We start from the raw sequence: 211,056 nt of genomic DNA, 5'->3' as shown, positions 1-211,056 counted from the left end.
CTGAGGTGTGTCAAGAGGTTAGGGTTCAGTGCCTGGCACACAGACATTGTTTAAAAACAAAATATTTATTGATGAATCAATGAGGAAATGCAAGTCATCCTATCTAGCCCAATTTTCCATGTGGGAAAAGGGAAATGTAAGATGACTTGCCCAAGTCCCTGTTGCTAATTGGTGTCAGGGTAGGAGTAGAGTTGGCCCCCAAGATAAGTCCAATGCTGAGCAGAGGGAAGAGCAAATCTCCCAACCGGTGCTGGGTGGGTAGGAAGTGCCCTGGGGACGCGACGAAGCAAAAGAAAGAGAAGGGGAATGAGAAGGAGCGCAGGCTGAGGCCTGGCATCTTCTCTGGCACTAACTCAGAGCACCAGGCCCGGAGCGATGCAGGCAGCAGAGGGGAGCCGGGCACTGCGGGCGGACAGCCTCTCGCTCACTCTTCCCGTTCCCTTTCCTTTCCTTTCGCAGTGGCAGGAGAAGAGCCAAATCCAGCCATAAAATCATCCCTTCTCTCGGGAGCCATGCACAATAGCCGCTGAATTTGGAGGTTAGGCTCATGGCCTTGCCTTCCTTTCCCTCTCTCCTCATGTCTCTGAGTTTCCTGAGTGCAGTTTCCAAAGCTCCTCTCCTCCTCCAAGGAAATGGAGTCTGGGAAAGGGGGGACTTCTCACCAGGTCAGTCAGAGCAGGATCCATTCCCCACAGATGGCAGACATTTGGGACTATCCGGCAGGTTTCTGAACACGTCCCTTTTCTTTTCCCCTTTGGGGAAAGATGGGAATTTCCATCTATTTTCTCTCTCCCTCTGCCCTAGGCCCTACTTAAACACAGCTAAGAGGGACGCTTGAGCTGGAGTCCTCTGAGATGTCAAGGAGGCTTGGCCTTCCTCAGCGGTGACCCAAAGCAGTGTGATCCCTCCCGGGGAAACAATGGAGGATGGGGCGGTGCTACCGTGAAGAGGGATCAACAAGTTCAGGTGAACTTTGTCTTACTTCCCCCTTCAGGAAATGGGCAGATTTTAATCACAGGGAAATAGGAAGAAACATTGTGTTTCCTCTTCCCTGCCCCAAAACGACGGATGAACAGCTAGGCCTCTCTGTTCTGAGGAGATAGAGAAAAGAAAACTAGACAAGCAAATGCAAGTGTGCAGAGACCCAGCCCACCACCCGTCTCCAGGAAGGCCTGCCAAGAGCTCTTATATAAGCTCCAGTGAGCTCATGTGTTTTCACGCCGATCGGCAGATCCTGGGCTTCAGGACCAGGGGTTAGGCTGGAGGAGGCAGCTTAGAAGAGATTGTGTTCTTCCAAAGAGGGGGTGCTCTGGGAAGAAAATATGCTCCCACACTCAGGATGATGAAAGCAATTTTCATCTCTGTGCCAGTCAACACAGACTTTCATTCCTTGTGATGTCAATGTCAGGAAAGGAAAAGGTGCTGCTTGGTCTTATGGACCCCCTGGTGTGGGGGAAGGGGTGGTGGAGGTGGGGGTGCTTAATGGTTCAAAGGTATGCAGCTGTGCACTTGGGGTATGGATAAGAAAGCTTTTCCTCCTGATGTGTGGGAAGTTAGATGGGTGCCCAGTTGGGTCCACCATCCACAGGATGGGAATCAGGCCTTGTTTTCTAGCTGTTGCCTCCGCCTAGGCTGTGCTTAAATGGGAAACTCATTTCATTCATTGACGGAGACAGGCTGAATATTCTGCAACGTGCTGTCACTCATTTTGTCTGCTTCCCTTTCATTTGGCAGAATCACTGAGCTGGTTGACCTCTGCAAGCCAACTAACCAACCACCTTGCCCACCATCTTGTCCAGAACATCTGCAGTCAGCCCACTCTGATCCCAGCAGCTAAGGACAGAGCAAGTGAATGATACCTGCTTTCCTTACACTTTGTCTGTTGCAAATTGTCTCTCACCCTGCATAAGTGAGCCAACGCTTTTCAACCAGGCTTCCCAGACTCTCTCGGGGGTTGACACACTTCCAGCTCAGTTCTGCCCCAGTGGAGGGGGAGGATCTGTCTGTGTATCGCAGCAGCCTACCCCCCACCCCCACTCCCAGTCTAGCTTCCCATTCTTCACATGGTGGGGCAATAGCTAGAACTGTTTTCATATGAATAAATGAATCTGCAGACATGACGTTCTATTGTTTTACCAGTTCAAAATAATATTGTGCCCCTTTAAACAATTTTTATTTCAAAAATAAGAACACACATTTTTCAGGTGAATTTCTAACTCCTCCAAGTGTTTTGCACTTTCTCTCTGGCATCATTAGTGCTTATAACACTTCCCAATTTAGTGTCTTGAGAATTTAGTTAATGTGCTGTTTACTTTCCTCTTTCCAGATCAATCAGGAATGTTTTGAATACAGCTAAGACCTTCCTTCAGTTCCACACAAAACTTTCTCCTCATGAGTGATGGAGTGATGTCCTGATTAACTTCTGGATGGGGGACAGCTGGATTCAGTCAGTTGAGAAGTGATCGAGCCGATGTGCACACCACCTTGAAATGTTCCTCCGGCAATGTGAATGATCCATGCACCCTTTAATGCTTAAGAAAGGATACCCTGTGATGAGGGATGCTTAAGTACTTTGCTGTGAGGTGTCATGATACCTGTAATTTACTTTAAAAATTTTCAGCCAAAAAAAAAAAAAAAAACACAAAAGATGAAACAGATATGGCAAAATGTTAAATCTAAGCAACAGGTACATGGTTGCTCATTATACTAATGGCCCTGCCTTTCTGTATGTTTGAACATTGTCATAATAAAAAGAAATTATTCTCAGGAAGTATATTTAACCTGTGGGGGCTTCAGGAGGCTGGCCGGGAACAGACAGGAGGTAGGAATTGCTTAATCCTCCCAGGTTTATGATTGTTACCTTAATGCCTGGTAGTAGCAGAGTGATGATCGCAAACCCCAAACAGCAATTCCCTGACACCCTCTATTACTAACATCCTCCGTGCAAGTACAGTTCTCTGAGTTAAAAGATCTAGTTCTCAGTCCTTTCACCTCACGGATATTGGGGAAAGAGAAAATATTCACCAGGATAAATTTTCTTTTCTTGCAGATCAGGCCATTTTCTGGTAACCTATTGGTACCAGTTTTCTTAAAAAAAAAAAAAATAAAAAAGACAAAAAAGTTCACTTATTACTTTGAAAGTACTGTTGTTTAGTCCCACAACAGGAAATGCAGACTTTCTGTAATCTTCTTCTGGATTGCCACTTATATTGTGAGCTTTTAAAATTCATTTTTTTTCCTATTATCTAAAATAAAGAGAAATGATCCTTTTTACTATCCCTCACTTTGTAATTCTGTCTAAGATTCCATTTCAAAAAGAATTTTGTTTTTTGGAAAGGAAAAAAGTTTAATTTTTTGCATTACTCTACAGGCAGTCTTTTTTTTTATCCAAATTATGATTCACCTGATAGATTTTTAGAAGGTCACTTCTAATTTCCATTCCACCTTTAGATACCAGTTACTAAATTCTGATGTTTGGCTGCCTGACCTTGTTTATCTTGCCCCTGATCTTTGCTATGATTGCTGTGTATCTTTTGATACGATCTTTAGTATTATGTGAATACTCTGATCTGGTTGAGTTCTTCACCAGCTCTTCAATGCTGGCCATTTCTTCTCTGAGTACTGCCTTAGGATATAGTCCAGCCGGTGCCTGGGGACAAGGACCTGAGAAGAAAGGAGGAGGAGACAGTACACAGGTGCACATGGACCTCCTGCTGCTCCTTCTCCTCCTCAGTGTGCCCCTGCAGCCAGACACACGAATGCTGTTTTCCACTCCAGCTCTGTGGAAGAAGGAGGAGAGGGACTTGGGTTTCTAGTCTGAGAAGAGGTAAGCCCCATCAAGGGAACTGTCCCATGCCTGAAGCTCAGAGAAATCGGTAATGGTACTGCAGGCACGGACATGGGCTTTGAAGGCAGATGGTGACTGATCTGAATCCTGCATCTGCCTTAGGAGACCTGCTCTTTCTCAATTTCTTCATTTGTTACCTAGAGAACCATATAGCACCAACTAACTTCATAAGGTTCTTGTGAAGTTCAAAAGTGGTCATAAAAAGAATAGTTTTTAGACTAGATAATAAATGACAGGGGTTATTTAACAATATTTTGATTAATACGTGGGTATTTCTGTTTTATCATTAGCTCAACTTGAAGCTTTTTCTTATTTTTTAAAGGATTTCTCAGCCTTTTTTCTATTTTTGGACTGTAGTGTGCATGCTCACCTCCCTTGCCCAAATCAATCTGCTGAAAACCCCAGTTCTCTTTCTCTTTTCATCGTATGAATCTGTGTCTTATTATGCTGATCTCTTACTGTGTTGTAACTCTACTTCTGTGCTGCTCTTTTATTCTTTGTCAATTCTGACCTTATCTCTAAGAAGTGGATTGCAAATATTTCTGTCTTTCTGTCCAAGCTGAAGTTCATATTTTCTGAATCATGAAGCTGCCCTCCATGTGACCTAGAAAGCCCTTTGATGATCCATATTTAGCTGTATCCATCACTCAACAGATGTCTGGATAGTTAAAGGCCCCCATGAGCTCCCTCTACATCCTGTGGTTTCAAGTTCCTGAGTTGTTAGTTAAAAAGCTTTTATCCCCCTGCCCCTCATCCATTCCAGAGTAGAAGGACAGATACCCACTTTAGCTATTCATTCATTTGTTCATTTAAGAAATATTTACTCATTACTATGTTTGATATTGGGTTAGATGTTATCTTCTTTGCCTCCAAATTGCATTTTCTTAATCTGACCCATTTTGAATATCCCTCCATATTTTCTGATTATTCCTCTAGAATCAGCATTGAGCATCCAATTAAAAAGTCTCTTCTCTCTGAAGAATTTCCTGACCCCTGGGAAACTTGGAGGCTTAATTGCAAACTTTGATGCCTTGCTAGAATGTACCTGCTATTGCATACACAGATTTCAGGATTACAAAGGTTCACCATGGCTCTATCTAAGGGATTTTAGTTAGCAGATGGGGCTGCAGGACTCTGCTGTCATCCTGCACCACGGACATGAAGAATGAAGTGGTAGCAAGGGTAGAATGCCTAGCAAGTTAAGTAGCTAATTTCCAAAACCCTTTGGTTTTCTGTGTCCCTGAGATGCCATGAGGAAAGATGCTTATCTGCTTTTTGAGCTCTTTGGATCTTCCCATTAGATAGCATCTCTTGGCATCTGAAAGGCAGCCTGCCATTCTGTTCTCCTGTGGAACACAGATGGCCCAGCCCACGCCAATCACTAATGAGCATCACATGCAGAGCCTCCTTGCTGGAGGCTCCCTTCAACAACCCCAGTGCTCCTTCTCGGTATTGGCCAGTCACTGTTGACCATGGCATTTAAATCCAAGAAGGCTGCTCTCCCACTCACAGAGCTGAACAAAAAAATCTTTTAGGTTAGCCCTGGGAAATGAGTTGCATTCAGCTAGAACTTGAAGACACTGAGGATTAAGGGATGGCTGCCAATTTGATTGCAAGGGTGAAGTTTTGTGATCCAGCTGTCTATGGAGGCTGTTGAGTTTAAATATGAACAAGCACTGGAAGTTCTTCATGACTAGATGGCTATACAGAGATTGAACATATAGGACGTCAATTTGTTGATGACATGTAATGTCACCTAGGATGCTAGTAGGGTGGAAAAAATTAGAATAGAATGTTAAAGGCACTAAAATATAGTGGAGACAGCATAGATTTTGATGTAAAACAGACCTGTGTGAAGTCCTAGTTCTGACGTTGCTGTCTGTTGGACAAGGTACTTTTTGCATTAATTTCTTTACCTATGAAATAATTACAATGCCCATATCATAGGCTGTTCTGAGGATCAAAAGGGATAACACATGTGAAGATCTTGACACAGTCCCTGGCAACTAGTAAGCAGTGAGTGGGAATTCCCTTTCTTATCTCCCTTCCTTACTTTCTCTGTGTAGTAGAAAGTTGAAAGATGCACTCCAATATGGTAGACATTAAGTTGAGCTAAAATCAATGGCTCCATATGAAAGTCTATACAATTCTGCCTCCTTTTTTGTTTAAAACTTGATTGATATTTGAGGTGTGGGATGTTTTCTTGTTCTTTGTTATTGCAACTCTGGTACAGGACTGATATTTGTGACTAGGAGAAGAGTTCCAAACTGCTAATGTGAACCTCAATAGAAACGCAAAATCTCTTTTGGCTTTAATGCTGTAATCTACTCCTTCAACTCTTACAGCTAGCAGGAAGCAGTCAAAACCACCACTAGCTACCCTCAAGGGTGCCAGTGAGTCAGGTCAATCCTGCCATTATAGGTCCGATCTAAGTGGTAGTACCCACTGATCCAGAAATCTCTCTTGGAGTCATTTTTCATTCTTTCAGAAAATAAAAGACACCAAGAAATTGCTGTTCAAAAGGAATTAATGGATCTATTGATTTAACACTAATGCCTACAAAAGCAATTTCAACAGCTTTTTGGACAAGGTAGATCAGTTACCATTTGTTTCCCATCCAACCGGGTCAAAACTTTTCCTATAAGAGCAGGTGGATGTTCATTCCTTCACAAGGCAGCCTTTTCCATATTAGGCCAGCTCTAAGAGCAGGCATTACATTGAATAAAAATTGACCTCTCTACAACTGTGTTCTTTAGACCTGATTCTGTTTTCTGGAGCTATACAGATAAGTCTGACCCCTGGCAGCTATCATGTCTTCCCTTTAATTCCATCCCCACCCTTTAATCCAATCCCTATGCCACTCAGGGGACAAAGAGTCTAGATTGTTGATTCTTGCTTGAAGTGTATAGAGAGAAACAATAAAAACAGACAATCACATAGAAGAAACAAGAAAGTGTGCCTTAAGAATGGAGACTTGTCTTAGAAAAGCACTTTTTGGGATATTATTGCAGAAGATGGTTACCTGCATGTTCCCATCTCCACAGAGACCTAAAAAGAAAGAAGTGGTGGGCTTAAGGCACTGTTTTCTAATCTATAGATGTTGGCAGACAAAGGGCACTATGATTCTTTACTGTGAGTTCTCAGAGCCTCTCAATGTATCCCCTAGAAGGGATCTAGTATTTGACCGCAGAACTCTTTTTTTCATGGAGCACTTTATGGATACTAGTGTTTTGTGAGACACATTTTAGGAAATTATGGTATCAGATATGCTGTGGAGACTTAGACTAGACATTTGAAATAATTTCTTGACTGATTACTGTTGGATCCCAAAGCTGGTGGCCAAGGAAGACTACGAAGTCTCCTTCCTCGGAGGATTGGTAGACTCCTCCTCTCTCCCTCCCCCTCACCCATTCTCCCCTCCTTTTAATGTTAGCATTAGGCACTCCTGCTTGGGAGTGTTGAGGTACAGGCCTGTAACTCAGGGAATCTGGATCTTTCCCATCCCCCTGCTTCTATTTTTATGGATCCCAATTGTGGTAGAGTTGCACGGAAGGCACAGCGTAGCTGGGACAGGAGGTAACTGAGGGTTTTGGCCAAGAGGAGAGGGGGGTAGAGATGGGAAAAGTTGATGCAATTATTTTTGGCAGGAGTTGGAAACAAAGCATCAGGAGAGAGTAAGTTTTAAGACTCTCTGGCAAAGTAACTTCCTAATCTGTCACTGAGTATGTGTAAAAAAGTGATTAGTGGGTCTCTATATTTATCATGATTACTCACAAATATGTAATTTACATAATATATACAGCACATTAAGTACTATGTCACCTTATATAATGTGCATATGTATAATGTATATGCATGTTATGTAACGCCAGTCTGGAGGCTCTTCCAGGTTCTGCCAAGTATTTCCTAATTTATTTGGCAATTTTAACGTATCTTTTCCATCTGTGGAAAGAACTCTCTTGAGAGGAGCTAGTCCCTGACCTGAATATAATCATCCTACTAAGTCTATCTCCACTCTCAACTCACTGGGGAAACCCCACGAAGACCAAGCCATAATGAGATGCGACTCCTAGCCCATCCGTTCAGGGACAACACAAAGTACTGAAGATTTCCTGTTTTATTGTTTTTATTGCTGGTGGGGTAGGAGTGTGGGGGCAGGTGAGAACATGTCTGTAGCATGGCCAGAATCAGAATAAGACAAGAAATAAGGGACTGGGTTCTCCCCTGACTGTGTAGCTTTGAGGAGTCACTAAACCTCATTAAGCCTTGTTCTCATAAAGATTGAGATATTGAGATAATACCTTCTCTGCTAACCTCAGAGGTTGCTATGAGGATCACTAAGATAGGGTACTCTACAATAAGAAACCACAGTCACAGTGTTTCAAGGATTATTTGTAAGATAAGATTAAACAACACAAGACTTACTAAGGTTACCAAATCGGAAGTGCATTTCCACTGAAGTCTGTTACACTCTGTGTCTCTAAGGAGGACTTGGGATTTGTCTGTCAAGCAACACTGCAAGGCCTATGCACTAGGGTAGAGCAGGTAAGGCCAGTTTCTGCAGGCCTCTTTGTGAGATTTGTGAGTCTCTGAGAATCAATTTCACCTGTTGAGAGTGCCATGTCTCAACAGCCTCCATCTTGGGGGATCAGGGCTGAAACATGCAAAAATGTCTATAAATGTCTTAGAATCAGTGACCCCAAATCTGAACCTGCTTCCATTTCAGAATCAAGTGGTTTCCAAGATAGTACCTGTAGTCATTCTGGAGCTGCTTGGTCCCATCACCAAGGATCCCATTATTAAGGCTATTCTTTAGGTGGCCTGGTTTTCTCCTTGCCGAGGGTCCTGCACTGTTAGGTTGAGCAGGATGGTGCTAGATTTTGGTCCTGGATCCAAGATGATTGCTTCCTTCAGAGTTAGGCTCAATTCGTACACATAATCGTGACATTTCCTTTCTTGTCCAAAGGAGACTAGAGGCAGCTCAGTGGAGTGATGTCAAGTGGGCCCAAGTTTCCTCTTCAGCAATCTCAGAGAAGGATGGAGGCCCAGTGAAGCCATACACAGACTTTCCCTTGGGAAAGGAGGGTAATGCTGGCACCAACTGAATGAAGCCCACTGAGTTCTGCCGAGACCCCTCTGCTGTGGCTGGCAGTTCCTTGCAGAAGGTGACTCAGTCCTCCCTGTGACTCTCCACTGAGGTCATCCCTGCAGCTAGGGGTGTTTCCAAACTAAGAGACTATGATGACCATGATGAGGTGACATGTGAAGAGTTCCATTTGATGATCTGTCTAGTACCTTTAAACTCAGACCACCTTCTCTCCAGTTCAGGCCAGAGAGAACGACCGGAAAGCATCACGAAGCCCTCATTTTCTCGTGTGGGCTTGTCCCAACCACACACATGCTGCACATTAGTTTTTCCCTGGCAAACTAGATCCAAGTGCAATCATGACCCTATTCTGAGACGTGTGGGCTCTTTTCTCTATTAGATATCTTCTTAGTGCACCTACTCTCAAATCACAGTACCATAGACAAATCTCTCAACATTTTTGTGACTCAGTTTCCTTATATGACAAATGGGAGAGCAAATCCTGCCCAGAATATCTGTCATGGTTGTTTGGAGGATCCAGAATCGGAGTTCTCAGCCTCTTCATGATAAGGAGCTACTTTTGTTTCCCTTATGATCACCACAGGAAAATGTGTCTTGACAATGAAATGGGGGATTGGGGGAGCAAGGAGCTGCTTTTTCTTTCCCTCTTTCTGTTCCCATACTACCTATGTTTTTTTCCAATCAGGAAAAGTCCATCAGTAAATAAATATTTATATATATATAAATATATATGCTACATATATACACACATGTAAGACCACCAGAAGGTCCTTCAGGTCACACTCTGGGAGGGGTGAGTGCAAAGAAGCAGGAGGGAACCACCCTATGGTTTGTCTCCCGGTTTCCCTCCCATCTTCCCTGCCTTCAGGAATAGTCTGCCACCAGGGCTTGGAACTCAAACAGGAAACACGCTTTGGCTTGAAAAAGAAAGAAGCTGGGGGTGGTTTTTTTTTTTTTTTTTTCTTCCCTTTTTACACAATATTATGACACCAATTTGAAAAATAAATCCCAGTTTCTCTGCTTTCCCTCCCAGGTGTTCAGAGAACTAAGAAAATAAATACCACATCTAAGGTGTGCTGTACAGGCAGCTCTGGGGGCTCTTGGAGCCACCTCTAAACAAACACACAGTCACCAGGAGAAGGCTTTCGGAAAATAAGTGCCCACCAACAGCACAGAGAACCAGGAATGGAAACACAGCTTTCCACGGCCTTTCTGCCTCCTCAGCAAGTTCAGGGAGAAGTTGTCGCTCAGAGGACAACCAAGAAACCAACGTGCGCTTGCTGAGCCCTGCCAAGGAGTGTGCTCTGAGAGCCGGAGGCCATTTTGTCTCTGTACAGAGGGACCTTTGTGCAAGTTCTCTGGAACTGGAGCCCTTTCCCTCAGCCACATCCGACCTCACCATGGGCAGGAAACTTGAAGCCTGCTCCTCGCCAGTGTCCATGAGGAAACCTGCAGGGCTGATGGAAAGGAAGGGGGATTTCTCCTTCAGTCTCAGGAAGTCCTGTTCAAGGCCTGTGGGAATGTGGAAGTTGCTGCATGAGCTAACCATACCCTTGTGGGCCCAGGGTCCATTCCAAATGTTAAGTTGGCACTGGCTCTGTTAGGGTGTATCCATTATTGAAATAGGTAGGATGTTTGGCAAGGTGACGTTTTCTTCCTGAAGGGTGACTTTGCTTCCACTGGTTAGAGAAGAGTGTGTGTGTTTGTGTGTGTGTGTGCACATAAATGTGTGTGTGCAAGTGTGTAGGTACAGTTTCTTGCTTTCGCTCTTGGCTTAGATGGCGTTTGGCACACCGTTTAGTCTTTTGAGCGGCTCTTTCTCCTCAACGAAAAGAAGCTGCTCTTCTGGGGAGGCCCCATCATCATGGGCGCTTGGTTCTTGTGAGTGATTTTAATCTAAAAGCAAAGAGGAAGAAATGAATTAGTGGCATGCACATCCCAGTAGCCTAAGGGAGAGTGAGTCCCAGAGAAAGAAAGAAGGCCAGCTTTGGGCTGGAAGGAGTGCTATGCAGAAGGACAACCGTCCTTGAATGGCTTCAAAATTGGCAACTCGACCCTGACTGGGCCTGGAGTTTGGCACTGCTGGAAGTGAGGGGCAGAAACACTGGGGAGAGACAGGTGTGAGCTTCCCACGTGGTGATCAGCTCACACCTGTCTTGTGTCCTTGCTATTCATAGACTCTCAGAATGTCACAGCCAGAGGAGGACTCAGGGACTTTCTCATTCAACTCCTCTCCAGGATGGACAAAGGAATTGGAGTCCAAGGCTCCAGTGGGCCTTAGCCTGGCCTGCATTCACACAGAGACGGCAGAACAGCCAGAGCCCCGACCTCTGGATTCCCAGCCACCATTGCTCCTGGCCATTTCTTTCCAGGCCATGCAGAGATGTCAGCCAATTGACCGGGAGGCTTTAGTCTGACCTCTGACCAAGTAACACCATGTGGAGAGTTCCCAAGGGAGTTCCTTAGGTGTTTCCTCTTTTCTTAGCCTTCCAGGGAAGACTCTAATTTCTTTTAAAAGCATTTTTTTTTTTTAGGAATTTTAGGATTTAAAAGTGTTTCCTCCTGTAAACTTTAAGTTAATTGGAAGTGAAAGACACTGATGAAGTCTCATTTTTGCTTTTCTTCTCAACCTATCCTCAGGCCATAGCTTCAAAATGCTTAATCTGTATCTGAATGTGGCCTAGTGACACTGCCACCTTAATAATCTGCATTATTAGTCCATCTACAATACTTATCAAGTATGGCACATGTTCAGGGTAGGAAGATGACATGGCACTTAGGATTCAAAGACTTGGGTTTGGGTCCTGACACCTCCACTTCTTTGCTGTGAAACTTTGGACAAATCATTTAACCTTTGGAGCCAGGGCTTGCTGAACTGTAAAATGAGCATGATTACATTTGTTGTATTTTTCTTGCAAAGATCAAGTGATAGACTGTCACTGAGAGCCCACTGTACACTGTAAAATGGAAAGTAACGGTTAAATACTTGTTGTCTTACATTGGAGGAGAAAGAGAAAGATGGATGTGAAGAGAAACAGAAATTGTGAACCCATTCTCGTGGTGTTTACATTAGTGAAAATGACAGTGTGACCCCAGAGAACAAGAGAACTCTTGAAGAGAGAGACCCATCAACAAGTTTAAATGAATGTAGGATAAACCAGGTGGTATCAAAAAGAAGGTGGGTAAGGAATGAGAAGAGTCTGATGGGAGAAATGGAAGAATTTTAAGATTTGAAGGAAGGGAAGGACATGTACTGGTGGAAAGAGAAAGAGAAGGCACTGGGTAGAGGAGCCGTGGAGGGACAGGTGAGGAGGGCAAGGGATGAGGAATGTGGCCGGGCTGGGACAGCTGGTGCAGGGCTGTCAAGGGAGGTGGCAAGACTGGGTTCATGCGAAGTCATGAGGAACCATGAGAGGTGGCCTTTCACACTGGAGAATAACAGGACGAGAAAAAGCGTTTGAGGGAAGTTATTCAACAGCTGTTGTCAGGGTGAGCTGGAGTGGGGAGTGGCTGGCTAAGAGGGCTCTACTATGAGCCAAGTTTACATTTATAAACCTCCAGGAAATGGAAAGGAAAGGACAGAACATTGTCCTCTCCCCCTTAAAGATTGTTCATATACTTCTAAGAATTTATTCTAAGTAAAATATAGATTATCAAAAACATAGGCAGAGATTGATATAACAAGAATGCCAATTTCTATATTATTCATCATTGTGGACAATTAGCATAACCTGGTGATGAAAGCTGAAAATGACCCTTATGTTGGATTCTGCCAGCCTGGAGATCTAGAAGTGAGGTGAGTCTGTCTGTTTTGTGGTAGTCACCAGAGGAGCAAACCGAGGCTACATCAACACCATCTTGTGTTGTGTGTCTTATTGTGGGTGTTGTGTTTATTCCAGACTTCATGGAAGTGAGGCATAGACTGGAGTCTCTGACAGCACTTATCTGTGGCAGGCAATTTGGCACTCTGATGATAGTGATTTGTGGCACATTCTCTTGTGGTAAGCCTCCTCTCACTCCTGAGCTCACGTGCCCGTTGAGGGGAAGGACCTGGGCTTACTCTTGGCAGTGTTCCCCGAGCCGGGCAGTGCCTGCGGTGGAAGTGCTGACTGAGGTGTACACCCCAGGGGAGAGAGCCCGTGCTGGCCGTGGAGATGGCTGTGTTTGGGGCAGGGGGTGGCAGCTGGTGCAGCGCCTACATTTCCCACTGGTAGAGCCCATTTCTTTTAGATGATAGAAGACCTTTGCTTCTCCTTTTTGTCCCTCCAGCTGAGTTATTTATTTGCTTGTTAGCACCTCCAGGGCAAAGAGGAGGAAGTGAAACTCAAATCCCTTTAGTTTGTTTTTGTTTTTTCAGCGTTTCTGACAAAGGTCTTAATAGGGTAGGAGTTTGGGGCTCCTGAGTAATATGATATTTTGGTCAGCTTTGTGGATTCCAATACTCCAGATAACTGACAGAAGCATGAGATCATATCCTCATTTCCAGTCAAAGAGATGTCAGTCTCTTACCTTCAAATTAGGAGGCTAGTGGGTAAAACAGTTAAGAGCCTATTTTAGGAAGTAGCTGGATATGGCCAAACTCACCTTTTCCACCCCTGATAGAGAGTATCCCACATTTCTGTAGTTAAAACCCCAACTTTTTTGATAATTGGGTAAGTCAGACAGTTAACTACAGTTGATTTCCTTGGAAACCATTCATAACACTCACAGCACCTGATGACCACTAAGGACAAAAGCCCCATGTTAGTCCTCTGCTCTCGTACAGAGAGAATTGATACAGTAGACTCTTGCATGGTAGTTCAAAATCCACAAAACTACTGCAGCATGTAATTTCCCCTTTAAAATAGAATAAAATTTTAAACTTCACTAGTGCTGGGGGTGTACTGTGTTTGGGGGGCATTTCCTGCAAATCAACACATTTTTACTACTTCAAGAGAAGCAATAAACTGAGGGACTTCTTCCTGAATGCTGCCCGCACAGGGCGAAGGATTCCGATAACTCCAAGTGCGGACCCTTCTGGCACCATTTGGGAAGTGTCTGAGGTCTGCCCTAATTTTAACTGGAAAGGGAAAGGCACAAACCTGCAAGGCCTCAAATCCTTTCTGTAATATTTTAAAAAGTTAAGGAAATAGTCTGGCTTAATGTGAGCCTAAGGAAGGAGGGACAGTTTGCACAGTCTTTCAGGTCTTAGCCATTTCTGGGTTCTCCGAGGTCTGAGCATGCCCTGCTTCATGAGTGTTTCCTGCCATCAGAGACCTTCAACTGTGACTGGACAATCAGGTTTCATAAGGGATGGAGAAGTGTGTGACTTACTGATGAGTTGGGAAGTTTGACTAAATTATTGGTTCTCAAAGTGTGGTCCCTAGACCACAGCATCAGCAGCACCTTGGAACTTGTCAGAAAACGCAAATTCTCAGGCATCCAGACCTACAGAATCAGAAAATCTGGGATGTGGCCCAGAAATCTGTATTTTAAAACTCTTCCAGGTTATTTGGATGTATACCCAAGTTTGAGAATCACCGGACTAGATAACTAGGATCATTTTCAACTTTGAGATTCTACTATCATCTGACTCTGGGAGAAGATTCTGGATTTTGAGGCTCGAATTATGCTACCTAACTGTGATGGTGAAGCATGAGAGTGCTGCAAGCATGAGATAAGTTTTCTTAATGAATATATATTTTAGATACATATATTGCTATGTATAAGAAATATGTGCTCATTTTTAAGAATTTTGAAAATACAGAAAGAATTTAAAAATCTCATAGAGATAATAACTGTTAAACTTTTTGATACGCTGTTTTCAGTTTGTTTCCATGCTTATATGTTTTTAATAAAATTGAAATCAGCATCTTAATCAGCTGTTTGATTTAATAGATCACAAGCATTTTTGATGTCATTAAATATTTATTAACTAAGATTTTAAATGTCTCAAAATGATTCCATATGATGACTCTTGCATAGCTTACTGAACCCTTTCCCTAACTGTTGAGCTTTTTAGTAATTTCCAATTTTTTGTTATGATGAATAATATGGAAATTGGAATTCTTATATATCAATCTCTGCCTATGTTTTTGATAATCTGTATTTTACTTAGAAAAAATTCTTAGGAGTATATGAAAAACTTTTAAGGGGGAAAGTAAATGAACTGGATCGATGTATGTTAATATTTGTAGGGGTTCTTGATACGTAGCTCCCAGTGCTTTCCAGAATGGCTATACCTGTCTATACTCTTGCCTCACTGAATGAGTGTGCTGGTCTCACCACACACTTGACAGCAATGAATATTATCTTAAGGCAAACAAATAAAAACACTGTGCTAATTGATAAATGAAATATGGCTTGGCTTTCTGTTTTAATTTTAAAATCTTTCCTTTCTTAAAAAACTTGTGATATTAAATATTATTACACAGGTTTATTAGCCCAGGGCATTTCTTTGGCAATGTGTCTGTTCACTATTGCATTGTTAGTATTTTTTTTTTCTGTTGGATTCTAAGAGCTGGTTTCTTTATATCTTATAGGTATTAGCCTGCTCTTTGAGACAGGTATTGCACACATCTTGCCCTTAGCCTTTTAAATATCTATACTGATTCTTGACTTGTAGAAATTAAAAATGGTTAATAGGCAAATATGTCATTTTTTTCCTTAGAAAGTCCCTGCCCACAGTGTAACTGGAATCATCTATTTGTTTTTTCTTCTGAGAGCTAGTAACAGAATTGGAGGGGTTTTTTTTGTTTTGTTTTTGGAATATAGTTTGAGGTGAGAGGTTGGTATATAATGACATTTCCCAAACAGACAATTTTTTGGATGTCATATGTTAAACAATTCATTTCCTTCTAATTAATTCATGATCTTTCTTTTTCCTCCATTAGTTTTATATACTAGGGTTTCTAAGGACTCTCTTCTGTACTATGAATTTATCCATCCAATATCATGCCAATAGCACATTATTCAAATTATTGTGGCTTTATAATTATTTTAGTATCTTGTGAGAAATCCTTTTTCATAGCTCTTTTATAAAATGCCCTGGGAATTGCATTGTTTTGTCAAGTTAAAAAATCAATTGCATTGGGATTTTGGGATCCCTGTTTAGGAACATGGGATGTTTTTCTGTGTTCATATATTTTTTTTTAATTGGTTAAGTCTTATAGTTATTTTTCATTTTCCACAATTCAGTTTAGTATTTTATGTCTTTCTGCTGTTATTATGATATTTGAAGTTTTTTCTATTATATTCTTTGGATTGGTTATTGCTGGTATATAGAAAAGCTATTAATTTTTGTCTACTTTTCTATAGCGCTTAATTGAACAAATTTATCCTATGAGGTTTTCAGTTGATTCTATTAGCTTTCTATGTACATAAGCATATCATCTACAAATAATGACAGTTTTGACTCTTTTCCAAATAGTTATATGTCTTTTCTGCTGCATGCATATTGTATTGGCTAGAACTTCCAAATAATGTTAGCGTACACGTCCATGATTTTAATGAGAATTCCTCTAGTGTTTTACTATTAAGTAAAACATTAGTTACTGGTTTAACATAGGCGGTATCTTTCTGATTTTAGTTTTCTAGCAGTTTTTATCTTTAAAAATCAGAAATGTTGAATGTAACTGAATACTTTTGGGTCATCTACTTATATTACCATGTAATTTTTAATTCTGAATTAATATTAGAAGACTTTTCATTCCTTTGATATGCTCTGAAGGGTGAATGATTCTTTAAACATACTGTTCAATTCTATCTACCAATACTTTAACTAGAATTCTTATATCATATTCAGATTTGAGATTGGTCTGTATCTTTTTATTTTTAAGTGTAATGTTTGTTAAGTTATTGTATCTGTCTTCATTTTATAAAATGAATGGGATATCTTTCTACCTTTGTCTATACTATAGAGCAGTTTACCTAAATATTTATTTTCTAAAGGTATGGAAAATCTCACCAGTAGGACCATCTGTTTCTTTTTTTTTTTTTTGAGACAGAGTCTCACTCTGTTGCCGGGGCTATAGTGCCATGGCGTCAGCCTAGCTCACAGCAACCTCAGACTCCTGGGCTCAAGCGATCCTCCGGCCTCAGCCTCCCGAGTAGCTGGGACTACAGGTGTGCCACCATGCCCGGCTAATTTCTTTCTATTTTTTAGTAGAGATGGGGTCTTGCTCTTGCTCAGGCTGGTCTTGAACTCCTGAGCTCAGGCAATCCTCCCACCTCAGCCTCTCAGAGTGATAGGATTACAGGCATGAGCCACTTTTCAAAACTTTTATAGAAGATGTCATATCTTCTCAGCAGGCTCATGAAAACCCTCTCTCTAGTAGAAGACAACTTGATGTTCTGAGGGGCTCAGACTAGCAGGTTATTGAGGTATCTGGATACTCCACGAGAGGGAAGAAGCCTAGAAGCACAATTTTTGTCTTTTGAAATTTGCACATTTGTGACAGCAATGAGGGTATTACTCATATAATGTCCCAGTGGAGTCCCTGAAAATCAGGACGATGGTTTGTCTTCACCGCAGAGTTTGAAGCTGGGTTTCTAACTGAGAACAAACTAAGAGGGAAGGATGCATGGCTCTTGTAGTAGTGCTAAAAGGAGAGCTAACATGTTGATCAACTTGGTAAGTCAGGGAATGGGGATGTTCCATTTTTTTTTGTTTGTTCATTTGTTAAGTCCTTTATTCGTTATTCAACACGTATTATTGTGCAACTATTACAAACCACGCACAGTGCTGGGTTGTGGATGATAATGCCATAAACAAAATAGATAACCTGTGTGGTGACTCTTTCAGTGGAGTTTTCAGGTAGTTCCCCAGGGCTGTGGGTGCACCTGTGGTAAATAAGGTGTGTCTGTGCACGTGGGGAATTCTCTCCTGGGAGCTCCAGTGGTCACAGCCATGGGCTGGAAATTGTAGGGTAAGTGTGCAGATTTGGCTTCCACATAAGGAAGCATTTTCTAACAATTAGACTGTTCATCAACAGAACAGTCTTCTTTTTGAGGTGGTAAATTCCCAGCCACTGGAATGAGTCAAGCTGAGGCTGTCAAGGACACTGTGGATGAAGTCTCAGAATTCACCAGCTAGAATTATGAGCTCCTTGTGGATGGGTCTATGTCTCATTCAGTTTTGTAACTGGAGCCTCACAGTGCCAGGCACACAGCAGTCATTCAATAAAAGCTTGGCAGGTAAATGAGTGGATGGATGAATAGAGTGGAAGAGGGGCTACATTAGTTAATCTTCCAAGGTCCCTGTGACTCTGAGATTCAGCGATTTCATATTGAGTCAGTGCCCAAAGGGGTCTGACTTAATATGAAAAATAAATAAAGCTTCTCATCCTCATTGCAAAGATTGGCAAAACTTACCGTGCAACATGGCTGCATCCAGGGCTCGCCATCCACTTGCATTGGCAGCAGCTTGTTAGTCCTGGAACCCAGAAAACCAAAAGAACACAGTAAGCTTCTTGGAGTTGGAGAATCAAGATTGTTCCCAGAAGGAAAACAGAAGTGGGAAGACCTTATCTGTCTATCTAGCAGTGTTTCTCTAAGACTGTCCTGGGGAGCTTGTTAAAAATAGATTTCTGGGCCCACCTCAGGGATTCCGACCTGGCAGGTCTGGGGCCAGGGCCATGCCCAGGGATCTGCATTTCAATAAGTAGGATGGGTGATTCTATTGCCTTGGTCCTCAGACCCCACTTTGAGAAACCCTGCTGTGAGTAAGCAGTGACATCTGCAGAAGTGTGGGGAACAGTGGCCAGCAGGCATGACAGCACTGCTGAGCAGACCCTCCTCAGTCAAACAGTCAGCCGGAGGGCCTGCAGTTGGTGCCAAAACCCCGCTCTGCAATGGGAAAGGGCCTGGTCTCTATGTTGAGTGAGAGGTTGCATCATGTCAATGAGGTAACGTCTCCAACCCATACAAGGTACAGCTCAGGTCTGAGTGTGTCTCGCCTTGCACTTGGTCCGAACCGCTATCCTTTTTTATCTCCTGAACAACAGTGTACTCTGAGGTTGCATGAACTTGGCCGTGGCTTAGCAGGGAAAGAGGGTTATCCAGGAATGTTGCCTCCATGGGTAGGAGGAGAGGAGAGGAGAAAGTGTGGCTTTCTTGCTTGGGACAGGGCTTCTTTAGCATGTGGATTCTTAAAAGGAGAGAGATGAGGTCTTCTGACTTCCTTCTGTAAAAGAGTTATGAATTCATAACGCATTGCCTCTGGGAGAAAAGGCAGGCACTTTCGGAGGTCTCTGGTCTGGGTGAGTGGGGAACAGGTAGCACCCACTGACCGAGAAGCCCTCACCTGGGTTTGGCATCTGCCCTGTTTTTGAAATTGTAAAACAAAGCTGTGTTTTGATGTGATGATTCTCTGACTGACCCTGAAGATATCTAATAATAAAAACAATAAATCTAATAATAAAAAACAAATAATAAGAGGAAAGAGTGGCATTTTGCTTCTTTGAGCTGAGGAAAGTATTTGGGAACTGCCCAGGAGGATGGGGCTCCTGGCTCACCCCCTCCGTTTCTATCTGGAAATAGACCTACTGAATATAAGGGAAAATTCCTGTCCCTTATCCACGGCTTCTTTGATTCCTCAGGGATGAGGATATTATGTTCTCTGTGGTCTGCGTAAGTTATGGCTTAGATATGCTCCCAGACTGGACCTACTCAGTATGACAGTCCTGGAGAAAGGACAGGGCTAGAGAGATTAATTTGGAAAACAGGGGCCCCATCACAACAGCTCAGAAATAAAGCGGAGCAAAGCTCTGGGGAATAGGAAAGACAGAGAAGGCAAAGAGAGGGAACGAAAAAAAGGGGTTAGTGGAATAGACCTTCAGCTAAGCGCCATCAGGGAGCAGGCTGCAGAACCTCTGTGAGGGATGCAAGGTAGTGCCAAGAGCAGAGCAGAGTTTCTCGAATGTGCTCTGATGACACTTGCCCAAGAGGTTCTGGGAGAAAAGGGTTCGGGTGTCCAATACCTTCAGGAAACCCTGCGAGCTGTGGTCCCCTCTGGGAGATCTCCAAGGCACATTAATAGATTTGACACATAGCAATCAAATGGAAAAAGGAAAGGAATAAAGACTTCTGAAACAATCAGGTGGGGAAAGAATCTGAGACAAAATGCGACCAGTTATATTGATTAAACAGAGACTGAAATCCGAGGATCCCCTTGTTAGACCCCACCTCTTCCCGGAGCCTAACCCGTGTGATCTACCCCTGAAAACCTGTCATCCTCTTAGTCAATTAAGACAGGTTTGCTGATGTTGATGGTTTAGCATACAAAGACATGCAGTAAATAGCATTTCCAAGGCCACTATCCAAGAAAGAGCAGAACAGAGTACCTGTTTTGTTTTTTAATTTAAATTGGTGGTTTTTTTTTTTTTTTTTTTTTTTTTAGAGATAGGCTCTCCCTCTGTTACCCAGGCTAGAGTGTAGTAGCCCTGATTATATCTCGCTGCAACCTTGAACCCCTGGGCTCAAGCACACCTGTTTTTTATGAGTGTGCCCTCTAGCATACATCCAACATTTTAACTTGTAAAAATAAAAAACGCAAGGAGTTGGACCTCTGGTTCTCTGGACCTCTTAATCTTATACTCCTGTTTGGAGAATTTCACCACATCATTTTAAGAGAACAGCAAATTGATTGTGGTGGATCCTCCAGGTGATGTCCTGAATGGTTGCATTATTTAATATCAGGCTTGGGGAATGGTGTACGAAGACGTTCTTTACAAATGTTATCAGGCTTCTGTGCCCCACTCTCCCTGCTCTGAAATCCAAAGGTGGCTTTCTGGTCGTTGTCTGCAACAAGGCCCGGGGCGGTGGGGAGCCTGGAGACTGCCTGGGAAAGAGGAGGCATACCTGATGGTGACAGAGGAGCACTGTGCCAGCCTCCTGCCCGCACTCTTCAGGCCGGTGTAGATCTGCCCCATCTCCATGGCTCCCTCCAGCCCCACCACTTCAAGGAGCTGGTCACTGAGGTCTGCAGAGTGAGACAGCAAAAGCAGCACATACACATCGCTCTGTTCCTCAGGCAGATTCTGGCCAGAAAGTCTGGTCCCCAGATGGCTAGCCCAGGTCTGTCAGTATCTTTTCATCTCCCACCAAACAGCTTTTTCAGACTCACTCTCAACAGGGCATTTCCCCAAAGGTCAAAAAATATACCTTTTCATGAACAGAAACCTGGTTCTAGTGAAAAAAGGTTTGGATTCAGAACATTAATATGCATCCAGTAAATAGGCTGCCACACCAAGAAGCCTCTTCAAGTGTAGGGTAGCATCAGTGATGAACCAGCTATTTCTGAACTAAGTTTTGACCCCCTCAGTACAGCTACAACACTTCAGTTTGGGACTAGGACAGGAAGAAATGTTGACGAAGGCCATTTTCTATAGCTGGATCAAGTCTCTCTTCTCTGAAGGTCTGAATAACATCTTGGCCCCACTGGCGATGATGGATGGTTAATTAATCTCAAATTTTGCCTGTGGTAAGCTGCTGGTGAGCCAGCCTCCTTGGATACCCTCGGGAAAGTCAGGGACCTCTTTCAGGACACCAGGTGCCTAAGGAAAGCCAAGGAAAAGACTATTTCACCTACAGCAGATTATTGTGGGCCCCCAGGAGAAAAGGAGGGTCAGAAAATATGAGGCTCAGGTTCAGAGTCACTCAGGATCGATGGCCTCCCATGGCGGCAGTTGCATCTGATTCAGAACCTAGAAGTTTTTGTCAGAGTTCCTAAGGCTTGGATTATCCCTGCCCAGTTTCCTGTGAAAGCAATGGCAGGATTAATGTTTGGTGTTGGGCCCAAGACTCACTGTTACAACACAATTTTTATTTATTTAAAACAGAAGCAAAAGAAAAAGGCAGATTTTTAAAAAGCTTCCATTCCTTTGCCTAACCAAGGCAAAAGTACCTTTCTCATAAGTTGTGGCTAATCACCAATGTCCTATTAATGTCCACAAAGTTTAAAAGGAGGTACAAGCCTCCCCAAGTAGTCATGTCTATGTTAAGGCTTTTGTTTATTTAACACATGGCTTCTGTCTCCTAAAGTGCTTCCTGGTAAAGCACTTTAGAAGTTTATTTGTTAAGTTTGTTTGTTAAGATTGGCAAGGAGATATTTGGGCTCGTCTTTACTCTTTTGTTTAGAAGGCTATTGTTTAAAAAACACTCTCTTGACGGATGTATTTCTAATGAAGACAGTTAAACAAACCATTGGGCTGACCACAAATGTGTCAACATTGCTACAGTCTAAACTACCTATGATCACTAAAGATCATCAGCTGCCAACAGATACACAAATCACATTAGTGTTTCTGTGACAGGCACATGGCTTTTCCCCTCCGCATCTGTCAACACTCCCTTTCTTCTCTAGTTACTCCTTTCTGCACGTTTGTGAAAAAAAATATTGCCTCTTTTAGGCTCTCCATCTCATTTGGACTTGGAGCAAGAAGCCATGGAAGAGTAATGTTAGTTTAGGAGAATGCTCCAGGCTCTCTGAAGGAGTTTGGACCTAATCAACAAAGAATGTCTAAACCTCTAGTCACGTAATTAGTCCCCTTCTTACCAAAGAGGGTTGACTAACCATTGGATGTCTTAGCTTACCATGTCATTCTAATAGTGTCTGTGAAAACAACATGAGCTATGAATGTGAGAGAGAGAGAAGAAGAGGAGGAGGAGGGAAGAGAGAAATGTACAGAGTGCGTCTAGGGGTAAGGAGGGTGGAGGAGTTATGTTGGGGTAGGAGAAAGGAGGAGAAAAGAGAAGCAGAACTTTTTAGAAGATTCTCTAGTGGCAGAGACAGATGTCTTATAAAATGTTGCTCTTGTACCAGGCTTTGGTATCTTGCAGTGTCGTAATAGTTCACTGTTTTCCCTCCTCGAAACATTCCCTGGTAACAAAATGTTCTAAGAAGCAGGGGACTTAATAGACTCAAGTGTTTCAGCTTTACAATGTCTTGGTCTTTTAACAAATTTTCCTGTTGAATGGCTTTAACTCTGAAGTTGTTATCACTTCCCACACATTACCTTGCAGCTATCACTTCCCACACATTACCTTGCTTCCTGGCTCTGGAAGAGAATGAAGGCTGATCTCATCAGCATGGGTGGGTGGGTGGCGGCAGGGGCTCACACAGATGCAGGACTGAGGAGGCAAGCGTAGGGGAAGGGGCTAGGATTGTGGCATGCTTTGTGTCATTCTGCCTTTGATTTTGTACTCCAAATTTTCCCTGGCATAGAGAGGCTAGGATGACTACTACTGAGGCAAGACTGGACTGCTCTTCTACTTTCCTACCATTGCCTAGCTGATCTTTCTTTCAGCTTCCTAGAATGCCTGCCAAGAAGCCCTGAGGTAAAGAAAGCTATTTAACTCTGTTTCCCAAATTTATCGGACCACAAGACCCTTTTTTGTGTGTGATACCTTAAATAGTCCATGATATTAGCTGTTGACTGAAATGCACTTTGGGAAATTTTGGCATCACTCCATCCTCTTTACTTCCTCTATAACAGAGGCACTTAGGTACAAATTAAATTTGGAACTAAAATGAAAGAGAAAAGAACTCAGGTCAATGTCTAGGCATACAGAACAATTAATGTTCAGAACACAGATCCAGGCTCAGGACATCTGGTAAACCAGGTGTCTGTTACCTTAGGCACCAATGATTCAGAGTGTGATTCTGGCAATCCATGTCATCTCTATATTATCTTTACACTCTTGAACTCACTGTTGTTTAAGATGGGATGTCTATGCACCTTAGTAAGACAGAAATTCATTCACTCATTCATTCAAAGTTACTGAGTAACAACTAAATGCCAGACACTGTGTTAAGAACTGGCGATACAAAATGTTCTATTCTTGAAGGACTCTTCCCTAAGAGGGAGAAACAGAGTTGGGTGCAGAAAATGCTGTAATTGAACTATAGGATCAAGGAAGCTCAAGTGACTGATTCTGACTGGGCAAATTACAGAATGAAAGTGTCACAGTTACTTAAGCAAGGTCTTGGAGGATGAGCGAATGCCAAGGTAATTTGCTGGGTTGAAAAGAGGAAGGAGGGAGGACATTCCAGGCATAAGGATGATCATGTGTGGGGTTGGAGAGTCACAGGATGGAGGAAAAGAAATTAATTTAACCAATAAACCCACTTGGCGAATTCATTGGAAAATATAAAAAATATTTTTCCCAAAGGAGAATTACTGTCCAGAGACTTTTCTTTTTTCACCATAGCTAGAGGAAGAGGATCTCTGGGTCAGTATAAGCTTGGTGCAGTCACAGAGCTGGGCCTTTCAGTATTGCTCTTACTTATTCCTTGGTAGCAAAGCCTTGTGCAGTGCTTTATGTGCAGCGAACACATAATATACGCTCTCCAGGAAAAGAAGAAGATAAAGAATGGGAAAATGAAAAAAGGAGAATGTGGAAGCAAAGGAGGAATAACAAGGGTGACAATAGCATCCCAAGCTGGCCCATTTGGTTCAGCCTCCAGTATGCAATTTTGTAAACACAAATCTGGTCATGTCATTCCCCACACCAAAAGTCCTCAGTGGCACCCAACATAACACCAAGTGCTAGAGAAGAGATGTAGCATGCATACTTTCACACTGATAACGTAAAACAACAGAAAACTAAGAATCGCAAACTTTCATGCTGCTTGAGACACTAATTTCTTTCTTGGTATTGATCATAAGAATCATTGACAGAACCTAAGTTCATACAAATATGTGTATTGTGGCATCATTTGTAACAGTGAAATCTTCCTCCCCTCGTTTCAACCTGTATGGGAATAGTTGGAAAAGTGATATGGTATCCCTATGATGGAATTTTTTGCTGCCATTAAAAATATTTACAAAGTTTCAAGAACAGTTAAGTATGTTGTTTGTTATAATGTTTTGTTTGTTTTAATTTTTTTAGAGACAGCATCTTGCTCTGTCATAGCTCACTACAGCTTTGAACTTCTGGGTGCAAGCCTCCCTAGTAGCTAGGATTACAGGCATGTACCACCATGCTTGGCTAATTTTTAAATTTTTTGTAGAGACAAGATCTCACAATGTTGCCCAGGCTGGCCTTGAACTCCTGGCCTCAAGTGATCCCCGCCCCCGCCCCAGCCTCCCAAAACTCTGGGATTACAGGTGTGAGTCACTGCACCCAACCAGTTATAATGTTAAGTGTGAAGGCAGGATATAAACTTACTTATATAGCATGCCCTCAACAAGGTAAGAATATGCATAGAAGAAAAGGACAAACCCCAGCAAAATCTTAACAGTGGTGAGTTCTGGGTAATTAAATTAAAGGTAATTGTTATTTTCTTCTTTTTGCTTTTCTGGGCATTTCTTATTTCCTATGAGTATGCATTAGTGTCATAACTTAAAAGCCATGTTAAAAACTTATCCACTGCTCTTCATAATTATAAAGATGATGCTGAATCTCCCTGGTCTGGTGCCCAAGGCCCATCCCTATGTGTTAAGGGGCTGCTCCTGCAGTTTTACTTCCTGTCCATGTAGGGCTAAGTACCTGCTCTAGACATACATTGCATGTCATTCCCCAGGTAAGCCCCATTGTTCCCCTACTTTGTGCTTTTACATATACTCTACATATACTCTCTCCCACTTTCACTTGTCCATCAAGATGCAGGTGAAGGGTCATCAATTTTAAGAAGCTTCCCTGGACTTCCGTGCCTGCAGTTTGATTTAGATACTTCTCCTCAAACTCTCCCAGATAGACACGGTCAAAGAGAGAACAAGGGGATTGATACTATTGGCCATGAGCAGGAGATGGCGGCAGTAATTATTGTACCACAGGGTTTAGGTTGAACAGAGGAGATGAAATACTGGATGAAAAGGGAGAAGGCAAGTAAGAGACTCGATGAGCTTTAGAAACAGGTGTCCTGAAACGGTGGGAGAGAGGGTTGGAAAGAGGTTGCTGTGAGCATTGCTAATCGATGACGAGTTCCTCCTGTGGTCCCAGTGGTGGGCAGCTAAAGTGGACGGTGGAGATGGGGATTACAGTCAAGGAGAAATGAGGCTAGGTCAGTGGTTCCTAAACTTTGCTGAGTGTTAGATTTAACTGGGGAGATTTTAGCAATAACTATGCCCAGGTCTTGTCCCATATCACTTAAATCAGAATGTGTGGTGGTGGGAGCTAGGCATGAGTATTTGTTTTTAAAGATCCCCAGGAGACTCCAAAATGCAGCACAATGTGGGAACCACTGGGCCAGGTTATTGGGTGGATCATCACATTGGCCGGTGGTTCTTAGAGCAGGGTCTCCAGCCAGCAGCTTCAGCACCACCTGGGAACTTGTTAGAAATGCAAATTCCTGGGCCCCACCCCAGACCTACTCAATTAGACACTCTGGGGGTTGGGCCCAGCAGTCTGTGTTCTAACAAGCCCTCTGGAAGATTCTGAGGCATGCTTAAGTTTGAAAACTTAAGCCTTAGGCAATAAAACTGCTCAAAACATATGCAGAAGTTGGAGCAAAGAAGAATATAAACAAATTACTTCCTGACTGCTTTGATCTAGAGCTTTTTCAATTGAAAATTTGAAATAATAATATTGACCTCAAAATGGCAGACCTTATGTTAAAGTGGTTGGCACACAGTGGGCCCTCAGGATATATTCGTTTCACTTTCCTTTTTCTCCATGCTCACCCTGACAACTCCCAACGGTCTATCTACCTTCTTAGAGCTGAGGACAAGTCCCTAAACCATAATATTAGGCTAAAAGCATTTTCTTAAATTCAGCGTTCTTCATAGTTTTAACCTCTTTGCAAAGACTGGAAATCAAGTGAGATTTAGGTTAAATGAGCATCCCACTCTATCAATTTTTCCCCCCTTTAATCTATTCCCTGACTCTGCTCCCTTTCCTACTTCTTTTATTTCAACAGCACATTTTGATTTTATTTCCTTAGCCCTGCCAACTGTCTGGAGGAGGGGTCAGAGCTCAACATTGAGGGGTAAAGGCTGGCAGAGCACTTGTACCTAAAAGGTACATCTGACCTGTCCACTCTCCCTTTAGACCCTTTGGGAATCTCTGGATCCCAAAAAAACAATGTCCAAGTTCCTTAGCCAGGTGTGCAAGTATCCCTGTGCTTGAAGAACTCCTGTTTAGCCTCCTGGGATTATCCTAGGCACCTGTTCCTTCCCTTGTGCTCAGATAGTGGATCTCACCCAATGATAATTGTCTCTGTACATTCCACTTTCCCAACTCCATTGTGAGCAGAAGGCAGAATTGTGTTCTTGTTTTGTTTTATCTTTTTCCCCCCAGGAACTAGCCCAGCCTTTGGCATATAGAAAGTTCCCAATAAATGTTTGTTGAATAAATTGAAAAAGATACATGTTTTAGTGCCAACAACTTTGACAGGTTTGGTCCAAAGAAGGAAAAAGATAGTGATTAATAATAAGTACAGTCACTCCTCAGTATCCACGGGAAATTGGTTTAGGACCCCCGCAGATGCTCAAACTCTTATGTAAAATGGTGTAGTATTTGCAAATAACCTACATACATCCTCCCGTATACTTTAAATCCTTAGATTACTTATAATACCTAATACAATGGAAATACTCAGTAAATAGTTGTTTAGGGAATAACAGCAAGAAAAAAGTCTGTACATGTTCAGTAGAGATGCAACCGTCCATTTTTAAAAAAATATTTTTGACCCCCAGTTGGTTGAATCCATGATACAGAACCCACAGATACAGGGATCCGACTGTACTTGCCTAGCCTGAACTAGGTAACAGGCTTTCCATGAATTAGCTTACTAACCCTGCATATAGTGGACAATGACGACCCAGCCTGGTTTTTACCTATCTCCCTTAATGTGTCTCTTTTTTGCCCATTCTCATCCTGGTTGCTGGTGCGGGTTAATGAAAATTTAATCATTTAAGATACAAGGGGAACTCTGGGTGTCCTGATTTGAGCTCTTCTTTTGCAGTGCCTTTGGGAGGTGTGGGATTTCCTTAGCCTAAGAGGATGTCTTGCTACCCTCAATCCCACTCCCACTCCACTTCCCCTTCCATCAGCACGCCAGGGTGGTTCAGGTCTGGGAGCTGCAACGGACCAGCCTGGGGAATCAAGCAACCCTAAATGGAGGTGCTGAGTCCCTGACTATGTGGCGGAACTAAGAGAGTTTCCAAACCATACCACCATAGTGGCAAGGAAGCCTGCCCCATACCCTAGAGTATCTGTGTACTGTAGTGAAACCTGTGGGCACTATCCCTTTGGCAGGGTTACAGCAGCACAGGCAAACTAAGATGTTAGGTGTGATTGCTTTGGGCTGGAATCCTGTGAGTCTGGTGGATAGCACTAGTTAGCTAATGTTGATCTTGTGATCTTACCAGCAGGGGGTATGCATCTTATTGATTGGACTTACAAGTCCAAACGGGAATCTGTCACTAAATAAATGGCCTCTGGTAGACAAATTGGAGTCACAAATGTAAAGGAAAAAGCTGGGGAGCTCTTCACTCAGTCCTTAAACATGGGGCTAACAGCTTAATTGTGGTGTCATTTAGGGTAAGTCATTTGTTTCCTATGAGTCTGTTTTCATATTTCTGAAATAGGGGCTGTATTCGTCTGCTCAGGCTGCCATAACAAACTACCACGGGCTGGGGGCCTTAAACAACAGGTATTTATTTTCTCACAGTTCTGGAAGCTGGAAGTCCAGGATGAACATGCCAGCAGGGTTGGTTTCCTCTGAGGCCTCTCTCCCTGGCCTGCAGACGGCCACCCTCTTGCTGCCTCTTCACATGGTTGCCCCCTGTGCTTGTGCACCCCTGGTGTCTCTCTCTGTCTCTCTTTGTGTGTGTCCAAGTCTCCTCTTCTAAAAAGGACACCAGTCAGATTGGATTAGGGCCCACCCTAACAGCCTGATTTTAACTTAATTACCTCTTTAAAGGCTCTATCTCTAACTATAGTCACACTCTAAGGTCCTGGGGTTAGGGCTTCGGTATATGAAATTAGTGGGGTGAGGAGTTCAGTCCATAACAGGAATAACAAAATCTACTTCACTGGGTTATTCTGAGAACAAAAGAGATAAAGAATATGAAGGTGTTCCATAAACAGCAATGTTCCTTATCATTGTGCTCCTGAGAAGCTGCCATGTGCTGGGGGTATGTGGGACCTTCTCACCCTTCTCAGAAAGGAAGGACACAAGCCCAGCTCTGCTCTCCAGTGGGGCCAGGTTCAGTCCCCCCAGCCTACACAGACGTGTGGTAGCTGGCTGGCCTCTCTGCAGACTTGACCTGTCAAGGCTGTGGCAGGCATCTCCTCAAGCTCCTCTCCTGCCCCCAGATTTCCATGGAGATGAGCCATGTGCCCTTGGCCGCTCAGGCACCCAAAGCGCAGCAAAGCCCAGCACTGATCAGCTCATCTAAGCTTCCCACTGGGACCTGTCTGCACAGATGAAACACTGCTCCTGGCTAAAGAGCTTCAAAGCACAGCTCAGAAGCTCTGCAGCCTGAAAAAGGCCTGGGGGCGGGGAAATGGAAAGAATCCCAACAGACTGTCTTGATCTTCCGCAGGGGAGGGAGCTCTGGGGTTCCCCAGGCACAAAAGGGTGAGTAAGGAAGGAAGGTGCTAACTGGCCAGACAGGATCCCGTCCCTCATGTTTCCACCTGGCCTCTCAAGGCACCAGGCTCACAGGTATCTCAACCATAACTAACCTGAACAATAATCTATGACTAATGCTTTGCCTAGAGAAACTGATCTAGTCACCAGGAGAGAGGCAGAGGGCCCCTTGCTTGCAAACCAAACAGGCAGGAAGGCTCGTTCCATGGCCTTCTATAAACCCAGCCCAGAGAATGAACCCCTGCAACAGGTTGTGATGCAAAGTACCCGAGCTTCGGACAGGGCTGGGTTTCAGTCTATCTCTCAGCCACTCACTTGTCACTTGGGAGAAGGCCCTTAACTTCTTTGAGTCTGCCTTTTATCTGAAAGCACAGATATAATAGCTCACTGGCAGGGTTGTTGTGAGGTTTAAAAGGGACGCCGTCAAGTGCCCTGTGCAGATGGGATCGGGTGGGAGCAGCACACAGAAGGCCTTCAAGAAACACTGGTGTTACTGTGATTTTGTTTCCTTAAAAAGGGATATCCTTGGGAAGCTCTGTCTTTGCTACACAGCAAGTCATGGCCTTCTGTAGATGGTAATTATGTAGCTCAGAGAAAGTAGTGGAGGAAGAGGAGAGGATGGGAGGGTGGAAGGGGGGGAAGAGGGGATGGGGAGGGCAGAGCGGGTGCTGAGGAAGAGAAAAGCAGAGACCGTATAGGGCAGAGATACTGTGACCTTGAGATTTAGGGTGACTGCCCCTCTGGCAGGTGAAGCATCTTTATTTCTATTTTTTTTTTTTTTAACTATAGAAGACGGAGGAATCTCAGCCTTTTATTTAAAAAGGAGTTCTTTTCTTTTCCTTGTAGCTCTTTGTGTGTGTGTGTGTGTGTGAGAGAGAGAGAGAGGGAGATAGAGAGAGAGGGGGAAGGAGGGAGGGAGGAGAGAATCCCACAATGGTCTAGGGTGCCTTCTCTTGTTCTGGGCTGAGCAAGGAGGGAGAGGAGCAGGCTCTGGAGATCTTTAAGGCATGGGTTTGACACTCCAGGTCCCGCTGGGTACGCCCGTCTTTTGTGCCATGCCCCGTATGTGCCATACACTGGCTCTCAGGTTTCTTCCACTCTCAGGGTCCAAAGGCCCCATTAAGGCATTAAGAGTGGCCGGAGGGCACGGAGTGGCCTTTGACTCTACCCAGTCTATCCTTTTGGGAAGGGACGGAAGGAGATGCGCCGAGAGCCACTGCTTTCTGAGGCAGAGAGAGACTGCGGGCCTGAGGGGAGGGAATGTGTTGGCCCAGCAGCGGGGGCTGCAATTTCCGTGTCTGTTCTGGCTCTGCCTAGTTGTGTGACCTTGGGCAAATCACCTCCCTCCTCAGGGCCTCAGTTTCCCCTGATTAGGGGTGGAGGCGTCCTCTCCCTAAGGTCTATTTGAGCTCTTCCAACCCAGATGGAGGCTGGATTTCCTGACTGTCTGGGTCAGGGGCAGACTGGCAGCCACCTCACCCGTCCTCACACTGCGCGGAAGACAGAGCGCTCAGTGCAACCCTACGCTGAGGCAAGAGAGCGAGCGAGTGCAGGCACACAGTGGCCATTGTCGTTGGTTCCTGAAAGCCTGCTTGTGTGGTGGGCAGGGCGGTATCTCCTGGGGTTAGCCAGGGCTCTGACGATGGCGCTGTGCACTGGGGGAGGTGGCCTTCAGAGGGAGAGGCAGTGTGCCGCCAGGGTCGTGTGGTAGAAAGTGAAGGTCTGACATCATCATGCCTCTAAGAGAAACAAGGGTAAGAATGATCTGGTAGTTCCAGTGAGGACCATTGCTGGGCATAGACCCAAGGCAAGGCCTAGAGCTTTACAAAGGTTTTTCTTTCAATTCTTGTGGTAACTCTGTTATAAACTACTATCCCAACATAAAAACATAGAAACTACTATCCCAGAATAAAAAAAAAAAACAAAAAAAAAAACTTTGAGGCTCAGAGAGGTTAAGAAACTTGCCTAATAGAACACAGCTGGCATGTGGCACAGCAGGCATTCAAACCGAGGTCTGTCTGACTCACAAAATAAACACAGATTAAATGACTCAAGGCAGAGTCGAAATACCCAGGAGTGATAGGGCATCTGAAGGCAAGGAGGTGAGCTTGGGGTGGGTGAGCTTCTTCTCAGGTCCTCTTGGGGAAGGCTTCTCGGCTGCATGATCTTATTAAATGGAGTGCTGAGTTCTTTGGTTTGAAGGTAAAATACTGGTGTATTATCTGGCATTACTTTACCCACTGAGCTCAAGAAGCTTCAATTCCAGGTACAGTGTATATAATAAAATAAATCAATTAGCGGTAAGATTTTCCAGCTTAATTCAATCCTGATTCTCAGGCATGACATATACGAGGCACATTGCAGAGATCTACACAGAACAAACGAATCACCGCTCAATGGATGCGTATAGTACTCACCCACCCCAGAAAGGCAAAGTTAAGGAGGGTCATGACAGGGAAGGACTTTTTCTGGTTGTTGGGTCAGGATTGGCCTGAAATGGAGTGGTGGGGCAGGGTGTTGGGGGATGTGTGGAAAGAATTCTATGTTTGGAATTCTAGGATTTGGGCTCTAGTCTCAGATCCCCCAGGTAGCCTTGGATAGGGCAATTACCTCCCTCATTTTTATAATCTATAAAGTGTTTCTCAGAAAACTGTAGGGGATTAAAATGAGACGATGAATGTAAACTATTCCTAGCATCTAGTGCTGAATTCAAGTAGGTGCATGACAAATGTTGGGTGAATTGACTTGAAGATGGGAAGGGATGGGTGCTGGCAGCACGATGGAAATGAAAAGGGACATAGGTCTGTGACGTCCATTCTCCTGACAGAAGCCCGTGGTGATGGGGAGAGGGTTGGGTGCGGAGGCAGGCAGGAGAAGCCTGGGCTTGTGGCCAGAAGGAGCAGGGTCCTGCCGCGTGGTTTGTGGGGAGGGAGGAATCACCCATGTGGCAGTGTCCTCTTTGTCTGTCCCCCACTTCCTATTGGCTTCTGTCCATTCTTCCTTGTGGGCTACTGACTCCCAATCTGAGGCCTTAGAGTTGCAAGCTTGCATTCTGCGTTAGCCTCCTCATTGATCTCCTTGCTGCCGGTTTCTTTCCCTTTCTTCTAATCCAAACTGCACATGCCTCTCAGATCCTATTGCTCCTGGCTTAAAAACCGTCATCTCTTCTTATTACTCAAAGGATCATGTACAAGCTCCAGGACACATTACTCAAGATTCTTCATCTTTGCTTTTGCTATTTCTGTGAGCTAGTGCCCAGCCATGTTCCCCTCATCTCATTCCCTGTCTTTTCAAATCCTTTCCAGCTCCAAGCAATAGCACACACACATTCTACCTTGTGCATTCATTCGTTCATTCACCAAATATTTATTGATCACCTACTAGGTGCCTGGGCAGCTAGGGATCAAGTTCTGAAGGAGGGACCCTCTTGCCTCCCACATTCTTCGGATACTCCATGGTGCTTGCCTGTTATGTCAATACTAACACAATTGTTCTATATATATGTGGATAAGTAGATTGTTCTCTTATATGTGGATAAGTGATTGTGAACTACTTGAGGCCTGGACCACACCGTATTCTTGTCACATCCTCTGCAGCTCCTGGAGCACCTTAGGTGCTTGAAGGCAGGTTTGAGTCCAGGCTTTATCGTGTGTTCTCTGTGTAATTTTGACCCAATCACTTGACCCCAACAGTTTTGTCCCATAAGTAGGTATTCGATAAATAATAGTCCAGCACATGTATGTTGATTGGTTAAAAAGATTAAACACTGCTACGGACTGCATGTTTGTGTTCATATTCATATGTTAAAATCCTAATCCTTAATGTGATGGCACTGGAGGTGGGGCCTTTGGGAGGTGATTAGGTCATGAGAGGGGAGCCTTCATGAATGGGATTAGTGCCCCTATAAAGACGAGCTATGAGAGAGATGATCTCTCCATGTGAAGATACAGCAAGAGGTGTCCATCTGCAAACCAGGACAAGGACCCTCATCAGGAACCAAATCTGCCAGCACCTTGATCTTGGACTTCTCAGCCTCCAGAACTGTGAGAAATAAATTTCTGTTGTCTAAGACACCTAGTCTATGGCGTTCTGTTACAGCACCTGAACTGACTAAGACAAACACTTCTTGCACAAAATAAAAACAGACCAAGGAGAGCAACATGTTTAGGCTGTGCAGAGCATGTGGTCGGCCAGTGTGGAGTTTTGCTGTGGGATGGGTCTCAGGAAGTGCCTGATATTAAATGGCCTAAGAGCTGCTAAGGGGGAACAGGCACTGGTTTGAGGGCCAAGATGAGGCAAGTAGAAGAGGGAAAAACTAAGGTGTCTAGCCCTGCCCAAAGAGCCTAGTTCTGGAAGTTTCTTCTGCATGTGAAAGTGAAAGATTTCTTGGCTCTGTGGTTCTATTTTGAGCATCAAACCTCCTGAGGCAGGAATTAAGTTAGAGTTCAACTCCAGCTTGAACCTGTGTGAGCAAGTTTTTCCTCTGCAGATGCTGAGGCCTCCTGAGGCACATTTCCACCTCACCAGTCCCTCTGGGGTCTTGGAGAAGGGAGTGGGAGAGAGGAGGAGACACAGTTGGAGTCGGAGCCCTTTGCATTCAGAAGTCAGCCCAGGAAGAATGAACGATGGCTTCACTTGAATTTCCAGTAAATTTGAGTTGTGTCAGGGCCAGCCAGAAATGGGGAGACTAGGGTGGGGTTGGGGTGGGTACTCTGATGTATGTAGGAAGAATTCTGTGTTTGGAATCCTAGGGCTTGGGCTCCAGTCCCAGATCCATCAATTAGTGTGACCTTGGATAGGTCAGTTAACCTCCCTGGGCCTCATTTTTCTAATCTATAAAATTTCTTCTTGGCACTCTTAGGTGGAACAGCCAAGCCCACTGGTGCAGTGCTTCTCAGGCTTCCATGTACATGTGATCACCAGGGGATCTTATTGAAAAGCAGATTCCACTTTAGCCAGTCTGGCATGGGCTTGAGAATCTGCATTTCTGACACACACACAGGTGATGTCAGCAATCCTGGTCATGGACCAGGAGGTTCTAGTGCAGGGATTAGCCAACCATGGCTTGACGGCCAAATCCAGCCTGCTTTTGTAAATAAAGTTTTATTGGAACACAGCCATGCCCATTCGTTTACATATTGTCTGTGGTTGCTTTCATGCTAAGTGCAGAGTTGAGTAGTTGCACCAGAGACTGTATGGTGCACAAAGCCTGATTATTTTAATAGTTACTATGTGGCCCTTTATAGAAAAAGTCAGATGACCCCTACTCTAGAGGACTGAGGACTGGTCTTTGTGAACTAAAAGACCTGTATTTCAGTCTGGGTTTGGCCAAGGGCAAGCTACTTCACCTTGCTGCTTCTCACTTTCCTTATCTGGGGGACAAAATGGCCTCTGAATTTCTAGGTGATCTATGATTCTGGGATTTCATTACTACATAGAAAACATCATAGCTTCTAAAGAAACAGGCATCTGAGAACCACACTGTATGGCCTTCGTTTGGAAGCTACAAAAACATACCTGGCCCAACCCTGCAGAGTCCAGCAAGGGAGATCCTGCCAGATGCCATGAGAGGCCTGTGGAAACAGATCACAGCTACTGCCTGACCCAGAGTCAGCTGGGAGAAGAAAGGAGCCTGAGAGGAGGGGAGAGTGAGGGCTGGAGGCAGACCTCCTGAGCTACAACACAGGCTGGTGCTGGCAGAGGGGCTCTGGAACACTGCATGCCAGCATCACTCACACAAATCCCATTTTGCTGAGAGACCAATTCAGAAACAATTCCCTAATTCACCACTCCATGTGCCTCTGACTCTGGGTGCATTTGGTCAACCAATATTAATAAGCCCTTTTGAGGTGTCAGAGACCATGCCAGGCACAGGGATATAGAAAGGACTATGACATTTGGGGCTCCCCGAGGAGCTCACAGTCTGGTGGGAGAGACAGTATGTAAATAAATAATTATATGAGAATTCTGTGAGCCAGCTGTGAGGAGAAATGTAGGACTCTGGGTCTCTGGTTTAGGCAACAGGTGAGACATTAACAAGGAAGGGAACATGGGATGGGGGAGGCAGTGGTTTTAGGAGGGGGAGGATGTGTAAAGAGAGGGGAGGTAATGACTAGTTTGGGGCGAGTTGCTTGAAGGACTGAATAAGAAAGCTATGATTTCCTATGAAAAGCAAAGCAAAGTCTCTCTGTGGGCCTGGAAACGTTTAACAGGAATGACATGTATGTTGCCATGGTTACTTCCTAGCACTGAAGGGAGTCCCAGTGCACATTCCCAGTACCCCCAGGGCTCTTTAAGGGACTTGCTCATCTCAGCTCACAGGAGAGACCGTGGGTAGAGAGACCTCTGTTAAATGCACAATCTTTAGAAACATTTTTATTTTCTTTCAACCTGAAAATGTGGTGACTGATTATTGCTCCCTATGACTGTCAGCTTTCTACTGAATGGAAAAATTGGGATCCCATGGCCCTGGACAGCTTCTGAACCCACAAGGGCACGTTATGTTATGGCTTCATAAAAATGAAAAGAAATCCACAAGAAACAATGAACTCCTATGGTCACAATTATTTTGGTGTCTCAGCTAAGCTCTAGTTCCTCACCTGAGAGTTTGAATCCAACAGATGGCTGTGCCAGCAAATGAAAACGAAAATACAACATATCAAAACCTATGGGATACAGCAAAAGCAGTAATAAGAGGAAAGTTTATAGCAATAAGTGCCTACATCAAAAAAGTAGAAAAGCTTCAAATAAACAACCTAATGATGCATCTCAAAGAACTAGAAAAACAAGAGCAAACAAAACCCAAAATTAGTAGAAGAGAATTAATATAGATCAGAGAAGAAATTAATGAAATTGAAGCAAAAAATACAAAAGATCAGCAAAACAAAAAGTTGTTTTTTTAAAAAGATAAACAAAATAGACATAGCTTTAGTCAGACTAACTAAGAAAAGAAGAGAGAAGACCCACATAAACAAAATCAGAGATGAAAAAGGAGATGTTACAACTGATACTGCAGAAATCCAAAGGATCATTAGAGACTACTATGAGCAACTATATGCCAATAAATTGAAAAACGTAGAAGAAATGGGTAAATTCCTAGACACATTCAATCTACCAAGATTGAACCAGGAGAAATACAAAACCTGACTAAACCAATAACAAGTAATAAGATAGAAGCAGTAAGAAAATAGTCTCCCATCAGAGAAAAGCCCAGGACTCGATGGCTTTACTGCTGAATTCTATTAATACCAAATATATAAAGAAGAACTAATACTAATCCTACTCAAACTATTCCAAAAAATCAAGGAGGAAGAAATATTCCCAAACTCTTTCTATGAGGCCAGTATCATCCTGATACCAAAACCAGACAAAGACACAACAGCAGCAACAACAAAGAAAACTATAGGCCAATATCTCCGATGGACATAGATGCAAAAATCCTCAAAAAAAATACTACCAAACCAAGTTCAACAGCATGTTAAAAAAATTATTTATTCATTATGATCAAGTGGGATTCATCCCAGGGATGATTCAAGGGTGGTTCAATATACATAATGAGTATATATACTCAATCAATGTGATACATCATATCAACAGAACAAAGGACAAAAACCATATGATCATTTTAATTGATGCTGAAGATCAGTCAATAAAATTCAATATCCCTTCATGATAAAAACTCTCAAAAAATTGGGTATAGCAGGAACCTACCTCAACATGATAAAAGCCGTGTATGACAGATCCACAGCTAGTATCATATGGAATGGGGAAAAACTGAAAGCCTTTTCTCTAAGACCTGGGACAAGACAAAGATCCCCACTTTCACTAATGTTATTCAATGTGTTACTGGAAGTTCCAGCTAGAGCAATCAGAGAAGAGAAAGAAATAAAGGGCATCCAAATTGGAAAGGAAGAAGTCAAATTATACTGGTTTGCAGGTTATATGTCCTTATATCTAGAGAAACCTAAAGGCTCCACCTAAAAACTATTAGAATTTATAAACAAATTCAGTAAAATTGTAGTATACAAAATCAACATACAAAAATCAGTAGCATTTCTATATACTAATAGTAAACAATCTGAAAAAGAAAACAAGAAAGTAATCCTATTTACAATAACCACAAAGAAAATAAAATACCTAGGAATAAACTTAAGCAAAGAAGTGAAAGCTCTCTATAGTGAAGATTATAAAACATTGATGAAAGAAGTTGAAGAGGACACATGTTCATGGATTGGAAGAATCAATATTGTTAAAATGTTCGTACTACCCAAAGCAATCTACAGATTCAATGCAATCCCCATCAAAATACCAATGGTATTCTTCACAGAAATAGAAAAAATAATCCCAAAATTTATACAGAACCACAATCCTGAGCAAAAAGAACAAAAATGGAGGAATCACATTACCTGCCTTCAGCTTATAGTACAGAGCTGCAGTAACCAAAACAGCATGGTAGTGGCATAAAAACAGACACTTAGACCAATGGAACAGAATAGAGAACCCAGAAATAAATCCACACATCTATGGTGATCTCATTTTTGACAAAGGGGCCAAGAACATACATTGGGGAAAGGACAGCCTCTTCAATAAATGGTACTGAAAAAACTGGATACCCATGTTCAGAAGAATGAAACTCGACCCTTATCTCTTGCCATATACAAAAATCAAATCAAAATGGATTAAAGCCTTAAATCCAAGTCCTGAAATTATGAAACGACTATAAAAGAAAACCTTGGGGAAACACTTCAGGACATTGGTCTGGGTAAGGACTTCTTGAGTAATGCCCTTAAAACACAGGCAACCAAAATGAAATTGGACAATTGGGATCACATCAAGCTAAAAATCTTCTGCACAGCAAAGGAAACAGTTAACAAAATGAAGAGACAACCCACAGAATGGGAGAAAATATCTCCAAACTACCTATCTGACAAGGGATTAATAACTATATAGAAAAAAATCAAATAGTCCAATTAAAAAATGACCAAAGGATCTGAATAGATATTTCTCAAAAGAAGACATACAAATGACCAACAGATATACGAAAAAATGCTCAACATCATTAGTCATCAGACAAATGCAAATCAAAACTACAATGAGATATCATCTCACCCCAGTTAAAATGGCTTTTATCACAAAGACAAACAATAACTAATGCTGGCAAGGATGTGAAAAAGGGGAACCCTCTGTACACTGCTGGTGGGAATGTAAATTAGTGTAAACACTATGGAAAACAGTATGGAGGTTCCTCAAAAAGCTAAAAATAGAACTACCATATGACCCAGGGATCCCACGGCTGGGTATATATCCAAAGGATAGGAATTCAATATATTGAAAAGATATCTGCATTCTCATGTTTATTGCAGCACTATTCACAATAGCTAAGATTTGGAATCAACCTGAGCATCTACCAACGGATGAATGGATGAAGAAATTATGGTACATATACATAATGGAATATTATATGGCCACAAAAAATAAAATCCTTCCATTTGCAACAACATGGATGAAACTAGAGAACATTATGTTGAGTGAAATAAGCCAAGCACAGAAAGACAAATCTCACATTTTCTCACTCATATGTGGGAGATAAATATTAAAAACAATTGATTTCATGGAAACAGAGAATAGAACAATGATTACCAGAGGCAGGGAAGGGTAGTGTGAGGGGGGATTAAGTGGGGATGGTTAATGGGTGAGAAAATACAATTAGAGAGTTAGATAGAATGAATAATATTTGATAGCACAACAAAGTGACTATAATCAACAATAAGTTAGGGTATACTTTAACTAAAAGAGTGGAATTTGAATGTTCCTAATGCAAAGAAATATTAAATGCCTGAGGTGATGGATTCCCCAATTACCCTGACTTGATTAATTCACATCTTATGCCTGTATCAAAACAACACATGTACCCTATAAAGATATACAACTATTACATAGCCATAATAATTAAAAATAATAAAAATTAAGTACTGTAGGAATTTAGAGGCCGGGTTCACTTCCACGGGGGCCACAAAAGCTCCACAAAGGAGATTGCCATTAGGTAGGCTTTGCAGGAGGAGGAGAATTTCAACAGGTAGGTAGATGTGAGTCTGTCCTTGGACTGTGTCTAAGTGCTTCCTCTTTTCTAAGTACCTGGCTTGTGCAATACACACAGTAGGCTCTCTAACAAATTTTTCTCTTTATTTATTTATTTATTTGGCAGAGAGCCAACAAATTTTCTAGTTGGACACTAGCCATATGGGGCTAGGCTAGGACTCATCGGCTTGAGTCTTGGTTCTGCTGCCACAACTGGACATCAATTGTAAAAGCCCTGTCTCTTTTCTGGGCCTCTGATTTTCCCCAGCTGTGAAACAGTGTTACAGAGGGTCCTGGGTATAACTTTGCTCATGGGTTTCTGGTCAGGATGACATTAAGTTAATACATGCAAAATTATTTGCAAGCCAAAATGAAATATAAATACAAGAGGCTATTTCTCACTGTTCTTATTGTTGTTACAAAAACGAAAAGTAACCAATTCCATGTGCTTCTCATTTATCCAATAACCTTTTTTATTGAGTAACTACTTGGGACCAGGCACCAGGGATGATTAATATCCAGCCTCCATCCTTGGAATCTGAAAGGTCTAGGAAAGGAAACAGTAGGTAAAATTGGTGGCATAAATTTAAAGTGCTACCACAAAGGCTGGGCTGGATTTTGGCAGGAGCTCTGCTCTTTCTTAGTGGTAGTACAGATAGTAATGCTGAATACAAAAACTTCAAAATCAGAAATCAACTGGCATGTTCCAGCATAAAAAATAGAATTAAAGGGGAGGGGAAATTTTTTTTTTTTAAAGTTTGAGCATATACTATGTTCCAGGCACTTTCCATCATCTTCATAATAAGTGAGGTATTATATTATGCCCATTTTATAGATGAGGAAGCTGAGACTCAGGGAGGTTGGGTAAGTTCCCAAGGTTTGTAAAACCAGGAAGTATAAAGCCAAAATTTAAATCCAGGTTATCTAACTGCAAGCCTGGTCCTTTTCCTGGGGCTCCTTATTGCTTTTATTGCCTTCTCATCAGCTAATGTCTTATAAGACTCATTCCATGCTAATCTTGAATGACCTTCTTACTTGGATTATTTTTCCCAGAAGAAAGACTAATCTTTGATCAGAGGGATTTGACAGTAACCCCTTCTATTGTCATTTCCTGTTGCATTTCCTATGATAATCCCTTCTTTTCTGCTGCTTTCTCCTGAATTCTCTGTCTCCTCCAATCCCAATGAAACCACCAAGAAGTAAAGAATCCCAACAAATAAGGAACCTGCAGAGAGAACTCCCTGCCTCTTCAGCCACCAGCCTGTAAATCCTGAGACAAAACACACTGAAAGAAGGAATAAATTTATATATAATTCTGTCCAAGAAGGTGTCCATGTAGACCAAAATCTGACTACACCTTAATTTTGTGGAGCCTTAAGGAATGTCAAACTTGCTTATTTTACAGATAAGGAAAACTGAGACCCAAGGTGAAAGGACTTGCCCAAGGTTACACACTGGTGAGAGGCAGAGTCTGGACCAGAACTCAGATCTCCTGACTCCCAGGCTAACACTTTTTCACTAAAATCAGTGGCCTCTTCACCTTTTCCCACTAGCCACTCAACTTCCATAAGGTCACAGCCCTTTCAAGAAGAAAGCTCAGTGCTGGTGTTTCTGCAAAGCCAGAAGCCAGGGCCCCTCCTAGGCCTCCACTCTCATCAGTTCATGTCCTCCTCTAAAAACAGGAAGTGGCTTCATGTTTTAGCTTTGAAAGCACATTGTGGGGGTGGAGAGGGGGATTTGGGGAAGAGAGTTCCTGTACATGATGGCCAAGACGCATCAGCAGATGCTATACTCTTGCTTGAAGAAGGGGAAGATAGAAGAAAGTCAGACATTTCAGGGAAAAATGAAGGTTGTCCTTGAGTCCTCACCGGAACATAATCTCATCAAGAGCTTCCCCATGCCCCAGGGCAGGGCTTCCCTTCCTTGCTGATTCCCTTCTCTGTTCTGACAGGGCTGGAGGCTGGAGTGGGGGTTGAGGTAGGAGCACCAGGGTGGGAAAATTTGCAGGAACTTTATATAACCTTCCATACTTCCCCCACCCTCTGCTAGCACCCACAACTTCCCCTGCCAAGGGAGGAAGGAGGAACACATTATTCAGTTTAATAATTTATACGTTCAAAAGTTTACTGTGTGAAAGAAAGGGGACTCAAGAGGACAACAGAGAAATAAATATTCCCGAGTTCTCTCTTAAAGGTTGGAGGTGTGGAGATGATGTTTCTTGATGGCCTGGCCCTGGAATCTAACAGTCTGATTCTCTAATAGACGGGTATGAAACAAGCAAGTAACCCTTGCCTCTGACAGTCAGCCAGCTTTTGTCTCCTTCTACTGGTAGGATCATATCCAACGTTAGCACTAACAGCTTGAATCGTCCACGGAATGCTAGGCCTGGAAGAGACTGTGGGCATTTATCTACATCAGGGGTTCTCAAACCTGGCAGCCCATCAGAGTCATCTGGGGAGCTCATTACAAATTTAGATTCCCAGGAACCAATCCAGACTTTGATTAGGTAGATCTGGGCTGGTGTCCAGGAATCTTCATTTTCAACAAGCAGACCTGGTTTAAGAACCAATGATCTGATTCAACACCATCTATCTAGCTATCAAAACTTTTACATGAGAGGCAAAGAAAATTGAGGCTTCAAAAAAATAGATTAGTAGCAGCACTTGGACTGGAACCTGGATCCTTGCCTGCTGGTGCCAATGCTCTTGCACTTGGCTCTCCCATCCCGGCTCACCAGTGTGTTGGGGACCTGTGAGGGTCATCAGTCCACAGGGGAATCAGCTGCCTGGAGCTTTGAGTGAGTCCCCACATGGATCACTGGTGGAAGTGGCTGGTAAGGGGTTGGGTGAAGGTAGCTTTAAGGATACTCCCAGAGAGCTGTGTTCTGTATTCTGGTGGATTAAAAGCAGAAGGCCAAGCTGATGGCCTATAAGGCATACTACGCAGTTGTTCCAGACAGAAAGAATAGTCGGTTCACGGAAGCAGCCTGCTGGACTAGGGGAGCCAGCACAGTGGAGGCAGAGTGAGCCGAGGGGAGAGGAGCAGAAAATGAGGTCTGGGAGGTCATGGGAGGCCAGACCAGACTGGGCTCTCCAGGCCGCATGAAGATCTTTGCCTTTTACCCTGAGCCACTGTAGGATTTTGAGGAGGCTGTCATAATCTGGCATATTTTCACAGGGGCACTCTGATGTGGTAGTGAGAACAGACTTTATGGGGCAGGGGTAGAAGCAGGGACTCCAGCAAGAGGGATGTGCAGGAATACGGGGGACAGAGGAGGGCAGCTCAGACAAGCTGGTGGGAATGCAGGTGGTGAGAAGTGCTTGGATTCTAGATACCCTTTAACGGTAGAGCTAACATTTTCTGAAGGACTGGATGTGAGGTTGAGATAAAAAGAGGAGCCAAGCGTGGTGCCAAGTGTTCTGGCTCCAGTGACAGGAAGGCTGGCATTGTCAACTGAGATGGAGAAGGCTGTGGTGGAGAGATTTAGGGAGGGACAGCGGGAGCTCAGTGTTGGGAGCTGAGTTTGAGATGTCTGCTAAACATACGAGGGAAGTGTGGTACAGGATGCTGGACACACAGGCTTGGAGCTCGGGGAAAGCTGGAGACAAGTCTTGAGGCATCATGAGCACACGTGTGGTATTTAAATAAAGTCCTACAACTCGGTGAGGTTGTCAAAGAAATGAGGACAGACAGAGAAGAGAGGAGGGCCAAGGACCAAAGGCTGGGGGACCCTCCAGCATCAAGAGGTCAGAGAGAAAAGAGACTGCGAAGGAGTGACCAGTGAGGCAGGAGGAAAACCAGGAGTGAGTCCTAGAAGCTAAGTGGACCAAGTGTTTCCAGGAAGAGGGAGTGACCAATTGGGTCAAAATGCCACTGACAGCTGAAGCAAGATGAGGGTTGAGAATTGGTTATCGGATTTAGCTATTGGAGAACATAGGTAACCTTGACAGGAGTAGCATTTGACTCCTAATCTCATAGAACTCCAAAGTGTGACTACTGATTATCATTTAGGACCCCATAATTGTGAATTTTGTCTTCTTAATTAGGCTGTAGACTTTGCAACATCAAGGATGATGAATCAGCATCTCCCCAGAGCACAGGTTCCTTGGTGGCTGGAGGTCCCTGTGGAGCCCACTGTATCCCTGAAACAGTTTGCTGACAGACCCACCTGAAGGCCCCTACCACTGGGCACTGCTTGGCTTACCTTGGACGCAGAATTTTAGTTCCTTGGGGTCAGTGATGCCCTTTCTGCTTTCCCGGATTACAGCCCGGTTCTTCTTGGTTTCTCCCCAGAGATTGGTGCCTCCATACATGCTGGGAATGTTGAGAATGGCAATGCCTTCCAGGAAGATGTTGCTCAGGTCCACCTCAACCCCATCACACTGGGGGACAGAGAGAAAAGGCCATCTGTTAGTGTTCTCAGTGTATCATAACCCAAGGTGCTGTGTGTGTGTGTGTGTGTGTGTGTGTGTGTGTGGTGGGGGCTCTCTTAAAGGACATGACAAATTCTCAACCACCACCCTGCCACACCGTCATAAGCTGAATCTTGAGCTGGCTGCTCAGGCTTAATGCTTTGACCACTGTGGTGAGATGGGGAGGTCCAGTCCGGGTCAGCTCTGGAGAAGACAGCACAAGGCTCCAGGGATCATCTTTAGGTCTAGAAGTACTTTAGGGATGGTTCCTAAATCAACTGCAAAACTGTTCTCCAGCCCAACCTCATCATCATCAATTGTGCCCCTTCCTAACCACTGTGAAGATTTAATGGGACATTGAATCCAGAATCTAACACATAGTAGATTCTCAACAAATAACAGAAAATTTTCATTTTACCCTCCTCTCATTTTATTCCTTCTGTGAGAAGTACAAGACTTTAAGATTTGGAAGGTTTTCAGAATTTGCCTGTCTCTTGTATCCGTATCGTAAGTGGAATTTTGGCATATGTGCTTGCTGAGGTGGCAGAGTTTCTTTATCCAACCTCCACTCCACCACCAGGTACAAAAGGCCAGAAATCTTGGATTTTTATGTCTCAAAAAGTCAGCTCACTTTGGCATAATGCTTACCAACACAGGAAGAAATATGAGTTCTGATCCTCATTCCTCGGGATTATAGGTAGTTTACTTCATTTACAGAAGAAGAAAACCAGACCCAAAGAGGTGAGCTCAGTTATACAAGATTACACAGCAGACAAATAACAGAGCAGGGATTCGAATTTGGGGGATTTGACTACAAAGTCCATGTTCTTTATCTTGCTTATTATGAGAAAGAAAAAATCAAAGGCATACAACATAAAAACCCACTGTCGGCTGGGTGCAGTGGCTCATGCCTGTAATCCTAACACTTTGGGAGGCTGAGGCAGGAGGATTGTTTGAGGCCAGGAGTTTGAGACCAGCCTGAGCGAGAGCAAGACCCCATCTCCACAAAAATATAGAAAAATTAGCTGGTTGTGGAGACACATGCCTATAGTCCCAGCTACTCAGGAGGCTGAGGCAGGAGGATTGAGTGAGCTATCATGACCCCACTGTACTCTAGCCCGGGCAATAGAGCAAGACCCCAACTAAAAAAAGAATCCACTGTCCTTGAGGTTAGCTACAAACCTAAACTTTCAAAGATTTCTCAGCAGAAGAGGAATAGAAAAGTAGGGCTTGTGGCCATTCATATTGACTCAGCTCCTGATTTCTTTGAAGTTCTTAACTTACACTATCTTATCCCTATGACTTGTTTTCCCAATTACAAGATGGAATAGAGTGAGCTTCTCTGGTAACTGGGAACTCACTTTTTCATTGGGAAGTTCTGCTAATTTGAAAGGTCTCTTTATGTTGACCCAGATTCTCTCTTCTTCTTGCTTCCACCCATTGGTCCTATTCTCTCTTCTGAAGCCAGACAGAATCACCTGCCTTTCTCCTCATGGGGCCAGCACACAAGATCCACCATAATCATCCTCATTACTTTTATGCATTTGCATTAAGCATTGCCACCTGCCACATAAGATTTTATACATGTCTCACTTATTATCTTCATAATAATCCTATAAGTTAGTTACATTTGGGGGAACTGAGGCACAGACAAGGTTATGCAACTTGCCCAAAGGTACACATCTTACGAGTGGAAATACACAGATTTGACGGCAGGCAATCAGAGCCTAAATCTTTTTTTTTCTCTCTTACTGTTTCTAGGGAGCCAAAGAGATCTTAAGTCTTTACCTCTCCTCCCTCTCACACCACTGGTTGTGCTCCTCTGGATTGAGCACTGTCAACTCCCTTAACCCTCCCCTGTGGGACTTAGTTTTCAGAGCTTTTGCTATCCTGGCTGTCCTGCTTTGCACACACTCCAGTTGGTTACCCTCCTATTGGTAAGGTCCCTAGCGCTGAAAACAATATCAACAACAGGATCTCATGGGGCAGATGGCAACAACACCAGCACTTCCTGAGGCTAGAATTTTACAACACTATCATGCCCCAGAAATGAGATAATGTGCAAGGCCCATGTAAGAGCTCAATACATGTTACCCATCATCATTATCCTTTTTGTCAAATATGATCAAAATTGTACTAGCCCTTTTGTTAGCAGCTAGACGATAGCATCACTTCAGCTTAAATAAGTGGTGGTCTCAGTTACTCAGCCTTCATCCCATGATCTACTTCTCAGCCAGCTCTTCCCTATCCTGAACTTGTATAGGGTTTTAAAAAATAAACAAAACTTAGACACAAGGCTTTACATTTATGTTAATTAGTTTCATTTGGCTTTCAGCCCAGGCCTCCTCCAATCCACCCAGCTTATTTCAAATCTTTATTCTGTGACCCTTTGTCATAGCTCTCCCATTGTTTGGGGATTAAGTCATTAATATGTGTGTATAAAGGGCAGCAACAGTGACCGAGTCCTCCCCTCGTTCAGTTTGATACCCCAAACATGGTGCATTAACACCCCTTGGGGTGTGGCTGCTTTATCAGGCCTGCATCTTCTGGGCTATACTCTCACCTAGCCCACTTTTCATTACAAGGGAGACTCACAGACGTTAGAGTTGACAGGAACATTAGAGAATGTGCCCTATCTTTCATAAATGAGGTCCCGTGAGATTAAGAAACTTCCTTGTGGTCATCCAACTAACGTATTAATGGTGGAGCTAAATACATATCCAGATCTCCAGACCTCAATCCTGTGCTCTCTCTGCTAAAACATAAGACCTTGTGCTGAGATCAAATAGCATTTCCTAAATGACAACCCTACCTATAATCTTTATCAGAAAAGGAATATGAGAACTCATATTAAATCACCAGTATCTGTATATAGATGGCAAATACTTGGTTAATAATCTGTTCTAGAATCTTGCTAGGGATCAGAATAAAATATATTAGTCTGTGCTCTCCAGAACATGCCCTACTCTCATTTTTTGGAAACTAGGGTAACATTTGTCCGTTTGTCTCTCATTGAATAGAACCTACTCTGTTTTCTAGATTTGTCCAAGTGGCCCCTGAATGACATCTACAGGCTTGTCCAGCAACTTGGATTCAAATGCATTTGTGTTTTCCAAGGCCAGTTAGTTCTCCATTGATCTACCCTGGGCTCTGGTAGCCACCTCTAACACCTGTTCTTCCATTTTTAGTTTAGGGCCACTTCCTCTGGAAAAGGTAAAAACTCATCCAGAATGGCAAAATGCTATTGAACTATGCTTTTCATTTTTTTTTTTTTTCCGGCCTCAAACATTGTCTAACATCCTACTTGGCCTTCAGTTTGCCTGAAGGCTGGCTTTCAGGTCTGAGCCGCTTTTGTGTACTCACACCTGGTAACATGCCCATCCCTGCTTTTGCGTGCATGTGCGCAGTCTCCTTAAAGCACAGGCTCAACCAGCACTCTCTGCTGCTGTCAATGATATAAACTCAAAAACCAAACTGCTTTCCCTTTTCTTCTCTATGTGATTAATGTGTTAGAAATTTATCTTGGAATGTCTTCCACCATTCCACTGCTGTCCTTCATACACATATTCCTAATCAGGGATTTAGGCTAGAGTCCCACTGGGGTGCACTTTCCCTTATCCTTATCACTTTCCAGATGAACAGTCACTTCCCCTCTTGGTTGTAGTTACTTCTACATCACCTCAATTTATTCACTGTTGATCAAAACATCCCCCTCTCTTCTGAGAGGTAATAATAATAATGATAGTAATAATATTAGCAACTCTTGCTTGGTGAGAGCTTCCTTGGGCACTGTGTTGGGATTCACCCACATTATCTCCTGGGACCCTCACATGAACACGATGAGGGAAGCACCACTGCTACCCCCAATGGACAGGGTCTCACAGGGGGTGAGGTACTCACTCAAGGCTATAAACCTTGCCATGCTACAAGATGGCAGAACTAGGCTGCAAACGCAGGCAGTCAGAAGCCAGATTCTGTGCTGGAGATGAGTCAGTGAGGCACATCAGGGATTTTGCTGATGCCAGACTTATAGCAAAATTAAACTTACAGCTGTTTGAATAATTGAAATCTCCCACCATTGCTCGATCTTATATAGTGCTTAGAGCAGTGCCTGGCACATCAATGTTGGGTATTAGTATTATTATATCTTGTCTCTGTGCCAGGTTTGTAAAAAAAAAAAAAAAAAAAGTATGCCACCAGTACAGTCCTTGGCAAATAGCATTCCACAAAGTCACCTTTATTCCCTACTGCAGTTTTAAGTACACTCTGTCTCCTCCATCTCTATCCATAGCCAGCTACGAGTGTTAACTATCAACTTGGTAAAACGTTAACCTTTCCCTGGAAGAGCAGACAGTCCTCGCTCTGCTTTCTGACAGTTTGTTCCCTTCTCCTATTATCTCTTTGGGTCTTATGTAGACTGTAGAGGGGTCAAAGAGACTAGAAGAGGTGGGAGCGCCCTGGGGTCTATGTGACTTTGATGTCCCCCACCCTTGGAATGCACCTACTTGGAAAATGAGAGGCAATGTCTTGGAAAGAACATGCCTAGGGTTGGAGACAGAGAAATATGGGTTGAAAGCTTGTCTATGTCATTGCCAGCTGTGTGATCGTGGGTTGGTTCCTTAACCTCTCTGGGCTTTAATTTGTCATCTGTGAAATGAGGGATGGGGAATAACATCTACTTCAAGGGGTCGATTGGTCTCTGGAAGGCAGTAGCACGCCGTGACAGTCTGCATTAACATTAGTTTCCCCAGCTCCTGTGCCAGGAAGAATATTTCTTCCTGAAATCACTCCCTCACTACATGAGACTTTGCTGGAAGCATTTTAATGGCCTTTGGCTCGACCCATGCTGGTGAGAGCCTTGCCAGCCCACACCTGCATGCCTTTTCTCCGGAGTTCTTGGCCTAGCGATCATTCACTGATTCCCTTCAAACCCCCAGGCTCGCTTGGGGCTAGGGAAAGGTGGAAGGTTGCTGTGCTGAGTCTGGGAACGTGGAGCCGAGACTGAAACACTGTCGCCTAAATGGAACACGGGCCCCGGGGCCCGCTCCCCGGCGGGTTCCTGAGCTATATCCTCCAACTGTTCCATGACGTCATCCGGCCCCCTCCCCCTGCCCCGACCCGGGGCGGCTGCTGGGGAGAGCGAAGGAGGGCGGCGGTCCCTGCGCGCGCTGTTAGCCATCCTAACCTAGGACTGGGCGAGCAGGCTCCCCTCCAAGCGGAGGCTGCTCTGCCGCGGAACCCAGGTATTTATAGCCCGGCGTGGGGCCGAAACAGAGAGCTCTTGTCCCCAGCGGCTAGCGCGCACACGCCCGAAATCGTGCTCCGGGTGCGCTGCGGCCGCCAGGTGCTGCGGGCGTGGCGTGGGAGTGGGGGCGCACCGAGGCCAGCCCCGCTCATGTCCCTCGGAGGCAGTTCCGGAGCCCGTGTGAACCCAGGCCGCAGCGGTCCGCGCCTCCTCCCAGGCCCTGGCAGCTAGCGGCCACGTTCAACGTCGGTCCCCCTTGCGAAGACAATGATGCCCCCCAGGTGCGGTTTCTTTCCCAGCCAGAGATGGCTGGTGGGATTCGTGGGGGGCCTGAGCGCAGGTACCCAGAGACTGGGTTAGGAGGCCAGAGCGTTATTTATGTGCAAATGAAACGCACAGGGAATTCGCATTCATCCCCACCTCCGCCCTTGATGTCTCGGATCCCTACGGCCACATAATTCTGGGCAGAACCTGGACCCGCCAGGCCTTCCGCTCTCGCCGGGAGAGACGGAGAGCCGAGGCGGAGAGGGAGGGCGGGCGCCGATGCTTCCCCTGCCGCTGTCGGCGTCGCCGGGCGCTCCGGCCTCCCTGCCCGCCCGCCGCGGCGACCTGAAAAGGCGGCGGACGAGGCCTCCTCCTTCCCGGCCCTGCCAGTCCTATTTCTGAAGGTCCTTAGGGGAGGAGATTCCACAATTTATTTGATGACCTGTTTCAGTTTTTAGCAACTAGGAAATTCTTCCTTCTTTTAACCTCGATTCGCCGTGCCTCAAATGAGGTTGATTTTCTCTGGTTTGGACGCAGGGCTTTTTTTTTGTTTGTTTGTTGCAGAGCCCTGCCTTTGGGCTGTGTCTGTCCTCAGGAATGACCTCCTCCAGGCCACATGGAAGGTGGAACCCAGGCCTCCACGGTTTGTCCCCTTTCAGCTTGAAATTTTCTCTTTCTGGGGTACCCCTACCACAGCGCTACGCGCCCTCGCATCTTCGAGGACTCGGTCTTCCTTTTTAAAATCTTTTTATTATGGGTATTTCCAAACATATAGGAAAGTAGAAAGAGTAATACACCCAAACCCCGCCTCAGCAATTAGCAACTCTTAGCTAATCTTGTTTTAACTCTACCCCAGTTCCCACCTCCATACTGAACTATTTTATAGAAAATTCCTGAGATTCTATAATTTTATCCATAAAGACATATGTATCTTTAAATAAGGACTGAAAAAAAGGATTACCCCAATACTATCATCATTCTTAAAAAGTAACAGTAATTCCTTAATGTCAATAAATATCCAGTAATTGTTCAAATTTCCTCAATGGTCTCATTTTTTTATAGTTGCTTTGTCTGAAAGGTCTTCACATTGCATTGGTTGATAAATCTGTTAGGTTTCTTTTGATCTAAATCCTCTATTCTTTTTTCCTTTTATTTATTGAAGAAATGGGTCATTTGTCCTGTAGAGCGGTGCTTCTCAAACTTTACTGTGCACACAGATCGCTTCAGGGTCTTATTAAAAAGCATATTCTAGGCTGGACGTGGTGACTCACACCTATAATGCTAGCACTTTGGGAGGCCAAGGCGGAGGATTGCTTGAGGCTAGGAGTTCGAGGTTACAGTGAGCTATTGGTGTGCCACTGCACTCACTCCAGCCTGGGAAACAGAGCAAGAACTTATCTCTAAAAAAAAGAACAGATTCTGATTCAGGATTCAGGGGTGGGCCTGAGACTCTGCATTTGTGACATGCTCCCTGGTGATGCTGATGTTATAGGTGCATGGACCACACTTTGAATAGTAAGGCTGTAGGATTTCCCAGATTCTTCTGGATTTTGCTGACTGCATTGCTGAGGTATCTTTTAAACATATTCCCAGTGTATCCTCTGTATTTTCACTAAATTGGTATTTTAGAGGCCCGATCAGATTCAGGACTGGCTTTTTGGCCAAGAATACTTCATTAGTGGGGCTGTATATTTCCTATTGCATCTCATTAGGAGGCACATAATTTAGTTGTCTCTTTTTTGTGATGCTTAGATTGACCAGTGGGTTCAGGTGTTATCAGCCTAAACCTTCTGTTACAGGGTTCCTCATCAGACAGTGATCATCCTCGTCTAGACTCATCATTATAGTCTCCTAATGGTAGGATGCCCATGAGGACACCCTAGCACCCTCCCTGTACCTTTCTTCCAAGTCTCTACAGATGCTATTTTCTCCATTAATTCTTTCCTGTATACTCTCCAAAAAGGATCTCTCTCTTTCTCTCTTCTCTGCATCTCTCATGGAATCAAAGACCAGAGGGTCTTGAAAGGTCACTCAGTTCAATTAACTTGTTTTTATAGGTGAGAAAACTGAAGCAAAAGAAGTTGAGGGAATGGCCCAGTGTTGCATGGCTGATTAGAGAAAGCTGATCTGGAATTAGACCTGTGGTCAATTGTATTGACAGCCAGGAAGTGAGGAGTGACTTTATAAAGAGAGATTTCAGCCACTGGATGAGGGCCAAAGCACAGAATCTTAGAATGGTAAAGCCAGATGGAACATTAGCGATCACTCCTAAGTACCAAAATGAGAACAATGAGGCCTGAAGTTGGAAAGCAACCTTCCACGGTTACACAGCTATCTTTTGGAAGAGACAGGGCTTCACCAGGGACTCTAGGGTGAGTAGGGGAGGTGGCAGTGACGGAACAGAATTGGAACAGCCATGTGGTTTGGTGGCACACAGTGCTGGGGAGGGAAGATGGGATATAAAAGAGTAATATATGATTGAGGGAAAGGTTTTTTGTGGCTGTTTGAGGCAGAAGAGATGCTCAGTTAATATTTGTTGGGTGAATGAATGCATAGAGAGAAGAGTTGGAATGCCTAGGCTGGGAAGTAGAGGGAGTAGAAGAGAAAGATGCTGGAGAGAGTGGTGGGACATTGGTCTTGGGATGATATTGGGGTCCTTACTTTCCCAGTGAGTGAGAGAACTAGGCTGGGGGGTAGCTCTTTTGAAGAGAGAAGTAGCGAAATGCTGGGACATGTCTAGGGAAAACAGTATTTCCGTTACAGTGGGGAGAAAGAAGGAGGCCTAAGAAAGAGGTGGACAATATCCTGACACACTTGAACAGGAGTTTTGTTGGGCTGAGAGGGGCTTAGGCAGGGGGTGAGGGTGGCCTCCCTTGAGGCCTGGGTCAGACAGACACTAAAAGGCAGAGAGGTGGCTGACATACACCTGACCAAAATCCTCCCCTGCCCCGCAACACACACTGCCTTTTATTTTGAGGGAATAGGACACTGACAGGCATTAGGCAAAGAGAAAGCACCTTGTGCAGCCCCAGGGGCCTGTGGGGCCTTGGTAAGGATGGGGATGGTGTGCTCCTTTACAGTGAGAGCACTTCTGCTATGGCAGGAAGGGAAGAGTTTCTCTCTGTGACTTCGCTTGGCAAGTTGGAATATGAGGTAGACTAGGGGCAAGGCTGGACCCCTTAGGGTCCCCTTTGGCTTGGAAAGAGGAGAGTAGCTCAGGAAGAGGGTTAGCCAGATCCTAGTAAATGCCAATTATGGTATCTTGAATTGTTCTGAGCAGAGGCCACAGAGTTGGGGCCTACTTATTTTTTTCTGCCATGCACACCCATGCACACTGCCTAAATTGCCCATCAGCTCTTTTCTGCCTGTTAAAATCTACCCTTCCAGCTCAAAAGCTCTCTCCTCTGTGAGGCTTTTCCCAATGCTCTAGCTAGAAATGGATCTTCCGCTTCTCTGAATTTACATTACTTTGTTTTTCCTCTTATACAGAATTTATATTCTGCCAGGTATTATGCATATTTGCCTGTCCCCAAGGTGACTTTAAGCTCATAGAAAATGGGGCCATCTGTCACACAGCTCTGTGTTCTCCATAGTTCCTGACATGTCTTACCCAGATCAGGTGTCCACTATAACTATTTGTGCATTGAAAGAATGTGTGGAGAAATCCTAAAATGGAAACTAAGATGTTCTTTGAAGAAATCTAACAAGGCTTCCTTCCTTTCAGATGAATTCCCCCAACCTCTCTGGATAAATATAGTGACCAAATAAAGTGGACTGAATTTCCAGGATAGAGAGAGATATGGAAGGTTAATCTAAGTCTGCATAAAGCAGTCTTCTGATCACAGCTAAAGGAAATTCATTCATAAACACCTGGTAACAAGAGTAGACCACATGAGGCACATTTTGTGTGAGAGACACATTAAAAGAACACAAAAGCACTCTTTGATCCATCAAGAATGATGAGAACCTACTTACTCTGTGCTGGACTCTGGGGATGGAGCAGAAATGGGACACAGTCCCTGTCCCCTAGGTGTTCACAGCAGGTCAATGCTAGAGGCAATGGTGTGTTGCTAAATGCTTAACAGGAGGCTCTGGGCAGGCTGCACAGGGGTGTTGGGGGGAGCCCTCACTGTGTTCCATGGTGTATGACATCACTGAAAGGAGAGTTGGGAAGGGATTCACCAGCAAGCAAGCTGGCTGTAGGACACAGTAGCTGGAAGCAACAAGACAGAAAGGAAGTAGATATCTGCATATCTGCAGGGCCTATGGCCACAATAGAGAAACTTACTGAGAGTGAAAGAAAAACAGCCAGTGCAAACAATGATACCGGTTTTCTCTAGAGAAGAACTAGAGAGAGTGTGTTTAGTGGCAATAATCTGATGTGTATTGGGAGGGAAGAAAAGGTGATATATGGAGTGGCACTGATGAATGGTGACAGCAGTATTGGAAAGACAGTCCAGTACTACCTACATATTAATACAAGAATTGGCCTGGCATGTAGGTGACTTTCAGGACAGTGGCATCCGATGCAGGGGCTGTTTTATGTCATTTTAGCAGCCAATGTCTATTTTGGGCAGTTAGATAATTAGATAATACTAATGCACACATATGTTATATAATATTATATATCATTTATTGAGTAAGTGCTATGCACCAGGTACTTCATATATTTTATGTCTAATCCTTACAACCTTGCAAGGTCAGTATTTGTATTCCCATTTTTACAGAGGAGGAAAGTTTGACCTAATGAAACTAAGGCAGGAACTTCTTTTCCAAATTTTTCAAGGTTTGTGTTACCCTGAAACCTTCATGAACCTGCAAGTTTCCTGCATGAGATGTGAGCGACAAGACTGAGAAGCCGTCCAACTTCAAGAGCACGTACCTGGTGCCTGTTAATCTTGTGCTTTGTTACCTATGAGACACATTTGGAGTATTATAGCTACAGGGATTTGATTTTTCATTTTAAGGAGGACACTAAAAAAATGGAGTCTACCAAGAGAAGAGTGGTCATGATAGTCCTGTGTCTGTAAATTGAGTCCTATAAGGAACTGGGGCCGTTTAGCTCAGGGAAGATAAATAGGAGACAATATAGAAGATACATCTTCAGCCTGCCGAAGGCCAGCTGTGTGGAGGAGTGAGGAGGTGTAGTTCTGTGTGCCCCTTGAGGGTGAAAATAGGCCCAGAGGCCGGGGAGCTCAGTCATGCACCCCTTATTCACTTATTATGCACCTATTTTGTTCTAAACATTGTGCTAAGTGCTGACTAGGGAAGGAGATGATGATGAATGGGACACACAAATCCTTGTTCAACATCAGGAAAAATTTTCTGAAAGTCAAAGCTGTCCACTAATGCAACGGGCTGCTTGAAAAGTAGTGAGTTTCCTGTCTTTGGAGTATTTAGGAGGATGCTTGAATGCCCACTTATCAGAATGTGCTAGAATGAATCTTCTGTTGAATGGAAAGTGGGACCAAATCCCTTTCCAGTTCAGAGATTCCGAGTATATGTTCAGCTTTGCTCTGGCAGGCTAGGGTGTGCTGTACTGAAAAAGTGTCATCACGACCTCCAGCTGCTTCCCAGCCTTGTCCTCCCAGCCCTGTGCTCTGCGTTCTCTGACAGTGAGCCGTGGTGGGCCGGTTAGACTGGAAAGTGGCTGCCATCTGCGACAGGGATGATGGAGTTCTGGCGGGTTTGTGTGGGCTCAAGGAATGCGGCATTGAAGCCATGTACACACAACCTGCTTAAGAACATCCCATGAGCAGAAAATATTTTCTTCCTCTTTAGCCCTCCTCTGTTGCTGTGCCAGGCGGGCACAATGGTGCCTTTGAGAGGGGCAGCTGGAAGGGGGTGTTGGCAGGCAGGCTGGAAGTAGAACGTTGCAGCTGGGGATGGGGGGGCCCCAAATTCATTTCCAGGAGTGAGCCGGCACTGGGTGCCAGTTTCCAAAACAAAACTGCTATTTCTCAGAGCTCACGGTGGTGGGTTGCCTCAGAGTTGGACAGAAGGCAAAGCTGTTTCCTATCCGCTGCTCCACCCTCCCCAAGTTTTTAAAAAAAACCTAGTGTGTTGAGGCATTCTTGCTCTGGATGCAGATTAACAGGCTTTGCTGTCTGTCTGGGGAGCTGAGGCCAACCTGGGGTGGATGGGGCTTACTGAGGGGTCAGACTTTCCTGCGGACAAAGCCTGGCCGATGGCCATAGGACTGGCAGGGCTCAGGGGCAGGTAGGCCTCTGGGCCACCAGAGAGGGCTTGGAATGGAGACCCCTTCTTCCCTGTAGGGTCACTTCCTCTGACCCCACAACCGCCCAGCACCCTTGCTGCCACATGGGCTCTGCCCACTCACTGTCTTAACTCTGTTTGGTGGGAAAGAGGTGGGAGAACCCTGGCATTTCCTGTCCCCGTTTGCAGTTGTCCCAGACCCTCTGCTACTTTCAAAGATCCCAGCAACAGCTCAGAGATGGGCGTGGGAGGTCTTCCCACTTGCTGCACAGTTAGGAGAAGGCCTGAGTGCCAGCCATCTCCCCCTTTGTGTTACGAATGGAGCAAGGATCCTTTTTATTCTGGTGGCTTCCAACAAAAAAGTGTGACTTGAGGCTGGTCAAGTGATGATTTCTATTAGTGTTTACCCTAATTATGGAATGTCCAATTTTTGGGGGGCACTGTGCTAGGCCTGGGGATACCGAATGAATAAGAGAAAATTCTTGCTTCAGAAAGCTGATTGCCTGATAATATGGTGAGTGCTGAAGGGGAGCCCCTTTATCAGCTGCATAGGCACGTGTTTTAGGCGGAAAGCAGAAGTGCAATGCAGAGCCCGTCTCCTACTGCAGGTACTGTGGCCTTGTCGGGGGCACGTGGGCCTGGGATCCCAGATCTAGGCTCGCATCTGATCTTGGAGTGTACTTACTTATCTTTATGAGACTCCGTTTCCTTGTGTAAATAATGGGAATAATACACACCAGGCAGACTGGTTATGAAGGGGGATTAAGACAATGGAGGAAGCCAGGACAGAGTTGCGATATGGCAAGCGCTCAGTACCTGGCTGCTATTACTCTTAACTTGTTGATCCTAATGGACTTGGGATATAATGTGGTCTAGTATTTATTCAATCCCTTGCTAGAGTCTACGCCCTTTCTTAAAGAGTCAGTTCTTCTACCTTCTTAATTCCCCTTCTAGTGAAGGCCAGGATCAGAAAGTTTATGACTAGACTGAGAAAAACAAAGAGCTTTCCAATGAGACATATCTGTATACAATATTCTCTGTCTGTTTAATAACCCAGTTGTGGAGGAAGAAAAGGATTGTGATGTTTCTCTTTCCTGAGGTTCCTGAATCTCCTGGGAATTCCATGAATTCCTTTGAATATTCTAAAAAGTCTAAGAGAAATAATATATTTCCCATTGACAGGGGCTCACAGTTCATTATTACTTAAAAGATGTATTTGTTTGGTAGACATTGCTTGGGGAAAGTTACTCTTTTACTAAAGGACGTTGGCAGTAGAAAAGTTAAGCTCCCTGGGCAGAGGTTAGCTGAGAGGATCTTCCGGAAGGAATCCTGCTGTGGGAGAGTGTTCTAACACCACCTGCTGAGTCATGTGATCCTCAACCTTGGTCTTCTGAGACTTCCTTGGGCCCTGTCTGTCAGACATGCTGTGGATCACGCAGCAGCTACTTTGTGAAAATACAAGCACAAGAATGAATCTTTAAAAGTTACTCCCAAGTCCTTGGAAGACACAAAGTTTGTATAGCCAGGAGTCTGAAGACAAAAGAAAATCAAAGCAATTCACAAAGAACAAAAGAAATGGAAAAGAACAGGAAAATAAAAGCACATGGATGAATGGAGGCTTGAAGTGAACTACAGGGTACACATTTGTAGGAAATAAAAAAGAGGGTCATTTAAGAGAGAAAAAGTTTTATGTGTCAGAAACAAGTGCAGGGAAACAATGGAGTTTTGTAAGGGAAAATTGACAGAAACAATTTTTCCTTAGTAAGCTAAACAATTATAACCACCAGTGAAGGAAACTTATAGTCGGAGCATGGTTAAAAGAGGAAGAGAGACAGGGACGATAAAGCTGTGTTTAAAATAAAGAAGGAAGCCAAAGAATGGTCCTCAGGAGGCCTAATGTTAAAGAAATAAAGGCTGATATGATAAGATTGAAACAAGGCCAACGTTATAATAGTGCCGATCTGTGGTTGGTGGGATTGGGGGTTACCTTTCTTTTTTGCCCCTCTGTAATTTAAAATGTTCTGCCATGAATTTGGATTACTTTTGTAATCAAGAGAGGAGGTTAGCACACATATTAGGAGGGAGAAGAAAGAAACTGAGGTAGGGGCATCTGGAGTGGTGAGCACTGGTGGGCGGGTAAGAAGAGGAAACCTGAAGTGTCAAGCGCTGCCTTGGGTGGTCTCGCCGTGAGGATGGTGCTGTGACGAGGGCACAGCTGTCAGCCTGGGTGGAGGAAGGAGGACCTTTCTAGCCTCACCTGTCTCTAGGGTTTGACGTGTAATCAGGTCGCCCCTTTTATTTTCCAAGAACTCAAAATCCCTTCTAATGCTCTTCTCCAGTTTCCCTGTCCATGAATGTTTTCACGTCATCCACCGTGGCTGGGTGAATGGCGGAGTGCCGGCCAGCTCCCACCTGCCTTACACCAAGCTCTGAAAGGCTCTACCTGCCCCAGCAGAGAAGAAGGTTCAGATCATGCCCAGAGAGACCAAGGCCTGAAAATCTCTTCCACTCTAATTTCAAAGTGTGCAACATTGCAGGTGGCTGCCACAGCAGAATCAGAGAATGCTCCCAGTTGGAGCTCGAGACCCATGGGTTCTCTTCTGCCACATACTGGCTGGATGAACTTAGTCAAGCTACTTAACCTATAAAGTCCTTGATTTCTCTCTTTTGAAAAGTAATGGCACTGGTTTGGATTGTAGTATCTAAAGGTATCTGCCCAGCCTTAAATGACGGCAATCTGATGTTATTTAGGAAGCTTTTTACATGCACATGGCTGTGCTAAATGTTAGTTTTAGAATTTAGGATTCTCATAGGTGGGACTCTATGAGAAAGATTAAATATTACTAGCACATCCCTTTTTTAAAATTAAAATTTTTTTTATTGAGGTGAAAGTCACATGACATAAATATAACTATTTTAACGTGTCAATGGCACATGTGCTCACTTTCTAAAGTGTTAGTATAACACAGTCATTTGGGTTGGTTCTACTTTGCTGTAATAAAAAAATGCTGCACCCTACCTCTATGCTCATCTCATGCTCGCAGGTAGGAAACTCTTTCGGTCTGGGTTGAGAAGAACTCGCTGGGTCACACGGTCTGCATACACACACTTTCCCTTTGGTGTGGATGCCGAACTGCCCTCCAAAGTGGTGTAACACGTATGTTTCCCCCAGCAGGGTCTGAGAGTTCCCACTTCTGCTCCGCCACAGCAGCGGTTGGGGTAGCACTGAGCAGCACAGGGCAGTTCAGGGTGACGAACCAGCTCCATCCACACCAACACGGGGAGCTCTCAGAACACAAAGGTGGGCAGAGGCAAGCTGCAGAGCATGAAGGGATTCCGATAGACTTCAGTTTTATCTGCAATATTTCATTTCTTTGATTGAAAACTACTTGAAGTAAGACAAATATCAATTCTGTATGAGGGGGAAATGAGAGTATTTGACATACTATTCTCAAGACTTTTCTGTAGTTTAAAAAAACCCTCAAGTAAAAGGGGTAACTGATATACAGAGGTTCCAAAAAATATACTAAGAGATTTTTGGAGGAGCTTCCAGATTTGGACTCAGTTTTCCCCCTACCAGTGTTCACATTAGTTCATATTAGTAGGGCTGGCTAGCCTTCCTTTGTGAACATTGTTTTAAAGATTAGATTAAATATCAAGGAATTTTGGAATTTCTTATTTTTAGCCAGTAAAAGGAAACATTTCCACAGAATGTAAAATAAGTGCTCGAGTTGAAGCCTGTCTGGTTTGCTCCACCTAACTGATCCTATCTACAAATGTTAGCAAGGCTATTCTGGGCCTGGGAGGGGGGAGGTGACTCACTGTGCGCCTCCCTCACCCCACCCCCACCTGTTTATTCAGGTGAAATCAGGTTAGAATGATTATTAAGGGCCTTTTTGGAAGGGAAGAGACGTCAGAGAGCACCCTGAGAGACCGCCTTAGACCAGGGATGGTGACAGTCAGTGGGGGTGGGGTGTAGGTGACATGCTGGCTTCCTACTTAGACTCCTAACAATTTACTGAGCACCCAGGTTCCAGGTACAGCACTGATGTTCACAGGCTTTCCTTTGTGTTCCCACAGAGGAAGCATCTGGGGCGAGTATTTGCAATATTATTTTATGCTCCCCTTTTGATACATGTAAAAATCTCATGCCTGCTTTTAATGTTATCTGAAAAGTCAAAATAAAGACTGAATAATAAGCAGATCAGATATGCCCCAAGCCTGGCTGAGAATCTCTAGACTGAGCTTTCCAAGTGCCAGTACTGCATTGAAACTCCTGGGTTTCTTGCAAACCTGGATTTGAAACCTCACTTGATCACTTATAGGTTGTGGTTATCAGGTGAGCTTCTTACCTTCTCTCAGCTTCTGGCCCTGTTCTCTGGAAAGGTGATTATGACATCTGCCACTTAGGGCTACTTTGCAGATTCCATGAGGCACTTAGCACCACTGCCAGTTACATTTAAAAAACAAAACCAAAAACCCTGAAAACTTTAATCCTAGTAATGGCCTTGGAAGGTAGACTAACCCCCTTTTGCCCCATTTTATAGATGAGAATACTGAGGCTCAGACATATAGTTCAGCAAGTTACTTAACCTAAGCACAGGCCTTGGGAGTCCAAGTCCGAGCCCTTTCACTGGGCCAGCCCTGTCCACGTGTCTGTAGGTGAGTAGTAGATTTGGAGTCACCTTCTCCTCTGCCTGAGTCATTGGCTCCAAAAAACAGGGTCCGGAGTGATCTGACTCACGTGGCTCCCAGGACTGTTTGGATCTAGTTTGCTTAGCGCTAGTTAAGTAAGCACTCTACTAACCAGCTCGTGTGTGTTCTGTGGACTATTCTCTCTCGGCAACAGGGCCTTAAGCTTTATTTCATAGATGGGACCAAGTCTCCCATTCCATCTCAACCAGCCACTCACGTCAGAGAAATAGTCTATAGATCGCGTGAATGGTTTTTAATGAAGACCTTCCCTGCAATATCACATTTGAGCTTTAACTTCCACCATCCAACATTTTTTTTTATTTTTTTTTTATTTTTTATTTATCAGAGTGACAAAAGGAAAAAAAAAATAGAGAAGAAACTAAATAGACTTCACTATCTGTTCCCCTGATTCCTAATAGTCCTGCCTTTTCTCAGGTTGCTGAATCTCTTTGCCTCAGTTTCCTCCTCCATGAAGTGAGGGCATTAATATTTGTCCTGCGTGCTCTGTGGGTCAAAATAAAATGAGATGCTGTGTGGGAAGAAGACCTTTTGTAAAGTTTGAGGCAGTTTTCCTTTCGGATTCTCTCTCCTACCCTTCAGCCTGAATCTGTTCCTTCCTTAAATGGGCAGTAGGACTGTCTTCTGTTTTTTGCAAAGCCTTTCTCAGCAGAGCTGCCCAGCTGCAGGGGCTGAGAGCGCATCAAATGGTCCCACTTACAGTACAGGAGGAAGCAACAGAGCTCCCATGCTGAAGCATATACTGAGTTTCTAGCACTTGTTAGGTGACTCTCGGCTTATTGGGTTCCAAGCTAAACTCACTCCAGAAGAACTGGAATCTTCTCTCTTACCAGTTTTCAGCAATGAAGTCTTGGTCAAATTACTTAATGTGTCTGAGCCTCATTTTAAAAATGTGATAATACTTGCCTCTCTGTGTTGTAGTATCAAATGAAGACGTTATGGTCGACAGTCCAAGCAGATGGCTTTTTCTCATCCCGTTTTATGTTCTCTCCCTTCTGTTTACCTTTCTAAACCTCTGTGCCTCAGCTTGCTTCTCCATGTAAAGGGGATAATAATCTTTGGCCTACTTAGCGCACAGGGTTGCTGTGTGACTTTGGAATGAAGGCTGTGGTAGGGCTTTGGAACGGTGAAGTGCAGTGTAAACACCTCTACGGGGTTATTCTCGGGCTTGCTGACCTCACGCTGGTGAGTCATGTGCTGGTCCTCACAGGCCTAGAAGGTCCCTTAACATAACTGTTCTTACCTGCTCCTCCTGAGGCCCCGGGTACTCGAACATCTCCCTGCCAGGCTCTGCAGTCTCTGTACACCTGTCACCCCCATGGCTTGCCCCTTCTGTCTCTCTCAGCCCCTCTCTGGATCACAAGGCACAGGACCATCCACCCGCTATTCTCTGGGCACAGAAATGGTGCCTGCCCCAATGCGGAGGGCTGTCAGAAGCTGCCCATCACATGACACCCGCATCCCCACCCCTGCCCCCAGCTTACCCTCATGAATACATACTAAAAAGAGTCATTATGGGAGATAAGGAAAACAGGAAGTGCTTCTGAAAGCTCCCAACAACCCACCCTGTGAACAACCCCACCCCCTCCAGAGGCCACCAGTGTCTTTAACAACAAGGCCACCAGCCCCCTCTGCGGTTGAGGAAGAGCTGCTGTGTCTCAGACCCAGAGGGGACTGCTGGGCCTGCAGCCGGGAGGCAGGCCAGAGGCAGGGGAGCTGAGCTGCTGTACTCTGGGCACAATTTCAAGGCCAGCTGCAGGGAGAACAAGCAGTCGCTGTGCGCCTGCAGCTGGCCGCGGTTAGGCCAGGGCTGTCCCTCACTTGTGGTATATTTAAAGAGACCCCACCAGACGACCGTGCCAAGAGAAAAAATGCACACGTATCTGTCAGCCACACTCAGTCCCCTGCCAAGGCCTCTCCTCCTTCAGCCGCAGGGCCCAGGCAGTGTATTTATGTGTAAATAGAGGAGGGCTGGCTCCTCACCCTCTCCCAGGTGTAGGTGGCCACAGCCACTGGCCACGTACCACCTGGGAACACGGGGCTCCTGGGCCTCTCTGCCCTCTGACCAAGCTGGCGGAAAGTTCAGGGGATTAGCCGGTGCCTCCCACCCTGGTGTCAGTAACTCAGCAACCGAAGGGGAGAGGCGGGCAGATGAGTCAAATAGAGCTGCGGTGTGGAGCCTCTGGCTTGGTGTTTTGTTTGTGAAAACTCCCTGCGAGTGAGCGGGCAGCACAGGCTCCCTTCCGGCAGGCAGTGCGGGGTTTCCCACCCGGGCAGGCCACGTGCTCCTCAGAGGGCCGCCGGGCCAACCTGCTTGTGGAGGCAGAGGAGCTGCGGGCCAGGAGGACCCGTCCTGGCAGAACTCTCTGGCTGCCTCGTTCACTTGCTTTTCTCAAGTGCAAATAAGACTACAAGCCCGCATCCCACAGGAGGGCCAGGTTGGGAGCTAAGAACGCTGCGCAAGAGAACCAATGGGCCTGAGGTTTCACGGAGTGGAGACAGAGCCGTGTGCATAGAAGTTTGGGCCAGAGACCAAGGAGAGGTCCTCACAGAGATCAGGGAGAGGACATCGGGAGAGCAGAGGTGGGGTGAGGGGGTGGGAAGTGGGCAGCTTATCAACCAGGGGAGGGGAGCCGACAGGTAGACTGTCTAAGACAGGCTGCTACAAGTGCAGAAGAGTTAGTAAAACACAAGTGCACCAACAGGATCAGCTACATAATTTGTGGGGCCTGGTTCAGAATGAAAATGCAGGGCTCTTTGTTAAAGAAATTCAAGACAGTGACAGAAGAACACTAAACCGGAGGGCCCTTCTGAGCACTGGGACCTCTGTGGCAGTACAGGTTACACACCCACAGAGCTGATCCTGGGTGCCTATGAGTCAGTGCCTTGAAGCATCTGTGAAAACCGAGGCAGGTGTTAACTGGGGGATGTCTGGTCACCTTTGGCCTCAACCCCCACACTCCCCACCCCTGCTGCCCTGTGGCCACCAGTTCCCAGACTTTTACCAGGTTTGGGACATTGCCTGTACCCCAGCACCAGCCCCTCTCCCTGTGCTAGGCTGTGGTGAGAGGGGGACTGAGGGCTGGAATGGACTGTGGCTATGGGTCTTCTGGGCCTCCCTGGTCCAGAGCACCAAGGACACTCTGGGTGGACCAGCAAAGATGGGCCCAACACGTGGAGACCCTGAGTGAGGTGTGGAGGTGTTTGGGAACAGGATGGAGAAACAACATCAGGATCACCTCTTAAGGACCCAAGAGGACATGTCCTCCGGGTGTGTGACAGTTCAGGAGCAGAACCAAGGTCCGAACAGCCTTCTTCCCACTTGGGAACTTACCTCCAATTCTATGTGGTCATTGAGTTTCTTGCAGGTGGCTGCAAAGGTCTCCGAGGTGCCAAACTCAAAGTACCACAGCTTGTTCTTCATCCTGGACCATGAAGCAGAGAGACGGCTCAATACTCTGTACTTGAAATGGTCACGTAAAATAGCTGTGTAATTTGGATTGGGAGGCCCAAGCCCTCAGCATCCCTCAATCTTACATTTTCAGCACTTGTTGATCAAGGAATAGAAATTTTTACCAACTGTTCTTGCTAGGAACTTAAAGAAAATCCACTCATTTCTTAGACATCATGGCAACTCTGGTTGAACTGCCAACTGCTCTCTGAACTTCCTGGTCAGAGCAGGGGAAAGGCTTGCCTGCCTATGTATCTGCATTAAGGAAAGAGTTCCATGAAAAGTCAAACCAGAGGTGGAAAATATGGATAGCATGCTCTGGCCACGGTGCTATTGCTAATACAGAGGGACTTCAGGCAGAGCCCTGTTTGGGCTATGGTTGAGGTATGTAGGGAAGATCATACAGCCTTTTGGGACTTGAGGGTTGCACAGTCTTAGGACAGAGGAGGGATGGCCCCACACCAACCCAGCTGAAATGCGTGCTGCCTTGTACCCTCTGATTGGGAGAAGTACTGTGGACAGAGTTAGACACAGATTTGCAGGTAAGTTGGAAAGAGAAGAAAAAAAGGTGAGTTGTTTGGTGGCAATAATTACCCTCCTCGTCCTCAAATGTGTTTGGTTAGGCCTTGACAATCCTTCATTTAACGATAGGCCTTGTCATATGTGCTTCAGAGTAAAAGTTCACCACTTGGAGCTTTAAAATTTTTCAACATTTTACTTTAGGAGAAAAAAACAAAAAAACAATGGGGTTCCCATCTAGCTGGGGCTTTGCAAAGTCAGATGGTGTGTCCTTACTCTTGGTGGTTTTGATCAGATGGTCTCACCAGGAAGTGTTTCTGAAGGTATTCCATCCCTTCCACCCCAACTGTCACCCCATTATCAGGGCTGGCTGAGACAGGAGACACCTGTCCAGTTTACAAGGTGACAGATTTTCCTAAGGAAGGATTAAACAAAATCACATTCTTCTTGGCACTCGGGAGAGAGGAAGCCACCTTGTATCTTGCTAATCCTCTCTCTTTAGATTTGTAGACCAAGGGGAAAGGAGCGTTCTTTAGAGGGAAGAGGGCTCTCATTTCTTCCTGGTATTCTTTAGGCCATAGCAGGTGACCCTTCAGAATAACAGACACAACTCTTTTTCTCTGCATTCCCCCAAGAATCTACCTAGACCTTGAAGATGAGACTGTGTTCTTCCATTGTGTGATGATTCCTGAGATCTAGTTCATCAGGAAGTAGCTTTTCTAACACTTACTATGCATGAAAAGAAATGATAAATGATGAAAAAAATTAGAGTAAGCAAGGTCTAGGGAATTATGCCTCACGAAGAAAGTTAGAAGAACTTTAAACAGACCAGTGCTTCTTAACCAGTGTGCTGCAGCACAGGTGGGCCTCAGATATCAATTTCCTTAGCCTTCAGAGTGGCTGGGTGGGGGCGGGGCTGGCTGAGCCCCAGTGCCACACCAGGCATTCTCATCTGTACTCCCAGTGTGCCAGACAGATGTTTTTGTTTCCTATGCATGCCATGATATCTGTTCTGGATCATCAGTTCTCTGTACCCACAGTAATGTGCAAATATAAATCACCCAGGGATTTTGTTAAAATGCAGATTCTGATTCAGTGGTTCAGGGTTGGAGCCCAAGATGCCTCATTTTCTAACAAGCTGCTGATGCTGCTGGTCCAGGGATCACACTTGGAGTAATGAGAATCTGCAGACAGCACCTGTGGTTCTCAAACGTTAGTATTCATAAGAATTACCTGGGGAATGTGATTAAAATGTTGCATCCAAGGCTCCCATCTGGAGAGATTCTATGTGATAGTTGTGGGAGAGAGCCCCAAAATGTGCATTTTTATGAGTGTACAGGTGATCATTATGCAGATGGTCAGTGGACAGGCTTTGAGAAATATTGCTCTAGATCCCAGTGAAATGAAAACCATGGAAAAGGACAGAACCGGTTAAACCTGAAGGAGAGGATTCTCTAGGGAGAACAGAATGAGGGTCAGTGCCTTTCAACAGCCAATGATGGATAAAGACCAAGTAACAGGAAAAACGCAGATTGTCATAAATGCCAAGGTTGAGAATTCCTTTCCGGCAGCAAGAGCATCTCTGTAGCCAGGAGACTTGCATTGTGATTCCATTTTCAAATATCACTGCTGGTCTGAATCATGACTTTTGAAAGTTATTGCCAGGAGATTTAGAGTTTTAATAAATATTTCCAGAAGCCACAGCTATTTTTGCCCAGTAGTGCTGCTTCTGATGATCTAATAAGGTTAAGAGGTCATGGTTAAATCAGTACAGCAGAATAGCTGAGAGGATCAAATAGACTACTCATCCATCACTGGCCGCGTACCCTTTGGCAAGTTATTTAACTTTTTTAAGCCTCAGTTTCCTCATCTGTAAAATAGAAGTAAGAAAAAGATCTGCTTCAGCTGGTCTCGGTGGCTCACGCCTGTAATCCTAGCACTCTGGGAGGCTGAGCCAAGAGGATCGCATGAGCTCAAGAGTTTGAGACCAGCCTGAGCAAGAGCGAGACCCCATCTCTACTAAAAATAGAAAAATAAGCCAGGCATCATGGTGCACGCCTGTAGTTCCAGCTACTCGGGAGGCTGAGGCAAGAGGATTGCTTGAGCCCAGGAGTCTGAGGTTGCAGTGAGCTACAATGATGCCACTGCACTCTACCCAGGGTGGCAGAGTGACTCTGTCTCAAAAAAAAAAAAGAAAAAAAAAAAAAAAGATCTGCTTCAAAAGGTATTTGAGAAGATTAAATGAGGTGATAGCAAAGCACTTCACCTAATGCTTGATGCCAAGCATGTTAGCTATTTACTTATTAGCTATTGTTATTTCAGTGTCTTGAGTTGGCATATTTGAATAAAACAGGCAAAAATGACAGATCAGGTTGTATAGCTGTAGACATATATTCATATTTTTCTGGACAAGAAAACTGTGATCATATTTGTTAGACCATGTGTCTTGACTTTTGGTTAAAAAAAATGTTCCTCACATGTCTAGTTTAATAGATTTTTCCAGAGTCATAGGCCACACCCTAATCCTTGATTAATTAATTATCTTGACTGGTCACATGACTGGTCAGAGATGTGATATTGATTGCTAATATGATTCTGAGAAAGTGCATGTTTGGTGTGAGACAAAGTATTTATCAATTCAGCAAACATTCATTGTGCCAGGGACTAGACGGGCTGTGCTAGGTACAAGAAAGAACAAAGCACAGCATTCCATGAGCCAGACACCTGGGAAGGACAGATAGGAAGTAGACCATAGTGCTAAGAGCTAAGCAATGGGGTATATAGGAGGTGGGACACCCGATTCTTAGTGGAGTGAAGGCCAGTTGGAGAAAGCATCCTAGGGGGCAATGCCAGAGTTGAGTTCAAAAGGATGAGGAAGGGAAACAGAGAAGGTGGAGGATGACCATTTCAGGCAAAGGAAGAAGCCCAGGCAATGGGACAAGCAAGAGAGCATAGCCCTGCCGGAAGGGACAGAGAACTCAAGCTGGGGCTTGGTCAGGTAAGGCTGGAGCAGCAGATGGGAGCAAGATCGTGAAGAGTGGGGATGCCATGCTTCGATGTTTGGGCCTATAGGGGAGTCCTGGACGATCCTTAAGTGGAACTGAGGGTGGGGGGTGGGGTAGTAGCAGTAGTGACCTGATCAGATTTGTGCTATTTAAACATCATTCTGTCCCAGGTGTGGAACATGGATTGGAAGGGGAGGTATAGACTAGAGGCTTGGAGAATAGCTCAGAGGTGGTGTAGAAATCCAGGAGAGAACTGGGAAGGGGCAGAACAAGACTGGTGACAGTAGTTTTGGGGAAGAATGGTAGAGGGAAATCACAAGCTAAAATTTAGGAGGTAAAATTGACAGGACTGATTAGTTGTGAGGGGTGAGCAAGAAAGAATATTCAAAGTGACACTCAAATTTTTGCCTTAGCATGAAAGATGGCAGGTGCCATCTCTTGAGAGAGGGGCACAGGAAATCAATTCTCCAGTGGCAATTTTTGGCCCATCTGTCCATCCATCCGTCTATCCATCCATCCATCCATCCATCCATTGAACATTCATTGAGCTCTACTATGGGCCGGCCAGGTGCTGAGTGATGAATAAGACATGCATGATCCCAGTCCTCACAGAGCTTATACACTTTCAATAGCTTCACCACGACCTTAACATTCAACCTCTGACCCATAGGAGACATGGGTTTTAGATATGCTCAAAATCTAAATGTTTCTATTTCTCCTCTTTTAACTCAGGCACTTTTTGGTTAGAAGTGAATTCATTCTATCCCTATGGCCCTTTGGTTTTGTGCTAAACATTTTACATGCACTATTTCCTTCAACTCTCAGAAGTACCCTGAAGGTAGGTACTATTGCTATATGTAAGGAAACCCACAGATTGAAGTGAAGTCCCCTCTGCCTCGTCTTCCTTTTCATCCTTTTCCTTTACCGTCACCAGCACAGCACCACATCCATCACCATTCCAAAGCCTGGGGAAAAGCCTGTGGTCCTGTGACCCTCTACAGTTTGAGGTGGGAGATGCAGCCCCCACTCTCTCTGCCAACCAGAGAGTCTGAATGCAATATTCCTTCTTCTCTTTTGAGGATGTCCCCCCAGCCACTTTACTCTTAGCCCTTGTTGGAGGCCTGCTGCTGTGGAATGTGGCACTGGGTTTTCGTGTGTTTCATCTTCTGTGGTATAAGAACATGGCATTTGGAAACTGAGGAGCTAGAGCTCATGCCTGGCTTTGCCACTCACTGGGTAGGCAAGTTATTTAAGTTTTTTGAAACTTCATTTCTTCTTCTACAAAATGGGAATATTATTTTCTATGCAACAAAGTTGTGAAGCTTATGTGGCAAATGCAAAACACCAAGCAGGTGTTTAATGCATAATAAGTGCTCAATAGCTGCTCTCCCCTGTTGCTAGGAGACCCAGTCACTGGGAGACTCATTCCCCAACGGCTGCAGGGGTAAGGGCAGGACTAGTGTGGGGGTCTATCCCAGGTGGCCAATATTTTTGGAAGAAAATAAAAATAACAATGTTTTAATGACTGCTGGAATGCTTTTTCTGCATCTCTCTTCCTGAGTTGTCTTTGGCCCACCATTTTTTCTCCCTCTCATAATCACCTTTCAGCTGGAGATGACTAATTCTTAGCCAGTTGTTCTGAGGCTGATTTCCAATTCCACAAAACTTCCAGGTTCATTGTCAGGCTCTAAACTACCCAGGTGAACCCATGCTTGAGGCAGAAGATCCTTTTCTGTGCTCCAAGGGACTCTGAGCCACAGGGAGAAATGGCAAATAACAGTAGTGACACCATGGATCAACTCTATTTCTGGGTTCCCTTAATTTCTCCCTGGCTTATAAGGAAATAACATCAATTGCACACTAGTTAGTTGAATCTTTTCATTTGACAGATGAGAGAAAAAATGAGACTAACTAAAAATGTTCTTTTATGTTTGTCAGCAATTTAGGGTTGGAATCCATCATCATCCTGACAGCTATGAATAGCCTGTTTTTTAAGGATGTCCACAAGTGAAACCAAGCTGGCTGCTGGGCACTCGCTCCATCGGCCAAGGCAACGTATTTAGCTCCTTCCTCCACCTTGAGCTTCTGGTGGCCCTTTTCTGAGAATCAAGGAAGTTTTAAGGGCAATAGACTTTTGAAGTTGTCAAAACATGAAAACATTTCTTTGGGCTTAGAAGTCTACACAGAGAACACTACAGTTATTTCTAGAAATAGAAGCCCTTGAAGTGAAGGTATTCCTCTTTGTGGTTTGGACTTTGATACTCAGGTTCCCTGAGTGGCTCTTGACTCAAATAGTTAGTTAGGCCTTCGGTGTCAGGCAGTGTTAGGTGGGGAGGTCTGGTGAAGCAGATGCTACCCGCATCTGTGCTTAGTGGAGGCTATGCTGCACCAGTTGGCTCGGCACCTGCCTTCCAGCCCAGGTATCATACACACCAGCACGTGCCACCATGAAAGTCACTCCACATGCCCCGGCCTCAGTTTCCTCATCTGAAAATGAAGGGCTTGGACCTACTGACTTCTGAGATTTCTCTAAGCTCCTTGGACAACCTGAGATAACACAATACAGAACAGGATGGGAGAACCCAGGTGTTCTACAGCTGCCGCCATGTAGGAACATGGGCCCAAGGATTGCCAGAGATGACATTTTTGAAAGGGAATCCAGAAATATGTATTTTAATGTAAAAATCTACTGATTATCAGAGCTGGCAAGTAATTCAACTTTTTAAGAACATAGGCCAAAACCTACACATCTGGGAAAACTGTACCAAGCCAACAGGCCATTTCTCCACATTTAATTATAAATTTTAATAAGGTTCATCTCAATTAAAAAACAAAACAAATGGTCTCACGTAATACCATTTTGGGTTTGCTGGGTCATTGGTGGTGTTATTGCTACTGCTACTGAAGATAACAGGGTAGTATCAGGTTATTAAGATAAATAATCTAGCAAATCAAACAGGTATAATAGAAACACAGAAAGGGCAGGTGCGACTACAGGTGAATTGTAACTGAGTGATGAATGTTAGTAATAATACTGAGAGTACCTTACCTGTTAACATTTTACATTATTTGAAGCCCAAATGCCTTTGGAAGTTTAGTAATTGTGTTGACCAAAGTTAACATCAAGAGTTAAAAAAAAGTAAGCCAAGGCAGGTGGGCTTGGCTCTAAGGCCAGGATGTCAAGTCCTACAAGGGGCCTGTGACTGTCACCTCACAGGTGCTACAGAGGCCATCTGTGTCACCCGCACACTCAGCTGCCTTGGCCCGTCAGAGAGCTTGTCATCACATCTAATCCACCCTGCCTGCTGTCCTGTTCTCACTCCTCATCAGAATGGGCACTTGGTGACCCGCAGGCACGGAGCCGTGGATGGAATCATCTTTCCCAAGAGGGGGCAGTGGCCCCTTTGGTTCAAGGGAAAGTGAACACCCAGCCATCAGGAAGGAGGCTTTATAAATAGCTGTTTTTTGTCCTCTGAATGTGACTCTTGTGCCTGCTGTTCCTGCCAACAGATTTGTGTTGGCTTGCTGTGTTTCAGTTTCAAGGGGTAAGGTATTCCCTGGCTCTTTTCCATACTTGGGACAAGACTGGTGTTCATGGTATTCCAAAAAATCTAGGGTGGTGAATGATTGGAGACCAGAGACCAAGAGGGGCAGGCAGAAATGTGGGGAACAAGAAAGAGCAGGGAGCTCAAGAAGGTGTGTAAAGGAAAAAAGGCTGAGGAAGGAGGAGAAACTTGCTTATGTTGTATTTTATTGTATAAATAAGGAAGGAATCCTCTTAATACTTAGGAAGACACTTCCTTTTTTTTTTTTTTTTTTTTTTTTTTGAGACAGAGTCTTGCTCTGTTGCCCAGGCTAGAGTGCTGTGGCATCAGCCTAGCTCACAGCAACCTCAAACTCCTGGGCTCAAGCAATCCTTCTGCCTCAGCCTCTCGAGTAGCTGGGACTACAGGCATGTGCCACCATGCCTGGCTAATTTTTTCTATATATATTTTTAGTTGTCCAGATAATTTCTTTCTATTTTTAGTAGAGATTGGGTCTCGCTCTTGCTCAGGCTGGTCTCGAACTCCTGACCTAGAGCGATCTTCCTGCTTCAGCCTCCCAGAGTGCTAGGATTACAGACATGAACCACCGCACCTGGCTGGAAGACACTGCTTAAGTCATTTTCATGTGTGAAAAGTTACTTGTAAAATCACAGATCACTCTTAAGGGACCTTTGGACCTTTGGGTTCAGGGATTCCTGGTTCTAAGGAGTCTTCCAAAGTATAAATGGAGTCCATGAATTGCTGTCAGTATTTCTTAATGTAGAATAGTATTTGTTCATTTAGTCATTTGTGCATAGGCTAACTAGTGGGTTAAATTATTTTTTGATGTGGAATGGAAATAAATCAATTACATTGGTTACTGCTTGGTAACCAGAGGCATTGATTAAATGGAAAATGGATGCTGAATAATAAAAATGGGAAAACAAATGATTACTTGTAACAGTGTCATGGTTGGTAAAAATCTATTCAATGTGGCATCTGTGTTGAGGGGTGGTGGGGGATGAATGAAAATAGTGCACTATTTGATAGTGAAAGGGTATTTGCAGAACTACTACTGTATACCAGATCTGGATGGCAGTTCTCTTCTGAGCCATGGCAGCCTTCTCATGGTACATATTAGGAAACCGACATCAGTCCTTGGTGATGCAGCTGGGAGGTACAAAGCTGGAGTGCAAACCCCAGCTCCTGACTTCTAGTCCACACCCCTCACCTTTTCACTCTCTCTGGCTTCCGTTGCTGTACCCTAGAGGTGCTCAGAGAAATGGAAGAGTCAACCAAAGTCACAAGAGCTAGTGGCTGCAAAGCTCCGGGTCATTCTCATTCATGCCTGTGGGCTGGGTTCACTCATATCTACCACCCAGGCCACCTGCTTGGCCACAGGATCCCAGCTTGTGTTTGGCTGGCTCTGGTTGCTTGGGACTCTGTGACACTCCATCAGAGTGTCAGTGACTTGGGCCTCCCCATTGGTCTCTGGTCTCTATTCTTACCCTAAAGTCACAAAGAGCCAAACCCACGAGTCTCATGTTTAGAGTAGGCTCTGCACCCCTTCAAGAGTAATCTGGGCTCCAAAGAATCTACTGCCTCTGAACAGTGGCCCTTCTGTTCCATATAAGACAGTTTGTTTCTGTGGTCTGTGGGCACATTCTCCTTTGATAGGCTCTCCCGAATTCTGTCTGGCACCTGACAATATCTCCTCCTAAGGGCAGGACTCCAAGCGCAAAGCCTGCCAAAGTCTGAAATCGGATCCTTTATCCCTTCCCAGTGCAGCACACGGGCACACACGTGTGCACGTGCAGGCACACACACAGGCCGCACAAAAAGGCTTCTCTGAGACTCATGGTCCACTGTCCCTGAACGTGCGCGCAGACACTGCCTCTCGGAGGCCATGGTGTCCCTCCGAAGTCCTAGCAGCCTGACCAGAGAACGTCCACAGTGCAGGGAGACCCTCAGGAGAGAATGCTGGGAGGCAGGCAAGGCCGGGCACCATCTTGGAGGGTTTTCCCTTCCTTTCCTGAGGGCCTGAGTCTCCAGGGTATTTTTCCAGTCAGTATCTGTCCTTGCCAGGAGAAAATAGCTCCTTTCCCTCATCCAAAAAAAAAAAAAAAAGTAGAAGAGAAAAAAATCCCACAGTTTGGCTGCTTCTTAGCAATCCTTTCTTCCTTTGAAGAGTGATGTGGAAAGAAAATCCCCTTCAGGCTGATTGGCTGAGGCCGGAGGGCACCGCATGAGCTGGCTCTGGGCAGTTATCAGAGAGCAAAGTCAAACACAGGGACAAAGAGAAAGCTCTGCCCTGGGGGAAGGGGAAAGAGGTCGGGAATGTGTGTACCTGAGGCTCTGTAGTGACCACCTAGCTGCCCGTTGCCGGCACTCACGTGTTCATCAGCCCGGGAAGCCGGCATCTGAGGGCAGCCGGGGCCAGTTAAGACACAGGTGGGCGAGGCCGGTTTATTAGAACAGGAGCCCTGAAGGCCTAGCGAAGGCATCTGCTTTGCTGGCATCGAACCTCTTGCCGAGAAAGACTACTTCCTGGGTCCTGATGAACCAAGGCTAACACATGGAACTGTCTGGGGGAGCAGAGGCAAACCCCAGAAGCAGGTCCACAGCCTCACCCTGCTGTAATTGCCAGGTGGGCCCTGGGAGACAGCAGAGCTCCGCCCTCCCTCGCCAGCTCCACCTGCCTCCAGCTGGTGGAAGAATCTCAGTTCCCGCTTTCCAGATGTTTACTGGCTGCCTGAACTACACTGGTAGCTTTATACGCCAAAGGTTGCCCTCCCTGATGCTCACTCCGCCTCCTGTGGTAGGTACCACGGGGCTACTTTGTAGACGTGTCTGAGACCATTGCTTGGCCAATGCAATGCTAGACTGGAATGGGACCCCGGAGCCCGAGGGGACACAGGCTGATGAAGCTGCTCTCCTCTCTCGCGCCCACGGCCAGCGTTTCGGAACATGAGGCAGTGCTGGCTTCATGATAGGTCAGGTTACAAAAGTTCCTTGGTTAAGCCAGTTGTTTGTCACTCTGAGCACATTTCCCCATAGAAACAATGTTATGTTGCGGTTGGGTTCCTAGGCTAACCCACAAGGGCCAATTGACCCATTAGGTACCCAAAATACAGAGTCTAGTTTTGGAGACAGCTTGGAGGAGCAGCAGGAGCTCTTGTGAGAAGTCGGAAAGGCCTGGGTTCAAGCCACCATTCAGTCATTTACTTGCTATGTGCCCTTGAACAAGTCATTTAGTCTTTGTCTCTTAGTTTATTCATCTTTGAATCAGGATAATACTACCTACCTTGCAGGGTTTTTTGGGAATATTAAGAATCTATAGGGGTCATATGATATACCCTCAAATAAGGGCTCCAATAGAACTCCCTTTTACAATGTATAAAACTGGCTTTGCGGCCTCATGGATTCTGAGTTCCAACTTGAAAGATAGGCAGCACATCTTTCCCGCTGAATTTGGATTGGGGATCTTTGCTTTCCTTAACTTCCTGTGAAAGAAACATAGGTATTCTTCAACCCTAGAATCCCCGGTGGAGAGCCTGAAGTCTGGGCTGGAGTGCGGATTAGGTGGGACTGGGGATGCCAAGGGAAAGTGAGAAGCAGCAGACACGTGGGAAAGGTAGCAGAGGGCACACACTGAAGCACGCATCATAAGTCTTTCTTTTACAACCATAAAACTGCAAGATGGTCTGGTTATTTCCTTCTAAGTTTCCTGTGCTTTCCACACCATCAATCAGTTAGATGCCTCCTGTCTAGAATTAAGTCCAGAGTAAGTAGTTCTCTCCTTGTTTTCCCTACCTTTCAAGTCATGAAACTGTTAGCAAGGCAAGTTAAAAATTCATTAGATGGGGCAGATGCTTGGATAAATATCCCCTTCCCTTCCCTATTCCATCTTCTTCCTATGCCAGTTTTAAAAACCTTAAATAGGAAAGCATCAGCCAGAGCCTCGTTCTGCCTGAGAAGACTGTAGTATACACTGCCAGCAAAATCCTTTCTACTTCGTCCTTTTGAAAATCTCATCCATATGCTCTCCACTTTGCTTCCACTCTGACGTTTGTGACTTCTTTTACTTGTGTATACATTCCTACCACCCGTTGCAGTGACTGCAATTTCTGTGAACTTGTCATCCCCACCCGGCATGGTGTGGTTGTGGGTTCTACCCCACCACATCTCTGTCTGCTCTCGCAGGTCATCACAGGTCATGCATGTCTCCATTAATGAGCACAACTCACCCAGTTTGCTCCTCTCACTGTGCAGTTGGCAAACTTGTCCCAACTGTAGGTGTGGCCCCAGTGTTCCCCCTGCCAGCTAGCTCCTCAGGAGATCTGCTTGGCACCACCCTGGCCACACCTCTTATTTCTAGCTTGCACCTGCTGCCCTTCCGTGGGCTGTGATTTTAGAGTTTCATTTCAACACTCTACTTTATCCCCCTTAAATCTCATTTTAAAGCTCTCCCATTTGGTCTTCAAGTCTCTGGCCAAAAATATTCCTCTTGGTTTATGTGATAAGCTACTGATTCCTTGCCAGGGGCCTCTCATTCCAGCACTGAAATTCATGGTCCAGAAGAACAGTCGTTCTCAGATCAGCTACAGAGCTGCTTTGTGTTCCACATATGTGCCTGTTTCTTCTAAAATTATGACTCATGGCTGAGGAAGAGACCAAAGCATTGCCTTGGCCCCACGTCCCTTAGCCTCCTACTTAAGTCATCAAGAGTCACTAGAGATACTAGCCAGGATTCTTCCAGATGTGTCATTTGCCCCCATGCCCATAGGCAGGTAGGAGAAACAGCCTGTAAGCTGCATGTGCATGTGCATTCCTTTGTGTCTCTAATGCAGGAGTTTTCAACAATGTGAATTCAGTAAAATATTGGTGTCATAAGATGCTCTGGGATGGGGGGATTCTGTGGTCAGGTAAACTTGGGAAACTAAATACTTTATCCTGATTTTGCATGGTCTCAGTAGGTTAAAATCTATATTAAAATCTCTACAATATCATACAGAAAAGAATTATGTTTAACTTGGAATCTTTCAAGTGTATTTGATGATTGACCCTGCCTTTCTATCGTCCTGTGGATTTACTTTTAACATCTAGTGTAATGCACTTGAACCAATTCTACTTACTTTAATACATGCTAGAAGAAGACAATCTAGGTAGCTGCCTCTGCAGGCTCATGAAGAGTTGAACATCATGATAAGTCTGTTAGCTCTTCTGTTCTCCCTTTTGCAGAAAGTCCAGATCTATCCTCCTTGGGCAGAGCCTTATACTTTTAATTTTTTTCCAAACAGGGATTGGGCATTTCCTCTTTATTTTCAGGTTATATATATTTATGAATCAGACTCTAACTTTTTTTGTGTTCTCTTTGACCTCCCGAGTCCCTTTTCTTCCTGGGTCATTTCTCTTATGACATCTAGGAACACTTTATCAATGCAAATACACTGGCCTTTTAAATTTTCCTCAAGCCCATTCATTCTCCCTTTTGGTGGAAGATCAGTTCACATTCATAAGACCAATAATTAGCAAGAAAAATAAACAATTGGCCCCCATCACATCCCTAAGGTTATATTTCCTGGGCATCAACTTGGAGGTCCAAGAATCTTATGGGCCCTGGAAATGTGTTTATTTGGCCTTCACAGTGATTTTTAAAATTGGAAAATTTTACAGATACACCTGGAGCCCAGCTTCTCTTGAGACATCAGATCTATTAATACTAGATTGCTTTCCAGCCTGGCAACAATAGGCTGGAACTGAGTACTGGATGCTCCCTTTACACAGGGCACATGCTAGAGTCCACACCACTCCCGATAGCCTCCTGTCTACTCACTTCTCTCATTTACATTAACTCCTGGCCTCTGCAGGCAGTTGGATTTCTGACCTCTCATATAGACCTTTGTAGTTGTTCTCTGGGAATTTTCCTGGAAGCTGCCCCAAAAGTGTCTCCCCCACTTCTTTCCCAGTTGGATCTTTCCTATCCGAGCTGCTGCCTTCTTTGGTCATGAGTCCTAGTATGTGTCTGATTCCAAGGGCTGACCAGCTGCAGTAGGGTAAGAGCTGAAACTGTTGGCATTTGCAAAGATCACGTGCACAGAAATGAAATGTCATCCAAATCCACCTCTTCTGGGAAAAAATGTTTTCAGTTGCTCAGTGTTTATAAGTTAAGGCACAACCTGGTAGGTACATAAACTATTTTACAATCATGGAACACTGAGAAATGAATTTATCTTTTAACTACTGGAAAAGTAGCCTAATCTCACGTTTACCTTACCCCTGAACTTACCACTTTGTACAAACAATTATTATTATGAATTTTAAGATCATACTTTCAAGTCTTAATTATTAAGGGACAAATTATTTAGTTAGTAGATTATTCAGTCCTTCAGATCTCTTCTTTGCTAACCCATTGACTTACTGTTGGCCATTTCATTTTTCTTTAGTGCACTTACTACCAGTTGCAGGGGTGAGGGTGGGGACAGATCATAAATATAAATCATGAACCAGGCCATCAGCCCAAATCAGAGGGCATCTGTTGTGTTATCTTCACCCCAACACTGCACATATCTGCAGAAACCCTGATTATGAGCAGCTGCCATTTCTCTCCCCGTTAGTTCAGGGACAAGGTGGTATGGAAGAGAAAAGGGAGAACCTGACTAATTAGAACACTCTGTGCTGACAGCTCCAATAAAAGTTTCACCAAGATTAACCTTTCGGGATTTTAATGTATCCAGGACTTTCCCACCACCTCTTACCCTGTGGTAACCCAAAGCTGGAGATTACGGGCACACTTTCTGCTCATTGAGTTCAAAGTCAAGACAGGGTACTTGGCTTGATTGGCACTTTGGAATGCTCTCCAAAAATGCCCACTTTCAAGATTAAAGGGACTCTTCATTCAACAGAATAGAAAACATCTTAGACCGTGAGGAATTTCAATCTAAGTGTAGGTTCAATAAACATGAATATTCAGCGACTACCTAAGTCCCTGAGGCCTTAGTAATTTGAGGGTTTAAGTACATTCTTGGAATGAGGAGAGCCCCTCTTCCACTGAAGAGCATTAGAGGATTGGGAAAATGCCTTCTTAGTAAAATGTGAAGTGGTAAGCACCACCCTGTCCCCCCCAATTTAAATACTGCTACAATCTTCAAAGTAGAGGTCTATAATCTTCAAAGTCGAGATGTGATGACTCCCCCTTAAAAGGGGTTTTATAGAGGGGATGGTTACACTGGGAAGGATGTTGAAATCTAAAGTCCTATCCAAAGCTAAGATTCCATAAGTTATTATTAAATAGGAATGATAACATCATCCATTTAAATTATATATTGTACAATGTATTCTCATATATACTGCTGCATGTTCTTTTTACAAATCCCTGTAGTAATCAATAGCATCATACCAGTACCTGAAAAACTTCAAATCCATTTATTTATTTACTCTAATTCTCATGGGCACCTTGTGAGATACTTGTAATTTCCATTTTATACACCAGGACATTAAGACTCAGAGGAGTGAGTAACTGCTCCAATGGCACACAGCAAGTGGGAGGCAGAGCGGGGGCTGACACTCAGCTCTTCTGCTATTGAATGCGATGAGACACAGGGATTCAAATCTACCTTTCACATTAGCGTGACACGACCTGACATGGCAGGCTTGTAAAGCCATTTGCCCAGGGTTTCCTGAGAGATAATTTACTTATTTCATTGAAGAGAGTTGCTGCATTTCCTATAAGTACAGTGAAAGGCTGCTTTCAAAATTTCCTTAGGCAAAATATAGTAAGTGTATTCATTTTTTTTAGTAAATGTTGATTTAAATAAGGAATTAATTACTTGAATCTTTTTTGAGGCCATCTATTACCTTTTTGCCTTGTTTCCAATTTCTTCTTCTCTAGAATTATTATTTTTTAAATTGAGACGGGGTCTCACTATGTCACCCCAGGCTGGTCTAGAACTCCTGGGCTCAAGTGATCCTCCTGCCTCAACTTCTTGAGTAGCTGGGAATGTAGGCATGTGCCACCATGCCTGGCTCAATTTCTTAATAAAAAAGTGTGCAATTATGAACAGTTTAAAGCAAATATGTAGGAATGAATATGCTAATCACATCAGGTCTAAGCATAAATATAAACTCTGTTGTATCACAAAAATATCCTTATCAAAAGGATAATACTTGTCCAAAGTTCTAATTAGTAAAGTATAATAGAAGGCTAATCAACTTTGACATTCCTTTTTCTGCATCTAAAAACAAATAAACAAAAAAGCCATGTTAAACTAAGTTTAAAAGCCACCCAAGTTGACTTCTGCATGAGTGCATTGGCAATTGTAGTGGTGAGGAAGAGAGAATGACACATGGATTTTTTTTTTCCCCCAATATGCATTTCTACTTCTACAACCAAATAGCACACTTTAAAGTTCAGGGTTTGTAAGAAAGCTTTGTGGTTGGTTTCCATAGTTTTTTTCTGCCCTGATATACCAAGTCCCCCATGTTGGTTCCCCTCATCTATCTCCTGATACCCCTCTTCTTTCTGTCTCCCCCTGGGGTTTACCTCTTTTTGTTCCTGGGGTCTCTGCCTGACCTAACACCTGTACTATTTTAACACTTTGGCAAGGTTGAGTATTTTAAGGTCTCATTGTTTCTAGAAGCCCTGAAATTTTTGCTCTGGAAATGCTGTGAAAGGTAAGTCATTCCTTCATTAATCTATTCAAAAAAACATTTATTGATGGAGTACCCTCACTGTCCACTCACCTGCCTACAGGACAAAGCACAAACTCCTGTGCAGACTGCCAAGATCTTGCCGCGGCTGCCCCCACCTGCCTTTCCACCTCACCTTGGAGCCTCTTGCCTGTCCCCTCCTGTCCAATGTCCTCTCACACTTCTGCCTTTTGTCCACACTGCTTCCCTCCTCCTAGCATGACCCAGATTCCTTCTTTCCTTGGTGAATTCTCAAATGTTGCCTGCTTTCTGAAGTCTAATCCCACTTTCTCAGCTAGGTGTTCTCACAACACCCTCATTATTTATGCTTCCTTGTTAAAACAAAGCTACCATATTATACTGTATTTCCTTCTTGAGTCAAGCTTTGGGGAAGGCCTGATGTTATGGGTTGAATTGTGTCCCCTGCCCCCCCCCACAAAAAAGATACATTGAAGTCCTGACTTTCTGTACCTGTGGATGTGACCTTACTTGGAAACGTAACTTGAGTAATCAAGTTAAAAGGAGGTTATACTGGATTAGGGTGGGTTCAATCCAATGACTGATGTCCTTACAAGAAGATGGAAATTTGGACAGAAAGACCCAGGGCCATATAGGGAGAATGCCATGTGGTGACAAAGGCAAAGATTGGAGCGATACATCCGCCAGCCCATGAATGCCAAGGGTTGCTTGCAACCACGAGAAGCAAGGGAAGAGGCAGGAACTCATTCTCTCTCAGAGCCTACGGAGGGAACCAACCCCGCTGGCGCCTTTCAGTCTGTGGCCTTTAGAACTGTGAGAGAATAAATTTCTGTTTTTCTAAACCACCCAATTCTGCTAATTTGTTATGGTAGCCCTGGGACACTGGTACAGTTATTGATAACTTCTGTATGTGTTCATCTTCCCTGCTATACCCATGGACTGCTCAAAAGTAGGGGCTGTAAGATCCATCCATCAACCTTTTGCCAACACAAAATAGATGCTCAACACATTTTGGCTGAAGGAACATGCTCAGCATCACCCTCCTGGTTTTAGTCCAGTGGGTCCCCAAGAGGGTCAGACCCTTCTCTGAGTGAGAAAGCTTATGAACGAGCTGGAGACATAACAGTTTAGCACCCAAACAATAAATTATAAAAGACAAAGAGGACAAATCAAACAGGGAGAAAATGTGTCAAGAACCTTGTAGATGAATTCTAAGAGGAAATGGAGTACAAACATTCAGGCAAGGGCTGGAGTTGGTTAGGGAGTTGGTTCAGCACATTTTGGGCTGCATTTTGAAACAGTGATGATGGGGCCACCAGAAGAGAGGTCATGCTAGGCTGAGGAATTAAGGGCATGGGAACAGGTGCATGAGGAAGGTAAGAGCAATGCAGCAAGCAGATGAGAATGTGGGCCTGGGTTTGAGAAGGAGGATGCTGTGAAGGGCCCAGAATGCAAAGCAAGGGGCTTACATCCTGTATCTTGGAGCATGGGCATGGCTGTAGCTTCTCCTGTGGCAGCAACAGGACAAAAAAATGTGTCTCAGGGAGACTGATGGGAAGCTGCAGGAGGGTGGGCCTGAGTGGGAAGGGCATCAAGATGGGCCAGGGTGGCTGAGGAAATCTAGGGAAGGGACAGCTTGGGGACCAACTGGGGACTGAGGGGCACAGGAGGTAAGAGGTCTCTCAGGGGACAGCCCCATCAGTTGTGGAGGGGGAGGCAGAGGGTTCCCTTTTGGTGGGGGATCTGGTGGGTACACTGAGCATACCCTGGGCTCAGAAGAATTGAGGTGGTTGCCATTCCAGATGAGTGGAACTTTATGTTTCTGGAAACCTTTTGCAAGAGATTCTGCAACTCTCAATAACTCATTTCAGCTTTTAATATGTCTCCAGGCTGGAAGATTCCTCCTCCCATCCAAAACGGCAAATCCTCACTTTGAAAGCACATTTTTTCCCTTCTCATTCTTTCCTGAGCTGCGATGAAGAGTAAGGCGGTGTGGTCACTATTTCCTGCTGTGAATCCTTCACACACTTGGGCCCATTCCTGACACATTCTCTGTTTCTCTCCAGGAAAAATGGTTTTGGTTTATTTATGGTTATCTCATGGGCCCTTTAATCATCTCTGTGGCTCTTCTCTTGTCTCTTTCTTGGGTGCTTCTTTGGTCATGGGGCACCAGACTGGGCACATGGAGAGGCAGGGTAGTACGGTGGGATAAGTGGAGGCTGTGGAGTCAGATGGGCAGCGTCGCTACTAACTGGTGTGGTCTTGAGCAAGTTGCATAATTTCCCTGAGCCTCAATTTCCTCATTTGTGAAATGGATCAATAATACTTATACTTGGTCAGTTGTGCCAATTAAAAATAATGCGCATGAGATTCTTGAAAGCTCTCAATAAATGATGGCTACTACTGTTGGTATGGGTTGGAGCAGGACTGATTACATTGGGAATACCACCCTTCTAAACACTTTAGTAAACACCCTCATAGTCATTCGTGCTTAAAAAATTATGTCACTACAAAGTTCAGATGGCAACTTTTGCTAACACTGATGGTCAAGAAAACACAAACTGGTTCTATTGGGATACAGCAAAACTATGCACATGACCTGGAACTGTGCTGAGTGGATAAAATCTTTTTTGTTTACCCTCCACAATAGTAGAGTTGCATAACATATGAAATATTAATAGTTGTTGCAATTGCAAAGGAACTTGGGTAATGATATCTTTAAAACTCTCATATTGACTAAACCAAATCATTGGGATTTTTTAATAGGAAAAGACTAATATAACTCTTACTATAGATAAACTCATTCCAATCAGCTCCTTTCTATCATCTTCCTTTCATAACCTATAAATGCAACTGTGTTAATGTTTTAAACTGGTGTATACAGTGTGATCTCAAGTAAATAAAATTGTGCAATGCAAGTGCTGAAAGAAAATATATTATAGTGCTGACAGTGTTTATTTCTTGTTTGAGGGGGTGCAATATGATTTATTTTTTTACAATAGTCTGGGTGACTTGTATAAAGAAAAATTATTTAAAAATAGTACATTTAACTTTATAGAAACATATTATCACAAATATTTTAAGGTATGTATATCAAGTTAACTGCTATAATGCAACCAAAATGGCAATATTGTGTTTCTGCATGATGGGGCTATGAGTGATTGGTTTTTTCTTGAACTTTTCTGAACATTCTAAATTATTTATAACGATATTAAAATGTACTAGGTAATAATACTGTATGATTATATAATAAGTGCATTGATATTTTATTGAAAAAACCTGTATCAAGATAAATGAAGAGAAAAAGATGCCATGTAGTTCTACACTGATGACTCATACCTTATTTATCTGTCCATCTTAGAGAATCCCCAAATTTCAGAGTTCTAAGGGCTTCTGAGACATCTAACATGACTATTAGCTGATGTAGGATCTCTCTTTGTAATAATAGGAATATTAAGAACAATAATAATGGCTACCATTGATGTGCCAGGCTCTGTAATACATGCATTTTTTCATTGGATCCTCAAAATGATCCTATGAGGTAAGTACTTGTGGTGCGCAGAATAATGTCCTGAAGGTGTCCGCGTTCTAATCCCCAGAACCTGAATATGTTAGGTTACATGGCAAAGAGGAATTAAGATGGCAGATGGCATTTAAGTTGCCAGTCAACTGGCCTTGAGATGGGGAGATGACCCTGGATTATCTGGGTTGGCCCAGTGTAATAACAGGGTCCATATAAGTGGAAGAGGGAGACAGAAGAAAGACTGTCAGAGGGACAAGATGTGAGAAAGACTTGACTGGCCATTGCTGGCTTTAAAGACGTAAGGGGACCAGGAGCTGAGGAACGGGGACGGCCTCTATTGGAAAAGGCAAGGAAATAGGTTTCCCCCTAGAGCCTCCAGAAAGGAATGCTGCCCTGATGACACTTTGATTTCGGCCGAGTGACATCTATTGCAGTCTTCCGACATCCGGAACTATAACATACAGTGTTGTTTTAAGCCACTAAGTTTGTGGTAGTTTGTGACAGCAACCACGGGCAACTCATGTATTATTATACCCCAATTTTATAGGTGAGCAGACTGAGGTTTAGGAAAAATAACTTGGTCAAAGTCACACAAAAGTGGTCAGTGAGAACTCCAGTATTTGAATCCAGGTTGTCTGAGAATAGAACCTGTACTCATGGGCACTTGGCTCCAAAATAATTGTCCAACATCTGCTTGAACATAAAATGGGAAAACTCACCCCCATCCCTGATAGCCTACTGCACTTAGGATGGCTCTAACTGGTAGAATTGATGTCCTTATTTGGGGCTCAAATTAGTATTTCCAGTCCACTTTTTCATTGACTTATCATGCAAAATAACCCAATTCCTGCTTTATATTATAATGAAATCCTTTTAAATATTTGAGGCCAATAATCCTTTCTCCCGAATTCTTCTCTTCTCTGGGTGAAACAATCCCAGATTCAGCCTTTCCTTATGAGACATGGTTTAAAGTTCCAGCACCTCCTCGACCTCTCACTTCTGGAAAGCACACAGACTGTCAACATCCACTTAAGGATCCAGCCAGTTCCTACCTTACTTTGAATTTGTGTACTTTGATTTTCTTCCATAAGGTTATCATGCTAACCTCAACCCTTCTGAAGTTGATTACATACTATATCTTGAGCTCTTTGATGGAAATATTTCTAGAAATCAATCAGTCAATAAATACTGATAACTTTTGAATTATCAAAGTCTTGAAAACATTGCTCTCAAGTTCTTTCTGATATTATCACAAACCAATTCTATTCTTTGTTGATATGAATAGTTCCTCTCCCATTCTAGCTTGGCAGGGCTAGGAAAAAAAGCCCTGTTAAGCTACAGTAGGGAACTGTTCTGACAAACTGGCAACTTTGTAGGGAGGCTCAGGCCCCATAGGCTGCTCCTGTGTAGCAGTCTGAGAGATTGTGCTGTCTGTTCCCACGTGGATGGGGGAGCCAGGAGGAAAAAGAAGGAAATGCTAAGAAATCAATGTGATTCATCATATGATTTAAAATACTGTCAATGCTAAGGCAGAGAGAACTGCATACAAATATTAATAATAGCCTAGTAAAATCTTTGATTATCCACTGCTTTAGACGATCTATGTGGCTGCCCTCTCGTTTCAACAAATGATCAAGAGCTGACTATAAACAAATAATCCAACCAAAAAAACCCTGGACTTCTGCAGTTGCATAATGATAGGTGCCTGGTAAAAAAAGCACACGAATCCATATTTTATTCATTTTGCTTTCTGTATCTCTCCCCGGGAGGGATGGGGAGGATGGGGGACAAAACATTTTTGTGGGAAAGTATATAAATATTCAAGTAATTAAGTAAGTTGCTCTTTCAGAATTGACTTGAACAGTCAAAAGTACTTGAACAAGAAGCATTTTCTTTATAAATACCTATGGGGATAGGAATAAAAATAAAAATTGCCACAATCAATTTCATTGGGGACTTTTCTGGAATCCCAAATATTTGAAAAGTAGTTTGATATGTTGAAGGAAAGAGAGTTTGGACCTCTGGTTACCTAGGGCAGGTCTCTTTTGGGTGTTGAGTATTAGATGAGGAAAGGTAGAGCCCAATTTCGAGCACAGATGAAGACTTTAATGGTGAGGATTTTTAACTGTGCTCTATTTGCTGCTGTTGAACCTTTATGCTTTGGGAAAGTCAAACATCTGGGCTATAATATTGGTCTGCCTCACAAGGCTCTTAGAAAGAATAACTTAGAGTAGTTTCATTTTTGGATAAAAGAAGAAAATCTTATGTAAATGGCGATATATTTTATGCTCGTGACTGCAGAGCATGTCATAGGGGCTTCAGAGGAGGCTCTTTCATTTTCAGCTTTGCTGGTTTCTACCATCTCTGTCTTTGTCTAAGGCAGGGATGGAGGAGAGGTGCATGGTGGGTGAGGGGAGAGTGAGTCTCAGTGAGGGAAGGGTAGTCACATCCTTGGCATCTGACCCTTACTTATTCCTGCCCTGTTCTTCCTGTTACCATTTCAGCTGAGGTCTCACCTCTATACTGCTAGCCCAGACTTGGCATCTGGACTTAGAATCTCTGGTATTCAGATCACCAACCTCTGCCCCTGGGATCCCCATAGAGCCAGTGGAGGGAACTTCTATGACAGCTCCAGTCCTGTAGAATCCAACCCAACTTAATGGGTGCCATCTTCCTACCACCAAAACAGGGATGTGCATAGATTTGATGTATCACTGCTGAGGTCTCCTTCAACTTTTAGTCCTCCAACTTTTTAGTTTAAGGGCCATGTCAATGGAGCAAAGATCCTATGATAACTGAATCCCACTTGTCATTCCTTCAAAAAAAAAATTTTTTTTTTTTTTTTTTAAGAGACATGATCTCCCTCTGTCACCCTGGCTAGAGTGCAGTGGTGCAATCATAGTTCACTGCACCTTCGAACTCCTGGGCTCAAACGATCCTCCTGACTCAGCCTTCCAAGTAGCTGGGACTACAGGTGCATGCCACCACACCCAACTAATTGGTAAATTTTTTTGTAGAGATGAAGTCTCCCTATGTTGCCCAGGCTGGTCTTGAACTCCTGGCCTCAAGTGATCCTCCTGCCTCAGACTCCCACAGTGCTGGGATTACAGGCTGAAGCCACTATGCCTGATCAAAAAAATCTTTGATTGTCAATACTTTATCATCAATTTAAGGTGATGTTTTCCTCATTCTTGTCATTTAATGATATTCAGCAACAAATGCTTATTGAGAACATACTAGGTGCTGTGAACTTATGTTATGTATTACCTCATTAAATACTTATAGCAAACTTGCAAGATTTTCATGGGAGGAAGCAAAGGATTAAAAAGATTAATTTGCCCAAGGTCACATAGCTAGTAAGTGGCAGAGCCAAGTTTTGGTGCCAACTTGGTCTATACCCTGCTGTCTCTGTCTATAAATATCTACTCAGTGCTTAGTTATTTACAAGATACATTTCCAACCACTTATGGACTCAAGCTACGTTAGGGCTTCTGGGAAACCCCTCATCAGCTACTCCATGGGCCCTGGCTCTAAGAAAGCTAACACTCCAGAGCCTGTTAATTACCCAGGGGCTTTGGGGAAAGGTGGTCAGCTTCAGGGAAGAATGAAGCACTGTCATGGTTCCTTTGAAGGGTCTAACAGGAAATAACTGGCTTCAGCCTTGACTGCTGAGAGACATTTTCAAGTGGGTCACACTCAACAGGTTTGGAATCACACATTCCTCAAGTGCTCTGAGTTTCTGACCAACAATGAACAATTCCAGTTAGACTTTGCTTTCTGAAAAATTCCAAACTCATTGATAGTGACGTTGGAATTAGGTAGCCTTTATGTATAGATGCCACCTATGCAAAACCCTTTATAGAGACTTAATCTGGAAACTTCATGGAGAACTAGCTCTTGGATGTCAGAAGACTTTGGTGGCATCCTTGGCTCCTCCATTGGTACTGACTGCTGCCTGTTTGAGGGACTGGTAGTCCCTCTCCTTCTCCCCTAGCTGAAACCCTCTTTCTTCCATTCTTTTGCCTCTGTGAGCTCTGGCAAATGTGTCTTCTTTTTGTGAATTCCTCTCTCCTTGCCAGGGCCAGCTCATGGGTGTGAGATCTGTGTAGTTACACGGGGCCCCACATTTAGGAGGACTCTGTGCTTACTTTCATGCTCTACTGTCACCAGCTTGAAATTCTGAATAATTTTTGAACAAGGGGCCCCACGCTAATTTTGAACTGGGCCACACAAATCGAGTAGCCAGTCCTGCTCCTTGCTGTGGACATTGAAACAGGGAGAAGATGCCTACCATAAAAGGTATGAGTGGATGGTGTACCTGTTTTCCTCTCCTTTGGAACTCAGCAGGCATTTTCCCATAGAGACAATCCATAAAGGTGGATGAAGCCAATGATAGCTCCATACTACTTAGCCTCAGTTTTTTTCATCTCTAAAATGGGGGCAGTAGCACTTACCTTTGCATGTTATTGTGAACACTGAGTGGGATCATGTGTAAAGTGCCTATCAGAGTGTCTGGTATTAATACTAGATGTTTGTTAAATGAAATCCATGGGAGACAGTAGGTGCGGCAAACAGAGCTTGAACTCTGGAGGTAAGAGCTGGGTCAGAACTCAACTCAGCCCCACTGCTTAAAAAAATGCATGACTTTGGTTATGTGACTTGATTTCTCCCAGCTTTAGTTCCTTTATCTATAAAATGGGGAATGCTAATATTTACTTTATAAGGTTGTTTTGGGATTTAAATAATTTAATGCATTTAAAGAACCTAGTTCACCACCTGGAATCTAGTAGGAGCTCAAAAAATGATAACAGTTCTTAGTTTGGTTCCCTTATAACACTATTTCTATACTCAAAACAATCCATCTACAAATGATGTTTGGGATATGACCATTACTAAGTTCCCATATACTATACAACTTTCTGTATACTGTATCATCTACTTAATATAACCTCCTTGTATGTCAAGATAATTTTGTAAAAAATATTTGAGCATTATTTTTCCTTCTTTGATAGACTATGAATTCTTTGAAGATAGGGACCATGTCTTATTTGCCCTTTATGGTTAGAATCTCAGTTGAATTCATTCTCTCTTCTTTCCTTTATGCCAACAATGAGATGACAATTTTCATAACATTCCCAAGTTAACAGTGAATAATTAGCCTATCAATGACTAGCAGTAGAAGGACCCCCAAACAGCCCATCCCTACCCTTAAAGGCCTTTTCTCCTTGCTCACCACACAAGGCTCCTACTCCTGCCTTCTTGGGTCTGGTTCTTGTTCCATTAAGAAAGCTATTCCATCAAGGAACATAACTTAGTTCTGCACAACCAACTACCTTCCCTGGCAACAACTTGTGTAGAGAAGCCACTGGAGGAAGAATTTCCCAAAACCCCGCAGGTGTGATGCCACTTAGGATTCAAAGAGGACTCAGAATTGTAACTTTTAACCATTTAGGGGTTATGGGGCCCTTTAAGAACCTTTTGATAGTTATAGACTTTCTCTCCAGAAAAATAAACTCAATATCTCAGTACAATTTCAAAGTGTTCTCAGAACCCCTGAAGCCCTTGAACCCCAGGTTAAGAATTCTTGTTAGAACAGCCCAGAAAACTGAATCAGCAATGCGCAAGATTCAAGTTTCCTGATAAATTCTAGCCCTGACTAGTCGTACTCCCGTGTTGAAAACAAAGTAAAACAAAATGATTACAGCTCCCTAGATTTAACCTCAAGGTTATCCCTGAGAGCCCAGACCCGGGCAGTAATGGTAAAGGCTTCTAGCCAAGCAGTGACTACTCTTTGAAGAACCTAAGTTCAGCCGAGTAAAATGAAGCCTTGTTTGATAATATCGTTTACATTTCCAAATCCTGGGTATCAAGCTTTCTTCCTATCCCTTGTGGCCCTTCCTAAGTTTAGCTGCTGGTGTAATGGGGTAACCATGGCAACAACCACCTGCCTATTTAAAACCATCTCCAACGCTAAATAAGGAAGCCTGAAGAAAATGGCTGCTTGCCTGCCTCTCAGTGGACAAATTGGGCACTCCTGGGTATTTTAGACACAGGCAGGCAGGCAGGGCAGAAGCAGTATACACTCAAAGTCAATAGGAAGTGTTTGGTGACCTTGTGAAACAGGTGCTACCTCAATCCTTCCATGTCATCACTTGTTAGGCAAGCACATACATTTACACACAAATCCATGTGCCTGTCACCCAGACCACACTGCCTTGTCCTCAAGCACATGAACCTAACCCCAAAGAGTAGTCTTTTTCTGATAGATGTACCTTTCTAATTGTACTTAATCATGTGGATGATTGATATTTGCTCTGTTTATGTCATTCGTTAATCTGTTTATTGATTTTCGGAATGCAGAGAAATTTCTCCATCCCTCTGCTTCCTTGCTCTCTACAAACTGTAGAGGTTTTGCTTCTTTCCCATGCCAAGAGACCATACAACTGACCATGCTAAAAGGCTTTGCTTTTCCCAAGCATCCTGCACTCTCTTACTTTTTTACATCTTTTTGTACATTAGGTTCCTTCTCTCTGAGTCGTCCTTCTCTTCTTCTATGTCTTCTTTTGGACATCTTTGTTGTTGGAAAATCCTCTATGTCACATTTCTGTGTCCTTGCTTTGTGTTCCCAAGGTCCCCTCTAGTCACACTACTAACACAAAGCATTCTGCACATCTGCTTTCCAGCCTGATTCCACCACTGGGCTGAGTGCCCCACACAGGTCTATTCAAAACACCTATGGAACAGTGTCTGGTGTGTAGTATGTTTTCAAAAGATACTGTTGAATGAGTGAATGAACAGACCCCCATGGATTCACAAGCATATGGCATCTTAATGGGCACATGTGCATAAGTATGTGTAAGGGTATTTGGGTGAAAAGAGGACCTTGAAAGTCTGCAGAATGGGTGGAAGAGGAGTACTTTATAAAAAAGTGATTATGTGTGTATATGGGAGTGAAAAAAACCGTGAGAGGACAGCCAACTGAACTGCAAGCTTGCGAATGTAGCTGTAGGGTCTGGAAGTGCACCTGTTAGTAGTGAGCAGTGAATGTGCGTGGTCCGCGTGTGTGAGAGAGCAAGAACTGCTGATGCAGCGACAGAATGAACCCCCTGATAGGGTCCGCTCAGCTGCTATCAATCCCACAGATCACCCTTCCTGAAGCAGAAGTAGCTGCATTATGTTCAGTTTCTGATCCTTAAACAGATCTTCTTTTTCTTGGCTAACCTCCCAGGCTGTAGGGTCAGGGCAAAGAGTAGGAATGAAAATGGTGAACTCTTTGGGGGTGCTGGGCTTTAAATGAATGTCTTCAGGTAACATTCTAACCTCTGCTTTAAAGAGAATTTGATGACTAAATGAAAGTCAATTTCTTCAGGTTCAAAGATCAAGTTCAAATTGTTATCCACCCTCTTCCCACCTGCCTGAGATTGAGGGTGGGATCCAGTGGTCATCTTGAAATAGTACAACAAATAGCAAAGAGAAAGAATAAACATTAACCAAGAGCAAGCAGGAAGAAGACAGAAAAATAATTAACAATTAGAGGGGTAGCTATATGCCAGGTACAATTCGGTTCTGGCAAATTCTCTCCTGCAAGCAAAAAGGATTTGGTTTTGTTTGCAAACTATCTGGTTTTCTCTTTCCTTTCATTTTTGAACCTAACATTCAGGTATCACCCAGGGTATCCAGGCTGAGGCTGGGGCTTGGTGGGCTCCGGGGCACTTGTCCTCTGCTGCCCTCTGCTGTCTGGGGAGGTGGAGGAGATGCCGCCCCCCCCCACCTTGCCCTCCCCCCCATCCTGGTCCAAGCCTCAGAGCTGCCACCTCCTCCTGTTTGAGACCAAGAGAAGCTGAGGCCCCTTCCACCCTCTCTGCCCCTCCCCAGAAGAACTGTGGGGGGCTGGAGGTGGAGATACTGTATGAGAAAGTGGCCAAGCCCTAGGAGAGGTTTCCAGTTGGCCAAGACCAGATCCCCACCCAGCCCCCACAGGTGGGTGTTCCGGGCATACCCTCCTGCCTTCCAATCCCTCCCTCTGCACAGATCCCTCTGGGAGGGAACAGGCAGCCAGGCTGTGGCAGGTTTCCGGTATTTTTTTTTTTTTTTCTCTTGGAAATGGAAACCCTCCTTCCGGCAAAGTGGCAGGAAGGCCAAGTCCCCAGGCAGCCCGGGCCAAGAACATTTCCGGAGAGCAGGTGGGAGGCCTCTGTCTGGGGACCACACTGAGTGGGTGGCAGAGTGGGCTGGGCCTGCAGCCTTCTTACCTGCTGTTGAATTTTTCAGGGTGTTTCTCTCTCATCACGTGGAATCTGTGTGCAATGGAAGCATCCTGAAAGTGAAAGCAGACCCCTGGTGAGTGCTCATGACTGTGCAATGTGGAGGGAAGGGACACACATGTGCCCTCACTGAATCATGCCAGCCCTGAGACTCCATCTCCGGGGGAGGCACCATGTCACAGCTGAGGCTCAACACCCCGTCTAAGGGGATGAGCTAGTGCCACCAATACTCCTAGAGCTTATGCCGGTTCACTCTGGAGGCCTTGCCCTTTTCACCCTGTCCCAGGCCCAGTGAGAAGCAGGATAGTTCAGGTGAGTGAAGGGGAAACTGCTGCCCTTGGGGGAGAGCGAGAGCCAGTGAGCAGTCAGAGAGCAGGAGCCTGCGTGCGGGGCCGAGTGTGAGTCTTTGGAAATGCCTTGCCATGTAACTCTTTTTTACAAAAAAGTTTGTTATTTTGGAAAATTTCGACTTACAAGAAGTTGCAAAAATGATACAGATTCCCTATATCCCTTTCATCCGGCTTCCCCCAAAGATATCATCTTACATGACTACAGTACGTTGTCAAAACCAGAACCCTGACATTGGTAGGTGCTTTTATATATTAATTCTTAATCATCTATACCAACAGGAACAATTAGTGGCATTGGATAACAAGCTTAGTAGATAATGCAAACCAGTATTAAACTTCTGCCTTCTGCCTTTTGATCATTCTACCTAAAGGACTCTCTCCAAGGCTAATAAGAGTCTCATCAGTACATCCTATGGGACAATTGACTGCCCTAGTAGCACATCCCTTTGTTGTACTACTGGCCACCTGCACCTCAGAACTCACAGTGGGGATGGCGCTCATGACACCATGCTTCTGGGTGCTCCAGCCTCTGACCAGAACTTCTCAGCCCTGAGTCCTCCGTGCAGCTCACCCTCCACATTGTGGGCCATCTCCTGAGTGCTTGTGCTTGTTCCCAGCCTCTAGATGCTGATGGTTCCTCAATGTACATCTCTAGAACCAGCCCTGAGCTTCAGACTTAAAACTGATTTCATCTTTCCTCCTTAAACTTGGTCTTCTGTCCTCATAAATGTTCTTATTTTTCAGCAGAAGAATGTAGAAGGCCCCTTCACGGTGCAGGCCCCATGCCAGCACATTGGGTGCAGGTGCTGGGCTTCAGAAATAAACACGCTAATTGGGCTGGAGATATGAGGGGTGACACAGAAACCAAGAAGTTGATTCAGATTTGCTCAAGAGCAAAAAATACAGAATCCATTTGCTGGAAGATGTGCCTAAAAGACACCTGAAATTCTATACAGTGAATTTTCAGCTAATGCATATTAATTCCATTTCTAATATGGAAATTTCTTTTTCTTTTTCTATTTAGAGACAGGGTCTCACTCTGTTGCTCAGGCATGACATAACTCACTGTAACCACAAACTCCTGGGCTCAAGTAATCTTCCTGCCTCAGCCTCCCGAGAAGCTGGGACTATAGGCACATGATACCAACCCAGCTAATTTGTTTTATTTTTTATAGAGACAAGGTCTTGCAATGTTGCCCAGGCTGGACTTGAACTCTTGGCCTCAAGCGATCCTCCCACCCTGGCCTCCCCAAATGCTGAGATTACAGGCATGTGCCGCTGTGCTCAGATATTTTTGAGTGTTGATTTTTTTTTTTTTAACATCAGAATGTATAGTTCAGTGAAGAAGCTTTTTTGAGCACGTACTGTGTGTGATGATCTGCAATTGGCATTGGAGTCACCCTATCAGCAACCTGCATTTGAAAAGTGGGGAGGGCAAGTCAAGAAGACAGGCTTATTTTGTGGTTGGTAAACATCGCTTGCTGAAACAGTCTTGAAAGTTTAACAATTAAACTCTAGCTATTGATTTATTTTTTAGTTTAAGACACAGTAAGAGCGGAAGGTCTTGGTGGGGCACCCAGTGGATGCATGGAGGAGGGTGCAGACCCCAGGGAGGCCTCTGCCCCCGCAGCCTGAGCAGCCTGCACTGTTTCTCCAGGCAGCAGAACTGGCTCCTAAGGGGTGCCCACCTCCCTCTCTCTGCGCGAGTTTCAGCAAACACTCTCAAGATTCATGTGACATTTGTCAAATGCTTCTCTAGTATTCAAGAAAACATTTCATCTACTTGTGTTCCTTTGAAGCACTAATTTTTTTTTTCTGCCAGAAACAAAAAAAATAAATAAATAAATAAAGGGAAAGAAAAAAGCAATCCATGTTGCTTGGCACGATTTGTACCTCATTACCCCCAATACTGCTGTGACTGGCTCCAAGTTTTTTTTATTTCTTCAGGATATGTACACAGGCCTCCTCCTGCATAGTTCTGATTGTCCTTGGTTTTTCCATAACTAGGTTTTTGCAAAGCTTCTTATCACAAAGACCAGCCTTTACGATATCATTAGATAAGTATGTGGTTCCTACTTTGACAATCCCTTGGCAAATACACAAAATAGCAAAGGTGAGTTGAGCAGCCCCTTTACTAAGTCTTAAAAAGGCAATGGTGGTAAAGACTGACCATATTTCTCTACCTGAGGATTAAAAAGAGAGTTAGGATTCACCTTTACTCTCTTGAGCTTCTCTGTGTCAGGCAATGGCCTGGACATATATTTACAATCAGTAGTGACTTTATTTGAATTTTGGAAACCAGGACTAAAACAGTTCAAACTCTTTCTTAATGATAATTACACCAAGGGGAAGATGAAAATTGCAAACCCATGGAAGCGATGATGGCATTTCTGACAGTTTCACTATCTGAGGTCATTTCTAGGAGGTGTGGGGTGAAAAGGAGATGATGGGAGGTGTGGATATGGGAATACTCTTTCCAGAACTAAATCTCCAAACACACGGTTGGACAAAGAAATGTGGGCCCCTTTCAAACATAAGCAGCAGTCATTGAGATTTTGAGATGTTGGAATGTCTAGGCCAGTGCTGTCCAATAGAAATATAGTGTAAGCCACATATGTAACTTAAAATTTTCTAGTAGCCGATAAAAATGTAAAAAGAAACAGATGAAGTTAATTTTAATAATGTATTTTAATTAAATCAGGATATCCCAAATATTATCATTATAACATGCAATCAATAAAAAATATTAAAATATCTCAAATTCTTTTTTTCTTTTTTTTTTTGAGTGTGTGTAGTAGTCATTTAGTCAATGTTTATTTGATAATTTTGATATTGGTCACAAAATCCATCAAATTCTTTTTTTCATATCACGTTTTTTAAATTTGGCGTGCGTCTTACACCTACAGCACATCTCAATTAGGGCAAGCTCCATTTCAAGTGGACAATACCCACGTGCGGCTAATGGCTACCATATTGGATAATGCAGGTCTAAGTCACTTTGGCAACTCATGGAGATAGAAAGATGGAAAGGAGACAGTAGGACAGATTAGTTGAAGTTTGGATTGTTATGAAGATTGTGGCAGAGTGGGCAATGGAAAAGACTGTAGACCCCTTGTCCAAGTCATTCCTCAGTGAGTCCCGTTGTCTTAGTACCTTCGTGGCCCTTACAGGTGACAGATAAGAACCTGGTGCTGAGAGATGCCAAACATTTGTGGGGAAAATGATGTCTTGTTGGACAAATTCCCTAATGGATAGGGGGCTTATCACTGTGGAAAACTTGGCTGTTGATATTTAATGACAATCTGCAAAGTGGAAAATGGTCCGTGGATCAGTGCAATGACTGTGGCCTCTCCTTGGCCCCTGGGCTCCCCAGCATCAGAAATAGATTTCACTGAATCAAGGGATTAACTGTTCACCCATCCTCAGTGAAAGTAGAGCCTGCGGGGAGTTCAGAGTTACACACCCCAGGAATTATTCCGTAGTTCCAAACTTCCTGTCACTGATACCTGGCCATCCTGACACTTCTGCTAATCCAAAAATAAAGAGCAGGGAGGAGCAGGCCAGAGAAGTCAGAGGAGGAAGTGGCGTTCTGAATGACTATGTCTAAAATCTCTTGCCAGTGGATATGATCCGTTAAAAGGACTGATAAGGCCAACTATCCTAGCTCCTCGCCAGTGGGCAGTGGGCATGTGGATGGGACGCAGCAGCAACGAGGCCGAGGTCCCTCCCTGGATGGGCCAGGAGGCTCTGCTTATTTGTTTCTCCATCTATTCAATGGGTTCTCCTGGCACTAAGGGAACCGAGTAAACTCATGAGAGCAAATTCTAACCCGCTGTAGCAGGGGTCATTGTCATCATCTTTATAAATGCAAGGCAGCAGACATTTGATATCAGCAAGACATTCCAGGTCCTTCAAAAGAGGCAAAGCTTTTGTGGGGCTCTCTTTGCCAAAGGAGTTCAACTCCATTTAATTGTCATAAGGAAGTAAAACTGGGTTGGTTTACATACCTACTTCTCCTCTTACAAAGTTTGGGAAGTCAAATAGGGAGCAAGACCTTCTGCAAATGTCAGCCCCAGACTCTGTTAGGGTTGCGTGTTGGTTACTTGTTTTCTCAAGAATTTCTCTTTCCAACTTTTAAAGAGCGAGCACACAAACCCTGCAAACGTTTTATTGAGAGAAGGCTAAGGGTACACCAATGAGATAAAAAAAAAACAGTCCTGCTTCTTCACTCTTCGGCAGGATAACATTAAACACGCCTAAGCTAAAGGTGTATGAAAAAAATAAAAGGAAGATAGGGTGAAGTTCTCATAATTTAAAAGTTGAATAGATTAGATTATTATAAGGCAGCCCAGGGCAGATAAATACCTTGACCACTGAGAGTGATGGAGATTCTGTTTATATGTGTTTCCTTGAGGGGCAATTAATTAGCTGGCCCTCCTGCTTGCCGCCCCCCCCTTCCTTCTTTCCTTTTTTCTGACTTATTTGTTAGAATAAATTAAAACCATGATTCCTGCTCAGTGTTGGCTCTTGGGTTTAGGGCCTGGCTATTTAGTCAAGGGGAAGTTGTCTATTCCTTTTGGTGAGTTAAATCCATTTGCTCAACAAATACTGAGAGCGCCATCTTACACAGGGCACTGTGTAGAGACAGACAGGGAGGTGTGGGGAAGCACGTGGTTTTTGTCAGCCAGAGCTGTGTGCGTGAAGAAAGGAAAGATGTGCGGCTGAAGATTCCAAAGGCAGCTGTGGCTGTAACCTGCTGTCTAGAAGTTCCTGGCAGCTCGGCCAGTCCTGCCGCCCAGCGCTGGCTTCCAGCTGGTTTCTGACAGGGGCTAGTTCTCCCCTCCGCTCTAGCTTCCCCTCCATTTATTTCAGTTCTGGTTTCTGTGCCTGTGAAGAACCACTTCCTTTGACCATTCTTCCCTGCTCTGATGGGTTGTCTTCACTCACTGAGGACTTGGTCAGGACTATCTGCATCACAATAATTTCAGGGCTTGTCAAAAATGCAAATTCCCAGACCTTGCCCAGACCCACTGAGTCAGAATATGAATCAGACTCTGTTGTGGGGGTGGAATTTGCATTTCTGATAAGGGGCGCTTGAGAGTTGTGGCACACTAAATTTTGCGACCCCTCCCCCGCAAGTGATATTGCGTTTGGCAGCATGAAGATGGAGGGGGCTACGCGGAGGCCTCGCTGGGGTCCGCTCCGCTGGCTCTGGAGCTCAAGCTGATTCCAGGCTCCCGCACTTACCAGCCTGGACTTCTTTCTGTATCTCTCTAAGCTTTGATTCCCTCTTACGAAACACAAAGGAATCATGACCGTATCTACCTATAGGGAAACTGTGTGGTGTGCAGTAGGTACTCAATAAACGTCAGCAAGTTATACTCTCATCACTACAGGAAAAAGACATAGGTCTTTTAAAACTGTGATAATGGGAGGTCCACGCTCCTGAACCTGGACCTGTCAGTCATGTCTGCAGACTGCATGTACTCCTGTCGGGGGACAGGAGCCCGAGTGGCTGGTCCAAAAAGGAGAGACGCCTTCGAGCGAGAAGAGGCGGGAAGGTGTGTGCATGGGTCACTGGAGGGAGCACCCAGAATAGATCTAGGGAAGGATGCCTCCCAGCTGAGGAGATCTTGGGGGGATACATCAGATTGGGGCACAGGAACCCCTAACTCACCCCTGGCTCCCTGGCTCCAATCTTTTAGAACCTGATCATGAGCCCAGGAAGGCCTATGCCTCTTTCTTCTGTTTTAGTAATAGAAAAAGAGCACTGGATTAGGAGTCAGAAAAAGAAGGCAAATCTTAATCTGAGTCTCTATTTCCTCGCTCATAAATTAGAGATAATAATGCCCTTCAGTGTAGTCATAAGAATCAAGAACATATTTGTAAATATGGTAAACTTTAAGTCCTTCTGTAAATATAAAGTATTATTATTTTGAATCCTTTCCTCTCTTGTGGTTCTCTTTCTAGCCTTATTAAAAAAATAAAACCCTTTCCCTAAATCTGCTGTCCCATCAAGCTACCTATCATTTCTCCTTCTATTTCCTTTTTGTTTTTTAAACCTCTGAACGTTTCAAAAGAGGCACAGGTGAGGATGGTTGAGGAGTGCAGGTACCACACAGCCTGGGCCCAGAGCCTTGGTCTGGAGGGATTCGTATGCATACGAAACCAGGCAGCATCATACCTAAGACAGGGAAACAGAGACAAAAGAGCCTGGCTCCAGAGTAAGGCACAGCCATGCGCATCCTAGTTCTATCCCTTATGAAGTGTCACCTATAAAATGGGGAAGATGGGGACAATGAGACCTGCAGGATTGCTGTGAGGACTATTAGTAGAATATATAAAGACTAGCACAATGGAGGACACACAGTAGGTGCTCAATAAATGCTAGTGTCTTTATTGCACCCCTCCCTCCCAAACCCCAGTTCTATTTATGGAAATGATTGATCCCTCCCAAACCCACCCTCCTGTCCACGACAGCCCGGGAAGCAGCACCTACCCAATCCTCCTCGGGCCACAGCTGAGTTCTGTGAAACAAACTGAACTGCACTAGATGTGCTGGGGGCTGGGGGTTGAAAGAGGAGCATATGCTGTTTGTGTGTGTGTGTGTGTGTGTGTGTGTATACGCATGTGTGTGCTGAGGGGCACAAGACATGTACATTAAACCAATCATTTCAATGTAATGCAGAGAGTGCACTGATGGGGTGAGCACAGGGCTGTGGGAAGACAGGAGGGGCAGGGCATCCAGCAGAGGGGCCAGCTGGGAGGAGACGCCCCCAGAGGGTTAGGAAGCACCTGGAGCGTGTGGAATGGAGTGGAGAGGAGGGGAGAGAATAGGAGAGAAGGCAACCTGAGTGCTCAGCCATCCAAGGCAGCTTGGGACCATGCAGTTCTCCCCAGAGGATCAGAATTCCTGATTCTGAAGCTCATGTGAGAGTTTCCTTCTGACCCCACCCCTTGGTTATTTCTTGGCGTTATTTTTCTATACCTGCTACAAATTACCCAAAGGGTAAATATGTCTTTTGAAAAACGTTCAGTCTTTTCTTGTGTTAGTTAAAATTATAGGGGAAAGAATTTCCTCCATAATCCAGGGGTGGGGGATGCAGTGGGGTGCAATCAGGGTGTCCACGTCCAGGCCAAATTTGAGGATGCTTGGATCCAAGTCAGGGCTAGGGGCAGATAGGACAGGTAGAGAGTAGGGACTCAGAGGGGACAATGGAAGACGGGAACCCTTCCTGGGCATTTCTCCTCCATGCAGAAAGGCAATCCTGACCAACTCACCACACCAATGGAGAAATAGTTGTTCATGATGCTGTATGGGACCTGGTCCCCGTTTTCCACCTCCTCTCTGGGGATGACTTCTAGATGCCAACGGTCCAGCATCACCAAGGGGCTCTGCTCAATCTCCTTCAGGATTTTTGTCAAGCTGCCCCCTTCGTAACCTGTGGATAGTGGCATTGCATTTGCCAGCAGAAAAGAAAGGCCGAGTTGTTGCTGATGCACAGGTAGCTGTCAGGGTAGGTAAGCCCATGGGCATCTGTGACCAGGGAACTCACTAGTGTGTCTCTGGGCCGAAGATGCTTATGTTCTCGAGCCACAGAGAAGGGGAGAACAATTGGGAGTAATTAGAAAGAGGCTGCAGTATTTGGAAGCTTGAGTAGCAGGGGCCGGGGAGAGGGTGCTGGCTAAGGGTGGCAGGCCTGTGTAGCTGAAGCTAGCCCTGGAGAATTGGTGGGCTGGATGGCAGCGAAGCTCTGCATGGGAGAATAGCAGATCCTTCGAGGACTGTGTCATGCGAGAGATGGCCCCTAGGGCTGCTCCTGCTTGCTCTGACCCTGCCTAGCAAGCATGAACCAATCTCTGAACACCGACCGCTGCCCTGCCTGGTCTTGAATCACTCTCTGAATTGATCAGCCATCTGGAGTCCCCACTCCTCTCTGGCTGCCAGACTAATCTGCCTGCTCCACATGTTGGGCTGAACTTCACTCTCTGGAGCATGGCTAGCTCCATGGGGGCTGCTGCAGTTTGCAAAGTTCCCCTTAGTTCCTTTGAGTTGCCCTATAAGCTGGTTACCACTCTGTGTTCCCCCTTAGGGTGAGTTCAAAATGAAAGCCCATAGCCTTGGGGGCCTAGGATAATCTGGATGCTCCAAGCAACTCTAGTAACTGGTGATGCGGCATTCCCATCTGCATTCTGAGTCCTAATTCAGAAGAAGATCAGTAATTTCATACAGAAAACACCTAAGTGAGCCCCTACTTGGATGAGTGCTGGGGATGGGACAAATGAGACTTGATCCTTACCCTAAAGTTGACTGTGTGCTGCTGGGGGCGGTGGGGGCAGCACCAAGCGGCTGGTTTCAGGATGACAGTAAATATGGAGCCCAGAAGAGGGGCTCCTATTCCAGACTCAGCATGGACGGGAGGGCAGAGAAAGGGTCACGGATTACATATGACTGCAGTGTTGAGTATTACTCTGTGCAGTGTGATCCACACAAGGGTAAGTTCAGCCTGGCTCTGTAGAGCATCTCTGTAAACTGGAATGCTTATCCCCAGCGTAGCGCCACTAGCAGGTGGACTCACCTCCTCCCCAGCGGAGACAACGGGCAAGGTCATTTCCTGTTCCAAGAGGCAGGACAGCCACTGGTGGATGCTTTGCCAAGTTGGCCTTATCTGCAACACATACAAAGGAACAGAGAACCATATACCATGGGGATTACAGAAAGGTCCAGTTATCTTTTTATCCCTGGTCTGATTGTTGGACCCCTCCATAGCAATTTTTGTTTAAATACCTCCTATGATGGGGAACACATTACTTCCTAAACTCATCTATCCGATCTGCAGTGTGTTAACCACTACAAATTGAGCTAAATGTGTCAATTTGTATTTCATATGGGAGCTAAATCTGTCTCCCTATAACTTGCACATGTTAATTCAAATTTCGTCCTAATTCTGTCCTTTGGGGTGGCAGCATACACCCCAAAGCATTAGTTTGTGTGTTTTTAGTCCTTAATGGTAACAGCACTTAGCCAATTTACCCCTCAGAGCAACCCTGCAGGGCATTATTCTCCTCCTAGTAGATGAAGAAAATGAGGTTCAAAGAGGGAAAGGAATTCCAGAGCCAGGATCCAAAACCCAGATCTCTGTGGCCCCAAGTCCCTTCTCCTCCCTTCAGGGGCGAGGCAAGTGCACAGGTTAGTAAAACAGGTGGGCCTAAGACACTAGGGAGTGGTGGGGCATCTGGAAAATTGAAGATGTTCACTTAAAGCCATTTAAGTTTAAACGTTTAAAAGCTAACATTGGTTAAACAAGCAAAACCCTTAGGAGTTATTTGGCACCCACATACCAGTTTGTCACTTCCACCACCTCTTAGAATTGCCAACACACAGATTCCTAATCTTTTCTCCCTTGATGGTTGTGGGGCATGTTTTCATCTGGCTACAGATGTACAGCAGCATGTGGTCTGGGCTGGAAAGAGGAAGAGGGAGGCACAGGCACCCGCTGGTCTCCAGGGGCTGCCATTTACATAAGATCCCAGCGCGTGCATGGTGCCCCTGGATGTGTGCAATGTGCTTTGGGGGAGAAGTGTGACTCAGCAGGTGAGGCTCAAGCTAAGGCTGACCCGGCAAAGTGGGAGCTCATAGGTCCTCCAGGTTGTGTGACATGTGCCTGAAGTGGCTGAGCTCAGGCAAGACCCCAGGTGAGATTATTACTGGAAGGGTTGAGATGGACAGTGGAGCAGTGCAATGGATGTTGTCATTGTTCCCAGGTCAGATGATTCGAGTTATGCCTCCCTGCCTTTGCACATGCTGCTCCCTTTGCCTGGAAGGCTCTTGTTTCCTAGGTCTGCCCCTTCCTCTTGTGGTCCCACCTCAGCAGGTCAACCATCCGCACAGTGTTGAGACTGGACTCCTGTAGGTCATCCTAGGTTCTTCCCTCTCCCTCACCCATCCATGCACACATCACTCTGTAAGCGCTGCCTCCTAACAGATCCAGGCAATCTCTTCTCTCCATCCCCATGGCGACGCCTGAGTGTGGGTATGATTCCTTCCCACTGGTATTGCTGCAAGAGCCTCCTCTCTGCTCTCTCTGCCTGCAGTTCCACCCTCCTCGTGTGTCTTCCACACTTCCACCCAGGAGGGGCAATCTGTGGGCTGCAGCCCTCTCATGTTAGCCCACAGCTTTCTCATCTGTGTGGCTCCCCGTGACCCTGTAACCTGCCATGCTAGGCCTCAGGACCCAGGCTCTGCCTCTCTCCCTAGCCCATCCTCCTGCATGTCCTGCCTCCCACTCAACATGGCAACCCTTGCAAGTGCTTTCACTTCCTTGAATCACAGAGCTCTCTGTTGCTCAGCTCAGAAGCCGCCTCTGGGAGGCCCTCCCTGGTTGCCACGGTCTGGACCTGGGGCCTCTTCAGAATGTTCTCTTAGCACCAGAAATGACCTCCTCACACTCTCTTGCAATTGTCTACTTGTTTGCTCCATAACCTCCCAGGGGAGCTGGGTCTCATCCCCACACGCACCGACTGAAGCTACTGCCTGCTAGATGTGGTGCCAGGTGCTGCAGCTCTGACAGCGAGCAAAAAAGCCATGGCTCAGGCTCTCACGGCGCTTACAGCCCAGGGGGAGAGACAGATATTAATGAGATCTTCATGGGGAAAATGCACCATTTCACATTCCTGTTGGAAAGGAGAGGAGCACGGTTGTATAATAAGGTGACTGAGGCCAGCAGGTGTGTCAGGGGAGGCCCCTGAGGAAGCCACACTTCCACTGTGATCTAGAATGGAAGCTGACCAAGCAAAGGCTGGGGCAACATTCCTGATGGTAGGAGCAACTCGTGCAAAGGCCCTGTGGTGGGAGGGAGACTGGTGTGCCCAAGGGTCAGAGAGGGCAGGAGTCTAGAAGGAGAGGGATGGAGGGATGGAATATGGCTGGAAGGGTGGGCAGTGGATGGCTGCCCAGGGCCCCCTAGATCACCTGAAATGCTTTTGTCTTTATCTCAATAATGGGAAGCCACTGATGTGTTTTCCCCATATCATGAAGCCACTGGCATTCAGGAAAAACTGCTCTGGCTGCAAGGGAAAAACAGATCAAAGAGGGGACCACAGTGTGGCGCTGGAGAGCACTGAACAAGTGCTCACGTGGTTGTGGAATGAATGAATGAATGAACACATTATGCAGTTATTCTTTTTACCTCTGCTTTTTTTCTTTGGGCCACTAACCTGTGAAAAAACCTAATATTTCTTCCGCCTCACGTCATCTTCTTTCTTTCTGTTTGAGCAGCTTCTATCACCTGTGTCCTCTGCAGATGAATTTGATAAAACTTATCACCAAAGTCTACTTTTTCCCGCCCGATGGAGAGGGAGCCATGCAAGTAGCCCCACACTGCAGCCCTCCACCCTCTGCGGATCAGCTTTTCCTTCCTTGGCTCCGGAGGACTCCTCCCTCCTCCCACAACTCCAGAGCCTGAGGTGACAGGAGAGAGTGGGTGGCTGCTTGGCAAGGCTGTGTCCATGGCAACCAAAGCGCCTGGGGGTGGGGGAGCAGAGGGTGGCAGGTGTGCAGCCTTCTCACCCCTCCAGGTGGTCTCTTCACACTCCCCACAGGCCCAGCTTTCCCTGCCCCCCTCAGGGTCTAGTCCTGGCCCACCCTGACTCCTCCTTCCTCTCATCTCCCACATCCAGTCTGTCAGCAAGTTCTGTTCCCTCCACCTCCCAAAGATGTCTGTCCAGAGGCTGGCCACTTTTCACCACCCCTCTGTTTCCACCGTAGTCCGAGCCTGGTCATCTCTCCCTTGGATTGCTGCAGTGGCCTCCTAGCTGGTCTCCTGCTTCTACCCTTTTCTCTTAATCTGTCACATCCCTCCTTTGCTCAGAACCACCCAGTGTCTTGCGGCTCTCCCCGTATAAAAGCCATATTCCATATAGTGTCCTCTATGTCCCAGTGACTTCTGCTTCATGCCCCGTCACTCTCCTCGCATCCGCTCTGCACTGGCCACCCTGGCCTGCTCCCAGCCCAGGGCCTCTGTCCTTGCTGTTCCTTCTGTAGGCATTGCTCTTCCTCGGGCATCCACAGGGCTCACCCCTCCTCCAGGTCTCCATGCAAATGTCATCTTTGCCCCTTCTCTGCTATATTTTTTATCACCTTCTGACATACTGTATGTTTCACTTATTTCATCGTGTATTGCCTGTCCCTTTGCTCTAGAAGGTAAGCTCTATGAAAGCAAATTTTTGTGTTCGTTCATTGCTGTGTCTTCAGTGCCTTGAGGAGAGCTGGGCACATACAGGTGCACAGGCAGCATCTGTGGAATGCAGGATGGGAAGACTGAAGCAGCCCAGGGCTCATTGCTCTGGGCTCAGTCTCTGACTTTGATGACTGCCCTGCCAGTGCTTCCCTTGCCTGCTTTCCTGGCCTTGTGTTCCATGTTGCAGGGTTCATCTGGGTTTTCTAGGGTTAGACCTTCAATACACCCCCATCCCAGAATTGCACAGAGTCAGTGTTCATCACTTACTGGGGCCGACGTGTCCAGGGACATACAGATCCAGGCAGAGCTGGGCTAGAACTCAGGCCTCCAGATTCCCAGCCTGGGTGCCCCCTGCTGCCCTTTTTATTTAGGTGTATTGGACACAGTCCAGTGTGGCCCTTTTTGCTTGCACTGATCTGTGCTTTCCAGATGGGCTTTCTGGACTGAGGCCCTAGGTGTTCATCTCAAGAGGATTTGCCCCGGGCTATGCATCTATGCCGACTTCTCCGGTCTTGACCCACCATGGATCTGTCTGGCGTCCCAGTCCTGTCCCTACCACCCCCCACCTCCCACCAAATCTGGTCTGTCCTGTCACTGCCCAAACTCCAGCCACGACAGATATGTTTTTGAGGCAAGGCCTGAAGCTAAACTATTATCTGTGTGTCTGTGGGAATCTTTCCATTGTCTTATTTCTTCGTTTTTTTCGGTCCAAAGCAGATATTTAGTGGAGCATTGGCCCAAGGGTGGATACAAGGATGAACAAGACAGGGCTCCACTCCTCTTTTTTATTGCCTTCTGCTGACTTTAAGTATGCTTACTATAAATAAACAGTAAAGGCCCTCCCAATCCATGCTTACCAATGCAATCCAAGATCCAGCCAACTGTCCCATCTCCTCCGCAGGCTAAAACACGGAAGTCTGGAGTATCACGGAAAAAGTTCAATCTGGGAAGCAGAAGAAAGGCTAAAATGGGCTTGTTGACTAGGGTGTGGCTGACATTTGATCCTTGTTGAGTCAGAGTCTCTTCTGTTCCCTAAAGGGAGGTTAAGACCTTGATTCCTTTTGGGGTTGAAAGGGTCTCTTAACATTCTGAAATCAGAACTTACAATGCAGTGCCATTGAATTTGGGGAAAAAATCCCAGGCAGCCTCCTTGTATGCGGAGACTCTGACTCAGCATTCAACACAAACAGAAAACGGTTTTCTAGAAACTGTCTACCAGTTGTGCAGAGGGATCCATAGTTTGTGACCCTTTAAGCTGAAGGTCAGTACTTAACCCTTCAGAGCAGGGCTCTGCACCTGAGGTCCATCAACCTCCAAGGGGTCTGTGGATTCAGAGGGCCATGAACTTGGAGGAGAAGACATTACATTCTTATTTCTCTAAGTTCTAACTGAAATTTAGCATTTCCTTCAGTTGTGAATGTAGGCAACAAATCACAGAGCTACTAATGACTCCTGTGACTTTGTCAGCAGTCAGCATTGCAACCGTGTTACTGTTGCACACAGCATGGCAGATAGCTCCTACTATTTATCGTTTCTGCTCCTCACTGCTTAGAATTTACAGTAGTTATTAGACCTGCTTTGGGATCTTGCTATTTAATGCACTGGTAAAGCACAAATATTCCCATATCACAAATTTGTTTTTTAATGTTTTAATAACTATTTTTCAATATAATTAGTTTCCCTGGTTATCCTATATTATTTCATTTTATGCATTAAGAAATATTCCAAGAACGGGTCCAATAGGCTTTACGGACTGCCAAAGGGGTTCCTGGCACAAAAAGGTTAATAGCCTCTCCTTTGGAACAAATGTAACCTGTGAACCCCTGGGGTTGAGACTTGGGAAGCTGAAGGTCAGCGCTTCCCCTTTGCCCAGCCTGGTGATCTGAGAAGACCCCTGGGGATCTCAGAACCACAGATGCACGTGTAGGAAAATTAACATTCTTTCTCTTCCACTTCTCATGCAGAACTCTGCTCTCCTGTGGGAAGTGAATTCCCAAGGAGGCTCCCTTTGCTAGACAGCCCGGCTGATTACAGAGTGACATGCACATCAGAGACACCCAGGGCACATCAGGCCTGGAAGTAGACACCTGCCTTGTCATCAGAGTGAAAGCAATTCAGGGTGGATGCGGTTAAGCTAGAGGACTGTTTTCAAGTATTGCGAGTGGGCTTTAAAGGTGCCCGTGGGTGGCTGCTTGGTCACAGGTTATGCTACACAGCAGCAAATTGCAGTCACCGCGACTGTGATGGCAACTGCAGCAGGACAGGTGGGCTCTGTTCTGAAATTAGTTTTACAAGTAAATCATGGCAAGCGTACTGAATTCACACTTACGTTTCTTTCCCCTTTGAACTGGGTCTTGTACTACTACTGCCATAAATAACAGTTTTGTGTCAGACATCCAAAGACGGGTCAGAGTCCCTTTTTCCCAGAAGGGCTGGTCCTTACTCCAGCCCTTCTGAGGGGTCTTGCTCAACCCAGAGTAGAAATTCTGGTTAGGAGATTAGGGAAAGTGGCCTTGTGCTGGGAAATCGCAGCCCGGCGTGCACAGAGACAGCCCCGGGGCCGGCACTGGCCAGCAGATGGCTCTAGTGCGCCAGCTCGGGCTGGGAGGAGGCCCGGCCTTCCCACGCCTTCCAGCCCAGGTGCTGGAGGGGCCTCCGATTCAGGGCCCCGCAGCTCACCGCGTTGGCCCCTGGCACAGGCACCGGCTCCTCCCAGCAGACCTCTGGGCAGTGGCAGGAGGAGGAGGGCCGGGAGGAGCATAACAACCTCAAAATTGGATAATCCAGAAAAGAAAAACGATTCTCTCGAATAACCAATTGTCTTGATCCTAAAATGTCCCCACAGTGGAATACATGGCAGAACTCTGAGTCACTGCACAGATTTCCAAACTGCTGACTGACAAGTGATAAGAAAACTCTTTCTCCTTCCTGATGATTCAGTAGGAAGATACCAGCTAATGCAGCCTTGCAAATAAGTTAAAATAATTTACCAGCTTGCTCTTGCTGTCAATGAAATCAATGGTATGTGCAGTTTTCTCCTCTTACAAAATCAACAACTTTTTCTGGGATCAGGCACAGGAGGGCCATAGCGGGTGTCCCAGGCATCTCCAGGAGTAAGAGGAGGATGTGAGAAAAAGAGAAAGAAGGCAAAATGGTAGGAAAGACGAATCGAGAGATGAAAGATGGAAAAGGTGCCAAAAGAAGGGCATCTTCATTAGAAATTAAAAGGGTGTGGGGAAATAAAGGGTAAAGATCATTATCTTCATACCCTGGAGTAGGCCCCCCGTTGTCCAGGCTGAAAACTTGTTTGGGGTTGAGCAGATAGTGGAATTTCCGAAGAATTCTATGGGGAAAAAAGAAAAGGAGAGAGAGAGACAGACAGACAGAGAGGGAAAATGTCATCGTGGGAAGTCACATTGGGGCAAACAGCTCTTTAAGGTCCATTTAAACTTGAGAAAGGAGAATGATGCATGAAGACCCTGACATCATCCATGTTGTGTCCCCCTGGTTCAAGGCTGCCCCGCCATTCAAGGCTCTACCCTCTAACCCTGGGAGCATCACCTCTTACAGAGAGGACAGGGCAGAGAAGTCCAGAGGACAGAATTTTCATTCTAAAGCTTTTTCCTCCACAGAGACCTCCCAAATGTTCTGTATGGTCTAGGCAAGATGATTCTGCCCTTTGTGGACTGTACAAAGGCATCAAAGCATCCTAGAGAGAGGCCCCCTGCAGTCCTGGGATGACGAGGAAAGGCAGGAGGTGGGGTTGGGGCAGGGAAGGCTGAGAGCCAGTGGCCACAACCAGGCTTGGTTTCCAGGCTCCAGCTTTAGACTAATCAGGTCAGGTGGGGAGGGATGTCCTGCCCCTTAGACTGGGGTGGGGTCCTCATAGTTCTTGCTTTAACCCTACTAATCATTATTTTTTTAACCTGGATTCCAGATCACTGTGCCATGTGTTCATAGCCCCAGAACTAAACAGTCCTGGGCAGGGAGCAGAAGCTTCCATACCCCTGCTGCCTCTTCCCTCCCACCCTGTTTAGCAGTCTCCAGCTACCAGCAAACGAATGAGGTGGATGCCCTGCCTTCTGAGGGGTGGGTGTGGCCAGGAGGTCCTAATGAGTGGGTCCTGCCACATCTCCAAGAAAACACTTGGCAGGCTGGGAGGGAACAGGCATCTCAGAACTTGGTTTGACCCTGAGAGTTTTAATGATGGCTCAAGTGGCAGGCCCATGTCTATTCTCAGCCTCAAAATAACCCTGTGAGAGGAGGAATTATTACTAATTTTATCCCCATTTTGCAGAGGAGGAAACTGAGGACCAGAGACATGAAGTCACTTGGGCTAAGTACTGAAGTGGCAGGTGGCAGTGCTGGGGTGGAGTCTGCCTGTCACCACTGTCTGATCTGTTATGGTTGAGGGGAGGAGAGGCCCAAATCTTGAAAGAGAAGAGAACATACCTTTCTCCTTGTCTCCCTCCACTCTTGGGGTTCACCAAGACCAGCAGGGGGTGGGTACCCGGGGTGGGGATGATCTTATACTTAAAAGATAAAAGAAAAAGAAGTTAGCTGTGCTTCATTCAACAGGAGGGGTGAGATGAGAGGTGATGCCAAGGCAGCTTTGGAGAGGTGACGGGAGTGGTCCCAGGCATGGAGGACAGGAGGTTAGGCCGGCAGGTCTAGGTCTTTGCCCATTGGCTGAGATTTCTGAGGGGCTGAGCAGCTACGTGTCTCCAGCTTGAGTGGCCTGTAAGTAGTGCCAATGGCAACGAGGGCTTGAGGTTGGGGTCAGAGATGGGGCAATGCTGCTGTAGCTTCAAATCATTCAACAATGGTGTGGCATTGTGCCCACAGCACAAGATTACATTTTGTGAGAGACAACTGAATACCATGTGAGGAGGTATGGCCATCTGATCATGCACATAGATAACACTCACAGAGTGAACCATCACTTCCACCCTGGCACCTTCCAAGTGCACATTTCCAGCCCCAATTTTCCTCCTGAGCCCTGGTCCCACATTTCTCACTGCCCACTGGGTACCTTCAGCTGAAGGCTCGCCATCAGTACAAACTCAACATGCCTCAAGCCTGACCCATCTTCTCTCCCCAGAGCACTCGTCCTCTCTCCTGGCGTGCTGTTTCTGTCAAAGGTGTTCATTCAGTCATCCGGGGAGGATCTTGTCCTGCCAAGCCTTTCCCTGGAATGTCCCTTTATCTCTGGCAGCTGTCACAGTCTTATGCTGCCCAGGCCTTTCCTAGCTCAGGTAAGTCCTATCTGCTGCCCCCACGCAATTCCTTCCCAGGGAATCAGGGCAGCCACACCACTCCTGCTTAAAAACTCTCTAATGACACCTCATTGCCCAGAGGATAAAATCCAAAGCTCCTAACCTGGCATCCAAGACCTTTTCAGTCCAGCCCCATTCTGTTGCTACTTCCTAATTCTTCCTAACCTTCAGCTGCAGGTCCAGCCAAGCCCTGCCCTTGCTCCTGTAGTGAGTGAGTCTCCTGCATTCCTACCGTGTGTCTGCTCATGCTGGTTTCTTCTCCTGCTCCATGCCCTGAGAGGCCCACTTCTTTCTTTGTAACCTCTTAAAAAATGTCTTATCTTCAATGCCCAAATCAAGAGCCTCCTCCCCTATGAAGTTTCCCATGATCATTGCAACTAAAACTATTGCACTTATCTTCTGGAGTTTCTTTTCTTGTTTATTTGTGTTAATATATATATTTTTGCTTTCTTAGGTAAATGTCTCAAGACATCAACTGGATTTTAAATGCATCAGGAGCAGGATGGGAGTGTGTGTATAACCCTCCTACCAAGGACCGAATAGCAGCAGACACGGGAGTGGATGCTCAATGAGTATTTGTGGACCAGTTGAAGGACACTGATGCAGCTCTGTTCCATACTCACTGTCTAATGCCTGCTTTTCCAGGTCTCAAACTAAAGATCCAGAAAACACAGGGCCATGTTGTTTGAAAAGGACAGAAGCATTCTTTATGATTTTAAAAAATTCTCTCAACTGCCTAGGCCAGGGTGACTGTTCATGTGACACCCAAAAGTATCTCGGAGCCTGAGGAATAATCCCTTACCTCTGGGGATGACATCCAAGACATTTAACAACCAACCTGTACAGCATGGGCACCGCCCAATCAGAATGGATGCAGGACAAGCAGATGGATGCCTGCTGTAAACAACTGGTGTCATGACATGCACGTGTGTGCGTGTGTGTGTGCGTGTGTGTCTCCACCTGACTTTCTGCCCTTCTAGGTGTCTAGAGCCTTCTCACACACTGAGTTTCTCCCATCATCATACCTTATGTTTTAATTTTTAATACGCACTAATCTGCATGTTCTCATTCAATCTTATAGCACCTCTGGGAGGCGGGCAGTGCAGGAATTGCTACGGTCTCCTTTCAAACAAGGGAACTTAGGCTCAGAGGCAGATGAGAAGGCCTTAGTTTCCTATTTCCTTTGCTAGTACTCTTTGTACCTCACCAGGCTGCCTCTCCTGCATTCCTTGGAGTTCTGTGTAAGGCACAAAAAAAGATGTTCATTGGTGAACCCAAGTAAAAATGAGTTGTTAAATATATACACACTTAAGGATTAAGAAGAATTTTTGGATCTGGTTAGCTTCATTTTAGCAGATCAAGTTCTGGAGACAGCTTGGCAATCTTGGAGAACCCATTGTCTATTTTTAGGCCACCTTTTTGTTATTATTTAAGAGGTTTGCATATTAAAGTTTTATGTAACTTGTTCCTAAAAAGGTGATCAACTCAATTAGACCAGCAGTGGGACCAGCCAGGCTCCCCTCTCACCACTTGCTGACAATGTGGTGGTCGAAGTTAACTCCAGAGGCCAGAAACAAACTGTCTTCCCGTGTGAGATAATGGGTCAGATGAGAAAGCAAATGTTGAGATACATTTCTTCTGAACCCAAACCCCGTGGTCCCCGCCACAGCCTTGGAACAACTTAGAAAGAGCTGGGATTTGGCGCTCGTGGCGATACCTGCATTACAAGCTCGCCCTTGGCTGGCATGCTGCTGTCAGACTTCCCGCTTTGCTTGTCCTGTGAAAAGGGAGAAAAGACAAGCATGTTTTGGGGAAGGGGGGAAGCCTCAAATAAAGAAAGAGAGCAGATCAAAAATAAATGGCTGATAGAAAGAAGGAGATCAGAAAGTCAGTACAGTGTGGAGAGTTTTTTTTCAAAGTGGGGCTTTGTACCTAAAAACAAGCATGCACCCCTATGAGTTTTTCTAGGATTCTCCAAGCCTCTGTCATCACTTGCTCTGACTTTAACTTTGAGATACTGGCAAGGGACATGAGAGGAGGGGTGCCACAATTGCTAGAATTTTAGTTTGTTGATTTAGAAGCGTGAGCTCTGAGAAGCAAGTTCTTAGACTTGGTTTCTCTGCTCAGCACTATCTAATGATATGATAGTAAGTTATGTTTCTTGGTTTTGTTTGTCCTGTTTTTTTTCAATATTATTTATTTTATTGAGGGTTATCTCACATATAGTAAAATCTCAAATATAAATTGCACAGCTTGCTGAATTTCGTGTATGCATATGCCCTTGTAACTACTACCTCTTCAAGCATAACCCTGTTATGACTCCCGATACCATACTGGTTTTGCCTGGCTTTTGAATTTCATATAAATAGAATCATAGAGCATATCTTCTTTTGAGTCTAGCTTCTTTTGGTCACCATTATGTTTTTGAGATTCTCCATGTTTTTACATCTATGCATAGTTTGTTCTTTTCCATTACAATGTAGTTTTCTAGTATAGGAATACCATATGCCTATATGCCTCAATTTATTTATCTAGTCTACTGTTAATGGTTATTTAGCTGGTTTTCAGTTTTTGACTATTAGGAATAAAGTAGGAATATAAACATTCTTGTACATGTCTTTTGGTGGAATAAATGCTCGTATTTCTCGTAGATACACAGGAGGAGAATTAATGGGTTATAGAGTTTGTATATTTCCAATTTAGTAGATACTGCCAAATGGTTTTCCAAAATGGCGTTTTTTCTTAGGTTTTTAATGAGAAAGAAGTTGCTGGTTAATCAAGGATGAGATGTGAGGAATCAGTGAGACTTTGCAACGTTTTTAAGATGGGAAGAGGACAAAGTTAAAAAGTGGTGCTCGTTTAAAAGAGGAGTCTTCAACACAGGTGGATATGTTTCAGGTGGGGATGAAAGTTTAATTTTTCTGCTTTCATTCCCAAATGGGGCTGAGACAGCCAGGTGGAGACTCTCAAGGCAGAGGGAGATCCATGTTTGGACACAGGAGAGAGGCTGACAGGGCTGAGGGAGGCTGGGAGCCCAGCCGTGTGCAGATGGCGACTGAGCTTTCTTTAGCTGCACTCTGCCTGCACAGGGCTCAGGACAAGTGTGCTTTCCTTGATGGGCCATTTCAGAGTGGTGGCCAGAAGTTGGCACCAGTTTAGTCTGAGCAGTTTTTTCCTGCAATCTAGCTGGTGCAGCACTGATGTACTGAAAACACAAACCCTAGGAGCTCTCAGGGAAGCCCTCTGAGGGATGTGAATGTCTGAATGCTGCCTACATCTGAAATGTGACCCTGGAGAAGCCAGAGCCCTGGCCAGGACAGGAGCACTTACCCGGGTGATGGGGCATATTGAGGTGGGCAGTAAAATATGGTCTCGGAGTTCCCCTCCATCACACAATGTTGATAATTCACATTTGCGGTGAAACTGGAGGAAAAAAAATGATGGTGAGAGTGAGTGAAAGTGATCAAAGAAACACCAACTATGAGGGTTTAGAGCTTTGCTGGGCAGGCAAACTGTCTAGTGCCCCCCGAATCCTGATGCACTACAGGCTTTGGCAGGATCGCCGAGTGTGTGTGTGCGTGTGTGTGCGTGTGTGTGTGTATGGCCAGTAGTGCCAAGAGCTGCCCATGGCTACGACAGCAAAACAGTCATGAGCAGGCCTGGGCCCTTCAGCGTGGCACCCTCATGTTGATGCGAGAGCCCCCCTCGGATATCTGCTCCCCAGGCTCTGGGACTCTGGCAGGAAGGAGATCTCCATGAACAAACTCATGGGAGGCTAAAGTAAACCCCATGACTCAACCTCTGCATTTTGAGAGTTCTGCAGGCTGATGTGGAGAAACTTCCTTTTTGCAGCTGATACCTGGTGAGGGGGACAAGAGACGGCACGGGTTTTCTTTGGTGGGCAGATGAGGCAGCTCACTGGCTGCTGGCGGTGCTCCTGGTGTCCAGAGGGGCTGTGGACTCTAGTATGTGCTGCAGCTCTGGCAGCGGGTCCAGGCCTCTGACCCAGGCAGTGGGGCTGCCTTCAGCAATGTGCCTTCAGGCTCTTGTTCCTCTGATGCTTCTGGTGTCTAATTCCTCTCCCACTCTGTCAGTGTCCCCAGCCCCAGATGGCACCCAGGTGATGGAAGTTCATGGTCTGGCCTGCTGTTCCCAGCTGCCAGGCCACACAGACAGTGGACTGGTCAGCTTCTTCTTAGACAGCCCTCACCCCCTGGTTCTGGGGGTGCCCTCTCTCTGGGTAGCTTGGTGATTCTCTGGAGCACTGTTGGGGCATTTAATGGGGGCTCTGGGGCCCTCCTAGCCTCGCTTCCCTGGCTCTGCTCATGCCCTCTGGTAGGATGTTCACTGCTCCTGGGCTGCAGCTTGACCAAGCAAAGAACCACACTGAAAAGAAGCAGGGCCGCCTTGGGCGCCAACCCACCGTCATCCGGCACCACACGCAATGCCGTGCCGTGACACTCTGGTAGCACTTGATACTTTTGTGGCAACGGTCACACTTGACAGAGGAGTTCCCTTCCACCCATGCGTGCTGCATCACCTGCAGGAGGGAAGGGTAGGGTACCAGGGAAGGCCGCAGAACCACGCCCCGGGGCCCTGGGCTGGAGGAGGAGGGGAGGGGGAGCCAGAGGAGCTGTTTCCTGTTAGGGGATGCTTATTGGATGCTGAATTGCTTTGCTGTGGTCTCTCCCTGCCTAACCACCACCATGCTAATCATGGTAGATAAAAACCCTCTTCGCCTGCATTCTGAACAGCTCGTTCACCCTTGCAGGCAAGCCTCTGAGCAGCATCTTGTCTGGCAGTCCATCTGTCTGTCTTGCAGAACTCCTTGCAGAGTGATGTGCTTGCGTGCGCTCTCTTCTGGAAGGCAGCGTGGTGCAGGAGAGCTCTGGAGGGCTTGAGTGGGCTGCAGGCAAAACTGGCTGGAGTCACTTGCAGTGGGGTGACCTTTGCAGCCAGTTCCTGGTCCTCTCTGAGTCCCAAGTCCCTCATTTGTAGAAATTGGCATCATAAGTCCCACCTTGGGGGTTTCTGGGAGAATGCAATGAGATAGTACACTTGGAAGGGTCTGCCTGGCATAGTCCTGACCCTTTGGAGGTTCTACTGTTGGGTAATTCTCTTCCCCCTACTCAGCCTTCACTGCCCATTAGAACCATCTGGGAAGATTCTAGAAGTCCTAGTGCCCAGCCCACACTCCAGACCAAATAAATTGAGGCTCTGGGGGTGGGACTTTTCATTAGCATATATTAAAGCACTCTGGGTGATTATAATGTGCAGCTAAGACTGAGAAGCACTTTAGAAGGAAGTTTGCAAAAATGTCTAAAGAAATTAGTGAGGTTCCACCGGTGCCTTTCACACCTGTTTCCTGGAGAGCTGGCTGTATCTGCTCCCCGGCCAGGAAATACCACCAAGGCAGACTAAGAACTTGCAAGCTGGGAATGTCTTTGTTTGTGTGTCAACGTGGCTGAAATTATAGCAACTGACTCATGACACCACTATCTGGGAGCCTCAGCTCTCGATTCTCTCTCTCTAGAATTCTACAGAACTTCTCAAAAATGCCCACCAAGGTACTCTGAATGGCAGAAGGAAGTGAATATGGACTCTAGGGGATTGTAGGGGCACAGCCTGAAGTGCCCAACTGTAAGCACAATATTAAAAATACATGAAATATTTGCATGATACTATTCATGTTTGTATTAAATAAGAATAAATATTTTAAATTACTTAGCAATTAAGCTGCTTAATACCTCCCCTCAGGATGTGTTTGGTAAAACTATTGCTACAGGAGATGTGTAACATTTGGTTTGTAGCTTCTCACCTCTGCCTTGCACTCCTGAGGGTTTAAAGAATTCAGTTTGTTAATCAATTTGCCATCTACATGGTCACATTGAATTTGCTCTGAGATTATTATCATTTCCATTTTGCAGATGAAAAAATGAGGATTTGGAGAGGTTAAGTGACTGGCTCTAGGTTCCAGGGCTGGTGGTGGCCAAGTAGGGACTCACAGCCAGGTCTTCTCCTCCAATTCCAGGGCTGTCTCCCCAACACCACGCTGCCTTCTCTGTTCTCTTGGGATCTGAAGAGATGGTGAAGGACTTGGTTTGCTCCTGAAGGCTCAGAAGGTTGTGAATGCGCCATGCCAGCCCTTCAGTGGCCTTGGTACGTTCTCTGTGTGGCAGGTGGCCAGAGTGCAGGCTTAGGGCCTGAGCCCAGAAGGCACACCGTGTGTCCTGGTGAAAGGCATGGACATGGAGGGGTGTGTATGTGGGTGGTGCAGAAGGAGCAGATGAGAGGCCATGCTGAGTCCATGGGGCATGCAGATGCATCTGAGGAGGAACTTTCTCTCTCAGGAGTCCTGCAGGAGAGCTGGGTACCACTCACTGAGATTCCTCAATGGAATCCTCCCTCTGCAGGAAGGCAAAGTGCCCTTCCTCTGCTAATTTTATATTTCCAGACTGGGTGAATGGCGCCACCCAATGGCCAAGTTAGAAACCTGACAGCCATTCCCTGCCTCTTCCCCTCTCTCATCCTCTGCTTCCCCATCACCGAGTGATTTGGTGGTGGTACCTCCGAATCATGTCTCAAACTCTCCCTTCATTTTTTCTACCTGAGCCAATAACTGGCACGGCCTGGGGGACACTTGGGACAGACCATGCTGCAGCGGGTGAGTGTGCCCCCACCCCTGTCGGGCTCTCGGTGCAGCACTACCATTTTGCCTCAACTACTGGAAGAATTTGCCCCCTCTGATTTCCTTCCTACGTCACACTCAGAGTGATTAACCTGATTTGCAAACTCAATTATAGCTTCATGTACCTGAAGGTCTTCAGTGGCCTCTTGGCTACATAGGAAACCCCTTTCTAAATGCTCTGGCCGGACAAGACTTTCTCTGGGCTGGATCTCACAAAGTTCTGAGTACATCTCCTGCCACTTCCTTTTAAGCACCCCCTGTCCCAGCCATATCAAACTCAGTGCAGATCCCAGAATAAGCCATGTCTCCATGCCTTTACACACGGGCCTTCTTCTACCTGGAGTGTCCTGTCCTCCATGTCTCGTGAAGGCCTCCTGATTTGTGTTCAAGATGCAACTCAAATGCCACCTCCTTTGAGAAACCTTCCCTGGCTTCTCCTTTATGCCTCACTGTACATTCCACATGGCCTTATGATTATAGCATACATCTCTCTACTTTGCACTTTGCTTACATGCCTGTCTCTCCCCCTACACAGCGAAGTTCCCGAGCAGGCTGGGAGCCATCTCTTATAACCTGTGTGCCCCCCAGCACGGTGCCTGGCACGTGGTGGGCACCAGGCAGATGCTGAATGGATTGATGAATGAACAGGATGGTTTAAGGGTGGTCCTCCAGGCAGAGAAGGGACTGGATAAAGCTCTCAAAGCCCCTTCCTGCCCAGGAATCTGTGGTGATGGACATGTTGCCCGAGGTAGCATGCAGTAGAACAGGTCAATAGTTGTCACCAACCTCGCCGCTCCTTTTGGTTTTTGAGTACGTTTTGACGCATCCTGGAATGTTTTTGGATACACAGCGTTCATGGACAGTGTATTTACAGTCTGAAAAAAAATAAAGAAGGTGCTTGTGAGTGACCACCTAGGAAAGGCCCAGCCACCCTGCACCCCAGCTAAGGCCTATACCTCCCTCTGGATGGCCAGTGAGAGGCAGGGGACACATGGAACTGGCTTGCCTAGCAGAAATTAGGACAGTCCCTTGTTGTTCCTTGAAGAGAGCGTCCCTGGGTTCCCCCAGTCATGCTTCTGCAGCTCTCCCCCACCACACTGCCTTCCTCCGTGGGAGTGAACGTAGCGGGAACACATCCCCAGAATGGCCCGGTCACAGGGGACACTGGTGAATGGACAGAAAGGCCAGGGGGACTTGGGGTTAGGCAGGCCCAGGCCTGACCTCTGGTTCTGCCATTTGTGATGATCCACACAATCTAACTTGCTTCACCTCTCTGAAATTCAAGGTTTTCTGTAAAATGGGAATAAAATGGCCTCCCTTTCTCTCTGCAGGAATTTTGCAGGATTAAATGAGATAACTTATGTAAACCACCACGGGTGCGGGTCAGAGTAGCTATTCCACAAATTACAGTGGTTGTTGCTGTCCCTACTATTATGCAAACAGCAGAGGCTCACAGGCCTACAACTTAACAGGAATGAGACTGTGTCCGTGAAACCTGAGTGAAGGCTGGATTCGAACAGGTGCCGGGAAGACTGGTGGTGGAGCCCTTCTTTCCCCTGCTGGTGCTTGCTCTCGGTGGGCAGTAGGCCCGGCTCTGCCACGGTGGCTTTTGTGGCCAAGGTGGCTCTCTGCCTTTCACATGTGCATGTCACATGAAACTCCCGACCCGTCACGGGTGGTTGGCAGACTCTGTGCGCCCACACACACTGGCCCCTGCGAAGCCTCCTCCTCATCCCCTTGTCCCTCCCTTCCTACGTCACCCTTCTCCCTCCTTCCTCTCCATCTCTCTCCTGTTCTCCTTGCCTGTCTCCTCCTCTCTTTTTTTCTTATCACTTGTCTTTTTTTTCTTCTTTCCCCTCTGACTTTACTAAATGGATTATAAAGTAAAACAAACGTATAGTTTTAATTCTTATTGCATTTATAGAATATAAAACATGTTGTTTATTAATTAAAAAAAAAAAAACCCAAGTTCCTCTGAACACACTTGGAGTACAGGTTGACTCAAAAACCCCACTAAAATTATGAGATGCTTTTTTAATGATGTGTGACTTTAATAGTTTTTTTCTAGGGGGTCAGTGGTCCATGGCAAGACTCCATTTGACTTGGGTAAAGTAAAAACAGGACATACAGGCCTTTATTCCCTGCTGCTGGAACAATATGGGTGGTCCCTCAAGCTAGGAAGCAGAAATACTTAGATCTTCCCTGGACCGGATCAACTAACCGTGTGAAGAGCAAGATGGTGTCTGGGGAGAGGGGGTGGAAGGAAGGCTACTCACAAATGCAGCACAGGCCTTGCTTCCGGACACCCATCAGCATGATGTGGCAGAAGCTGCAGTAGGTTGGTTTCTTGAAATGCTTCATGGTCCAGGCGTGCCTCCCGTCCCCCTTGGAGCCCTGCAGGGGTAGTGGGAGGTGAGACCGCGAGCTGGCAGCCCTTCGCGAGAGGAAGGCCAGGGCTGCCTCTCACATGTTCTTTCTTTTTCTAAATAAGACCCTCTTCTCATATTTGGAAGACAAGTAACTCTTATTTTTTATTGTTTTAAATACATATCAAAACAAAGTTCTTTGCGTGTGTTTTCTAAAATTAGCAAATATTAAAAATGAGGAACACTCCATGGGAGTATATAGGTGCAGGATAAAACAAGCCCTCTCCTACATGGGTAGTGGATGTGTATATGGCAACAACAGTTCTATCCGTCTGTCTATCTGTTGTCTCTCTCTCTCTCTCTCTCTCTCTCTCGCTCTTTCTACCTATCTCTAGCATCTTTCCATCTAAAGATCCTTTAAATGTTTACAACCTTTGACTTACAAATTTCCCTTCCTGAACTCCTAAAGAAATATTTTTTAGAAGACAGATGGAGCATTTTTGTTTCTGTTAGATGCTTAACCCAGCATTATTTAAAATAAAGAAAAACTGGAAATATTCTACAGGTCTCAAAATTACCAAAAGGTTCGTTGTGGTACATCCATATGACTCAATGTTAGGTGGCAATCAAAAAGGTTTATGGGAATAATGGCTTGGGAACGTGCTCATGATATAATGCTAAGGGAAAAAAGCATAATGCAAATTTGACACCATGTTCTGATCTCAGTTTCATATAATAAGATCTTTGTTGGGAAGAATTTCACTATTAACAGAGGTTAGCCATGGCTGGCAGCAGCCATATGGATTTATTTTATTCTCTAATTTCTACTTTCTTCTCTTGGTTCCAATTTTTCTACAATGAATATGTACTAGAGTTATAATCAAGAACAGTTCATTTTGAAAAAACAATGTATTCCTACCAACTTTCTGTGCACAGATAAAATAATAAAAAGAGAGACAGAGAGAGGGTCAAAACATTTCCTCCTGACTTGGCCCTGAAATGAAATCCTCCTTGCCCTCTAGGTAAGCCAAGCCTCACACAATCACACACCTTCCCTGGAACACCACGTCTCCCGCCTCCCCACGGCACCGTGGAGCACAGCCTGGGTGGAGGCTGTGGCTTCAGGAAGTCCCTCCTGCTTTTGCTATCTCTGGACCACAGGCTCCATCACCAGAGCAACATTCTCGGGCTGGCTTTACGAGTAGTACAAGCTACCATAATAAGGTGATGAGGCTAGATGGTCAGGGACATAGCGTCCAATGTGACTGACTCAAATCCAATTCTTACGTGTGAGGCACCTCTGATTTGGGCTGATCCCCACAGCCGGACCTGGTCCTGTGCTCAGACTTCTGCTGTGATCTCCAGAAGTGCCCACATTCTTTTCCAAAAGCTGGTCTCCTCCTCTAGGCCAGGTTAAGCTCTTTTCTTCTCACTACCTCAAAACCCTGCTTCTTCTAAGATGTGAATTTTATAGAACTAAAACCCTTTTATGTGAGGGTTTAGTAAATAGCTTCACAAATTGACGATGATTCCTCAAAAGACTGATTCATTCATTTGACAAACATCTACCTCAAGGGATTTTTGTAAGAATGAAATGAAATAATGTAAGGAAAGCTCCTAATCCAGTGTCTAACACATTGTAAATTAAAATTTATTAAGTTCCTACTCTGTACCAGACACTGGGGGGCACAAAAATAACCAGAGTATTCACATGCAAGGAGGTGGATGTATTCCTATTCTAGAATGAGAAACAGAGATTCCGAGGAGTTATATAATTAGCCCGAGACCTCGCAGATGATGAGTGACTGAGCCAGTTGTCAGACTGGAGGCTCTTGCTGGTCCCAGAGCTCATGCTCCTTCCATCCACAAACCAGACTCTTCCTATATGGACAGACGGGAAATTACAGCCCTCTTAAGAAGATTTCTTTATGTTTGGCCTTCTTTATGTAGCCCAAAGGACTGTCCTTTTATCTGAAAATATTAGCTGAGTCAATTAGCAAACCCCTCCTTTCTCAGCTACAATTTTTATAGATTCAAGATAAGAAGCAAATGGACCATGACTCAGGGTGAGGCAACATTTCTGCTTGGGTTATAGCACCATCATGTGGCTCTTTGCTTTTGGCACGGTGGAGGCTGCAGAACGTGGATGTTACCTTCCTTATGCACGCCAGGATTTAAACTGCTGCTACAAGTTCACCAGGAGAAAGACTGCTTTGCGTATATCCCATTCAGAGATCCCCAGGCTCTTGCAGTGGTTGTAAGTGGATTTTGAAAAAGCCAAACAAACAAGAGGACTTTTAAGACACTGATGGGGGCTTTTTCCAAAACCCCAAAGGGTAAATGTTAACAACTTATTTAGTACATATTTAAAGACAAATGCTTAAAACTTTCAGTTAATAGGCCGGGTGTGGTGGCTCACGCCTGTAATCCTAGCACTCTGGGAGGCCGAGGCGGGTGGATCGCTCGAGGTCAGGAGTTCAAGACCAGACTGAGCAAGAGCGAGACCCCGTCTCTACTAAAAACAGAAAGAATTATCTGGCCAACTAAAAATATATATAGAAAAAATTAGCCGGGCCTGGTGGTGCATGCCTGTAGTCCCAGCTACTCGGGAGGCTGAGGCAGTAGGATCGCTTGAGCCCAGAAGTTTGAGGTTGCTGTGAGCTAGGCTGACGCCACGGCACTCACTCTAGCCCGAGCGAGACTTTGTCTCAAAAAAAAAAAACCAAAAACAAAAAACCAAAAAAACCCCTTTCAGTTAATAAAAACTAAATTTGCATTTGTTTTTCATTTGCCACTTTCCTGATGTAAATTATAGTTTTCTACAAGGCTGATTTGGCATTTGGGGGAGACACTGGAGAGAATATTGAAGAAATAGACACACAGCTTCTTAGCGGGGGATTGTGGAATGAGGGGTGTGATGTTACTGAATGTGTGGGTGGCCTCTGGTACTAACTTGGTGTGTGTCCTTGGGCAAGTCCCTTTACCTCTCTGGGCCTCAGTCTGTGAAATGAAGGGGAAAGGGTCAGACACAAGGTCGTTTCCAGCTCTGATATTCCAGGCTTCTAAGGAATAAGATGGGAGTTGTGTAGATCCTGGTTCCCTGGTTTCTACTTAGCACTTGGGAAGAACTGGACATGCTATGAAATGATCACAGAATTCTTAGTTCTTGGGCTTTGGAAATAAAGGCTCAGCTTTAGTCCCGAATTGCAGAACTGTCAGATGCAGATATCACAGGCAACAACAGCCAGTGAGAGGCCCACCCAGCTGCACTTCCTGCTCTATTCCTCTCCACGAAACTTCTGTAATCTCAAAGAGGTGTTGTCACACAACCCAGGCAACTGTCCTGGTAAATGCTTAATGTCACCATTTGTGCTTCTGCTAGTCCAATCTTCCTTACTTTAGCACAGAAGCTAGTTCACATGTAAATAAGCAGAAAATGCAGTAACTGAGTGGCTCAGGTGCAGGTACATATAACCATTGTTTTCATATTAAGCCTTTACATTGATTTCATCTTACACCCTACTCTGATCCAACTGGGAGATTTCTATAACACACCCTGAACTTTTGAGTTTTTCATCAGGCTGTTCTCCCAGCCACAAACTTTCCCTGCTATCACGTTCTGACAGCCAAGTCATATCCATCCTTGAGAGCCAGATCAAACATCCTCCTAGGTCTTTCCACCTCATTTTTATTCTCAACAACGGGATATCAAAATCTCAAGCATTCTTCAGCGACAAGTCAAACACCCTTCTAGGTTTCTTCCCAGGGGGCTAACTCTCATGTGTGGGATGTTAGAAAGTGAAGCATCTTTGGAGTCAGGAACAAATTCTGCAAACTTCTTTCACTCCTTAGGCTCAGAACTTCAGTTTTCCATCTGTATAAGCTAGGATAAAAATACTTACTTTATCTAGTTGTTTTGATTATTAAATAAGTGATCATTCATGAAAGCCCCCCCAACAGATCACTGTTTTTTCCCCTCTCCCTTCCTCATTACTTCCTCCCCTTCTTTCTTCCCTTCCTTCACCAATTCTCCTAGCATTTTTAAACCTAATTTGTTGAAAAGATGGAATTATTCTTTGAAGTTTTTTTGTTTTTTGCCCTTTGCCTGGTTGAGTATAAGTTTCTTGTGCCTGTGTGCTCTCACAGCATGAAGAATAGTATTTTTTATTTAATGGTATTTAGTAAATGTCTGTTGAATGAATGAGTATATTTAGGGCACCAATAGGTAAAAGGGGTGAGAATAGAGAGGACTTTTGAGCTGGCCTGGAATGCCTGGAACGTCCCTTGGGAGTCTGGGACAGAAGCCAGGGAGATACATAGATAACATGGAGCTGATGTCCCCGAATGGCAAGACTCTTTGAACTCGAGCTTGTTGACTTACAGAGTCATCCATCCCCAGGAGGACCAGCAATGGGATGGTGGTCATCCCTCCATGGACCCATTCCTGCAGGGACACAAAACCGTCCTGGTCGTAGTCCATCCCGTGCAACATCTCCTTCAATATCTGTGGGATCCAAAGAGCAACAATTGTTCATTGCCACAGTCAGCTCTTCTACCTCCCATCCACCCTCTGCTTTCTCCTCTGTCTTGCGTTATCTGGTTTGTGTTTTACACCTTTCCCCTCTTACTAGAAGCAGGGAAGGGAGCAGATGTGAATGAGGAGGCCAGGCATCTAGGTCTGGCTCTGCCCTGGGCCTTCGTCTGGTCACCCTAACTCTCAGGGTCCTGGTTTGCTCATCTGTGAAAATGGGTATAATATTGTTATATTTGTAGCACTGTAGCAAGGATTAGATAAAATGAATATAAATTGTCTAATATAATACCTGACATATAGGAGCCCCCAAATGTAATTATTATTGTTAATATTATCTGATGATTGGGACAAATCTCTGAAATCCTTTCTAGAGCTAAATTCTTTGACATATGAATTCCTGTTATAAAATTTTAGCTCTGGTGAAAAGGTTAGGGGAATTATTATTTCAGTTACGTCTACACTTTTTCCCACTGCCTACATTTTCCCTAGCAGAGAAGGGGGAGGTGAGGTGTAGAACTCTAGGGAAGCTGCCTGTGAGGAGAAGAGTCTGGGAGCACCTGCACAGCGTGCATTTGCATCAAGTCCCGAGTGGGGTCCACTCTCATCTGAGAAGCTCACTCTGAAGTCACCCCCCTACGGACACTCACAGGCCTCAGTTCTGTGGGATCCCACTCCAGGTACTGGGCAATATGCAGCATTTGGTTGACAATGCGATCCATCTCCTAGAAAATATCAAGGGGAGAAAACATCCAGGGGAGACCACCAAAGATGTGCTATCAAGAGCAAAACTCAAAATCCAACTCAGTGGGAGGACGGGCAGGGTGGAGCATGAAAAGAAGCTAGTGCAATACAATGGCATTTCAGGGGGAGCTCACTGTTTCTGTCTTGACCACAAAGCTCAGTGGACAACAGAAGCCCACAAGAAGCACACAGCGTGGGTAAGCCAGAGGTATGCACACAGTTCACTGAACAGTGACCTCCTGGACCCAGCTGGACCCCTTCCTTCCCCTATTCTGGAAAGCATACAAGGCACTTTTATCCTTCTTTGTGATGGTAGCTCCCACAAACCCTTACAGACCAAGGCAGTCTCTTCTCCCCCTTCCTATCACCCCTCATCTCCATGGCTTTAGCAACTTGAGATCCGTGTATCCCCTTAGTGGTCAGTTTCCCTTGGATGGAGGGTTACTGTATTGGTCCAAGCTCATGCACTATGACTTAGATTTCTTTTGGCATCTCCTCTGTTTCCTTTGCATCATGGTCCAGCCCTGAGCCCAGGACGCTGTGAACAAGAAATTCATGGGGATGTATTTGCCTTTTAGTACCAAGGCCAGGCTGCATTTAAAACCTCAGCATTGTTGGATGCTAATGAGTCAGTGTGCTAAGAGCCACATTGAAACATATGGGACTGAGGAGGCGTTTGGTGTCAAAGTGAACATCACTTGGGCATCATCTGAGATGTTCGTGTTAAGACTGCTTTGGGAGGACATGTTGGTGGACTGAAGAAAGATTCAAAAGTGTTACACCTCACCCCAGGTAGAATTCTGGGTCAAAACAAGCATACTAAAACCCAACAGGGATTTAAAAAATAACATTTCATTTAAATTAAAAAATAATCTATTGCAAAACTACAGGATAGGGCAGTAGATGAGGGCAAGAGGATGGGCAGAAAGGTGGGGACAGGGCTTGGCAGCAATTCCAATGGAAAAGAGCTTGTGAATCTAGCTGGGTCCAAGATTCAGTGAAAAAAGTGTGATTCAGGAACCGAAAATCAGACTCAGTCTCGGGTTGTGTAAAGAGAAGCAGTGGGCAGATTTCAGGATGAGCAGTGCTCCTAAGGTCTACCCTGGTCAGGCCACAGTGGGATACTTAGAATTATAGAGGGGTGGGTTCTGTTCTGTGCCATATTTTAAGAACAACATTGACAAACCAGAGCTTGCCCAGAGTGGATATTTAAGCTTGCCTTATGAGAACCAGTGCTAGAATTGGGACATTTCAGCCTGGAGTTTTTAGGACAGATGTGATAGCGCCTCCAAATACTTGAAGGCCTATTGTGTAGAATCAGTATTCCACTTGTTCTCATCAGGTAAGAGGGCAGAAGGAAGCCCAGGGACGTAGGGAAGGGAGGAGTTGAGGGTTGGCTTATTTTGGTTGGATTCCCTGCTTGGTCGGGGGAGAGGAAGAGGAGGGCAGAAGCAGGCTTTGTGTTGAAACCCTTGCCCGGCAGACAGAGAGGTGCCTTGTGTGCAGGAAGGAAGCCTCTCTAACAGTGGAGTGGCTCTCAAGGTAGCGGGTGACCTCCCCACTACTGGGAGTGTTCAAAAAGAGCCTGGGAGCCCATCTACGCGGGATTCTGGATGGGAAGTTGAATCAGATAACTATTTTGAGATTTGCTTTAGTCCACCAATACTACCTTTAAACTATATCTGGAATGTAACCACTTCTTACCACTGGCGATGATTTTACCCTGTGGAAGGTTACCACCATTTCATGCCTTGATTATTTCAATAGCTTCCTAACTGGTCCCTGCTTGCATCCCTGCAGTCTATACCCGCCCAGCAGCTAGAGCAATTCTGTTAAAACATAAGTCAGTCATGCCACTCCTTTGCTCAAAACCTTCAATGGTTCTCCATTTCTCCGGAGTAAAAGATAAACCCTTTTAATCACCTATAAGGCTTAGCATGCTTTGTAAACTCCTCACCCCCCTCTTCCCCATCCCATAACTTCTCTGATTTCATCTCCTATTACTGCCTCACTCTGCCCTCATCTATGTGCTCATTCTGCTCCAGTCACACTGGCCCCTAGTAATCCCCAGCATCCCAGGCTTCCCTCATGACCTGTGCACTCGCTGCTCCCTCTCCTGGAAGGCGCTTCCCCTAGCTACCCCCATGGGGGGCCTTCCTTGGCTCCCCTAGCTAAAGCTGCGACTCCTTCCAATACTTCCTTTCCTCCTTTACTTTTCTTCTTAGTACCTATTTCTACCTAACACATATTTTACTATGCTGTTTAGTGTCTATGCTTGGGCTGGAGTGAAAGCTTCAGGCATGGAATTTTGTCAGTTGGCTACGCTGATGTCTTCCCCAGTGCTTAGAGAGCACATGACGTAATGTAGACAGTCAGTAAATATGTGGTGACCAACGCTTGAGATTCTGTGATTCTCTGGTGGTTCCCTCAAATGGTCCAAACCCCAGTATTGCAATGTGGCTGGAGGGATCCTGTACAGGCACCCTGGGCTTTAGAGGGAATTGGGATGATTCAGTTGGTCTAGCAGACTAGCTTTCTTTCCTCTCTCCTCTCGTCTGACTCAGCTCCATGCAACTCAACCTCAGGCCTGTCCCGTTAATGAGCCCTGTCTCTGACATTGCCAGTCATGACCACAGGCCTGTCTGACTGTGTTTGCCTTCTTCCTTTTCCATTTTGCCTCTCACTCCATGATCCCTGACTATTCCTGAAGGGGTGGGGGTGAGTCTCAGGTTTTCCCAGGTGCAACGGGATAAGATCATGTGCTCAGAGCAGACAGAACCAGACTCCTGGGCTCATGCCCTGGAGTATGAGAAGAAGCCAAGGGTGATGTCAGAGCACACCAGCAGTAACCAGCAACCTCCCTTCCCTTGCCCTTCTCTCGTGGTCTTGTTGCCTCCTCCACATCTCTCCTCTTGGTCCCGGGACTCAAGCAGAAGACTGCAGTGGGAGTTTGTGCACCCCGATGGGGAAGTTAAACCAGAGGAAATACTAAAGCACCTCCCCATTCTGAGACTTTATGATCCTGGGCTTCTGGAATGAAAAGATAAGTTGGCATTCACTCCCTGCAAGGCTGGCTCTTTAAAAATAGGAGGTGGAGGGTTCTACTCAGATTTCTGCAGCCAGTATTAAGACGTTGCTATTCTTACAAAGATGGGACTGAAAATTTTTGGATTCTTCCTCCCTCTGCTCCCCGCTCCCCCATCCTTTCTCAGACTTAGGAGGGATAGTTAGAGTGAGAGCTTACCGCTTGGTCCAGGAGACCGTTCTCATCTGAATCATAGAGACGGAACATGACTGCAAGAAACAGAGGTAAGGCTTGAAGTGTCCTCCAGAAAGCAGGGATGGCTGGGGTTTTGATGCTGCTGAGTTTTTAGATCAGTCCTGGCCGTCACTGGGGTGAAGGCTGTGCAGCCAGCTCACCCTCCCTCCAAGCACAGAGTTGGACTTCCTTACAGAGAGGGTGGGCCAGGGAGGAGAATCAAGCCACCTGGCTTCCAGACCTGTCTAAACAGTAATTCTGTGGTTGATGAGAGCCAGGTCCCAAGTGTGATTCCCCAGAGAGCATGCACAGCTCTCAGCATCACTATTACACAATGCAAAGCAAATGCCCTGCTGGTGGTGGGGCAGAGGCACCAGAATTACAGATGGGCCTTTGCTTCTATTGTGCACAGAAAGAGTGTAGAGTTAGGCAGAATTTAAATCCTGGCCCTGCCCTATCATGTCTGGGGTGTTCAACAAATTATTTAACTTCTTTGGGCTCAATTTCCTTATCTGTAAAATGGAGATTATAATATTAATAGTTTATTTCTCTTACTGTTAGTATGAGGATTAATGTGTAACTGATACGCCAAATTCACAGTGCTTGGAATGTAGAAAGCACTCAACAGATGCTATTTATTTTGATTTTCTTTTATCAATAAACACTTATATATAGTGTTTAATAGGTATAAGGCACTGTCCCATGCACTTACTCATTATTACTCAATCTTTAATAATACTATGAGATAGTTACTACTACAGAAGCTATTATTTTTTTTCCCCTAAAGTGTCAATATACTATTCAGAAACATCTTCAATCATGTTCTACCTTCAGGGAAGTGATGTGGGATAAGGAAGATCTGGGAAAGAAATTTGGATAAGGGACAAATGTTCATTTATGGGACCTAGAAACCTGTATTTCATTCAACCCAAAGGCAGAGAGATCTGTCTGTGGTCTCAGAAGTAAGCAGGGTGAGTAGCAGAGAGAAACATTTCTTCACTTTCCTCTTGCTCCTTAAAACCCATCATCATGTCTGCTTTCTCTGGGACCCTCCTCCAACTGGTCCTTCCCTCACACAAAGCATCAGGCCTCTCAGCATGTGCCCACCTTGTCACATTATTCCTGCTGAGTTGCCCCTGGGTTGTCAGTTCCTTCTAGAAGTTTTACTATCTCTGCACCTTGTGTTTTTCAGTGGTGTGTCCCTGGGTGGAGTCTAAGTAGGGTCCATGGGCTTCCGATTTTCTGTGACCCCTCGGAATGTCAGAGGCGCGTAGCATGAGCTGCTGACTCACCGAACAGATGGCCCAATGACATAAAGAAGGACAGCCTTTCCTACCTGCATCTTTCCAGGGCTCCAGGCTTAGTCAGCTCTCTAAGGGGTCCTGCTGTGTATGAACAATAGAACTAGAAAGGCCTGAGTAAGAACTCTTATTTCTTAGAAGTGTGGCCTTGGGCAAGTCTTTAAACCTTCCTGTGTTTTCTGACGCATAAAATGAGAATAATCACATCATTCTTCTAGGGTTATTGTGAGGATAAAATGAGACAATGCATTTAGAGTGCTTAGCAAATATAAGGTTTTTAATGACGAGAATTATCACTGTTATTATTGCATTGGCAATAGGTGGGATTCCAGGCTATTATTTAAAAAGAACAACAACAACAACAACAACACACACACAACTGCTGGGTTTTGAAAAAGAAAAGCTTAGCTTGTTTTCAATCATTAAAATTAAGGGGAAGGATTTAAATTGATTTGGCTTAGTAAAAGACAAACCAAACCAAAATGAAAAATCTATAGGACCAATGACCAAGTTTCTGCAACAAAAAATTACAGGGGAAGAATTAGCAAAAGATTAAAAGAGAGCAAAGAGACATAATAACCAATGGCAATCTATGTACTTCACTAGGATCCAGATTCAAACAAACAAAAAATATCTAAGATAATTGGGAAAATGTGGATATTGACTGAATATTTGATAATATTAAGGAATAATTTTCTTTAGCTGTGATAATGGTGTTGTGGTTATACTAAAGAAAAACAGTCTGTGATTTTAGAGGTGTGTACTGAAATATTTACAGATAAAATTACATGATGCCTGGAATTTCCTTCAAAATACACTGAGGCAGAGGGAATGGGTGGGAGGTAGAGACGCCACAAGATTGACCATGAGTCGATAATTGTTGAAGCTGGGTGATGGGGCCATGGAAGTTCATTGTACCCTCTACTTTTATCTATTCTTGAAATTTTCTATAATAAAAAGTTTTAAAGTGTCTTTTCATTGTCATTACAAACTCAGTCTGAGAGTCACTAATATAAAGAATCTGCCACATTCTCTTTGGCAGTTATTAACAAATATAATGCCTAAGACTCAAAATCCAGCTAAATGTTGAAAATAATTTGACATTTCACTTTTAACTTTAGCCAGAAGAAAACAGAAATCTGCTACATTTGCTACCAAATTAGCACTTAAGACTTGCAATTGTTAACACCTCAAACCTATGGGGGAGATTTTAAGCTCAGCTAATGAGCAAACTGTTTCATTTTGTTTTGGGCGAGAGTTAACCTTTGGCAGACTTGCCTTGCTAATGTTTAAGTTTTGTTGTTGACTAGTCTTATTAATTGGAATTTTGACTTTTGCTATAATGTGCATGTTTTTCTTTACTTAAGTTCCCAAGAGAAGCAAAGACAATACAAATTTTTAAACAAGGTTCTATCATCTTCTATTTTAAAAAGTATGCCTGGAGGTTCACAGAGTCCAGCGAAACCATCCCTGGACTGAGCCATCTACTGGACTGTAGGCTGTTTCAGCCTCTGCGAACTTTCCTTTCTGCTACCAGGTTTTATTCTCCCCCAAAAGATGTGTTTTTGAAATCAACTTTAGTAGCACCATGAAACCAAGCTCAACTCCATTAATTAACTAGCTCTTTCTCTAGAGGCCAAAGAGCTTGGGATGGGGGTTGGGAGGAGAAATGGAAAAAGCCTTAACAGATAGAGGTTGATTAAATCTCAAGAAAATAAGAATTCCTCATAGTTAAAACATTGCTTGGGCACAGAAGGAGGACAGATGTTGGATATCTTTCCTTGAAAAATCCATTAATAGGAGGCAGCAGCTTTCCTATTGGAGGCTTTTAGGAAGCTCTGCTAGCAAAGCAAGGAAGTCTTGATCCTTGGGTGAGGCCTTGACTTCTTGATGAGACCCCTCTTCCTTTCCAAATTCCTGTTCTCAATGCCTAGGTCTTAGATGCCCTTCCCACTTTATATGGTACTAGTCCTAGGGTGGATTCCAGGAAAAGATGTTCATATCACCACTGGTGATAGGAGAAACAAACCTCCCCCAAAGAGGCAGGACCCATAACCTTGATCCCAGATCACTCTCCAGTGTGTTTGGGAATAATGGACAGGACACCAGATCTTCCTCTAGGAAAAAGCTGAAGCCCTTGAGAGGGTGAGCACTTACACTCCAGCTTATCCTGAGGTCTCCCCGTCTCCAGCAGGGACAGGTAGCACACGACATCCTTCAGGTACACTATGGGGGATTCTGAGCTTGAAGACTGAGCAGCAGGGGCTCCTGGGAGGGTTGCAGCCACCTCATCTTCAGCTGGTTCTTGCTTCTCGGCCATCTTTGATTCTGTGCCAAGAAAAAGAAAAGCATCAAGGAATACTTCGTGTTCAGTAAGTTTAGTAAGTTATTAAACCCCCTTTTTTGCCCTATCCTTTTCATCATCAAGCCAACAATTTTGTATGTGTCTTCAAAAGCTTTGGTTACATAGAAATGATAAAATGAGTGGCCATAGAAATCCAATTTACGGGGTTCATATTCTCTGAGTGGACCCCATTCTGACCACTTTAAGAATATATTTCTTTGTAAGACATTCATCTATACTCTGAATAGTCAGTGTGATTTTTGGTACTAGCAATAGTCAGTCCACAGGTAAATATCATTTAGCCTACTTTTTGGGGAACACACCCAACTTATAGAAGTAATTTTGAGTGGGATTTCAAAATGGTTAAATGAACAATAGTCATTTACTAACATACCCTCTCACAATATTCCTTCTCAAATATATGTAAAGACAAATATAGAGAGATGAATATTCAAAAGAAGAACCAGGGATTGATAATTAACCAATTTCTACAAATGGGAAGAACTTTGACCAATTGCAAGCCTAATAAGTTTGATTAAGAAAATGTAGAAAGTGACTTATTGTACCACAGGAATAAAGTAACTTTTCCCTCTACATTTTTCCTCTCTTAGGTAGGAAAACTTTCTCTCTTTACACTCTGTCCTCTGATTCAGAAATATAAGATCTATTACTAACAAGAAGATTGGGCATCTCTGTTTTACTGTGTGATTTCTATTTTTTTCAGCCCCCCATCTCCATGCTCATCAGAGATGATTTCTCAACATCCACCAGGAGTGTACAACTCACAGAAACAATGAACCAGGGAATAAAAGGATGATGGGCAGTGGAGAATCCAACTTAGGTGTTGTAATACCGCCAAGCAATAAAGTGCTGGAGGCACAGACAGTGGTGGAGACAGCCCTGACAATAATGCCTGCTGGGGGAGGCAATGCTACCCATACACTCTCCATTCAGAGAACCAAAGAGCCACGCGACAGGAGCAAAAGTTCCCTCTCAAGCCTGACGAAAGCCTGCTAGGTCGTTTGTGTGAGGCTGTGGGTCTGAGAAGGGAGTTAACCATTATCCAGATGGATAGCAGGAGAGACCACAGGTTGCTGATGCACTCTGTATGTTACAAAGGTCCCCATGAAGTGACCAAGATGGAGCCTATGAAACAAAGCTGCAAAACAAGGAAAAGAAGCTTCATCCAGAAGTCTCAGAAGACCAGATTTTTGAAAGTAATTTTCTATTGGACAAGACCTCGGCAGGTTGCAGGAAGATACTAAGTAGAGTACTCTGCTCTACTAAACAAGAGCAGAAAATCTCAGGGTTGAACAAGTAGAGGTGAAAATATAATAGGATGAAATAAAAATAGGGATAGTGAGATAGGGGAGGATTGTAATAAAATTACATATGCAACAGAGGTATAAAATCATCATTGGAAGAAAAGTTATGGAAAAGCATAATGTAACAATGTAGAAGACAAGTGAGAGAAGTCCTTTGTACTGCATAGTCCATCATACCCTAAGTTATTGCTATCTCCTCAGATTATTCATCCATCAAATCACTATCAACGACTTCCACTTCGACTAAAATGAAGTAACAAGGACCAGATTTACTCTACCACTTGAAACAACTAAAAAACTGGGCAAAAGATATGAAACAACAGTTCCTAGGACATTGAATATGAGGCAGCACCAAATAATGATCCTGAGATGGTGGGATGACCCCTACAATTGCTACATCATAGTGTTTGGGAAGAGTTTCTGGGCTGCAGCGCAGGGGAGGGGGATCCCAGGCAGATCCTGGCAGTCTTTCTCAAGTGAGGTGGAGCTGGGAGTCCGGGGAGCCCAAGGTGGCCAGAGTTCATAGAGCAGAGCACTGGAAAGGAGGGAGCTGCAGGGAGAAAAAGCTCTGGAGAGATGTAGAAGGTTCCCTTTGAACAATCAGCAGAGCTCCCTTCAATTTTTCAGCTGATTAGTGATTAGCACACTCATGTGAGGAAGCTGAGGCTGGGGAGAGAACCAGCATTAGAGAGAACAGTCCCTGGAATGCAAAAAGAACCAGGAATAATGCCTATTCCCATGGGTCACAGTAGAACCCCCATAATTCACGGAGCATTGGCAGAGCACTCAGAAGAGTTTGCCTCAGTAGTGAGGCAAAATTAGCCCTGGAGTAAATGCCTTTCTGGTCCTGTCCAACGAAGCTTAAAAGATAGACCCCAAACAGACTATTTCCAAGTAACCTAATTGTATCCTAAAACAAAGCTCAAGAATATTTGTAGGTATACAAAAATATCCAATACCCAACATTTAAGGAGATAATAGGAATTCTACACAAATTCTTTCGGAGGACTTAGGAGGAGGAAATCCTACCCAACCCATTTTGTGAGGCCAGCGTTACTCTAAAAAGCCCAAACCAGACAAGGACATGACAAGACATGAACATGAATATCAATATCCTTCATGAACATAGAGGCAAAAGTTCTTAACAAAATTCTAGCAAATACAACCCCATAACATTAAAAAGAAATTAAATAAGACCTAAATAAATAAACAGTTAAGCCCATGAAAAGATACTCAGCATCATTAAAGTACAAGAATATTCATAATAGTTTTATTTGTAATAACTCCAAACTGGAAACAACCCAAATGTCCCTCAATAGGTGAATAGACAAATTGCAAAATATCTATATATTAGAACACTAATTGGCAACTAAATATGTGAACCATTATATTTATTTATATACATAACACAAATAAATCTCAAAAGTATTATGGTGAGTTAAAAAAAGCCAGACCCAAAAAAGTGATACCATTTATATAAAATCTAGACAATGCCATCTAATATATAGTGACAGAAAACAGATCAGTGGTTATATGGGCATGAGGAGTGGGTGGGTAGAGAGGACAGGAAGAAGAGATTACAAAGAAAACTTTTGGAGATGATGAATATGTTCATTATATTGATTATGATGCTGATTTTACAGGCGTGTATATATGTCAAAACTTAATAATTGTATGCTTAATATATGTGCAATTTATTTTATGCCAATTATACCTTAACATTATTATAGCCCTTTCTGAAGATCCTTGAATTATTAGAGCTGTGGCTGGATCTTAAGCCATGGCTCTAGTTTTCATGCAGGTCTACTGTCCACTCCTGTCATGGGGATGCTGGGGCCCAGGAGGGCTGAGTGGCACTGACTCTGTCCCATCAGTGCCCTTCCTCCTCCTGCTGCCTTACATGACATAGCTCTGACCTACAGCCACTTGAGTATGTCCCTCAGGTGCCACCAGTAAAAAAAGTTAACAGCCTCCCCCAAGTCACAGAGGCTCTGTCCTGGTGTCATGCCATAGACTCTTTCATGTGAGGGGTCTTGGGCAGACCTGATTCATTCCACCTTTTCTCTTAGTATCTGTAGTGGAAGGAGCACCAGGCCAGTGGAAGAAAACAAGACTGGGATTCCAGCACTGGGTTTGTGTGAAATAGTGTGTGATCTTGCACAGACAGGCATACTCCCCCACACCCAGCTTCAGTTTTCTCTCCTATTAAAATAGGGGATTGTATTAAAACTGATGTTTACCCAAAGTCTTGAATGACAGAAATGTTTGTGAATATAATGTTAAGTGAAAGGCCGGGCGCGGTGGCTCACGCCTGTAATCCTAGCACTCTGGGAGGCCGAGGCGGGTGGATTGCTCAAGGTCAGGAGTTCGAGACCAGCCTGAGCGAGACCCCGTCTCTACTAAAAATAGAAAGACATTATATGGACAACTAAAAATCTATATAGAAAAAATTAGCCGGGCATAGTGGCGCATGCCTGTAGTCCCAGCTACTCGGGAGGCTGAGGCAGTAGGATCGCTTAAGCCCAGGAGTCTGAGGTTGCTGTGAGCTAAGCTGACGCCACGGCACTCACTCTAGCCTGGGCAACAAAGTGAGACTCTGTCTCAACAAAAAAAAAAAAAAAAAAAAAAAAAAAAAAAATGTTAAGTGAAAAACAAAGCTAGATCCAAAATTATTAATATATATTTAAAAATATATATTTTAATATCTAATACACAGTACAGTATATAATATATAATATATAGTATAGTCTTATCCGAGCTCTATAAAAATTTATAGAAAAAAATTACAAGAAAATTATACACAGACACACACACATACACACACACATGCACACAAGTAATTATATTGGTGGGATTATGGGTGATTTTATTGTTTCTTTTTTTTAAAGACAATTTTTGAGAGCACTTTTAGGTTCACAGCAAAACTAGAGGAAGGTACAGAGATTTTGGACATACTCCGCTGCCCCTACATACACGTAGCCTACCATGCATCAACATCCCCCGCCAGAATGGTGCATTTGTTACAACTGATGAGCCTGTATTGACACATCATTATCACCCAAAATCTACAGTTTATATTAGGGCTCACTCGTGGTGTTGTACATTCTATGGGTTTGGGCAAATGACATGTATTCATCATTATAATATCATGCAGAGTAGTTTCACTGCCCTAAAATTCCCACGTGCTTTGCCCATTTATCCCTCCTTTCCCTCAACCCCTGACAACCACTGATCTTTGTTTTTGATCTTTGTTGTTGATTTCTGTTGTTTCTTTCTCTCTTTTTTGTGCCCTTTAAATTTTCTGCAATGTGAGTGTATTACTTTTATAATTGAGAACAACTAAAACAAAATATTGAGGGACTTCCTTGACACTCCAATATTCTGGGTTGCTGAAACATCTCACCAGCCTGAGAAACTAACTACAAACCAGGAGACTGAAGTTCTCCTAGTTCATCCCAATTAGTCCTGAGCCTTCATGAAGGGAAGGGTGGACTCAGCCTTTCCTGAGCTGACATCTCAATGATGACAGACGGCTCGGGCTCTGAGCCAACATCTGGACTCTGTGAAAACCCCTCTCTACTGTTCTTATGGACACAAGCATGTACCCACCTGGCCCTGGGAATTAATAATTTGCAATGGGTTGTGCTAGATCTGACCTTGGAGACTGATCTGATAGGCCTGGACAGGCCATATCAAATAAGAATCTAGTTTCTTCCTCTGGCTTCTGCTTGGGCAGTAGGAAAGGTTGGAATTTCCAACAGATGGCCGGATTGAAGGTGATTCCAGGACTTGGCTCTTCCTTGCGGGCAGAGGCTTCTCTCTGTGGTGTCCACCTGGCCCTACATTCTTGTTTCTGGTGAACAGGGGCATCTAATTAAGACATCCTTGGAAGGGGACCTAGCAGGAAAAGGATTTTGTCCTTTATATCTCAAGTCTCAAAAGAATATGAAAAAAATGCTATATAACTCCATGAGCCAAGAGTCAGATAATTGCCCTTTCATGATTTGACCACAAGGGGTGATTTTTCGCATACACAAGGGAAATGGTGCATCACAAATCACTTCTCCGGGAAGGACTCTCTGGAAGTTTCTCTTTTAGACCAAGAATGATACAGCTCTTGCAAATAAGCACAATGGTCAAATAAGCCAGCTAACTTTCATTATCGTCATCGATCATCTTTTCTCAATTATCACATAATGACTTATCCCCAGGAAGTTCTTCCTTGGTACCTCAACAATTTCAGCCACTAAAACAAACCCTGCCCAGAAAATTTGGAACCTCAGGAATGAAATGTAACTTTTTCCGTGTTCCTCTTGAAGTTCCAGATACTTGGACTAAGAAAGTCTCTGGGTAAAGATTTGGGGCAGGATGCTTTTCACCATGGATTTTCCTGCTGGGAATTTAAAATCTCAAAGCTCCTAGTTTTACCCTTTCCTTCCTACCCTGAGAATGGCTTATGTCAGAATATGCTTACTTTATTCCATATAACACTCAGCCCTAGAACTGCCTCTTCACATTCTCTCTCTCTCTCTCTCTCTCTCTCTCTCTCTCAAACACACACACACACACACCCTCTCTTTCTCCTGAGAAGACTGTCCCTTTTCTGGGCAGGCAGATCTGCCAGAGGTAAACAACTATCGAGAGGTCTCCAGTCCTGACCTTCTCTGTTCCAGGGCAAGTGAAGATAAACCCAGGACATTCAAGGGACAGCAGCCCCAGATATGGAGGCTCTGAAAGTTGCAGCAGGACAAGATCTGCATAGGGGTGCACAATTATATGGAGACAAACTGCTGGTTCGGTATTTACACTCCTCCCCAGGGATGAGGTATTCCCACTTCTCTCCGAAATCCTATATTCCAAAGACTTACCAGTGTCAGGGGCACAGGCCTCGTCTGCTTTGGCAGCATTATCGGCATTCTGTATATTAGGATCTGGGGGACAAAAAGAAGATTTAATGACCAGCCCATGCCCTCCAGCTTCTTGGAGGGGCAGGTGGTGAGCTGGTTCACTTAGGTGACTGTCTCTAGGTCACTGTCAGCTGGTTCATGCTTGCTTATTGGGGTTGACTGTGTCTCCTCCATTATAGCCCAAGCTCTGGGAAGATGGTGCCCATGCCTTCCCCTGCCTGACACTCCCAGGCTAGTCCCAGCCTGGACACAAGCTGAAGGTGCTCCCTCCACGGACCAGCAGCCTTTGCTGAAGGCTCTCTTCCCACTCCCATAATTAGTTGTGTCCCTTCCTCCCCCATCCTACTCTCTGATCCTTAGTGGCAGGAATTATGCTCCCTTTTTATTCCTCTGACAAGGCTTCCCATAAGGTTCAATGAGGGAAGGAGTCCTGGTCCCTTGGTCCCCATTCTCACTCCATAGGGAAGTTACTATGCTAAGGGGATCCTCTAGGAACACAGCCTGTGCCTGTGGCAGGGGAGCTGCACAACGTCCTCCCATCTGGGGAAAGCTGGTCTGTGTACCTGGGCCGTTGGCCTCGCTGCTGCTGGCCCCCTCCTTTGGGCCGTCAGGGGTCTCCTGTCTGGGCTTCTGGCTGAAGGCCAGGAAGAGGTGAGTGCTCAGTGGCTGAGGAAGGTCCACCTCCAGGTATGCCTTCATGAATAGCTTGAAGACATCATAGCTAATCGGCTGAGAAGGGGCAAAAAGGGAGAAGTCAGGAGGAAGAAGTGAAGGGCCAGAGAGGAGGGAGAGAAGAAAAAGGAGTTGGGGAGATGGTAGGTAAAAGAAGTGGGAAGGGAAGCAGACGGAAGCAGAGGAGCTGATGGGGGCAGAAGTGAAAAGGCCAGGGAGGCAACAGGGAGTGACAGACAGGGGCAGGGATGGAAGGTAAAGATGGGAAAACACTGGTGGATGCATGTTGGAGCTCGGCAGGGCACAGGACCAGGGCAGGCTTTTGTAATAATATGGTCTGAATTTAGATGACAAGGGAGGTGGGGGAGAGCGAAAGCTGGGAGTGGAGGGCTCTGTCCTAGTCCAGGTCCATGTGAGTGATGTGGCTCCAGTGAACAGGGATGAGGTCAATACCCTGGAATCCTAGTTAAGATGAAGAAGGATGCAGTTGAAAACATGCTGGAAAGAAATGGTTCTTCTGTGGTATCTTGGTTTTCCTTTGTGCCATGAGAGATGTGATTCCTGAGTATTAAGGTCTCAGAAAATAGGAAAGGCCTAGAAGAGAAAAGAACAGGCTCCATCCTTCATTACTTTCATAATCCTGATTTCCCTGGATAAACCCCAAGATAACAAGGGAGTGCATGCGTCTGGCTCAGCTGCTTCCCCAAACATGTCCTTGTGAAGGTTTTACGCACCAGGAGAAGAGCAGGAAGCCAAGGACAGAAGGTGGAACCAAGAAACATGCCAAAAACTAGACCCTCTTCCTGCTGTGTCTCTCCCAGTACCGCCTGGCTTCTGGTCCCAGGCTGGGAGCAACTCTGCCAGGAAGGGCTGCTGCACTCAGCAAACACTCAACAACAACAGTTCGCAGTGAGTCATCACTGGCGTGTGCTCTGATAGCATCAGATTCTTCATCAAATCGGCAGATGCTCCTGGAAATCATTTGAGGAAGCACTACTCTGAGATCTGCTGTGCAGGCTTTTGTGAATAATAATAGCTGTGAGAATAAAATCTCTTTTGGTGGTGGTGGTGGGGGGGGTGGCCTGCTTGGTGCCCCCACCAAAATGTTGGTAGCATTTAACCTTTTGTCTGTTCTGGGAGATCTGGGAGACTTCCCAGAACCAGAAGCTGGCTTGTATGTGTATAATCAAGTTTGAGTTCAAAGTCTTGGCCCTAAAAGCAAGTGATGCCCTCCCCGCCCACTGGAAACTCACAAAGCAATTTCTGTTTAGCCACAGGCTGGGCTGTACCATACATACCCTTTGCAGGGTGGAGGAAGCCTGATTCAGTTGGACAGAGGCCATTACCCGATTAAGGGAACTCTACAAAAATAGTGGACTCACCTTTCCTGTGACAGCTATCCATTTCTCTCTGTCCCTTTTCTGTCCCTGAGTCTCTGTGTCTGTTTCACATTCTTTTTGTCCCTCTCTGTCTGCACCGCATCATCACTTCAGAATGTCCCTTCCTCACAAATCCTTCTCCAATTTCCTGGTACACAAGAACAAAATATTTTCCTTCTCCTTTCCAAATGCCACCCACCTCCTATGACTCCTGATTCCACCTCACTGGCTCTGAGCACACCTGTGAGCTTTTGCCTCTCTTCTACCTGCAAGCACGCTCCATGGCCACTACCCCAAAGAAACTGCCGTCTGCTAGAATTGCTAGCCCATCCTTCCTCCCTCCAGATTTCTCCTAAGAGACCAGATCAGCCTCCTCCCCTCCTTAATCCCACTTGGTTTGGATCCTAGCCCATTCATTACCTTCGAACCTGCTCTCTTGAAGGTCACAAATTTAATCATCTCTTTTGAGACTTTCTCATTTGTGGCTTCTCTGCAGCATTTCATCCTCTCTTCTTTCTGTAACTCTCTATTTTCTGTGGAGTTGTTCTATTTCAGTTCTTTTCATTTTCTACTTTGATTTGACTGAATATTTGCTAATGGCATTGTTATTCATTAATTTATTTCAAAAAGCTCTTTTTGCACCATTTTAATTGACAAGTACTGTTTTAAAATGTAGTTTTGAGTTTCAAAATCTCCTTTGGTTAGCATCATATGGAAGTTATGGGAATAAAATATTTCTGGAAAACAGACTGATATAATAAAAAGAAACTTTAGTTAAACAAACTAACATGCTATAAAAAACCAAAGCCAAAAGATTATCAAACAAGATGAGTATGAGACCTGGAAGACCACATGGCTGATTTCAGATCAACCATATTTCCCCCCTTTTCTGAACCTTGGTTTCTTCTCTAGCAAATTGTGAGTGCTGGACTAGAAGATCTCAAGTTCTAAACTTCTATTAACCTTCTCCTTAAACCAGCTCCTCTTCCTGACTCTACAGTTTCTGTTAACACCAATGACACCATTATATTCCCACCATGCTAGAATCAGCTTGAAACTCTCAGTCATCTGATATTAGTTCTTGTCCCTTCCTCTGTCCACTGTTCCTCTGTGACCTCTGTCACATCCAGACCTTTTCTACGTCCATTGCCCCTGCTGCCATCTCCCAAGTTTCTGGTTCCAGACTTCTGTGTCTTGCATCTCACCTGGACCACTGCAATACCTCTCCAAGGCTTCCCTGACCCCAGCTCGATCTGTTGGTCTTCTCAGCCAACTTATCTTTGCCATGATCTTCCCAGAGCACTACTCTAATAAGGTTGGTTCCCTATTCAAAATTTTCCATGGCTTCTAATTGCCATAGGAGAGCTGAGATCAGTTGATGTACTACTGTGCTCCTATACTATACATTATAAAATATACAAAAAAATTGGAAATGAAAATTAGATGAGAAAAAATGAATGTAAATAGAAGTTCTAATATGTAGTGTTCCTACAGTTCAATGGACCATCCTCTCTGAGACCTTTGCGATTCACAACCTCTCTAGTTACCCTCCAACTTAGATTTGTAGTTACTTCAAGCTCTAAGACAATTCTGATATTTTCTCCTATTATTTCCTATGTGTACCTATATACTCTGTACACACTAATCTCTGTGCTTTTTAATAACCAAACCTCCATGTACTTCACTCTGCATGAACTGCTTTCTTCTTGACCTGTTAAAATTTCCAGTCATGCTTTAAGGCCCAACACAGATGCCACCTCTTTCAGGAAGCCTGATATGAAATCCCGTACCTGAATTTCTATACTTTACACCTTGGCTCCTATCTTGTGACACTCGTATCTGCTTCTCTGCATTAATATCTTAGTTCCTCTACTAGATCCATTGCTCCTGGAAGGTAGTGAGAATATCTTATTTCATCTTTGTATCCCCTATATCACCGACTACAATGTTTCTTGGTAGGTATTTGAATGGATGTTGGGTTTCTAACTGGAACACCTCAGGAATGGCCTGGTGTTTGACCCCTGGCTGTCATTAATTACTATGGGATCTGTTTCATGGGGAAAAAAAAGATATATATATATATGTGTGTCTCTATATATATCTGTGTATATATCTACCTATATCTATATCTATATCTATACTGAGCCTCCTAAGTACAAAGCAGAGTGTGGGCACCAATGGAGAACACACCAATGAATTAGACATGGGTCCATTTCTTCAAGAGACTCAGTATTATATATAAGAGGCAAAGGTATTGAAATATTAATAATTACAAAATGTAGTCATTAACAGTGAGTTCCATAGGAAAAGAATTGACAAACTGTTAATGACAACTTAGAAAATAATGACGATGACACTCATGCCCAACTATGCATGTCCCTATCCTGGAGAACAGGATGGCATAGAATAAACCCAGAAACTAGAGCATTCACATCAGAAGAGCCTCAAAAGGGACTGAGTCTCCTCATGCCATCAAGGCTCGGGAGATTCAGTGATTTCGTCCAGTGAGCTAGCAGCAGAGGAAAACAAGAATTCAGATCTGACCCCTAGTCCAGTGCTCCTGCTACTATGTCTGTCACAGGTCCCAGAGCCAGTGTAGTGCTTCCTGCCACTCCCTCCAAGCCCAAGTTCAACAAATGTGGCTCTGTCCCACTCTCAAAGTGACATCTGGGTTACAAAAAGTTCTCTACGAGCACAGGCCAGGATCAGAGTAAATGCTTAGTAAATGTGTGATGGGTGACTGGGTAGGGAGTGGCTGGGCATCACACCCAAACCACCAGGAGGCACGCTGGCGATTCTCTGAGTCCTAGAGTAACACCACAGGCACCCTTGTTGTCCAGGCCAAAGGAATCCTGTTGTCCCCCAGCAGCTTTCACGCAGGAATTAGCTGGGCAATTGCTGCTGCTGCAACCTGCTTAAAGACAGTGTGTCAATTCTTACACAGGTCAGGAAGGGAGGAGAACTAGGTGGAGAGCGTACCACGCATCAGACACTTTAATGTTCAAGACGACAGTGTGAAGGGGGACTATTACGGTCATTTCTGGGAAAAACAAATTCTTATGACATAAATCACTTGTTCAAGGTCATAAAGCATGTGCCAGAGCTGGGCTTTGTGCTCAGGTTTATCTGAGTCCAGGCTCACAGCACCGCCAAGCCACCTGCCTCTTCTGCTCTGCTGGGTTTTGCTCGGGCTGCCTCCTACTGCTCTTTTCTCCAGAGAATCGCTTGGTGGTGTTGGGCAAGAGCATGTTTGTCATGGCCAGATGCAGTTACCCTACTTGGCAGACTTTTATTTCTGTCCTAGCTTTTCTAGCAATCTGTCCCTTCCCACAGCTAACTTGTTTTTCATTGAGACATTTTAGCAGCAGTAAGCCATCAAGCTCAAGAGAAATTAAACCCTTGTTTCTCCATCCCTATGGCATGACATTACACCTACTAAAAGTCAGCTGCACTGTGTGAGAGAACAAAATCAGAGTGACAGCGCTCCCCTGGGACACAGCAGTGTCAGGCATACAATAAGTGGGGGCCAGCCCTGACAGAGGCGAGGGCGGCCGCGTGCTTCTAACATCTGAGCTGCTCCCTGCTTCTGAAAGCTCCCATGGCCTTCACACCAGCGGTGGCCCTCACCAAATTGTTCCCCTTTCACTCATCAGCCCCAGGGCAGACAGGCCGATTAGCAGCCCCCGCCAGGTTTTTGTTCCCATGTTTTTGGAGCTGGAAGTGGCAGGTGTGGGGCAGTGAGTTCTTTGCTGGCTCTGCCATCTTCTCTGCATGCCTTCTCCTCAGGAATGTTCTTTGAAATGGTGCATTCTCAACCTACCCCTATTCCAGCAACCTCCCTCCTGCTTCTTTCTCTCAGTGATTGGTGCATTTTATCCAAAGCCCCTCTCAGGTGTACCTTGAGGGCACAAGCCTTGTTGATTCATTTACAGTGTCCAGCAGAGAAGGCACCGACTGAGGTTTGTGGAATGGATGATGACAGTGTGAATAAGTAAGTGGCCAGCTTCTCCTTAAATTATTCCTGCTGATTAGTCACTTTTCTGCAATTAGCCCTCATAAAAAGACTCCAGAGCAGGGAAAAGGGAATTGAGTATGACACATTCTGGGAAAAAGGAATAGAAGAGGAGTAAAAACGGGCACCATTTTTAAAGTATCCTCTAGAGTGTTTGACACTTTGCAAAAATTCTCCCACAAATGTCAAGGTTTTTATTTTTTTGTTATCTTCGGTTCACAGATAAGGAAAGTGAGGGTCAAAGAGGTGAAATATTATTCAAGGCCCCATTGCTGGGTGATGACAGCCATAGATGTCTAATCTAAGACCATGTGACTCCAGGGTCATGAACTTGACCCTGCCAGTAGGAAGTATGTCCTGTATTTCTTCATTTTTATACCTTCTACAGTGCCCAGAACAGTGCCTAGATGCCCAAGCAATGTTAGATGAGTTGAATTTGAAAGTGGGGGGAGGTTTTGCATCCACTTATTTATTTAGAAAATATTTATGGAATGCCTGCAATAAGCCAGATACTCTTCTGGGCACTGGAGACACAACAGTGAACAAAAATATTCTAGTAGGAGAGCCAGACAATCAATTAAGTAAATTATATAGTGTGAGAGCTGGTGAGAAGTGCTAAGGAGGAAATAAAGAGAGTGGGGGATAGCAAGTGTCAGGGGGATAGGAAAGAGGGCTTCAAGGTTAGATAAAGAAGGTGACAATCACTGAGAAGGTTATTTGAACACAGACTTGAAGGAGGTGAGAGAATGAACAACGTCGGTATGCTGGGGAGGAACATTCCAACAAGAGGCAACAGCAGGTGCGATGGTGCTAAAGTTACAGTGACACTGGCTTATTTGACAGCATCAAGAAGACTAATATGGCTGGAAAGGAATGAGGCGGGGGAGAGTAGCAAGAAATGACATCAGAAAGTAGGGGAGGTGCATATTGTAATGACCTTGACTTTTACTCTGAGTAGGGGGTGGAGGGAACCATACGACATCATCAAGTAGGGTAGTGACAAACTCTAACACAAGTTTTAACAGATTGCTCAGGATATGTGTGAGGAATAGACTTAAAGGGCAAGGGCAGAAGCAAGGAGCTCAGTTAGGAGTCTCTTGAAATAATCTGGGCAAAATGTGGTGATGACTCAGGCCAGGATGGTAACAGTGCAGGTGGTAAAATGTGGCTAGATTTTGGATATATTTTGAAGGTACAAGTGACAGAATTTGGTGATGAATTGGATGTAGGATATGAGAGAAAGAGAAAAGTCAATGATGATTCCATAATTTTAGGTTGAATGACTTGAAGAGTAGAGTTGTCATTTACTGAAATGGGGAAGACTGCTGGAAAATAGGTTTTACAGGGAAAATCAAGGACATCAGTTGAGCTCATGCTAAGCCTGAGATGCCTATTTGATTTTTAAGTGGAAATGTAAAGTAGAGGGGAAAGAGGAAAACCAGGATAGTTTAGTGTCCTGAAACCAAGTGAAGAAAACGAAGAAGGATTTGATCCACCGTGCCCAATGGCGCTGAGCAAAATGGCTATCGGGTTTAGCCCCATGAAGGTGCTTGGCTGTCTTGACTAGTGGTTTTAGTGGAGGAGTGGGAGTTACACACTGACTGATGGGTTTTCAAGAAAGTATGAAGAAGAGAACTTGGATGAAATGAGTCTTTTGCACAGTTTTGCTATAAAGGACAGGGGAGAAATGAGGTGGTAGCTGCAAGGAGAAGTGGAGTCAGGAGAACATTTTTTTTTTGAGACAGAGTCTCACTCTGTCACCCAGGCTAGAGTGCCGTGGCATCAGCCTAGCTCACAGCAACCTCAAACTCCTGGGCTCAAGCGATCCTCCTGCCTCAGCCTCCTGTGTAGCTGGGACTACAGGCATGCGCCACCATGCCCGGCTAATTTTTTCTATATATATGCCTAATTTTTGTATATATATTTTTAGCTGTCCAGATAATTTCTTTCTATTTTTAGTAGAGACAGGTCTTGTTTTTTCTCAGGCTGGTCTCGAACTCCTGAGCTCAAACAATCCACCCTCCTCGGCCTCCCAGAGTGCTAGGATTACAGGCGTGAGCCACCGCACCCGGCCAGAACATTTTTTAATATAGGAAAAATAACAGTTTGTTTATATGTTGAAGGGAAAAATCTAATATATAGAGGAGAGCTTATGTGAAGGAGATAGAGGGAGAAAGAGGGAGGAGGAGGGAGGGAAAGAGAGGGGCAGAGGGAGCTGTGTTGCTGAAGCAATGCCTGTCAATAAGCCAAGAGAGGATGGGATGGAGTGCACAAGTGGAGCAGTTGGACCAGACAAGAGCATGGAGAGTTCATCCTTAGTTACAGAAGAAAAGGTACAGGCAAGTGGGCACATGGAGTGAGGCAGCTTGTAGAAGATCTTTTCTGATTGTTTCTGTTTTCTCAGTGCAGTAGAAAACACACACTTGACCAGAAAAAAAAAAGCAAACAAAACAAAACAAAAAAAGTAGAACACACAATAGTTAATTGAGAATGAGGAGGGGAGGAGGAGTGAGAACTATGATCAAAGAAGAAGTAGTAGTTGTCTAGGACAGTGGGAGGGGTGAATGGACTTGAGAAATGTATAACGCCAGGTAACACTAATGGATCACTTGAGACTTAGGAAAAAACATGTTGAGGAGCAAGTACTTCAAGGCAAGCTAAATCTCCAAGAGGAAAACACATTATGGGAAGGCTGGAACACAGGGTTTTTTTGTTTTTTTTTTTTAAAGGTTTGAAATGGAAATGTTCTCACCTCATGTGGATCATATTGTTTGCGGCTCCCACCCTCATTAAATTCAGTCAAGACATCCTTTATCTTCTTTGAGGAATCTGGAAAGACACAATTCACATGTGAAACACTGGTGAACAGCTAATGGCAGGTGGGCCAAATAAATTCTCCCTCTCTAACCATGATTGTGGTGGAGCAGTCCCTCACTCCCAGGACCATCTGGAAGAATGTCACCTTTATCTCCCCTCTGCCTGCTCACTTCTTTTTTTTTTTTAGTCTGTTCTTTCTCCTGCTACCTGAACTATCTTTCTAAAACACAAATCTGATCAGATAATATCCTTGCTCAAAGCTATTTGATGGCTTTCTGTTTTCCTAGAACAAAGCCTAATCCCCTTACATGGGATACAAGCCCTTGGTGATTCTACCTAGCCTATTCCTTATTACCCCACTCACCCCACATTTCAGCCATATCAAATCACATCTCTAGACATTCCTGAATACACTGTGTGTTCTTTCATGGCGATTCTTTTCCATCTCGCAAACTTCAATCTACTACATCCAGCTCAAATGTCAACTCCTTTGTAAGGTCTTCCTTTGCACCAGTCAAGGTTAAGCATTCCCTCGTCTGGCTGCCACGTGGCTTGTACACGACTCTGTAGCAGCTCTTGTCCTATAGTGCTACTTATCTATCTTGCTCATCTCCTGCACCAGTTTTATCTTGACAGCTGTAATTAGCTGGTGAGTCTTGTTTATCATACCAAGGTTTGACATGTAACTAGAACTCAGAAAAACAATATATATATGAGTGTATAAACATCTAAATGGAAATTTTAAAACATTAAAAATTTGTTAATTATATAGGATGGGTGGGCCTTAAGCTCTACAAGGCTCTGTCCTTGGTGCTGAAACAATATTGTACAATAGGGCAAGGAGGTTTCTTTTAATTCTGGGATCTTGACAATTCTGCCTCCTTTTCTTGATTTTTATCTTCTAGCTCAATAGGGGAAATTAAGCTATTCATTCTGACACATAAAACATAACCTCAATTATGTTTCATAATTAGCGCGGTTGATTTTGTGTTCCTATGGTATTTCTAACATATTTTTAGCAGCCGGTACTTTTTCTTCTGGAAACTAAGCCCTCCCAACCCCCCATGATTTCCCCTCAATGTTCTCTATAAGTTACATTTATATTGGAAGGGGACAAAGAAAGACTCAGAGGATTCATGAAGTGTGGTGGCCTAGAAAATTCTACTTTCCATAAGAAATAATACAGAAACCAGTTGAGACCATAGTGGCTCCTTCCTTTTGGAGTTTTATAAGGAAATTGGGAGTAAAGAAAAGGGGCTAAATAATTGTCATTAGAAACATATCATGAGTGCACCCTGTGTGGTTATCCGTACTCTAGACATCAAAGCAAACCAGGGTTTCTATGACCTGTGCTCTCCCTGTCTCTCAGGATTGTGGATAATTAAGAGATTCCCAAGCTCCATTATTGCTGCTATTTAAACATCTGAGCAAAGGGCAATATCATTAAAAGCTCACACAGTGTTCCTTGTTGTTCAGGCTCTTTGTACAGAGGGTTAAGCTCTCTTAGACCTAGATAAAGTCGATATACTTATGGGCTGGGCTGTTCTCCATGGCTTTGCTGACTTGGATTAAATCAAGCAGAAGTTATAATCATTTTAGGATTGAGACATATTGAAATGCCACAGGAAAATGCTGCTGTTGCCTAAAAATGGAATTTTCTTTCTGAAATTCAAAACAGATGTTCAAAAACTAATAGCTCAGTAAGATCCAGGCAGCAGATGCCGTCAATTTGGACTGCTTCCATTGAATTCAGAAAACACTATGGAGGGCAAGACACTGCAAGATACATACACAAGTTAATGAACTAGTGGGGAAGATGAGTAGAATAATTTCGGTAATAATAGTTACCCCTCATTGGGGGCCTTCACCTGCATATTCTCACCTCTACCAAGCCATGCAAATTTGGTAATATTTTCTTCAGTTTACAGATGAAGAAGCTAAAATTCAGAAAAATTAATTGACTTGCTCAAAAGCCAGTGTTTTTACTCAAGTTTAGTGTGGCTCAAAATTCTGTATTCTTTTCCCTTACATATTATTCACTACTGCTTCCCAAACATTTGCAAAGACAAGTAAAAGTGTAATTAATGCTGTAGCAATAATATGAAGTTTTATGAAACACCAAGTGGGGAAGTAAAATTAGGATAAAAGTGGGGTTGGGATGGGGACTGAGGATGTCCTATGAAGGAGGTAGCATTTGAGCTGGGGAATAAAGAATGGGTAAGATTTTCAAAGGCAGACATAAGTAAAAAGGGTATTCTCAGAAGAGACACAGTTAGCAAAGATGCAGGGATAGGCACCATAGAACATTTAGGGTAAGTTAGAATCACAGAGTAGTATGGGACCAGACTTTTGGGGGTCTTGAATGCTGAGATAAGGACATTGATTTTGAAGCGGTTAAAGATTTTTTGAATGGTGAAATAACATAACCAGATTTCTATTTTCTAAAGACCACAAAGGAAACAGAATGGAAGAAAGTTTAGAATTAGGCCAGAGCTCAGTTAATGTCACACATATATTTAAATTACTCTATAAGCAGTTTAATTATTTAGAAAAAAATTCTACATTTTAGAGTCTATTTTAATGGGAGGTTTTTAGCTCAGCAAAAGTGGCCGAATTAAAAAAATGCAAATTTGAGAACATGGGTACCCTTAGTGTGGCTTCTACAAGAAGAGTGTAGAGTCAGCATTTTCTGTTGCCCAGGCTAGAGTGTAGTGGCATCATCACAGCTCACTGCAACCTCAAACTCCTGGGCTCAAGAGATCCTCCTGCCCCATCCTCCCAAGTAGCTGGGAATACAGGTGAGTTCCACCATGCCCAGCTAATTTTTATGTTTGTTTTGTAGGGATGTGGTCTTGCTTTTTCCCAGGTTGGTCTTGAACTCCTGACCTTAAGCAATCCTCCTGCCTCGGCCTCCCAAAGTGATAGGATTACAGGTGTGAACAACCACGCCTGGCTTAATTTATACTCTTTTGATATTGTTGCATTTTGGATATTCCACAGTTAACCATAGCAGAAATCCTTTGGTTCTAAAGTCCCATTGCTCTATTTTCAAAATCCTGCTTTATATTCAAATGTGTGATATAGATAGAAATGTATGCACACATTTTCATCATATGTTCACACAAACAGAGATTTTTTAAAAAGGAAAAATAGAAAAGACATTTATTTTAAGATATCTGATTAATAGCCTAAAATTAAATGAAAAAAAAAAAATAATCCAAGAGATTTTTAACTAGTTTTCTGTGAAGCATATTACTCATCATACATTTACTTCACTTTACTTTACGGGCTTTTATAGGCTCATGGCATCAAAACCTTTTTTAAAAAGGGAAATAACCTAATTCTCAAATTTGGGACACATTACTTTCTCCTTGAATGTCCTTTGATACTTTATGACAGTTTTCTTTTCAACAGATTTCTGGGCTGGGTTTTTTTTTTTTTTTTTTTTTTTTTTTTTCCCATGAGGAGTAAGTGGGTATTATGCATGACTAATCTGCTTTGCCAATCACTGCTCCATTTTGTTTCATCTTAAAACAGATAAGAACACTGAGGGACTTCTTTGGAGCATTCCCTGATCTTATTTCAGGTGTCATTTGTGGACCCAACAGCATAACCTCAGTAGAAAACTCCTTTGCCAAAGTCTTTATCATAATACCACCACCAGACACAGAGGACATCGTGCTCCATTTCTGAGTATACAAAATAGGGTCATGTCCACAGTTCTTTGTAACAACTTTCAGTTTTTTGAGTGCTTATTTTATGCTAGGCACTATTCTAGTCACCTTATATAGTTTATTTAATTCTCCAAAACTACCCCAGTGTAACAATTATCTCTATTTTAGAGAAGAGGAAATAATTATCCCTATTTTAGAGAAGAGGAAACTGAAGTTTATGGAATTTAAGTGATTCTTTGAAGGGTACACAACCAGTGAGTCACCCTTATTTTTTAACATGTCTAAATAATGTGATAACAGCAATTAGATTTATTGGATACCCAAACACGTGTAAGTCAGAAGATAAGACCCTTCCTCTATGACAGTGGCTCTCAAACCTGTCTGCATGTTGGAATTACCTGGGGAGCCCTATACACATTGAAACCCAGGCCCTACCCCAGATAAATTAAGTCAGCATCTCTTGGGGAACCCAGGAAACAGTATATTTTAAAGCTTCTAGGGATTCAAATGTACAGCCAAGGTTGAGAACTGCTGTTCTATGATGTGATTTTATTGTTGTAAGTGAAGACTGTCTTAAGAAGTGGTTGATCTTGTTGGATGATTATTGCCAAAGGGAAAAAGTGCTTATAATATTGCTAAATCTATAATGGCTGTGCTTGGCAGACATTCTTCATTGTTTAAGTGAACAATACCAAAGAACTCTACCCCACAGGTCAACTTATTCAGCCGCTTGGCAAGGTAGGGGCATGTTTTGCATTAACCCAGTCTGATAGGACTCTCAGCATTCAGTTCTACCCTAAACCAGGTGGTTAGAAGGCTCTTCTCTGTGATTAAGGTTAGTAGTGGTAACAACTGCCCTAGGAAGTTTTCAGCCCAAGATTTTCTCTTTATACTTTATGTGCCAAGAACTCTGAGACCTAAACCAAACACTTGCTCCTAGTATTTGAGAAAATTCAAAACATTTTAAGGGCAAAAATTTTTTTTTCACCTTTGTTACTACGTTGGTGTGGGACAGGGATGCCCTCCATCTGAACAAGCAGCCAAATCAGAGACTTCAGCAAACTTTACCAGGACCCAAAGTTGATGGTCTGTCTTCTAGGTAAGAACACTGAGCATTTGAGCACTACATCATCAAACCATTAAACTTTGAAATAAGTATGAATCAATATTTTCAAAAGCGAATCTGAAAACCTATACATGAGAGTGAAATTCTAAGGTGCATCATAACTCCCCATTCCTCAAAATTGTCTAGGAGCTTCTCAAACTGTAACATGCATGTACATCACAGGGGATCTGGTAAAATGCAGGTTCAGTAGGTCTGGGCCAAGGCCTGAGATTCTGCATTTTGAATAAGATCCTAGGTGACACCAATTGTGCAGGTCTACAGACCTCACTTGTGATGAGTAGGCCTTAAGCAACATCCCTGTAGGTCTGTGGCTGACTGCTAAGGCTCGCCTGCCGCAACTCAGAAAAGACCACGATGCTGAGGCTAGAGGAACATATTCCACAGACTGGAAAAGCCGTAAGTGACTCTCAACCTGGGCTGGCAGTGGTAGCAGTAGTGGGGAAGACACACGGAGGAAGGCAAGGGGAAGTTGGTATATAAGAAAAAAATAGAAGCTAGATTTTTTTTCTTCTGATGAAAGCTGGGATATATGAATAAATTTTCCAACTACTCCAGGGAGTCAAGAACATGAGATGTACAAAAACAAGAGCAGGGTTCCTTGAGGGTCCTGGAAGATGAAGGATGATGTCAAAACAGAGGGGCCAGGGCCAGCAGCACTGCATCACAAGGCCCACCCCTGTAGCCAGGAGCCAAGCCCCAGAGCAGGATGTGGGAAGCGCATGTGAGAGGCCCAGCTTCATCAGCATTGACTCACTTGTCACACACACATTCTCCCAGCTAAACTTCTTTTCCTGTTCACTGTTTATCCCCAACATGAGCCCACTGCCTGGCATAAAATAGATATTCAATAAATATTTATTGAATAAATGAGGGCTAGAAAAGGGATTGGGCTGGTCATACTTGTCCCATGTGTCCTGTATTCCCAGAGACATAGGGAGACAACGTAGACCAGTGGTTCTCAACCATGGCTGCATATTGGAATTACTTGGGGAGCTTTAAAAAAGATACTAATGCCTCAGTCCCATGCCTGTAGAATGTGCTAAAATGGTCCTGGAGGTGTGGGCAGGGGATTGGAAGTATTCCAAGCCTTCCATGTGATTATGCAGCCAAGGCGGAGGACCACTGACCTGTGGAAGCGATGGCTCTGCCACAGATGTTACATATAAACTAAGAGGAAAAGACTTTACGTTGAACCAGAGGGAATTTTGGCTGACATAAGGAAATCCTTTTTGGGATACTAAAATTTCTTGCCATTATAAATGATCCAAATGACTGGTATGGCTTATTTTGTAAGTAAAATTTATACTGCTAGTGAAATTTCCCACTTTTTCTCCACATAGTTTGGCCTCATCAGTCATATTTCAAGTAAAGGTGAAGGAATGGGTTGGACGACTTGTACCATCTTGCAACTGAAAGTGTGGCCCCGGACGAGCAGCATCAGCATCCCCTGGGAGCTCGGCAGAAATGCAGAATCTCAACACTCCCCCAGACCTACCGATTCAGAATCTGCATTTTAACAGGCTCTCCGGGACATTGGTGTGTACATTACACTTTGAGAGTCACTGTTCCATAGAAATTTCTACCTGTCCATGGATTCTGTGACTCCTTTTGGGTAGAGTCCTCATCATCACTAAGAGAAAAGGCGGCCAGTTGTGCTAAAACAGATGTGGGTGAGAAATGGTCGTGATTATCCCTCCAAGATAGAAGCAACTAGATATGACCCTTTATGGGCCCAGGACTGCACGAACATTTGATGAGATCTCTGTCTAATGGCCAATATAAATGGCAAGGTTTCAATGACACTTACTTAGAGCTTCCATTGTTCTACAGATCAGCCCTAAATATTTTCTCTAACTCTGACAGTTTTGAATTTTGAACTGTACCTACATCTTAAAGTCAGAAAATTTGCCATGATCTGATTCTAATGAAATATGTTTCCTAATAGCACAATATACTGATTCATTCTTTTTAAATGTACTTTAAAATTCTGCTTTATTATATTTAATTGCTCTCTCCCCCTCCCACACACATATACATATATGTCTATTTTTTAACCAATGTATGGTTAAAGATTGAGCTCCAAGGAGTACTTTTTGTTTAATTTGTTGGCAATGAGTCAAAACAAATTGGATTTGCACTGGAATTGAGACCAGTGCAAATTGGTCTCAATTCCTATTTTACCACTGACCTTCTGTGTGATCCTAGACAAGACACAGAACTCTTCTGGACACAGTGTTCTCATTTGTAAAGGGTGTTACAAATGGAAGTGATGGTGGTTAAGATCTCTCCTAGCTTTAAAAATTCTATACACTCTAGCTGGGGTGACAAAGACCATCTCACAAAAAAAATAAAAATAAATAAATAAATAAATAAATTCTACATAGTTTAAGTGACTACTGGCTGCTGTAGGAAATGTTTGGTTTAATTTTTTTGACAACTAAAAGTTAAATTGTTGCTTCATCAGTTGTTTTTCCTTTTTTCCCTCTCTGAATAAATGAACAGTTTCTGTCCTTGAAAAAATCATGGGACTTTTAACTGGGGTAGGATAGAAACCAAGTATTGGAAGGGCTGATGAACGTCATTTAATCAACTAGACAACTAATCATATGTCCCCTACAGTGTCGCAGCCAACTCCCTGTCCAGACAGTTTCAGGGAAAGGAAACTCAGTCACTTCTAAGTGAATTCTGTTCCATCTTGGACAGGTTTGACCATCAGGAATTAATGTATTCCATACTTTAAATTCTTCCTATAATTTCCTCCCAATAGTCCTAGGGCTTCCTCTTGAAGCTATTCAGAATTAATTTAACACCTTTTCCCCACAACCACAGTCAACTATTTCAGTACAACAAGCCCTCCCTCACCTTTCCCTTCCTTTCCCCAGCAAATATGCACAATATATTCATTTCTTCATAATCAGCCTGTGGGGCCCCTCACTCACCATGCCAGGGGCATTTCCCAAACAAGTTCCAGGTTCTCTCAATCCATTGCAAACTGTTGTGCCCAGAGAGAAATTCAGTTCTCTGGAGAGGTCTGATCAGGGAAGGATAGAATATGGATATCAGTTTGCCTAATTGGATACTATGAATCTACTAATATATCCTCAGACTGCAATCACTGGTTTGGTTAAATGAAATAGTACAAATGTGTTCAAAAGAAATCAAAATCTCTGAAACCACTAAAAACCATGCTTCAGAAGCATATTGCCTGACATGGGAATGCCTCATCATGTGCTGTGTGCTAGTCAGTCCCCAAAGATGGCCACCATCAATTCTTACCCTCCCTGTGTGGGCCACTCCTCCATGAGATGTGGAGTCCATTCATGGGGAGACACCGCTGAATGTGGGCTGGGCCTGTGTCTGCTTTGACCAATGGACGGTGAAGGGAGTTCTGTTCTAGGACCTCTCAGGCCAGGCATTGCAAGGCCTGGCAGCTGCTGCTTTTATGGTCTTGGAGCCCTGAGCCTGGATGTCCAGGCTACTCTGCTGAAAAGAAGGGCCACACGGAGAAGGCTTGGAAGATAACAGAATGCTGGGGAACGAGGTTCCACGGAGGAACACTGAGAAACCACCACGTAGTGAATAAACCATGTGCTGAATTGTTTGAGGCCTCCCACCTGAAGCCCAGGCACTGTGGAGCAGACTAGCCCTGGCTGCTGGGTCCTGACCAGGTTCCTGGCCCATAGAATCATGGGAAAAACAAAGTGGTGCTTGTTTTAACTCACGGTTTTGAAGCTGTTTTGACGCAGCTATAGATAAGTCAAACATATTGTTAGGGTGAAGAAAACAGCATAAAATGGCATAGTGTGTGTACTCCCAAGTTTATTTTACATATGTATGTGTGTATATGTATGTTTTGATATTTATATTTATACTTACATTTATACCCAAACATGCTAGTACTGGTTATCATGGGGAAATAGGATCATGGGTAGATTTAAATTTCATCTTTCTGTTTTTCAAAATTGTTACTTTTTTTAATATTAAAATTTCTTAATATCACATTAGTTTTATTGACATGTACTTTACACTGTTGATTCACATTAAGCTTATTGTCAACTACGTGTGTCTGTGTGTGTATATATGATGTATGTAAACATATAAAATAAACATATATGTCTCCAAGAGTGTTTTAAGATGACTCCCCCATGCCCATAGGAGGCCACCAGAGAAGGTTCAGGCTTTACGCCATATAAATGGAAAACACCACGAGGCTCTCCTGCCTGGTAACCCCACTGGAGAAAGTTCTCAATTCTCAGGCTGTACATTTCATTATTTTGCTATTGTACAGCTCCTGTTTATGTGGTTACAGAGAGTGGTTGCTATGGCAATGCAATCCGACTGAATACCAGAATGCGTCTAAAATTGGTGGAAGTGACTTTTTCAGGGTTTTCTCTGAAGATTAATCATTTTCTAAGAATTGTATCTTTTTTTCCCCTCTCCTGTTAGAACAGTGTTGGCAGAAAGCTTTGTCCAGTCCTGGGATGTGGACAACATGAGGAAGTTGTCAGAGAAGGACAGAGACGACGGTTGAAGAAAAGGCCCAAACCAAAAAGAACCCCTTCCTACTAAATACTCTAGCTTCTTTTTATCCCTCTGCCTGCTCAACTGCTTTGCCACATTTGGAACCCCTCTTTCCCTTAGCTGTCTCCATGTGGACCCTCTTTTACCTAGTTGCCTTCTTGGTTCTCCTTTCCGTTTCTTCTTCGGCTCCTCTTCTTCCTGGACCCCTGGCTGAGGCACGCCCTGGGCCCATTCTCCATCCTTTCCTTTTCTCCCCTAACATTCTAGCTCCTAGAAGTGCTTTCATTCTTCTTCTTTTTTTCTCTCCTTGCTGTCTCCACACACGATTCCCAAGCCAGAGCTGTAGCCTGACTCCTCATTCCCACTCGCATCCCATCACATACCCTCCTGGGCCTACATGACATGTCACTTAGAAAGCAAGATCCTCCATCATGGGGTCCTACTTACCTCTCTGGTTCTTCCCCCTACACCCCCCACACCGGCACCAACTCTAGGCTCCCAGCCTGTGAGCTGCTGTCCCCATCTCCCTTCCCTTGCCCAAGCCACTTCCTCTGCCTAGAGTGCCCTTCCCCCTCCCTCCTCATGTTCCTGCAGTCTGAAAACGACCCCTGCATCAGGAAGGCCCCACTAGGCTGGCCTGGACATCCTCCTCCATGCTGCACACTCCTGAGCCCCTGCCACACTGTCACATCCTGGTTCGTGTCCTGTCTGTCTCCTCCTGTGAGGCTGTGAGCTTTTGAGGGCAGGAACAGTGCCTCATTCATTGCTGGTCCCTACAGCCCAGCACATATGAATGCCTACATGGACGTGTCGTCAACATCTCAAAGTCAGCATTCCCACACTGTCTCCACCAGTCCTACATCCTAATGGTGCCATTTTCTACAGGGCCAGTCTGTGAGGTATCTTTGGTGGCTTCCTTTTGTTCTGCAAGTTTTGATAATATTTCTACCACAATTTCCCATAAATTTGCATTTGTTCATTGCCACACTCACCATCTTATCTTTGTTCCTCAGCTCAGACTAGATTTCACCCAAAGGATCCTGCCTGAGTCCCCAACCCAGTGGCTACTGGATCTGACCCACCCTGCCCAGAGCCTCCAGATTCATGGCTCTAAATGCTGCTCACACCTTGACATGCGGGGCCCAAGGCCTCCTCTGCTCTCCCCATCCCTCCTTACGTCCTCCTCCCCATCCTCTGCTCCTGCCCTTGCCTAGCCTAGAAGCTGTCCTTACCCTCCCATACACGCTCTCCCTTGCTTCCACTGTTCCCTCTCCCATCTGCTGCCCACATCTTAAACTTCTTTCCGCCATAGAGTTCACCCAGCTAAATCCCGTTATGGGTTCAGTTGTGTCCCTCCCCACCCCCCCATTCATATGTTTTGCATCCTAACCCCTAGTAATTCCGATGTAACCGTATTTGGGTTGTTGTAGATGTAGTTAGTTAAGATGAAGTCATACTGGAGAAGGGCGGGTCCAATCTGATACGACTGTGTCCTTACAACACGGGGAAGTCTGGGCACAGAGACACCAGGAGAATGCCGTGTGGAGACATTCAGGGAGAATACGGCCAGCCACACGCCCAGCAGACGGGCCTGGAACAGATTCTTTCCTCACAGCTCTCGGAAGGAAACAACCCTGCCGACTACTTGATTTTGCACTTCTCGTCTCCAGAACTTTGAGACAATAAATTTGTTCTTCAATCCACCCACGCTGTGGTACTTTGCTCACAGCCTAGCAAAGTAACACACCCTCCTGCACCGGTTTCCTCTGGTTTCCAATTCCCTTCTCATTTACACGCTTAGTTTGGTTTAGCCAGCTCTACTGGAGCTGTTTGCCGCCTTGCAGCCGTTCTCTGCTGGTGTCGCAGCACACTGCTGGCGCCCCTGAGAGACTCTGGCTCCTCAAGGATAGGCCCCTTCTTGCATCCCTGACAGGGCCTGGTACTTTGCTGACCCACAGAGCAGGCTGAATTAAATTGCATTTACCCTGGAGAGTGATTCCTTGCTCCTCATCAATATATTAGAGTTTCTCTAAACCCACTGTGGCCAGACAAGAGACCACAGGCTCCAGGGCCCCAGGAGGGACACTGGCCAATAACCCTATGGGGCTCCTATGGACACTGGGAGCATATGGAGGCATGGGAGTGTTAGGCCTGGAAGGGACTTCAGGGAGAGAACACCTAGTCCAACCCTCTGGCTGTACAGAAGAGGACGCTGAGGCTCAGGGGTGTAAGGGTTGTCATATATCACAGAGAGCAGGGGCACAGCTGGCACTTGAACAGGATGCCCCGACTTCTAGACCAGTGCTGTGGACAAGGGCTGCTGCCCTGTGGGGAGCAGGGAGGGGCTGCCAAAGTGCACCTGCGGGGGACCTGTGCTGGCACTGTAGGGCAGGTCAACACGCTCTAGGCCTAGTGATTTACAGAAGTACCAGCGCAATGGGGATGAAGGGAGAGGCCACAGGGCCAGGGGTGGGGCAGAGGCGAAGGGCTCTGTAGAAAGCTGGCACCAGACACGGGCCTCTGTGTGTGCAGAGTACAGTGTTTCACCACAGCCTGAGCAGATTCCTGTCACCCGTCAGCGTCAGGAGTGGCCTGAGGGGGCACAGCTGTGTGCCTGTGTGTGAATGTGGACCTCACCACCTCCACGTCTGGCACTGAAATGGTTCCTGGCCCAACTAATGGGAAACCCAGAGCCCCAAGCAAAAGCCCAGGCCTTTCCAGAATGAAGTGCGGAAACACATGTTGGGATTCATTATCTTACTGAAAGCAGGGTTTTGAAAAATAAATACACTCTTCCAAATGCAAGAGTATATTAAAGTAAATGATTGAGTAACCTTGTAACTACGCAGCCTTTGGCCCTTCAAGATTATAGTCTAAAGAGGTCTTAATGACCTGAGAAAATACTTATGATATTATGTTATGTGGAAAATGCAGGCTTAAGAAAAGGTACAACAGAGTGAACTCAACCATGTAAAAGCAATATGCACAGAAGGAGAGCTCTCCAAACTGTTCATGGAGTGTAACCTACTCTGTTTTCTTCTATGTAATTCCAAATTTCTATTGTGAGCATGTATTAGTTATACAGCCTAAAGATACTTGTGTTTTTATCTTTTAACATTCTGTGTTTATAAGGAAATAGAAGCTGTCAGGCCCGACCACATTCTCTGTGGCTTTGCAACGATACTCCCACTCTGCTCTCCAGAAATGACCTCTCCAGCAAAGAAGAAACCCCATCCCAGGTCTGCCAATCTATTTACTCACATTCTGAATATTTCTGGAGCTGGTCAAATTCTTCAGGGGTGAGGGAGACCCACAGATCTTCACTCATCTTTAAACCGGGTGCAAGTGCCTGGAGGCCAGGGATGGAGTGGTGTCACCAGGGGAGAGCCGTGGGCCAGCCCAGGCCTGGCTCTTTGCATGCAGGTAACGGATAAGCCCTTCAGGAGACTTCTCGGAGGACTCGATGTCTATGGCAGCAGTGGGCACCTCTCAGCAGATGAGAAAAGACCTCTGCTATTCCTCAGGCAACATCCTCCTGTCTGTAGTCCAGGCAAAATCAGAAATCCTGGCTTTTCCTAGGTAGAAGCAGAAAAGACATTGTAAATGAGAATGTTAGAGTAAAAAAAAAAATTCCAAATGTTCTTTGCTGGACAGAGGACAATGTTTCAATGGTTCGTAAGAGAGGGATCTCTCCCCAGGGAGGTATGAAGAGCACATGGAGAACAGACCAGCAGGATTCCAGTCAGTTGCCTGGCTGGGGGTGGGAGTTGAGTGGCAAACGGTGGCCTGTGTGAATAGATGGGCCCCTCCAAGACTCTGGGAAGTGTTAAATGTCTCACATGAGAGGTGGTATTAGGTCTACCTAAGGGCATTCTCATGGCATGAACATGCCTTAAGCTGCTGGATGCTTCATGAGTAATTACAGGGACAGTAGCCTGTGTGCAGTGATTTGAAAGGTGAGTCATCTCCCCTCCATTAATTTCTAAATTCCACCATTATCGCTGCTTACCTGCCTCTGGTGAGCCACTTTGGAGATTCAAATGCTCCCAAGGCTGGCTAACATCTAGTGACTGAAGCAGCTCTCCCACTCTCAGAGCCATAAAAAGGTTAGAGGGAAGGCCTGTGCCTCGGGGAGGGAGTGAGAGGGGACGGGTTCAGATAAACACTTAGCATCTTTCCCTTTGAGACTCTCCTAGCTCGGACTGTTTCGTACCCTCAGTCATTAAATCAGTTTTGTCGGTTGTGAAATTCATGTAATGGGTCAGGATCAGCATTTAAAAACATGAACTAGAACAAAATAAAATGGGATGGAGTTGAAAATATTAGAGTGCATCTATCTGCCATAGTTAGGGTAAGTATTATGTCTTGAGACTTTTCTTTTGCTTATACATATATTCGTATACTGAACACACTGTGAAGCGTATTTCTTATTCCGGGTTGAGGTTAAACAATGGTTGGAAAGCTATCAGTCTAATAGGAGGAGAAATAAAGACCAATTGAAACACAGGCTCCAATGTTACCAAAGCACAATCTTAGTTTTAATAAAACAGGATCCACCCTGGGGACTGAATTTAAGGCAAGTCTGGGGAGTCTGGAGCACATGGCAATGCTGGGTAAGATGACCCAGTGGGAGGCATATTTGGATAGTCTCTGGAGGAGTGTGTAGGCCAGGTGTGGCCCTGGAGGACTGAACTAGAGCTGAGGGAAGATGCTGAGGGGAGAGAGACTCCAGCTCTGGAAGGAAGATCTTCCACCAACTGGAGCTCTCCCACAGTAGTTGGGAATGCATGGCAAGGGAGTGGGATGCCTGCATCCCGGGAACAGTCAAGTTCTAATTTCTCTCCTTAAAAGTCTGACTCTCTTCTTTATCTGGCCACCTAGACTGCTTCTCGGCACCTGCTGCTGTCAAGGTCACCAGTGACCTAGTTGCCAAATACAGCAGGCACCGTTCAGTCCTTTGCTGCATTTGCTCTCTCTGCAGCCTTTGAGATGGCAGAAAACTTCCACCTTCGAACTCTCTTATCTTTCTGAGTGTTCCTCTTCAGTCTCCTTCAGCCTCTTTGGCCATCTTTGAAAATTGGTGTTTCCAAAATCCTATCCTGAGCCCTCTCCTTACTCTATACCCCTTCCTTGAGGGACCCCACCCACTTCCACAGCTTCAGTGACGACCCCCAGGCCTGCTGCTCCAGCCCTGAGCTCTCTCCTGCATCTGAAGATCTGGATATTCAGAACAAACACTTAGCATCTTTTCCTTTGAGCCTTTTCTCTCCAGATATTCAGAAGCCTTAATCCAGATCTGAATATTCAACTACCTACTGTGACTCCCTTGCATGTCCCAAACCATCCCAGATCTGCAATCAACCACTCCTCTGCTGCATTCTGGTCGTACCTGAGAGGACCAGTGCCCAGGCCAGAGGCCAAGGCTCAGATAAACTCCTTCCCCATGCTCCCCTGCAGAAACCAATCCGGGAGTTTGCCCTTTGTGTGTTCCCTCCTCTTCACCACACCAGCCCTTCCATTAACTCAGACCTTCATTGTCTCTTGCCTGCTATTTGACTGAGGCCTCCTGCTTGTCTCCCTGCCTTGGGTGCTGCTCTCTTCACCTGGGTCTGCTCTCTAAATTGCCAACCAGGTCACGTCTGTCTCTGTAATAAAATTCTTCAGTGACTTCTATTGCCTATAGAATAGGATGTAATTTTCTTTTCATGATACACAAACTTCTTTATGATCTGGCTCTTGATTATCAATTTAGCCCAAAAGTGAGGGGTGCCCTTTAGAGACATTTTTCATCATATCAGGGAATTCAACATTACAACCAGTATTACCACTGGCACTGCTGTCATTTAGTGGACACTTATTTTACACTGTGTTATATGTATATGCTTTACATACGTTATTGAATTTAGTCCCCACCACAACATGTAAATTAAGTATAGCTGTCTCTATTCTGCAGATGAAGAAAATGAGGCTGGGTGTTTAGTAAATAGGGTGAGGAGAAAGAAGCAGCCACCAATCCTTTGGTTTATGAATGCCTCTATGGCCTAATCATTCTGCACACTTTTAAAGCACAGAGATCTGAGAGGATCCAGAGACACACTGCATGATAGAACAACACTGAACTCAAAACCAGAAGGCAGGTATTTGAATCTGGATTTTCTTAGATATTTTACCCCAGACAAATTTTCCATTTCTTGAACTTTGTTTCATTCATCTAAAAAAATGAGGATACTGATGCAAAAGTTTACTGGTTGGTGTTAGGATTAAGTGAGTTAACATATGCAAAAGCCAACCCCCCCCAAATCTCCACCTATCACATAGTGAACACTCAATTATTGTTATCATCCTATTGCAAATACAACACTTAGCAACATGGCTTAAACAACCAGCTGACTGACAGTAATTGGGTGAAAAGTCTCTTATCCTGCTCCAGGTTATTGTAATTTTGTAATCACTCATCAAACTTTTAGCCACTAGTGTTAGCATTCGCTGATGATTCTTGCCTGGATTAATTGTTACCATGATAGTGATTTTTTAATTTTATCATTCCTTCTACATTTATTAGTTGGGAGTCGATTGTAAGAAAGAATTTTTCTTTCTTAATTTATTTATATCATTATATATATTATAAATACTGTATATACTATAAATAAATATAAAATATAAGAAATAAAAACTATATATACAAAAATAAATGTATATAATTATAAATAGATATATAAATAAATATAAAAGTATGTTACATTTATGTATAATACATATTTATTTATATTCATGGATTCTTATTTTATTCACTGAGTTACACTCTGTTGCTATCTTTGATTCTCAAATTGTCCCAGGTTAGCTCGGCGGAAGCTCATTAAAGATGGTTCTTTGTTTTGTAGACACATCTCCATCATTCTTTGAGTACGTCCTTATTTCCTGACACTATAAGATATTTCAGGGTCATCTCATACTTCCTCAGCTCAAGATATCCAAGAAGCCCTGATTCCTTTCAGGGGAGAATGGTGTTTGAAACCAAAGGCTTGGATGCTAGCTGTGCTCATTGCTACTGGGGTGTCATTCCTTCTAGGCCCTCTCAGAGACAGAGCTAGAAAACACGTGCATGCGTATTCACCCACACCCCTTGTCTCTGTCTGTCTATCTATGTTAAAAAACCCTGAGTTCATACTCATACCTCCAACTCCAGTTCACACTACTATGTCAATTGTAACCTTCCTTTCACTCCCTATTTTTAAACTTTCTTCTCTAACAAATTTTGTTTGCATTATCTATAATATACTTATTTGCTCAATATACAGAAGGTAGTTTCAAAGTTGCTAGTCCACACCTCTGTGAAAAACAAAATAGAGTTCAAGACTTGTTTACAGTTCTCCTGTTTTTGCCCACAGCATATCCTCCAAATAGTACTTTCAAAAGTTACTTAGCTTAGTTCTTTCCCACTCCTATTTGTTTCTGTTTGTCTTTCATTTTAGGGTGTTTCTGCATTCCCTTTGATTCTTTTTTAGTATGGTTCCAAAAGTCAGAACTATGTAAAAAGATATACTTAAAGAAACATAATTTCCCCCTATTCCTTTTACTCTTTTCCCACGCCCTCTTTTCCATTTTATTCGCACCCACCCCTTATAGTTTCAAGTGTATCTTTTCTGGGTTTATTTTTGCACAAGTGAGAAAACCCTTGGAGGATATCTTATTTTCCCTTCTTTCTTACACAAAAGGTAGCCGATTATGGATTCTCGTCTGCACACTGTGTTTTCACCTAACAGTATACCCTACGAATCACTCCGCACACTTTCATAGAGATCTTCCTTAGTTAGAACCAATTTGACTCAGACATTTACCTGCTTAAAGCCCTTCCAAGGCCTCCTGACCTCCAGGATAAAGGGCTGGCTCCTTAGCCAGTTCCAGAAGTCTTTTACCTGTGGTGACAGCTCATCTCCCCATTGTCACCCCAATCACCTCCTGCCCCACACGTGCCATGTTCCAGCCAAATCGACCTTCTGTCTTCTCCTAGCACCAGCAATGTTCCTGGCACGTGGTGGGACCCCCTAAACATTAGTTTATGAAGTGACAAATACACCATGCTTTTAATCTACCTGGAATGCCCCTCACTCCTTCCTCCCCGTAACAAACCACTACTCACCTGTCTGGTTCCAGATAAAAAGGTCACGTCTCTTCTGAATGTTTTGGAACTCTTTGAACGACTTTACCTTTCTCCTAGGTGTGTTCCACAAAACTCCACCTCTCTATTGTGGTAGTTGATGGTCTCTGGCGGGAGCCAGACACCCACACAGCGAATTAACACTCAAGCTGACAAGGGTAGTGGGACAGATACGCCACTGTACATCCCAGTGGTACAGGGATTTATGGGCATCTAACGTTCTGAAGGAGGCACAGGGGATCAGGAAAAGCTTCCTGAAGGAGCTCATGCCCCTGCTGAGGAGGGGAATGAGGTGAAGAGGTATATGTCGCAATAACTCAACAGATATTCATATTAATATCACTGTTGTTCCATTGTAGCGCAGTGCTTGGCTGCATGGTGGAAGCAGTCGCCACCATGGATTCTTTAAATCCATCGTGAAAAGCTAGGGGCCTGAAACACTGCCCTACTCTCCACACAGTATCCCAGGGTTTCTGCCCTTTGACAGAGATGACAGCTGACACACAGGGGTGGGGGTGGGGGGGGCTTGCTCCACCTCACAGAACTCAGCGCTTCCCTCAGCAGCCTGCCCGGTCCCCCCCAGCCCCATGGAGGCTCCTGACAGTAGGAACAATCTTCTTCTTACCTACCTGAGCATCTTTCCTGAGAGAAACAAGTTTGAAGGTTTTCTAAATAAAACTCAGATTGGGTATTGTCTGACTTGGGTGGGAGAAGAGTCTTTTATGTCACCACAGCGATGTCACTCTAGCAATTGCTTCAGCTCCCTGGGCCTCAGTTTCCTTGTCTATAAAATGAGGGGGTGGGAAGAATGGTTTCTAACACATTTCCTAGCTCTGCAATTTTATATGTTGGATCAAATTCTATTTGTTCTGTACAGATGTCAGCATGGAAATCACAAGTCAGAAGGAAGACGGCAAATTCAATGAGTATTGAATTGCACCCCAGGTCTCTCTATTCATTCGAATGAATCAGTCATACCCAATTATCCAGGAACAAACACCTCTTCATCTCCTCTTTGCTCTCCTAAAAACATCAATTCATGAGTGTGACATCAGATTGGGGAAGCTTATTTATATGCATCTGAAGGCTTATAACGAACCCATAATGAGTACATTTTTATAAGGAAAGAAAGACTAAAAGCTATAAAGATTAAGAACCTCTTTCTCTTCTCAGACTTATGACAAGTCACAACTTGACACTTGCCCCATTTCTGAGCTTTTAATCCTAGATTCTTCCTTCAATGCTGTAACTCTTATGTAGGCTTGGGACTTTAGTGCAAATTGCTCTTAGAGAAGCTCCCTTTAATGCCCAGAGTGGGCTGGGCATATTTTCTCTGCCCTCCACCAGCTTTGGGCTTTTGTCCATTACAGCATTTACCATGCTGCATGTCCTTGTCAACTCTCTTCCCTGCAGGAATCTGAACTCCTTCAGGGAAGAAAACAGTGTCTGGTACACTTTGTATCTCTACCTATTACAAGATTTCTAAGTGTTCATTTCTTGACCACCAGAAGGGTAGTTCTCAACCTTTTTTGACTGAGGCCATTTGCATGGAGCAGAAGATCCTACCACATCTGTTTGCAACGTCCCTATAGAAAAAGAATTGGGTAATAACAAAGAATTGGAGAGAAAAAAAAGACATGAGTTGGAGTAAATATCATTTATGATGTTATCATAATGACAATATCATTTATGAGTTACTTTTTAATAAAACATATGCATGATACTCACACTGTAATGTTAACATAATGACCTATAAACATATAGGCTATCAGAGTTAGAAAGCTATAACCTATATGCTTGTAAATGAGTATTATGCTTAACCTGATAGTATGTAGCAAGTTATTTAAGTTGCTTGAATTCATCAATGAACTGTCACTATTGTGGTTGTCTGTTACATTGGTGGTCCTCCCAAAACCATGCTTCCTGCCCTGAGTAGGGGCTGTGCCTGTGATTTATCTTAACCAAGAGAATGCAGTAGAAGTGACACTGAGCCAGTGTCAGGCATAAGCCTTGAAAAGGCCTGGCAGCTCCTTCTGTGTTCTTGAGGGGGTACCGAACTGCCATGTAAGAAGTTCAGCTACTTTGGTGGAGAGATCACAAAGAGACCACATGGAGATGCCACATGGATGAAGGGAGACTTAACAGTGCATGGAGAGAACTGAGCAACCCAGCTAATCGTGAGAACTGAAGCCTCAGATGTAAGACCTCAGTCAAGCCATCCCAGCCAGCCCTCGGTTGTTTAAGCCATTCTAGCCATGGTGCCAGGTGTGTGAGACAAGAAACCATTTGGATTTTACAGCCTTAATGGACATCATATGGAGCAGAGATAACCCATCCTGCTGAGCTTTGTCTGGATTGCCAGTGCACAGAGTCATGCAGGATAGTGAAATGATTGTTGAGCCTCCAAGTTTTGGGGTAGTTAGTTATGCAGTTATAGATAACCAAAACAACTACATAAGCACCTTTGGGTGCAGATTTTGTATGTATCTATTTAGCAACAGGATATGCATGATTCATGCTTGAACTGCAACTTATTCATGTCTTAAAATCTAGTAATTGGAAAATTACAGGCTAAAAATATCTTTGATGCAAATATGTATCACTGCATGCTGTGGGGTTAACCAAACATCCTTTACTAACTAATACGATAATGATGAAGTCAAATGAACTATAATTTCTAATTAAAAAGCAAGAGTAGCAGTAGTTGAAAACCACAACCAACTTAAAGCAAGACTGACATGCAATAATATTAATAACAACATAGCCTTTCCCAGGTCACAGGATTCTAACCGTTTGCTTGAGTGCGGGGGCTGTAGCTTCTGAGCATTGAGAAGCAGCCTGAGTTCACAGATAACTGAATTAGAGCCCTCAGGGAACTTAGTAATGAGCTAATTTGAGTGTATGAATAGCAAATATGAGTAATACCCAATAACTCATTTAGTAGATTGCCAACATATAGTCCTTAAACAAACAGAAAAATAAAACTCTTGGAATTGCATGCTACCCATAAGAATTCAGAGAGGACTTCCATCTAAGGAGCACTTTGTACCCCATTAGTGGCCTCAGAGTGAACATAACACTCTCTGCTCTGAGGGAGTCACGAAAACGTCAGGCTGAACAAGCTGCCCAGGTATGGGGTAGGGAAGTGGGGGTGGCTGGTGCCTAGAAAAGGCTTTTGTGCCCTTAGGAGAAGTTGAGCACTGCTACTCCAGGGGCCTACCTCCAGCACAGGCAGACAGCATTGGTCTGGGGAATGGTTATACTCAGGGGCATCACAGTTTGAGGATGGGTCATTAATTCACTTATTTGTTTACCTGTTCAACAAATCATTGTCACAATGAGCAATACCAGCAACCTCCATTTATAGATTACAACACATCTAGTGCTTTGCACACGTCATCTGTAATATTCACCAAACCTGGTAAGGAAGGCATTTCTATACCCATTTTACAGCTGTAGGAACAGGCCCGGAGCGATTCTCTGTCTCAAGTTTTCTTGTGTGCCTGTGTGCGTGTGTGTGGGTTTTAACTAGTAAGTGACAGGATGACAGGACTGGTATTTGAACCCAAGTCTGTTTAGTTCCAAAGCCCATGGTTTTTCCTTTCACCATTACACGTCTGGATGAATAGGCATTGAGTACTAAGTGCCAGTCCCTGTGCGAGGTGCTGATACCGTCAATGAGCCAACTGTAGAGATCTTACACACTGATCCTCAAAATGGGAAGGAAACTAGAAGCCAGAAGAAAAACCACGGCATGCTCCTGAGAAGCTAATATCATTTGAGGGGGAAAATCCATATTATGTTAAACATGGACACAGAATAGAATACAAAATATGCAGGAAATCTGGAGGCACATGAGCCTTCAAGAGAACCTTGCTCGTGCTCTGGTGCCACGTCTGTGGAGCCCGGGAGACGTGCACTCAGCTTTGCCACTAGGGGCGCTGCAGTGGACATGTTACGAAAGGCGGGGCTGTGACTTGCAACAAGAAAGTCTGACTCTGGACTCCGGCGGGCGCCGAGGGGTTGATGTGGGGACAGGGTCGTGAGTGGAGGCCTCCTTCGTGAAATTACAACCCCGGGAAGTGTCCTCCTGGACTCACACTCAGTGTCGGGGAGACGCCTGCCCAAAGCAGCACGCACGAGTCTGGCTTTGGAATCACAGACCAGAATTCAAATCTTGGCGCTACCACATACAGCTGAGTGACATTAGACACGTTGTTCTTCATCTCTAAATGGGAACAAGGATAACATTAGTAACATGCTTCACAAGGTCGTTATGAGGATTATTTGTATAACGTTTTCTGTGGTTTGAAGGTCTGCCCCCTCCAGAATTCATGTGGAAATTTAATCCTCAGTGCGGCAGTACTGAGAGGGGATTGGGTCATGAGGGTGCTGCCCTCGTGCATGGATTAATCCATTTATTGATGAATGGATTAGTGGGTTATGGGAATGAGACTGGCGGCTCCATAGGAAGAGGAAGAGAGACCAGAGCTAGCATGCTCAGCCCATCCGCCATGTGACGCCCTGCACAGCCTCCAGACGCTGCAGAGTCCCTTCCAGTAAGAAGGATCTCACCAGACGCAGTTCCTCCATCTTGGACTTCTCAGCCTCCATAACTACAAGAAATAAGTTTCCTTTTTAAAATAAATTATTCAGTTTCACATATCATATTATAAGCAACAGGAAATGGACTAAGAAATATTTCTGAGGGCCATCACAAGTAAAACTTGCTATCAGTGCTCCTTAAAGTGTGGTCCCCACACCAGCACCACCTGGGAACGTGGTAGAAAAGCCAGTTCTTAGCACCACCCCAGAGCTAGAGAGATTCAGTGTGGCCCAGCAACATGCCCGTGTCTTGTGACTGCTGCTTGATGTTAATGTAAGGCACAGGACTGAGAGAAGAAACTTGGAGTACCTGGAGCTATTCCTTCTCCCCGAAGGGGCCCTCAAGCAGACAGATCCGGGATCTCTCAAGGCAGCTCCACTTTTCTGAGGCAGGAAAACATTACAGGAAAGCGAGCAGCCCATGACTGCCAGAAAACTCATCCTGCCACGCTCCTAAAATTCTCATGTTATGACTTATATTCCCTGCAGAATTTTACTTTCTTTCCAATCTAGATCTCTTTTTCATACTCCTTCTGTGACATTTTGTGCCAAATATGTCATCTAGACAGGGCACAGAACAGATGATAAGAGTTTCCTACCATACAGTGAAAGGGCAAGAAACAAAAACAAAAACTAAAAACCCAAGAAAGTAAGAAACTGACAGCTCCTTTAACACCAGCAGCTCTTTCCTGCATCAGCAATGGAACTGTCAGAAAGGAGACGCTGCCGATCCCAAGTCCTAGAGCATGAGCAGGGGGTTCAGGCAGGCCTACAGGGACGGCGCTGCAAAAAAACAGTGCCAGGTACTGTGGTGGTGGTGGCTGGGTGTGTGCCCGTGTGCTTTTTGTGTGTGGGAGTTTTAACAATAAATAACCACAACAAAACCACACCGGAAAGACAACATTCAAGTTTGGAACAACATGTAAAACCATGCTCAGCGTGGTAAGCCCCGTGCACCAGGAGGAACTTGTGGCCTGTCACCTTTCTCCACTTCATGAACCTCTTGGGTTCTCCCTCCCTTCTCTCCTCTGCCACCCCCTCATCTCACATTCTCTAATTCTCCTTTCTTTTTCTTCCTCCCCTTCCTGCTTCCCATGACAACATAAACAACAGCAACCTTGTCTTGAGAATCTACTACTTGTTCTACATTGATGCAATCCTCAAAATAATCTTTCAGGGTAAGTACCATGATACTGCTGCACCTAGGACCAGACTCTTTGCAGGCATCTGAGCCATCATTCAAACTCATGTCTGCCTGAGTGCAAAGCCATTTCCCCGCAGCATCTGTACTGGTTCTCAGACCTAGGAAGGTTGCTAATACCATCTCTAGATTGCAAACTGCTTGGGGATGGATTCTGTGGTTCATTCCAGAAGCCCAGGATTCAGTCATAAAAAGGCTCTGGGAAATCAGTTGTCTCTGCCTCCACCAACTTGACAGAACCAGCAGTGTCCTAATGGTTCATGTAATCACGGTTCAGCACCAAGGACAACAGCATCTGGGGGTGCTTACACCTTATACCTACCCAGACAATATGTCCCTGCGTAGCTCCCTCTACCCTCAAGGTGTCTAGGACCCAGTTTGATAAAATTTCTCATTAATAATAGCTGAACCTGACAATGCACCAGACTATCCTAAACAGCTTGCATGAATTACCTGGTTGCCTCCTCACAACAATCTAGGAGGTAGATACAAATATTATGCTCATTTTAAAGGTAAGGAAACTGAAGCACAAAGGTTAAGTAACTTTTCCTAGGTTACATAGCTATTAATTAATGGAGCCAGGATTTAAATCCAGGTGATCTGAGTTGAGGCTGTTTTCCACCAACATGTTATGTGACACAAAGATAATGGGAACTGAAATCACGTGGCAGTACTTGGTCTAAGACAGATGTCAAGAAGATACAAATATATTTGTAATAATTTTAAATATTGTCATATTAATAAAGCACACATTGAAAACATTTCAAAAGGGGCGCTCAGGAATCCATTTCAGAAACAACACAGCTTAGTGGGGTTTGCACACTGGGGAGAAGAACAAATTCATTTTCCAAGCAAATCAAAGAGGTGTTGCAGTATGATCTGGAGCCCTTGGGTCTAATCACAGTTCTAATATTTAGTAGCTAGGTGACATTGAGCAGTCACTTCCAAGCTCCATACCTCAAGTTCTTCATTTGATGATTGTGGAGAGTACAGTAATATTTAAGCTTCCTTCTAGAAATGTTAGACATCAACCCTTTACTCTTGCCACATGGTCTCTGGTGACATCATTTTAGGTTGGGAAATGCCATTTTTTAAAATTCATTTAAACCATACTTCATTGGATAGAAACAATAGTCAGATACTGTTGCTACCTATCAAATTGTTAACAATTTAAAAATTGGTAATAATCTTGGTTGGCAAGAAAGCAAGAAAACAGAAACTCTCCAATGCTGCTGGTGTAGAAGTAAATTAGCCAAAGTAATGTTATATATCAATAGCTTTAAAATGTACATTTCCATGAAATTTTACTTCTATAAGTTTATCTTAAGAAAGTAATTACGGACTATAATAATGGCACTACTTCTGCAACTCCTATTACTACTTCTACAAGATTTCAACTCCAAGGATATTTGTGGCAGCATTGTTTATAACAGCAAAAATACAAACAATTTAAATGTCACACAATATAAGATTGTTAAATACATTTTGATATGTACATCCAAAATAGTAAACTGTAAATATCTGTACTAGGTGTTGAACTGTGCCAACCAGATCCTACATCTGCTTAAGACTGCTGCTGGCAGACAGCTTTCAGCTGTCAACTTTTTTCAGGAATTGCCTTAACCGAAAAGAGCTGCCTTGCCCAAGGTCATGCCCTGTTCTTGGCCAGCCTAGACCCAATTACTGAATGATACGAAGGTATGGGGTAGAGAGGCCTGCCCCTTCCCCCGAACTGGGAGCAACTAACTCTTCAGGATCATCCCAGTCCAACTTCGTCCTTCACCAAGTCCTGTTTCTGTCCTTCCCAGTGGTGATTCCCAAGAGCACTTCCTAATGAAACTAATAAGACTCTGCACAGCAATTTCCATCTCAGAATCTGCATCCCAGGAAATTTCATCTGTAGCAATATGGGAATTAAGAAGAAGCCCCATGCATTCTTAAGTAACTTCTTGCTTGAAAAGAAAATGAAAATATGGAAGCATTACATATCAGTTTAGTAGATATGCAATTTGGTTATAACATTGTTTAAAGGATGCTTTGTAGACTTAAATGAATTTCTTAGAAAACATGGTACATGAAAACAAAAATAATCCAAGCCTTCAACTCAAAGAGCTAGAAAAAAGAACACAAAATAAATTTCAGTAAAGCCAAGGAGGGCAGTAATAAAGATACAGCAGACATTAATGAACTTACTAGTATCCCAAACAAAAAAACACAATTGGACAGTTTGGTTAAAATCAAAGACCTTTTTGTTGTTAGTATTATTTTTAAAAAAAACCCAATAAAATAGTCAATCCTTTGGCAGAGTATGAGAGAGAGTGAGAGAGAGAAGGGGAAGAAGAAGAAAGAAAGAAGAAGAGGAGGAGGAGGAGAGAAAAAGAAAGAAGAAGAAGAGAAAGAAGAACCAGTAGCAATATTAGGAATGAAAAAGAAGACATAACTATAAATATAAGAGATTTTATTATATTGTGAGAGAATACTATATTCAGCTTTATAGCATTACACTTGAAAACCTATTATAGATGAAAGGGGAAAATTGTGAGAAAATATAAACTATCAAAAGTGATACAAGAATTAGAAAAGCCTGACTATCCCAATAATTATAGATGAAATTGAATCAATATTGAAAGGTCAACTTGTCCCACCCTCCTGTACCGGAAAATATTACAGGCAAGTTCTAAAAATCACCAAGAAACAGATAATTCTTCTCTTACATAAACATTCTAGGGCATAGACAAAGATGTTAAGTTATAATTTATTTTATGAGGCCAGCATTAGCTGGATACAAAAACTGAACAAGGAAAGCACAAATAAAGACAAATTATAGATTAGCCTCACCTACTAAATTAAGTAAAACCCCATATAAAATAGTAAATTCCAGTATAGTATTAAAAGAACAATACATAGAGTTTATTCCAGTAAAGCAAGGCTGGGTCAACATTATAAAACCCATCAATATACTATATTAACAGAAAAAGGCAGAAATTCATATGACCATCTTAATATGTCCAGAAAAAATTAATAAAATTCAACACTCAAATATGATGAAAAACAAGCAAAAACAACAACAAAACCCTCTAAGCACATCAGAAGTTAAATGGAACATCCTTTACTTCATAATAGCTATCCACCAAAACACCACAGCAAGCTTCATATTTAAATGGCAAAATACTATAAATATGACCATTAAAACCAAGGACAAGATAAGAATGCATGTTATGACCTCTACTATTCAACAACCTACTAGAGGTCCTAGACAATGCAACTAAATAAGAAGAAGAAATGAGAGGTATAGAAATGGGACTAGGAAAGATGAAACTGTCACAATTTTTAAATATGATAGTATACCTAGAAAAACCAAGAGAATCAAATAAATATAAATTATTAAGGGATCTCCCCACAAAGTAAATGATATAAAATCAATATTAAAGAATTAATGGCTTTCTTTGATATAAGCAATAGCCAAATAGAAAATATAGCATAATATAGAAAGATATATTTCAAACTTTTAATGAAAAGTAGAATGTACTCTGGAATAAACCTAATAATTGATGTGCAAGACCTTTATGGAGAAATCTGTAAACATTTATAGAGGGAAATAAAGGGGAACCTGAATAAATGGATAAATATCTTATTCATGGATAGGTTGGTTCACTTTAGCTCTGGTACTTACTAGCCATGTGACCTTGGGAAATTTTTAAAATCTTTACCTAGCCATAACCCTAGTTTCCCCACGTAAAAAGAGAATGGAATTTACCTTTACTAGTCACGGGTGCCTGTGACATGTAAAAGGCTTCTCTTTGACTACTCCTTGGGACTACTGGTTTCTGATGTAAAGAACAATGTGCCCAGAAATCGATATCTACCAGGAAACAGAAAAGAGTATAAACCCAGGATCCAACAAAGCTGAGTCAGCATCTCATCCATGACATTTCCTGTATTTATGGTCTTGAGCATGTCATTTATTCTTACGTAATCTTTTGAGCCCAAGTTTCCTCATCTGCAAATGGTAGTAGTGGCATCACCTTATGGGGGAGGATTAAAGATAATGACTATAAATGTCCTAGCATAGTGTGTGGCACACAGGGGTCGGTGGATATTAACTGCTTTTCCCTTCTTCCTTAGCAGACACAGGTAAATGTGCAAATTTTCCCTGATACCTTGAGTGCCCTCATAAAATGGAGAAGGGGTTTAAGATGAGAGAAGGTATGAATTTAGAGATGAAAAATCTTGGAGTTCAGTTTAAGGAGGAGGATGGGAGGGAAAGAAGATGCTTTTCAGTATCAGCTGTGAAAGATTAAGCAGTATAAATGTTCATCTTTGACCCCAGAAGCAATTAATGAATGAAAAAACTATGAACTTTGTGGCATCATCTACTTGAAGGGGTTAGGAGTGGCTGAATGCGTGGGCTCGAGGAGGCAGGAGATGGGCACAGAGTTAGTCATTTGGCTGCACGTGTTTAATAAATTACAATCCACTGAGGGGCTGGCCTCCCTGGGTGAGTCATTTGGAACTAGGCAAAAATAGCCAACAGAAAGCAGCCACCACCAAAGAAAAAGAAAGAAAAAATCATTTTATTTGACTGACTGACATTGTTTTGATCACAGTGTGAAATCACATGCTGAGTTTAGTTTGGTCAGAAAGACACCCTGTTGCTGATGGAATCACATGCATTTATTCATTCCTCTAACCATTTACTAGGCGTGACTTTTAAATGTATAAATAAATCTACTCTCAAACTCATCTTCTTCCCACCTCTACCTCCAAAACTAAACAACTAACTTTTTGGATGGAAATGTCACACTCCACATTCCCTGGGCTTGATACATGGGCTTTATTTACCTTCAGTCTCCTTCCCCTCTCCGGAAATCTCAAGACCAAATTAGATACTAACTCACCAAGTTTTGTTTTGTGTTATCTCTCAGCTCTGCCCCTTTCTCTCCATTTCATTCCTTATAACAGCACCTCCAGTTTCTGGGTAATAGCTTTCTAATTGGCCCTAGCATCTGCCTCTGGTCTTCATAACTGCCTCATTCCATTTCAGTCTGCTCTGCACACGAGCACTTTACAAAACCACTAGTTTCAATTACTTTCTGACTCAAGAACTAAACTGACTATCAGTTTGTGTTCAATTCCTTTCTCAGGCATTCATGGTCCTTTGTCATCGACCCGATCTCTCACTGGTTTTGGGCAAGGCAGTGAAGGACTTGGAAATAGGGATGGTGTTGTCATCCACTCTTTCTGCCGACAGTTGGGATTCTGGGATAAAAGAGAAGTGAATGATGTCAATAACTGGCTGTAGATTTCTGGGCCATGATTTACTCAGAAGCTGGAAGGGGGAGTTTATGTCTAGTCACGAAAGACTCATCTCTCATAAGCATGGGGGAGCATGTGTTTACCTAGAGGTGATGAGGAAGAGGATCAAAGAGCTGGGATAATATTATGATTGCGTCCACCATGTAGAACTGCTGGTAAAACAAAGACAAACAGGAGAAGTGTAGTTCTAGGTGACACACACACATAATGCATGCATAATTACAAAGAATACTAGAAACTATATTTGTGGGTTGATGCATCTACATGGCAGCATAGCTTTGGGCCAAAAATAGGTTTATGACGGGAATTCATAACTCTAAGGATGGAGCACCTAGAATATCTCATGAGTGCATAGAAAAGGGTAAGGAATACAGGTGATATCATCGTGAGCATTTTCTACAGGCACTTGGTCACAAGGAGGACTATTCCTAGCCACTACTATTCTGGCACAAGGGAAGTTGGAGCAGTGAAAGTGGTCTTGTGCTGGCTAAACGTTTGCAGAAAGCCTCTTGTGGCTAAAAATAGAACATCAGACACAAGTCTTTTCATTCCCCTTGTTGACACAGAGTAAAGAATCAACTAGATAAACTCCTCTGGCCCTTATTGTGACCAACAGAAAGACCTTGCTTGGTGAAACAGGCAAAAGAGACATCTTAAGGGAAAGAAGCCACTCCAACTCAGAGGTCATGATTGTCAAAAAGGAGAAGCCTGGCTGGAATAAATAACCAAGAACTCTTGATTCAGGCAGACATATTTCCAAAAAGTTTTTTAAAAAAATGATAGTATGACTGTATGAGTTTCTGAAGTGGAGGCAGACTGAAGTTCTCCAAAACGGGGATGCATTCAAAAATAATTCGAATAAAGAGGAGAAAGAAATGGTTCTTTTAAAAAAGAGCCTTCAGGACTAACCTGTAGGTTCATATTTGAAAAGGACATTTAGAAAAAAAGAAAAGAAAGGCACACAACCAAAGAATATACAGAAAGATGGCACAAACTTATACATGAAAATTATACCATGAAAAAAATAGCTCAAAATGATCTGAAAATACTAAGCGACAAAAAAAACCCACTACGAGCCAAAAAAGGTTGGGGGAAGTTTGGGAAGTGGGCTGGTTAATTTTAGAGCAAGAAGAGCAAAGAACAGCTTGGTCTACTGCCTGGGAGTGAAGATAACCAGGAGAACTTCCAGTGGAGGCTACTGAACCACTTTCATTAATCTTTAAAGAATTTTGGAGAACAACAAAAAAAAAACCCAAAGTACTGCTTGTCCTTTATACTATCACTTCCTCTCCATACTTGATTTGATTTTCCATAGAATATTCTGCTCATTAATTCCAGCTAGTGAATTTTAATTCTGCTCTTGTGCTTGAATTTCCTTGCAGTTCTTCCATATTTCATTTATAGCTTTGAATACCATGTTTCATTTTCATCTCAGCCTTATTCTTGTTGTCTTCTGATTTGTAAAGGACACACCTACTTGCCCTCTTATGAGGATTCCAGGTGACTAAAATGTTCTTTTTGGTTCAACTGGAGTAGCTCGTTGTCATTCTATATGCTAGTCTTTACTTCCTTATTTTGCATTTTCCTTAATTCCTGTATGCTTTACTCTCTATACATTCTTAAAGAAGGAAGCTTTTCATAGACGTGGTGCTTGTCAGTTAACAGGTCTTTAGTCTTGTTCTCACTGAGTGCTGACATCAGCAGTGGCAAATGCATATGCAGAGGTCCCAGACCCCCATCAAGCTTTAAGAATATATTATCCCACAGTAACTGTACTTCTATTTTATTTTCCTTCTGCTGCCAGAATAATTTTTGCTTTTTGGAATGTATCACAATTTTCTTTATAATGGGATCAAAATGTCTCCATATTTCAGAAGCATTTTAATAGATATATATTCTTTCAGTTTTTAAATGTAAAGTCCTGTAGATGTCTATTCCATCAAGTTCCTTACATCCTTAAAATTCTTTTTTTTTTTTTTTTTTTTTTTGAGACAGAGTGTCGCTTTGTTGCCCTGGCTAGAATGAGTGCCGTGGCGTCAGCCTAGCTCACAGCAACCTCAAACTCCTGGGCTTAAGCAATCCTACTGCCTCAGCCTCCCGAGTAGCTGGGACTACAGGCATGCGCCACCATGCCCGGCTAATTTTTTCTATATAGATTTTAGTTGGCCATATAATTTCTTTCTATTTTTAGTAGAGATGGGGTCTCGCTCTTGCTCAGGCTGGTCTTGAACTCCTGACCTCAAGCGATCCACCCGCCTCAGCCTCCCAGAGTGCTAGGATTACAGGCGTGAGCCACCGCGCCCGGCCAAAATTCTTTATATACTAATTTGCTTTTGTCGTTCCATCTGTTGAAGATTGATAGAAGTATGCAACAGTCTCCCTCTGAGATTGTGTTTTGCCAATTTTATTTTATATATTTTGATATTTATTATTCAGAATAAAATACCCACGAATATTATATATTCTAATGGATATCTTTAAGCCACATTTAATGTTTTTTGTGTTAAATTCTACTTTGTTTAATATTAATATTGCCCTTCCTTCTCTCCTTTGCATTTTACTGATACATTATGCTCTTTCCTTTTTTCCCCCTCTTTCTGTACCATTTTGTTTAAAATAGCATATATTTAGAATTAATTTTTGCCTGATGCATGGCTTTTTGTCTTTTAATAGAAATGATTAAACCATTCACACTTAATGTGATAACTTATATGTTTGACCTCACTTCTATCATGTTATTTTATACTTTCTATTTTTATATTTCCTTGTTATTTCTTTTTTTAGTATTTAATCTTGGCTATAATGTTCCAAATCTTCCTCCTAATTTTGAAGTGAAGCATCACATTTCTAGTTTGATTTCATCTACTCTTTCTTATTTAAAAATGTATTTAAACCTATATTTCTTTATGTCAACAATGAAGCAATATCCAATTCTTTCCACTGTACAAAGTAAGAAATTCAGCACTTCAAGGTTTTTTTCCTTGAGTAGTCTGAGTTTTTAGACCCAGATTATTATCATTAAATTTCTCATGTATCTTCTTTGTTAAGAATGATTTTGTTTTCTTTTTGTGCTCCACACATTCAGAGAAATTTCTCTTGTAATGAACTATAGAAATGATCCCTGAAAATATAGTCTTAAGAATGATTTTGGGCAGTTGCATTTTTTCACAATCATATTAATAACATTTAAACATTAAGTCTATGTTTGAGTGGTTTTATTGTTCATCCCACAGCTTTTATGATTTTAATGTTCATTAATTTCCCTGTTGACCAGAATATTTTAAATAAATACATTTTTTAGTAGAGGATTTCAGTGGTCTACTTGCTGGGTACTTTTTTGTCTGAGAATGTCTTCTTTTTTCTTCACGTATTACTGAACACAAAATTCTAGCTTGTAATCTTATTACTTCAAATTCCATAGCCATATCTCAACTTCCTTCTGATATTTAGTGTTGCAAAATGTCTGAAACTTGCTTATTTTTCCTTTCAAAATATTGTTTTTCTGATTTCATACCAATAGACTTGTTTATTGTTATAATTAATAATTTTCACCAGAATATACTTTTGATTTTCCCTGGAACACATAAACTATTTTGGACTAAAGTCAGGAAAATATTTTTCTATATTTTTAATTGCAATATCTTCCATTTCCTCTTTTCCTAAAAAATTGTGTCTTTATAAATTTAATGTGTTGAATTGTATCCTCCATTTTTTCCACTCATTATTTCACTTTTTTATGTTTTTTTGGTTAGTATGGTGAGAATTTACACTTATCTTTAGTTCTCTGCATTGTTCTGATGTTCGTACTTCCATTGCATGATTTTAATTCTGCAAAATATTTTTAATTTTAAAGCAGGCTAAGTTTCCAAATTTCAGATTTCACCCTTTTGATAGTTCCTGCCATATCCTCTTTAATCTCTATAAACATAACTTGTAGCTAAAAAGTTGTCTTTTTTATTTAGTGTCCATTTTACAGGAAGGATTAGCTTTGCATCTTTAGATGTCACCCTTCTTTTGAACCGCTAGATTCTGTTTTCATGAGCTCCACCGTGTGCTGACTGAGAGTGAGTCCCGAGGCCCTGGCACAAGGCACAAGGCGTGTTCGATTGAGATGATATGATTGAGATGTGTTCCCTATAACCTGCCTACCTAGAACCCCTGCAGCCCCTGACACGTTTTTAAAGTATTTTTTTAAATGGTGGCAAAATATACATAACATCAAAGTTATTTAACCATTTTTAAGTGTACAGTTCAGTGGCATTAAGTGCATTTACATTGTTGTGTAACCATCACCACCATCCATTCACAGAAATTTTTCATCTTGCAAAACTAAAACTCTGTAGCATTCAATGATAGCTACCCACTCTTTCCCCATACCACACCCTGGCAACTACCAGTCTACTTACATCGCTATGAATTTGACTACTGTAAGTACCTCATATGAGTGCACTCTTATAGTATTTGTCCTTTTGTGACTGGATTATTTCACTTAGTATATTGCTTTCAAGGTTTATTCATGTTACAGTACATGTCAGAATTCCATTCATTTTTAAAGACAGAATAATATTCCATTGTATGCATATACCACATTTTGTTTATCCAGTCATCCATCAATAGATACTTGGGTTGCTTCCACCTTTTGGCTATTGTGAATAATGCTGCTATAAACATGGATGTACAAATATCTCTTTGTGTCCCTGCTTTCAACTCTTTTGGATATATACCCAGAGGTACATTACTAGATCATATGATAATTCTATTTTTAATTTTTTGAGGTGCACAATACTGTTTTCCATAGTGGCTGCACCAGCAATGTACAAGGGTTCAAACTTCTCTACATCCCTGCCAACACTTGTTATTTTCTGTTCTTTTTTTGGTAATAGCTATCCTAATAGGTGTGAAGTGGTATCTGATTGTGGTTTTGATTTACATTTCCCTGATGATTAGTGATGTCGAGCTTCTTTTCCTGTGCTTATTGGCTATTTGTATATCTTCTTTGAAGAAATGTCTTTCAAATCCTTTGTCTATTTTTGAATCAGGTTGTTTGATTTTTTGTTGGTTGAGTTTTAGGAGTTCTCTATATATTCTGGATTGTAATTCCTTATCAGATATGTGATTTGCAATTATTGTCTCCTAGTCCATGCAGAGTCCCTTTCATTTAATCTCTAGGCCAACTTTTCCTTCCACTCTGAGGACTTATGGGTTGGTAGGCCTTTCCCTGAAGTCAGTCTTGTGTAAACTCTTTTTATTATGGAATGTTGTAAAAATTTCTGACATGTGTATTATATTCGTGTCCTTTTCTGCTTGTTAGTACTATAATAAATATCCCCAAGTATATATATACTAATTTGCTATTTTAATAAAAATTGATGGGGTAGGAATTAAATGTATATACTTCATTTCTTATTTTTAAGACCATATTTCTCAAAGGTCATATCTCTGCACCATAAACACCCTAAGTACTAATTAAAAATTCTGGTTCTGAGGGCCCATCCGCACCTCTGACTCAGAATCTCTGAGCAGATAGCCTTAGAATCCATATTTCATTACAAAAAATCTCCAGGAAGTTCTATTGCAAAAGAAAATTTGAGTGCTGCTGGGGTGAGGGGTGACTTGTGAGTACTTAGAAGAGAAAGCAATGATCCCAAGGTTCACTAAGAAGAAGTCATAGCAGGTGATTCTTATATCTTCTTGACAAGGACATGAGTTATGTGACTCAGAGAGATGTGGTAGACAGTGGTTGTGAGTGCAGGATATTTGACAAAGTTTTTCATGAGCCTTGCGGCAAAAGGGAGAAAAACTGTTGAATGCAAAGACAGAGACAATGTGCCGGCAAGACCATGGCTGGCATGCAGATCCAGCTCAGGTTCTGACACTTTAAAGTGGTTTACAGAAAAATTGTAACACACTCATAGGAGGGATTTGCTGTAGGAGCTAAGGAATTAAAATGCTTTAATTTGAGGAATCACTGAAAGAATTTATTTTTTAGCAATTGTTCTTAACTCTTATGAACATTGGTGTAGTTGGTGCCACTAGGAGACCTTTAAAAAAACAGTCCTGCCCAGGCCCTGACCCCAGCCCAGTTAAATCAGGAGTGGGAGTGGTATACTAGAGCTGGTATTTTTTTAGAGCTTCCCAGGTGATTTAAATGTTTAAGCAGAGTTGAGACCCACTGGCCTGGAGAGAAGAAGCATGTTTACAAATTTATGAAGCTCTAATGTGGAAGAGCAATATAAGTGTTTCTGTATAACAGTCCACTCTTGACCATTGACCAGGCAGAAGTGGACATTGGTCTAGCTGAGTCAGCAGATGGCTGGCTACTGGCACAGCTCAGCTGTCAAGCCCAGACTCACGATGCTGTGAGATGCTTTCTTCCCATATTAAAGAGGCATGGGTTCCTTGACATAGATATTTCAGGTGCTGACAACACATTTATCAAGATAAATGAAAATTGACTCTCTTGTGATCTCATGAGTTTTCACAGTTTCACCCACCACTTGCACTGAGGATTACCTAATCTGGGCCTCCAGCCACGGAGCCCATCGATCCAATTCCATCTCCATCTGGATTTCTCCCTGAAACCTCAAAGTTAATGTGCCCCGAACTGAACTCATTATCTAACCCCACTTCTGTTCCTATTCCTCGATTCTCTTGGCCTATGAAACCACTATCCTCCCACGTGCACAAGGTAGGAGCCTGGGAGCCAACTTTGGTTCCTCTGCTCCCTCAGTCCCCACACATCCACTTGATTGCAAGTTCTGTCCTGATTCTGTGCCTCCCTCTGCTTCTACTGCCATTGCTTCAGCCTGCATATCCCCTCAACTCCCACAAAAGCCTCCCAGGCTGCTTCCATCTTCTCTTGTCCCAACACCACTGCCTAAGGGACTGCTCTGATGTTAAAATCTGACCCCATCAGTCCCCACTTATGACTTCACCACTATCTACAAGAAGAAATCAACACTCTTTAACGTGACAGATAAGACCCTCCATGGCCCAGCTCCTGTTCATATTTCCAGACTCATCTTCCACCACTTCCTAATTCACAGTTTTTGCTCCAGCAGCAGTGATTGTAGATGACAAGAACTGCCTCTGAGCCTTTGCTTACACTGTTCCCTCTAGCTAGAATGTATTACCTATACTCCTTCACTTAACTTCTATGCAAACTTTAGATTTCATTCAAGCCCATCTATTCCAGAGGTGACCTCCTTGGTCTAATTCCCTCCCAGGCTGGAAAGGTGACCCTCCCCTGGCTCTCATCTAAAGATAATGCTATATCATATCTGTTTCTCACTCGGTTCCACCCGGTTCCTGGAAACCCAGTTGGTCCTATCCCCAGAAACTAGCACAGAGTGGGTGCTCAATACATATTTGCTGATTTAATATTGGTTAAATGATTGAGTCTCCTCAGGAGTGATTTGCCATGATTTGCATGATTTAGGGATTAGGAACACTGTGGGCTTTTGGGCACAGCAGGATTTTTCCAGCCTATAGGAACCTATGGTTACTGGATTCCTAAGAGTTGGGAAGGATCACTTTGTGATCACCCAACACCTGCTGGATATGCTGGCATGAGAAAAGGGACGAGACTGACTTCCACCTGTGAGTGTCCTTGTCAGGGTCTGGGGATCAGGGCATCCTTGTTGATGAGACTTAAGATGGGGAGTGTGGGGGACTGGATAAAAGCATCCATTTTTTGTGGCTCTCAAGGATTCTGGAAGTTTTCTCTAGCTTATTTAACCAAAAGGCTGGGGCACGGAGGCAGTTGTGGGCCACTGTTCCCAGGGCAGAGGGTGGAGAAATGCAGCAGGGGACGGAAACATTGAGGCCAAAACATTTCAAGCATTTCAGCATTTAAGGATCAAAGTGGCCTCACTGACCTCTGGCCACTTGGAACTTTCACACCAGATCAGCATCAGGAACAGAAAACTCTGTTCTTGTGTAGATGGCACTGTTTATGCCCTAAAAGAGGAGAAAACTGCCCATGCAGACCACACAGAAAGGAGTAATGGGCCCAAATGGCTAGCTGGGCAGGTTTTATCAGTTGCCATGTGGCCACTGGATTTTGCTCTTTCATTCCTTTTCTTGCCACAGCAGTCTTTTCTAGATCCCACAGCCTTCATTTTGGTGTCATTCCACTATTGAAATGGGGCTAGTGACAGCCATGCTGCCTGCCTCACATGCCTGTGATGGGAACCAGGAGATATCATGGATGTAAAGACATTGCCATCTTCTGAGTGTGGTACACATATAAAGGATGGTTATTATTATATTATTGCCATTTTTCTCATAAAATATTTTCTTACTTGAACCTCTTCTCTCTGTGCCCCTGTCCTGCCTTGGGGACCTTTTGGCTCCATTTCCTATGTGGAAATTGAGAGCCCTTAAGTTCTCTCCTCCTTTCCCCTTTCACATCGTGATCCCAGGGAAGAATCTTTAATTTTCACTGAAGCATTGCCAACATAAGAGGCTAATTACAAGAAGAGAAATGATTATTTTTTCAGGAAAGAAAGCCTTAAGTTTCTTCTGAAAAGAAGGCGTTATGCTTTGGAGAAAGCACTGGTCAAGAGTGGTGAGACCTTGGTTCCTGTTCTGGCAGCATAACCTCAGCTAGGGCAGATATCCTTTTGGATGGACGGGCTTCCTTATTTTTTAGGATGAAGGTCTGTAACCAGATGCTCTCTCAGCTCCTTCCCTGATCTCATTTTTTATGATGCTAGAAACTTTTCGGTCTGCCCCAATTTAATATATGTCTCTTATCCTAATTGAATAACATCCCAGGGTGCTGAGACAATATGCAATTGAGGTAACTGCATGCTCCTTAATCTTCCCAGAATCACATATTAAGGAAGACACTATCATCACCATTATCATCCCCACCACCATTGCCATCACTGCCACCAACCCCCCCATAATCACTTGCACCATCCCTATCCCTACCGTCCCCAACCCCATCATCTTCACCACCACCACCACCATCACCACCACTACCACTTCCACCACCATCATCACCTCCATCACCATTAACACCATCACCACCACTACCATCACTACCATCACCACCACCACCACCATCACAACCATCATCACCCCCACTACCACCATCATCACCACTACCACCACCATCATTACCTCCACCACCCCACCACTACCATTAACACCATCACCACCACTACCGTCACCACAACCATCACTGCCATCACCACAACCACCACTACCATCACCACCATTACCACCCCCACTACCACCATCATCACTGCCACCATCACAATCACCATCACCTCCACTACCCCTAAGATTACCACCACTACCACCAATACTACCATCACCATCAACACCATTACCACCACCATCACCACTATCACCACTACCATCACCACCCCCACCACTATGACCACTACCATCACCACCACCACCATCGTTGTCACAATCACCACCACCATTAACACCATCACAATTACTATCACCTTCATGGCAAATGCAGTTGTATTTTTAAATGGGAAAATAATTTATAAAAATTTCTTAACTTGAGGGATTGATTTTAGGCAGGAAACATTCTGGAATGGGATGTGGAATGAGCTGCGGATGAGGACTGAAGTCGTGATTTCTAGGAACCAACCTGAGTTCACTGAAAGTAGTGCATGGCAGACCAACAAAATCCGCATCTTTGACAAAGTTATTGAACAGCAGATCAAGGAAATACTAGTAATGAAGAGTATCTTAACTTTATTAAGAACTTTGAAAAGATTCCTCTGAAAATCTTTTGAAAAAGATCGAGAAATATGGGCTGAATGATAGCACAAGAAGTTAAATAAATTTTCTAAAAGCGTACTGTTTAATTATTGAATTAATATCTATATTTAAAGGGCACATAGTGGAATGACTCTGAGTAGTGTTTTATTGATGACTTAGTTGAAGAGGTCATGATTGTCAGATTAGAGATGGCAGGAAGCAAACTGGAAGGGACAGTAAAAACACTGGATGACAGAGTTACAGACAGAAATATCTGGGCAAGCTGACAGGATAGACTAAACTGAGCAAGATAAAATGAGGAATAATGCAAAGTTCTATATTTGCACTCCAGGTATCATCTGTACATCATAGGTGGGGGTGACGGGATAAGCAACATAGTCTAAGAGTAAGTTTAAAAGAGAAGTGGGTTATTCCAGTTGATACTAAGTTCAACAGGGGTCAATGGTATAGACTCCTAATTAGGCCTTAAAGAGTTTTAATAGAAATAGGAAATGTATTACAAAATAGGTGGTAATCTCAGTCTTCTCAGTGCTGCTTAGGCCTCCCTTGAAACTTATTTGCACATTATTCATTAAGAATAAAGCAACTGGAGAAACCTAGGACAAGAGTGATAATAACAGTGAGGGCACCAGAGCAAATGGCCTATGAGGCACAGTGGAGCAGTGGGAAGGACACTGGCTGGGGAGTGGAGAGCCAGGTCACACCATCAATGGGCTATGAGATGCAGGTCAAGCCAGTATTCCTCTCAGGAGCTGGTGACAGTGTTCCCCAAAGAGAAGCACAGACCATGATGGTTGGCTGGCCTGCTCTCCTAGATTTTGGCCCTCTGGTCAGGCCACATTACAGGTAGATTCCTTTTTCCCTACCTCACTCATCCAGAGACAAGTTCTCTTGGGCCCCTGAGCAAAATTTTGTTCTCTTGAAATGTCATTCACATTCACAAATTATACTGATTATTTCCCTTGGAAAGCCTTCAAAATTACCTTTCTCTGATTTCCTGGGAAGCCAAGATGGTGGCAATTCACATCAATGTCACCACACAGAGCAATTATCAAAGCAATAAAGAAAAAGGCCTAAGAGAATAGGCTTTGAAATCATGCAGACCTGAGTTTAAAACTCAGTCTCTCCTACCACCTTTGAGACCACAGACAAGTTACTCAAACTTTCTGAGATTTGGTTTTCTTGTCTGTGAGGTGGGGTTGATACTAGGCTTGTAGTGATGTGAATATCAAGTGAGACAATGCATCTACAAAACAGTAAAAGATGGGACATGGAGTAGGTGCCTAATAAATGTTATCACTAATATTACTATGACATTTACTGCTGCCATCCCTTCTCTTTCTTCCTCCCCCAGTCTTCTCTGGACCAGGCACTGTGCTATTGCAGAGGATACAGTGGAAAACAAGATGGACATAGATACACGCTTACCTCCATCAAGCTTACGCTCTAACCAGCATGGGCCAGTTGAACTTTTGCAATGATGGAAATGTTCTACATGTGTATTCTCCACTATGGTAGCCAGAAGACATGTGTGGCATTAAAGCTCTAAAAATGTGATTCATGTGACTGAAGAACTGAATTTTAAATTTTATTTAATTTCAATGAATTAAATGAACATGGAAATAGTCATATGTGAAATTAGGCAGCATAGCTCTAGACATCCTTCAGGTACATTTCTGAGACTGACCAGCCTGAGCAGAATAAAGATACATGGACAGAGAAATATACCTAAAGCATCCAGTACTGGACTTGGAAAATTCTCTTATTTGTTCATTCATCACATTTAATTGCTGACTATGCATTGGTACTGTCTCAAGTGCTGGGGCTGCAGGGAAGAATTAGGCATGGTCTCTGCCTTTAGGGAGCTCACAATTTAGTGGGGGTTATGCAAATAAGTGATTTCACCATAGTGAGGTAAGCATATGCACAGGTGCTGTAGGCACAGCCTAGAGGTCTCTAACCCAGATAAGCAGTTTTAGGACACAAGCTGCGTCTTGTATAAGTAGATCTCAGGTGGGGGCTCAATTGATATATATTCCACTTACAACAACAGATTATATTCCAGGGCTACTAAGCCCACTGCTGGTGGTAGAGATGGCTTGTAGGTAAACATGGCTCTAGGAAAAACTCATAGCTAGAACCAATTTGTTTTTTTCTAAATTGCCCTTTTGTGTTTTTTTGTAGTCCCCTAATTCAGTCTCTCTCTGCCAGCCACATTTTCTTCTACCTGCAGACATTTTGTTAATGGTATGTATACCTTATTTTTAACTGTTTTATTAGTAGTTACTAACTTTGATTTTTAATTTTTTAAATTTTTTGATCAAACTCTTTTACTTATAAGGTGACATCAACTCCCACTATGGTTTGGTTGTGGAATTCTGATATTTGGTGTAAGGAAACAAGTCCATGAATACAGCCAGTATGTGAAGAAGCTGTTACTGATTGATTGCGTTTGCTGAATCTGGCTGTGATATTGATGAGTGAGGGTTGTTATAATTGCTTGTGTGGAGAAGTGGGATGTTATGCACACTTATATATTTCACACAATAGTTTGATTTGTTCAAAGTTAGTATGTGACATCTAGCCAGAGAATTCTGCAGCTGACATTTGTTCACACAAAAACATGCATAACTTTATACTGTATGGTTTCCATAATAACACTTGAATGTGCAAAGTAGGGTGATACGTGTGAGTCCTTCTCCCATGATGTTGGGGAATGCTCATGTGATGTAGCTTGGTTGTGTGAAGCCCTGGCCTGTGTGAATCCCTCAGGGTCACCTGCTTTGACTATGGCAGAGTTGCTCCTGGTGAACGGAATCATAAATTGGTATAGCCCTTTTGAAAAGTGTCTTTGCATATATATTGGGAGCCTCAAAACATTTGTGCCCTTTGGCCCAGTGATCTACTTCTAGGCATCTATCCAAAGGAAGTAATGGGAAATGTGTGCAGTAAAGACTTTGCTTAGAGTTATTTGCTGTTGCTAAGGACAGGAAAAAACTTGAATGACTAATAGTGTAATAATATGTAGCCAGGAAAATGATGTTCGTGAAAAACTTCTGCTAAAACACTAATTAAGGAAAAAAGCAAGGAAACAATAGCTAAAGAGACTAAGCAACCATACTTTGGAGTCAGAAATCCTGGGTTTGAATTCTGAGTCTGCCACTTACTAGCTGTGTGATCTGGGAAAGTCATCTGAACTCTTAGAACCCTAGAAAAATGCAACCCTAGAAAAATGGTGGTGATAATAATACTACCTAGCTCAGAGGGACTTAAGGATTAAATGACATAATGAATATAAAATACTAACACCACACAAAGTATATTTACTAGGTACCCAATAAATGCTGGCTCTCTATGGATTGTAAGATTTCAAGACATAAAAATAGATAGAAAGGAAATATGCCAATATATTAAGTGTTCAGTCTAGGTGGTAGAATCATGGGTGATTTGATTCTCTGTGTACTTTTCAACTTCCCAAAATTTCTGCAATGAACATGAATTACTTTTATACTAAAAGAGCATATCATGATAATGTAATACAATAGATATTTTTTCAAAAGAGTTTTATCACAATGAAATGGTACTTTCCTTCCTTCTTCCCCCTTCCCTTCCAGGACAGGAAATAGGGGCCAGCATCCCTCCACCCCCATCAGCAGGAGAGGGAAGGGCTGCTGCCTTCTGGGTTCTCCCCTTGGCAGAGCCTCACACATGCACAGCCCGGGCCTCTGCGAGTGTCGGGGTTGAAGGGATCCTTGCCACCTGTTGATGGTGTCGTGTGGGCAGTCGAGGGCTGCGTGGGGGTGGTGGTAGCTAGAACAGATGATCTCAGTAGTTACTCCCTCTCTGAGAGTCTAGATGCCAAGACACTCTTCTAATGTTTATCATTTTCCTCCCCAAATCTTAGCTGATCTGAACCAAACACTGCATAAAATTCTAAGATGTGAAAGACTCATCTACTAGCTTCCCACCCCCAAGCATCTCCCAGAAAAATACCTGTAATAACGTGTGTAGTGCTGGACGTAAGTGTTAAGGGTGATTGGCAAAAAAGATCTAGATAGGAGTACAGCAAGGTAGTTAGCTTAGTTGCAGCTTCATTTAATGAGCATAATTTATATCTGAAGTGTAATCTCTGGCAAATACAGCCTTTTTAACATGGCAAACAATGAAGTGTCTTCCCACTTAGGACACACCCCAGGATTGAAAGGGGCATAAGGTGTGTGTGTGTTTGGGCACGCGCGCGTTCGTGACCAAACCTTGACTTTTGCCCCTATAATCTAACGTCCTTCATTGACAATGAGGGTGCCCTGTGCTCCAGCAAGTGGCTCTGTGAGCTGAATTTTATGGACAGAAAATCCTAATCACCGAAATAACAAAGTAGATCGGATCCCCCCATCCGGACCGGAGGGGCAGTTTCCAGTCCTACGTTCTGACCGCTGTTCTCCATCAAGACTGCCCTGGTGTTCACCTCTAGATCGCAGGTGGGTCTCCCAAGCCCCCGAAATAAAGGAATGATAAACAGCGCTCCCAGGCCCTCCTGCACGCAGCGAGGTCATCGTATGCTAATGAAGCCCGGGGAGACAGCGGCGCAGCCCCTGCGAGCGCGCCCACGAGTTCACATTCTCCCGAGCGCCACTGCGACGCAGCCACAAATCACCTTGCGCTGCCGCAGACCCTCCTGCTGCTGGGGGCGGCTGGGGGAGGGGTCTCGACCGCCACCCTGAGTTCCGCAGTTGGATCTCTCACATGGAGGAGATGTCGTTTGGCTCTCGTCCCATGCTTTCCATCCATTGTAGTGACGGTGGGGATGGGGACAGCGCACCAGAATCACCTGTAGGGCTTGTAGAACTCCACAGCCCTCTCCCCAAATTCTAGTCCACTCGTTCTGAGGAAGAAATTCTCAGAACATTCAGGGGGAGGTGGACCGGTGGAGTTTGTGAGAGCCCCACAGGTGATTCTGGATGCGCACCTCTCAAGACACAAACATACACACGGACACATCTTGTGACTCCGAGACTAGGCAGGTCAGCCTTAGAGTCTCTTCCTGACCCTCCCCTCCTTTATTCGCCAAAGTGTGTTCTCTTCAGCTTCCCTTTAAGTCCTCCTGCCCAGAAGCTTTGTGGAGTGCCCCAAAGTCCTAGAACCCTGCGGGACGGCCGAAGACATTGGCAGCCAGACATTGGGAAAAGCGTTCCCTGCTCCTCGCCGCCCTTGTGCACCCTGGAGCGAGAACTGAATGTCAAGGAGCCAAGGTAAGTCCAGAAGGAAGAAATCCATCCAGTTGCTTCAGCAAACTGCCTGGAGCGAGGCTGCCTCCCACCTGCACACATTTGGGGTTTGGGGGGGCCTCTCAATCGCCCAGGGAGCCGGCCCCCCATCCTGCGCCCTTCCCGGTTCCCGCACCCCTCTAGTGGGGCATCCCTCCCTGCAGGGCTTTGCGGCAGGTGGTACTGTCCGGGTGGGCGCAGTGATTTGGGCTGCAGCCCCTTTCCAGGCTACGGGACCGGCTCTGGCTTTGCCCTCTTTTGCCAAGTTGCCCCGCGCCCCCGGAGCGGGAGACCCCCACCGCCACGCCGGCCGCCGTCTTACCTCGCCATGCAACACTTGGTTGCGCGGTGGCCCGGGGCGCTCCTTCCTCGCGGCTTATTCCCTTACTTGGGAGGAAAGAGGAACCGAGAGACAGAAAGGGGACCGAAGCTGGCGTCTGGACGTCTTCCCGCCCGCGCAGCCCTCTCGGGGGAGGGGGATGGCAGCCCGAGTGGGCGCTGGGGAAATCAGGAGGCCAGGCTGTGGTGAGGCAGCGCAGGGGTCTTCCGCCTCTACTCGGGGATCTGAGCTCCGAAGAGGTCTATCCTGGCTGCCCGCTACTACGGCACTGCGGCTCTGTGCCCTGCCCCTCGCAGCCTGGCAAGTCCAGCTGCCACTCTCACGGCGGAGCCCTCCCCCGGGCGCAAAGCCCGCCCCACCACACACCCGCGCGCCCGCGCGCGCATACACACGCGCCACGCACAAACACACGCGCGCACACATACACGCGCGCTCTCACACACATGAATGTGAATGTGCTCAGTGGGAACCCGAGCCTCTTAGGTGCAACTTGGGCGCAGGCATCGGTAGGACGCTTCTTACTGACAGGGCTTCTGCTTGGGAGGAGGAGTTAGGCGCTTAGGGGTGCGGAGAAGATGCAACAGTGGTGGGCACCAGAGATCAGCTGACCCCAGAGGCAAAGGACGACTGTTTGACAAATAAAATACCCACTGGGAGTTTTCTTTTCTCAACCTGGGACCAGGCTGCCTTAATGTCATGACCAAATCAGAGAAAAAATAAACATATAAAATCAACAAATTTTCTTTGTTTCCCAGGAACTCAATGTCTCTAGTCTCCAAATCGCTGTCCCTGTCCGGGAGGACATTTCTGACAACCCTGACCCCGGTGGCAGTGGATTGGTGGCAGTTCAACCTAAAAAGATTTCCCCGTCCACAACTGTGGTGGAGTCCGGCACAGCCAGCCAGAGCTGGGCTCTTATGGCAAGGTCAGATCTCAAAGCTGGGGGTTGTTAATTCCCTTCTCCTTTGCCTTTAGATGACATTGGACTGTATTCCTGCAGAAAAAAAATAGATCACTTCTTTTTTAAAAATATGGAAAGGGGGTTGGGGGAGCATTAGCCAACACATTGTGACTTTGTTTCTTCTCTTTCCATGACCTGTTTGTCCATATGGTGGGGGTTGGGGGTGGTGGTGGTCGTGACACTATTTCAGGCATGTCACACCAGCAGGATGACTTCTGTCCATTTCACACCACATTTAGAGTCATTAGGAGTTTAGACTCTCATCTGTAAAATATGTAGAGTTTGCCCATTCCACAGTGGAGAATTCTTTTCTGCCAGCAAGCAGTGAAGGTCCCCAGGCCAGTACTGCAGCCAAGAAAAGCTTTCTGCAGAGTACAGAGGCACCAAGGGGCCCTGTGTGTCTGGGCACTTGGAGAAGAAGCCTCCAACAGCCCTGGGGACCCTGATAGTCAGTGTCCATACTGGGCCATCTGCAGGCAGGCTGATGGGTCAGATGAGGAACACAGGCTCAGAGATCTCAAGGTTCCACGTGGTGATGAAGGCAGTGCCGATATCAGAACCCCATGTTCATGCTTCAACCTACCATTCACCATTCACACTTCATTCTGTCATCCTGGGTCAGTTCTCAAAGTTCCCTTCAGCTAGACTGAAATAATCTTGGTGAGGATGCTCTCGTAGTTCTTATATCTTTTCTTGTTTCCTTTTCACTCACGGAATCATTCATTTCACAACCATTTATTAGACTCCTCCTATGTCTTCAGGCACCTTCCACTGATGCTAGTCCTGGGCCTTACTTGGGAGGAAAGAGGAATTAAGAGACAGAAAAGGCTTAGAACTGTCCCTTGTCCCTGGTGGAGGAGAATCCCAGACACAGGCTTACTGTATATTTTTTCACTGTTAGGTTAAGTGAATGTAGAAGGCACAATCCTTGCTTTCTGAACTGAATTATTTATGGAGGAAAATGCACATACACGTTACAAGAAAAGCATTCTGGCTTTGTCTATGCCTGACTCCTTCTAAAGAAGGCTAAACTGAAGGAGAGCCTGCATTTGGCTGGGCATCATGGTGGATTTAGGTTGCATGTCTGCAGGTAGGAGCTGGGCAACCCTGAGTTGTTCTGCCTATTAAAACAAGAATGAAATAAGTTGGGTGGGACAAATGGGAAGGACATGCAGAGACTGAGTGTGGAGACTCAACTTGGCTGGGAGCACATTGGGGAAGGGTGGTGAGAGAGAAGCGGCTCTGAGGATGGGGCTGCTGAGCAAGGATTTGAGAGCAGGAATGCTTGCAAAGATTGGTAAATAGTTTGCTGTGGGGTGGACTATGAAAGACTGCTCCTGTGAAATAAATCATTTGTAAAGTCAACATTGTGCACCAATTTGTTTGTGAATGGATTGCTTTGGGGAACTTAGAGTGGTACTGAGTTAGGCATCTATCTGGGTTGCAGCAGGGTGAGTGCAGAGAAGCCTGAGTGGACAGAGGACCAAAAGGCAGCTGCCCACTGGCTGATAGGCTAATAACATGTTGGAAAAGGGTGAAACAGAGTTTGAATGTGGAAGGCAAAGAGGAGTGGGGGGTGGGTGGAGGAGCACTAAGAAGAACAGTTAGTGCTGATTGAAGCACAGGGAGGAGGCAAGGGCTGGGATGGGAATTGGACGGGGAATAGGATCTGACACAGAGATGAGCAGGAAAAGGGCAATCTAGTATGGGAGAAAGCAAAACAGAGAAGTAGGACAACTCATGGTGCATTCTGGGCCCTCCCAGTGGAAGAAAGGAAGGTTGGGACGGTAGTGTAGAGGGTCTCCAGATGCCCTGCCAGGAATGTGGACCTCAGGGACCCCAGGCTCCACGGCGAGGAGCTATTGCAGGGGTGCGTTTTTGTTGTTGTTGTTGTTGCTGTTTGGTTTTGACAGGAAGGGAGCTGGGAAACAAGCTGGGAAGCATCTGATGCCAGCTTTCCCAAGGCAGGCCTGCCCCATCAGAATGGAGAGCTGCAGAGGGTGGTGGAGAGAGAGACCTTGTTGCTGCTTTTACAAGGAGACAGAGCCCAGGGGGTGCATGTGGCTCACTGCACAGGGCACACCACTGAGGAGCTGAAATCCAGCCCACACTCCACTTGCCCAGCCACGCACCCTGGCAGAGCTGTGTCACCTTCTCTCTAATTTGCACAGAGGCTTGGCATGGGCTGACATGGCTGCTGAGCATTTTCTTTGAAAAGGCTGAAGCCACAGTGAAACAAATGAGGATGTATTGAGCATTCACTGTGTGTGCAAACACAAGGTAAAGCAGAAAAATCTTGAAGTCGGATCTATCTGTCAGTCTGAGCACATCTCAGCTCTTTGGTGATCCTCAGAGATGCACTGTAGGGAACCAAGGAAGAAGCTTAGTTCCTTTCCTCTGAGCATGTGCAATCTGGGTCAGCTATAAAACACTCAAAACGGTTGAGAAGCAATAAAAGACAGTATAGAATCAAGTGTCAGATTGCATAGAGCATATTCTCAGGGCTTGAGAAGGGAGACCTCACCAGGCTTATAGAGTCAAGGCAGGCTTCATGGAGGAGGAGGGTTGAGTTTGGGAGTGGAGCTTGTGTTGTTGAAGAAAGGAGATGTAAGCAAAGGGTCAGAGGTAGGGAAGCTGAGGGCTTCCGAGCATGGGCTTTACCCCCTGTGGACACCCTAATGCCTTTCCAGTCATAGCCCAAGTGCTCTGATGAGTCACCCTTGTTTCTGAGAGACGGAATTTTTGGATGTTTAACTGCCTCAACACTGTACATTCCCTGACACTTCAATGTTGGCAGCTCACACTCACTATGTTGCTCCGGGAACACATCATCCAAGCCAGCAGCTGATGCCTGATCTCCATTGCCAAGGCAAAGCGAGGGCTAAGTCAAGTACCTGTGTCTGGAAATCTTTAAGTCAGACCTTCTGTGACAATCTGGGTGAGCAGGACTTGACGCCTTGAGCACAGTGGAGTTCAGGGTTCCCAAGCACAAGGGGGGCTCAGTCTCTGGGACCAGGCTCTGGGGGCTCTGCTTGCCTTTCTAGCCCTCACTTTTCTCACACACAGAACATGAAGGATCACACCAGATTATCTACAAGCTCCCTCCCACCTAATGTTTTATGATTTCATAATCAATAAGATCTTTTCATTTTATCAAACAATGACGGTATAGGAACAAATATTAGCCAAGTGCTGGCCTTACCTTTCCTGGCTCTGGTTGTGAAGGCTGTGCTTCAGTGGGATCGTGAGACTGTGCAAGGGCACAGGAGACCCAGGAGACTCTGCTCCTGGTCACAACTTTGCTGTGGATGGGGTTTGTGGATCCAGCTGGGGGAATGCAGGCAGGTCATTTCCTCTGTGGGCTTCAGTTTTCTCATCAGTAAAATAAGGAGATTGGAAACAGTCTCTACAACCCTTTCTGACTCTGATACTCTATTAAGTACTGTGAACTGAACAACCTGTAAGTATTGCCCCATCACCTGGGTGGGACCCCTCAGCAAGACAAGCTGGAAAAATTCCCACAATACCAACTGATAAGCTTGGGAAAAAGCACAAAAGAGAAGGATTAAGAGTAATCAATAGATTATTTGGATGGAGTTGAAAGACTTAGGCCTGAGTCTCTAAGCCCCAGTTTTCTCTTCTGTAAAATGGGGATAGTTATATGTACATCCCTGGATAGAGTAATGATTAAACGAAGAAGCATATTTGAAAGCGTTTATATATTGTAGAAGTGCTACGCAAAAATGTATAGCTATTAAAGATAGTCTGCTCCCCTAAGACAGTGAGTTTAAAAAAAACAGCCTAATTGTTATACTACTTGCTCACGTGGCTACTTCCTAAGAAACAGCAATTCAGGTCAACAACTCTGTCTCCATGCTCCTAAAGATAGTAATATTTTAACATGAAAGGAACCCATGGATTTCAGGGGTGACTACGAGGCTGCAAATGTGGTCCCCGCCTGGAATTCTGCAGTGTCACTGGAGTTGCTCACAGTGGATGCGTTCACTTGCAAATGAAGGAGACACCCACCCACCCAGATCCTGCTCTGATTATTGCTTTTCAGGAGATGGATGGTGGAAAGAGGGGAAGGGAGGTGTAAGTAGGGAGGAAAAGAAAGGAAAGCCTTTTGCCTTTCTGTTATATTTTGGGCAATGGATGCTAAACTTTATGCTTTAATAAGCTTGTAAAGAGGCTAATTTGGGTTCACCACATTTCTCTGGATGTGTTTCCTGCTACGTCTGGTCAGGAGACACTGCTGTGGAATTCTTCACTGTTGTCCCTGGAGGGGAAGCTCTCATGGGGAATGCGCTGGGAGAACCACACGGAAGAAAAGGTTCCAATTCCATAAATGACTATACACTTCAAAGCCTGCCCAACCCCCAAAACTTTTGAAAGGATCAGTCCATTTTTAGAAACACTGGTCACTTCTTTATCTGTTGTTAATCATTTTGAGGAGACAAAATGTCACAATATGTTAGAAATTGAGGGAGCCCCTAGTGTATTTCTTTCATCCATTCTTCCCATTTGCTGCTGCCAGAGATACTTTCTGAAAGCAAGTGCCACCTCTTAGATCCACCCAGTTGAAGTTAATTATTCCCTCTCTCATACTTCCATTGTAGTTTGTTTATAATTTATTCTAGTGCTTACAACAGGCTGTCTTGTATTACGATTGCTTGCATATGCTTCATACCCACTGCCCTGCCCCATCCATGGAAAGCAAGTTATCGTCCTTGGACTACATCTTAATCATTTTTCTATCACCCACATAGTATTGCACCTAGTAGGGGATCAATCATTTCAAGTTGACTTTAAATAAGACAACTAAACGTCCTTATCGGCTCTGAGATTCTGCAGTTGCAGGAAGGCTTACTCTCACTTTCAAGTTTTGCTAAAGAGCTACTTCTCATTGAGCACCAACCACGTGCACGCTGACCTTTCCAAGAGCCCTACAAGGAGAGTACCACCATCCTCGCTTTACAGACAGGCGGATGGCTCAGGATCTCCCAGCCAGCATGAGGTGGAGGCGGTGTTAGAAACCAGATGCCTCAGTGTGCAGTCTCTGCTTCCTCTAGGAGAGCTTCTCCCACACTGGGCTTGCCTTAATTTTCATTGTACAGCACTCGTGAACAAATTGAACTGTATTCTGTAAAACTGGCTTATTGTTGCCTAGCTATAGTTTTTGGTGTCTTTGTCTTGATTCTCCAAGTAGATTTTAATATAGTTGTTAGAAATAAAGAACCAGCACTTATGATGCATTTAGCACTTTACACACACACACACACACACACACGCACACACACTCTACAAAGATGTCATTAATCCCATTCCACAGAGAGTTTAACTGGGATAGCTAATGGCAGGGGACAGGGGAGCCCTACAGGGCTACTCAGGGCAAAGATTATTTTTCAACTCTGTAAAAATATTTTGTTATTTTAATTGCCAGCACACCAGCTGAATCTCAGCCCTCAATGTATGTTGAATGAATGATGGGGTCTCTTTCATCTCTCACCTATGCTCTGAACCCTAAATCCCTGCTCTGTACGTACCCTGTGAAGTGACAGGTAGTTACTTGCCTCCTTCTGTCACTGGAGAAGGAAACAGGAAGACAAAAGGAGAGGCATGGCTCTATACCAAACAGATGGAGGCACGAGAGTCTTCAGCCCAAATGTAGGTGATATGACTTCTCCTCTGGGCTAGCAGTTCTATAGGTGTGGTCCTCACATCGCCTGGGTCACCGAGTGCTTGTTAAAATGTGTATCCCTGGGCTCTGCTCTGACCCACTGAATCTGCCTCTCTGCAGGGAGAGGCCAGAAATCTGCATTTCGAACAAGCCCTGCAGATACTCATCCAGACCCTGAAGTCTAAGCACCATAGCTGGGGCTAAGTGTATCTCTGTTAACCTCTACAACTCCTCCAAATAAAACTTGCTTTTTCTCAAGTGTCTGCATCGATAATAAACAAAAAGAAACCATTTAAAATTGCATTTTATTGTTTCCAAGTATTGCCGCTTGTCCAAAGGCTACTGTGTAGTTTGACACATTTCATATGTCTATTTCATGGTGTTTAAAGACAAACTTTGACTTCACAGTATAGCTTTATTGGTTCCTATCATTTTCCCTTGCAAATCTCTTGAGTTGGAGCCATGTTGTCGGCTACTCTTCTGAACGTGGCTCTATGAGAGAGTGTGGTCTGAATTTCAAACAACAATTTCATAAATAGGCTTTCAGAATACAACATGTTCCTAAGTAGGGAACTGCCTGTATTTTAAGGTTTTTGTAGTTATTTGTCTCTGAGAAAAAGGTGTTTACAATTGGCTCTCGAAGGATGTGTACTGGAAAAACTCAGAAACCTGAGTTTTTCCAAATCGCCATCCCATAGATCTCTGGCTAGCTTCATAGCTTATTTTATTCTGCAAATTGTTTCTAGATGTTTCTGGGAGTTTTGCCAATTTGGGATATATAAATTAGGGGTGTAGGAAGTAGACTGTTTTCTCTCGTTTGTGAATTTGTTCATTTAACAAATGCTTCTCAGGCACTTCCAATGACCAGACGCTGTGCTAGGCATTGGGGGTTCAGGCAGGGGTGTTGCTTTCCGTCCCCGAGGGGCTCATCGTCTAGTAGATGGAGCAAAAATTACAGGGTCTCACAGGGTGAGAAGGGTGCTGCAGGATCTAAAGGGGAGAGAGTCAGGTGGTCTGTGGAGGAAGGATGAGAGAACGCCTTCGGAGTTCTTCTTGTGCATTTATGGGAGAAGACACTCAGGACTGTGACCTCTATTACTTCAAATGATCCCAACTTCCACTGGGCTAAGGATATTCACCAGCAGAAATTCCCTCAATATTTGTGGCAAATACTTCTCTCTGTGTGCTGTGGTATGGAGGCAAGGCTGGACGCAGGGGCAGTAGACTAGGGCTGTTTTTTCAAGTGGTTGAGAGAGAAGATGCTAACTGAAAGGTGGAAGACAGAGAGGACTCTGTGTTGTATAGATTTGTAGGAGCTAGGAGTTCTATGTATTTTTTCCACAGAGACTCTAAACCTGCTTCCCTGCCACTTCCGTTTGCTGGTCCTGGGTATCCATAAGGATAAATAAGAATAAATCGCATCCCTTTTTTATGAGACATCTCTGCAGATGTGTGATGGCATCTTCTGTGTTTCTCCCCTTCCCCTCCCATAGAGCATTTACTTACACATTCCAGGATCCATGCAATAAACATTTATTTCGCAAGCATTCTTTACATGCTTGCTCCCCCGAGGAACTTTGATAGGTGCAGAGGGAATGGAAATGAAACTGGAGCCCTGCATTTACGTGGGAGAATTGGCATGTGGACAGATGATGACACTGTGGCCTCACAAGTGATCTGGGAGAGAAGCATGCGAGGTCCAGCAGGGTGGGGCACGGGACTTCTCAGAGGCAGGTGATGATGCCCTATCTGTGCCCTGAAGGCACATCAGGGGCTTGCATCTGCCCTTCTGTGACAGACGGTGGGACCCACTGACAATTGCAGGCAATGGTGGTCCCAAGGCCCTACCCAGTGGTGTGCTGGAGGCAGTGGTGCTCACCTCTTCCCAATTCTGTGTTCAGTGACACCTGTTGCTTGTTTCAAACCAGCCATGGTGGGAGCATTTACATCACAGTAATCTGAAAATGCTATATATCAGGATTCCCCTTCCCCCACCCCCACCAGAGCACACATTGGTTCTACCCTGCCATTCTATCCCCGATGTGAGGGTGTAGAAACTAACACAGGGATGAGAAAGAGATACAGCCTAGCTTCTAACATGTGACTGGCTGCTGACTTTTCCTATTCCTACCTCCACCAAGCTCCTGAGTAACACTCCTGGGGACTCTCAGAGTGAGCCCCGTCCTTCACTGGGGCCTTTGATGGAAGTCCCACTGAGTCTCTAGCTAGGGGTGATGGGTAGTGGCACCGTGTTCAGAATCACAGTGAGCCGGCTTCAGACAGTGGGTTCTCCCAAGGGTGAAGAGGTACAGAAGGTAGAGACGACTGGCCACGTAGCTCTTCTCAAACGTTTCCCAGAGATACCACTGTCAGTGAAGCATAAACTCAGGTCTCGAGGCCAAGCTTGAGGACATCACTGCAAGCTTCAGATTTCTTACTGCCAGCATGTTTGATCAGTAAAATTTATAGAAATTTGGGCTTCAACTCCACGGTTTTTTCATGATTGCTTAGTAGAGAAATAAATAGCAGAAATAGGTGGTTTATCCTCTTGCTTTTGGGTGGTGAATGGAAATAGAGAAGAGCCCCCAAGTTGAACTCCCAATGCTGAGTTGCTGATAAGGGCTAAATATCATTAGGCTGTTTTGTTCCAGATGATTCTCTGATTTTTATAATTGAAAAGGATTAAGCTCGAAAAATGAATACATTGAGACATTTTCTCCTGCTGCCTGGGTATTGGTGTTCCCTCATCTCAGCAACATTAGAAACAGGGAGGAACAGGAACTCGGCCAACTTGCCATCAATCCGCAAAGTCAGAATCAGCTTATTTTGCTGGATTCTGGATGCTTGTTTTTTCTGTTCTCTTCTGCTAACAATTACATTTAAGAGTAATTTAAGAGATTGATTGATGCCATTTAGCCCATTGCAGTTTTATACTTAATTTCTCATCTTCTCTGGAATCTCAAAGACATTGAGAGGAAAGGAAGGGAAAGAAGGAAGACACGCATCACGTGCCTGCTGTGAGCCAGGCACTCTTTCGTGAGTTACGCCACTTCATCCTCACAATCATCCTTTAAGGGAGAGATGAGACCCTGAAGTCAAGGAAGTTAGGTGAGCTGCCCAAAGTCACGCACGTGGGGTGGCAGTGGCAGGAGGCGGGCACAGCTCTCAGACGGATGTTCTTTCCACCTTGCTGCTTCTCCTCCTGCTCACCAGGGGTTTCAAAATCCAGAGAAGCTGATGCCAAACCTCATTTTTCACAAACCAAGAGGGGCCCCCAGAGCTGCTTGGGTGGGAAGATATGTCCAGGGGATGTCCTGCAGTCAGTGCCCTCCTAGGGCCGTGGGCATTTGGCCAGAGAGTATCCCACAGGGAGGCAGGATCGTTGCGGTGGCTGTGAAGTAGAGAGAAGCGGCTCAAGGGCAGCTGGAAGAAGGGAAAATGGGGGCAACAAGAGCAGCAACAACTACTGAAATCAGCCTGTCCCCTTCCCTGCACTGGTCACTTTGCTGGGCCAATTCTCACCCTAACCCTGCAAGGAAGGTACTAGTATAAACATTTTACAGATGAAGAAACTGAGCTTCAGAGAGCTCACATGACTTGGCTGAAGGCTACACAGCTAGGTTTTCTCCTGGAATTTGAACCAAAGATCGCAGGGCTCTAAAACCTGTGCTCTTCCCACTATGCCAAGCCACCCTCTGTAGGTAACTTTGAGGTCCACTTCCTTTTTCTCACCCATTGCAGACCACTTTGAGATTTCTTGGTATATAGGTTGCTTGGCACATTTTCTTTTCCTTTTTTTATTGTTGCCTGTGCCTATCATTCATCTCCATGCTTTTCTCTGAAAACTCCCCATTGTTGTGACTTTTTCCTACTAAGTAGCAACAATTCTCTGGAGTCATCGTTGATCTCGTTCTACAGATGCACAAACCAGCTGCTGTGCCCTCCCCCTTGCACACTTGAAACCAACAGAGAGAAGGCATATTTGTAATGGGCGTACCTGGAGGGTGAGGGCAAAATACAACATGGTAGGTTTTGGTGTTCCACACAGTGAGTGAAGTTTCTTGGTAGAAAACTTGGAAGCATTTCTAAACTCAGCCATAGCTGCTACAGCCTCCAAAAGGACCTCCCAGGAAAACTTGCAAACTGGAGGGATAAACAAAGATTGGTCTTGGTTAGTTTGGCTATTTATCTTCTCAGAAATAGGGCCTAGGGAGGTGACCTCTTCAGACAGAGGTCTATGCTATTAAATAGAAATTTAAAAAATTGTGCCTCAAACTCAACATGTCTCAGACTCAACTTGTCCCCTTGTGTCCCACAAATTTGCCTCTCTACTTGTGTTCCTTTCCTTAGGAAATGGCTCCCACTCTCTGCAAAACCACCAGAGATAGAAACCTCAGGGACAGCTGAGACTCCTTCTCTCCTGGGCCCCCTTCCACTTTGAGTCCTTCAGCAATGACAATTTGTTTTGCTTCCTTGTTGATTTCCAAATTGCTGCTAGAGAGGAGATTCGTCATCGCTCCACTTCCTGCCTTCATTTAGACAGCTGTTGTCTTCCCCTGGATCATTCTGCTGGCTTCTTGGTCATTTTCTCTGCCACAAGTCTTGTGCCAGTCCAAACTACATCTTTTGTCCTGCAGCCAGAGTGAGATTCACAAAATACAAATCGAATCCTATCACTCTCCTATGATTATAACTTTTTATAATACAATCTCCCCAATACAGAATCCTAAACTTCTTTGCCCAACCTATAAGACCTTTTGTGATTTGGCCCCTGCTTACCTTGTTCTGACTCATTTCTCACCTCTTCCCTCTCCTGCCTATGTACCACACATTTTGAACTATTGCATTTGGAACTTTAAGTAGTTATCAGTCCTTGTGATTCCCCTAAAAACATGTGTTTTTATCCCCCTTTTCAAGTGAAGAACCTGAGCCTCAAATCACACAGCTGGTAAATGGCAAAATCTTACTTTAGAGGCAAATCTCACTAACTCTGAAGACCAGGGTCTTTCCGACAGACTAAGGGATGCTGGCATACTTTGTGGAATCCACCAGGCCTGCAATGAGGGAGGGTGGGAAACTGAGCCACTTTGACTCAGAAAGCCCTGACATCAGCTCACTGTAGCCCTGTCCTTTCTCCCTGGACCACATGATTTTGCAGATGTGAGGGGTGACTGAACCCCAAGATTAATAATTATTGCAAAACTCACTGTGGCCTAGGAGAAAGCATATCATTCATCATGTGAGCTGTGCTCAGATCCCATTGCTTGAGTTTAATCAGACTAATGAACCAGCTGGCTTCCTTTCTAAAATGATTTCTGCTGTTTCCATTACTGAATAACAGCACAGCAGGATTTGAAAGGAAGAGAGAAGAAAATCTGGGGAAAAAGGACATTCTCCAAGTTAGCCAGCTGAGTTGGCTGTACTGGTAGATGTGGGGCAGAGAGGCTGGGGTTGGAGGGCTGTGTGTCCTCAGAAGTGTCCAGTCCAGGCCTATTACCTCCAGGCAAATGTTCTCAAGGAAAGGAGGAGGTTTATAAAGTGTAGATAAAGACAGCTCCAGTGACTTATAGGCCAGTGCATTCAAAAGAGAATTGCCAGGGTGTTGAAGAAATTTGAACCTAATAGTACATTCATTCATAACATTTATTGATTCTACTGTGTGCCATGGTCAATTATAAACACCAAAAATACAACAATGAACCCAATATATGCTCTGCCCCAAATAATTTAAAATCAAAGGCAGTTGTTTTCAAATATTTTGTAACTACAGAATCCTTTGTTCACACTAAGCCTTACAGATCAGCCCAGTAGTAAGAAAAAGGCAAAGCTCTACACAGCCCCGATGAGGCTCCTCTGAACCCTGTGGTGCACAGAGCCAAAGGACTGTGCAGGAGTGACTCAGGGCTGGAGGACTCAAGAGCTTCAAACATTTGAGGGTGGTCCTGGGGAAAAAGGGTCTGACCTATCCATTGTGGTCCCATGTTAATCAAGACTCTATTAAGAAATATCAGCAAACCAAACCTTCAAATTACCAAACCGCAGAAAGAAAAGCGAAATAGATAGACCTCGTGAACAACTAGAACCAGAGATTGGATATCACCAGAACTTGATCTCTCCTCTTCTTTCCTCTCCTTCCTCTTCTCCATCCTTTTCTGTTTCTTTCTTTCTTTCTCTCTCTCTTTCTCTTCCCAAACTCAATCTTATCTCTGCTTCCTTCTGAACTTGACCCTCATCCTCTCACATTCCAGACTGACTTTCTCTGGGTGGCAGAAAACAGTGATACTTTGTCTTGGTTTCAATTTTAAAACCTAGTGAAGGATTTTGATTGGCCTGACTTGAGACAAATGCCCACTCTTGGACAAATCAGCTGTGGCCTAAGTGGAGGATAAGCTCATAGCAGCTCCTGCTGGATCCACGGTGTTGCAATACAAGGACAAGAGTTCCACAGAGCTCCCTTACAGGACACAAGGGATAGAACCAGAGACAATAGGGCAAAAGTTAGAGAGAAAACATTTTGGCTCAACATAAGGAAAAAAAGTCCTAATGGCTGTAAATGATAAAGACACAATAAGCTGCCTCAGAAAGTAGTGGAGAGGCTGGACTACCCTTTGATAGTAGTGCTGTAGGGGAAATTCAAGTATCAACAGTTTAAATGGAGTTTGAACTAGATGTAACCCTTAGAATTTAACTATTCTATGACTCTGGATTTCTTTTTTTTTTTTTTTTTTTTGAGACAGAGTCTCACTCTGTTGCCCAGGCTAGAGTGAGTGCCGTGGCGTCAGCCTAGCTCACAGCAACCTCAAACTCCTGAGCTCAAGCAATCCTCCTGTCTCAGCCTCCCGAGTAGCTGGGACTACAGGCATGCGCCACCATGCCCGGCTAATTTTTTCTATATATATTTTTAGCTGTCCATATCATTTCTTTCTATTTTTAGTAGAGGTGGGGTCTCGCTCTTGCTCAGGCTGGTCTCGAACTCCTGAGCTCAAACGATCCGCCCACCTCGGCCTCCCAGAGTGCTAGGATTACAGGCGTGAGCCACCGCGCCCGGCGACTCTGGATTTCTGATATTGAGTTGTACAATATGAAAATTCTTCCCCTCCTGCTTCAAGCAGAATTCAATGCATTTTATTTCCCCGTGTGTTTTATTCAGAGCAAACCAGGCTTCTCATTTATTTGGGGTAAGTTTTATGTAGGTTTTGTTTTGGGGCACACAGAAGGTGTGATCTATAGGCCCTTGGGAGAATGACTAGCTATGTCATAAGTTCACGCTGGGTCGAACCTGTCCTTGTTCAATAGTAATATTAATGATGATTGCTAGTGAATGTCATGGTCTCACTATCATACTTTATCTTATTTAATCTTTGTATAAATCTCTTAGGATAAGTCTTATATCATTTTACATATGAGAAAACCAAGAGTGAGAAAAGTGAGGTAACTTTCTCAAAGTTACTCAGTTAATAAATGGAGCTGGCATTTAAACCTGTGAAGCCTTGCTATTAACCGCTGCCCTATATCACCTCCCAGATACAGCCTCCAAGACTAACCCCATCTGTGTCTTTTTTGGCCAGGGATAGTTCTTGCTTGACATTCAGCTGGCCCTGGGGCTTTTGAAATTCTGGCCTTAGCATGGAAAATGTTAGTGACAGAGAGAGAATGAGAGACCAGGAGGGATGTTAGGGTGTGGGGGTGATAGTCTAGGAGCAGAAGGCTAAAATTTATTCATGCACTCATTCCACAAACATTTGCTGAATTCCTAATGCTCTAGAGAGATTTCAAAGTATCTGCTTTTCTACCCGCCCCCCCTTTTAAGGGAGTCCCCACCCACAGGCCTTGCTTAAGTGAGTGGCCATGAACATGCACGCACCCATGTGCTGTACCACCGGGCAGCCCACACACCGACGCCCCTGCCTGGTCCATCTGGTCACCTGACACAAGGGCAGCCAACAAATCTAGGTGCTGGCCAACAGCTATAACTTGGGCTTGCCTTGAGAAGAGGAGTTGGGACAAAAGGATTCCTTAGCTCTGAAAACCTAGCCAAGAGACTCATTTAGCTCTGGAGAAGAGTGAGGAAAACGTGTAGATTTGAGTGCTAGGATGTTCTTTATGGACTGACTGACCATACCTCCCAGTTTGCCTTGGAGAATCCCAGTTTATCCCAGCATAATTATGACTAGGGCCTCCTTTCACTAATCCTAGTTTGGATGAAAAAGTATTCAACCACCCTAATTATGGACTGTAATGGGATGTGGAGTGGGAGAAGAGAAGAGAGGAGAGGGAAAGACTGGGGCTGGGAAAAGCCTTGTGGATCAGGCTGAGGAGTGTTGATTTTTATACTGAAGGCGATGGAGATTTTAAGCATGGGAAGTGCAAGTTCAGATTTTTTTGCTTTTAGAAAGATCACAGTGATAAAGTGTGAGCAGCAGATCAAAGGTGGCATGGAGATCAGCTGGGAGGCCTATTGAACAATCCAGACAAGAGAAAGGGGGTCCTGAATTAAATCAAGTGACTGCAGAGATGAGAAAAGCAGATATGTTCAGGGAATATCCAGGAGGAAGATTTGACAGGATTTTGGAGACTGATTAAATTTGGGGGATGAAGGAGAGAAAGGTGTTCAGGGAACACCTAAATTTCTTGTTTGGACAACTGGTGAACAATGCTGCCTTTCACCAAAAAGGTGTTGCTGGTGGCAGGAAAATGATGAGTATAGCTTTGAGCATGTCGATTTTGAAAGTCATTGTATTAGTGAGGGTTCTCCAGAGAAACAGAGCCAATGTAGATTGATTTATTACAGGAATTGGCTTACACAGCTATGGAGGCCGAGAAGTCCCTCATCTGCCATATGCAAACCAGAGAACCAGGAAGGCCATTGGTGTCATTCAGCAGGAGTCCAAAGGCTTGAGAACCAGGAGCTCCAACGTCAAGGGTGGGAGAAGATGATGTCCCCACTCAGAAGAGAGAGAGTATTCTCCCTTCCTCCCCCTTTTTGTTCAATTCAGGCTGTCAGTAGATTGGATGCTGCCCACCGACAGTGGGGAGGGTTATCTTTATTACTCAGTCTACTGATTCAAATGCTAATTCCTTTTGAAAACATGCTCACAGACACCCCCAGAAATAATGTTTTACCAGCTATTCAGGCATCCCTTAGCCCAGTCAAGTTGATACCTAAAATTAACCACTGCAGCCATCAAAGTGACAACTAAATGATTAGGGCTCGGTTAGGAAGAGAGGTCTGGGCTAAAGGTGCTGAAGGGGGAGCGATTGCCAAAGAGGGAGTTTCATTCATGGGAATGGAAAGATCACACAGAAAAGATGAGTAGGGTGAGGAGAAGGATGGTGAGAGAGGTGATAGATGAGGACAACCCTCACAACTGTCTGTACTTCTGTGTCTCTTACTCTGCCTTGCATTCTAGTTACAGTTCTTGTCATTCTCTACCACGGACTATAATCTCTTTGAGGTCTGGCACCCTTGTAATCCTTGAGTCACCTGGCACAGTAAATTTGCACAGCAGACTGTTAGTGTATATTCTGCACTCTATGATGGAAGTGTTTGAAAGGCCCATGAGATTGACAACCAGGGGATCAGTGATGACATTGAATTAGTATTTTTCCTTAGTGTGCTGGGGCTACAATGGTACACAGAACAGAAGATGAAGGAGAAACAAACTAGTAATTTAAGCTATAATCTGGGATGCTTCACTTTCCACTAGCCCATCCTCTCCCACCTCATCCATATTTTGAAGGAGGTATTATTTTTAATGATCCTTGAAAGGAAGTATTGAATCATTTGGGAGGGGCAAGAGCAAATGGAGGAGTCAGAATGTCTGTTGACCTGTTTTATTTTTTTCCCCTTAAGTCTAATGCCCCTAGAAAAACAACTGCACAAGGTAATAAGAAGTGCTATACTGTGTTTAAATCCTAGCTCTGTACTTGGGAAGGTCACCATTTGTGTCACTCAGATTAATAGGGAGAACTTTGGAATTTGAAATCAGATAAACCTGAGGGGCCAATATCTGGCTCTATTCCTTGCTTATCTAATGGTTTTATAAACTTTGTCAAGTTTCAACATCTCTCAATATCAATTTACTCATCAGAAAAATGGGGACAATAATGACTACCCTTCAATTTGCATAGCTAATCCATGGGCTGTGGAAACTGACATGAAGGGAGGTTTTATGTTACATACCCAAGATACTTGGCTAAGAAATGATGGAGCTGGGATTTCAATCCAGCCTTCCCAATTTTAATGCTTTGATACTATGTAGGGCATTCTGCTGGCTGGCACGTGGATGACTTGTGGATGCCCTCAACTCTTCTTTGGAATGAAGCAAGGCATAAATAACTAGAGCAAGAGTACGTAAAGTTCTTTTCCTTACCCCTGCTTCCCCTGGGACCTTGGGAAAACCCCCGAGATGAGTTTCCACTGAGGTTTCTCATCTCTAAATAGGTGGGAAATTATAGGACCCACTGCACAAGCTAACTGTGAGGATTAGAAGAGTTAACCCAGCAGCATTCACATAGTAGGTGCTAACTACATGGTAACCAAAGCTGATTCTAACTTTGTGGTTTGGGGTTAACTCTTCTAACAAGCCTTACTGATAATGACAGTGATTGTTGTCACGGTGTAGGGTGGAGGTAGATATAGTACGAGCAGCATTAGCTAACATTTGTAGAACACTAAAAAGTCTTCACGTGCCAGAAAGTAACTCTCATTTAAATGATCTCATTTAAATTCACAACAACCCTCTTAAACAGATGTCATTATTTATTCCTCTCTTACAGATTAAGATAGCAAGGCATAAAGAAAGAGGATAAGTAACTTGCCTAACGTCATCTAGCTAGTAAGTAGCAGAACAGGGATCAAATTCATGGCTCAGTGTATTAGTGAAGTTTTCACGTCCAGTGGATGCCAACACATGGACCCCAGGGTTTGGTCATAATTTATTCCCTTTGCACAGTCCTGTGAGCTAAAAAGGAAGTAGGAAGACTCCTTGCAGGAAGTGCCATGGCTGCTGAACAGACCCCCAACTGGGTCTGTCACTCTGATTCTGCAAGCTGATTCTGGGCTTTGGAGGACAGTGCTAGCAGCTGGGACAGAGGGGAGGTCATTGTCACAAAGTCATTATCTCTAAATGGCTCCCCAGCTCCAGCCTGCCCTTCCATGGCCCCCTGGCCAGCCAATCCCCACTGGGATGCCCTGCCAGCCTAGCTGAGGCCAATAGGAGGAGAGGGAGATACTCTCACACAGAGACAGAGAAAGAGAAGTGGAGTGAGGACCCCTGCTGAGCAGCAGGGAGATCGCCAGTCCACTCATCTATATGCTGTGATGCTGAGGACTGCAGCGGAAGCCACTGCCTGGGCAGTGACACTTGGATGTGGGCTGTGAATCAATTGATCAAGGCCCATGGGCACAGTTCTGGGGCTCTGATCCCATTCCCTGCTTGTCCTTGTCCTCTGTCTCAACACTAGGATGGGCCTGTGTGTCTGGTATGTGCATTCCTGTCCCAGAGGAAAAGATGAAAGTCCTGGGAGCCCAGGACTGTCCTCTCACTCTCCCTGTGAAGCTGCTCTGGAGTCCTCTCCCCCAGATTGTTGGCAAAGCTGTAGAGCTTCTGATTCAGTGACATTTTACAGGATCACTGTGTTCTTTCTTTAGAGCCATTTGAGATAGAACTGAGAACAGGAAGCCCACTGTCTCCAAGGATTGGACGAAGAATGGTGCTCTCCAAGCAACTGAAGACTGCAGGGTCTCAGAGCAGCAGGGGAGAGGAGGGAAGGAACCAACACCCCTTGTGTGCCAGATTTGACAGCAGATATTTCCACATGCTGTCTTTTCTTTTCTGCCTCTCAGTAATACTAGAAAATGGGCAAAATTGTCCCCATTTCCAGGTAGAAGAAACTGAGGCTGAGAGAGATAAAGGTGACTTGGCTAAAGTAATTCAGCGAGTAGGTAGCCTAAGAGATTTTAACACCAGTCTTCTCTAATTCTCCACGATGACTTCCTTTACATCACACAGCCCCCAAGCTTTGCCACAGGCAGAATTCCTGGGACAGTCACTGGCTTATAAGGCAATGCTGAATGGTATGAGCTTGGAGGGGATTGAATTATGCCTTGTCTTCTTCTACAGATGCTAAATCTAGGTTCTGTCAAAATTCTCACGGAAAGACAGATGAATACCAAACTGAATTGGCTGCCTCCATGCTTATGGGCTGGCGTGAGTGTCTACACATACTCAAACACCCCTGGCCCCATCCCTGCCGCAAGAATCTTGGAGCTGGAAGAGAATTGGGAGGTCATTTAATCCAAATCCCTGATTCATGGGTTAAATTTTTAGTACCTAAAGTAAACAGTTTGCTAGTCCATGCTTGGAGATTTATAGATTGGGAATTCTCATAAGAAATAATAACAAGTGAGATGTGACCCCAACAAAGCACAGGCTTACACTGCAAACACCCAGGATCATGTGGTGGTAGTGGTCGTGGTGGAGGTGGTGTGGGGTTGGTTAACAGTAGAGTTTGCATGCCATGGTGAACTCTTCTGCCTCTGGGTAATTGCTCAGTTAAAGCTGAATATACTTGAGATAAAGGAAATACAATATGATGACAAGAGAATTTTGAGAAAACTACATGAATGAGGGTAGGACTGAGATAGCCTTCCTTAAATAGCATGTTTGGTGATCGCAGCCCCAAGGCAGTGTATTGATTCTGGTTTAAATCTGCTGCTTCTTTCCTTGCACCTGCAGAGTTGGCTCAAGTTCTCAGGCTCTTAGCCTCCTCTCTCTCCAACCAAGTCCAGGGGAGATGGGTTGGAATGTCAGAGTTAGGAAGGTCCCTAGAGATTAACCTGGCCCATCCCCCCCTTTACTGATGGAGAGCCTGAGGCTTAGTGAAACCAGAATCCAGTACTTCATTGCTTGACTCTGTATTTTTAAGGAACCAACAGTATCCCCAACAAAGGCCTTCAGATCTGGGACATAAGGATCAAGGAAGGAGTAACCAGGATTGACTGAATATGTGGAAATCATCTCAGGAGAGAGAACACAGCTGTGTGTCCCATCCTTTTGTGCCCTTTTTGCGCCTAGCTATGGCTCTTCCTGCTCATTCTGCCTGTGTCTCTAGGCTATCTTCTTTTCATTCACTCACCCTCTCCTCGCTTGCTCTAGCCCTCGGTCCTCACAGCCCAGGTGGGACGCTGTCCTCTCGCTGCTCTCCATTCTTCTCCCCATCCCCCCTAGATCCCCTCTCTTCTCAGCCCACCCTGCTATAGCTTCCATGGCAGTAGGCTCTTTGTCAGTTGCAAGGCCGATGTGATGAACTAGAGAAGCATAGTGATTCCGGAGGCAAAGAATTTCTTTTTGTCAAGTTCAAGGCCTCCCAAACTGAGAGAGATATGGGCATGTGAGGGAGGGAAGTTTACCTTAGCTTCTGTTTGCAGGTTTCACTTGCACATATTTTCCTGTTACCAGAATGATGAGGAGACAGCTGGGTATCCACCCACATAGTTGAAGTTTGTGCACATAAGCAAAACAGGCCCCCAAAGTCAGGGCATCCATTCCTTAGATGGTCAGACTGAGAGTTAAAATTCTACCCAAGCTCCAACATCCTTTGTTAGTCATGCGACATTTGGACTTACCTTTCTTCATCTTTGAAAATCACAGGAATATTATCTATCTCACAGGGGTTTTTAATGCACAGAAATTAGTGCCAGTTAACGGTCAATAAATACTGTGAAACTAATACTTGAGTCACTTCCTCTGCGAAGACTTTTCTGACCTCCTCCTCTCAGGAGAACGGACCCCTTCTTCCTTAGTGCACCCTTTGGAGCCTATTTGTGCCCCTGTCTTAGAACCTATAATAGATTATACCCTACTCTGCCCAACCTGCCCACACCTTTTCTTGTCTCCCTAGGCTTTGAGCCCCTCCAGGATAGGAGCGCATCTTACTCATATCCTAATTCCAGTGCCTAGAATAGTGACTGGTGCATGGGAGATGCCCTGCAAATGCTGGGTGAATTGATTTGAAATGGTGAGGGTTTCTGAACATAAGCCTTTCAGGCCAGGATTTTTTTGATTTATCATGCCAGTTTCTGCCTTCTTGCATTTATTAAGATCAATGGCCAGACTTGTTAAAAGGCATCTGGCTGTAATAGCCCCAGGAGATTCTGTAGGGTCTTGTCCACCCCAGGCACATGGGCCTTATTAAGAGAGATCAAACTGTTTACTATCCTGGCAGTTCCCAGACTTGCTTCCCTCCCCAAGCTGGCATGGTTTGCTATTTGCTGCAGTCATATTGCTGAGACGGTGAAGGAGCAAGTGATAGCCAAGCACCACTCCAACATTTCCAAGGGGCTACCTCATGAGCTCATCCTTCCCTGGGGACAGTCTTCTCTGGCTACACCAGAGCCCTGTAGATAGCTCTATAGAAGGAAAAGTGATAGATGGAGGTACACCCAGGGAGTCACATCTAGATAGGAAGAGTCCTGGGGCCTGGAGCCAAAAGCCATTCTCCAAGAATGTCTGTGGGACATTGTCAGGACGGAGTACCACCAGTGTTGTAATGTGGGAGAGAACAAGTTGGGTGCCAAATCTGAGGATGACATGGAGGATCAACAGAAGAATGAGCTGCAAAGACATAGTTGGGAATCTCTGAAACAGGTCAAAGAAACAAGTGGGAAACTGGCTGAGTGGTTACTAATAAACAAAACTACTACATATTGGGAAACTACTAATATGCCAGACACAGGTGTATACTTTATCTTTTTAATCATCATGGCAACATATATAATAGGCTTGCACAAGAAGAAACCGAGGCCCAAAGAAACTAAATGACTTGCTTAAGTTCACACAACAAGCAAGTGGCAGAAATGAGGTCAGGCCCAGGCATTGGGTCCCCTCTTTTGCC

The 211,056-nt window shown here is 44.3% G+C and overlaps 1 protein-coding gene and 1 pseudogene across 4 annotated transcripts; both read right to left on the bottom strand.

Annotated features, from left to right (window-relative positions):
• Nucleotides 1-7,956: 7,956 nt before the first annotated feature.
• On the bottom strand, nt 7,957-189,789 carry DGKG (diacylglycerol kinase gamma). 4 transcript variants are annotated; one of them, XM_069472806.1, is made up of 25 exons: nt 189,500-189,789; nt 158,145-158,458; nt 145,498-145,574; nt 137,246-137,411; nt 136,644-136,706; nt 130,264-130,434; nt 126,791-126,840; nt 123,453-123,527; nt 122,653-122,775; nt 118,182-118,299; nt 116,692-116,780; nt 113,641-113,757; nt 112,548-112,640; nt 110,935-110,994; nt 108,394-108,473; nt 107,210-107,284; nt 104,799-104,884; nt 100,282-100,371; nt 98,984-99,144; nt 91,341-91,405; nt 63,734-63,824; nt 43,754-43,931; nt 20,793-20,913; nt 18,306-18,366; nt 7,957-10,850 (listed from the first exon to the last, which is right to left on the bottom strand). In XM_069472806.1, exons 2-25 carry the CDS (start codon nt 158,209-158,211, stop codon nt 10,752-10,754), a joined length of 2,376 nt encoding a protein of 791 aa, XP_069328907.1. In that variant the 5' UTR covers nt 158,212-158,458; nt 189,500-189,789; the 3' UTR covers nt 7,957-10,751. The 4 variants fall into 4 exon arrangements, with proteins under 4 accessions (XP_069328907.1, XP_069328908.1, XP_069328909.1 ...); XM_069472807.1 differs by lacking the exon at nt 107,210-107,284; XM_069472808.1 differs by lacking the exon at nt 113,641-113,757.
• LOC138388695 (small nucleolar RNA U3) lies at nt 177,221-177,300 on the bottom strand (annotated as a pseudogene).
• Nucleotides 189,790-211,056: the final 21,267 nt, after the last annotated feature.

This window comes from Eulemur rufifrons, chromosome 7 (genome assembly GCF_041146395.1).
Source record: "Eulemur rufifrons isolate Redbay chromosome 7, OSU_ERuf_1, whole genome shotgun sequence".
Taxonomy (NCBI): domain Eukaryota; kingdom Metazoa; phylum Chordata; class Mammalia; order Primates; family Lemuridae; genus Eulemur; species Eulemur rufifrons.
This window is presented reverse-complemented; position numbering and strand designations above follow the sequence as displayed.

Coding starts and splice junctions, on each gene's coding strand:
- DGKG (XM_069472806.1), bottom strand. CDS start 158,211: ATGAGTGAAGATCTGTGGGTCTCCCTCACCCCTGAAGAATTTGACCAG. Junction 112,641..113,640: donor GCGTGTGGTGCCGGATGACG/GTGGGTTGGCGC, acceptor TTTTTCCTCCAG/TTTCACCGCAAATGTGAATT. Junction 108,474..110,934: donor AGGGCGAGCTTGTAATGCAG/GTATCGCCACGA, acceptor TTATCTTTTAAG/TATAAGATCATCCCCACCCC.